General features: G+C 37.0%; 4 protein-coding genes, 2 long non-coding RNA genes and 1 pseudogene across 11 annotated transcripts; 6 read left to right on the top strand and 1 right to left on the bottom strand.

The window, feature by feature from the left end:
• Positions 1–9,171: 9,171 nt before the first annotated feature.
• On the top strand, positions 9,172–34,448 carry LOC121324694 (ubiquitin domain-containing protein 2-like). Its single transcript, XM_041266813.1, has 3 exons — positions 9,172–9,321; positions 22,669–22,905; positions 32,909–34,448. The coding sequence occupies exons 1-3, from the start codon at positions 9,252–9,254 to the stop codon at positions 33,304–33,306; spliced, it is 705 nt and encodes a 234-aa protein (XP_041122747.1). The 5' UTR covers positions 9,172–9,251; the 3' UTR covers positions 33,307–34,448.
• Positions 34,449–49,896: 15,448 nt separating this feature from the next.
• On the top strand, positions 49,897–51,452 carry LOC121324098. Its single transcript, XR_005951215.1, has 3 exons — positions 49,897–50,011; positions 50,734–50,999; positions 51,344–51,452. It is a non-coding gene; the product is annotated as an uncharacterized LOC121324098 (long non-coding RNA).
• A 638-nt stretch (positions 51,453–52,090) lies between these two features.
• Positions 52,091–54,023, top strand: LOC121323910. The gene is made up of 3 exons (XR_005951196.1): positions 52,091–52,245; positions 52,835–53,020; positions 53,503–54,023. It is a non-coding gene; the product is annotated as an uncharacterized LOC121323910 (long non-coding RNA).
• A 12,721-nt stretch (positions 54,024–66,744) lies between these two features.
• LOC121324868 lies at positions 66,745–75,074 on the top strand (annotated as a pseudogene).
• Positions 75,075–81,570: 6,496 nt separating this feature from the next.
• On the bottom strand, positions 81,571–87,698 carry LOC121324094 (ubiquitin-like domain-containing CTD phosphatase 1). Its single transcript, XM_041265557.1, has 11 exons — positions 87,519–87,698; positions 86,284–86,460; positions 85,873–85,964; positions 85,232–85,317; positions 84,924–85,039; positions 84,657–84,755; positions 84,503–84,540; positions 84,052–84,150; positions 83,687–83,803; positions 83,156–83,283; positions 81,571–82,925 (listed from the first exon to the last, which is right to left on the bottom strand). Exons 2-11 carry the CDS (start codon positions 86,435–86,437, stop codon positions 82,898–82,900), a joined length of 957 nt encoding a protein of 318 aa, XP_041121491.1. The 5' UTR covers positions 86,438–86,460; positions 87,519–87,698; the 3' UTR covers positions 81,571–82,897.
• A 3,572-nt stretch (positions 87,699–91,270) lies between these two features.
• Positions 91,271–105,519, top strand: LOC121324093 (RING finger protein 145-like). Of its 2 annotated transcripts, none has more exons than XM_041265555.1 (11): positions 91,271–91,484; positions 93,696–93,907; positions 97,891–97,999; positions 98,105–98,196; positions 99,826–100,061; positions 100,501–100,676; positions 101,455–101,595; positions 101,791–101,973; positions 102,669–102,816; positions 103,080–103,436; positions 103,819–105,519. In XM_041265555.1, exons 2-11 carry the CDS (start codon positions 93,724–93,726, stop codon positions 104,437–104,439), a joined length of 2,247 nt encoding a protein of 748 aa, XP_041121489.1. In that variant the 5' UTR covers positions 91,271–91,484; positions 93,696–93,723; the 3' UTR covers positions 104,440–105,519. The 2 variants fall into 2 exon arrangements, with proteins under 2 accessions (XP_041121489.1, XP_041121490.1); XM_041265556.1 differs by lacking the exon at positions 91,271–91,484 and adding an exon at positions 91,545–91,943.
• An 8,360-nt stretch (positions 105,520–113,879) lies between these two features.
• On the top strand, positions 113,880–257,082 carry LOC121324169 (transcription factor COE1). 5 transcript variants are annotated; one of them, XR_005951225.1, is made up of 18 exons: positions 113,880–116,480; positions 117,639–117,795; positions 118,900–118,963; positions 120,258–120,313; positions 126,618–126,691; positions 130,519–130,587; positions 204,644–204,725; positions 207,552–207,693; positions 216,255–216,385; positions 218,977–219,103; positions 234,178–234,266; positions 247,393–247,458; positions 247,917–248,085; positions 250,817–250,996; positions 252,156–252,350; positions 252,992–253,060; positions 255,374–255,681; positions 256,426–257,082. XR_005951225.1 is itself a non-coding variant. In XM_041265713.1 (17 exons), the coding sequence occupies exons 1-16, from the start codon at positions 116,347–116,349 to the stop codon at positions 253,057–253,059; spliced, it is 1,779 nt and encodes a 592-aa protein (XP_041121647.1). In that variant the 5' UTR covers positions 113,880–116,346; the 3' UTR covers position 253,060; positions 255,374–257,082. The 5 variants fall into 5 exon arrangements, 4 of the variants coding, with proteins under 4 accessions (XP_041121647.1, XP_041121646.1, XP_041121649.1 ...); XM_041265713.1 differs by having other exon boundaries at positions 207,552–207,669; positions 255,374–257,082; XM_041265712.1 differs by having other exon boundaries at positions 255,374–257,082.
• Positions 257,083–288,358: the final 31,276 nt, after the last annotated feature.

Genomic DNA, 288,358 nt, shown 5'->3' with positions numbered 1-288,358 from the left:
CACACAAACACACACAATGGAATTAAATGTGTACTTTCATGAATCACAATCTGATACAGAACAGAATGTACTTATTAAAAGGGCATTCTATTGATCTTCGACTGGATCACCTGGTTAGACATGATCGCAGGGTTGCTCATGCAGCCATGAACAATAAGTTGCCGGTCTTGGCTGGGAAAGTAATTGGGTTGGCAGAGGAATCAGATGATGCCCACTGTGCTTCAATTATCCACAGCTGTTTTGGGACCTTTCAAAAAGTTTACCACGGTACATTTATACAGTATCTTTGCAGTTTTCCTCTGCTTTTCCTATTGTTATACAATGCATTTACCATAGCTGATCATGGTTTGCCATGCTTTCTAATGCTTTCACTGTGCTTTATTACACGTTGCTATACTTTTACTGTAGTAAACTTTTATAAGAGGGAGTAAATCTGGGAGAAAAAACAGGGGCAAAATAAAACAAGTAGTGTACTGTGTCTCCCAGCAACCTGGCTATAGCAAGAGAAAAGTAATATACATGGACAGCACATGGAGGCAACAGTAGGGTTATTTAGTATAAAGCACTATCATATTGACAATTTGTTTCCCTAAAGCCCTCTTCGAGCTAAGTTGCTGGAGCAGCTGAGTAAAAAGGACCTCTCCAGGTCTGTAGGCGTGTGATATGGAGTTATATCAGCCTGCTCTGCATCTTCATTATCCTCTATAATACCCTTGAGTGGTTTGGGTTATTATAAGGGGGTGGATTATTCAGAACGGAGTTATGAATGTCTCATTTCTCAAGACTGGTGCTAGCTGAGTTTTATCATTTCATAACAGAAGTTTTTTTTTTTTTTTTTTTTTTTTTCTCAATTGCGAATCACGGCACTTCTTTATATGGGCTATATAGCCTTTTCCTAGCATATATTTTCAAGTTTACAAGGAGTGATCACTTTAGGAAATAATGTTGGCACACGAAGCAATGCTATAAACACATGAAAAATGTAAGATTAATAAAGTCTTTTTATTTTTATCCTTACTCATTCTTGAAACCTGTTAGAATTCTACAATTCTGTAGGTAAACTAATTTAAGAAAAAATGAACAATGGTGTGGCAGAGCAGAGCTCTGCCCTTTTATAAATTGGCAGTTATGGGGTTAAATTCCCCTACCTGCCTGGGTTTATTGTGTTCAGGTGGCTGTGGTTGATTAGTTAATTAGAGTAAGTAACGATCAATCAGCACCCAGCCACCTGACATAAAAGGAGGCCTCAGCTTCCCATTAGAGAGAGGAGGGAGCTGAGGAAGCAAGTTTGTGTTTGTGTTTGTGTTTGTGTTTGTGTTTGTGTTTGTGTTTGTGTTTGTGTTTGTGTTTGTGTTTGTGTTTGTGTTTGTGTTTGTGTTTGTGTTTGTGTTTGTGTTTGTGTCTGTTCTTTTCCAGTGAAGGCATTGCCCAGCCTAAAAACCTTTATTTTTGTAAGTTTTGCTTTTTGTGTCTTTCTATTTTTGTTTAAATCCCTTTTGTTTTGGCCCTTGTGCCCTTTTATTTTGTGTTTTTGTAATAAAAGTATTATTTTTTTGAACTGCAGTCTGTCTCTGGGCCTCTATCCACTTGCCAGCCTGTCACATTTGGATATTCAAAGATTAGTAAATAGCTGAAAGAGCTACATCTACTGGTAGAATTGTGTATTGCCTTTTTGTTGTTAAACATGTCTTTATTTTTTAGTATTTCGCTAGTGCTAATCATCAGGCATTTATTTCATTCTGCAAGACATTAAACACATTTATTAAGAAATGTAGTAGTCTTTGACATCGAATCCCTATATTTCTTCGGCCTGTACATTAACCAGACTATTAAACCAGGAAGGCATTCAATGTTATTTGGCATACAGCTCATGAAAACAAGGTTTTAGAAATTGAAATCAATATCAAAGCTTTATTTCTCTTGTTCTTGGGGTTGTGTTGCATGTTATTGAAATTGATACAGGTGCAAACTTGATAAGAGCACACAATTTTATCAGTGACTATTATTCCAGTGAAAAAGCTATTTCGCTAACTTCTTGTAAAACCAGTTTATAGGCTGCAACCAACACAGGCTTTTTGATTTATTCCTTCTCGTTCAGGTGTTACCAAAAGTATAATGGATAAAAGTTTTGTACATTCTTTCATTTTTGTATTTTTACATTGCATTTTTAAAACAGTAATGTATTTTTTCATAAAAACCAAATTACAATCAAACCTGGTAATGCAGGTGCAAAAGGCCATCTGAAAGTGATGTGTATATGCAGCTGAGTTAATGCAAGTGTTTAACCTGGAGAACATACCGAGACCCATCAATAAAGAGATACCCCCATTGATTTACTGATTACAAGGCTGCACATTTAACTGTAATCATGTCCCTTGGCAAAGCTTGGCACTATGGCCTTATCATGACAACAGCCTAAAAGCTCTAGTTATTTTGTAATATCTGATTTAACAGAATGACTGGACCTGTCAGCTACCACAGAGAGGTATTTTTCTAAGGAAGTGAATATTAATACGAATTTGACTGTACTAATTTATATAATGTAAAGGAAATGTTGTTTTAGACAGAGAGCTGACTATGCTGTAGAAATCACCTTGCAAAATGTTTTGTATTGTGATTTTTATCTATTTATTTATATTTTATCCATTAACCCTACAATGCCTACTATCTTAATAATGCCTGCTGTACATAAGTGTCCTCAGCAACACCATAGCGCCATCTAGTGGACACAGTACATTGTGAGTTTTATTAGGGAGTGTACTGCATCTCATTCCATGTGAAATAAGCTGTTTTTCAAATAGTTTGAATCATAAGAGTGCAGACATTAAAGTGTTGGACATGACGAAAATAGAATAGAAATATTAAAAACATGTTTTGTGTAGTTTTCTAGCACTTTAGTACAATACAGTAGGGATTGTCAATTTTTTATAACTGATTTTTGATTTCCATTAGACACAAAGGCCCACTATACTGTACAACTCCATATCAAACCACTAAGCTTTTTTGTGTGTTAGTCTTGAACTGCAAAAGGTTTTAAACGTGTAAAAACATTACCTCTTAAAGTCTAACGTAAAGTATATCGCATACTGTACTGGGGACAGGATACTTTACGTTAGACTTTAATAATAATTGTAACACCAGCCCACAGTTTTGGAACCACTGCTATACTGTTTTGTGATGTTAAAAACAAATTCCAATGAGATGTCCTGCTGGGAGAAAAATGTACTGCTTAGATTGTTACAATCATTTTAAACTGCTACCTGTTCCAGCCTTACCATTCTTCATTCTTATCTGTATGTGCTATACAGCGCAGGATAACAGCCTAACTTTCTGTATTCTTCACTATGAAGGAATAAATGTCCAATATCCACATACTGCAATTTTCCGGATGCAACTTTCTAAGGTGTGATTTATAGAACAACGGATATGATTAGCCTGAGGCAAGCAAGGGATTTGATAAATTTAAAAAAATTGACGATGGCACAGAAATGTTTTTCAGGTTTGTTGCCATGGCCACAGATCTCAAGATATCTATTTTTTTTGCAGATGATTCAATACCATTGTCCTTATGAAACCTGTGGTATGTTTGCATGTAACCATGTTATTCCCATGTTTAACTGTGCTTTTACTGTTTAATACTGTTTGTATCGTTCCCAGTGATTCGCTGCACTATTCTCAGATACACTTATTTAATACATGAATTAATAACAAACTAATATGCATGTTGTAAATCTTAGTAGATGGTTATTACATGGTAACTACATGTAGTTAATAAGCTTGTATTTTGAAATGTATCCTTTTTCTTTTACTGTGCTTTACTTGACACCAGCTGCCAATAGCAATAGCTGCGGTAATTACAAAGGTACTAACTCATTTACTAACACAAAAGAAATTCATACATTCTTAGAGCAAACAAAATAGAAATAGAAAAGGTAAAAGGTCTGTTATTTATTAAAGTCACAATGTATAAGTTACCACAAAACCTTTCCCTAGCTAAGAAGTTAGTTGAAATGTGTGCAAAGTTTATGCGTGTGATCGTGTCTGTGGGGGCAGGTATTACTATCAATGTGGCGACAAAATTTGAGAAAAAGTCCCCACTTTGTAAAACACCTTTTTAAGAACTAAATATACCTTTATATTTAGTTTGTTGTAGACTTTCACCCTGTGTGGAGTTACAAATAGTAAATAAAAATATAGTGAGAGTCAATGAGAAGTCTCCACAAGTATAGGAAAACAAACACTTGTGTTTGTGTGTGTGTTTTAGAGAGTTATTTGTTATCATAATATCTTTATTTGTGTGAGGTATTTTTGTTGTGTCATACTTTTCTGAGGGCAATGCCATTAATATATTAATATGTTCTGAAGTTTAAGACAGAATTTTACTGTAGATTAAATCCTGCAGTGTGTGTGATTTACCAAAAGAGAGCAGCAGAAACAACTAAACTCTTTATAAACTTTCTACATACAATAAGTCATAAGACTCCCGTGTCTCTCATAAAACTAACAAGAAAATGAGGATAAAATCAAGCCTCTTGTGAAAAGCATAGGTACAATAGGTGAATTTTGCACTAGTCTTGGCAGTCTGTATTACAGAAAACAATTTGTGGTAGTAACATGCATAGTGTAACAATTAACATGCCCCCCTACAACACTGTCCATAGTTGATACAGAAATACAGTATCACATACGTGGCATCTTCTTACTCTTATAGAGCAAGTGTAGCATTTTATCACAGCCACTAGGGACAGTTTTGCAGACAGAAGACAGGTTAATGGTTACACTCTGGTGTACAAGATGTGGCATAATAAATTAAAACTGCAATCTGCAAAAAGGAAAACCAGAGGCTGAAGTCAATCTGACATAATCTGCCTGCCTGTAAATCTATAGTGTTGTATGATGACAGCTGATTATAATGTGCAGTTTTATTTAGTAATTTTAGCAGACGCTTTTATCCAAAGCGACTTACAGAGATGGGGGTGAACAATGCATCAAAACTGCTGCTGCTGTCCGAAAGACGGAGCACAAGGAGGTTAAGTGTCCTGCTCTGGGTCACACATAGTAAGTCAGTGGCTGAGCTGCGATTGAGCCTGGAACCTCTTGGTCAATTCAAAACATTTGCAATTGAAGCGATGTATCTCGATACTTGCAACCATCACCTTGTACAGACAACATGATCATATAAGCCTGTGCCATGCACTCAAGATGGTCTGCAGGCCCTGTCTATGTTTAATGCATTTCTATGAAAATCAATAAAATCGAACTGCTCTGTGCTGGATGATATGCAAATCCTATCAATGATCCATTTGGATCATCCATTCTACTGTGTTGTGAGAACACTGAAAAGCCCAGAATTAGAATAGTATTCCATGAGCTTCACCTTGAGGTAAATGTGTCCCACTATCCCACAATCAACTAGTTTACCTGTGAGTTTACATCTGTAATGTCGTTTGCTGTAAAGTGGCATTAAATTAAACATGACAACAATGAAACCCTTCTATTAAAGAAATGCTACTGGAAGACAAACAACAATTTATATAAAAGCTGGAAGTTAATAGTTCTAAGTGGGTTTCATTTTCACCTTTATTTTTTTGGATGAAGTTGACAAGCTTTTAGCTGGAAGCTGTATCTCAGGAATATGTTTCATGCAGCCAAGCACATCAACACTAGATTATTTCCTTTGGGAGTTTCAGCTGTGTAGTCGAGGGTATAAGCAGGTAAACAGCGTTTAGCCACTTTTACTTTGGGCAATATAGCGTTTACCCACTTCTCATATAAGGGATACAGAGTTTACTCACGTCTACTCTTCTGTTATAAGCAAATCCTGGGCTAAAGACAAGATATTTTAATGGTGCGTCTGTGTTGTGCTGTTGCGTGCAAGACTGACAGCTAAGACCTCTCTGGCAGAACTGTGGTATGAACTGTGGCCACTGGACTGCATGTTCTGTGTGTGTGTGTGTGTGTGTGTGTGTGTGTGTGTGTGTGTGTGTGTGTGTGTGTACATATGTGTGAGTGTTCTGCCATTGGTTGTTTATGTTCTGTTAATGTTCTGTTGCTAGGCACATGACCTGCAGAGTGCTGCTAGCAGCCTTCATCCTAGCCCATGAAAGGAGGCTCACAGAACTGTTCATGTGAAGGGCACTGTGGGGTCTGTGGCTGTTCACATGTGAATGGCACCTGAGAGGGGAAAGAACTGTATGGGAGGCTCTGGTTGGCTAAGGGACAATAACAATGTATCTATTCATGTTGATCTGTTCAATCTATCTGTTGAACTCCCCAAACAGGGGCATTTACCTTTTTTTTTAATTTACCACTAAACCACTACATGCAATCCTCACTGTTCAATCAAATCTGAGGTTATTGGCAGGTGAGACAGTTAATGGACTTTACATACCAGACACGACACGAAGAGCGACACGACAAAGCGATGCGAGAAAATCAATAAAACCTCTGCTTTTCACTAGTACCCTTCACACCAAAGGCGGCATGACAAGCGACGTCGCCGCGACACAATTTCCAATGCGAGCAATGAAAAAAAAAATTGAAGTTCGTCCTATTTTTGCAAATTCGTCGCAGGACAAATACACAACTGAGCAATCAGATACAGCTTCTGGCACCATCTAATTTTAGTTCATGGACTAATCTAAGGAATTCATCTACAGCTGATCTTTTTCTTAGTATGTCGCGCACTCAAATCCAGCGCTGTTGCGTTTGTTTGTTAGTAATCATACTTTCTAAAAGATCTGGCAAATTTGCAGCTATCGCGTCATGTCTGTAATTGCTTCTGTTGTGCGTGGGGTTTTCGCGGCGAATTTGTCGTGTCGCCCCAGTAAAAATCACGTCGCCTCTGCTGTAGGAAGGTTTTAAAGCTGCTACATAGCAGACGTGTTGCGGCAAGTGTAATAGAAATGTTATAGAAAATAGGATTGGGTCAGCATGAAAAAGTACTGGCATCTTGCACCCCTATAATCTTGCTTGCATAACCTTGTATGCTTTGCTTAAGATAAAGTTTTGCCTACATTGCAGCTGGAGCTGTGAGACAATGGATAATAGGATGAGCCAGACGTGTTTTTTTTTTTTTGTTTTTTTTGCACATACACTGAAAACAGCCATTCTGTTATTTGCTTGCTTAGCTATATGCCACGTATGCATAGTTATAAATTGTTTCCCTTATATGCTAATATCTGGATCATCATTGGCTAACCCTCTGTTTTACTGACAGTTTTAAGGTATATAGGAAACTGATCTAACTGTATGTTGGAACACTACTCGATGATTATCTATTATCCTTTGTGTTGAGAGTGTTCTCAGTTTGCAAACTTAAGAAATAAAGGCCTGTGTGTTTGGAACAAGTAGTCTCTTCCTTTTATTAGAATTTCCATGACAAAATGAATAGACCTTATACTTTTGATAAGCATCTTTCACACCAAAGGCAACACGACAGGCGACGCTGGGAGGGCACCAGGGCTGCACAGCTTCAGTGCATGTAGTCCACCTGGTCAGTGAAGCAACTTCGAAAATGTTGGGAAAAAAACATACTTGTTGTGGAGAAATACCCAGAGCTTTATGACAAAGATCATCACAATAACAAAGATACAGAGATGAAAGATAATATACGGAAGTCCATTTAGAAGGAACTGAATATTCCAGGTTTGTGCGATTTATTGCCATATATGTTGAAATATCGTCAGAGAAGGCTCACAATTTCCACATCATGTTGACGGATATGGACCAGTCTTGATCATGTCAATAGAAATTTTGTGTGTGGTCATATCGCTGCAAAAGTATCTTGTTGCCTAGTTGAAAAATCGAATCGCGTCTGGTGTGTGGCAGCCTACCCAGTCCGTCAGTAACCTACAGTACACTAGAAGAAGCGGCTAGGGATTCCATTTACAGTTCAGTTTATAATTGTTTATTCTTTCTATAGTGAGGATTCTGTGTTAACATGCATGTAGCAAGCGTTAAATACATTTTTAAAATGTTGCTTGTTTGAAATATCTCTCTCTCTCTCTCTCTCTCTCTCTCTCTCTCTCTCTCTCTCTCTCTCTCTCTCTCTCTCTATATATATATATATATATATATATATATATATATATATATATATATATATATATAATACCAATATATCTTGCTGGTATTATATTCCTTTAGCTTATCCAAGACTGCCAGTTGCACAGCGCGTGTTTCCCTTACTGACTGGGAGGTCTTGAACCACTTTATAGTTAGTGAAGCCAACATGAATTATGTTGTGTTTTGCGTGCCTATGCTATTAATTTCTTTTGAAACGATTCAGCTATTTATATTCGCTGTCACGTGAGAAGGCTAGTCTGTGAGAAACTTTTTTTACCAGCTTGAAAATAGGGGGATCTGTTCGATGCATGTCAGAATACGATTAACCGGGGGTTGCCCTCAATCCCACCACTGCTATCTAGCTAATATTGTATTTTGGGTGCTGGGGTGTTCAGACAAGAGCTGATGTAAGAAGGAATTGTGCAGTCCCAGCAATAAAGGATAGTATATTATGTCAGTTGCATGGGAAATATTGAACTTTAATTGATTTTTAATCATTATGCCTATTTAAATGGACTAACTGGTGTACAACTTAACTGGATAACATACTTATATTTTAAAAAAAACTATCTCAGCATAATTTTCAGCATGATTCAGTTGCAATAACTATATTGCTGGGCTTCATTTTAGCCTAAGCATTTTTCATTAGATGGATTAAAATAACATTAATTTGCTTTCACTCACTGAACACTATGTGGATAACTGTGGATACCTTTTACCTTCTGAAATCGAAATCAGTTAATCGAAGTAAGTTTATACGATTACGATGTCTTGTAACTGCATTGTCAGCCTGTATACGAGGCAATTTGTCAACATCCCTTACTAGTGTGGTTTTAAAAGGGGATACCTTTATTGATTTCATTTCTCCTGGTATCTTGGTGACAATGCACTTTAAGAGAATGTTCTGAAACAACACCACTGAAAAAAAAAAAAAAAAAAAAAAAAAACCTCTTAAATTGTAACCCACAGTAATCTGTAATTGTATTCTGGTCGCTGTTAACTGGAGTCAGACCGCTCACTCTTCCACAGTTACCCCTCCGTCACCCTGTGATGATGTGTGCACAGCCCGCCTCCTGCCAGCTGATGCTCGCTCTGTGTCAATTCCTTGTCTGTGAAACAAGAGAGTTCAGTGCTGGGGCTGGGGGAATAAACGAAGACCTCGGGGCTGCACCGTTAGTAAACCCATGGGAGGGTGTGTGGGCTCTCACCATGACTCTTCGGGCAGTTTAAACGAAAATTCAGACGGAACTGGAGGTAAGTATAATAATAATAATAATAATAATCTGTGCCGTTTTTGTTATTTTAGGTCGGTGCCGTGTCAACATTTTCTTTTGCCTTTACAATTACAGTCAGTATGTGAGAGTAAGAAATCACCGTCATGTAGCAGGGCCTGTGCAAAGAGCATTATCTCAATTTGTGCACTTCGCAAATTAAATAAAACATGAAAGCCATTGCACCCCTCGTCGTATTTAGTTATTAAATCGTGTTCGCTGTGGTTTATATATGAGTTTACACCTTCTGTTTATCTGGGTCACTTAACTGGCTTTGCAGAGCAACATATTACAGGAAGAGGGAATATCCAGTTACATGACAACAACAACGGAGAGATTTAGATCTATTATCATATATGATATATATAGATATATATAATCTATATATATAGATATATAATATATATATGTGTGTGTGTGTGTGTGTTACAATGATACTTATAAGACTTTAGTGGCTCGCAGTACGACCAACTTCGCAATAAGATAGATTCTATCTAGGAGATACATCTATGTAGAACCGTTACTTTTTTATAAACCAAATATGGTGAAACCAAAGGCACGTACAGCAATTGAAAAAAAAGTAACAGTGAACATTGTTGAATACAATACCCGGGAAGGGTGAAGAGACGAAGTTAGTCGTCAATTAATATTATTATTATTATATATTATTATTATATTATATATTATTATATATATTATATTATTATTTGTATTATTGTATTGCTCTTATAATTCATGACAACACTAACAAGCCATGATCGTTGTGTGTGTGTTTTTTTTTTTTTTTTTGTTATTTATTTATTTATTTATTGGGCACGTATTGGTTTCACTGTTGCTAAGATGGTATTCATTTATTTAGTGTTGCTATTGTCCTCGAAGCGGTGCGGGAGGGGCTTGAGAATCAAAACAAAGAGCTATCCTCAGTTGTTTGTTTTATTTTAGAAAGAGTGGTGGTATCATTTAGCTTTGTTGATGACTGAATCAAACAATTTATGTATTTCAGTTTTTTTTTTTTTTTTTTTTTTTTTTTTTTTTTTTTTTTAAACTTTTTTCCATCTTTAGAAGATGGTCCGAACTATACACTAGTGCCAAAGTTCAGTAACCTTGGCCCTTTAGTTTCCCAATGCAGCATATGCCAGTGAGAGGGTTGTGTTAGATTGTGTTGTGTTAAATATTTGTAACAGCTTTTCTGACTTAGCAAATTGAGGTAATTACTGAAAATGCCCCAGAACATCTGAAAAAAATGACAGCTTGGCACAGCCAAAGACAACAGCTTGCTGGTTAAGTGAACCATGTACATTTGTGGCAGTCTGGTTCATTCTGTTTAAAAAGAACCAGCATTGGACACCTCAAAACAAACTGTGGTCACCCTGTGCAGGATATCAAGGCTTTTTAAAACAGAAAATAAAGCGGTGACACTGCATGAAGATAAAGACATACTGTTGCAAATTAGCAATGCAGGTAAACCTTGCAACTTGTCAGATACACAGAGGGGTGCAATCAGTTAGCTGTCATTAGAGAAATAGGGCAGCTTTGTCAGTTTGCAGGTTACATCCATTGTCTTAAAACCATGTTTTTTTTGAAGGACTTGGAATTGAAAATGGGAATTGATTTTAAAAAGACACTGGAAATGGAATTGGAATTGACCCCAGCCTTACTTGATTTGGACCATTGCTACTACTAACTTGATGGGTTATATTGTAATGATCTCAACAGCAGGATCGTTTAATCAGGCCCTGAGAAGGTATAAGAAGTAAATAAATCTTGCTGAATAAAATGTAGAAAAATGTTTTATTTTTTATCCAGTAAACAAACAGTTAGTGATGTGCCTTTATTGATGCAGTAGTACTGTGAGGTTTGAAAGGTACTGTAAACTCTTACTAATCTAAACAAGTTTATAATCAGAAACACATCATCATAGAGCAATGAATGATGAAAGCAGCTGTGGCAACCGAATGGTTTCAGCGGTGAAATGTAATATTACTGTACACTGTCTAAGATGATATTAGTTATGCAAAACAACTTAAGAAAAGTTTGCGAATGAGAAAAGGCCATTTGGCCCATCAAGACTCATCCCATTCTCCCATACTAGGGAGATCTAATTTAAATCTTTTTTTAAATGTTCCCAGTGTTTTGCATCACCTGGTAGCCTATTCCATGTATTTATAACTCTCTGTGTAAAGAAGGCTTTCTGCTTTCTGTTCTAAACGTGTACTCAGCTTGCCTTTATGCTCTCTTGTTCCACTCACTGTGCTAAATATGAAGTAGTGTCTTGGGTTAATTTTATCTATACCATGTCTGATTATAGACTTCAATCAAGTCCCCTCTTTTCCTTTTTTTTTTCTAGGCTAAAGAGATCTTCTTTTAACCTTTCCTCTTGGCTCATGTCATGAAGTCCTTTGATCAGCCTAGTTGTCCTTCTCTGTACCTTCTCCAGTGCAATGATGTATTTATTTATTTTTTGTAGTGAGGTGACCTAAACTGCAGAAATGACTTACAAAAAATATTGTCTGACTCCGCCCAGTACAAAGCAGGGTCCAGTCACAACCAGTGTGTATTAGCGAGAGTCGACTGTATCGGATTTTAAAATATGACGTTCTTTCATGCTCTCTTTCAGTAAGCACACAGGTCAACCTCACTGTCCTGATTGTTTAGTTTTATCTTACTACAGCAGTTAACATGTTCAGTAATGGATTAGCTTAAAATGTGAAAAGACAGTTTGCCCACTTTACATTGTACTTTATAATGTGTTAACTGAAAATTCATCACTGGAAAGTCGTGTGCTACAATGTGATTTGAGTTGCCATCCTACGTTTACTGCCACACATTATAAATTGTTATGCAATATTAAATGTGGCAGTTACTATGATAAATAGTCTTTTATTAAAATGATACGATTACCACGTATAAAGGCCATCTTCAGTAATATTATTATTATTTATTTATTTTTTTTTTAATGAATTAAATTATCTCTGTTGTTTTCATTCTAATGCGTTAATCCCACCATCAATTTTGGCACATGAGAAATATGGAATTCATCTCCACAGAACTTGCCCTGTAACTTTCTGTCTGGCTTGACTGCGAAATGTTATTATTATGAATGCTCTTGTGGAAATTATGACAGGAATAGGAGTGCTTTGTCTGGAGAGAGGTTGGATTCCAAGTGCCAAAGGAAGCCTTTGTTTCTTTTAACTTTAGAAGCATTCATAGCATATCATTTTAAAAATTCTTAGAATATCTTGGCTGCAGCAAGTATTTAAGAGTAAGAGTCTGATACTGTTACTATCCCATTTCTAAACTTTTTTTTTGGTTTTGTTTTAGGTTAAAACGTACTCGTTCCGAAACCTACAAATTCCACTTAAACCAGCTGAGTGTTTAAACTAGCAGTGCAAACCTGAACTGGCAGTGTGGTCGGTTATTGAGCAGAGTCTGGGATAACAGCTGTATGTGACATATGCTGTTTCCTAACCAGATGAAACCTTTATGAACGATTTACATTAGGTACACTATGAATAACAAAGGTTGGTTTTGAGGATTTTTTTTTGTTCTATCCCCCCAGTTAAATAGGAACTGTTTTTTCAGTGTAAATACGGGATGCATTTTCTAATGGAGAAACATGAATAGCAATTATGTAAATGAATTTTAAAGGATAAGGCAAAACAAAGGTGTAAAAGCTAGTCCTATCTTCCATACACAGTCATTTCCAGTGTGGTTTACAGATAATAGTGGTGGGCTGCTGTACTGTTACTCATTTTGAGTTACTGTATCACACTGTCCCTTGCCCCTTGCACAATACATTGGCCAGCTGTGGTTTAACTAATTCATTGAAATATAAATAGCGTTGCTGCAGGGTTGTACACTTTTTTTTTTTTGTAAGGGTGTATTGTATCCATTTCTTAGGGATGTGGGATGGAGTTCCTGACCAGTGCTAAATAGCAAATAGACTTCCTACTCTAATATTTTCTTGCCAGGGTTTTTATAAAACCAGGTCACTGGATAGTCAGTGTCTCAAGTCCAGAAAACCCAGGTCGTGCTTGAGAATGACAATCAAACAGGATTTGTACTTGAGCAGCAGAACATTTTCTGTCATTTTTAAAATAATAAAAACAAGTGAAGAATGTGCTAGCTCTTGTAGTTATTTTAAAGAGGTGGATTTCAGTGTGAAAATGACAGATTTTAGATTTGTGTTTGCCATAACATTGTCTATAGGTTAGGATTTTGAAAAAAATATAGACAAGTGGGCGTTTCATTATAAAGCTTTTTACATTTTTGTGAGGATCACTTTTTTTTAACTGTTTTCTCTGTAGTATGCATATTTATCTAGCACCATATTTGGCATTCGAATGGAGTTATTTGGATAATTCCATTCAAACAAGTGATTTTTAATTAAAAGCATGCCTTACCGTCATGTCATGAATACTTTGAGTTGTTTGTGAAAGCTAGCATAACTTAACAATCTGTTAAAAGAAATGTTTTACCCCATGGAGCATAACCAGCTGTGATGCACATTTATCTTTTTTGATTCTTTCTTCATTCACATACCCGATTCACATTGTTGTTAATGTGTATCCATGTTCAGCAAGCAGATTTTCCTTAAACAGAAACTATACAGCAAATTCTTCACTTCAGACAGTTGTACCCATACATTGTAACTTTAGGCAATACTGCTTTAGGTTTGCAATAAATACACTGTTCATTGTAACTGTGATGCTCAGGGTTCATCGTAAACTAAAACATGAACAGGAATGATTTGTAACACCGTTATGTACAGTAGCATTCAGCAATTGCCACAGAAATGTTGATAGTAAACGTATTAAGTGTTTGGTTACTGCTGGATAAATGGACATGCTTGCTTTCTTCTTGGGGCATGGGGGTTACAGGTCGGTTTGTACAAGTGGAGTTTGTGTCCCTGCCCAGGCATTAATAACTAATATAATTGTTCTTTCACCTGGGGTGAGCCAGTAAGCTTTCCACATGTAATAGTATTGTCTTTAGGGATGCATAATGTTACATTTGGGTTGACCTTCTCTTTAAATGCCCTAGACACTAGTGATTGGATAATAATCTTGTGCAGGCTTGAACTAAAGAAATGTATTTAAAAACCTGGTATTAAAATACAGCCTTGTGTGTAAAGCTGCTTTTCACATCACCAGCACAGGGTGGCCGGTGTTGTGTGGGTTGATATTGGGTGATTGTCACATGGAGAGCTGTGGGATGAAGGAGGGGGAGGCTGGGAAGGATAATGTAGTTCCTTCACAAATCTGCACATTTCTGAAAAGCTAACTTCACTGTATATGCTGTAGTGTCAGCTGGGTAAAGCTCCTATTGTATTTCACATGATAGGAACAATGTCAGGCTGTTTCTGACTTCATTGTCTATTATGATTTACCAAGTCACTGGCAGTGTCTTCTGCTGGGTTCATTACTGGGTCTTACTACTGCACATAATAAACATACTGTACATTTCATTAGATAATATATGTAACTTTGGGTTTGTTTTAAAGAATGTATCCCTAAATCACTTTATATAGTACTTGTACAGACCCAGCATTAAATGTGCAAATTTTAATAGATTTTTTTTTTTAATGGTGAGAGTGGCAGTGTATTGTACATATAGATTTAGCAGTCAAGTTGTAATGTAAACTGTAAATATGAATAAGAAATTAACAGATGTTCAGTAGAGTCTTGCATATTCTTTTTGTACCTTTCTTTGTTTGCTCTATGCTTGTCCAAAGAGGCTGTGCAAGTCCTTTGGGGTGCAACAAGGATTTTTTTTTTCTCTCTTTCTATCTCAGGACATTTCTGGTCCTGAAGGATGGTTCTGCCATTCATGTTCAGAGAGTTATCAGGCCATTGCTTGTCACATCAGCGTTCAGGGAGCTTTTTAGATTAAAGACATGAAAAGACATATCTAAAAGAAGGTTTAGAGACAGAAATAATATTTATAAACATGTTTTTATTTTATTCCCACGTGGACCTAATTTTTTTATTTTTTAATGTCATTTACTGTACATTACTGTTCCTCTGCTGTAAATAAAGTGTGTTTACTGGTGATACAATATATACTTTAGGCCTAGAGCAAAGAGGAATTGAAATATTAGGTTTATATTTACTAATTTATCCAAGATATAAGCAAAAATATCTTTGGTTTTCCAATAGGCTCCAGATTCTGAGTTTTACAGCTAGATCTCTTGATCTTTTGGTTTGTTTTGTTCTTGTTATTGGGATCTGATATTCTAGTTACTGTACAGTATACTGTACAGTGGAAAGATTCTGTAACAGTAGATGTCTAGCACAGCTGTGTTTCCTTTCCCTTTTTTTATTATTGGTTGAATAAGGTGAATAATGTACACTAATTCAGTTGCTTTGTTGTGTGTTAGTAATTCGCAGAAAAAAACCAAACCGTTTAAGCAATCCTCCAATTGCTGCATGCATCGAGTATTGCAGGGTGGCGATGGCTGTTTACAGTGCCCATAATGGGTCAACGACTGGTCGTTGGCACCTGAAAGACAACACTAGCGATCCTGTCAGACCCAGCAGTCAGCAGTGTGTCCTTATTTCAGGTGACATTAACATATGCTCTCTCGTACAGATTTCACCCAAGCCTTGTGTTAATACACAGGTGACCGAGCTTCCTCCTGTAATAATGTACACTCTGACCAGATTTCTCGGCATGTTGAGTACTCTAATTCTCAAGGGCACAGTTTAAATATCTGATTAGTGGCAGTAAGATGGAGTAATGGGTGTCTGATCAACATTCATTTGGAAAACTGCCCTACAGATTATGCTTATGTTAACATAACATAACATAAGAATGTTACATAAGAAAGTATTGTTTATGAACCCTGATGTCTACTATTGTGGTGGTTATGTATTAACACAAGTTTCAGTTCAGTTTGTTGTTCATGTGTTTTATGAAAATATAAGGAGGAGAACAATACTTATATAGGGCTGATTCTTGCTACTGTAGTTTTGGTTTGGACTATTTCAGTGAGATTATAACATTTAAGTAGAAGTATTAGAGTAATTTGAAATTGTATCTCAGTCTAGCTGCAATTGTTCAGTGGTATAATATAGTATATTTTTGTGGTTCTGCTACAGCAATTAAAACAATTATTGAACTGCTATTCAAAACCAGTAGAGGTTTATATTGCTGGCTCTTCCAAGTGAAGTTCTCCCACTCTGTTAAATAATTGACCATGTTTTTTTTTTTGTTTTTGGTGATGTGATGATTTTCAAAAGAACTATGATAAAAAAAAAAAAAAATTAAAATCCCTTTGCAAGTCTAGAGACGGGAAGGAATGTGTAGCTGGCTATGAAAATAAGTACATGCTAGCAGACGATACCAAGGCAAGAATGTATACAAGGATGCAGGCAAATGTAATTCATATTAGAGTAAACAACTGATGTCTTGTATTAGGACACCTTGAAATCACAATGCTACCACATGCCAAACAAAAAACAAAAAAAACTCCACAGATTCAACTTACAGCTGTGCTGCTTGCTGCAATCTTCGCTGAATTAAAGGCATTTCAGATGTTCTAAGAAATAAAGAAATAGAACAGAGGAGCACTGTTGGGCCCGAGTTATAGGGTTAGCATTGACTTTGAGTATTATGCATACAATATAGTATTATGTCTTACTTGGTAACCCCGGTTTTACTTTTCCCTGTGTTTTATTTTAATTTTTGAATCGGACGCAGTAGCCTGCAGTGTGTCATGTGGATGTACGTTCTGCTGGTTTGGTTCTGCTGGTTTGGTTTTGCTGTGGTGCCAGCTGCCACAGTATAACTGAAGTACCAAGCATGGCTGTGCTTGTCCAACTGTTGAATGCATCGTACGAATTTGCAGATGAAAATTCTTCCATTTCCACTGCTTCTACCGGAGAACAAAAATCTAAATCAGGAGTACTGATTAAACTATTGTTTTTTGAGCATGTGTCCTTAACCAATGATCAGAATTACTAAATTCTAATAATAATAAAAATGTGAGGCTTCTGATATTTGAGAATCCGAAATATAAAGGCAGATTTTCCCCATCTGTTCATGTTATAAAAATTATTATTTTGTTTATATTTACATAAGAGAAAAATCGAATTGCAAAAAAAAAAAAAAAAATAAAATCTGGGTATTCTACAGGAACTGACATCATCATCAACATTAAAGTCAGTCTCGATACTGCTTGTGCTTATTCTGCTTAGAAACCTACCAGCTGTTGTGACAGAATGGGTCTCCTCTCAGTGAAAATAAAGCTACAGTATGTCAGAAAAAAATGATCCATGTGCTGTGGTATGAGCATTACACCACTAAAGCTCCAACCATTAAGACCTAGTACAACCACAGCAGTACAATCTGAGGTGCCTTAGTATGGATTCATTATGTTGGGAGGGTACTAATTTCCCAAAGTGTTCATTTTCAGAAAATGATTATTCCTGACGCAGAGAGGCACAGAAACAAAGATTATATCTGACCACTACTGTACTGTTCACAAAGTAAGTTTTGGAGCCAGTTTTTTGCATGCCGTAGAGAACCAGTCGATACTATGTACACTGTAGATTTATATCACAGTGGTTTCTGAGGGAATACCAAACAAAGTCAAATTGAAGGCAACTTGAGTTAAGCTTTATTAAACTATTTAAGCTTCTTGTTGATTTGTTTAGACAACAGTGAGAATCTAAACAAGAAAAAAACATAGACAGAATTATTGACAATATCTTATCAGGATGTTAAAGTGCTGCAGGTAATAACGAGATAAATGTCAAAATACATGTAAAGTACTTGCACGTATCTGCTAAGTGCAAATAATTGTAAGTGGATACTACAATGCTGCAGCACTGTACAGTGTCCTTTTAAGTTTTTTTTATCATAACTACAGTCGTTAAACCTTGTAAACATTAGATTAGCTGGTACAACAATAGTTGAAGACTACCGACAATTGTTGAACAGTGTTGTATTCGTGCAAATGAGATACCAGGCATGACGAATGTACACACAATTTATTTCCCTTACGTGAGGAAGCAAAAAACAAGAATGTTGCTCTGTAAGCAGTGATTTGACTCCAAGATTAAATAATGTTTGATAAAACAGCCCAGTCATTGAGTACGGTGTCCGAAATAACAACACAGGGTCAAATAATATGGCATTAATTAGTGTAGTTACTGATTCATTGCACATACTGCAGCCACAGTGGTGGTATTACTGAAAGCATTAGGACTACTAATCTTTCAAACTTTTCTTTAACTGAAAAGTAAACAATAATTTAAACTTCGCTACAGTGGTTCACATCAGATTGACTTTTCGTACAAAACAAGATGTTGAAAACGGATTTATTGTACATGCATGCATACCAGCTGATGCAGTCTAAACAGTGAGTGAATGGCAGGGCTAAGTGTGAAATAGCTGAAAGATGCAGACTGACAGTACTCCTGTTCCTTCATAAGGTCCATGGCTTTTATTTCAAGTGTAGGGCAAAGGGATTCATCAATGTGACAGGAAATGGCAAACAATCTAAATCAGTTTACTTTAAGTGGTAGACAATTTGTGTATTGCTTCTTACTGTCTCTCTGAAGCTGGATTTATATCAGGTTTGATGTATGCTTCTTTTTTCTGTTTGTCACTTAATGGTAATTGTTAATGATGATTCTGGACACGTTTGTTGATGGAGATGTTTTAAGGATGCTGTACACAGTTTGGTACAATGTCTATTTAATCGGCTCCCGTGAATGTGACATTGCTTTCAAAGCAACATTTTAAACCTATATTTGGGACAGTAACAGTGTGGAAAATAGGGTAGGTAGGTCCAAAACATTTCTTAAAATGTTTATGTTGATACATAAAAGAACACATGAATAAGTCAGTGATGGCTTATTGCACTGTACAGTAGTTGTGTATTTCATGCATTGAAAATTGATTTATGATATTTCTGCTGGAAATATAACAGTTTTTCAGGTATTTGCTTTTTGGTAAATTCACTAATGTAAAAAACAATTTAGCACAAGTTATTTTATGGAAAAGCTGAATGTTTTGAATAAAACAATACTTCACTTGCCTTAAAGCAAAACAAACACTGTTCAGTTAACATTTAACATACAAATGTCCTAACAACAACAAAAATGAAACAGAAAAGAGACTCCTGAAAATGAAAGCTGTGAAAATGTAGGAATGCTGGTGGTTCTGCATGCAAAACAAATTCAATTTATATGTCTCCACGACTTCCTGACAGCTATAGGGTGACTGATGTCCAGGTGCAATTGACCCACATGGATAGACCTATCTCCAGCAGTTTGTTGTTTTTCATCAGGACCAACTAATTTTATAACTTAGCTTGATATTATCACGGTTTCCTATGCCAGCAAGGAAAAAGTCTCAGATGTTTTTGCTGAAGTAAATAATCAGGGATTCAGATAAAAAAATAATAGGGCAATTCTCAAATGCAAAGTGCCAGCAATTTTTTTTTCTTTTTCTTTTTCTTTTTTTTTCATTTTTAAAAACGTTTGTCCTAAACCCTTTTCCAGTCGTCTGCACATTCAGAGGGAGGACGCTGCCAGGGTTTGTTTTTGTTTTTGTTTTTTTTACTCCTCTCCAGTGGTGAAGTCATACAAGGACTGGACATACTGTTGTACTGTACAGCACATTATTCTTGGATTGCCCTAAATACACAGACCCGATTTGCGGTCGGATCGATGGCTGGCACCAGGCTGGTGTTTGGCAAGTGGCTATTTTTATATTGTGTTTTTTTTTTCCCCCAGATCTATTCAGTCACACTGTAGGACTTCAAAGCAGTACTAAACCATCCAAAAGAGCAAGCTTTAATCATGTGTTCCATTGTGTAAGTGGTTTAATCTTTGTGGATACATAAAACAATTAGCTGGTGCCTCGTGAAAGACTTTTTTTTTTTTCATCTCCACTGCAGTTGTCAAAAATGTAAGCTATTTCCTTTCGCGCTCTCCTGGCAAACGTTTTGAAGATGTTAAGATGGCTGTAAATGTAAGGGTGTCTGCACCGAACGCTCCAACACCCAGTTATAGTGAAAGAATGATCAATCCTAATCACTTGTGTGGTAATTAATAAAACTGGTTGTTTAATAAATAACACATTGTTTTGGCTTAATAAATGGTATGTGCATTTATTTTACAGTGTAACTTAAAGCAAGTGTATATTTGTTATAATGCAAAGTTAAATATAGTTTGTTTTTCCTTAGACATTGGTTAAAAGGTGTGAAAGGTGTGGTTGATTTATTTTCTCAGAGTTAGGGTTGACCGTGATATTTTTCTTGATTTATCAATACAGTGACCCCGGTACTGTATCGACTGTATGTGAAGGATTTTTTTTGACAACTCAAACTGGAGAGCTAAGCGAAGCAGGGTATTGTTAATGTTCACAGTTAATTTAATGATGGAAGACAACAATCTTTTGACCTGTATGCTGGCATGTTTAAAATCAGCAGTGTGGCCTTACTAGATTTTATTTAATTTAGTTTTGCATACCTACAATACTGTGGAAAATGAATTAATTCCCTTGGAGCCATGGTATTTATTTTATTGAAATAGCCATACCTGAATTATACTGGAATGTAAAACGAAACCTTTTCAAGGCAGAGAGGGTAGCGTTCACCTATTTATTTTAAAATGAATCTCCATTTAAGTTACTTTTGCAAAACTGATAAAAAAAATAATAAATACTTTCCAAATTCAGTGGATTGTTCTTGTTTTTTTTGTTATGATTTACTGTTTTGTGTAATTTTGTTTTAAATAATTTTATTTTAAAGATGAATCTGAAAACAAAAACGCAGCAGGTTGTGTGAATGTTTGTTTGTTTGTTTTTTATCCCTGGACCCATTTTATTCCAAACACTTGCACTGGGGCAATAATTGAGTAATTTTGTTTGTTTCACACTTAATTTCTGATATCGTATTGTGAAGACACTGCTGATACACAGCCCTTCTCCGAGTGCATGAAGACGTTCGGAGCATTTCCTTTCTTTGGTACGGCAGTCGGGAGGCTTGGAGCAGTGGAGCGCAGATCGAGAAACATCTGGGAAAGCAGTATGGCTCTGATTTTTCAGACCTGCAGCACTCTGTTATTGGCATACAGTATGCTCAATATGACAGCTTTTTTCATTAAAAGACCGACTCTTAAATCTGTGAGGGTACTGGTGTTTTGTTTTCTTTTTATATTACTCAAGTAATTCACATCCCTACTCCTTACAGGGCGATTTGTACTGTACTTGTTGGGTTATTCAGGGTTTCACTTGTCAATGACCGTATTGCTGGAGTGTTTATAACTTTTGGTGACAAGATGACTGTACTGTATAATGTAGTGGTAATTGTCATTTCACTCTGCCTCAGTTTGATATTTTATACGACATCCATGTAGGTATAACACTTTTGCATATTTTATATGTGTTTCTGTGTATACTGGAAGGAATAATCTGCTCAGTGGCCCATGCAGAGTACAGTTACAGACAACTGTACTACATGAGTGGTATGAAAGAAAAAGCCAAATGTTTAGCCGTAGAAAAACAAAGCAAGTAAAATACACTCAAATATGTAACATACAGTAGTTCTAAGTCCTTTCCGTGTCTTAAATCTCCAACAGAATGACTGACTGCAAAATAAAATCACCCTTCAGAGAAGAGCTGCCTTCATCCGGCAGAAGGAAACAATTTCCGTCATTCTTCTTTTGTTAGAACATGTGTTTTAGACAAAGGTTTGGAATAATTGTAGCAAGATGTTGCCAAATGAACCATTCCTTTTTGTAAGTGGTCGAAGCATTCAAAACTGTGTCACTTAAGGTGGTCTGTTATAATATAATTGCATATGGTAAATCATATTATATTCTCGCTGTGAAATCTATATATGTTTCTTTTCTATATATATATTTGTTGTTAGAAATGCACTGTAATGTACCAAATGCACAAATCTGTAGTGTTGCAGAGAACCTCAGCAGGTGAAGACAGACGGTGTGTATTCCCTGTAGGAATGTAGTGAAAGTCTTTGTTGCAACATTTCCATTTCTAGAGGCAATACCTCGTCACCCACAAAAGAGTGGTATATTGGGGATGGGTGTCTTTTTGAAAGTATTTAAGAGTGCTCTTGTGCTGGGCTAAGACTTCAGTTGCAAAGTTTTTGCTGAATCATGTTGTAGTTTTATATCAAACCACCTTTGTAATCTTGCCAAAATGTAGAGTGCTTGCCATTGCAGTTTCAAAATGTATACATGCTTGCTGTTTGGGAAACTACAAAGGCATGTGGTTGCTTCATATGGATTTACCTTTCATGCATAGTGTATTTATCTTATGGCATTGTGTGTTTTTTTTTTTTTTTTCTTTCTAGTTGCTTTGGGTCGTAATCAGCCTCTTAAGAAAGAGAAGCCTAAATGGAAGAGTGATTACCCCATGACAGACGGACAGCTTCGCAGCAAGCGGGATGAATTCTGGGACACTGCACCTGCTTTTGAGGGACGCAAAGAGATTTGGGATGCCCTCAAGGCTGCTGCCCATGCTTTTGAAAGCAATGACCAAGAACTGGCACAGGCCATTATTGATGGTGCGAATATAACTTTACCACACGGTAGGTTGTTTGTTTTCGCAGAGGTGAAGCCCATAGATGAGGTGCCTTCTGATCCTGTTTTTCAGTGATGCACATCCAGGTTTATTCTGAGAGGAGTCTGGTTTGCAGGAAAATACATTGTAATTACCTTGGTGTTCAGCCTCTGGGCAAAAAAAACAACATAATTTCAGCATTGTATATTATTGGAAGTCTTCTCTTGCAAGGAAAAAAAAAAAAAGGCGTTGAAAAGACCTATGGCTGATCGCTATGCTGTTTGCATTTGTGCAACAGCCCTCAACCCTGTTAATTTAAAACTTCAGTAAACTACCAGACATATTTTAAAGACGTCCTAAGCCTAGACTTGATCAATGTATAGAATTTTTAACTGACTTTACTGCAGGACAGTTTTGCTCCAGTCACATGGGGTTCTAAGTTGCTGAATTAACTTTTCTTTCTGTTGTCCCGTTGGGTTGAAATAACAAGTATTCAGCAGGGCAATTATTCAATCATACCGTGAACCTTTTATATGGAAGCATAAAATATGGATAATGTGACAGTATTGCCCTGTACATTATCTTTTATATAGGGGTTCACCATTTGGCAATGACAGTGCTTAATAATATGATGTAGTTCAACAAAAGGGCCGGAGTCCTCCTGGTTTTTGTTTCAACTGTTAAAAATTAAATTAATTAATTGGGACAATGAAGCTTCGAATATGCACTTAATTGGTCCAATTAAGTGATTTAGGCTACAGCTGGAATAAAAACCAGGAGGGACACTGGCCCTCCAGGACCAGGATTGGACACCCCTGCTCAATGATCTTGAGTCCGTGTCCTCAGTGCGCCTAACATCCTGGCACAACCACAGATGCAGTCTACTGGATTAGTTGATTTACTCAATGCAAACTATTTTTCTCACTCGCATTATTTCAAGCATTTCAAACATATATTGTTGTCCAAGGAGGGGAGGGACTGTAACTTGCTCTTGAAAATGCAACCTCCTTAGGGTTTAAAGAAAACATCTTTGTTGGTTAATGCTGTAGTTTTGTGCAAATGCATGCAGGACCACTTTCACGGGTGCTGTGTCTCACATGTGCTTCATTCCTTCTCTATTTTATTATTAAAAACAAGCAGGGTGTTTTTTTTTTTTCTTTTATCTTTTTTTATAATTTAGCTACCTGATTTAAAATGCACCGCATAATATTAAACCCTCAAAAATTCAGTAGTGATTCTGAGTCATGCTTAATCTAGAGCAATTAGATTGTACTGCGCCAGATTGTGCTGGGTGTGGATCATGTTCTTGTTATTTAAAAATAGACGATTATGAGTAGGACATTGAGATGCTACACATTGTCTTCAAAGCCAGAATGCTGTTTCTTTAGACACATGTTTGTCACTTTATACTTGTCAAAGTGCTGTGACCTTGCAGGCATCAAACGTAGGGGTTGAAGTTTTCGGGTTTCATTTTTGATCACACAACATCCCTTTTAAACTTCTTTTGAGCTTTCTGTTTCTTAATTAAACTCAGAAAAAGTTGTAAATTACAAAACAATGTCACTTGTTTTTACCTTCCTATTGCATTTTATTTTGTAGTTGCCTAGTTTATTGTTGTGCTTTTAATTATTTTCACTCGTTTAACAGAGCTGTCCTGACAGATTTTTTTTCAGCATAAAATACCCAGTATACACAGAGTGTACACTGATAGCATTTAAAATTGCCTTGATTTTCAGCAAAAAAAAAATCCCAGTGTTTAATTAATAGTGTTCTCTTTTATTACGATGCAGAGACAGCTTAACTACTTAGAAAAAACCTAGAAGTTCAAGCCCTGGTTATACTATATCCAGTAAACTCGGTTCAACCCTGCAACTTCTACTGTTTTTACAGCATCTGTCTGATGTGTTATTTAGTTATTTTTTTAATTAAGTGTTTCACTATTGACAAGATCTAACTGAATAAGACTTGACTAGCTCATTCAACAAGGAAAATGCTCCCTGTGCAAATGTGCCACCATTTAATTTGTATATCGGTCCCTGATTTATTACATGCACAAACTCAACTTCGTAGCTAAATTGACTGTCTGAGAATGTTGAGGAAGAAAAGGGTTGTAAACCACGGGGAAAATGTGTATCGGTGTGTATGTGTGTGTTATTTCTGTTAACCTGAAAATCTTAAAAAATAAAAAAATAAATGCTCTTGCAGATCTTTCTGTAATTACAATTGTGAGTTATATAGGGCATTTTCAAAATCTGTTTTGTAACTGTAATGCAGTAACTGTTTTGTAATTTGTAATGCAGACAGACCTCTGCAGGGGTAGACAACCATGTACAATGTGTCTTTATAAGGTTTACAAAGGGGAAGTGGATTAAAGTCTGAAGGGCAGGCTTCCTGTTTTCCCTTTGACAGTTGAGGCAGCCACACCACTAAACAACTGGGCTCTTTTTACCGTTTCATGAAAACAACTGTAAACTGATTATATTATTCCTTGCAATAAAGGGGCAGTTTTTGTCCGGTCTCCCATGTTATTTTCTAAATTCAATGAGGTACAGTACGTGTGCTAGCATGCCTAGTTTTGAAAAGATGTAACCCCATCTCTAACAAAGTGTTGCAAAAGCTTGGTTTGTAAATGCTGTAAGTAAATCCCAAGTCTTCCAGTGATTGGATTTTTTGCAATCTACTGTACTTCAGGGAAGAAACGGCATTTGTAAAGCAACTAAAACCCTGACTGAACAATACAGACTGAAACCCATACTCCCACATCAATATAAAATAACCACAAGACCTTAAAATAGATATTGAAAAAGCTTTTTGGTCACTGACTAGGATCAATAAAAGACAGCGTGCTACTTGCAAGTTCAGATTGAAAAATCCATCTTTATTACAGAAGAGAAGCTACTGTACTGCAGTGTAGTAAACATGGATACATTAATGGACACCAACTTGTGGTCCTGGTTCAACGATATAATGTATTGCATTTAGTATCCTGGATTTCACACGGTGTCTGCCTCTATTAGGCATGGTTGTCTCCAGTGACTGGGATATAGTTGAGGCACCTCCATTTGCTGTTACACTTCAGAGTTTTACACATGCAGTATCTAGAGAACCTCCTTTTCAGTCGTGATTAAAATTGGTTATTTAGCACACTTTATTTACAATGAAAATAATGATCTTGGTAACAGCAGGTGATGCCTGAAGTCTGTCTTTACATACAAACATCACTCTTACAGTTTTACTTGCATTTAGAACCGTGTGTTTTATTGGGTTTTTAGGCAAGGAATTGTGTAATTGGCACCGGGTGAGATTTTTCTTTATTTAATCGTTAATTAGTTGAGCATGTTATATTGATGGATACATTTAATCTCCCGAGCGTTTTTACGGTTGAATATTTGTAGTTTTCAGTCCAAATTGAAAATGCAGTAAAACTGACATACTGCAGAATAATCTTTCCTGCAGTGTCTGTTTGGCATATCACAAGACAAACCTAAACCAGGCCCATTAAAGATAAATACAGAGTAACCAAAACCTTTAGTGTGTAACATTAATACAGGAAAACAGGCAGTTAGAGTCCAGATAAATACTGCATATTGAACTAGTTTTCAGAGTGAGGAATGCATAATGTATGATAAGTGTGTATCGTCTAGCACTCGCCCTGTCTCGTACTGCATGAAGTAAAACTGGGTTAGACAGTATTGCTGCCATACGTTACCTCATTTAAAAAGCAATGGTTTACCAAACAAGGTAATTTAAAATATACATAGTGGTAGTGAACATACAATTAACGCATAGATAACGATTTTTAGGAAATTTTTAGGAAATGCAGAAATGAACAAGTGTTCCACCATCATGTTATTTGTTTAAGATAATTCTATGAAAATAACATTTCTACTGTAATAACTTTAAAGAAACTATTAGTTTTATTTATTTAATGTATAGAGTTCATCTTTAGGATAGGCCAATCACTGCAAGTCTTTGGTTTGCCATTACTCTGATATCAGTTTACCAAACATGAAATGGCTCAGTAACTATGGATGTTAACTCTCCCTTATGAAGTTGTGTTGAAAATGCCCCTTCATTTAGGTTATATCATCCCAACAGAATGGCCCATTCTAATCAAAAACTGCATTGGCTGATTTTAATATTAAATGAATGGACTGTTGGTGATTCCCACACCAGCTGATACAGAATCACTATTCCTTCTTCCCATTAACCAAAGCTCTGTCACTGGCTGTGACAGGACCAGCCACAAATCTGTGTGAATTGGTGCTTTTATGGAAGTTCAGCAGTGCTCTCATGTTCGTCACCAAAATATTAGTTTAACTGTATGTTCCTAACTTGCAGATCTTTACAACTTCTGCACATCGCCACATCGCATCCAGAACACAATGATATAAAGTCATGTCCAGTGCTACTTTGATTATTCTCATTAAGAAGGTAGTAAAACATCTTAAATGGTTGTTTTTGGAAGAGTTTTAATTTTAATTGATAGAAATTTGTACATGGTGCTTAAGGGTAGTGGTTTAGAGTTTCACATTGGCATTTACTTTGCCCTTGCTAACTAACTCCCTTTCATGTCGGCTCCTGTATGTGTGGTGTGTATTATTAATACTGTAGGCACACAGCATGCACCGAGAAATCCAGTACCAAGAGGTTAAAATCCTGAACAGAGTGGTGTTGGATGTCTATTGTTATTCAAAAGCTGTGTTTTGTTTTACCTTATACCAGGGTTCTTGGCAGTGGCTACAGTACCTTGGATAGGCTGTGGAGCTAAATAACACTAAGTTTTATTAGCTGAAGTTGGTTGGGTACTGTACTGCACAGAAAGTAAGAAAGCAAGCCTTAAACTGACACTTGAAAATTAGATGTTATGCATGTCTTAATTCAAACAAAAAATGCTAAGACATGAATAAGGGATTATATGGATAACAACGGTTTAGTTCTTCTCAATTTGGGCAGAAATGACTACACTGCACTTCTGTGATCAGCAGTTGTTTTAATCGCATCTGTTCTCTTTTTTTGTACAGTCTTTTGTTTAATAGATTTCATTACAGAATGTGTAAGTTAGTTAGTCCCAGTGACTCGTTTGCAGGGCTTCAATGGAGGGGGTTCAGCACTCCAGATGAGCAAGTACATCAGCACTTGGCACAAGAGGAAAATGTATAGACTTGATCAATATGAGGCAGCTCCTCTGAGGCTGCCTGGCTTATAAAGCAGACTCCTGTCCCTGAAACATCCAACGTATTGATTTTCTAGATTGCAGCAAGGAAGCCATTGCATTGAACATGTTCTTATCTGCTTTTGTCTTGAGAGTGGGAGCCCTGAATAATAAAGGGCTGAAATCCATCAGGGAAAGTGGAGGTTACAGCCAACTTTTCTGAGAGAAAATCCTGCGGTGGTGACACACTGCACAGCTATTTTTTGTCAGCAGTGGTGTGATGCATGTACCCTGAGATCTATAGCGCAGAGATTCATTTTTGGCTTTGTTTAGTAATTAAGTCCTCTCCACTTGATTTATTTTATGGATTTTTCAAAGTAGTTTCTAGCATGTGGTTGGCAGATAATCCAAGGTTCAGTATAGTTTTCATGGATTCAGGCGTGTGTGTTTGGTATTTTATTAATTTTCTTCTGTTTTATTTATTTGCTGTGTTCCTATACAGTTACAGTTTGTATAGAAGCAAATATAAAAAGAGGAACATAAATGCATGCTGACTGTCTTTGGAATACCTGCTAGTGTTTACCCAGTGTGTCTTTTGAAGTCCAGAATAGTGAACTAAAGCCAGAATTGAGAGTCTGTATGATAACTTCCCCATTGAAAATAACAATAAATAAACAGGGCATTTGTGCATTCCAGGTATATGCCACTCGAGCGTGGCAGCTTTTGTGGCCAGTTGACCCCTCCTACAGAGTGATTGACAAGAAGACTGTGGAGTAGATATGCAGAGTGACAGGGTTACAGACCCACTAGTGGCTGACTCCCTGTTGTAGGCAGCAGGGTGACAGACTAATTACTCAATCACAGGCTGTCCAAGTGACTGGCTGGTTGGTTTGTTGGTTGCCTGCCTGACTTGACAAGGCAGCATGTGTGCAGTGTCCTGCAAGAGCCTGAAGCACCTGCTGCAACAAGAGGATTCAAACCACTGCTCCCAGTTAGGCAGACATGCACAAGTTTCCTTATGTGTCAATTACTAATGCTCTCGAGTCATTTTTTGCTGGTGGGTTGGACAGAACTTTCTAAAGTCTTCTTGATCAACCAAGCAGAATATTCAGATTCACAGGAGGCATCATGTACTTTAGGCACTGGTTGTTTCTTTTACATAGTGAAAAAAGCACAAAAAGCTTTTGCTATACCGTTCCTGTAATGTTTTTTTTACTCCATTGCTGTGCTTTTCTTTGCAACGTTGCTTAACGGACCTTGGTAACTGTTGCCCTGTAACTGTTCCCATTAGATTTTTACTACCTTTTATTTGTCTAGCAATTATTTCATGGTGGTACCATCCCTTACCTGTTCTTTGGACAAGAAATGTAATGGGAATACTCTTTCTACTGGCCCAGTATCTACTACATTGTAATTTCAGATAAAATGTTAAAAAAAAATAAAGCCAATTTTTTTAGTTTAGTACTTTAAAGCAAATGCCTTCAGATCAACCTGCTGCACTTGAAGCAGAATAATTTCAGTTTTAAAAGTGCTGATATTGAATAGGATCGACAGAAAAGTGACAGTCTTGCGTGGGTAACAAGAAAGTTAATGTGTGGAAAGCCATGAGCAGTTCTGTTATGTTTTCACACATTTATTTATTTTTGTGGACCCGTCGCGTAATGCAGCTGGTCTACGGAATACACAAGTAAACAAGATTTTATGCATCAACACATTATCACTGTAAATGTTTGCCGAACTTGACCTTGTACCAGCTTGCAGTACCCAGTGCAACTTTTATCTGTCTGTCCTCTGTCATTTCTTACAACAATTTCCTGACCAACTCTTCCAGTTCTGCTGGTGGTATTCCTATAAATGCTGCTTTAAGTGTAAAGTAAATGGTGGCTTGTTTATTTCTTAGTCACCTTTTAAAATACCGGAGTATGTGCTGTGCATATCAGGCGGCCAAAAAATGAATGTGCCAGAACAGCGTATTGCTGTGTGACATGCAGTACTGTGTCCCTGCCCAAGAGTAGGCTGGCAGGTCAGTGCTAATTTCGATCCCTGAGAGAGTGTTGTGAAATCACTACAACTGCCCCAGATACTGCGATTTAAGCTTCCCCGTTGGCAATCCAAGCATTTTAAACAAATGCTGTAAGCTGCCAAATGCTAAGTGTAATGCGATCCTTTAGAATTTACTGTTTTTTAAACTTGCTGACAGAATGTACTGACAGAATTTTGCTTGGCAGAATAACTAGTGGGGGAAATTAGATAATAAAAACACACAAATGAGAAGGATAAAGTACCCCAGTACTTTACACAATCCCAGGAAATAATACTCTTCCTAGGTGTCTGAGGATAGAATTGGAATAGCCATCTGAATAATTGCTTAAAACATTTCCTTTACATCCAGCTGTATATCCTGGGTATTAGTAGCCTACTGTGCACATAATTGCTGATGCAATATATATGGTTTAAATGTACTGATCTACAAGGACCCCTTTTCTCATGGAAATGGTTAAAGCACATGTGTTCCAGTCTTGTGTTATTGTCAAGCTAGTACTGATGCATTACATTGTGTGAAATTGCTGCTTTGCCCAAATTTAAATTTCACAACTATTCTCTCAGCTGACTCGGTTAATTATCTGTGATGAAGCCTTGGACAAGATGTGGCCACTTTTATTAGGAATACCTCCAAATCATACTGAGTGTTGAATCATTAGATACCTTTATGTGTCATGATCATGCTATCATTTTTTAGAAGCAAAAATGTATCTGATGTTTAAAGGGGCATGATCGTGGGTGCCTGGTTACTCTGAGCATACTGTATCACAGAACGCAATGAAACCCGAAAACCAAAGCTAATTTTATCATTTTGTTTTGTCCAATACATGAATCGCTTCTCACACCAGTTGGCAATAGATGAATGTGCCATGTTGTTGTGGGAGTTAAGGTGGGCGAATTGTAAAAGCTTGAGCCAAGACCAGACCGTCTGGCTTCTCTCGAGCTGCCAAACAAAAAAAAAAAAAAAAAAAAAAAAAAAAAAAAAAAAGGTTTGGGCTAATGAACAAAGAAGAAAATAAAGAGCTGGAATACAAAAACACTGGCATACCAAAAATCTGCATGGGGGTGGGGGGGGGATGCATATTTAGCAATTAATTTTGTCTAAAACGTGTGCACTATAATTTTAATTCTAACCACTGCCATATATATTGTTCTAGCATTCATAAAAAAGGTTAGGTGTCTAAAATGCAGGTAATCCTCAAGTGTTTTTCTATTAGTTTTACAGACATAAGAATGCATCATGCATATAAGTAATCCATAAAATCTGTTTATCTGAAAACATATCTGTATGATACCTTTGTATGTATGGCTGTGTGGAGCTACCTTTAAGCAGTAAACAAGCTTGACCAAGCTTCCTGTTCTTGAATCTTGCTGTAACACACTGACGGATAACTACAAAGCAGTACTCCAGTATTGCTCCAGTCCACAGCAACAATTCCCTGGTTGCTCTCATTAGGCTGGTTTTGTTTAGTTTTAACCTACTTTGATTCCACCTAGTGGCAGATCTGTTCCTACATAACTGAAAATCATACAAATGCTCCTTTATAGTTCACATTACAGTTGGCACCGCTTTGTCGTGAGCGGCTTGGGAAAAGTGAAAATACCCTGAAATATGTGGCTGTCCTGATTTGAGACAACCTGTCACACTTTTTTTTGTTTATAAATGAAAAGATAAAAAATGGAGTTACATTCTGATTTAAAAGTTTAAATACATAATTTAAGTGAGTCAATTGTTTTTTTTTTTTATTCCTAAAGTGAACTGCTGTTTTATTTCTACATGAAATGAAAAAGAATGATGAATAGGTGTTGCTGACTGTATTAGAAGAATGGTATTCCTTTCCACCAATGTAGAATTCTAGAATGTGTTAAATGGTTAAAATATGTGCAAAATATTTCTTTTGTGGGGTGCTCCCCGAGTGGCACATCCAGTAAAAGCACTTGTGTAGAGTGCAGGATGCGTCCTATAGTCTAGACGTTGCTGGTTCAAGTCCAGGCTATTCCTTTGCCGACCGGGGACAGGAGCTCCCAGGGGGCGGCACATAATTGGCAGAGCGCCGCCCCAGGGGGAGGGAGGTTTAGGCTTAGGCCAGGCGCCTGCGGGCTTGCCTGTAAGCTGTCCTGGGCTGCGTTGTCCTCCCATGATGCAGCTCTAGGTGGCTGCATGGTGAGTCTGCAGTGTGTAAAAAAAGCAGGCAGCTAACGACATACGCTTCAGAGGACAGCGTGTGTTCGTCTTCTCCCCTCCCGAGTCACCTCAGGGGTGGTAGCGGTGAGCTGAGCTAAACAAAATAATTGGGGAGAAAATAACAAAAAACTAATTGGCAACTACTAAAATGATATATGTTTATATATAGATAGATATAGCCTATTTTGTGTGAGTTCAGAGTTTATTTCTTGTACCAAAATAGGATCAATATTTCTGACAGTCATCAAAAGCTAAAAGCTAATGGAATCTGAATCACTTAGACTTAGTATAATATATTATATATATATATATATATATATATATATATATATATATATATATATATATATATATATATATATATATATATGTGTGTGTGTGTGTGTGTGTGTGTATATATATATATATATATATATATATATATATATATATATATATATATATATATATATATATATATATATATATAATTTCTGTAGTAGCTATGTAAAGTTTTAAGTAATGGGAGTTAAAACATAAGATAAGATGATTGTCCTGATCAGTTTTTGCTTATAATCAGTAATGCTGTATTTCATTGCAGTATTACCCAGCCCTACTCAATAGCTGGTTACTGTAAACTAATTCTATTTTTGCTTTATGTCTGATTAGGTGCCCTTACAGAATGCTATGATGAACTGGGCAACAGATACCAGCTGCCAGTCTACTGCCTGGCTCTTCCCATCAACATGATTGAAGAGAAGAGCGACCTGGAGATCCTGGACATCCCTGACCCGCCCCCCAACTCCGGGCATGAGTGCCAGCTCCGCCTGCGTCTGTCCACGGGCAAGGACCTCAAACTGCCCGTTCGCAGCACTGACTCTGTCCACCACATGAAGCGACGGCTGCACTCCGAGGAGGGGGTGGAGCCCTGCAGCCAACGGTGGTTCTTTTCTGGCCGGCCTCTGATAGATAAAATGAAACTCGAGGAACTGAAAATCTCCAAGGACTATGTAGTGCAGGTGATCGTCAGCCAGCCTCTGCAGAGCCCAACACCTGTGGAAAACTGAAAAAAAAAAAGTTTTTTCTTGTCTTTTTTCTACTTTTTGGTTTTTCTCTTTTTTTTTCTGCACACTAATTTGTACAAATATTTAAATCATCCTTCCGTCTGTGATGGAAATAAAAGGCAACTTGGTGCTGGCCCATGTGAAGAGAACAAGAAAAACGGACGCACTGAATAGCTGTTTGTCTTGGTGATAGTAAGCAATGCTGTTGTCTGCAGAAGGCAGATTTTTTTTTTATTTTGTTTTATTTTTTGTCTACAGATCTACCAAAAAGGAAATGTGTAGGAGTGAAGCTGTTAATGTATGTAAAAATGACACATACTTTTATAACTGAGTAGATCTTTAGCTGATAATTTCTTTTTGGAGCTAAAAGGGTAATATTTAGTGGGGTAACCATGTACAGTATGTAACTAGATTATTATTATTATTATTATTATTATTATTATTATTATTATTTGTTTTGTTGTAGTAGTAGTAGTAGTAGTAGTAGTAGTAGTAAATATAGTAGAAGCGTACTGTTTTTGTAATGGACAATAGATGCCTTTTGGATTGCATGCAAGTTAAATCCGCAGTCAAGGCTAGATGAGTCTAGATAACCACGGAGAATGATTTGTCGGATGATTGTTGATGAGGATGGTCACATTTGTACAGTGGGTTTGCTCTTTTTGGCACTGGTGGAATGCTGTCTGTCAAAGAGCATGGCATAAGTTTTTTTATAAGAACATGAAATCAAAAACACCACAGTGGCTTGATCTGCCCCTGGACCTATAGCTCACATGTAGGAAAGGTCGCTCCCACTACCAGCAGCAATACCAAGCACAGAGTACAGGAACTCTAATGTAGGTAAGATCAAATCGGGGAAATTCTGCAACAACCACAGCGGAACTAGTATCCCCACATACACACGCACACAAACAGAAACACCTGCCCAAGCTCACACACATATACATAGAAATGCAAGCTATTTTCTGAGGTCCACTAGATACTATACAAATCAGGGCAGGCTGCATTGAAACCAGCACATCCCATTCTATAAAGAACACCTGGACAATAAATAAGATTGGATGTAAAGGCAACGTTTATAACTTTTATTCTGTTTTGTATGTGTGTTAATAGGACGAAATGTCTTTTTTTTTTTTTTTTTTTTTTTTTTTTTTTTTTTTTTTTTAAGAGAAGGCATGAATTTCAGCCACAAAGAGCTGCAAATATGAAAGTAAACACTTTTACACTTATGTTTGTTGATATGCTTTTCTGTTTATGGTCTGATTTAGTCATGGGCAAGGTGTAGTGTATAATCTCAAGTAGTGTACTTATTATTATTATTAAATATAACAGGGTTATTTTAAAATTAAACAAGAAAAAGATTCATGTGTCTTGAGCTGCCTAAATGCTTGTGTTAGATAGTGTTGTTAACATGCCAAATTTCCTAGAGAAATGAATAGGTTTCCTAACCGAATAACAGTATCTCTACAAACAAGAGGGTTTTGCAAAGGCATTGCTTTGTTTATAGCACACGTTAATAATTCTCCAGAAAAACAAAAGGGTTCCTTAGGACTGGTATATGCTTTGTGTTCAGGTGCATTAACAAACCAACAAGAGGCAATAAGCAACTGGAGTATTAATAATCATAATGTTGTGTTATAGAACAGTCTTGTTTTTTATTCTTATTTATTTCATATTGTATGATCTGTTTGGTCAATTAGAAATTAGCACCAAAACAAGAAACTTGTATTTCTGCTTTTTAAATAATTCATATTTACTTTTCACTGGACCAAAAAAAATGTGCCTTGCTTTGGTGATTTTATTACAGCAGTTTTCAGCACATTCCAGTGTGCTTTCTTGGGTACCTGGGTTTAGTCTTAAACAGATTCGAGACACAAGGGTTACAAATTATTAAAGCAAAAAAAACAGCCAAACAAATGCAAAGCTGTTTTTATAATATTTTAAACTGTTTCCTAAAATGTAAACCTTGTATCTCAGTACAGTATTTGCTATTTCAGTGCTTTTTAGTGTCTGTTACATCTGTTGTTTTTTTAACTTCTGCTACATTTATTGCAATAAGACTGAACCAGTTATTGATTTCTGCTTTGTTTTGTTTTTCCTTTATTGAAGTAAGAACTGATACAGTTTTATTTTATAGTCCAGGAATATCATAGTATCCTTCTTGATAAACATGATGTCCAATGTAGGTTAACTTTCCTGTAAAATAATGTAACAAAGTAAAGATAAGAAAGTAGAGTGCTGTGCATTGTTTTGAAACTGGTGTTGTCTTACCACGCTGCACAGTCTCTTAGATATCTAGGTGTATAAAATCTGAGATGGAGTCAAGGATGTTGTCTCCTATATGCTCCATGCATTCTCTAATTATAACTACTATGTGACAAGTGCTTTAGTTTTTCCTTGCTTGATGGGCCTGTTTTTTAATACAAACTAAAACTTAGTCAAGTGCCATTTCTGCTTCAAGTCTGGCTTCAGCTGAATCAGCCGCTGATCTTTACTATTAAAAGTCCCTGAATTTGTGCCTGTCTGCACCCAGAAAGAGAACAGTCTCACTAGAGAGGGTGGCAGGATAACAGTTACTGTGCTCAAGTTTAATAAGCTCATTTAGATCTTAAACCGTGGCAGATCATAATACTGTTGGCATTTATTTGCAGACTACATTTTAATTTTCTTAATGTACATTAATAATGTGGGTCAATAAATCATTGGCCTGCTTGGATGGGACACCACCAGCGGACATTTTGAAAAGAGCTTTGAACAGACATTAAAGTTCTAAGTGTAAGACGTTGTCAGGATTCTAACAAGGAAAATAAATTGTACAGGTACGTTATTTAAATGGTTGTAGCAACACGTGGGGACGTGTAACACTGTATTTTTCAGAACCCGCTACTTACTCGTTGAGCAGTGGTATTTATATCTGCCACTGCTTTGAGAATTAAAATAGGCCCCTGTGTGTTGAGTTGATTGGATGATTTGGGCTTGTACTGTAATGTTGCAAGCCTTTCATCTTTTCAGATATAAATTTAAATAAAACTCGGGTAATTCGCACTCAGCGCAGACCCATCTCCCTACCAATTCAATTATAATTTCCCACTGAAGACAACAGCCTTAGACAACCGAATATAATTGTATTTAGCTGTAGTGTATGCCCTAAAGATTTTTATCTCAAGGAATTACACAACTCTTTAAATGAAAAGCACCACCCTAAGTGTGCCTAATTTCCTTGTGCGTATTATATAGTTAACATACTGACCTCAGTAAAAAGTTGTTTATATATTCATTATAGATTCATACCATATTGTAGTGGCTGTCAATGCAAAAATGTCCTAAAAAAAAGAAGTTTTCAAACCTAATTTAGAAAATAAGTAAGAACTCTACAAACACACAAGATTTTTCAAAATTAGCATTGCATAGATCTTAAATCAATAGGGTGCTGTCCAGTTATAACCATTATAGTTTTTAATGTTGTTATTTGTAATCCCTAATTTGCTATTGTATGAAACATGACCTTACCTACTGGTTTTGAATGCATCATCAAATTGGGAAGATGGAAAATCTCACCTGTTTACTATACTACACTATACTATGTTCATGTTTCATTTAATTTTGAACTCCAGTTTAAACCTAGTCATTCTTCTAATAATTCTTCTACCTCTATTCTATGTTAGTTTTGCCAGTACTTGTGGCGGCAGTTTGATCCGCTACATCAAACACAAAATATATACTTTTCAGCTTTTTTTTTTTTTTTTATAAACACATCAGTGTTAGTTGGGCTGATAAATGTGTAGAGTTGGAAGGGCACATTATATGAATTGAATGAAGAGGTCTGTTCATTGCTGTCACTTAGTTTTTTCCAGGGGCTATGAAGCTCGATAGCAGGTAAAGGAAAATTTAGAGATGAAATAAGTTATCTCCTAGGTGGAGAGCTTTAGCAAATATCTTATTTGATCACAATTCAGATAATCTTAATTAGATAATTAATTATGCACCTTGCAAGACAAATACATACACCATCATTTTTACATTCATTTATTTCAAATGTATTTTAATCTACACCCTTTCTACACTCTTTTATACTTAAAAGAAAGCCTTTTTTCTACTGCTATATTGTCAAATGTCATCACTGATGAATTCTCTGAAAAATGTCATTGCCCTAAAAATTTCTTAAAATTGTTCAAAAACAGCATGTTTCAAAATGGATGATTGAAGAACATTTGGGTGTTCAAACTTTTTTGTGTGATTTATTTTTTTTTTTTTTTTAAATAAATATGAAAACGGTTCCATGACTTTAAATAAAGTCACAATATGTATTTGTATTGGAAGTTTGAATAAACTGCTTATTGTGTCCCTATGAGACCTGTTGCCATTCCATGCAGTACTAAGAGTGCCCTATGTTTGGCACACTGATTTGGCTTGTGAAACTGTAAGCTGAATATGCAAGCTCCACTAGCTAGCTATTGACCTTCCCGTTATAGGAAAGACCAGCTTGTAATTAATACTATACAGTAGGGTCTCATTAAAGAAATAGCATCAGAACTTCATGAGCGTCCATGCAGTACCCTCTCTGTCATTAAAGTCATTGGAGCTATCAAAATAATTACATCAATCTTGGCCACTCTGCAATTCCATTAGCTATGTAAGTCTCACATGTGCTGTTTTAAAAGCACCACATGTCTTTTAATTTGAAAGCATGATATCTGGTACTGTACCACTTCTGGTGAAAGATGACTCTGTTTCTATGCCTTGTTCCTGGGTTAGCCGTTTGCACTTGTACACCCAGGTTCATTTTAAGTAGTGTATTCTGGGTCGAAGCATGGGGATAGGGGAAGGAGCCCGTGAGGGGGTGGGGACAGCCTTCTTCATTCCATTCACATGCCATCAGAGTTGAAAAGTCACACAGTCTCGTCATATGAAAGCAGTTCAGTCTGCACACAGGATTCTCCAACAAAGCTTAAAATAATGTCAAAGCAAGGTGATTAAAACACCATACAGTAGTAAGAGAAAAGTGAAAAAGAAGATTGACAATTGAAGTTCACCAGACATTCAGAATTTTTTTTTTTTTTTTTTTTTTTTTTTCAAAACACTAATACAGGTGGTAATGTTATTTTTTATAACAGAAAGCGATAGCAGGCATATTACACATAGCACACAGTACTTTGCTGTGAAAGTGGGATGCAATTTGTTCCATCAGTATTGCCAACTTGCCAGTACAATTTTAGAAATTATTTTTAAACCAAAAATGTAAGTGGTTTTGCTTTTTGCTGTGCATTTGAAAGAAATGTGTCTGATTTAAACTTTACACACTTTTTTTCCTACAGTTCTATTTTTGCCCAGTGCTCTGTCAAGCACTTTATTTTATTAACGTTATATCTGTTCATTGTAATATGAAAAAAAAAAAAAACACAATACTCTTGCACAAAGCACATTACCAAGCATTTGGTTAATCTTTAAAGGGACTGTGTCTACAAACTTGAGTTTGCTTACAAACATTAAATATGAAATGTTTTTTTTTTTTTTTAATAGTTTTAACTTTTAAACTTTTAATAGACTAAAAGTTATCAAAGTTATGTTTTTAGAGTTTGAGTAAGTGTTTTCTTTAAAAAAAAAAAAAAAAAAAAAAAATAGTAATAATTATCTATCAGACTGACAATTGTGTTGTGACTGATACTGAAAGCAACACATAAGAGCAGCAAGTTTCCTTAACCAAAGACCCCCCCTGTCAAAGGTATTCATCGTATTAAGTAGCATAAGTGTGTTTAAACAGTGTTCTGGTTTGGTCCTGTAAAACACACACAGATACTCACTGGAGCTATTTTGAAGCACAAAAAAAGTAAAATATAAGATCTACTATCATAAACATGGTTGTTTAATAAAGATCTGCATGTGTTTGTATAATGTCATTTGTAATCTGCATTGCATTAACCTGACCAGCTGGATGTATCCTCCGCCGAGCTCTTTGTTCTGTGCGGGGGCATGTTTGCGGCTTGTCTGTTATGTGTTCACTAGGCGTGCTCCCAGGCTCAGTGGCAGCGGCGAACATCTTAAACTCCTTGTAGCTCACGTTCTAGTTAGAAGAAAATATGACATGCTACATTGGCATCTGGTCCGATCTACATAGGGAGCAATCACTGCGTAGACGTACAGTAAACAGTAGATTGTTGTATTTTTCACCTCAGTGTTACTGTTTTATGAGCACTATTCCTTGTTCTCTTTTTGTGTGCCATTGGTATTTGTCAGGGATACTACTGGAGAACATGAGTCATGTGAATTTATCATCTCCATGTGCAATTTTCGATATAATGATGGCTTTTCAAACAGTTGTTACTGTAATCCCACCTCATCCCCTGAGACATCAAAATCATAGAAGATCTGGTTGAGAGCGTGTCCTTTGAGGTTGAAGAGGAATCCTGAGATCTGGAACTCGACGGAGCTGATGGTGTGTTGACAAGCTCAAACACTGGACGAGAGTGGCACGAGATGAACTGCTTCTTAACTTTGTTCTAAACATTGGGGAGACATAGAGAAAAGTGAATTAGATATAGCAGACTATGTTACCTAGAACTGCTTTGTGAAACTAGTCCTAGTTTGCCAAACCGATAGCGAACAAAATAAATTATGGCAGTGAGAATTGGCCATCCAATGCATGTAATGAGAACATTCTCCAATAGAATGGTCAACTCATCTTATGACTATGACTTATTATGTCCAATAGGGGGCAGCAGCACCATACTGAATGTTCTTCAAAAACAGTAGTCACCAGCTGTACAAAGTAAATGTATGTTGCATGATGCTTCAAAGTGGTGAAAAATACGTTATTTTAGATTTATCTACGTATAATATAACGTTCTTTCCTAATGACTGAATTAAATGGTCAGCAAGCCAGACAACAAATATTAAGTAATCATGTCCTGTATATATTTGACATTCTATTTTTTTATACTATTAATATGTAACACATGTTTCCTAATCATCTAAACAAGCTGTAATAATAATAGCAGCGGGGTACAGCAGGGTAGTCATTGCGGTGAGTGCCAGCGGGGTACAGCAGGGTAAAGTCATTGCGGTGAGTGCCAGTGGGGTACTGCAGGGTAAAGTCACTGCGGTGAGTGCCAGGGGGGTACTGCAGAGTAAAGTCACTGCGGTGAGTGCCATCGGGGTACAGCAGGGTAGTCACTGCGGTGAGTGCCAGCGGGGTACAGCAGGGTAGTCATTGCGGTGAGTGCCAGCGGGGTACAGCAGGGTAGTCATTGCGGTGAGTGCCAGTGGGGTACTGCAGGGTAAAGTCATTGCGGTGAGTGCCAGGGGGGTACTGCAGAGTAAAGTCACTGCGGTGAGTGCCAGCGGGGTACTGCAGGGTAAAGTCACTGCAGGACGATTTACAAAGGGCCACAATGATTATGTTGAGTTCAACTTTCCGACTGTTTCACACACCATTCAATCTCAAAATTCGTTCCTTAGAAACACCACAGTCTTCAAAGAGAACTCTACTAGGGATCCACAAAGTAAGAGCCCTATTCAAACAGGAGACCAAATTGGTTATTATTGTGTTGTGAGAAAATAACCACAGGTACTTTCCCTGTTTCCTAAAAGATGACTAAACAGTTTTCATCGCTTTACAAGGTGTGTTGCTGTTCTGTGGCAGGAAATTACAACCAAGTTTATTATTACTCAATAATAATAATAATAATAATAATAATAATAATAATAATAATAATAATTTATAAAACAAGAAGAGAGAAGAATAGGTTAGGACAGTCGAGATAAGGTTGGGAACTTGCTGTCTTGTTCATAGCTGTAGCCTCATTCTGCCCCTTAAGTAAGTCAACGTAAGGGATATTATCAATCACACTATCCAGGGAAGACCACTGCCACTTAGGAAACACAGCATGACTGGAAAATGGTTAGGAGAAAAAAAATAAAGTACAGTCATGAAACTAAACTGCTGAAAGGTTATATTTCATGACATCACAATTGATTTAGAAATATGATCGTTGCAAGAACTTTTGAATAATTTGCACTACTATTGTATATTTGCATATATTGTGAAAGGGATAACGAAACCCAATTAACGAAAGGATGCAATTCACTCTCTTTGTTGTATACCAGAGATAGTCCCCAGGGGAAATCTCTACAGTGGGAGGATCTGAACACTAGTTTTATTTATTTATTTATTTTATTATAATGCAAAGAACAGAAAAGAAAGCATATCAAAATGCTCTGCGTGAAGTATATTGGCTGTAAGAATTCACGCTACAAACCAAAGCTTTTTCTTTCAATTGACCATGCCTTTTAACTAACCAAGGAGCTGCACGACTCCGTGAGAGCATGGCTTGCAAAAATATTTCTTTAATCTAGTGTCGTATCAGATATAAGGTTTTAAAATGAAAATACGTGTTTACAATACCAGCAGAATCTTCTTTTTTTTTTCAAACAAAAAAGGTAGGATCAAACACCATATATATTAATTGTTGAACTGCTGTAGTGTATTTATTTTTGTCAAACATATTATCAAGGGGATAAATGAGGTAATTGAATCAACTAGTTCCTTTATTGTGAAAGCATGGCTTGGACAGCGGAACTCTACAGCACATGTGGTATCAAACAAGACAAGACCTGATGAGGTTCTCTAATCCTTTGTTCTCATTTGTGGTGTCAAATGAGAGACAGTGGCTTTATCAAGTAACCTTTTTGAGACTTGTCATTTTGTATATAAAAGTTTCTGCTACGCATGCTTTACACCTTGTGACATTTCAATTTGTCATTTTCACTACATCCTCTTTTTTGGGCTTCTCACACAGTTTCTGCCAAACTGTATGTCAACAGAATATACACTGAGTGTACAAAACATTAGGAACACCTGCTCTTTCCATGAAATAGACTGACGAGGTGAATCCAGGTCAAAGCTATGATCCCTTATTGATGTAAACTGTTAAATCCACTTCAGTCAGTGTAGATGAAGGGGAGACAGGTTAAAGAAGGATTTTTAAGCCTTGACTTACAATTGAGACACGAATTGTGTATGTGTGCCATTCAGAGGGTAAATGGGCAAGACAAAAGATTTAAGTGCCTTTGAACGGGGTATGGTAGTAGGTGCCAGGCGCGTCGGTTTAAATGTGTCAAGAAATGCAACGCTGCTGGGTTTTTCACAATCAACAGTTTCCCGTGTGTATCAAGGATGGTCCACCACCCAAAGGACATCCAGCCAATGGCAGACCAGTGGTCGAAAACAGCTCATTGACCAAAGAGGCCAAAGGAGGCTGACACGAATTGTGCAGAGCAACAGACGGGCTACAGTTAGTCAACTGACAGTCCAGTACAACATTGGTGCCGAAAGACCCATAAAAGAATTCCACTTCTTTCAGCAAAACACAAGAAACTGTGGTTGCAGTGGGCTAAGGAACGAAAACACTGGAGGACTGGAAAAACATTGCCTGGTCTGATGAATCCCTGTTCCTGCTGTTTCACGCTGATGGGAGAACTAGGGTATGGAGAAAACCACATGAGTACACGCATCCATCATGCCGCGTGTCAACATTGCAGGCTGGTGGTGGTGGTGTGATGGTGTGGGGTGTGTTTTCACACTGGGCCCCTTGATAAAAGTGGAGCAATGGGTGTGGGGTGTGTTTTCACACTGGTCTCCTTGATAAAAGTGGAGCAATGTTTGAATGCCACAGGATATCTGAACATCATTGCCAATCAGGTGCATCCCTTCATGGCAGCAGTGTATCCATCTGCTAATGGATTTTCAGCAGGATAATGCTCCATGCCACAAGGCTAGGATTGTAGAAAGTTAATAATGTATGCAAATGTTTGAACAACAAAGCATGAGGAAAACAAAAAAAAACATTACCTGTTTTGCATTCACCTCTTCTCTAGTCTCTGCGACTTGCCAGGTTCATTACGGTTCATTCACTCGGCTCAGTTCTTCAGTGTCAAAAGCAACCCAAGCTACCCGAGTCCTACCAGGAAAGACAGATTTTCAATTCAGACTGTATCACAAGGGTTGCTAATTGTCTGTCCAAAGCTCTAAAAAAGATTTTTATATTTTGATTTGTAATTATGTTTTTGTCCAGTTTCTGTATTGCAGGAGTGTATGTTGATTTAATTGTTTACTGTACAGACAGAGGTTGAAATGCATGCTTTACTTAATATTAATATTTGTATGTGCAGCATTTTGATTGAAGTTGAAAACTGTTCATCCACTTACAACACAACAAAATACACTGCCATGCCCAATTCCAGACAGGACAAAGGGGCGGCTATCAAATGCAACATATATAACGCTTTGTTTTGTTTTGATTATAACAGAAACTAAAGGAGTCATTGTATTATTTTCATTAAAAGATATTGGGATGTCCCAAAGCAAATCCCTTCTTAAACTGTATACAGGGAGATGTACTTACAGCTTTGTTTTACATTTCTGAAAAAAAACAAGAAACAAAAGCTTTCAGTACAGATACAAATGGGATTTATTTACTTCCATAAAGTATTGTAGTATCACAAAGCAATCCTTGACATTTGACAGGATGTACTGTTCATCTTTGCAATCATACTCTCCATCAGGGTGTGATTTGATGGGAAGGATTTCCCTGGCTCTGCTTTATTTATCCCTGGGACTGCACTTTCAGTTGTAAAGGGATAAATTAATCCCCCCTCTGATAAAAAAATTTGAATTTACAATGATTTCTTCGGGAAATTTGAAAAATATTTAAAATTATAAATGCATGCGGCATCATTTTCATACAAACTGACTTCAAAACATTTCGGTCTAAGCACTTCAGGACATTGTATTAACATGATTTTTAAAGAAAAGGACTGGAATTTGGTTTCACTTGAATCAGATCATGAAGTCCAGCTGTATAAAGTGAATTAGGCTTGGATTCCATTCACCACTCTGTCATCCAACAGTATAGTGCTGTATGCACCATAGCAAGGCAAATATCCAATGAAAAGCAATTACGCCAGCATCATTTAGTTGCTGTATTTCGAACCGTTACTTTTTAATTATCATCGGAAGTGCATGCCCTATGAAGATAAAAATCCATAATATCTTTTTTTAAACAGCCTTAAAGCCAAAGACTGGAACTTTTACCCGTCGAGTCACCCGCTCAGCAGAGTGGAAAAAATACTAAGATTAACAACAATGAACTTCTGCAGAGAAAGCTTTTAAAATACGTATCTTGTATTATGTTCTGCTTGTTATTGTAAAACTTACTGTTGTGTAGTTATCAATTAAGTTTTGTGCAACCATGCAAGTACTTGTCACAAGTGCGTTTTAACATTATTTTAGTTGCTGTAAGCATAGATAGTTTTTGTTATTGCCTTTAGATACAGTATCCATAAAAATAACAACACTGTAACTACACTTATCCAGTATGATGGCAGATTTGACAAATGTGTGATCCATAAAAATTGTTTAGCAGTTGATTCGGTATAAATAAGTAACAGAGAGATTCTCTTAACTGTTTAAATTGTGCTCTACAGACTACTATGAAGTTTTGTTGTTTGTTTATTTCCTGTTGCAAGGTTGAACTCCTTCTTTCTTCTCTCAGGTAAGCAGATTATCAATGTCCCGGTTTAAGGAGAAACTAGATGCTCTTCAGAAAGGTAATACAGCTCAACAAACTCAATGAAGAGCTGATGTCACCTGCCTCATCGCAATATGTTATTAACGCTTAACTGAAGGGTAATAACACTAATTCCATGCAGTTCAGCATGAATTAAATATACAGTTATAAATAGCCTATAACCTAAACACAAGTACCAGCACAGCAATGCAATCCTCTGCACTGTTCACAAGGCGATGACATGGAATGGTACATGCAATGCTATAGAAACTGTTGAACACGTCTCTGAGACATGAAATGTTAATTACTGTCTATTTACATAGTAGTTACTGAGCAAATACATGTGTACATAAGTACAATGTTATTATGTGTAGTTATACTTAATGTGTACATCTTTTTGCATGATATATGTAAGTACACAATTGTATCAGAAAAGGATTAGGTTTAGGGTTATATCGTGTAAAAAGATCTACACATTACATAAAGTGTAACTATGCATAACAACATTGTAGTTGTGTGTTAGTACACATGTATTTGGTAATTACTTAATTGGTAATTTTACAGTAATTACAATAACAAGAAAGTTTGTTAAAATGCAATATCTAACATACCGCTAAAGGTGTAGATTGTAGTATACAGTACAGAAATATTCTTAAACACCAAGGCCCCTAGGTTGGAAACCAATTTGTTACTAGGCTCCTAGACCAGCAGAGTTAAAATAGATTAGGGAACCCTGGAATGAATAACATTGTTGAGAAGTTCACAGCTGTATCTGGATTTGCAACCATACGTTTTGCAGACTGTGCAAGCTGAGCTACTATGCTATGTTGCCTTTGCTATTTGAACTTCCCCAACCCTAATAATAACCTCATAGATCTGCTGTCTTGCCCATTGTGAGTGAAAGTGGGAGCTGGCAAGTACCATCCAATGTAGTTGGAGACAATCGATTCCGTTTCCCTGGAGATTTTGCTTGTGTGTTCTAAACATACACCTTTCAGTTGAATGACAACCATTACCGAATGGGAAAAAGCCCTCTCTGACCATCAATCACCAATAGCTTTGTTACAGCTTTCCCATTCGGTAATGGTTGTCATTCAATTGAAAGGGAACATTAGGTTATTACCGTAACCCTGGTTCCCTGAAAGAGAATGACAACCATTACCCTTTGAGGTTGTGTCCCCAGCTGAAAGAAAATGGCGATGTGCTACTGTGAGGACGTCCCTCTTCAACAGGGGGTGGGAGGGACTTACCCCTCATAACAGGGCCCTGATAGGGAAGCTTTTTTATATATGCTCAGTGATTGACGGTCAGCGAGGCTCTTTCCCATTCGGTAATGGTTGTCATTCTCTTTCAGGGAACCAGGGTTATGGTAATAACCTAACGTTATCACATACAGAAATATGTAAAATAAAATAAATAAATAAAACAAATTCAGAACATTTTTGGGAATGTACACAGCATGTCACAGTCAAAACCATTCAGTATTACTGAGTCTAACACATATACTGAAAGTGTGGCGTGTTTAACAAAAAGGTTCAAATCAAAATAACCTTCAGGGAATATAATAAGCCTGTCAGTACAATTCAACTAACTGTATGAAATCACTGGATGAAAAGCTGAAGTAATAGGTAAAAAAAACCCTGTTCTGCAGTTTGTATATTATTTCACAATCCAGCTGTAACTGTACAAAATATAACATGGACAGAATTTTAAATAAATATTCCAACCAGGAACCTGAAACGACATGACAGCAGGACCCAAGCACCCAGGTATGACTGGAGTATTTACAAACTGTTTATCTTTGTTTTTATTGCCCTTTGAAAAAAACAGAAAAATGACCAGATACATCACAAAGTGACATCATCATCAAGAAGTTGGGCTCATTCCTGTACTTATAGCATGACTTTAAAGTGGGAACTTGCACATTGTGAAATAGCGGTGAGTAAAAACGGTGTTTTTTGGTGTGTGTTTTAACATGCAGTGAGGTACACTTCAGGTATGTTTACCTGACTTCCTTCCTTCACGCATGAAGATGTGAAAGTGTCGTAGCGGTATTTTCCCTTGAAACGAAACCCCAGGAGCCTAGAAATTCCACATTCCAGCAGGTATTTGAAATGAATGCTGTGAGCAGGTTATTGCTAATGCATTGAGTTTATTTACAGCCTACCTTTTTGATTTTCATACATCATGTCATTTATTAGTTTTCAAATCTCACCACATAATTGATGCAATAATATAGCTCAGAGTGTATCATTGTATATTTCAAAATAAATAGTATACGAGCAAGGAAATATTAGTTATGCAGTATAAAACATGCTGGTATACAAATATTAAAGGCCACTTTCCTTATAAATAATAATAATAATAATAATAATAATAATAATAATAATAATAATAATAATAATAATAATAATATAATAATAATTATTATTATTATTATTATTATTATTATTATTATTATTATTATTAAGTGTGCACAACAAGGCTGTAATTCCATCAAAGGATTATATTGGCAATATAATATCATTACAATAAAGTTTGTTTAAAAAACAGGTATTTCCAATGAGCTACTTAGTATTAAATATAAAGTGAAGATCACAAAAACATATTAGCCCTATAATGCATTGTGTCTGGCATGTTGGCCATTTAATTATATGCTCCATATACATGTTCTTTTCACTCTATTATTAAAGTTGTACTTGAATTATTTCACTTTCAGCTCACTACAATGAAACTGACCTTAACTGGGTCTGATTATGAGTTTCCCTGGTTTTTCACTGTCATGTACCTAAAGGTCAGGTAACTGTGGTTAATTGGTTACAAAGTTTAGCAGAAGATATTTGAAGTTTCATGAAAATATCCCAGTCGTTTCAAAGTGGATGCCTCATTTTTGGTTTTCAGTTGTAGTATAAAAATTTCCAAACTGTAAACTAATAGGTTCTGGCCTGGTTTATCAAAATCATGACACTCAAATACAATTGGAATCATGTTTTAGGAAAAGAAAATCAAACTGTTAATGTTGCAAAACTAGTTACAGCTCAGGAGTTTCAAGACCCAAAGGTATGTCTAAGGTGTTTGTTACTAGTTTTATTGCTTAATTATTTTGTTTTTCCTTTCCGGAAAAATGAAAATACACAGTGTTGGTCCAGTTTTGAAGTCAGTGTGGTCTTTGATAGAAAGATGACGGTAACAGGTGACTGGTGCTTCTGACTATCCAGGAATAAAAAACATAATCATCTCCTCAATGAAACCCATTGCAAATGGGATTTAGAGGCAGACGTGCTGACGCACCTACGTTATGAACACTGAAGGGTCTTATATCACTCCAAGACAAATACAACACACTGAAGACATTGCATTTTGTTGCCAATATAAACAGGTGTTCTTAATCCCTTTCTTTAAACCAGAAACAATACTTTCTGTAATGTATTGAGTGCCTTATAAATCACACAATTTGAAATAAAAGCACATCGTTTTTTTATTCCAATTGAAATCCTGCATAGTTTTCAAAGATTCCGCTTAAAAGTCATTTGAAACCTAAAATATTATAAACAATCCACAACTGCCCATTTCCATCAGCCTTGTAATGTGTATTGCTGTAGCTATGTTTCACACGCTGCAACAAAAAGTTGATATATTCTATTGTACATATTTCCTTTTTTTCAGGGGGGCGCGTGATAACAGTGCGCACCCCAAGTGAGCCACGAGTAGTCATTTTTATACTGACCTCATAAAAGAAACCTACTTGTTCAGGCTTGTTCAGAGACTGCCCCTAAGGGAAAATATGCTGGTACTTTAGTAAACATGCCAAATATCCACATCAAACAGTAATAAATGATGATAAGAACACACACACACACACACACACACACACACACACACATACATATATATATATACTTTAGCTGCTTGTGTAAAGACCATGGGCATCCTTTATCAGATTGCATAATTGCTATCCAGTCCTTCAGCAGGATGATTAACAAGATATTTCTCTAGTCAACAGATACTATTCAAAGTGTGGATGCAGCCAGAGCATAAAATACAGATAAATCATAAACAACCAGATTGCACCTAGAGTATTATCTTAGCAAGCTTCTAGATTAGTAGTATTACTTAATTCTAAGTAGATGCCCTTATCCAGGGCGAATTACAATTGATACAAAATATCACAGTGCAAAGTATTGCATTTGAAAATATCACATTACAAGTTATCACATTATAAAATTACAGAATGTCATAATACAGGTAAGATCAGTTATGAAAGTACAATAAGATCAGATTTAAGTAAGAGCAAAACAAAGAATACGGTAAGAATACGGCTTATATGTGTAAGAACATGTAGTAAGTATGATAAATGGATGAGAAGGATTTCCCAATACGAGCAAATACAAAAATAATTTAAAAAAAACAGTACAGTTATCTAGTGAAATCAAATACAAGATACAGTTACAATGTAGATTGTGTTGTTTTGGCAATTTCACGGAGAACAAAATTAAATTTTTGTAGAAATAATAGTAACAGCAAAATAAAATGAGAGAATTAATACATAAATACATTAAATCATATTCCATATTTTATTGTAAACCTTGTGATATAAACAAACACAACAATAAGAAGATCTTGGAAGATCCCAGCTCTCCTCCCACTCTCATTTCTGTTTGTGTGTACATGTATAAATAACAGGAGCTGTCATCTGTGCATCAGACATTTAAACATCAAGGTGAACTGCACAAGAAACTCAGATGATTAAGGTAATCTTTAGTTTTATTTTCTTACTGTTTTATTGTCTGGGATAGCCACTCCAAGATATCACATCTTGTTTACAAAGTGGGCCCCAGAAATGTGTATCTTCAGTGAACACATTTCCGTGGTCTGTATTACCACTTGGCAAGATTTCTACAAATATAAGATTGATCAATTTCAGCAGAATATCAATTGAACAGGTTTAACAGTAGCCAACTGTCAATGTATCAATGTAAAAATTGATAAAAAAGATTGATTGGTATTTTATTCAAATGAAATGCATTTTTTTCTTGACTTGATTATTTTTTTCTTGGAACAGATGGATCTGCTGTGGAATTTACTATCAATTACATGTTTATTCCTGCAACTTGAAGGATGCACCATGGTGATCAAACCTAACAGTAGGTCCCCTTTTTTTGTATTACATAATGACACTAATACTTATTCACACAGTTACTTTAACTGGTACTATCTGAAATTGATCACATGTTATAGAATTCGATTCAATTGTTTCCTCTCTCAATTAAATATCTATCTTGTGTATTCCTTATAAATCCCTGTCATTTATTTAATGGATGCCAGATAATATCATTCACACTATTAATACACTTTTGTTATTTACTCCCAGACATGTGTAAATTGTATTTAATTAATTAATTAAGCAGCTAAGAAGCAAGAGAGTAGCCAGACTTTACATGGTTTCAGAAGTTATGAACATGTGAAATGCTTAGCTGTATTTCGAAGCATTCTGTCATTGAGCAAATAGATCCAGCAATCATTGAATTTGCTTATTGGTAACAAGATCAAAATGTTGCACTTGTCATACAAGGATAGAAGCTGACAGCTGTAAAGCCTGATTGTGACTGTTGGATCTTACATTGCAGTGCTTGCAACTCTCCTGCCTGGGCCTTCCTTGAAATCCCCAGTCGTTATTACCCAAGTAGATACAAATGTACAATTGAAATTGAAAGCCTTTTAGTTCTGCATCTTTATAGCAAAAACTGACCTCAGTTTAAGAGCAGTTATATTGTAACTAGAACATAGACACCCAGGATGGAAGCCAGTTCATTGAGGTTCTTTGGGGCAGTGGTGGATATACAATGTGTTGTTTCTCTCTTGTTAGTTGTTGTTGTGGATATTGACATGACACTGAGCACACCCAGCCCATGCAGAAATGTGACGCTACAGTGTGGAGAACATGGCCCCAGTGTGTACTGGCAGAGGAAGAACCAGAAGATAGGAAAGGGGAGTGAGCTAACCATTCAGGTGCTGGGAACTTCACCTGTCACAATGACAATGGAGACATTCTCAATCACACCCTAGTGTTAATTCAAGTGACAAAAAATGACAAAGGAGAGCATCCCAAACAAATACTTCAAGAAATCTCTGGTAAGTTACTGCATATTTCAGGGATTTACATCAGGGGGTGTTTTGGTTATGAGGGGCTTTGACTATTGATTATTAACAAAGAATAACAGTTGATTGAAATAAACAATACAAACTTAGTTTACTTATTCTGTGTTTATCCTACCAAAGTGAAGATGCTTGCCCTGTACATCAGCAGACAGGAGACTGTTAATAACTTTAAGAATGTAATTTACTCACCAAGAGCTTATATATATATATATATATATATATATATATATATATATATATATATATATATATATATATATATATATATATATATATATATATATATATATATATATATATTTTTATTTTTTTTTCAGATCAAATATATATTAAATGTGAAACAAAAAACTATTCTGGTGTATTTGAGTGCTCTTGGAATCTAAATGTGAATCCCAGCACCATCCAGATTTTAGTTGAAGCTCATCAACCAAAGTAAGTTTCATTTGCTTCTCAGTTATGTGTAAATCAATGCTGGAAATAGCTCACTCTTGTTTAAAATAAACCGCACTCTGTAACACTTTTACTGCAGTATTTTGGATGACCTGTTTCAGTAGTACTGTAAATACATCTGTAAAAATCACCACAATTCTTTTTTACAGTTAGATTTAGTTAAATACTGAAATAAACTAAAAATGACATGTTTTCTAAATCTATAATTTTACCCATTACTGTTATAGATTTAAAAAAAATTAAGATTTTCTACATTCATATTTTTTTGTCCATTTTACAGTAGATTCAGTGGAACTGGACACTGTTCAGCGCATTCACAATATTGATTGTAATCTGTACTAAAAACGCCTTGTCTAGCCTTTGCTTGGGATATTTAGATTTCATTAAAATCAAATAATAATCCTTTGAGAATTCAGAAGCAATAAGTGCTTTCCACACTTATCATAGAGCTATGATATTGAAATGTGGTTTCAAAAGAAGGTTCACAAGGCATTATGTCCCAACAGCATGGTCTGGAATATTGAGAGTCTAATGTAAATTGAACCAGCTAAAAAAAAAGTGCATTTAAGTGTACAGTGTGGATACTTTCTCTATTTTAGCTCCAGCATCTCCTGCACTGTTCATGATCAGGACAAATCCAGGGCTGTCTGTCACGAATTGACATATTGCCCATTCCAAGAAGAGCTGGAGAATATAGAAGTTTATTTGAATGCAATAGATGGGCCGCGCTTTGAAAGCTACTCCAATCAGTTCTTCCTTACAGATATTGGTAAGTTATAATAGTTAATGCAAGATTATGATTGCCAAACATTGCTGCATAGATATTCACATTAATTTGAACAGAATTGTTAAAAACATTTGTATTTCATTACACTATGTCAATATGCTTTCTACTAGTTTTCAGTGATAAGAACAATCTCAAAACTAATAACTATTTTGATCTATAGCATTAAAACACTCAACAGTCCTAAACTAGAAATATTAAAATACATGTAATAAATTGTATATCAGATATTTCACCACAAATGAGTTCTAAATTCTGAATTCTAATTCTGAAATTCTGAAAGTTCAGAGCAGACACTCAAGAGGATTGTGATGTCATACCTATTATATGACTTACATGACAACACAGTGGTCTGTGGTTAGTAGGAATCTCCACGTTGCTGTAAAAAGTCCACACCTGTTTTAGAAAATTGTATACTGCCCTCTAGTGGAAAAAAAAGGAGTGAACAGAACAGACTTTCTAAAAACTGCATTTCTTCATATAACAGAGTTAAAATACAGAGAACTGAAATGCAAATTGGGAGTATCTGTGAGGCGTTCACATGTGTGTTACTTTTTGTTTTGAATGTGCTCAGTGAAACCAGAGATGATACCAGTTCACAAGAAAGGTTGTCGTGTCCTGGGAGTATCCCACATCCTGGGATCAGCCGCATTCCTACTTCCCTTTGACGTTTGAAGTTAAAGCCCTCAGAATCAAAAACAACTGTAACCATGAAGTGTGTTCGGACCAGCTCACATGTAATCACAAGGTGCCACACAAGGTGCAGTGATTAAACAAAGTTTAAAACACAGGATAACAAGTCTACTCATATGCTATATTTCTCACTGTTTTATTTTGTTGCAGAGAAACCCCAAGGGTTAAATCAGGGGCTCACACCCTTGTTAAAGTTCACCACGGGCAATACTAACCTGTTTAACCCTTTGCTACTTCTAAAGCTCATTTTATGAAGTGAGATTGTTGTTAGACCACAAGGAAAGCATGGCTGTGGAAATGGAAAATCTCTGCACATGCCTTCATTATTATAGCTTTAAGAAGGGCTATCATTTCAAGACCACAGTTTTTATTATTATAGCTATATATTTTTTTTTTCATATGGGATTTCCCATCATAAATAATATGCACACTGTACCAGTGACTAAAATGATATTACAGGCAGGTATTATTCTTCAATTTATATGAATGTTTAAACATACTTCAGATTGGTATTTTATGACTGAAATTGATGTTCCTTTTTGAAAACAGGGCTCCTATCATTTCTTCACTGAAGAGACAAGCTGGCAGCTCAACCATGTCACCAAGAAATACATTTTCTGTGTAAGAGCAAAAGACATGTACTGCAACTCTCCCTGGAGTGAATGGAGTGAAATGTATGTATAATCCTGGATTGAATATAGCATTTGCACTGTATGTACTGTAAAATATGAACTTGCGGGATGATTATGGTGTGTGATGGATGCTTTGGTTTCCCATTCACTGTCAAGTAGTAGTTTTCAAGGTATAAAGCTACAGTTTATTATCAGAGCTCTACTTTCCTCTGACCTCTGAGCCAATCGGCAACAAGCTATTGAAGTCAGAGGATGGGGAAACTGTCTCATACACATCTCATATATATTGCATACCCGAAATTCAGCAGATAATAACCCATAACAGAATTGTTTATAGAAGGGGACGAACCACCACAGGCATTTTAAACTTCAGAGGACAGATCTCATCAACATGTTATTTAAAGATCTGTCTGTGTCGTTTAGATATTTGAATGCATTTGATGTAAACAAAAACAAAAATAAATAGATTCCTTTTTTTTTGTAGCTGCTCTAAAAAACAAAAAATTAAGAAACAAAGAAATGAAAACCGTGATAGAAAAAAAGAACAGCAAACACAGTGATGCGCTGTGTATGCCTTCTCTGTAACAGAATCCTCTATGGATTTTAAAGCTCAGCTCTCAGCCACTTCAAACAAGATAACTCCATTCGGTTCTCATTAACAATGTATACCTGACAGATTTGACAGTACTGTTTTATCTTGACCTCTCGGTTTGCAATGGTACCTTTCAAACAGAAAAAACATCCCACAGGAAATGTTGTTGTTGTACACACTGTAAAAGTGCAAGCTTAAAAAGGATCATAAGCTATTATTATTATTATTATTATTATTATTATTATTATTATTATTTATTATTATTATTATTATTATTATTATTATTATTATTATAATTACTTTTTACTAAAATATGCTGTTACATTATTTCAATGTAGTGTTTGATGGTGTTTAATTAAGAACTATGATGTTTTAATGTATTTGATGCAGCCAGCTATGCTATTTATGTATTTATTTTTGCTGTAATAAACTTATTTATTTGCAATCATCAAAATGTGAGTCAAGTTTTTTTTTTTTATATATATATGTACATTGTATTTATTTTCAGAATAGAAGAAAAATAACTTAAATGAATATTGTGTTTAGTAAAAATGATTTTCATGTTGTATTAAAGTTTCACCTGATGAAATTAAAAAAAACTATCATACTTCCCACAGTACAATTTACATCAGTCATATTTCTCCTCTGTGCCTTTTCAATAACATCCCATTACACTTTGGGGTGCATTGCCATCGTATTATTATTTTACAAAAGACTAAATGTAGCTACAATTTAATTTTATTTTATTTTGTAATAGTTTCCCCAGTATTCATTGTAGGCAATAGATTCCCTTTACTTGTTAGTGAAGGTGAACATGCAAAAAATGCTACCCAGCATGTCTGGATCAGCAATAACATTTAATAAAATGGAGCCTACGTGTGTGTTTCTATTACAATCTTCAGCTCCCACACCTCTGATGTCTTATAGAGAGATGGGTGGTTTATGAATATCATGTGTAGCGTCTGTCTACATTGCTTGCAAGTCTTTCTACTTTCAAATTACTTTGTTTGCTGATTTGTTCCATTGGGTCTGTCCTGTGTACACACCCCAGTAAAATCCTGAAAGGCCATGTTTTGTGATGTCATATACTGTGCTTTATACTCTACACTCATGTTGCAAGGCTGCCGTAGTTAAGATTAGTGCATTGGATTTCTTATATTTCTTGAATATCTATTTTATTTTTATTTTTTTTGCTTTTTTACATGGCCGCTGAATTTATTTTTGCAACTTCATCTTATTCAAAAGTTTGGCTTCTTTGAAATATTCGCCTGAAATCTACTGTAACATACGTGCCATTTTTGAAATCTACTATCAATGTCCCTTCTACACCAAAGTCAGCTTGTATTACGGTCTGCAAGGGCTGATTGCTATATTATTACTGGCAAAAGAAACGCATCCACCTACTGTACGTATAAAGAAAATGTTTTTTTTTCAAGATTTTGTTTTTTCTTGTGTGTATTTGCGCTCCTCTCCCACACATCATACCGCATGCGCTAATGCTGGACACACTGGATAATATTACAAATACTACGGTAAATGTGTTATCTTTGTTTGATGCAAGGATGCAAACAGACTGTGAAAATAAGCAATTTGTGTTTCCTGAAACTTTCCTCACCTCATCACTATACTATTATTAATGTCCATTTCATATTATAAACCATATCGTGGTACTCTCCTAAGTCTTTTGCATGAGGGCCATTAGCCCATTAAGTACCAAATTAACATTAAAACACAAGCTGTATTTATGTAATTTGATACATTGCATTTCTATGTTTGTGGTCAACAAAATTAGAGTAAGTTATCATAACACTACAGTAAAAGATAACGTCTAAATGGCAAAGTAGCCTTTACTCAAATGAAGACAATGGCACTGATGGGTTAATCTCTTCTGAACACATTGCTTGACTGCTGGTAGTAAAAAACTATTTGTTTATATATATATATATATATATATATATATATATATATATATATATATATATATATATATAATATATATATATAATAGCCAATCGAGGACTGGAGTGGATAGCAATTCTGGCCTAGGGGTCTGTCTGTGTGGAGTTTGCATGTTCTCTTCGTGTCTGCATGGGTTTTCTCCAGGTACTGCAGTTTCCTCCCACAGTCCAAAGACATGCTGTTCAGGTTGATTGGTCATTCTAAATTGCCCTCTGTTTGTGTGTGTGTGCAGCTCTGTGATGGACTGGTGTAGTCCTGCTTTGCACCTTGTGTCACCGCGACCCTGTAAAGGATTAAGCAGTTAATGATAATGGATGGATGAATGGATTATTAATATACCATATAATATTATTACTATACCACCCTATTTGAAATTGTAGCAGTATGCTGGAGAACTCAGGTTTCAATGACCTTTATTCCATGGCAGTATTGTATACAGAAACAGCTGTATATTTGTGCAGTCACTGAAGAACTCTGCTGCATAATTACCGATGGCTTGTTTTCTGTCATTCACTCATGCACTTATCTTGTCAGATCCAGTAAAGTGACACGCCCACAGTGGTGCCTTTGGGAAGTGAACCTCCATTCATACAATATCCAAATCAACAGTTTTTTTAAGGCATTTTATTTTTTCAAGGGGGGTTTCTACCTCTGCATCACAGTGTTGAATTCACTACAAAAACAAAGTGTTGCCAGCCCTTTTCATCGCAATTGATTTTAGAAAGTTAGAAATGCCAGTCATAATCCTTCTGTCCAATTTGTAGATCTCTCCTTGTTGTCATTAAAATAAAGAGGCTTGCTTAGCATTTGTTAGATATTCAGAGTGACTATTAGCTTGTTTCATTACATACCTTCCTGGGATATCAATCTGCACTGTGTTAGCTCTTTGTAAGACTAGATCTTATCTTGGAATTAAGCAACAATACATTAGAACTGTCATGTACTCTCCTCAGAGAGCTCTTTTCCAAAGCACTGCCACCTGGTGAATGGCATTGAAATATCTAGCTTAAAAAAATAAACAAACTGGAAGGAAAGCCAGCATTAAAAAGGAAGATAAATATATAATTTAAAGACTCTTTACCGGTTTCTAACTGCAATAAAACCTTGACTATCTGGCATTACGTTGCTTGCTGACCTTGTCTCTCTCCTCCCTGATGTGGTCAGCTGCCAGACACCAGAGTTCTCTAACTAGGGCTGTATCTCTTAAATAATAAAAAATGAGAATACCAAGTCATGGTTTGATTATCAGGTAATGCCCGGAAGGTATTGCTGCTAACGGTAACAGTTTTTCATTGATGTGTGTCTGTATGTTATTAATATTTTTTTTTAAATGTATTCTAAAGTCAGTTCACATTTAGGATAGTCATACTGTACTGCTTCAGTTTGGATACCTGTATTAATTGTAATCATAATGGCCTGTCTGAAAATGATGGCCCAGCTATTATTTGTTCTTATGATGTGTTATCACTAGCCCTTGAGTTTTTCGTGTCTAGTTAGTTACCTGCCTGTGACAGGATGACAGAGAGCTGAGGCTCAGAGACAATGTATAGTCAAAAATAAAGTTCTTTATTAAATAAAATAATCAAATAAACAGGCACAAGGGACAACAGAAATAGGTTCAAACACAAATACTCAAAATGAACTCACAAAATAAACAGTCAGGTTCCAAGTCTTTTAAAACAAGACACTCCTTTCTTCCAAACACAAAACTCTCCCACACAAAGCAAACTCTCAAACAAAAGAACACCTCTAGCCAGGGCCTCTCCCCTGGCTTTTATCCCCTGTGGCTGGAGCCCAATTAATCAATAATCATTCAATTAGAGCTCCAGCCTGCACTTGGTTTTGTTTGTTTGTTTGTTTGTTTGGACATCGCTTTTAAGGCACAGTAAGGACTTCCTTTAAAAATATTAGTCATTACAACTTACATGAATAATATTTACATATAATTAAAAAAATAAATAACTCACCCATTACTCAGTGCAATTAATGTTAAGCTTGGCAGGTAATAAAAGTGTCATTTAATTTGGCACAAACATGTAGTCAAACACCTGGGTGATGTTTGGTTTTTCATTCAGAAATTTGCCATACAGTAGCTAAAGCAATTGTTAGTTAACACCAAAGGAAGGAATCATTTTATTCATGCTGAATGGCTTTTTAAAATTTCTTTATTGTTTTCAAGAAAGTATGTCTTATTGCTAAAAATAAATCAATACACTATAAACCCAGTGGCTCCCCTGGTAAAGACACAACTATAAATCCAGGGGACCTCAGGTTCACTTCCTGGCTGTACAAAGTTGCCAATCTTTGCTGGAGATTCCACGAGAAGCATTGCATTGGCGTTCTCGTGGGTTAGGGTGGTCAGATGGTAGGGATTCTCCTCATCATAGTATGGGTGCCCTAGCTTGCCAAGAGGACCGCTTCATGGCTGGCCTTTCTAGAGGCTGACAGCTCACCAACCTCTGCTGTTGAGCTCCTGGTAGAGGGGATTGGCTTGGCAGTGACTCTACTGACCTTCACCTCTCCTGAGATGTTGTGTGCTGAGGGAACATAAAAGGACATTCCAAATCTGAGAGGAAAGCAGGGGTGCAGATTTATATTATTTTAAATGGACCTGCTTTCTTTTTAAACCTTTTTTGACATTTTAGTGCAACAGGAAATTTAACTTTTATTTTATTATCGAAACATTCAACATTCTCAGCACTAATTGTATTACTTAAAATGCACCTGGTTATTTTAATTATAACTATGCAAAGTTCTCTGATGAGTCTAATATTCCAGTTAAATACACATATTTATTGTAATTCAGACTTTGCACTATAAGTCACATTAGCCACTAATTATTGAATACAGGCTGAAATTATAGGACCTTGAAAAAAGATTGTAGGTGTATTGTGCAGATTTCATTGTTCTTCAAAGAAAAATACTTATCCCTGGCTACAATAAATGTTGTAGGCAGCAACTAATCCATCAAAGGTGATGCACGCAACAAACTGAGTTCCTATAGAACAGTTAAAATAAGCCTCAACTTAGGGGGATGTGAAACCTACCGAAAGTAATACACTGATTTAGTATGTGGTGACACAAACTATTAATGAGGTAAACCACAAAGATGAAATATTAGAAGTGTGTATGTTTCTAAAGATTATATTGCATTGATTACACGATTGCAATACAAAAACATGTACAGTACAATGTGCTTCCAGACAATTAGGGTTACCAACAAGGCAACTTTTACTGTGGGGCTAACTCGTTAGTAATGTTGTCATGACAGTACAGGTATATAAATCCTGTCTAAGCTGTATTTTAAATATGGAGTGGATCAAGACATTGACTAGTAGACTAGTACAGCTTTTTTCATGTGTCAACTGCTATTACAAAGTTAATTAACCAAACAATGTAATAGTTTAATGAGAGCAGGGACTGGAACTGTATATGAATGAAGCAGAAACAATATATTGTATGTGCCTGAGTCTGTAAGATACATTTTATAAGAGATTTAATTAATTGTGTTTATAAAATGCATCTGAAAAACATATTAGCCGTTGCATGTTGAACACTGGTATATAATGTATTTTTCTATACCATTGTATATGTGAAGATATGTATGTTGAACCTGTATATATGAAAAAAGCAATCATGCAGCCTTTGTATCTGCAACAGGGTTATTTCAGTTTCTAAAAACAAAATGTTATGAGCTGTGCCTGTCACGCAATCCTTTGAGGTCAGCCTTTTCCCAGGCTTGCTTGCTGCCGTTCCCTGATAGCACGCACAGCTCGGGGATTGCATCCTCCTTCTTCAGCAGGAGGGCTGGTGCTCTCAATCACCTGGTGAAAAGCACCGCACTTGTTCACAGAGCTGCACTGACACTTATCCAGTGCAAACAGCACCCACAATGCATGCCAAACTGCCTTTACTAACGCATACAAAGGATTCTCATAATATTTGTGATACAGCATTGCACATTGTATACTAATTGTGCTCAGTTCAAACCCTGTCTTTAAAAACAAATAATAAAGAAATAAAAATATATACCACTAACAATATACAGTCTATATGAATGTAATAGTGCTATCAACAACATGCATCTTATATATCTGTACACATGTCGTAAGGTTATTGCTTATTATTTAGTCTTTTGCATGAACTGTTGACAACAGGCTTACAAATTAAAGTTGTTAATTTTGCTATTAATAGTTAATATCTATTAACCTATTTATAAACGTATAAGACATAAATAACCCACCGCACACCTTGGCTAATTTAAGGATTATTATGGCAATTTTAAAGAGGTTACTGTAGTTTATTAAATGAGATCATGTTTATATCATTTTTACATTTTCTATTACTTTGCAGAACAAAACACTAGTGTCTCTCTCCCTTTACTTAAACACATGTGTATTCTGAACATAAGGGTTCCAAATAACACACGACATAGTTAGATGACAGTTTTGTGCAATACTTCCAGAAAAAAAATAAAAATAAAAAATGTCATTAATACTGAGCAAACAACCGAAGCATAGACAGTAGAGCCTGGGGCCATAACATCAATCAATCACGGTGAGCTGAAGATGCTCACGCAAAGAGGTACTAAATGAAACTATCTGCAAACATGACTTCCTTGTGGTCATTGAAAAAATAATAATAATATAGGTGTCTTGAATTAATGAAAGCACACTTTAATTTACCATAGCAAATGGGTGGTTTGTTGTACAGTTTTTTTACTAATCTTACTGTCAGTTACTGTTTGTATACTCAAAGATGTACCAACATGTACCTTTTCTGGCGAGGGAGTGGATTTAGTCAGAAATACTTTACTGGAGATATTTACTGCCAGCCTTGGTTTTAGATAGTCGGTGTTGACAGCCTTGCTAAAATCAGCCACCATTACAGCTAAGATACTCAGTGAAATGCAGTAAATTAAAGAATGTAAAAAAAAAAACAATATGGCAGGAAGTTTTCTGTGTTATTTCAGTCACAGGAACGTTTCACTTGTCTTCAACCCATACGGGAATAGATTAAAAAAAACAAAAAAGACAGAAGGTAATTCACGACCTTTGGCTAACTGACAGTTTCGGTTAAAGCAACACTTTCATTTATTTACTGTCATGAAAAGGAAGCCGTCTTTCCTTGTTAAACTGAGATCCATTGACACCCATATCCCGAGGCAATCAAGGATACCTGCTTTATCACAATCATGCTGACCTTTCAGTGATGTTGATTTGACACAGCCCTGTATCTTCCACTAATCTCAAGCTTAAAGGCTGTATGAAATTTTCAGCATGGAGGGCTGTATGTGGTCTATTTTAATGATGGAAATGATGTCAGATCCTAATACAGCTGCACTGAAACTCAGAAACTTATTCTACTGTGGAACTATTTTCACAGTATTTAGGTGGTACGGATCAGGATTGTGCTGCCTATAATAGAATATGAAGGAGGCATTGTCAATGTTAATAATTCATTAACACTGGCTTGTGGGTAGACATGACTGTGTAAATGGAAGACAGCAATCACTCCTTATTAAAACAGATCAAACTAGAAATATCCACTGTTTCCTTTAGCCAGTTTTAAAGATTATGACAGACTCTGGAATGAAGGATGCCCAAATAACACTTGGATGCTAAAAGATTGTGAGATATAATCCCACAGCTCCAGGTGCAGAGTACGGCACAAGAAATGCAATTGTAAAGTAATCAAGTGGTGTTAACTTATATTAAATAGGATTTTTTTAAATTAGTTTAACCTGGCAAATTGTGGGAAACTGAGTTATATTTATCATTAATCTATAAGACATCACAATATTACAATATGATTTTCATAAACTAGTCCAGGTTATTTATTTGAACTTCACTATGTGATTATGCCTCCCTAAATACTACAATTACCAAATTATTACCCTAAAACCTACACACCTGTGTTTAGAAAATCCATTTAATCTCACAATTGCACAAAGAACTACTTGAAATAATTTCAGCAATGTGCTCTATAACAAAACGTCATCAGATTATCTCTATAATTGCTTACTGAATACACCGGAAACATTAGATTCTCAAGATACAGTGGCTCTGGGCAATAAAGCACGACAGGTATTATGATGTATTTTTGCATGCAATGTTTTTGTTCCAATGTAGATATATTAAATCAAATTTATTTGCTCCAACAATGTATTATTTTAAAAAAAGCTGTTACTCAGCAATACTGTCAGTCTGATATCATTCAATCCACTGCATTGTAACTGCCAGCTCCTAGGAAAACAGGTACAATACAAAATACAAAATTAAAGCTATTGTGAGATAAAAAAGAGGTCTTATTTCTGGGTGTCATTTATGCAATACATTACATATCATATCAGTTTCAGCTGAAATCATGCTCCTACAATTAAAACAATAATTATATGTCCAATAAATACATTTATTACTTTGTGACAGTGCTCACAGTTTGAAATCTTTCTGTTTTGACAGCATCTCATTGTTTAAACTTTTGTTTTCTTTGGTGTCACTTCAGAAAATTATTACACAAAGTAATAAACTTGTGCTAGCTTTGGCATCCAGCTTCCCTCATCAGCAGCATTGCTTCAGTCTTTAATGCATTTAAATCAAATAGTACTAATTAAATCTTTCCTTTGAGTTGCAGGAAGGACACAGTTTATGAATTGGCTGCATGCGATTGGATTGGCATGTCTGCATTGAACCAGTCTGGTGTTTCAAGGTAGATTCAGAGAGCTGTGCTTCCTCTCTTGGAGTTAGAGTGAGATACAAAATGCACAATATTCAACACATATCTATATATGACATATAAATGTCATATCAAATCATATGCATTTTCAACATGTTGCTAGCAAAAGAATGGGGGATGGGATTGAGGGTTGGGGGTCCAGCTAAAATGTATGTGAAACTGGCATGTACTGCAGTCTGTTGTACTGAGGAATATACTGTAATATTCTGTTATATATTTTGACACCCACCTGCATACAGTACCACTGATTGGTTTGCTTCAAGTGACAGATTTATGTTCTGTTGTGTCATAGCAACACGTCCTCATAAATTAAGTGAATCTGTGATAGCCATGCGGAGTGGCTCACGAAAAGAGGACTATTCCAATATGGGGAGAGAAAACCATTCCCTCTCATCCACTCCCTCCCAGAAACTGAATCCCTTTCCTGTTCTTTCTATTCTTAAGTGCTGTGGAACCAGTTAACTCCTGGAAACCAGCATTCTACAGTACAACATGATCTGTGTTGCAATTCATCACTGAAGAAGGCATTGCTACAATGTATATTACACAGCATTTTAATAAAAAGCGAGATACTGTACTGTACAAAGTGTAAAAAAGGCCATTAGAGGACATTAAGGACATGCATTGACTATATGTTGAACATGATGTTGTGGACCATTTGTGCAAAATCTGTCTCGGGGTCGGGGTGGGGGTGTTCCACAGGGTCTGGCCACATCATTACCCTCACACGAGTTTGTGTTTCCAAATGTATATTCAGTTCAGTGGACATCAGGGTTCACAATGGAGCACTTTAGTTTCTTGATCATAGGTTGGGTTGAATCAATGCCCTCTCACTTTAAATTCACTGGTTTTAGTGATTAAATCATATATATAGTATATATATATATATTATATATATATATTATATATATATAATATATAGCAAACCCACTTAACATAAACATGAACAGCTCATGGGGCATTGGTAAATGCCACAGAGGCTCATTCATACATTTTAATAGTTTAATCAATGGAAGGAATTTTTTTTTCTTACAAATGCATTTCACAGCAGCAGCAGCAGCAGAATGACTTCACTCTAAAACAGTGGTGTAGAGTACTGTTTAAATCAAATGATAATTTTTTTAGCCTTAACATTTCTGCTGCATAGCTGGTTCAAATTAGTTTGCCCATAGTTTCCAATACTGAAGAGGCTGCAAATGCAAAAAGACCTAAAACACATCTCATGTGGAAATGTCTTTTTGTGCTACCCTTTTACTAGAAATAACAGACAAATGAGGGGGGAGATGTTCATGGTTTTGCCCATTCATGTACACACTCTTCCAGTAACACTTATTCTGAGTGCCATAAACAAGTATTTCATTCCTATGCAATTAACCATTTGCTGAAGTTTAGTTACATGTTAATAAACAGCCAATAGATGTCCAGTTTGTGTATTTCCGGCTCCAGTAAAAAAAATAAAGAAAAAAAGAAAAAAAAACTATTGGCATGTAAATTTTGTAATACCCTATTCATGTTATCACCACGATTTGAAAATGTGATTGTGAATAGCAATCATTAGGTTTAAATGTGCGTTATTTAGGTTAGTGTGGATAACTTATGGAATACTATCAACACACCACTAACTCTCAAGAAATATATGAGCTAAAATGTCAGTCAAGTGATAGATACACACATGCATGGTATATCTATTGATATGAACAAGTAACTAAACTTCAGCAAATGGTTAATTGCATATTAATTAAATATGTATGTATGGCACTAAAAATAAAGTGTTTTCCTAATACCTGCGCACCATTTTTCAAGCAGCTTGCATTAGGAGGTGTTTTCAAACTATTTTAAGACACAACAGCTCAAGTCAAGATTGTGTGGACGTGGTGGATTGTACTATTCACATGGGGAGATTGCGCTTTCAGAAATACATTTATGTTGTTGATGGAGAGGGTGCGGATGAGGAACTGCCAATTAGTTTTATAGCCTTTGCGTGTCAGAAAATACCTGCACTTGTAACGAGACAGAAGGGATCTCCACGCGTCAAACAGCAATCTCATGTTCCTACAGGTGATGAGAGACAAACTACATTAGGTGCTTAAACTTTCAAGTGTTTAAAGCTAACAAAATAATCCCAGGAATCGTACCTGTCGTGCACTTTCATTTATTATGTGCTCACATCTGACACATGCATTTAAATTTCAAAAACATTCTCTCTGCCACTATCGTAGATTAAAGAGAGTGCTTTCTCTGTGTCTTACTTTCAGGTAGTCTTATGGACCTTGGTCATTTCCCCCAGCCTCTGTGTCATGCGTTCTTTTCAATAACCATGTAGGTGCTTCTGACTGATATGCCTTGAAGTTAAAAACACTGCTGAGGTGAACTTACCTAAGAGGCAAAATAGTATAGACTAGCTGATATTAAGGCATGTGAACTGAAAGCTTTCTTTAAATCTCTGCTAATAAAATAAATCCATAAATCTTTACTTCCTGGATCATTTCACAGCAGCAGTGTCTTCTGGGTCACAGCATGTTACTGGTCCAAAGCATGTCAGTCAATATGGGAAACAGCTGACTGGTTATTAAAAGGAAAGAAGCCAGTGGTGGGACAACTTCACTCCCCAGGTCTAAAAAGCATGGCTGACAAATATTTGAGATTTATTTAACCGAGTACAAGATAGCATGTTTTATATTCAAAATACATGTGAGCTAAAACATGTGTGTCTTTTAAGACAACACATTTGAAGCTTCTATATTGAATGGATGTGCATGCTGGAGATAAAACTATTTGGTTAGCTACAATTATTTTAACCTAGTGTGGTAGCAGATATTTACGTTTTTAAAAGGACAACATATTATTTTGTAATATCAACACGGTGAGATTTACCAGCTTCTTGAAATCACTGTTGAAATCACTACTTGTAATCTAATGTTAACATAAGCTATATTAGTTTTGCTCTAAAACACAGCCAAGGGCTGCTTTTAAACTTTCATTCTTCATGCCCTCTGGTGGCAAACCCCAGCAGGAGTCACATATTGACAGCAATTCTGATGTTATATGATTGTCATTTTCTGTTGGGGAAATAGGAACTAGCAATAACTGCTTAATTAACTAAATTAGACATGATCCATGTGGCTTTAAGTGAATTTCACAACTATGTGTTGCTGCCATTCTTCTAAAATACAGTGCCATTTTAGTAGCCAGTAAAATGTATGTGTGAAACGCTGTAATTATGTAACGCAATCAGAATGAAAAGCAGTTGTGTCTGTTAAAAATGTTTACAGAAGCTTGTTTAATAATCAGTTATACCAGCTATCCCTATGTTTAAAGTTGTATCGTCACATATTTTGGTGCTGAAAAGGGCATTCTTATTAAAAGGATAATAGCTACCAGCACATCCTCTCTGTAATTCATTAGGCCTCTATTCCGTCTGTGCCATCTTGACTAACAATGAGAGCAGTGACATTAGAATAAACATTCTGTTATGTTTCAAAAGAGAGACACTCATTGGCTTAGAACCTGATTGACCGTGAGGTTTATTATAAATTATCGATGACCTCTAAAACAAGTTCCCAGAAGGGGTTATTCCTTAGTTTTAGTACATCCAGAACTACTCTGAATATATCTTTTCTGTAGTATCTGTTTAGGAAATATCATTTTAGAATTGAGTACAGGAGAAACTAAAGCCCTTCTTGCTAATGAATGAGATGGGGATCAGGTAACCACAGAATGAATATGTTACTGCTTCCCCACCCACAGCCTCAACTAATACAGCTAAACAAGACCTTAACATCAAATTTCTGCAGCTTTACTAGTAGTATTTGACATCACAGTGATCGGAGATATAGTAATGATTTACAATAATGCCTGCAAATATGACTTAAAATGGAGTTTGATAGCAGTAACATCTTAAATATCCACACAGTTTTTGATACAGCCACTTGTAGGCGCGATTCAGTGTGATTAAACAACAAGTCGCACACATTATGTCCTTAATTGCTTGTGCCTTTATAGAGCAAGCAGTCACGAACCTAGCCAGGGTTTACCTAGGGCTGTTCAGTAACATGTGTTCAATTAATTCACAATAAGGACAAAGGCAAGGCTATCAGATTCACTTGCTATTGTGAAGTGAATGAAAACATTACACTTCCAATGCACCAGTGCACCCATCCAGAAAACATGGACATTAACTCCTTAGACTTCCTTCACTTTAATCCCTTGACATAAAAATATAATATAGCTAACTGCTAAACAGCTGAGCAAATTGGATTAGTGTTAATATGTAAAGCATTGCATCAGTGATAGTTGTATCTTGCTTGGCGTGTGATATATAATCACTCCAGGGCTCTCTATTCTTGTGCCAGTTGCAATTTCTCTAGTTGCATATAGTAATTATTTATTTATCCACTAAGGGGTTAGATAACTTTATTCTTTTTACTGTGGCATACCATTAATGAATAATAAAACATATGGTGGATATGATAAAGTGTGCAAAAACAATAGCACTGTAAAACCATGACAAATTGATGGTATGGTATAGTTTTAATTAGAAATATATATATATATATATATATATATATATATATATATATATATATATATATATATATATATATATATATATATATATATATATATATATGTTTTATTCTCATTAGGACAACAGCCAGAACCTGTCCAGGTGGGTGTTCTCTCTCAACACGTCACAAGATAAAGGAAGGAGAAAAGAATTCCTCTGGGGTATTAAACATAGCAGCCTGACAGCCAGATATCTTAGAAAGCAAAAGCCCTACTGAAGGACTTGAGGGCTTTTGGATTCATCCGCTTCATGTCTGAGCATTCCTCTTGACTCAGCCCCAGTCAGTCACATGAGTGAGGATGGAGCCCTTCACCTACAGAAACACTGGAGTCTTCCTAGCCCTGGTCCTCTACCTCAGTGAGACATGCAGGGGCTGAAAAGCTCTTTCACAGCCGAGATCACTCAGACATCCAGGACCTGCCCTCAAGGCAAGCACAGCTTATTCAGACACCCGAGTCTGCGCAGGTAAGGCTTTGTCATTTCAATTTCATTCTGGAGCGTAAAGACAGCACCACTTTTTAAATGAATAAAAGTAAAGAACGCAGAATCCCATGCACTGCTAAATTTATTTTCACACTGCCTGATCTCTATTGCAGGATATTTTGCAAAGATTATACTGTTGTGTTATACCAGTGGTTCAGTAGTACTGAGTCTTGTTCATATACCACCAGCTGTAATTCTTAAACTGACTACATAATAGAGTAATGCAAACCTCTTTGTAAACCTTCGTGCCCTTATAAAGATAAACTCTTAGATCCAGTGAGGAACTATGAGAATAAAAGAGCCTTTACCTGTATAATTTCCAGGTCTTAAATCATCAAAAATTATAACTGCCTGTGAAACTGACAAATGTGGTGAAATACAGTATAACAAGATCATCTACAATAGCACAAAAACACAGCAGTGTACAATTAGTGCATTGTTATGAGATATCTAGCATGCTCGGCTTTTGTTACAAATTGGATATAATCTGCCATGTAATTTTCTAATAATTTGGCTTTTGTTTTTATAGGAATTCCTAACAAAATATGGTTATGTTGAACCTGTCGGTTGGGAGGATTTTGATTCTGAGAATGTCCCCGTGCCTATAGATGAGAATCAGGCCCCCAAAGAGCTGATTTCTGAGGGAAGACCACAATCTAGGTTCTGAGAAGATATAGAACAGAAACCAACCAAAAGCCCAGCCTACATTGAATCCCTGAAGAGCTTCCAGAAGGAAAACGGGATTCCGGTCACTGGCGTCCTGGACGAGCAAACCAAAGAAGCCATGAACCGACCCCGTTGTGGTGTCCCAGACCACAAAGCAAGCTCCAACGAAACAGCTTCAAATGAGACGTCCACCATCTCCCAGGCCAACTCGACCACGGAGCTCGCTTCCAATGAAACAGAGACAGCACCCATACGGGAGAAGAGGTTCCTGTCCCAGCTGGTGGAGCATGTCAGGAGGAAATGGGCGGATGTGTACACCTTGGCTGGAGATAGCGGAACCAAACAGGCTTTCAGCAAGTCCACGCTGAAGTGGCGCCTGATGGAGGAGGGCTATAGCATGCACCTGTCCATTGAACAGCAGAAGAGTGTGTTAAGGCTGGCTTTCCGCATTTCTGCAGTTTGTAGAGGATCTGACCTCTTCCTCTTCCGAGATCGACATCAAACTTGGCTTCGGCACAGGTGAGTAAAAGAATTAGCAAGCCCAATGACTGATGACCAATGACCAAGATGTTAGGAAAGGGACTGCTTTAATCTCTTGACATTTTCTGCATGCCGTAGAACATTGGTCGGTCTGAACTTTGGTGGTAGCATATTCTAGATGTCCCTATCATTCACATAAACTTGAATATAATAAAATTATCTTGGGGGACCAAAATTAGCCACCCACAAACCACAGCACCTAAAAAGAGGTATGCCTTTGAGATGAAAATTACATATTAGTATAGTGTATCTTAGGCATGTGGTTTAACATCAACCACTGAGAAATATTACAGAGGAATCAGATTATTTCCATTAACAGAATTAAAAAATGATTTAAAAATGACAAATTATTACATGTATTACAAACTGCATCAATAGACAAAAGATTCACATATCCAGTTGGTAGTATTACTGCGTGTACCTGCTACGCACACATGCACACACGCGCACGCGCGCACACGCGCACACGCACACGCGCACACACGCACACGCGCGCACACACGCACACACAAGCACACGCGCACACGCACACACACAAACTATTTTATGCATAGCTAATTGAGCAAGGTGTCCTAACAGAGGAAATCATTTGGTAACAGATTTCAGTGTAATTGCTATAACATGTTGTCTCCGCTGATCCAAGGAAAACAAAGCAGCTGTTACAACTAAACAAGAGAACAGATTTTGTTAGAGATAAATCATATGCAACACACAACAGTGCCAACCAGCCTCAGGTTACCAATGCCCAGGAGTACAAACAGAGAAACCTGTATGACGCGAGATTCATAGTTGACCTTGTTTCAGTGACATGGAAAGTCCTGTCTTGCCACATTGGCTGGGAAGGCGGTGTAGCACTTACACAGCTAACTTTTTCCCTGATTTCTAAAACAGAACTGAAATTAGAGCTGAGTTCCTAATTATAATTTACAGAACTGTTAAACTTTTGGATAAAAATTAATTTTCCAAACACTTAAGGTGCTGTTATATAAAGACCTAGTGAAAAACCTAAATTTTGAGGGAGAATACATTTTTATAGATAAAACCATGTTATTTGCGCTTAGCACAAAATAACTTGTGTTATACCACATAACTGATGCGAGTCATAGCAAAAATATAACATTTCTTATGCACATCATAGCAAAAAATGATATTATGCTTGTTGTGGCTCCTTAGCTGGATCTAATTTCACTGTATTTCAGTTTAAGAAGAACTGTAGATGCTTTTTTTAAAAAAAAAAAAAAAAAAAATGACAATACTCATTAGCATTCACTCTGGTGAAAATGCCAACTTGTAAAAAAAAAAAACCTCGATATTATCAGTTGGCATGTCCTCTCTCTCTCTCTCTCTCTCTCTCTCTCTCTCTCTCTCTCTCTCTCTCTCTCTCTCTCTCTCTCTCTCTCTCTCTCTCTCTCTCTCTCTCTCTCTCTCTCCTCTCCTTTGGTCTCCACCCTGGGTGCTGAAGGTAAAGAGCTAGTTCTCACCTGCTGAATAAAAGCATGGGAATGCGACTGCACTGCAAATCACAACTTACTTGGTAATTAGCCAGTTAGGAAAAAGATTGACTGAGCAGCTGTGCACAGAGAGAGGTTAAAATGATATTGAGAGATGGATAGAGGGTCAGATAGTCGATGTGCTTTCTGCAAATGCCTGGATTTGCCTGGAGGAAAAAAAAAATTGCATTGGTGATCACAGTTTATGTTTAAAGAGCCAGCATTACAAAGGTTTTCCCTTATCAGGTCATGCAGAATACATTGAAACACTGGCATGGAGGTCAACAGGGCCCCTGAAAACATATCTGAGGAATCCAGTATTGTCCCTCTAGCAGACATTCACTTTGATGACGACGAACATTTTGTCGGAACAAACAGTGACCAGGGAATCAGTCTGCTAAAGGTAATTCACTTGATAATAACATAAGGTAATTCACTTGATAAGAACAGAAAAAAAGGTCAATGACTCCGACAAGCCTTGCACTTTAGGTCAGTTTCTTGATTTTCATTTCCCTATTTTACTATCCATTTAAGTCATTTCTTTAAAGAAAACCCCCTTTTTTTTAAAGCCCATTAATCTTTGCAATCTTTGCTTTATCACATTTTTGTACAGTAATGAGAATGTTTTTTGTTTTTTTTACAAATTGGGCTACGCTTCAAAATACTGGTACTTTACCCTACTTTAGCTTCCACTTGTGTTGGCTTGTTTAGCACATGTACTTACTAGAAAATGATATGCTTGGTTAGATCTCCTCATTAAACATGTTATTGTATACAGTTCATCCTCTCAGTAACAGAACGGTGTGCTAAATGCATATAGTAAAGGGTAACTATGTGAATGACCCTGTATTATTGAAGTGTATCCACAAATTGTGATAGGTACACTATATGTGAAATACCAGATCCTTATTATGAACTGGAACTGTACACAGCAGTTTTGAGAACAGGAAACATCCATTTAGGCAGCATGCCAGTTTGCTCTTTTGCAGTGACACAAACTTGTCCCCTCCCTGTCAGGTGGCCGTCCATGAAATCGGACACGCTCTGGGGTTGCCACACAAGTACCGCACTGGATCGGTAATGCAGCCTAATTATATTCCACAAGACAATAACGTGGAAATAAACTGGCTAGACAGAAAGGAGATGCAGGCCCTGTATGGTAAGTTCTCCTGTAGAAATGTATGTAAAAGAGGCGGGTGTGCCACTAAACTACAACAAACATCTTTCCACAGTGGCAGATACTAGTTCTTGATTGGAGTTTTTTAACATTGTTTATCATGCTTAATATATATATATATATATATATATATATATATATATATATATATATATATATATATATATATATATATATATATACTGTCCCCAACCTCCCCAAGAATCAAAGAATCCATTTCTGACGTCATAATGAAAATATTTGACTCATATTAAATGCCCCCCACCTTGTCTCAAACTCTCTTAGGGACACAAAGAATACTCTTTATTATAATGACATCTTTCTGAAAGAAAAAAAGAACAAAGACTTTATTTTCACTGTTCTCTCTTATTTCTTGAGAATGGCGGGGGGTTTCTCTTTTTTCAGACACATGTGATACACAGTCATTCTCACCCATACGAAAACATTATAGAGTTGATTAATAGGTTCTATTGATAACACGTTACAACAGACAACTGGTGTCATCCTTAGCTGAAAAACACTGAACTAAAAAAAAACCCACCTCATCAGCAACCATTTGTTTCATGTCAGCTTGGAAAAGAACATCCATAATCCTATCATGTGATTCAGATTCACATAAATTAAGTAAAAAATATCTTTCATACATTTTAGCAATGATGGGTGCACTGTTGGATTGTGTAGCGTACAATACTATGCACAGTCAGCCATCATTTATGTTGGTGATTAAATGTACATGACAAAATTACATAAAAAGAAACACACTCAGCTAAAAAAAGGGTTCGTAGTATATATAAATTACTAAACTGAATATATTCTCCAGGTATTTGCCAAGGTCCCTTTAACACAGTCTTCGACTGGATTCGAAGAGCTAAGAGTGTGACTGGAGATTGGATCTACCGGTTCAACACCTACTTCTTCAGGTCCAGCTGGTACTGGATGTATGAAAACAAAAGTAACAGGACACGCTATGGAGACCCATTCCCTGTCAACATTGGCTGGAGGGGTATCCCCAGCTCCAACATTGATGCCTTTATTCATATCTGGACCTGGAACATAAATGCCCAGTACCCCCCCCACCCCCACCCCCCCCCCCACCCCCCCCCCCCCCCCCCCCCCCCCACCCCCCCCCCCCCCCCCCCCCCCCCCCCCCCCCCCCCCCCCCCCCCCCCCCCCCCACCCCCCCCCCCCCCCCCCCCCACCCCCCCCCCCCCCCCCGCCCCCCCCCCCCCCGCCCCCCCCACCCCCCCCCCCCCCCCCCCCCCCCCCCCCCCCCCCCCCCCCCCCCCCACCCCCCCCCCCCCCCCCCCCCCCCCCCCCCCCCCCCCCCCCCCCCCCCCCCCCCCCCCCCCCCCCCCCCCCCCCCCCCCCCCCCCCCCCCCCCCCCCCCCCCCCCCCCCCCCCCACCCCCCCCCCCCCACCACCCACCCCCCCCCCCCCCACCCCCCCACCCCCCCCCCCCCCCCCACCCCCCCCCCCCCCCCCCCCCCCCCCCCCCCCCCCCCCCCCCCCCCCCCCCACCCCCCCCCCCCCCCCCCCCCCCCCCCCCCCCCCCCCCCCCCCCCCCCCCCCCCCCCCCACCCCCCCCCCCCCCCCCCCGCCCCCCCCCCCCCCCCCCCACCCCCCCCCCCCCCCCCCCCCCCCCCCCCCCCCCCCCCCCCCCCACCCCCCCCCCCCCCCAACCCCCCCCCCCCCCCCCCCCCACCCCCCCCCCCCCCCCCCCCCCACCCCCCCCCCCCCCCCCCCCCCCCCCCCCCCCCCCCCCCCCCCCCCCCCCCACCCCCCCCCCCCCCCCCCCCCCCCCCCCCCCCCCCCCCCCCCACCCCCCCCCCCCCCCCCAACCCCACCCTTTTTCAAAGGTACATCCACATAACAAAACTGAAGCTACATTCTAAGATGAGCTAAAGTCATCATTAAGTATTAAGCTACACTATATAAATGCTTCACCATATTGATTGTTTATTGCATTAAAGGCATTTTAAACCCAAAGGAATGGAAACGTATGAAGGGACTGTGGCAATGAATGTGTTGCTGCTTTGGTGTCCTGCAGGTACACAGTATTGGCGCTATGACCCTGACAACGACATGATCTTCACTGAAGATCCTGAAGGAGTCAGATATCCCAAGTTGATTTCTGAGAGATTCCCAGGAGCTCCTAGCCCAATAGACACTGCATTCTTTGATCAAAGGGATCGCAACATCTACTTCTTCAGGGGATCCCAAGTAAGTAGGATCTACTTTATTTATCTAGGCAATTAATGTTTGTGCTGATGGATAGGTCTGGATTGGCAGGGATAGCTTTCCCACATTGCCCCACAAACATGCCTCAAACCTGGAGTGACCTGCTCAGGGGCAGAGAGAGCAGTTCAGGCTCCATGCTCATCCCTTCTCTTTTTGAGACTGGCAGTGTCAGTTAGGACAAATCACATGGTGGAGTGTGGTGCGGACTATCATCAACCTTATCATAAACCCATATAGCAGAGCAATGCAAAATGGTTCCCATTTGGAGAAACTTTGACGGTTCAATATATAGTGCAGTTACCAAAGTCGGCCACCGTGTGGTGCTAAGAATCCCATCAGAATAAAAAGGAAAACTGTAGTAATACCTGAAAGCAGAAGTGACTTCAGCCACAGTTATTTTCTACCTTGCCTTCACTGTTTTCACCTCAGTTTGAGTCACTTCTTGTCAACGGTTTGTGACCTCATCCCAATCACTGAGACCCCTAAAGTCTGGTAACAGTTTTAAGAAACAAATTGAATAAAAATAAGATTTAATAGCCTTAAACCTCACATTATCACAGAATAGGGTGAAATCGTGCTGTGTTCTTACCATGCAATAACTTCATAAGAGGCTTATATTTCTATAAGCATTTTTATAAGTATTGTATAGTGACATAAGGCTATTGATACACTGGCTTCAGTTCCTTCAAGACTATCACTAAATGATCCAGCTTTTGTCTCCTCTCCTGTTAAGGTGACAGCGTTCAGTGTTGACCTGAAACAGAAGCTCAGTGGATACCCAAAGCAGATCGTTGATGTGTTCCCTGCTACGACTCCTGGAGATCATCCAATTGGGAATATAGACTCTGTCTATTACCCTTACACAACCAGTTCCATCTATTTTATCCAGGGCACGCTGTACTGGAAGGTAGTAACTGACAACGATAGGATACGCAATCCCTCCTTTCCCTTCAACGAACTTCTCCAACAAAACAAAGTCTCAAACAGCTGGTTTGACATTTGCAACGTGCATAATTCAGTCCTATTAATGGGTAGCAAGTAAAAGGACTGAGCACTTAATATAACTTTGTTTTTATGCATATAGAATGTCAATATGTTGATTTTTTTTAAATATATCTATTCTATTCTATATCCAGTCTATTACAATTAGATTCACATTACTGTGGTAATTTATCCTACTTCTGTATAGAATCTATTAGGGAGCCATTACAATACTTCTATAGCCTACATTAACTGTATTGTTGTGGCAGTGCCAGTACTGGACAGTACAAGCAGTAATACATTGTCTTGCCTGTCTCTCTTATGTCAAGCTGATGGCAGTGAATATGTTTCACAGGATAAAGTCAATGATCATGTTGATGTGGGTTAAGAAAACTTACTTTCGTTGAAATGTAACTGAGTTTGCAGTCAAGTGGAAAATAATTTTGACCCAGCAGACAAACTATATGGGATCCACCACAAAATGAACAAAACCTAATACTACAGTGCTTGAGTCATACCACTTTTAGTTATGCATTTCTAATCTGGTACCTTTTTTAGATGAAGTCATCCTTTATGATAAGAAAAAAAAAGCACTAATGAAATAATCTACTATAGGACACTGAAAAGATTGTTAAACTGGTCAATAAAAGTGTTGACTAACTATAGAGCACAGTTTTACACAGAGTAGCAGAGTAGCAACTTGAAAAATGAGCAAGCCTTAAATAGGCATGTGTGTTAAAACGTTACTGTTTAGAAAATTTTGATAGCAAAATCTGTAACAGGAATGAGCAGCTGTGGTCCTGGATTGACATTCCATTGCTGGTTTAATGCAAATAATTCATCATCTTTAACACCTAGGCTGGGTTTAAATTGCTTCAGTATAATATTTAAGGTCATGGTTGTAAGAATTGAACAAAAATATTATGCAAAAGATTATAAACACATTGTATTATTTTTATATACGATGCACTGTAGTGTTTATTTTGATAACCTTTGTGTATCTGAAAAATATTGTCAAACAATATCAATAATTGCTCAGATGTGTTTAAAATCTGCTGGATAAGTTATATTTTTAAACATTTGCTTTTGCAATGCACCCCTGGTATAAAGAAGGACTTTAAGCTTTAGCCAAGTAGTAGTAATAGAGAGAGTGTCAATGGGTCTGCAGTCTGTAAAGCTGTTTATAGTATCAAGGTATTTATTTTTATTGTTAATGTATTTATGTATTGTATAGTTCCATTAATAGTCCTTTATATGTGTAAAACAGTTTTGGGATGTTTCATAGGTTTTGTTACATTTGTATGGTATTGGTTTTAAATAAATGTTGGCAAAAAGCACTGTGCCATATTCGGTATGACAAGATCGCAGAAGTCCAGGATAAAAAATAAAATACTTTCTATCACATTATTATTGTGATTATTATTATGATGATGATATTATTCCTATAAAAATGCCAACTTGGAATTTCTTTTTTAGTATTTGTAACAGGGAGAAATAACATTCTGTGATATAAGAAACATGCACGTTCTCATTTTATTGCCCATTGGAGTTGATACTGTAGCTATATAGAAATTGTGACTCCTAACTTGATGCTCATGCTGAGGACATATTGACAAAGATGTCATTTATCAATTTGACAGGTGCCAGTTTAAATACAACGTTGCTTGTGTTGTTGTGCTGGTAATGCTTCAAACTGTGTGCAAAGCCACCTTTATTATATTATGCATCTGAGGTTAAATGAAGGGTTAGCTTTTGCAATCAATAGTACTGAAAGTTAGCTGCCAGTTATTGCGAATTACTGTTGCGTGCACACATTAATTGCAATATTGATACTGTAGCTAAATAAATTATACATGTGTTTAGAAGTCACTTCAGCTAACTGCAATAATGCAATTATTTGCTTACTACTAATTGTATCCACTTATCAGCTGATCCTCAATATAAGTGCTCTTTAATATGTAGAATTTGTTTGTTGCATATATTTTAACTTTGTTATATCATTTATTTTAAAGGCTGTATATAAACATGTATAATTACCTTCATATCTGAATGCTTTTTACATGTGTCGTGTTTATTTGGGCTAGTTATAGTTTGACAATTGAACCCTTCAGCGAAAGTATAATTTTTGGAGTTTGACACTGTGACTGTAATATAACAAAACAGGTTTTCGTGACTTCAATTGAACGATATTTTATGGGTGCCACCGTGCTTGCAAAACTTTGATAACTAAAGATGACAAGGACTTACAACAAGAGCTTCAGTTGTAACTTACATGTGTCTTGGAATTGTATTCTCTGTGTGTAAAAGAGTCTTTCAGACAGAGGGTAACATTTTTAAATTGTTGGTTCAGGTGCCTAATTTTGCTCTACAGTATATATATATATATATATATATATATATATATATATATATATATACTATATATATATATAACTACACCACACATTAACGCATATATATAAACCATGGTAGTATCATGGTAAAAAACCATAGCAAAGTGCAGTAATCCATAGTAAAAGGACAATGAAAGCATGGCAAGAACATTGTAAATAAAAAAAATAAAAAATACCATGATAAAGTGTTTTTAACACATAAGTAAAAATGGTAAAAGCACAGCAAACTGAAGAAATACCTTGGTTATCTGTAGAAGTTTTAACTCCCTTTTCTCTGTCTACCTTCTCTGTAATCCATATCAAAATATAACTCTTTTTTTATTATAAATATATTTATTTTATAAATACTTTATCATTCTATAATAATGAAAATGATACATTTTAAATTAGTACAGTACACGTATATGTTAAAAAGTTGTGTAAAGTTATCATGTTGTAGTTTCAGCAAAAATAAAGTAAATGTATTTCATCTTTGCAATGTTGATCCTTGAGAGCACCATTGTAACACTGTACATTTTTTTTGAGCCATATATTTGAAATGTTCAAGTGTAAGACCAGACATGTGGGTAAGCCTATAGGTCCACACAGAGCAAGGTGACTCTATGCACCCTCTAGACATGTAAGGCCAGTTTGAATATAAACTGGTCAAGATTGGAACCCTCCAAAGATATTAAGGCAAGCAACTTTTTTAGCATTGTGCCACTGACCCTCTTGTGGTAAACTACAGTATTGATTATGTGTTTTGTATCAATAATTGCAGGCATTGTTGTTCATGAATAGCTGTTTACTTTATAAATAATTACAGATGGCACACTATGGATTCTTTTCTAATCGTTTAGTTTCTACAAATATGGACTGAAAGTTGAACAGACATGATGGATCATCTAGGTAAAATATAGCTTGCAGTAAAAAATGCTAATACAGGCTACTTTTTGACAGAGCGCAGTTAATTAACGAAAGATGACGTTTCAAAAGATGTTATTTCCCCAGGCACAAGATCATGTCATTCATTCAGTTATCCCCTGTGGTGTATACACACTGCCTAAAAAATAGAGTTCCCACAAAACAAAAGTTGCATATTATATACAAAATATAATTAAATTATATTGGATGCTTTAATTATAAAGCCTTAATTATACAGTAATTAGTATTTGACCCCAATTGACTGAGGTACAGGTGTCGTCCTAATAATGTATACAGTAGTCTGATAGCAGGATAAATTGTCCAAAAGCCAGGCAAAACGAAAATGAAGTCTGCAAATAAAATGGGTTTTAAAGCATTGTTTACATTACCCCTATAAGAAAGGTCATTTCAACTGTGCACTGGAGGAAAAGCTCAGATTCAGTATCTACTCATTCCATTGGCTCACAGATTATGGAACAGCTTGTTGCATTTAGAATCCTGGTGAGTTTTCTGAATCTTGGCTGGGCACAGCCTGTCTCCCCTGAAACACCCTCTGTCAAATTTGTCTTAACAGTTGTCCTGAATGGAGAGCTGTTTTATAGACGTACTTGACATGGCTTGTTAATTTTGTTCAAATAGTCATAGTTGCCTACTAAAGTGAAGCTTTGTAGTATATCTGCCTGCATTTTTAAACCCTCCAAAACTACCTAGTATATCAATCTGAATCTATATGATGTTAAATGACTTAGTCTTAGTACAAAACTCAGTCAGCTTTTAATTTATTTACATAGATGAATCTTTATGGGTAACATTTAAGTTGAAGCATTTATATAAAAAAAAAAAAAAAAGATGTTTATGAACAAGAGAAATCAGTTTATTACAACGCAGTGTAAAATGAGTGTAAAAAAAACCCAGTCTCAGAAAACAGGCCAAATGGGGGAATATTTTTTATAAACTACCCCTTGTCTTTTGAAAAGTCAACTTCCAGTGACAACATCCCCCCTTGCTTGTATTTCCTTTATCTTTAATGGCTTTGGCAATTTGTCAGTTTGCCTGGGGAACTCAGTATGCTAACGATTGTGTTAATCCTCAGGGGTCGGTTTTTCTAAATTTTTTAAATTAAAAGCACATTATTGCAACTCTTGAGCATTGTTCAAGATCGAAGAGGAGAGATTTCCTTCACAATTTCAAAAAGCCCTCTTATCTGTGAAGGAGATGGAAGAATCTATGCTGTATAAACAGATGTCTGCGCTCAATAGCTTCGATGGCAGCAGTACTTCAGATTCTATATTACATGGGTAACCTTACCTTTGTAAATCAATGGCAACATATGTCTCCTCTGTCAAAACAACATACCTTACTCTGGTTCTAACAATAACTCCCCTTGTGTGATTAATAGCATCACTGTAAGGACTTTTGTAGTCAATTTCGCCGCTAGCCATCATTTAGACATGGTGCACATTACCCCAGTGTCACTTTACCTGCCAAAGTAAATACATGTGGGATACAAACACAATAGCTATGGTTTAATTGACAACCATTAGACTACAACAATGAAGTAATGTGGGAGTGTCTGGCTTTACCAAATGTTATCACATACAACTTAGTTTTTTAAAGATTTTTTAAAGATTTCTACAGTAATACAAGTAAGGTGGTCAGTGAAAAGTGCACTTATGAAAATTGAGTTAGAAAACAGCAAACTCCAGTGTAGTCAAATAAAGCTATTCAACACCTTTATCCACAAAATATGGTTTTATGTTGGAAAAATGCAAGATCTATAGAAAACTAAATGACCAGTATCTTTTTAAAGCTTGTCAATCACTTATGGTTGCAATACCAGTATGATTTACATAGCTCTTAGCAAAATGCTGACTCACAGCATATATATATATATATATATATATATATATATATATATATATATATATATATATATATATATATATATATATATATATATATAAAATGCAGTGCAGAATATTTTCAAGCAGCAACATGTTTGCTGTTAAAAATCTATATGGTGGGCTGATAGATAAGATGATGCACAAAACAAACTTCTGGATGCCTGAGCATCAATGTACAGCTGTTTTCAAAATGCTCTTGGGCATTTAAGGTGCCTCAAAAGAGTAAAAGACTAATAACAGAATAGCAAAACTATTTAAAATAATGTCAACATATCAAATCAGTCTACAGTTTGAAATGAAGAGCTGCAAATTTAGAAAATGATGTATTTTTTTCACTATATCAGTCATTAGCAATCATGAACTACTACAGAGAACTAATAAAGGTAGCCTTAACTGCCAGGTACAATAAAATTGTACTGATGCGTTTATTTTATTTTTTTTAAATCTACTTTTGTTAAAAACATCTCTGCTTTCATACTATTTCTTGGTTGCGAGAGAGCTGAACCTCACAATTGTGAGCGTTGTTATTCAATAATGCAACACAAGACATTTTACTTAAAAAGGCTCATTTATTATTTACACCAACCATCTGTTCCCTTTAGGAATCTGAACACATCAGACAGCAGATAACGCAAAACAACACAGAGACACGCCTGGGCAATAATCAGTCACAGTGCGCTGCAAATGAACAATTCTTCATATAAGCATATGGCATATCCAAGATTAGCAACTCTTGGAAATCTTTCATGTTAGACATATGCTAAACACTAACACACACACACACACACACATATATATACATATCAACAAAAACCTACAGCATGAAAGATATGTTTAAAGGGAAACTGCAGCTTTGGTGACATTAAAAACAAACAAGCAAAACACCTTAGTCCAATTACAATGTTTTTTTTTGTCTACTGTTCTAAGATGTTTCGTTAAAGGATATTTAGATATTGTGATTGAATGTTTAACATTACAGATGAAGGATGCTCATGTAAATCACTTAATTACACCAAAAGAACATACAGTACAGTTCAGCATCCCAGCTAACAGGATTAGCCAAATACCGGACATTTATACCAGACATATGGAGCCATATACATAATGCACAAGCAGGCCAGTAGATGCATATGCACAGCTAAGGTCAAACGCTTTGCATCACCCTATAGAAATGTATCTAATTAAACCTGCTGAACAATGTTACGTTAACATATTGAATCACATACCACATTGTAGTTTTCCATATACTGGCAAAAATATAAAAACGTGACATTTCAAAATCCGATATGAAATACTGTACTACTATTATGGCTTCCGGTACTTTTGCTATATCATTTTGTAGTCTCTTTGATTACATAATGTTAAATAAAACACCTAAATTATGTTCACATATATCTCTCCTAGGGTGATGCAAAACTTTTGGCCATAACTGCTTTATCAACAGCCCGTGTGTCTTTCCAGCCTAGGTAGGATGTGTTTGGGCAGGTTACAGTACTGACAGAAATTATCTTGAGTGGAGAGTCAATGATCCATCATGAGGTGTGGTATCAAGGTATATACTGAGGTGAGGAGATGGGGGCAGTAAATACAGACAGGATGCTGGATACCGGAGCCTCTTTCTAAGGCAAAAACCCAGACATCCCTAGGTTCCAGGGGTTCTTTTGCAAATATGTTTTAATAATTTAATTCTTGACCACAAATCTGCTGGAATCCACTGTGTGGTCTTACAAAAATAGACAAAATACTATTATTTTAATAAACTCAAACTTGGCTACAAAAAACAAAAAAACATAAAAAGGGCTTTTTGTAAACCAATAACAAATGAAATCTGAACGAGACACAAACAATCTCCCATCTTTAAATTACACAACCCTGATCCGCCATCTTACTGATTCAAAAAAGTGTATTTTAACAGAACTCCATATTCTAAACTCAGTCAGGATTACCAACCCTTTACAGCTTATTGTTTCAACTCTTTACGGATAAATATCTACCCAAAGTACGAGTAAAATTGGCTATCAATTCTGATGGCCTTACTGGGTGAATTCCACTTGCAAAATGATAACAGTATAACAACAATAACAATTGGTTTAAAAAAAAAAAAAAAAGTCAAAATGTACCAACAATAGGAAGTGTTTACCTTTGAAAAAAAGGTACTGGCAATTCAAACTGTATCATCAACTGGCAACAATTACTAGTAGAAAATTTCTGCAGACTTGTCAGGGTAACACATTTTTTGATTACCAATAAAGCCATTGAGATAAATTTCTATTTAAAGTCTGTATAATTGACAACTTTATACCATATTACTGTATTTTAAGTACTCCAGCACATGTGTGTGTGTGTCTCTGGCTGGGGGGATTTCCTTTGGGCACATAATGATGTCTTTACACTGGTAACAATATCAATGTATTGGGATGTAAATATATTTGGTTACCTGTAACTCAAATATACAGGCAAGTTTGTGTGACATTGCTGATATTGTCCAGAGTAATGAAAAACATATAGGCAGAAAATCCTTCAGGATCTGTGTCTGTGATAAAACATGTGTTCCTGCTTGTATTCGTGTACAGCAGAAGAGAATGCAGGGAATCCCTGGGCATTCTTTTTCTGGGCATTTTTTTCAGTGTCCAGCACTACTCCCTGTAAGTAATGGTCCACAAAAGGGTCATCTCTGATAAGTTCTATTGGCTTTGCTTCTTTGAAAGATACCTGTGAATGAAATCAATAATAACTCAGTCCAAGTGATATTGAAATCTATCTTACAGTTAAAACGATCCTGCCATCACTAGGTCAGTTATGTTGCAAACTCTGACCATGTGTTTTTGGTGTAAAAACATTTGAATTGCTGGCACTGACTAACCCTTGCAATGCAGTTCTATCACAAGAGAAAATCTTTAGTTAGATAGACTAGTGTTACAATAGATGGAATGCCTCCTCACCTCTCCCAGTGCTTGTGGTTGAGCTCTGAGAAGTCCTCAAGCTTTGCAATTTCTTTGAGATACTGGGATAGCTTGAGAAGCTCCTTGTCTTTTTCACGGTTTAAATGTGCTTTCATAAAGGGTTTAATCTAGAAGGGAAAAAGAACACACTTGAAATCTGAGCGCGGATTACTTTTACTGCAATTAAAAATGAGAAATTGGCCTTTTTAAATAATGGTCATATATTTTGTTGCACGTTAAATAAAACTGCAGTTCCCCTAATGTCCAACTCTACAAAAATAAATGACAGAAAACGAATTAGTTTTTAGTTGCATACTTATTAAATATACGGAAGGAACAGAATTGAATACATTTTTAATCAAATTAAATGTCAGCTTCAGAGCAAAACAGACTGATAGTTACGAAACAGAGAACATAAAAAGCACTCAAACACTCCCTTACTTTCTAGTTCATGACTTCTTAGAAAAGAAAGATATACCGATATAAAAAGGGTAATACACATGGAGTTGGTTTGACTGCTAGAGCTCTTACCTTTAGTCCATTCTGTGGATTCATCAGAAAGTTCCTTCCAATATCATCAAACATGATAGTATTTTTCTTGTTATAGAACTCTGCATACTTGCCCCATATTACACCCAGAGGCTTAACCTAAAGAATAATGCAACACTGAGCAATCTTTTCACCTACTTATTTTACAGCAATTGGTAGTGTATAATTGGCAGCAATTTAAAAGTAGTGAAAATGTTGTGAAATGTCAGGAGATATTTCAAACAATACAGTAAATTGTAATGTATTGCTAGGTGTGGACAAACTCGCTGTATAGAGATTGGGTTACCTGATGGAAATGTGACGGCAATAGCTTGCGTTTTAAACAGTGTCCTGTAAATGGTACTCACCTCCACCACACCTCTTTTAGGGGTATGCACAGTGATCATAGCAGCACTGTCTAGCATGAAGGTTATCTTGTAGTTTGGGTTGTTTGTCACTCCCAGCTCCTGAAAGACAATACACAGATTTTAGAATATGTATATTTAAACTGATCTCAATATACTGCTGCCAAAACAACTGAGACAGGCACAGCATGCCATCTACTGCATGCACACAACACAGCAAATGTGTTTTTGCAATAAATAAACCAAGCACTATTTTGTATGACATGGAAATACGATATCATTAAAAGAAAGATTGAAATGTTGGCAAGTTAGATAACAACTCTAAAAACTAGTTTTTTTTTTTATATATATATTAAAGCCTTCTAGAGTGTGGGTCTTTTTTATGTGGGTATTAACAAAAAACTCAAAGGTTCTCATTCAATTAGATAATTAAATCCAATGACTGAAAACTTACTTTCATTTTAGCCTCAATCCACTTCATGCTGGTAGCAGCTATAAAATGAAACAATAAACATCAGGTCACATTACTTTATTAACCTGTATAGGGTACGGTAGAACATTTAAGGAGTGTTTTTTTTTTTTTTTTTTTTTTTTTTAAACTGACTTACACCAGATAACAATATCATAGTCTTCATACGCGGACGTGAGAAACTCTTGAAGATACGGTCTCATTAACTCTAACCCAGTCTCCGCACAAGATTTGTGGTCTGGAAAAAATGAGGAGAAAGAAACTCTTCAAAAGTAATTTCTTGAAGTAGTCTGCAAACTGCATTGTGTAACATGTGAGCAATAGACTACTTAATTTAATATGTTCCATTTAAATGGCAAGTTTACACTAAGTGTAAATACAGATGTGCATGACTAAGAATACTTACCAAACAGGGTGTAGTCCACATCTAATACAAGCAGGTTTTTGCCCTCTCGAGGTGGGTTTAAAACCTCCACCTTATATTCTTTAACTCTGCGGGCTATTTTTGCCAGGTTTTCTTCTCTAAAAAGCAAAAATGAAGTCAGCAAGAATTTGTAAAGAACAACAAAGGGGTATCATTTGTGGATATATTTTGTTAATAGCATGACTAAGAAAATAAACACCCTACATTACTGAACCTGTGTTTGTAGAAAGTCATTTTCCAGTCCACTGGAAAAAAAAAAAAATCAGACATGGTGCTAATTTCAAACAAACCTGTTTTCTACTTCTATAACTTCCTCTTCTATATCAAAATCATTGACGACATCTTCGTTTTCAGGTGGAGGAGCCAGAACATCTTCCTTAAGGATTACAAAAAAAAAAAAAAAAAAAAAAAAGAGGCAAATCCTGAAATAAGTGTTTTAATGCAAGAAGTAGTTTTAAAGCAGACTCAACAGCATGCATATGCAGAACTTGTGTTTTTAAGGGACTCTTGGATAAAACCCACCATGTTTCAGCCTTTTCTCTCACAATGAATGATAACAAAAAAGCAGCTTCATCCCCAAGGTCCTGAACAATCTGCAGCTCACAGCAGACAGTGGCCGCAAAGCAGCCTTTGGTCTTTCTGTTATACACCTTACAAACTTTGTTTAGCCAGTTGCTAACAACCAAACTATTCACACATATGAAACCTGTTTTTACTGTTGGATGTTATTGTTTCAGATTGCATTCAGCTATGCAACTTGGTTGCTAACATGCTATTTACAAAACAACAATGACTTATTTTGTACTTTCAAATCATACAAGTGCCAGGCCTGAAATACAGAATACATGCATACCTGAGATCTAGCCTAGACACCACATTAACAAATGCCAGCGTCATTTAAAATCTTGAATAAAAGTTTGCAAACAATTACCAAGCTCTCCTCTCTGCTACCCATCATCATGATCTTTGTATTTGGTTTCAACTTAAGTGTGCCCAGTTTAAGATCATCTTCTGCAGGTTTACCTGAAACAGCAGAAATATTCAACACAGGCAAGCACACTTTACTATTATTATTACTGCATCAGTATTTTACATGTATGTCGTGCCTATGTTCATGTCTAAGAGGCAGCTACTGTAAAAATGTGCACACATAGCCTAGGGATACAAAATAATCATTAACATAGGATGCAGCAATATGGATTGAAATAGATTTTCACAGAATACAGCCATCAATTATCTTTTAGTAGTAATGCCAGTAAATAAACAGATATGTTTTCATACCTATCTGCTAGTACCTATATTAGTCAGCACCTTGAAAGCAGTTTAATTATATGCTTCTTACCTTTGACTTTAAGCCCCAGTAATTTTTGTCTGACAGGAAGAACTCCTGTTAGGGTTTTTATAGACTGCTTAAGGTCCAGCACTGTGTCTTCATCTGACAGTGTAGTTATCGAGTACTCTTGTCCGCCCCATTTTATTATCACAGATACAGACATCCTCTTGATAGAATATGTTAGGTCTGGTAAAAGAAATAAAACAAAAACGGAGACATTTTTAAACCTGACAATAAATTATTAAAAATGTGTGTGTGTGTGTGTGTGTATATATATATATATATATATATATATCTGTATGTGTGTGTGTGTGTGTGTGTTGCATTTCCTTAGTATAGTATGTACATTTCGGTATCTTTAGTCCTCTTTTGTTGAAAAAATTACAAATGTCTAAATGTGTAAATGTTTATGTTATTTTTTACATTTCTTGTTTATGTTTTTTTATACGTTTTTGTTTTTTGTTAGTTAGTTATTAAGGCAGTTTAAAATGTGTTCCTGCAACATGTTATTTTCAAAACCTGTAACCCTGTCTGCAGTAGCCTACGCCACGATGCAATAAAACATAGTCTGTTACGCAAATATCTATTATTAAAATGCATATAATGCACATTTTTTTCATACTGTTTAAATTCAAAAACCTTGACATGGGCAGTCTGGTGTGTTAATACAGCGGGCGTTTTAAACAATAGAAGCCACACCGCAACCCTCTCAATAATCAATGGAAACCACCCCTTAAACTCTGCGTGTGACTGCGTTTAAATAAAAGCACGTTATCAAGTGGCGATATTATTTTTTGATCGACATGTGGCACGCAACATAACGATATACATTAGCATCAAGTTATATATATATATATATATATAATATATATATATATATATATATATACACACACACACACACACACACACACACACACACACACACACACACACGCACACACACACATACATACATACATACATAGTAGAGAGAACTGTTTTTCTACGTGTTTACCTTCAGGTAAACCGGTACCCGAAAAGCTTTCCCTAAAATACACAATTATAAAACGTGCTGCAATGGACATTCATTTTTATTTCTTATTTGGGCAGCATCAGCCCACACCTAAGTATTAAACAAATGATGAACAAATGTAAATAAACAAAATCTGTGTGATTTTAGCTGACTGAGCAGCAACGTACTACCATTGCTAGACAGGGCCCCTATTTAATAAAATACGATTCAAACAGTTGTTTATGCATACCTATCGATTGCAACGCCAGCGAATTTCACCCAGGCCCTCCCGGGTGTATAGTGCACCGTGTTGGTAATTTAACTTCTAATTAGTGAATTATTTCAGCATAAAGACACTTGGTGCTAATTACTCAGCAGTTTATTCCTGTCTTCCAGTGATGCTCTCCTGTGTTACCAAGCGCCCTTAGGTTTCAACTTCCTGTGATTGCACTGACACTGCTGGCCACCCGAGGGAGCTGTCTCCTCCCATAGAATCTACAGTTGACACACAGCATGGCGCTCCAATTACAATCTTGTAATTTTGCTGTAATCATTATTAGCCATGCTGTAAATTTCAAATAAGATATATTACAGATATCATTTGAAAATATATGTGATATAACCTAGACATTATTTGTTTTTCATTACACTAAACTAAACTCTGTCATCAAAGGTTCTTTATAAAATCAATAACAGGGCTATCAATACTTAACCTTGACAAGACATTTGTTTTTTCAGCTCTCCAGACCTTTCATTTAGTCAGAATTAAAAAAGGATGTAATCTTACTCTCAATGAGTGGCACTTCAAAGAGATGCATAGCAAATAACAGTGTGTCAGAAAAATGAGCACACCAGACTTTGAAAGAGAGGAAGTTTGTGACACAAAGCTGCTGCTTTTCTTTGGATGAATTGGGTGCTGGTCCACTCCTTAGTCAAGGTGATTAATGTCACGGAGGCCCACAAGCCAAGAAAGTGAAAACACAATGTTCTTTTATTGATGCAGATGTCAAGGCTACAGTATATACAGTGCTCCTTACAAACACCTCGTATGAAATGAAAATTCAGAAACAAAAAAGCTATTCTGTCTTTATGATGATTCACCCAGTATGCTGAATTTGCTGAATTTATCCTGAAATTTTGTGAATAAAAAAAAAAAAAACTATATTAATGCATTTTAATTCCAGGCTATAAGGCAACAGAAGGTGAACATTTTGAAAGGGGGTGTAAACTTTCTATAGGCACTCATATATAAGTTTAAGGGTAGACCTTTTTTCTGACTTAGCTCTGGAGTGAATAGGCAGTATAGAAAGTACGCTGATGATGTCATGGCCATGTTCAGGTGTAGTCTAGTCAGGTTTAGCATGAAAAAAGTAATGACAGTATTCAAATCAGGGATTCCACCCTTAATTTAATTGTCTTTTTTTTCACTGAAAGGTGCACTTGAATAAGGTCAATGGAAAAAAAAATTCAAAAAATAAAACCATATATATATATATATATATATATATATATATATATATATATATATATATACCTAGACTGTGACCTTTCGTTACGAAAGAGCTACTGCTATACGACTACTTAGTGCTATGCTGATGAATAAACTGAGGTGTGGTTGTCCTGTACATATGCCTGAATGTCAATGAAATGTAGAAGAGGATTTCTAAACCACAGGGGAATCAGGCAGACTCCTGCAAGCATTATTCCATTTGCAGCAATTCTGCAGCAAGAATATTAAAAAGCGAGTGTAGCAGCGGACAGCCTCTTCTTGCCTGGCTCTGCACCACAGTTGTTCCAGAGTAGAACATTAAAACACCCAGCCACTCTGCACAGGCCCTAGTGTGTGCAAGTACATCTTTTTATAGCAGTATCCATCCTCTCTTCATTTTTAAACACCCTGCTATAAAGACTCATGTTACATAAAGTAATCACAATTAAATGGTGCATTTATCATTTAATTAAAATGCTAATTTCCCCTAGATAGCAAAAACTAGGCTTGTGAATTAGAAATACCATTGAAAAACAAAATGCATGTCACCATCTGTCCATGTTTGCCTGCTGAATTTCTACCAAAATGGTCCTGTTGGCAGTGTTAAAACCAGCCACACCTCTGTGCTTGAGGTAACTGAAACTGGGCAAAAAACGTTTATGTCAAGAGGTTTATAAAATGACTTTTTTGTTAATATTTAAGTGCACTTTGACACAGGTCTGAAATTTTACAATTATCTTAATCAATGTTTTCCACTGGCTGCACCAAGAGGCAGAGAGGTTTGTGCAATAAACATGTCAATCTGGGACAGATTAAAAAAGAATGCTAAAGACTATCAGCAAGGTCAATTTTTTTATTTTTTTGCAAGGAGCCTGGCTCCAGTAAAGCCCACATACTGCCCAGCAAGTAAACTGGGGGTTGTGTTTTGGCATCTCTGGGCTGCCTAAGGTAAGCAATAGAAACTCTTCTTTGTTTTACAATGAAAAATGTATTTAATGAAGATGTCTTTAAAACAGCATGCTGATGATAGACCAGAAATGCCTGGGACTAGTATCACAAAACAGTTCTAGGTAAACAGTCAGCTAAATTCAATTCACTTCCATTAAAAAAAAGTATAATTTGATCATATAGAATTACGGAGTGGATTTCTACTAAACTTTATTGTTCTATCTTAAAATATTGTTTTTTGAATCAGGTAAAAATAAGGTAAAAACAAGAAAGCTGGCTAGCTAGCAGCCTGCTATGTGCTAGCAGTGTGAAACCGTACCCTGGTATATAAAGCAGGAACTAAAATTACAATTAGCTGAAAAAGTACCTCTATACTGATCGAGTTTACAGTTCTTTATTTGTAATCCAATAACATTTTTAAAGAAAACAATTTTAATATAATATATATTATATATATCTTATATATATAATATATATATATATATATATATATATATATATAATATATATATATACCCCTGTCACAGGGATGGACCTAGTAACGTGTGGAGTAAAAGTCAGGAAAAACGTAGGAACTCTGAAATATCCGGCGATAAGTAAGGATATCCACGTTCATCTTCTGCAAACTAAAATCCTAACACGTCAATCAGGAAATACTCTGTCAGAAAGTTGCATGTTAACATAATTAAATTCCTGGGCATTAGCACAATACAGCACAACATTATAACAGACATGTATAATTCTGTTCATTTAGTTTGGAGTGCGGAGTGGACCAAAAGAACAGACACGGTAAAGCTGCCGCATTAAAAAGTGTCGTGGAAATCAAATTATTTTCTACAAGATTCCAAATAAACCTATTTACAACAGACGTCACCTGGCCATTATAATTCACTGCAAAATGGAAGTGACTGTGAGGCACTAACTTCAAAGGAAACTAAACAATATTACTAGTACACTATCTCTTCCTTGCCTCGCGCTTAAGCGTGCAGTTTTATGAAACATCTGCATTTTATCAGCCGCGTGGGTATTGAAAATTCAAGCAAGCGATTACTTGAAAACTATGTTGTGTTTCTGAAAGGAGAATCCACTCTCTATTAATCACATACGTAATCAAGCTGTTCCTTTAAACAGCCCTCTCTTCTACGCCCCCTTCTTGTCTTTTCCTTGTTTGGTTAAGACTCACCATGCATCTACACAATTTCAAAATATCAGATTCCATAAATGAAAAAAAAAAAAAACGAAAACCAACAACATAAATATACGACGTCGACATCACCAGCTCTTTACAATAAACAAACAATTATACTACTAGAATCAGAACTCTAGGTTTGCACAGTGGAAAGCAAGGTACGCATGCGTTAATGGCATAATATGGAATGGAATATTCCGTTTACCATGTAAACGCAGAATATGAAAGGAGTAAGAGAATTCCGCCTGCATGTATACAGAGCACTCGGAATATTCTAGCATTCCAAATATTTAATATTCGGAATACTTGTGCCATGTAGACGTGAGAGGTCGGTAGTCCTTTTGGAGCACTGCACATGCGCATTAATTACGTGGTGTTCCACTCACAGTAATGGCTGTTGGTGAAAATGATTCAGTTCATGCATTTCTACCTCCGTGGAATTATTAACGCAATTGAAACCGCTAGCCTGGGCTGACCCAAGCTAAAATGGTTGATTTTCGACCGGAGAAGCTTCGTGAATTACAAAGAAACGCATTAAAGCGAGTCTGTACATTGTAGGCGGTTTAGTTCTGTTTTTCTTTTGAAGAAGGGTACGTACCAGCACTAGTTGTTTTATTGTGTGGGAGCGTTGAACGTATATCTGATCGCGCATATTTCCGCTCAGTTTTAGCGGGTTTATTAGCTTGCTCACAATAGTGAATGCGACATTAAATATGTATTTGATTTCAATTTAATATACTTTATTCGTTTCTGGGTGTAAATGTGATCTACTAAACCGTGTTTTATGGCAGTACTGAGTACGTTGTTACTGGCACGGAAGTGTTTTTTTTTTTTTAATGTAAAATGGCCAGTGTGAAGTAGCGAGATGTTTACAATAATTGCAAGCATCAATGCATTTTTTTTAATGACGCTGAGGTTACTGCAGTTCATCGCCTAGTCTGAGCATGTTGAGCGCTACCTGCCGCGTGTATCATCACCATCACAGGAAAATAATGAATTCAGTTACAGCAGACCTGGCACTTTGTATGACGCGTGTATTGCCAGGGGAGGTAAGGTATCAATGGGCCCGTCTGATGTTGTAGTAATACAATACAGTAACGCTATAAATACGCAGCCATTTAACACGTTTGAACACAATGCTGCATGCTTTATTGATTAACTGCTTTATTTAGGCCTGACGTACATTTTGTTTTTGTGTAGAGATTTTGTATTTTTTATTCCTAAATCAGATTAATCGCTCCTTTTATCCCGATTTAGGCGGCGCCTACTGTACTATGTGCGTTTGTGTGTGTGATGCTGAACTGAAAGTCCCACTGTAGCTGAGTTTTCAAGTGTGCGCCAAGCCTAAAGTGGCAGGAAATGTTTTCGTTAAAGCAGCGAAGAAAGAGTCAATTTAACAAATATGACCACCTCCAAACCTCTTTATCGCAAAATAACTACAGAGCTAATGAATGAACATGTATGTAAGGGACACACAAATTTCCTTATTGCAATACAACTGGTGTCTTTAGTATAAACCATGATTCTTTTGCTGAAATTGATTTTGAAAATATGATTTTAAAGTTATAATAATAACAGTCACATCACACATAGGTAATATTGAAAACGATCACCTACTGTAATAAAGTACAATCTATTGAAATGCTTGTCATTTTGAGCTACTGTGTGTTGTTATTAATAGAAGTATGCTAATCTATCACATGTTTTCTGTGGGAATTATAAGCATCATAATAAGAAAATGAAGAATTGGGCTGTGTGTGTATGTGTGTCTGTGGTGTGGGCTAGGGTCTGTTTATCTATAAAGTTATGCTTTGCAAGCAAGCTGTGGTGCTCCCTGGATGATGGATATGCAGGAGAGGCTAATAGCAGTTCTGGGATCACAATGATGTGCAGTAGATGCCCTTGTGTAATTGTTCAACCACTTTGCTTGATCAAAATGTATTGCTGTGGTATGTGTAGTCTACTCAAGAATTACTGTAGCAAAACAATTTTTCATATTTACATTTATGTTGAAACTTTTTTTTTTTTTTCAGGAACAAATTACCATGCATTGGTGACTTAAATCAAACTCTGCTTTTTAAACTGGTTTAACAGAAATTGAATCTGCTTCATTTGTGGAAATAAATCTTGCAGACCCTGTGAGTTAGGCTACATTAAAAGGAAAGCAGAAAATCATGAGATTTCACAAGATCTCAGCTGCAACTTGCTTTATCATATATGTTTCTGTTTATGTCCTTTTGTGACATACGTTTGACAGTTTCTGTTACCAGATCTGGTTTCGTAAGACCAACATTCACCTATGCTGGCTTCCTATATTAAAATTTGATCTTGACTTTGACAAGTACTGAAGCAATTGAACATTTCAACTTAGAATAACCATTCCCAATGTAGGTCTTCACTCCCTAGGAGTGTGGGCTTGTTACACCAACCTGTTACCTTGTGTGTCAGAATTTGGAAATTATTTTGATCTGGTGATGCCCAGATATTAGGCTTAGAACCATTCAGAGAACTGCCAGCTAGGGATATTTCATGCCCCTGGGGGCTACATACTCACTGCCTGATACCAGAAGAGGTCAGGGAGGAATAAAATAAAACATTTGTACAGGCTTTTGCTTTTGGGCATAGGGTTCTACCTGGAGCATACAGCCAGCTTGGTTTCTAGAGGTTATGTTGAGCCATTCAAGCTGTATTTAATGACAACATGATTTTTATGTGTTGCAAAACCCATTCATGTGATGGGTATTGCAAATAATGATATTTTTGTTGTGCTGTCCCAGTAACCATGCTGCTGTTTTGTGCAGTCTAACACAGGAATTCTGAACAGGAAACATGGCCATGAAGGATAACCTCAAAGCTGTCTTGAACGTGGGTCTGCGGGTGCCCAGCATCATGCTCTTGGATGTTCTCTACCGATGGGACGTGAGCTCCTTCTTCCAACAGATCCAGAAAAGCACCCTCAGCAACAACCCCCTCTTCCAATACAAATACCTGGCACTCAACATGCACTATGTGGGTAAGTACAGTTCAAGGCTCTCTTTCATAAATACAGAGTCAAGTGAAGACACCCAGAATTCATCCACAAATTCAAACCCTCATTCAAACATAACATCTTATGAAACTAAGCATTTTTTATCCCCAAGAAGTTCTTACAATGCCTGAACTGTATCTTTTTCAAGTACTTAAATGATAAGTTCACTGATCATAGAAGAGGAGTGGACTGTAGATCCACTGTCAATGCCTGTAAGAGTTCACCTACAATTTTAGCATGGAGGTAAGAAATAGTCATGGTTTGATGTTGTCAGTATCATTTTTCAGTCTTATACAAGCCTTCTGGCTATTCAGAACACTTCATGTTCATTATTTTCTTTCCAGGCATTGTTTTTTGCTTCTGTCAGCACAGGCAATGTCATTTTGGCATACATCTATTCTGTGCAATGCATTGACTGCTTACATTTTAAAGAGTTCCATCATCATTCTGAGCAAATAAATTCAGCCAGAGGCATAGCTGCAAGGTGTTTTATAATAGATTTTGATTGTAAATATTGTACATAGCCTGCCATTTTGTTGCACAATGTAAAAACAAACAAGCAAACCATAATGGAAGTTCATAGTTGTCACTGTATTCAGTTGTACTGCTTTAAATACCTGATGATTAAAAAAAAAAAAAAAAAAAAAAAAAAAAAATGTCTAAAGTAGGGTTGCATCAAATCCAAGTTTTTGGGATCCATCTCAAAAGATTCGGCCGGATACCGAACCAAGTACCGAATCTACACTGTCAAGAAAACTGAAGGAAACTATTGAATGAAAAACAGTCTGGCAGCTACTAACAAGGGACACGCACAATCATGTTTTCAGCCTTTTAGTTAATAGTATTTTTATTACAGAATGGAAATATATCCCTGAGTAAAATATTAGTTTGAAACTTAGACAAATTACTGCTAGCCCCTTCCCACTCACGACAGAAATGTCAAAATACAGAACAGTTTACCTTTACAAGAAAGGAGCACAGAGTTATTCTTTTTTTTTTTTTTTTTTTTTTTTTTTTTTTTTTTTGTTTTTTTTTTTTAAATCTCGGTATGATCTCTAGAACACGTTTCACAGGCAAAGCAGCAAAACACAAAAGTCTACAACGGTTTGCCGTTACTATATATTACAGGTTTACTGCATTTCTTTACTTCATGAAAAGTGTGATTTATTTAAAGAAGAACTGCACACATTGGAGGGATGTATTAAAATGGATTTGTCTTTGGGCGGATGTAAGTATTCGGGCGAATCCGAACCCTGCTCAAAAAGTAGGTTTTCGGGCCGAATCCAAAACTGATTCCTGGGTTCGGTGCATCCCTAGTCTAACGCATGCTTCTCAATTAAATTTGAAGATATGTGGAAGCTTTTCCTTTGGAAAGTAGCTTCAATTATTAAATATGTCAATCACAGACATAGTCACACCTATTGGCATTTAGAACTTTGCTTTCATCTTTTGTCCCTGCCTCCAGCAATACTGACCAGACTCTGTTTTAGCTGTGCATATGACATGATGCAAATTTATGTAACCCTGAGGCAAACCTGCCTTCCTTCAACAGGGAGTTATGTCACAGCCGACTTTCTAATCGATTTCATTTTAATAGAGAAAGTTGTTTAGAATACAAAGACAGCATTATTTAGTAGCCTTGATTACAAATTTTGCCAAGTGTGTAGATACAATGAATGATGTAATCAAGTACAAATTTCAGTGGTTTTCTAAAAGCGAACCTACTATACAGGCTCGGGTGAAACGTATTCATGCTGTGGTACTGATTAAGCGTGATCACTTTTGATGTGATGTAGCCTGGGCTCAATTACTCAGATTCCTGGCACTGCTCATTCCAGTACATATTGGTAATTGGCTGTTGCTCATTAAATATGTTAAACAACTCGAAACTCACACTGATCCAGTACCAGGCTCTGGGCTTCAGAACTGAGTTCTGTTTCTTTCCCAAATGCAGCTGTTTATTCCCTTGCAGTATACTGCTGCTGCTGTTGGAGCCTGTTGCACAGCCTTAATTAAATACATTTATACAATCCTGTTAAATTGAGGATTTGGATTTCTTAGTGCTGTTGTTCTTAGGCTTTGCAGCAGCTGTGGAAAGTACTGTAACTGATCCAGCACAACATTTTTTTCTTGGCAGGTCTTAAAATTCTCTGGTTTAATTGCAGCTGTTAGAAGTTTACTTTGCTTTGCCAGGTTTCTCTGTGTCAGGAAGAAACAAACCATATCACTGAGTCTCTTTCAGATGTCAACATGTTTACCTGGTACCTCGTCAGGTTTAATATTGAAAATGGGGTGCTACCTACACAAAAGCAGATACAAGCTGTGGACACGTCAGATAACTGCGGCTAAGAATGGCATTTAAACACCATTATTTGCAAGAAGGATCACTTTCTTACTATTTTAAAAAAATAATTATTGTTTTCCCTGCTCTTGTTTGTGTTAGCAGTATATTGTATGTGAAAAGGGTTCGATACTGTGGTCGGTAAATGCAGCCATTTGGTATACATGACATTTGGTCATATGATGGAGTTATGTCAACAGTTCGCTCAAGTTTCAGAAAGACCTCGGCTGAAAGAACAAGACCGCCAAGTACATTTTATGAGACAGGAGCAGAAAAATGAATTATCAGCACGTACAGCAGCACAGTGTTACGCATTGTACTGAGCTGCTTGCACTCCACTGACTAATCCAGGACACGTGTTTTTAGCTTTTTCACAATGATATTGAATACCAGGTATTTAAAAGGGTGGCTATTTCACTAGCTGTGTTATTTATTATATTCTTAAACCATAAATTATTTCAAAACGTGGGCCCTTTAATGCACAAATATTTAACACTGTAATTTATTTAACACTAATTTATCTAAATTCTACAATGTTCTGGAGTAAATGACCTTGTGATGCAACACCAGTCAGTTTAGAGCCTAATAGTAGGACAGTAATATAAAGACACTCAACCCATAATCGTATTGTAGGGTTTCCAAAGGTACAGACTGACGCTGTGATTAGAGCACAACATTGTGTAATAAGATGCAATAGATGTGCACACTCTTGACTTTATATAAATAGTCTAATCTTGATTGTTTTGGTTAATGTATGTCTAGCAGGTTAAGATGTCTATATATGGAAAAGAAACAGGAAGAGATAATGTTATTTACTCAGGGAGAGGCCAGCACAGGTACATACAATTAAGTGACCAATTAAATTGATATTGCTGTGCTCAGATGGAATAGATATTATGTTGGACTTAGTTGATGAAATTAAATTTCACAAATTTAATTTAATTTACATGTTTGTAAATATTCAATGTTAACTCAAGTTGTGAGGCTGTTGAAGTGTTTGTTCCTGTCCTCATACAACGTGTATGTTTCCCCAGTAATTTATTTGCATGCATTTTGATGCTGTATGTTTTTTTTTTTTTTTTTTTTTAAGAATATAACACATTAGTTTAGTAAAACACCCCTGACATGATCTAGTATCCATAACCATTAGACTAAAAAAATACTAAAATAAACTACAATTCAGTGATTACCGTTTTGACAAAAATACATTGAAAGGCAAAGTATTTGTCATTTATTTTCTTTTAATTTTTCTAAAATGTATTGTGGTAATTTGACATTTGTGGAAAAAACAAAGGATTCTGTTTCTTCTATATATTTATATAGTTTTAGAGACTGGGTCATTTTCTTTTGGCGTTACCCTTTGCAACATTTCCAGTTTCTTCAGTAAAAAGTACAAAAGCACAAACATGTTAACCTTGCTTAAACGCTGACTACTGATGTGATGTTTTCTTATGATTTTATGTTGTATGGGACTATAAGGAAACCAACAGAACTACTTATCTGAGGTGCTGCATCTGGTGAAATTTAGTGAAACTTTCTGCTGACAAAACAGCACAGTATGTGCTAAAAATATTTCAGTCTGTTGCAGAGGCAAAAACTGTTAAAGTAACTCCATTTTATCTTGCAGGTTATATATTAAGCATAGTTCTCCTGACGTTGCCTCGGCAACAGCTGGTCCAGCTCTACCTGTATGTTCTCACTGCATTGCTCCTGTTTGCCGGCCATCAGATATCTAGGTAAGAACAGTAAGGGGTTGTGGTAAAATCAGCTTAGTGTGTTTGTTATACTTCAAAATCTAGAATCTCCCAAATAATAAACAACTTTTTATATTATGATTGCAGAGATTATGTGCGGAACGAACTGGAATCTGAATACGATGGTCCAATATACCTAGAGCCTCTTACAATGAATCGCTTCACAACTGCACTTATTGGTAAGGAGTTATCTTGTTTTGAAACCTTTGTGCTGTGTGACTTTTTAAATTGCTAATTTTTTTATTCAATAAAAAAGAAATACAGGTTCATGAAAAGTAAACTTGTAGGGCTTGTTAAATGTGTAGCGTGTTTTGAATAGTTCAGTTTGTGTGTAATCATTTGGTGATTGTTATGTCAGTGTAGTTTGTTTATTACAGTATGTCTTGCAGAATTGTCTCATGTTAACAGGAAATAGCAAACACTTGTAATTCACTAGTTGACCCTTACTTTGAAATTTGCACACCTACACAGAAGGAAGTATGTTTTAGTTCTGCATTTGCACCAATTTGATCAGAATACTTTATGTAATTCAAGGCACATCTATGTCTTTCTCTACCTCCTTTCTTCAGTACTTTGGATGAATTGACAATTTGGATTTGATTACTTTGATGGGAGTGACATGCTTCCAAGAATCGCTTGCTGTTTGTCATTTGATTTGAATTTATCAGTTTTGTTTCATCCTTGTTAAATATTCTCAGAAGTTTTTGTTCAGCTTGCTTGTCTGGGATTTAAGTTGACGGACACAAAAATGTTGTTTTAATGTCTTATTCTAGTTGCTAACATGCATATGAACAAAACAGCAAGTTGAGAGATGGTTGCCAGTGTCCGTCTGCTTTTTTGGAATTCATCAAGAACTGAACATGTGAAAATAGTGATCAAAGGGTTACAGGAGTTGCACCAGAGATCTGACATGTGCCTGTGTGCCTTGTTTTATCTGTCATAGTGATGTCTGGCAGCCATGCACAATTTCTGCACAAAAGAAACAAATCTATTTATTTCCTGACATTTGGGCATCTTTCCGTAGAACTTGTCTAGAGCCTGCATGGAAAACTAAATTCCTGTCTCAATAAGTGGCATATGAATGAACAAAACAAGGGTGATACTGAAATCCAGTGGAGATCCAGCCCTGTTGTAAATCGCAGACCCTTTGTGGTCATTGTTTCACCGCTGTTTTCTGTCCATGCTGGTTTTTTTTCTTGAGCTGCTCAGATGTTTCTCTTTTATTCAGACTCTTGTAACGTAACCCACAAAATGCCTGTCGCACTTCAATCAGCAGCTCATCTGAGTACCTGCTGGGCCCTGATGGATGGATATCAAAGCAGTTTTCCTGCATTTGAGACTAGGGCTGGGTGAACTATCAAGGTTTTTGATAGTGACCTGTTTTGAAGAAGCCTTTTGACAAATGGGATTTTGTTTCGTAGGCCTTTGTATACTACGGGTTTACACCTGTACGGTAAGCAACAGGGGGGTTTAGTTCCTGGAAACTCGCCTTGGGAACATTGTTAGTAGCTGTTGTTAAGGAGATGAAGATGCCTGTCACAGCTGTCTGGTTTAGTGTTAAGAACGTGTAGTCAGAGGCCTTGTGGGAAATTTAAGACAGGTGGGTTTACTGAGGCAGAATACCATTAATTAAAATGTAATTGATACTGTACCTTTTAAGCAAATGCCAATTAAAAACCAATAACATATAGAGTTGAGAAACCCTCCAGTATACACCTGATACAAAGCAGACCCCCTGTGGTGCGTGTATAATTCCCCGAGGGAGGGAGTTTCTCATCTGCATGTGTCTGCTTGGCTTTGTTTTGCAGGTCAGCTGGTGGTGTGCACTCTCTGCTCTTGCGTCATGCGCACCAAACAGATCTGGCTCTTTTCCGCCCATCTGCTGCCCCTGGTGGCGCGCCTCTGTCTGGTGCCCCTGGAAACCATTGTCTTCATCAACCGCTTTGCCATGATCTTCACTGGCCTTGAGGTGCTCTACTTCCTGGCCTCCAACCTGTTGGTCCCTTTCAACCTGGCTAAGACTGCATACAGAGAGCTGGCGCAAGTAAGCCACTGAAGACATCGGATCATCGGATGAGCTTATCAGTTTAAATCATTTATCCTGAAACGTGCAATGCTAGTGTGATGTATTAAAGCACTCCACAGTTGCTTGTATATTGACAAATCATTCTACAATGAGGAAATTGTGTGGTCTACTTTTGGAATAAATACATGGTTCACTTTATCAAATTACCAAAATAGCCCTATATTAAAATAGATACCGGTAAGCATTTATTACACACAAATAATAGATGATGTATACAGTATCTAGACTAAGGAAATTCCCAGGACAGAAACAACCAAGACACTTGCTGTTTTTATTCTAATAGAACAAGCCTTCCGGAAGCAGTCTAGGTGTTTTTGAATGCTGTTTGACAATATGTGTGTGTCTGTACGAAGCAGTCTTGGTGCTCACACTGTGTGTGCTGTTGCCGTCCTGCCAGGTGGTGGAGGTGTACGGTCTCCTGGCTCTGGGCATGTCCCTGTGGAATCAGCTGGTGGTGCCGGTCCTGTTCATGGTCTTCTGGCTGGTTCTGTTCGCTCTGCAGATCTACTCCTACTTCAGCATCAGGGACCACCCCACCTCCAGAGAGAGGCTACTCTTCTTTTTTCTCACAAGGTGCACAGTCATTCACAACTCCAAATCATTCTCTGCTTTGTGGCCAAAGCTATCATTGGTTTGAATTGTATAATGTAGGTGCATAAAACATAATGTGTGCATATTAATATACAGTATAACATGCATCTTGCATTGCATATTTTGTGTCAGGATGCCTTTGTATATGTCTGGTAGACTGTGACATAAAAATGTGTGTTACATTGGACAAGTGATCAGTATCATACTACTGGCAAGCCCAAGAGGTTTTGATCATCAGACTTGTTTTGGGATAGACACCTCTCCCTGGGGGTCTTGATATCCAAGACAGGCCTGGGGTCAACTATAGTTCAAATGTACAATCGCAGCAGAATTGTTTTCTGAAATTACAAGGCTAATTTGTTCAGTTACAATTATGTTGTAGTAGTTGCAATTCTGTTTATTCCAAATAAGCAAGCAGTAATCACAGGTACAAATACAGAAAGATGTTGTATAACCTTTGGTCACCAAAAGTGGTTGAAAATACAAGAATGACAACAAATGCGTAACTGAACTGTAAACGACAATGTTATAGTTACAATTATGCTGGTGTGCCAAGGTTCAGCTACAATTAGAATTACATTGTAATTGCAAATACTTATGAATTGCACAGTTTCAATTATAATTGGCCCCAGGTCTGATCCAGGACTTAAAACAATGTAATAGACCTACCACTTTGATGGAATACCACTACAATGAATCTATTGAGTATAGCTTGTTGATTAAGACAGTCCGTGTCCCCCCCCCCCCCCCCTGTCTATAGCATTGCAGAGTGCTGCAGCACCCCCTACTCTCTGCTGGGTTTGGTTTTCACTGTCTCCTTCGTGGCTCTGGGCGTCCTCACCCTCTGCAAGTTTTATCTGCAGGGATACCGTGCCTTCATGAACGACAACACAATGAACAGGTAACAAGGTCTTAAAACTCAATGGATTTGCTAGATCAGGATTATTCGGGTTGGCTGTGACTGTAAGTACTCTGTCTTTACTCTGGGTGCAACAGTGCTATCTAGTGGATGCAACTTTTATTTTAGCACTGTAAAATATGGGCTAGCACACCTCTGGTTGGTCTGTCTGCTCAGTATTAAGCCTGTGTTCTGCAGGGGGATGACGGAGGGGATCACATTGCTGATCCTGGCTGTTCAGACAGGGCTGATTGAGCTGCAGGTGATTCACCGAGCATTCCTGCTCAGCATCATTCTCTTCATCGTAGTGGCCTCCATCCTGCAGTCCATGCTGGAGATTGCTGACCCCATCGTTCTCGCACTCGGAGCCTCTCGAGACAAGTAAGTGCAGCCTTCTAGAGCTTCTTGAAAACGGACCAGATCCCAGAGGAATTTAAGCAGTGTGTAGCTGCATCTAATTCAGGGGTTGGACAATAAATAAAACCCAGGTAATTTTGTAGTCTCAGTGGACTAGACCGCAGATCTGTCCGGCTTTGCTGGAAGGCTTACAGTAGACACAAGTTCTGCTGGTGCAGACTATATCATCAAATACATTTCTCTCCTGACAAGCTAAACAATACAAAATACCCTGGGGGAAAAAAATTGCGTATGACTACACAAAGACGATTGATAAAATGTACAGTAGCAGCTGCTTCCGACAGTTTTCAAACTGCATGTTTATTTTATATCAGAGAGCTTTGGACCAGTTGGGATAGAAGCCAGTCATTGTTAGACGCATCGATATTGCACACACTTGTTAACTATAAGGGCTGTAACAGTTCGTGCTTAGCTGTATTGAAAGTAAACTGTATCACATAAATTTACACAATTCTGTGTCCAAACAAACATCTCTACTATTTAGCACATCTGCTACAAGCTTGTTTGCAACAGAGATGCTTGATCCAGGACAGCAGGATATCACTGTTGAACAAGTCAGTTGACTGTGATATAGACTGATTGATTGGGTTATTTTTCTGGTTTCTTCCTGGGTTGTTATTTCACACTAATAAACCTTCCTCCGGTTGGTTTGTTTGCAGGAGCCTGTGGAAGCACTTCCGTGCAGTGAGCCTCTGTCTCTTCCTCCTGGTGTTCCCAACCTACATGGCCTACATGATCTGCCAGTTCTTCCACATGGACTTTTGGCTTCTCATCATCATCTCAAGCAGTATTCTCACCTCCCTGCAGGTAACAACAAAGTGACCTGCTGTTCCAAGTTAGATCACTTGCCCAAGATTACTGGTTTTATATATGAAAATGAGGGGATTACATCCTTAAATAGTACTGTTGGTTGCTTCATTGTAGTAAATGATGTTTTAGCTTGGAAATCCTTGCATTGTATTACTCCAAAGTGCATCCTTGCACATAAAATTCTTTCGGATGCTGTTTTGTTTTTAATTGAAACACTGAGAGACACCTGGCCATTCTTGACCTGTGTGTTTGTGTGGTAGGTGCTGGGCACGCTCTTAATCTACGTGCTGTTCATGGTGGAGGAGTTCCGCAAAGAGCCAGTGGAGAACATGGACGATGTCATCTACTACGTCAACGGCACCTACCGGCTGCTGGAGTTCCTGGTGGCCCTTTGCGTGGTGGTCTACGGTGTCTCAGAGACCATCTTTGGGGAGTGGACTGTCATGGGGTCCACCATCATCTTCATCCACTCCTACTACAATGTGTGGTTGCGAGCTCACCTGGGCTGGCAGAACTTCCTGCTGCGCCGCGACGCCGTCAACAAGATCAAATGTCTGCCGATGGCCACCGAAGAGCAGCTCGAGAAACACAACGATATCTGTGCCATCTGTTACCAGGTATATAAAATGAACTTGCAGAATTCATAGCAGGAGTGATACTGTGGGACTCGGCTCACCAAAACATCAGAATTGTAGCCATTTGTCCAAAGCTGTTGTATGCAAAGCATTTTCAACTATATGTAAATCAATTTTAAACTTGTCTGATGCCTATAAATGATGACATGGGAAACATTTTTACTGAATCTGCAGGCTGCTTCACAAGCAATATTGAAAAATCTGGAATTCAAACCTGAGCGATTGCTCTACTCAGGGATGCACGTTCTGATTTAGTTTTTTTGTTTCTGTGTTGTTGTTATAACAAATTTACAGGTCTCTGATTTCCCTAAGGATTCTTTTAAGTATTATAATGTTTTTAAATATTATGTTTTGTGTATTGCAGGATATGAAGTTGGCGGTAATCACCCCTTGCAGTCATTTCTTCCACGCTGGCTGCCTCAAGAAATGGCTGTATGTCCAAGAGACCTGCCCCCTTTGTCACAGCCAACTAAAAAGCCAATCGCAGCAAGCCACGGCAGCTGCACCTCCTCAGGGGGCGGTGCAACCCCCAGCACAGGAAGCCCCCCAGAACCAGGAGAGGGATGTGCAGGAGAACCCTCCACCGGAAGAGCAGGGAAGCCAGGGGACACCCCTACACGAGGGGTCTGGCTCCAGCAGCAGAGTCTCACCAGGGGAGGGGCAATCTGGGACTTCAAGCAGCACTGTGCTGCAATCTCCAGATGCCCAGGGCCAGCCCAAACTGGAATGCCAAGGCAACAGTCTAGAGGGACTAACAGCCAACCAAGCCAGTAGACAGGAGGCTTACAGTTCTTCATCTCCACACTGCTCTGCTGGGTCGAATGATTCAGAAAGCATGAATACACATTCCAGTGTAGGGGTTTTAAAGGAGCATCAGGGAGACTCCGAGGTACCCAGTCATCACATTGCTGGATGTTTACAGGATTCTCCAGAGATACCGGAAGAGGAGGTTGAGAGGCTTGCAGAATCTACTCAGAAGTTGTGAGAATGCTTTCAAATGAAAATGCTTGTTTTAAAAAGTGGGCGTCAGCAGCCATTAAAGCAGGGGTGTTAAACTAAGTTCCTGGAGGGCCGCAGTGTCTTCTGACTTTTCTGACCATCAATAAAAGACGTTGAAAAATATAAAATGTGTTAAATTCAACAAATAATATTTAATTGAGAGCTTAAGTTGGAATGAAAACCAGAAGACCCTGCGGCCCTCGAGGACTGTAGTGTGACACCCCTGCATTAGAGTAAAGGAAATTCAACAGGAAAGACAGAATGTAAACCTTGATGCCTCCATGTTTGCTAGATCTGAACACCATGACTGTTTAAAAGCAAGGTCGAGGTCAACATTTGGTAGGTGCAAATTTAACGTGAACAGCACAGACTGAAGAATGTGTTTTACTAGAAGCTTTAAGCATGCTTAGGCTAGCACGCTGCCACTGTCTTGTTTAAGCTGTATTTTTTTATAAAATATTATGCCACTGCATTTGCACTGATGTAATAGCAATTCTCTAAAGTTGTCTTTTTGGTACATATGAAGAAAATACATAGCCTCTCTCTCTCTTTCTCTCTCTCTCTCTCTAAATTACACACAAGTAAATAAATAAATGTAACTTTTTGATATACAGTATTGTGCAGTACCGGCTAAAGTGAAGTGGACTGAAGCATACGTGAACACTTTTGTGACCCCTTGAGGATAAAAGTGGGATGAGCTTTTGACCATGGATAAGGGCTTGGTGCAGCAAAAAAAAAAAAAGTGTTATTTCGCATTAATTTGCATTTGTGAGAATGAATACATTGTGTATGATTAAACTCGGCAAATGCCATTTTTGTAGAATTTAGAAAGCTTTTGCTCTCTTTCTTATGAAGGGAAAGGCAGCTTGTGAAGTGTATACATGTTTACATTCATCATGAACTAGATTTGTTTAGACATTTTTTTAATGAAGACTTGCTTTTTTTAACTTGACATTTGTTGAGGCAATTAATACTGTCAGTTGTATTTGTGATCATGGAAGAGAGCTGACTTAAAGTCCCATTTTATTTTACAAAACTGAATGTCTAAATAAATTAAAATCATGAATTGCATCTGTGAGTTCTGTTTTGTACATTCTGGGTATATTTTACTGGGGTCATCCATTTTAGTAGAAGTGGACCCAATAGTGATGCATAAAAATGTCTGGCAACGGTTTCATTAGAAAAAGATTTGTATGTCTTAACACATACAGAAACAAACTCATTTTGCAATACCTTGTCTTGTGAATGAAATTCAGAGCTCTGATTGGCTAATAATGGCAATATGGTTTATAAACCATCAACAGAACATAGGTAAGACAGGCAGATAACACCAATGCTTGAATCGCTTTTGAAGACACTCAATTAAAGTGTCCGATTTTAGGTTGTCCTTAAACCAATTACCACTTCTTAATCCATGAGAATATTCAGAAGAGGAAATTGGCTTCATAAATGATTTCTTAATTTTACCTCAAACCTCTCCAGTTTGTCTTTCTGCATCTTGTAAACTTTCCAAGGGCTATTTTATAATAGAAAATAGTTTTCTAGTCCTTCAGGAATGGGAGTCTGATTCTTCCGGAGTTGAATGTGAACAGGCACTGTGAGGTTAGTGTTTATTTATACTTATGTTGCACTCTTATTGTTCCCAGAGTTTTATGAGGAAGCATCCTTGAAAGATGCAGTTCTACAAAAACAATTTCTTGGATGAGTTTGTTTTTCAATGCAAAGGAATTTCCTCTGCAAAGATGTTTTTGGACGACGGCAGCTGTTGAAAGTGGCTTGGTGGTAGAGGAATTATAAATCATGTTGGAAGCTGTAAATATAAACTTCATTGAAAGAGCCAAAGATTAAACAGATTTTAAGGGTAATACTGCACTTCCTATTATATCTTCCATAATGTTAGCAGAGTTTATGACCAAGAGTAAGCCCTACATACAGCAACAGCAGTTTTTAAAACAAATATATTGTAGATCAAAGTTAATTTGCTTGAATTGTCAAATGCCTGATCATCGCTGACACTGATGAAATCAAAACTTTCTTGATAACCTACAATATAGATTTCATATGAAGTTTGAATAGGATTGGAGGTGCTACCAAAAGTGAAATAGTGTATCATGTCTCACAATTAAACCCAAAATAGCCTTTTTTCATTAAAAGCCATTTTCTCTTCAAAACAGTCTCATGGTCACCCAAGTGGTGCATATGTTGGTAGTGCTCTAGCCTTACAGTTCATGCTATGGGAGCATTCTGATTTTATTTTCATCCTTCCATTGAGTGTTTAATGAATTGGGCCTCTGTGAGGTTCTTGTTTTAAAACCAAACATTCACCCATACAAGAGAAAAATATAACAGTACGCAAGTGTTGGCACCAGAAAACCTTGATAAAGTCACAGCAAGTAATGGTACAGTTTAGGAATATTGCAAACATCAGAAAAAGGTAAACTAGTCTTATTAATTCCATTTGAAAATGTATGCAGTTACCAACAATTGATGCATGTTGAATGTAATTCCAATTCACATGAACTGGTGCACAGTGTAACATTCTGCCCTTTAAACTTGCCCGACCCCTTGATATGGCAATGTGTGAAGCAGCTGAGAAGAAAGATGCTGCAATCGCAGTCTGTTTCCTGTGTGCACCTAATTCCCTTTAGTACTGGCAGCAGGAAGAGATGAGAGGAAACAAGATCCACTTTCAGGGAGGAAGAGGGTCTTCTTGAGCGCCTTCCTCCTTGCGAAGTTCAAAGACAAAGTTTATCCATGGCCTCCACAATTCGAAGCTTTATTGCAAAGACTAAGATTAATTTCTTCTTTGTCCAGAAGCGGAGCAGGAACTAGATTATAACCCACTTTTCCTCAAAATCTAAACACTTTGTATCTGGCTCAGATGAATACTATTATAATGTTTATACCGATAGCACACAGCGCATGTTCTGGCTTGTAAAGTGGGGCTGTATAGGAGTATTGGTGCTGGTCCCAGATATGAACTTGCCTTATTGTCCCAATACTTCTTTGCGGCCACTGCCTTTTGACTGTTTCAAATTCACTAATGTTCAGAATTTATTTTTTTTTTCCAAAGGTTTTTGAAAAGTCCATCAGAAAAATCATTTAGAAATGCCACAAGATGTCACTGTTGCTACACATTAAAATAGCAAACGCCTTTCTCCACAGCAGAGCAGAGACGACGTGTTAGGCCGCTCTCGGTATTGTACTATATTATATATATATATATATATATATATATATATATATATATATATATATATACACACACACACTATTTACCGTTAGATGCTAAATATGCTTAAGAGAAAACAATGAAGTATGGATTGCAGTAGTCAAATATTATGGATTGAATTTGTCGAATATTAAAAAGCATCAATGTGGCAATGTGTACAATGCATGGTGTTTTTTTTTTTTTTTTAATTATTTAATTGAATTTGTATTATACTATTTTTACTAACCAATAACAATGAATAACACATAGGTAGGCCTAGGGACAATAAAAATAAATAATAAATAACATTTCCTATAGGTCGTTTAAACTATGATTTCCACATAAACTAAAGGATCAATCTTACATTGATAATGCCGTGTTGTCTATTACAGGATATTCATTATTCTCCTGAAGCTGACATCAGTAGAACAGCATTTGCTTCACTGTTATAGTGTAATAGTCTACTATCACCGGCTGGGTTTTTAACAACATCGTTTAGCCTGAAATACAAAATGCCATACCACCAAAAACCACAAGGTAGCGCACTTGTTCTTTTCTTTAGTTCTTCCTCACTTAATTTTTTTAAACGCAGTCTTTACGAGACTTAATAGAAATTTATATTTTGGACCAACACGTTCGTTCTTGTATAACCAAGTAATTTTCACAGCAGTCTAATGGAATCAACGTAAGTACATTATTTTATTTTAGTCAATACAAACAAACGACATTGTATGTGTTGTTATTAGTAGTAGCAGTAGTAATAATAATAATAATAATAATAATAATAATAATAATAATAATAATAATAATAATAACTAATAACTGCAAAACATTTGCTGCTTTAGATTTATTTAATGCATATATGAAGTCTAATAATTCTGTTTCGGTAACTGTGCATTGAAAATATTAACTTGATTATTATTTAGTTATGGCAACGAGTTTACACAACACAACGTGAAAATATTATCACTGCCAATCTTTTATTTTATTTTATTTTATTTTATTTTATTTCAGTGTTAAATAGGTTTTGGCAGCTTTTAGACATTTGTCGGACTGAAACTGAAATCGAATTCAGGAGGCATTTGTGAAAAAAAAAGGTTTTATTACCACAACTATGAAATCTAACACCCAAGCCCGTTTATCTCTCCACTTAAACCACAACGATTTTATAACAGATTTAGTTCCAGCGGAGTTTGCAATACCTTTTTATTTTATTTTTTTATTGTTTTTTTTTTTTGTTTGTTTTTTGTTTTTTTTAAGGGAAACAGTTGTTAATGCTAATATTCTAACAGAACTTGGGTAAAATGCAATGCAGTGCATATTTTGATCTAGAGCTTAAGGTGCATGCTGTTCAAATCTTGTAGGTTATTTCGTACAGTTATTTTTAGTGGACTTAATACTCTAAAAAACAACAAAGTCTCCTGTAAAACATCGTGAAAGGATATCATGTATATAACCTAAACCAAATGGAGGAGCGTTAAACACAATTAAAAAAAATAAGAAAAAAAGAAATCAAATCTGTGACATCCAGGTGTGTGACTTTACAGTGACAAGCTTTTATCGTTAACAACCGAATTATGCATGCAGTCTTTGGCTATATTTCACAGTGCACAGTATTATAAGTTAAAACTATTATGTTAAACCCTGAACATAAATGACCCCCCCCCCCCCTTTGTTTTATGTCCAGATCATTTGTCTCTGTTAATTCCATCCTGTCCACTCTGCAAGCAAGCTATCCTGTTGACAGTCTTGTTTAATTTAATATCAAACAAATGAATTGCATTGACACACAAGCCTGCTTCTGCTGCACCAAGCAGCACAGGATTATATTTCATTGGTTATACACAGGTTTTTTAAAATAATAATAATAATAATAATAATAATAATAATAATAATAATAATAATAATTAATAATTATTATTATTATTATTATTATTATTATTATTATTATTATTATTAATAATAATAATGTATTTATTTTTGTAATACTGGACACACTTTAAAACGGTTGAAACTATATCTACAGTGCCCTCCATAAGTAATGAGACAGTGAAGTTAAAATTGCTATTTTTGCTGTACACTCAAGCAATATGAACATACAATTAAAACATGAATATGAGGCAAAAGTACAGAATGTCACCTTTTTACGTGTTTTACCAAATAAGAATAACAGCACTTTTAGAGTTCCATCCCCCATTTTATGTGAGCAAGTATTGGGACAATTCAACTTAAAGCAAGTATAAGGGTTAGTATTTAGTCACAAATCCCTTGCATGTAATAACAGCAGTGAGTCTGCGACCCATTGACATGACCAAACTCTTAGTATAGTCCTTTGAGTTGCTTTGCAAGCTACTGCAGTCGTTTTCAACTGTTGCTTGTTTTGGGGAGTGTCTGACTTCAGTCTCCTCTCAGCAAGTGAAATGCACGTTCAATCGGATTTAAATCGGATTTAGATTGACTTGGCCAGTCTAAAACTTTCCACATTTTTCCCCTGATGAACTCTTTGGTTGTGTTAGCATTGTGTTTTGGGTCATTGTCCTGTTGCATTGTGAAGTGCCGCCCAGTACGTCTGGTGGCATTTCCTTGTACATTGCCAAAATGCTTCTGTACACTTCTGAAGTCGTTCTGCTGCTGCCATCATTCGTTACATCATCAATAAAGGAGTGATCCCGTTCCAGAGGCAGCCATGCATGCCCATGCCATGACACTACCTCCACCATGCTTCACAGATGAGGTGGTATTCTTTGGATCATCTGCAGTTCCTTTTTTTCTTCACAGTTTTGCCTTCCCATTACTTTGATAAAGGTTAATCTTCATCTCATCTGTCTATAAAACTCTGTTCCAGAACTGTACTGGCTCATTTTCTTTTGCAAATTCTAATCTGGCCTTTCTGTTTTTGGTGCTGATCAGAGGTTTGCATCTTGCAGTGTAGCCTTTGTAATTCTACTGCCAAAGTCTTCTGCGAACAGTAGATTCTGACACTTTCACCCCAGCATTCTGAGGGTTGATGGTAATTTCACTGACACGTTTGAGGATTTTTTTCATTGTTCTGTCATCAATTGCTGTTGTTTTTCTTGGCCGACCTGGTCGTTGCCGATTGCTGAAGACACCAGTGGTTTCTTTGATTTGGCTATGACCATCTTTTGTGCTATGGTTCTAATTGAGTTTCTTTTATTTTAGCCTCCAAATTGCTTGCTTTTCTTTCATAAACAGCTCCCTAGTCTTCATGTTGAATTATACCTACTGACACCAAACAGACTCCAAAGGCAAAAGCAAAGGATAGAACTGGGACTACACGTCCACAGCTCTTTTGTGTGTGAACAATCAATGCAAAAGGAAACATCTGATCAATTAGAAACACCTGTGAGCCAAATGTCCCAATACTTATGCTCACACAAAATGGGGGGATTGAACTCTGAAAGTGCTGTTATTCTTAGTTGCTAAATTATGTGTGTTGAAAAAGCCAGAAATGAAAGGTGAAATTCTGTATTTTTGCCACATATTCATCTTTTACTCTTATTTTCATATTGCTTGAGTGTACAGCAAAAATAGCAATTTTGACTTCACTGGCCCAATACTTATGGAGGGTACTGCATATATATATATATATATATATATATATATATATATATATATATATATATATATATATATATATATATATATATATATAGATATATTAGTTATAAAACCTTATAACCAAATATATATATGTTTATATTATTCAAACAGTTTTCACATTTATACACTGCTTATGTTTATGTTGAAATGTGTGTTCAACACGTTGTCCATCCAAAGGTTTATTGAATGCTATCAAGCCTTCTTAAATTATACATCTATAGTGCCACAGGTAGATAAAAATATACTAGGAAGAATTAATTAATATATATATATATATAATATATATACTATATATATATATATCTATTGGGAGGTATCATAAGTATTGGGCCAGTGAAGTCAAAATTGCTATTTTTTTTTTTTTTCAACCAATGTGTGCTGCCAGTGCTAACTTATGGATGTGAAACCTGGACCTTCAATGCAAAAATGACTCAAAAATTACAAATGACTCAATGGAGTATGGAAAGATGCATGCTGGGAATAACAAGAAGGGACAGGAAAAGGAAGGAATGTATAACAGCTCAAAAAAAGTATGTAATGTTATTATAAGAGCGAAAAAACTGAGAAGGCAGCATGGGCCGGACATGCAGCAAGAAGAACAGACCATCACTGGACCAAAGAGATACTAGACTGGATCCCAAGAGATATAAAGCGACCAAGAAGAAGACCTCCAGGAAATGGCAAGATTAAATTAGGAGACACACCAGAGCAACATGGATGAGGGACACAGCAGACAGGCTTTTGTGGAAGAATCTTGGGGAGGCCTTCAGCCAGCAGTGGATTGAAAAAGGGTTAAGATGATGATGATATAGTGGGGTGGAATGTTAAAACACATTCAATTAAGTTAAAACTAAAAACAAAACAATCATAAAAATAGGTTTGCCATCCACCTTATTACAAGTGCATGCTTGTTGATAATAGGTTTCTTGCTAGCAGGTAAATTCACAAAGTCAGTTCAGTAGCCAGAGAGTTGTTAGGTTTCTGAGACTCACCAGTGAGCTACAGCCATTCATCACATACACTTCAACTGGGGTCTAATGAACTCTCTGATGGATTGAAGCCATGTATTGTTCAGTAAGAGCAAGCATTTCAGAGAAATAAAATAATATATCAAAACCTTATGCTTAGGTGTTCAAGGATAGATGCAATTAATACAAAAAAAAAAAAAAAATGTCTTGTTGTCTCGCTAAGAAACTTTATATTCCTGCACAAGTGGCTGGTATCTTGAGTCATTCAAGGTTGATATAAAGTAATTGACTGAAAAAAAATAAAAATGCAGGATTTGCATTCAGACACTGCAAGGTTATGGGAGTCTCATTCGTTAATAAATAATGTAATAACATTTTGTATTTGTAGTATTTAACATTCCTAGCATTACCTAATAAAGTAACAGAGGAAATTAAGATTGACCATGTGTGTGACTCAAATCTGTGACAGCACCACTTATGTTATTTAAATTAAACATGGACAGGTTTTGTGTTGTATATTATGACACGCATGTAGGATGCATAACTCTTAAACAAAGCATGCTTGATGAAATGGTGATGTGTGTTCCACTCTCTTTGAAAGGTTTCTGCACAGAACATTTAGGCTTTCTCTGGAATCCTGTTAGAACCAGTCATGCACAATACCTGACCCTCAGGATTATCAATGGTTTGTTAGATGCTCTGTGTAGAGAACCCCTAAGTGGGTTCTAACTTTGAAACATTCAGAATTTCTAATTGTGGTTCAATTGGTTCTCAACCTTTTTTAAGATTGTTAATCCTATTATACTAAACAAAAAAGAAATTCAGAGTAGAAATGTGTAACATTTTAATTTTATTGCATTTGTAACACACAAACTGTGTGTTTCCCTAATGGAACACGTGACTTTTCTAAGCGCGAGGTATTAGAAACCAAAGGTTAGTCTTTCCAAGCAGACTCCCTACAGTTAAACAAGCAGCAACAGAAGCGTCGCGAGATACAATTATTGCATCTTCCCTTGGATTTAAGGCAGCCGTGCTTATTGTATTAAATCATCAGGCAGAGTTGTCTCTACATATCTTAGTTATTGAATTGTAAGATGCCTTTTATAGTTGCCTCATCTCTATTGGTGTTTTTCTGTGGCCAAAAGGATAAAAATACTATCTGCCCATAGGGACTGGGTGAAATGAACTCGTCGGGATTGCTAGGGCTCTGTAACGGCAGAGGGAAATCAAATGATAAAGCTGAAAGGCAGATCGGAAGGTCTGCTGATATGATGTAGCCATGTCTGTATCTATCTGCAGTATGAACAAAACAAAACTTGCAAATCATACACTTTTGTGGTGCAAGGACATTAATTCCAATGTGTATTCAATATTAACATTCTTTTTTTAAGGAATGGCAGACATTTGAAAATGTGTAGTTTGTATTAGAATTTCGAATAAGCACATTCACGAATTAGTTTAGAAATCAATTTAAATACTATATACTATATATTCGTTTTTACTGTATTTCTCGTTTAAATGTATTAAGAGAAATCCACTATATCCTTAAATGGAACCAAATCATTTTTTTTTTTATACAACAGCGTTAATATGTTTTGTTTGTTTGTTTGTTTGTTTGTTTGTTTGGAGGGGGTTTTGGATATATTATTACTGTAGGCTAATGCATTTCAATATGTTGTACGATGTGCAATAGTTTTCTTGTTTAAAATACAGAGATGAAGTGTGAATTGTCCACTGTTGGCAGAAGCATTATATAATCTTATTGGAAATGAAGAATATCCCAGAAACTATCGATGAATTAGTTACAACTAATTACAATACTTACCACAAACAGCCGTGGTACTAATAAATATGTTAGTCGGAGTACAATACAAGTGAAACTATTTATATAAATATAGGGTTTAAAAACACTTTGAGGGAAAGGAATTTTAAGGTCTTTTTGATCTTTAAATTTTAGCATGAAAAATTCAGCCGTTAAAATCAAAGGCTAAATTATGCATGGCTCTCTAGACTGAGTTCAAACATCAGGCATTCATACATTAGCCTAAACAACACATTAAATCAAACGAAGCAGAGGAATGAATTGAAGGATTTCCCAGCGTAGGGACTGGTTCCAAAAACCATGTCACGAATAACGGAACCACATAAAACAATGTTGATGTTAAAAGGCATTTTAATTGTCACCATAGTATTGACACACACCAGTTTTCTCCAAACAAAATTCATTTTAGTAAGTTATTTATGTATTTATTTATTTGCAAAGAGGGGAAAAGATGCTAAATAACTACCTACCTTACTTTCCCCTCTGACATTAACATTATCCCCTCAGACATTAACGAGCTTTAAAAACGCAATGTACTGAAATGATATCTATCACACGGCATTTTCGGTAATAAGGAATATGAAAGACTGCTTATTAAACCCATTGAAATGATGTCCACAACGAACTGAGAAATTAAAACGTCAGACTGATGCAATGAAAGAAATCAATGAAAGATCTGATTTAAATGAGACCGTACTGTGTGATTAATTACATTTGCTTAGCAGTGAGTCGTGTTAAAAAGGGGAATACCACTCACATTCAAAGGAATTAATACACCACTATTTAAATCCTTTTTCTAATCAAACATGCGTTACATCGAGTATCTATCCTAGTGGCTCGTCTGGATGAAAGCGGTGATTTTGCCAGTATAATTAATCATATTAAAAACTAGGTTACGCATCATAACCAAGTTAATTGTCAAACGGTTTTTGACGACTTAGTTAATGCGCAATAATTCTGATGTCTAGATGGACTGTTTATTGTATTAATTCAGAGCTTCTGTTCGGTGCAGCCGCTCAAATTAGGTATAGGGTTGTTTTATTGCAGACTAAAATGTATCCGGTTTATGTATTTATTTATTTATTTATTTAATATTGATTAATTATAAAATAGATCCAAAAAATAAAATAAAAATAACAATAATGGAAAACATGCAAATAAAACGAGCTAAACAGATTATTTATTCCACTCATGTGTATTGTTTCAGTGGAGAACAAAGCATAGACTGAATGCGTTATCGGTACTATTCGAAGTTTTGTTCACCCAGTCGGTATATGCCCACGCTTTGTTAAGCCTGGATGTGTTGTGTTTCAGTCACAGGCAGGAGAAAATAATACCGCAATATTTGTTAAGTACCAGTTACACCGCAGAAGCCTCAGTCCACTGCACAGTCATTTTACAGTCCAACACACGTCTCGATTTTAGCTTGGCAGTACCACGAAGCATCATTTAAGACATTAAATGCGTCTTGCTTATCATGAAATGGTTAGGGTACAATAAGATTTAAACACATCAAAAGCAAAAGACAGATTCATATGCATGCTGCTTGAACGAGGATTGAACAGAGCGTACAGCGCATTTGCTAACATCATGTGCGTGAACTATAATTATTCAGTAATCATGAATTATGATGTGATGATGCTGTGTGCTAAACAGACGGTGCCGGTCTCCAATATATAATTAGACGCCAGTGAACGCCGATTGGAAGTCGTGCTCAAGGGAGGCGGGTATATTTTTATTTCGGGGCGGTCTCTGTGTATCGACCCCGCCCCCTCCCATTGGGGTTAGTGTTCTTGTGTTTTGCTCCCAGGGACAGTCAAACCGGATTCCTTAGGGGAAAGCGCACAAATCACTCCCATTTTAACAAGGGGGAAAACACGGGATCTTCATCCACAAGGGTCCACCTTTCTTTCTAGCATCCCATTTCTCATTCATTTCCTTTAAGGAGAGAAAGATCTGTGGTGAAAAAAAGAAAAAAAAAACTTGTCACTAGAAGATGATGACACTTGATCTAGCAGTTTGAAAGCTGTTGTTGACCCTATTATTTCGTAAACTGACATCAGATCTGTTTATTAAGGCTTTTCTTAAAACAGAAGGGACAGCAGTCAGCCCTCAAGTATTGTTTTTTCAGATTTGCAGTCATTTTTTTTCCTGCTGATTGTGCCTATCTACAAACCTGGATTCTGACAGCGTGGTCCCTCTCTCCTGATATCGTTTCTTTTTTTTATATACACGTTACAAGGTCGGGGGGGGGAAAAAAAGGTTGTTTTCATGTTTGGGATTCAGGAAAACATTCAAAGGAGTGGGAGCAGCATGAAAGAAGAACCCATAGGGACGGGGATGAATGCAGTCCGAACATGGATGCAGGGAGCCGGGGTACTGGATGCAAACACAGCCGCTCAAAGGTAGGTCTGAAACAGTAGCAGCATCCGCCGCCTTGAATTCGCGATCTCGAGAACTCTAGTCGAACAGCCTTAGCCATTTCAACAGGAACTGTAACACACACACACACACACACACACACACACACACACACACACGTTGGTTTAATGCGTTTTTTCACATTTCTAATTGTTCAAAATGTAAGTTGCAACACAGCATCTGCTTACTGGTACTGTGTCGCCACGTCTCAGTCTGTAGAATTTCAACTCACGGCATCTTTTTTTTTTTTAAGCCAAAACAAGCAATTATAACGCATATGTAATATATGTATTTAAAATTGATCTACATTGTGTATCTATATCTAAAACCTTGTACTGGTACTAGTCGTAAAAACCAGTGCCCCATGCCTTAGCTGTCTTGCATTAGCTTCTAATTTGAAAGTTAATCTGAAACTAAAGCATTCTTATTACAAACGCATGGGCTGGCTGGCTCATAGAACAGCAATATTAATAATATAAGGTTGAAAGAATTGTTCTTCAGCGATGGCAAAAACTAATTTAATGCTATTATCTACTTTTGTATACAACACATATGTGATTCAGTACTATTATGATTTTACACGCTTTATATAGACTGTTGCAAACCGACTATTTAATTACTATGATAGGGAATGTTCTGTTTTTTTTTTTTTTTTTTTTTCTTTCTGTGTGATAACGTTGTGTGTGTTTAAATGGTGCCTATTTAAGTTAAAGGATAAATAAATGAGTAAGTATGATTTTTTTCAAAAAACGTATACTGTACATGAATATGCCGAGTCAGCGGAACTCAGCAGTATACTATGCTGTAATATGAAAATAGATAGGACATACATTTAAATTAAGACGACTGGAAAATGAGACACAATTCATATTAAAGTAATAAACATAAGGTTAAAAGTTAAAGTTATAAAAGGAAATTTTAAGTTAAAAAAGAAAATTAAAGTGAAAAGTCAGTGATAAGGGTTAAGAAATAAAAAGCAAAATGAAAAACAAAAAAAGAAACTGAGCATAGTGACATTGAATAGATACAATAAATAAATAAATACATAAATAATATGCCTAAAAATAATAAAACTCGCATGCAGTTCCCTTTCACCCTGCTGTTTTATTAATACCGACTCCTACTTGCCCTTGTATCCGCAGTGGAGTGGGTCTAGCCCGGGCTCACTTCGAGAAACAGCCGCCTTCCAACCTGAGGAAATCCAACTTTTTCCACTTCGTATTGGCCCTATACGACAGACAAGGACAGCCAGTGGAGATTGAAAGGACTACTTTCTTGGGGTTTATAGAAAAGGAAAAAGTAAGTCCTGGGGTTTATAGAAAAATCTAAAGTAAGTGAAAGAAATTTATATATTTTCCTTTTTCATATTCCTGATTTATAAAGATAATATGATATATATATATATATATATATATATATATATATATATATATATATATATATTTGATATATACATTATCTGGCGAACGAAAGCCGATGTTGTAATAGACTTGCTACCGTTTACACCATTATTGATGGCAAATCCGAATATAAAGAATTTAGAATTATTAGTATTATCATCATTATTACAATACGTAATTATGTTTGCATTACATCCGTTTAATGTAGGCAAATATAACCTAAATTATTATTATTATTATTATTATATATTATTATTAGTATTATTATTATTATTATTATTATTATTTTGCTTACTTGTACATATTTATTTTAGCTTCCTTGTATAGTAACATGTTATATGGGTTTATTGCCCCTTTGTTGCCGAGCCTGCACACCTAATAGTGGGAATACTGGTAATAGGTTTAGAGACAATTCTATACTTTATTTTATTTTTGATAATTTATATAACATGCACACTCAAATGACATAGGGTTTATATATAATCTGTTTTGCATGTTTTTATGCGCTGAACACTACACTACTTCACTGTAGTTACACAATTGCACGGTCCAGTGCAAAATAAACTTGTTTTTGATAACGTAAAGGAAGTATTAAAATAGATTTTCTTTTCTCTGAACACGAAGACGGTGATGTCAGATGCTTGACTGTACTGTATCTCAAAGTGTCACCTTGTGTATTTACTACGATAAGGCACATTTTATAAACATGCTGTTGATTTTGAGTTTTATTTTCACTCAAAGCGTTTATATTTCACACATTGTATTGTTTCACTATCCCTGCATGCGAACGTTCTAACATTCATTTGCTATCAAGTTTTACAAACACGGCTATCGTGCTGGTAAACATAACATTACCAACTCATTCCTGTCATGCAATAAAACTTAAAAAAACAAACAAACAAAAAAAAAAAACATGTATATGCAATGGCCTATCTATTTTTGTGTATTATTTATTTATTTATTCCAACAAATGTTAACTTTTTTATTATTTGATTTTTCTTAGGAATCTAGTGGTGAAAAAACTAATAATGGAATACATTACAGACTACAGCTCCTCTACAGCAATGGTAAGACTCTGTGGTTGCATTCTGATATCAGCATTGACAGTTCTGTTAACAGACCTAACGCCTATTCTGCAATACCAGTTCAACCTGAGCACTACCTGAGTAGGTATATAATTTTGCAGTAGTAGAACCGCTTGACAGCTGGCCTTAATATCCCATTTAATTAAGTTACCAAATAATACAATACTACTACTACTACTACTACTACTAATACTACTACTATAATAATAATATAATAATAATAATAATAATAATAATAATAATAATAATACGTAGCTTACTATGATCGAATACAAATCAGTTCTCAGTATCCCATTTTCAGTTTAGTCATAAATGACGAATTAACTTCGGTTTACTCTTTTTCTTTTTTAATTTAATTTGTTTTTTCTCAAGTTTTACTCACTAAACAATGAAAGCTAAAAATAAAAGCTTTGCTGAACGTGTTTTAAATAGTGTATTGTACACTCGCCCTTCGCAACCTGAGTTACCGTGGTGACCTTTCATGATCGCGTCTTCTGACAATGCTTGCATGTTCCATTTCAGTTGAATTTAAAATGCCGTCCCGGTGTAGACTATATGTCAGCTGTTTAGTGTTATCGGCTGCATACATGGCATAGCCAAAGCGTAAGAAACACGTCCGTTTTACTCTCTTATTTGTGTAATATTTTAATTCCCCAAACATTGTTCGACCCAGTTTCATAGCTTGTGTTAGCCTACCCTGCTAATTCTCTGCGGCTTTGTAACTTCAGACTACAGTATGACTTCATGTTTATGAATAATTTATCATAGTAGTTCATTGTTGCGTAGCAGTATATTAGTAAAAGCCTAGGGACAACGTTTCTTAGCCAAAGCCTTCAAACAAGTTTAATGATGTCATAATAATAATAATAATAATAATAATAATAATAATAATAATAATAATAATAATCCTGTAGTTCTATAACCACCAATATGAATATACTCACCAGGAAAATTAAAAGCTGCATACCAAAAAATTGTAGAAAACATGACGAACTTTTGTACTGCTTAAAAAAACAATAAATAAATAAATAATAAATAAATAAAAGTCCCTTTTTTCAATATCAGAGATTTCCCAAATATTTAAGCTGCAGCATATTTTTTTTTAAATTATTTGATTAGAGACAGTCCTGGATACATTAGTCAGCTAACAGATCACCACTAAAAGAATTAATCTAATGCATTTTTTTGAGACATGACTGTTTACACCGTAACAAAGAAAAAGGGACCCACTGCTGTGTAAATAATTCCAATAATTCCAGTCTTGCTGTTTCCTCAGGTATTAGAACGGAGCAGGACTTCTACGTGAGGCTGATTGATTCCATGACCAAACAGGTATGTCATCTCTATATCTGTGCTTCTGATTTACAAAGGGAATGCCTGAGGACACATGAATAAAGTCACACTTAGACAGGTCTGCTCTCCACAGAGCTGTGCTATCCTGTAGCGATCCATGCAGCGTGCACTTCACAAAGATAGTCCTCCACTCCAAAGAGGCTTGCTCTGTCCCTGCTGTGGAGACTGTGTTAGGCTGTGAGGTCGGAAGGTGGAGTTGTCACTTTTGGGTGGCTCGAGAACACACTTTTATTGTTCGCAATAATAACCAGGGGGATTAGTTGTAGTTAAAGAGAATATATAGCGCTTTCTGACGCATAGAGAGCAAGGTTAGAGTTCCACCAGTAAGAGAAGAATTTAGACAAAGCTGGTGGAGGTTGTCTATGTTGTGCTTGATATAAAGTGCCAACGCTGTGTTTTATGAAAATGCCAGTAAAATACAGCATTTCTTTCAAAAACAGGAAGCCTTGTAACTGTATGTAACTGCCATATGCCTCCAGCAGTGTTTTTCTTGATTTGCATATTATTATTATTATTATTATTATTATTATTATTATTATTATTATTATTATTATTATTATTATTATTATTCTATTCATACACCATATAATTCCTAGGTTTGCAAAACAGTTTATCACCTTGGGCAGTGAACCATTACCAATGATGTTAACTCTTTAGGTTCTGGAGTTTCCTCCTATTTCCTTGTAGCTGGTGTAAAAAAAAAACTTTCTGTATGCATATACAGTATTTTACAGAGCAAAATTATTTAAATCTCTTTTTAGTGCAGCTTGAGACATGTTATCTGCATTCATATTTAAATATTTTAGTTTCTAACTAAAATACTACTACTACTACTACTAATAATAATAATAATAATAATAATAATAATAATAATAATAATAATAATAATAATAATAATAATAATAATAATAATAATAATAATAATAGTTTTCAATGGTTTTCGTATCTCAATATTTACCATAGTGTGGCAGTCTGGGGGTGCAATGTATTTTCTTCCTCTACCTCCTTTTGTAACTGTTTTCCATTCATTATGCTTCTTATATGTTTTGAAAATATAATTAAATCACATATTTTTGGTCAAATAAAACCTTTACTTTCAAAGTGTATTTTTAACTTACCCTACTACCTAAATAACTACTGAAAAAAATAAATAAAAACAATACAATCACGGTGCCTGTGACTTATCACTGCAGAGATCACCCTCTTGTCTACATTTCAGATAATGGTATCAAAAAGAGAAGTATTTATAGAATTTGTTTACATGCTTTAGCTACAGTTGTCAGATGTAGGGTGGAGAAGAGACTGCAAATGAAAAAGAACAGTTACTTCTGTGAAATAAAATATATTCAAGGTCGGTAGGAAAGCTGCCTTACAGTTAACAATATGATATTTGATGTGCTGTGTTTGTTTCCTAGTGTAAGGCAGCTGGCTGTATACAAGTTAACTAATTATAGAACAATAATAACAGCAAACAATATCGATAGTTCATTGTAATCATATCGACAATATGCAAAAAGTAAATATCAAACACTTTTCCAGCAGAACGCAAATCAGTTGCATTTGTGACTTGTCAGATATTAAGCTGGATATCAGCTAATCTACTTGTCAGACAGAGTATCACATTAACAGTGCGAGTGTAGTTCAAAGCTTAAGCATGTTTGTACAGTCACTGCTTTGTGTCTTCTTCAAAAACGCTGAACACCTACAGTACATCCTGGTGACATCAGTCTGCTGTCTCTCCCTGCTCAATAGGAGAGTGAGGGCATCTGCTATTAGACCTCTGCTGAGCAATTTGAGTAGTCTATGACACATACAGGGTATAATGGCACAGAGTATTGTGTGCATCTATAATTAACCTGCATTTATTGGTGAATTGGTACTAAGGGGCCATGCTCAACCATTGGGGTACAAATAAAGGTTTTCTAAGTAATACACAAACCTAGTATAAACATTTTCTGTTAGATTACATTTTGTTTAAAACAGAGAGATAAATCACAGCAGATAGATTTAGAAAAACGTGTTGAAATCTTTTAAATTGTGAAAGAGGACGTTCTCTTTCCTTCAAGCCTGCATGTCTAGCATGACACTTCCCTAGACAAAAAGGGAGTGTTTAAAAGTGGAGCAATTCAGAACTTGTGTTTAATCTGTAACATCCTTTGTTTTCTTACTGTTCATTCATGGTATATTTTAATCCAGCTTTTAGTTGTTCATTTATAGTTGTTTATCTAAATAAACACCTGTTTGCACTGTACCTTGGACAGACATTTGTTCACTCTTTTGTAGCCCTGTACTGGACAATGTGTAATTAATAATTTAAGAAACAGTTGGTACACATTGAGCTGAGTATTTGAAACTATTTCCAGAATCTTTTATAGTACAACCTTGTACAAGTGCATTGATATTTTGCCAGAGAGAGACAGATCTCTGTGTTTATTCCTTATCTACTGCAGTTATGAAAAAGAGACAGCAGGCTATTTTAATGCTCTTCATACCATCATTTATTAGACTGTCAAATCTATTTATATAAGACTTATACACCAGTTCAATAAGCACTTAGTTCACGTAAACAAAATGTGTACAGATGAAATAAATCATTGTAGCTGGATATTTCCTCACCCCAGAGCCTGATTACAGACTTTGATGATGTAGCAACCCACATAATAAATAAAACAAGATTTCTAGTTTTTGGAAACTTCACAGCTTTCTGTAAACTTTTCTTTAAAAGATCTCTTACCATTTCATATTTCACAATATGCAGCTTGGCATTCACTACGTTATATTTCCAACGACTGTCTGTTGCGAAACAAAAACATACAACAAAGAATGATGTATCCATTCATCAAACTCAGTTTTAAAGTTCAAAATAAATATTCACTGCCATACAAACACATACCACTAATTAAAAACAGAGGTTGATTAGTTTAGTGTTCCTATAAAAAGTTTTTTTTTTACTGCCTAAAGATTAAAAGACAAAGAAAAAGTTATACAAAGTTTATCAAAGTATAGCAACATAAAGCATAGGTAAGCATTGTAAATCCCAGAGAGGTAGGCTGTAGTAAAGTATGTAAATGAACATGGTAAACTATGGTAAATGCATCATATACTATTGGAAAACTGCTAAATGAACTTGCTAATTTTCTGTGGTAAACTTTGGTTTGGTGTGCTTGTATTATAAGAAAACAAGACATATACTGAAAAGAAAATACTTTCTTTGAAAACTTTGGATGACTTTGTTTTAAACATATTATTATTATTATTATTATTATTATTATTTTTATTATTATTATTATTATTAGTAGTAATAGGAATTATTATGATTAATAGACATGGCATTCTGTCTTTTAAAAGCTCCCAGGATTTCTTGACAGAGACGAGGAGTAAGAGGACTGTGTGTACAGCTCGGTTATTTTCCTGCCTCTTCCAGATCTTGTTTCAGAGGTCAGACTTGACCTTCTCACCTCCCATTATTATCAGACCTTCCGAAGCTCTCATTAAAAAAAGATCAAGTTTATTTTTCAGGACCTTTCAAAAGCAAAATGCAAAATGCAAAACACAAATTGAACAGTTTTTTTTTCTCTTAATGCCCCATCTGGGTTAGAATGGCTATCATATGTCCTCAAGGCATAATCACAAATAAATCTAAGCGTGCATGTTGTTTTAAGCATTTCTATGCAAAAGCACTGGTTTAGTGACGTGTATTTGAAAAAGGTGCAATAAGTTTCAGTAAGTTTTAAGTTTTAAACAGTGAAAAAAATAACATAAAAATAAAGGAGACTATAATATCTGTTAGAATTTCTACCTCAAAAGGTAAGAAACAGCAGAAGAAGCTGGAATTGATAAATAGATCTGCTCTGATTCCAAATAAAATACACTTTTTAAAAATAAGACTTTAAACCAAAAAAAAAACAGAATATTAATAGAAAATAATATAAATAAATTATGGTAAAACAATAAAATATATATAAAAAAATAGTATAAATAATAATTACATTTTATATCATCAATTTCCATGAACATTCATTTTGGTATGCATGCAACGTGTCTGCTGTCAAAAACTTTTTTAACATAAATGTGTGCGTACCAATAATAAACTAATAATAGCAAAGGATAATATTGTACAAAATGAGTTGAAACAACACTGGATGCTGCTACCGTGTGGCTGCTAAGGGCCCTGTGTTTGGGAACATGTAAATTTGCAGCATTAGAAAATGTGCTGTTTGGAGTCTGGGGGTGAAAACAAAGCTGAGCTTTTTGGAAGAGCTCCCTGCCCAGGCCAGATGGCTCAGTTTGAGCCCAGTCTGGCAGCCCAACTGCTCCCTCCACTACAACATATAGTCATTTGTTTGGGGCTTTATACGCTAGAGTAGTTACAGTGTGAAAGCACATAAATACGATTGCTCTGCTCAAAACAGACACAGCAAACAGCTCCACAGCACCCGTTTAGTAAATAGTTGCTTCATTTGACTGAAACATGTTATAAATATTCAAGTGTTCAGTAAAAGCTGGAAACATAACAGCATTGTAAGAACATCCATATATACACATATGGATGCATGCTGTTCATATCTATATTTATAAATAGTCATTCTGCTAAGTATGTTAATTAGAGACATGATCAGACCATTTTTCTTTGCTCCAGTACTAAGTTCACTTCATTTTGTAACTGAACAGCAATAAAAAAAAAACACTAGAAAACTAGAAAAAAAGGTTAAAAAAGAATGCTTCTTACTACTTGTATGGCACCACTGCTTTTTTGCTTTTACATAATATGATTTTATTTAGTGCTGTGAAAACGTATAAACATCACAGTCATTGCATCTGTTTTCTTATCCTTTTGTAACCCCCCTCTAATTAAAACACTGTATAAATTATCAGTGATGTCAATGCATTGATTGCTACCTAGAGAGCATCTTGTAATGCAGTGTACTTATCACATTTAATGTGAGCTATTTCCCCTGTGCTTTTAAACCAATTCAACTAACACGAAACAAACAAGCCAAGTTACGTGCATTATTCAGCACTACAACATCACCTTTGTGTTGAGGTTGTCTGTTTTCTTAGTTCCCCCACGTCGAATATCCTTGTGTCACCAGAACTAGTCAGATGTTATTAAAATGTAAATATGTTTGTAAAAGGTGTTGAATAGAAAGGCTACTATTGCTTTTTTTTTATTTACTCATTTAATGCTCTCCACACAGTATGTTAAGAAGTGCATATGAATGGATCCCTTGCAGCCAGAAATGTTGGAACATCTCTCTTGATTCCCATGACACATGTGGTCAGTTATGGACCTTTTTCTGCCAGAAGTAATAAATTTCATTTTAAGGTCTTAGGTTAGCATGAAGTCTGTTTTTCTCAGCAGAGCTGGTTGCTAGCTTGAAACTACGAAAAGGGGAAGGGAGGGGGGGTGGAGGAAGCATGGTTACAGTGACAAACAAATGATAAACTTCTCACCTTCTTTAAAATGTACAATCCAAACACGCTCCAGTGGAGATGGGGCTTACAAAGACAACAAGTGCAGAAAGTAGGTGCGAGGGGCTTTACAATTGAATGAGCTTTGAACAAGCAACTGTGCCAAAATAGATAAGGAAAACGCCTAGCTTTCTTTGAAAGCAGGGGTGCACAAACCTTTATCCACAAATAGGTCCATACCAAATTATATTTAATGGCAATGCAGTGGTATCACGGTAGCTATGTAATGGTTCGGCACTCTGGGGCAATAACAGCACTACATGTAGAATAGTACCACAGGGAAAGCAGTGTTGATTTTGACATCCACATTACAATGGCATGAATCAATAAACCTTGTTCTTGTATCTTGGCACCATATCAGTAATGTGTGTTACTGTATTCACAATACAAATTAGTTCTAAATCCATTCTGCTGTCGTTATTTTTTTTATTATTATTATTATTTTATTTTTATTTTTTTCCTTTCACTAATGTTTCTTAATATTTGGATGCCCTGTATCATTCTTAAACAGTCTCCAGGGTTCTCGTACATTTGTGAACTGTTCATATGTGAACGCTTCAACAATAGCTTTTGTTCTTGTAATTTAGTAACGCTAAAACCATATCATAAGTTCTAAGGCAGTTCATTTTTAAAGTTTACAGTTTATTTACCAAATATACTTCTCCCTGATAGAAAAAAAGTATATTAAAAATGAAATTGTACCCACAAATAATGAGTCTGGAGCCAGGTTTCCCTGTATTTACAGTGGTGGAGCTGTGTCTAGTGCAGCAAAGTTGACTTTAATAAAAAAAAAAAATCTTTTTTTTTCCAGGCTATTATTTATGAAGGACAAGACAAAAACCCTGAAATGTGCCGCGTTTTACTGACACACGAAATAATGTGCAGGTAAGATGTTATATTGGTTTTTAACAAAGCTTTTTTTCATGACAAAGGAAAACAAATAATGCCTCTTGGGAGGAAAAAAAATAAAAAAAAATAAAAAAAATTCTTGTCTGCTAATAAAAAAACAACATACAACTTAAACAAAATACGAAAGGGTTATTTAAAAAAAAAAATGGTACAATTTTTAAATTATAAATTCAATCTGTATGTATTTTCTTTGAAAAACACTGACCATACAGAGATTTGAAAAGCCTACAAGCCTGAAATCATTTATTCAACATTTATCTGTAGCTTTGGGTCTCAGCGACTCTGGATATGAAACCATTTGAGGGATATCAAGTTTATACAGTTAAGTAAAGAATACCACCATTGGACACAAGTTGGATCAATGCAGATTGTGCAATATCCCATTGCAGACTCTTCGGGTTTCAGTTTATAGACAACAGAACCCCCTGCTGTAAACTGGTCTGTGTATTTTTACAATGTGTTTTAGTTATAACAATCGAAATTAGCTTGGGAAATAGTGCCATCGCCAACAATCAGGAAAAAAGCCAAATCCACCACAACTGCCTTTTCAGTCATTAATAGTTAAACTTATCACTTGTTTCATTCCACAATGAGATCCAGTAAGAGTGTAAAGGTGATTTCCTATTGAGGAGGTTTTGAGGGGAACTACTGATAGACTTTAATTAAGTGTTTTGGAAATCATTTCAAGTGCATGTTTACACTGAAGCCTGTATTTAGCATTTTGGAATAATTATTCTGTAACCTCTGTCTCATGTTAACTAGGTGTTCCAAAATATGAATCTGAATATTAATTCTGAATTTACTTGGGCCATGCTTTGCATTCCTCATATTGCAATCATTTAATGAGCACATAAAAAAATATGGCAACAGATTAACATAGAGAACTTTCTCCACTCCTATTTGTACTTCAGCCAAATTTTCTTTGAGTCTCACCATCTGTGGGATGAGTTTCATAAGACCTCTGGTTCCACATGTTTCAGTTTTTTAATGATTATTTTATTCTCTAGACTCTAGGCATATACACTTATTAGATATACAGTATACAGTATGATAGTTTTACAAGAATGGAGAGACTGGGAACCCCCATATTTCCAACAGTAGTGCCTTTCATGTTTAATGATGGCAGCCTCTAGTTTCAAAGTGAGGGCTTTCTTCTGTGATTAAGTGTCCCCTATAATTACTGTACAGCACGCAGTGTTCCCAGAATCACTATCCAGGTCACCCCACATCCTTTTCAAAGGAGAGGATGGAGAGGAGAGGAAGATCAGTTGCTATAAAGTGTTGCACCTATAATTAAAACCAAAAGATGAATTTCTCTCTTAAAAACTGGGTTGTGAAGATAGACTCTTGTCTATTTTTAAGCATGCTAGGGAACATTTGAACAGTTCTCTCCTAAAAATATCCAACTGATGCATGCCTAATTAGGACAAGGAAGAACTTTTAAGTCAGTTTTGATTTTTGTGTTATTTTTCATGTAATAAATTAACTGAGCTCAGCAAGCTGGCATGTTATACTGTAGGCACTATACATTCAGTATGCATTGCTATACATTGACAGACTTCAGAAATGCAGAAAAAGGCCTAGAATCCTATAAGGAATCAAGATTTGCCTCATTGTTCTTTAAGAAAATCCTTGTTTTGCAGTATTGGAATACACAAAGATGCCACTACGGATTTTACACAGCAGTGGCATTTCACAAAATGACCTTGCACTAAAGCTGGTATGAAAATTCAGTTATGGATCTAAAACTAACAATATAAAACAGTCCAATCCATTAGAAATTGCAAACTGAAAGCAGGTATGGCACTTAATATTTAGATCAACAGACTTGGAGCAAGTACTCATCCCTCCCTGCAATAGCTGATCCTTACAAAGTGCAACCATACTGTACGGTACGTGATGTTTTTTCCAAGCTTATACAGTAATGTTTACTCAATTGCCAGACACACACACACACACACACACACACACACACACACACACACACACACACACACACACACACACACACACACACACACACACACACACACACGCTCTCTCTTCAAGCTCTTTCTATTCCCTCAGCTCCAAGTTTGGATGTGCTGATTCTGCACTGAGGGTGAAAATGCAGTCTCAATGATAAGCATAAAATTAGAGTTTGTTCACCATTAATCAGTGCTGCTAATTGCTGCTTGCTACCATTAGCCATATGGTGCCAAGCCAGCTTGCCTCCATAGGACAAAACTCCTGGTTGTCAAACACTGGGGAAAAAAGAATTTTAAAAAATGTGAATATCAAACAGTTGAAATTTATCATTTCATGTTAATGTCACCAAAAACAATTAAGTTCAAAGAGCTGCACAAATTCACCTCCACTGTTAAAATGACTGAAACTTAAAACAGTCCCTCTTTTGCTTTTGCTGATGGACTGGGATGGGTAATAATCCAAAAAGAAGGAAGTTAATACTGACAAGCATAACATTTCTATGCTGATAAATAAAATGTTTTTTTGTTTTTTGTTTTCCCCAAGGTTATTTAAAATCTAACGGGTCCTCATCAAACCCGTTTACATCATGTGCCTGAATGGAGCAGATTGTATGTGCTACAATACAGTATCCTCCCCTATTTACTCACAGGACATACTATCCAATGGGAACATTGTTTTGCGAGCCATTGTATTAGTAAATTACAAACCCTTGTAATGCGTGGCTGGCTGCACAGATGCAGGAGCTGGCCATATCAGTAATAACATATGCCCTTCTGCACCACACCTGGCAGTGATAATCAGCACCACTTCACTCCAGGAGTGCCTTTCCTGGCATGCGTGTGCCAAGACACTTCACTTTGTAACTTCACAAAAGAAAGGCAGCATTTAAAGGGTTTTGGTTAAGCTTGTTTTTTTGTTTTTTTACACTTTATACATCAGGTTTTCATTGATAACCATTGATTAAAATACTCCCACTAAAGGATCACTGTTAACAGACGTGGTATGTGGTAAAAGTTATTAATAACATGTGTGTTTTGTAAAAAGCTATTATCACATAACAAACCTTGAATGTTTTTAACACACAACGTGGAAAAATTATACATCTATTTTATATATTTAAACAAAATAAATGGAATTATAAATTAAACAAATAATTTTCAATGTGTTTTAAAAAAAAAAATGTAAAGAACATAATGCTTTACTGATGCAACATAAACATTCATGTAAAATGCGCCCAATATAAAACAAGTCCAGCCTCGATAGCACACACATATACAGAATGCAACAATGCTGGTGGTTTTAGATGTCAGCTTCTTTTCTGGTCTCATTCAAACCTCCTTACCATCTGTGCCGGCGTAATGTGAGAAGTAGGTTACTCCCTGCTGTTCAAGAGCCCTCCATTCTATTCTTTGTGTAAGGTGGGGAGGTGGGGAGGGTAGAGGTAGGTGTACCTGTGTGTGTGTGTGTGTGTGTGTGTGTGTGTGGGTGGGGGGGGGGGGGGGGGGGGGGTGGTGGTGGTGGTGGTGGTGGTGGTGGTCACATGCCTCAGGTAAGTCCTAAAAGTCAGACCCCTGCAATCTTTCCAGCCCCCCCCCCACCTCTCTCACCCCTGTTTTACCTCTAATTAGGAACAAGCTGTTCCTAGGAAGAAACACTTTTGTAATCTGGTAATTAACCCACACGTGACAATAATAAGGGGTTGAGTGTAGCTGCTTATCCTCAGCCCCATTTACAGCCATCCCTTTAATTGGTACCTGTTCCTTCTGACTGGGATAATTTGTGCCATATGCGCTGCTGTACTAATCTGCCCCCTTTCCCTCCTTCCCTCTTCCCAGCCGCTGCTGCGACAAGAAGAGCTGCGGCAACCGGAACGAGACGCCATCGGACCCTGTGATAATTGACAGGTAAGGGCCTTCGTTACTGCTAATGCTTTCGGATGCAGCACCTGCTCCTGGGCTGCTGCAGCTCATGGGTGGAGTTTTATTTTTGTTGTTGGATGTGCCTGGGTGGCGGCTTATAATGATTTACAAGGCCTGTAAGAATTAACGTTCACTACCAGTTGGTTGATATGCTGTTCTATGGAGGTTGACAGTGAAACCCGGGGAGTTCCAGGAAGCCAAGTAGTGGCTTTGTTCAACAGTTTAGATAGGCCTTGAGACTGGGCTACAGTTCAAGAGCCTTGAGATGCTTCTCAGGAAACAAGTGACAGAATATCAGTTCAGTAACATGTAATTACATTTGAGATATTCCTTCCTAAGCAAGTCCAATGAATTCCAGTAAATGGTAATTTGCACACTTATTCATATGAACACCCCCTCATATCATCTGGCATTTATTGTAAAATGTGGCAGGAATGTTTAATGTACTGGAAATGCTGCACAATGGATATTGTTTAAAAGTCAAGCTTTGACTGCTTTCACGTCATGCTGGGTTCAGCACTGGCGAACACAGTATTTGCTCAAAGTGGACTATAAAGTCACCACACTTTCACTAGCCACATTTTTATTTTTATTTTTGGATATGCTAGTAGTTATGAGTGTCACTGCTTTAATGACTTCCTCGTGGTATAATTTGATACGATAATAACATGACTGACAGTTAAACAGGTGTCTTATCGAACTGTAAAGAAGGCAGCTTTTTACTCCTTTCTTTCTCTCTCTATCTGTGTTTTTCTGTAGTTACTTATGGTGGTGCTGCTTGTATGCACTTTTTGAGCGTATTGTACAGTCTCATTTCAACAGTGGAAGCAGGGAGTTTGTTCCACTGCTAAATTAGCAGTTTGTATACATGCGGCAGTACCCCAAGCATTATAACAAGGAGAAGAAGCTGTTTGAGCATCTCTCGTTAATAAAACCCACATGGCTAATGGTTTGTTAAACAACAGCATGCGATAGCCCTGGGGGCCACCTTCACTTTTTGTTCAGGTCTACTTGTTAGCATATACTATAGGCAGTTAAAGAATTAATTGTTGTTGTTGTTGTTGTTGTTTTGGTTTTTTTTGTTGCCATTATTTTAGACACAACAGTGAAGATTTATCGGGTTGCTTTGACCATTTGGTTTGTTTTTTGTTGTTGTTTTTGTTTTAAGATATTAAAGATAATTGTTGAAATTAAAATCTGGCATACTGAACAGTACACAGTAAGGACATTCATAGATCATATTCGTAACAAGGACATTCATAGATTCATTCTTAGGTCACTGACTTTGAAAACATGTCTCTCGATATATATTGTTTCTCTCTCTCTCTCTCTCTCTCTCTCTCTCTCTCTCTCTCTCTCTCTCTCTCTCTCTCTCTCTCTCTCTCTCTCTCAATAACCACCCTGTTCTTCTGGGTTTTTCCAGCAATTCTAAGCATTTTCTAAACTAAGTGATTTATGTATTTATTTATTTATTTTAACTTCTCACCTGTGCTTCTGCTTGAATGTCTAATAAATGCACAGCCCTGTGGATCAGCTGTCCTGTGGACTGTGGACCTTGGGCTGTGTCCTGAAATTGGGTTGCGCTACCTGGCTTTGTGTATCCATGTGTTAGAGCAGCTTCTAATTCAGTGACACAAAACAGCTGTAGCCATATAACAGAAGTTCATGTAAAATAAATACTGGATTACTGAAGGATGCCTGGCTAGTTTTTGTTCTTTATTTTCTTGGTTACAAATTATATTTTTACAGATAGCCACGATAAAAAAGAAAAAGGGTCAAACAATCTGCCTCATTTTGTTGGTTTACAATATAAAGGATCACTTTCCATTCTGGAAGAAATAGTTAATTTCCTGCAGATATTAATTTGCGACAAACAAACAACTTGCCCACAGAAACTGACTCAATTATAAATGATATAATCGCAGCAAAGATTAAAAAATAAAAAATTCCAACCCTTTTCTTCTCTTGACATAATTTAGTTCAATAAATAAAACCTCATTAGGCTGTTCTTGTTTCAAAGACATTATTAGATTTTACAGGAGTAATTAGCATGGATAGCACTAATTCTTCTAGATGACTAATGAGAGTGATTTCCTAATTAGATTAAGCAACAGGATAGGTAACACTAGCAAAACATAGGCATTATAGAAAGATAAAGGTAACTAATGTTCTCTTATTATATAGTTAAAAGAACAAATCCAATATTTGTTGTTGTCTTGAAGCATTGTGACTTTTGCTCGAGATGCCTTGAACCGCTTACAATTATAATTAGAGCTTTTACTTCTGTAAAACAGCACATACAAATTATATTCAGGTTCACTACACGTTTGCAGCCTTTTAACTCATATCATGGAATCCAGACATCCTTACAAACTATCCTCTAGCAATTAATGGCAAACTAGTTTATTTAAACTGTCTCTGATATCTAAATCTGTACTGAGTACCAAAGAACACAGCAAATACTGAGCGTACTTCAAGTGCATACACTGTAGGTAGAGGGAAAAGAAAAGTTGTTTCTTTGTATATAAAATAAATAAATATTGGTTAAAAAAGCTGATATTGGTTCATTTTTGCAAGGACACAAAACAAATGAAACTGTTGACTCCACACAGATATGTCCAGGATAAGTATGCTGTGCAGCTAAGTGAAGCAATGCTCTTTGGGAATAAAAGCAGGAATGTTAAAAGGATAGCTTCTGCTGCTCTGCCATATGCCACCGAGCAGCATCTCACTCTCTTTGACGCTCTCTCAATAAGATTATTTCAAATGCCTTAATCCCAACTCATTGACATGGACACAAAAGGCTAGTGACATTGAGTAGATGCCTCTCAGCTTTCCCTTTTTTTCCTCTTGTTATTTCAGTTTTGGGTTGTTTTTATTAACAAAATATTTAGCTATTTATGTTTCTTTCTTGCCCCTTCCTTCCAGTTCCATCAGTACAACCCTGCATGATGAAGGGCTCATGCGCGACATTGGAATGGGTTTGCAACAAGGGCTATGATATGCTTTAGAGTACAGACCACAACAGATTACATCTAAATGTCATTTTGGCTGAAGGCTTCCCTTTTTTACTTTGTATGCTTCCTTCCTTTCTGTTGCTCTTGGGTTTTAACAAACATACAGTGTATATACAATATACATGCATTTTGTGTCAAAAGGCTGTCATTTATTGAGGTTTTGTACCCTCTCCCCCTTCTGAGCAACCACAGAGCAATACAGGAATAAAGCTGTTTGTTTGTGGGTCAGATTACACTGATTTTCCGAGCGCTCTTCTTCCCGGTAAAGTTTCTGAGTTTGTTTAGATGTAAGGGACTAAGTGATCTTTGGGAAAATCGTAGGCTGACGTCTGGAATGAGCTTCAGCGAAGCTAAATCCACCCACCCAAACTGTGATAAGTTTTTGGCAGTAAATCAGATTTAAAAAACTTCCCTTGGTTTGGCGGTGAGCACTTTTGTATAAGCTGTTTTTCATACAAAGGAGATTTCTTTTAATGCAAGGTTTATATGTTTTCTCCATTAGCATGATACATCAATATCCATGTGATTCTCTCTCTGTTGCTCTGGGGTACCGTGGGACTTCCCAAAGGTATCAGGGTCCTCTGTGCTACAGCTTGGCACTGATAGTTGTTGGCAAGCCTTTTTTTCCCATAGCTCTCTGAACATCTGGGGTTCAATCTAAAAACAAAATGATGAAACTTAATAAAAGCAATGCTAATTAGGTCAGGCCTGCTATCTGAGTGTTTTGTGGCTATCTTTGACAACTTCTCAGGCTCAGTTTAATAAAAATGCAATCCCAATACACCTAAAACATATAGATTTGTTTCTTGCTTAGTATGTAAATTTATTTTTATTTTTTTAAATTTTAGGTTGGCATATGGTGTTAATGAATTAACAGTTTTTTGGCTCCATAATGTTGAAAATCATAAGATTGGTTACATTTATTCTGATACTAAGAGTGTCTAATAGCTTTATTTTGACTGCTGTGTGATCTGCAAATGCTAAAAGCAGGGGAACTTAATGTGTACTGTATGTTAGAAATTACATTACAGGAAGAGGCGGAGAAGGACATAACACTCTGGTTCTGTTATATTTCATATGCTCCTTGGACTCCTACAAGAAACAGCTGCTTAGAATTGCATTTCTTGCAGATAACATCAACCTCGAGAGAATACATGTATTTCATTTCAAACCAAAGAAAAACATAAACGGGATGATTCAACCTATACCATTAAGTTAATAAAGGGTTAATGATATGCAGCTCACTGTCAGCAATCCCATCATCTGGCTGGTTGACTCCAAAAGAGGTGCACGCATTTGGCTGTGTGCTGCCCCCCCCCCCCCTCCATCGCCTCCCGGCCACCAAGGCCGATCAGATCACACACCACTCATTCCATGTCCCCAGGACACGAAACCCAATCATGTATCACTTGCTTGGGTCTCCCAGACCTGGCTTACCAATTGGCTGCTCCTCTCTGCCTCTGGGGTGGGCTCACACCGCTGCGGTCTCCTTAAGGAAGGAAGTTTTTCCTTCTTTCTCAAGATAAGGTGTCATTCATAAGAGCTGGGTGTTGAACTAATCAGGTCAATTGAGAGGCCCAGGCAGGAGTTGAATGAGCTGATCCCCTCTTCCTGTTAAATACCCAGTTAACACTGCAGTCAACAAGCTGTGTGATATTTCATTTCAACTGGAGGCTGTTGTTTGCGTGTTTGTTGTCTTTAAAGTGTATTTCATGCTTTTTATCTTTCTCGTTATTATTTTAACATCGAGGGTCAATTTAGTCTGTTTGTGACACATATATAAAATCTATGCATAGTACAGGTTTCAGGTTTATGGTTTAGCATTTGCTTCATTTGGGTAGACTTTGTTTCCGTATACGAATGTCACAATGGATGTACTCCTCCTAACAAGCCTCTGGCTCAAAATCAGCTCCTCTCTCCTTTGCCTCCAGCTCTCAGCTGCCTACAGTTAGGTGTCAATTAGTACCAGTGGTGCTAATTGTTCAGTTTCAAAACTGCGCTCTTCAATCTCTGGGGTAACAGCTATATCACCAAGGTCTTGAGTATGTCTTTGATGGAAGAAACATAATATGTGATAGTGATTTTTTTTTTAAACCTCTACTGTTTTATTAGGCACCGACAATGAAATACAACACACAATGAACTATTGAACTATTAAACTACTGCTTTTTATAACAGCAAGTGTAGTGTGCAAATGTAAGAATGCTGAAACGTGTATATAAAGAAAGATATATAGGTAATCCTGCCAGCCTAACAAAGACATACATCATAGATCTGGCTTCCCAATAACTGTATCGGTACTGTAGGTCCTAGAATGGAAAAAAAAAAGATATAGATTTCCTTCTTAAGCCACCACCAAATTTGCTGCTCTGCATTAGGGCTTGGTGTATGCAAAACTGTTTGGAGAGGTAAGTTCTTTACAACCGGGACATTTTCCCACAAATCCATTCCCTTGTTTGCTTTAATGTAAACAAGATTACCCTGCTCAAGGAATTACTTTAATTACCAGGCGATCAAGTTCTCACTGGTAAAAAACTAAAAAAAGCAAAAAAAAAAAAAAAAAAAAAAAAAAAAGCATCTAGTCATGGATTGGTGAGATTATTTTCTTTAGCACTCTGAGAAAAGGGACAACGGCCAGGGTGCAAACTTAAACCAGCTGGACTTCCATACAGATTCCACTGGGGGAATAAGAGCTTACACACAAACCCTGTATCCCTAGTCAGCTCTAAACAGATTAATAGTGCTTGGTCTCCCGCGTTATTGAAGTGGATGTACAACATGGAGTTACGTTTTATTAAAAAACAAAATAATAATAAAATAAAATAAACCACAACGTCAAGCCACAATCCACGAGCAATAGGGTATTTGTTCTGGTTTTATCTTGAGTGCTTCATGTCTCATAAACCACTTAAATTGTTTTGTATGTTAGTCCAATTGCACCACATTGTAATTAGCTTCCATAAATACACTGCAATAATTAGATCTGACTGGCATGGTCATTATGTATCAGTTATGCTTTTGTGATGATGTGGCATTCCAGTAATCTTTGCAGTAAGCTATTGTCTTTGTGTCATTGTTCAGAAAACACCTTTGGGTTCCAAAACCCCATTTTCTCTAAATAGACAGGAGGAGATTTGGACACTGTTTCCTCTTTGTGGTTTGTAACTTCAGGAAAATTTTTATTTATTTGCTGCTTTTGTTTTTTTAAGCAAATGCAATTTAAAGCAAATTATTTTACGTATGCCTTATTATTATTATTATTATTATTATTATTATTATTATTATTATAATAATAATAATAATAATAATAATAATAATAATAATAATAATAATAATAATAATAATAATAATAATACTGTTTTGGAACTCTGAACTTTCATAATGGATTTTTTAATTAGGCGATTTATTTTAATAACAAGATCAATTATAATGGGTGTAGAGTCAAGCAAAATAGGCCTTTCTGACAGTAATGTAAACAGAGCTTACTGTGTTACATATTCAGTTATTCAAATCCATTGGACGCTGGACATGTTGCTATTTCATTGAGCTTTGAAATACTAGCGCTGTAAATCAAACAAAAAACAATAAGATTGAGTTCTACAGTGGCTGGTTATTTCAGTTAGGAATGGAGTTGCTAGATTTCCAGCTTTAGTACAATGGTTCATGTTTGAGGAGGGAAACATGTGTTCATGTGTTCATGTGTTCATGTGTTCTTGTCTGGAACACAGACATGTCACCAAATGTTTTTATTTGTAGTTTTCCTGTGGAACAGCTTGGCATGTACTGGGACCAACAAAGTTAAAAACGGAGAGATTCAATGTATTCCTCATTTAGGATCTGCAGAACCCCTCGAGAAATCCATCCACTAGGGTATACCAACACAGACAGAACTTGATGTGCTATACGATAACTGATAAAATACAAAATATAGAGGATTGAGCCATCCATGTGTGAGCTCTTTACTTTATTTCACTTCCTGTTTGGAAAGGTCAGGGAAGTGTGACCCTGGGTTTGTGAATTATTCATGTCATTGACTTTGTGTCAGTCTCCACATTTGTGCAGGAGAATGTTTTATTCATTTATCTCGTTTAGGGTGCCTCTCTGCACCTGTTCTACCATTAAGCACCCAGTGATTTGCATTTGATGCTAATTTAGTTTACTGGCGGCCTGGTCTCTTCCTGTTAATTTCATTTTCATAGTGGCTTTTCATTACTGAAGGTCTGTCTTTTTTTCCCACCGATTATAAAGTCAGGTAGTTTTTAATTCTGACTCCAGCATCTTTCTATTAGAACCCGACCTCTCTTTATTTTCTTAAAGAGCCAGACTGCACCCTCTTTTCCTCCTTCTGGTGATTAATGCATACACAAAAGATGCTAGGCCCCCTCTGTTGACTGAAGCGCTGTGTCTTGCTACAGGGCATGTAGTGCACAGATGTGCACAAGCGCCTTCTCAAATCATTTGTAACTTAGCTCTGTCTTTCACAGGATCACCTTTACCAGGGGTCAGAGACAGAGTAGGGTTGCAAAAGTATGATTTCAAGAATAAATGATAATTTCTTCAAACTTAGTTCTAAACTAAACACTGCTGGCAATTGGCCTTATGTATTACATTAAGTATTCCATACATATACAATTGAAAATAATTAATTAAATTCCCTTCTGCCACAGCTTTAAGTGCAATTATTAGAAATATGGTTCATGTAAAAATCAAGAAGTATGAGACCTGTACTACTGCTACTACTACCACTACATGTCATAATATTAACACTACTACTACAACTACTACTACTACTATTAATAATAATAATAATAATAATAATAATAATAATAATAATAATAATAATAAATAATAATAATAATAATGTGTGTGCTTAGTTGGGCAAAGATTCTTGAGCAATTGTTCAAACATATGGGGCCTGTTTTATTGCTTCAGACAAATGAGCCCCTATTATCAGATTATATTCACCATTGATTTCAGGTTTTCAACAGATGTTCCATCTTTGGTGGTAAGAGTAAAGTGCAAGCCCTCTTAGTACTGTGGTGTAGGTATTTATTACCAGCTCTCCATGTCGACAGCCAATCACCTTTGTTTTTATGGGATGCATTTCTGTATGATGTCACTCCCATTACCCCAATAACTGGAATCAATTACTTACTGGTACTGTGTTTAAAGTTTCTGTACTCTTAAAATCGACTAGAAGGATAGAGTGCCATAACTAAAACTGAATCTTAGCGGAAGTGATATTTGTTGAACTTACATAATGGTACAATAGTATATATATATATATATATATAAAAATTACATTCACTCCTATACAATTTAAAATTGCAGTTTATAGAATGCATGCCCACTTAGCGTTAACATTTTAAGGGCTCTGCTGATGGAATATTGTTTTTTTAAGCAAGTAGTTTGGTTCTAGTTGTGATTTCCAGTTGTGGTTTTCTGATTACATTGGCCTAAATAAATGTATAGAAGCACTGTTGCTTAATCTAGCATTACTGTCTTGTAGGTACACAGCTCTCCCATAAAGTGTGACCCAGGTCAGTACAGTTAGGATCATTTATTACAGTTAGGAAACACTGAATTAGAATATGTGTTTCATTAAAATTGTCATTAAAAATAAATTTGCCACTGACCTTTTAAAGCTGTTTTAAATAATAATAATAATAATAACAATAATAATAATAATAATAATAATAATAATAATAATAATAATAATAATAAAAAGATGCATTACAGAGTAGAATGCTGTATTTTAAACTTTATTGAGGATCAGAATACAAACCAGATTGGTTAATTTTTTTTTTTAAGGTACAGAACATTGCTTTTTATAAAATAGTCTTTTACTCATACAAACTTAGCAACAAGGAATGTTAGTAATGTGATTTGTTATTTGTTGTATACCTCAATAAAGTGTTAATGCGACTGATGAGTTTAATGTGTATATAGGACCAGTGTCTCAGCATATGGTTAAATGGTTTATATTTCATGCTTAGACTAGAGCTGTAATGCTGTAGCTGATTGACAGCCTTAGACTGTGGTCTACCTGCCTTAGGGAAATTATAGTGATAGCAGAGAATGGACAGTTTGTGACAGAGGCCACAATTGTAGGTTTTAACAGACTGTCACTGTTGGGATACAAATATTGCTAATGGAAAAGTATATTTACACAAAGTGGAACTGACTGACATATTTCTATAACTTATCAAGGATTAGACAAAGCTCCAAGCTTTGTCAACCAAGCACGCAGCTGTGCTTGTATAAGAGATTCAGGCTTGGTTTTAATATAGGAATTGATGACATCAGGGCAGCAGAGATGTGTGATTCATTAAGAACAGGCCTCCCCCCACTCCCCCTCCTCCTCCTTTTCCCTTTACCTCTTTTATTCTGCCCCCTCAAGTGGCTGTAAGATGCTGCAGAGTGGCTCTTAAAGGAGGGCTAAGTCTCAGTGTTGTTTTTACCTCTAGCTAGACCAAGAAGGAGGTGACCCAAGGGATTTCCTTAACACTGATTGACAATCTCAATGTTTGGACGTTGAATCTGTTTAAAAACGTTGGCTGTTTGTCAGCTCCCCCTACCAGCTTTGTTCCTGTTTATATAGCTATAAATTAAATTTTATAGGCCCGAACTCCTCTTTTTTCCTCACCATTTCTTTCATTGGGAAAGTAATTATGCTTTTCTTTCTTTCCCAAATCCTAACATAATTCAACACAAAATGCAACTTGTTGACAAGACAAAGTCTCTAAAGCAGGCCTAAATGATGTGGCTGCTGGGTATAGAACTAAGGAGCTGGCACCCATGAAGTAAGAGGAGAATTAAGAGCAAGCAAGCAGAGACAGGCCTCACACACAGTAATTTGAAACAAAAACGACAATATTTACTGTGGCTGCAAAGTACTAAACTCAGAATCCATTGAAGGGGGCTGTTAGGGAGCTGAGTAGCTTGTGGTGCAGAAATGTTTATTTCCCAGTGGTGTCATTGTAGGTAGCAGTGAATTAAGCATCAGTGTTTCCTACAAGTCTAGCCCAGCTCAGTTCAGTGTGTGGACAGTGAAGTGAGTACTTAGAGTGTTGGTTAGTTGGAGGGTGGGGGTTTTGCAGGCAGTGTTTGTGTTGTTGTTAGCGACACATAGCAGAGTTTCCTGTGAAACGGAAAAGCTCTGGCTCCAGATTGTCGCCAGTGAAAGCAGAGACATTCTTGCACATGTGGTGAGAGCTGAGAGAAGGGGGTGGGGGGGAGCTTAGGCTGTGTGTAGAGGCTTGAGCGACTAGGCACTGATTCAGGAGCAGCAGTGAGAAATGGAGGGGAAAAATGGCTCCAAGGAATACCTTGAAGAGGGTTGTTTAATTGTTCGAGATGTCAAGGAATTACTTTTCACTGTAATGTTTTTTTAAAGCCTATTTAGAAAATATGTTTTAACAAAATGTGTTCTCCGCTTTTTTTTTTTTTTTAAAGTTATATGCCCTAGATACAGTAAAATATTTTTAAAAGTGGGTACTCCAGCTATTATATATGTGAATGTAATAGATTCCTTCTGAAGTGATAATCTTTTTATTTTATTATTGTTACTAGGCCCTATTTTTAAAACCTTAACACCAGACAATGCATTCAAACACTATATAGTCCCAGTAATACGCATTATTAGCATAACTCTCTAATTGTCCATTCTTACAGCAATAAAGGTGCAGACTAAGTATCTTGGGGGGACAACAAAACCAAACAAAACAGAGAATGACCGCTCTGCTGTGTGCAACTTAGTTCTGTAATCTGAAAACCCTTGAAGTAACTAATACAATTTTAATTGATCTTTATTGTCTAATAATCTATTAATTACCAGCATGTATGTTGGTTTTTTAAATGCACCATCATTTTGCTTGCCCACATGGTATGGCTAATTGTATATTAAACAGCATCTGTGTGTATGCCTGTGGAAGGAAGATGTCAAAGGAACTGATGACATACATCACTTCATTATTAATAGCTCTGTCTAAATAAAATGCAGAGCTTGTCAAATGTAATGGATGGTCGCATTTGGGCTCCTCTCCAACCCTAAGACTTGGTTTTTGAAGATGTACAGGTGCACTCAGTATTGTGTGTTTAGTGTTTTGTTATGAAAATCAAAGAATACTTTTAAAATGTTCCAGATTTAAAATCAATTTTAAATAACAGACCCCAAAGCCCAGTGGAAGTTTCTGAGAACTTGTAAGAAGTGGTTGACAGACATTGACGCAGGCACTGGAAGCAAATTGGTGGTCAATAAGATTAGGAGATGAAAAAGTGATGCTACGGAAAGTAGAATGTGATTTTCACATCTCAACCAATCAGATTCCAAGTTCAATGGTCCTTATCTCAAAAATAAATGGCAGCTCAGCTTAGAATGTCAGCGTTCTTGCTATACAATGGTTATAGTCTAAGAGAACACTAACCATTACCATTTTGTGTTAAAATGTCTGAATAGGCATTTTTAAAGATAACATTTTTGTCAGTCTCAGCTGCCTATTAACCGTGGACCTGCACAGTAAGGCTCAGTCAGAGAAGTGTTTTGTCTTGAGGCTCCAGCAGTAAAAGATGACCTGAGTGGTTTCTTCTGTTTGAAACACTACTGCTATTCCAAGCCTGGAAAAAAAAGCTTCCAATTTCACACACACACACAGACACACAAAGACTAGCTCTCTTGAGTTATAGTCTTAAGATTATTATTTTTTATATATATATATTATTTTAAATCAGGCCGGTGAGGATGTGGTTTCCAGACCAGCACCAATAAATAGCTTTTAGGCTAACACTCTTGAGATTGCATTCTTGGGTAACTTACAGCAGACAGCACCATAGATCGAACATACCTGGTTGGTCAGAGAATATGTTACTGACTCTTTCAAACAGCCCTGAAAAAACTGTCACATACTGCCAAGCAGTTATAGAGAGTCGAGGCTCTGTGCTGCTGCTGGGCTGTTCTGCAGTAACCCCTGCTGTCAATGCATTAGAAATTATTATATGGAAATCTGGTATGCCCCACATAAAGTACAGATTTTGTTAAATAAATTAGTATCCCCCACAAGGTCTGGTTTGCTATTAGAAATGATTCAGTCACTACAAGCCAAGATGCTGTCAGGTCTTCCATAGAGGTCTGGTCATCCCTAATTATTCGAGCCTCAGAGATAATGCTCCTCTGACCACCATGACATGCAGTATACTATGGATCAGGAGGTCCCACTGAGCATTGAATTAACAAGTTCCATCTCGAATATGAATGCTTAGGACAGCACATGTCATATTAAAACAAATGTTGGTGTTAATGACATTTCAGTGAGATGATCCCTATATTCTTGCAACGTCTTTCAGAAATACACAAATGACATGGATTTCCATATAAAAAGTTCTAATTATGTAACATATTCCATGGCTACTACTTAATGAGTATAATAATATAGGTCACACTTTAAATGAAGCTCCTGTTTACAATGTTTGTAATGTGGGTTTAATATGATAATTTAATTTCTGGGGTAGCGCAGGATTCTTCAGATCTGTGAAGCACCATTTTAAAGGCTCCACTACAGCATTGAGCTGGCTATCAGCTCCTTTGAGGGTTTGTAAGCACTTATTTATTTGTTCCTTCAGTGTTTTTCCTCCCACTTCTCTGGTGAGAACAAGATTGTGGGGTAAAGATTGAAAACTAAAAAAAAAAAAAACACTCCACACTTTGGCGCTTGGGGGGTGATATAGAGGGAAGAAAAATGACTTTTCCCACTAGTCTGGAGCAGGCAGGTATGCCATCCTATTTATTTAGACTAGTTCATTTTAAATTGTTTGGCTGTAAGGTCAACCCTCCAATACATGGGAAAAAGGTTTTCTTCCAATTACACAGCAGTTTTGCGGCAGCAGAGTGCTATAATGGGAATGTTTTGCAGCCAAAGATATCTCATTCATAAATCCTGGTCTTCCACTCTGTAATTTCACTTTTGGATGGAACTGCAGTTTGTGGTCACAAGAGCCACAAGAACCCAAATAAATAGCACCACTTGGTTTCATCCTTTAAGTCTCTTGGCTTTGTAAGTACTAGTTAGGCTGTTATTCTGAACATAACTGTTGGCTAAAACTGAACAAGTGTCATGCACTTTATCACCAGGACCATTTGTTATTGCTGCTGATCCTAAAGGAGCTCTCTAGTTTTCGAGAAGAAAAGTAACTCTAAATCAGGCCTTGGTGGTTAAACTGCATTCACTTCTAGTTTCGGATTGCGTTGTTGTTTGAATTAGGGGATTTATAAAAAAATTGCATTATTTAAGCATTACAGGAACAGCCATGTAGCAGCATAAAGTGGTGACGTTTGGTATTTAGATGTAGTAAAACACAATTTCAGTTCAAGATGCTTTTTGTTGGTGCTGTGTTGACTGGTTTGTTTCTGCTTGTTTTGTTCTTTGCCGTCGACAGTGACTAGTGCACTTGGGAATTGTGCTACAAACTAGACCCTGAAGCCATTTCCCAAACTCGCCACACCAGGAAGGTTATTTCCCCCTCCTGCAGAGACTGATTGTGTTGTTCTTGTGCTGATTCAGCCCACCTTTCCTTTACGTTTTTTCTCTGGTATTTCATTCTGTAGGCAATATGGTTCCTGCACTCCTGGGCTTGTTCAGTTAACAACTGTACAACTTTTCTGGAAAAACCTATTAACGTTTCCAAACAAAATTAAAATACATGCAAAAAAGGAACCTTTACATTCAAGCAAAAGCTTAGAAAACCTTATTGTCACCCAGAGTGTGGGTATTAAGCACTTCTACTGACCAACACAGTACATGTTAGCAAGGCTGCTGCTTTACCCAATAAGTTATTTTCCCCTGGGTATCCTCATTTCGGTGTAATCGCTTTCCTGTTGTAGACGCTTCAGAAGTCTGAGATTCTGCTTGCCCTCCCCAGGGCTCTTCAGGGCGAGCATTCTGTGTGGCCTGGTCAAATGAAAAAGTCTGAGCCCTTTAGCAGATTTCCAGATAGCTGTCAGAATAGTGTGTTCTTTCCAGAATCTTGTGGATCCTGGACCAGGGCCATTTTTTTGCCATCTAGAGAAAAAAAGGGGGATAAGAATAATTACCCGCCTTATCTAAAAACAACCATTTTCAGCCCACCCTAGTTTAAAGTTTAGGCTGACCACAACAATTTCCATACAACTTCTTAAATAGGGGACATTTTTCAGTTCATGCAGCAAAGTTTTAGTCTTCACCGCTACTATTGTGCTTTTTGTCATTTTAAGTGCCAGTTATAATCAGTGCTTGAAATTAAAAAAAAAAAAAAAAAAAAGTGGAGGTACTCTCAGTCCTCTCAGGCTGCTCCCTGTCTAGCTCTCTCTCTCTGACTCTGTCTCCCTTTCCACCTCTATCTCTGTCTCCCTGTCCAGCTCTCTCTCAGACATCCTGTCCAGCTGTCTGTCTTTCCCTCTCTCCCTATCCAGCTCATCTCATCTAATCACGACTTAACCTGGACCATTCAAAATAAATTCCTCTGCTCTGTTTTGTAGTGCACTCTGGGACATCAATCTTGCAACTGCTGCTGGAACAATAAAGTAACAACTAGAAAGTCACATAAATGCAGCTGACAGTTTGGTAAAGAAAATGGGCAGGCAGTCAGTGATAAGCCCCAAAAGGCTACTCAAATGTTTTAAAGTCAGAAGTGGCAGGACTGAAATACTTGAAATTGAGAAGTGGCGGTACTCCGTACTGGTGAGTATCGCCCCGTTTCAAGCACTGGTTATAATAATGAAGTAACAGTTTATTCTATAGTTTGAGTCCCTCACCTCATACTCTTGGTACAGGGGCAGTGAACAGTGTGATAATAGCAGACGGCTGTCTGTGAAAGCAGAAAGATATCAGGACTAATACATATTATTAATGTTTATACTTTTTATTGCTGGGAATATATATCTTTCCAGTTCTACAGTTTGTATAAATTAGTTCCATATGTATGTTTTGTTTAACCTATATGAGACGAAGCTAAATATGTAAATATGTGTGTGTAAAAAAAAAAAAAAAATATATATATATATATATATATATATATATATATATATATATATATATATATATATATATAGATAGGTAGATAGGTAGATAGATAGATAGATAGATGAGACCACAATAACTATTGTTGCAGGATTTAGATACAATGAAACCACAGAGGACAGCATCAATTTTAGGACTACAAGCTTTCTAAACCTCTTGCCCAGATTTAGGAGAACACCGGGTTTACAGCACATAAGGTTCAGATTTATTTAGTAAACAGTTTGAACTTTTATCCTTCTATGGCTCAGGTATATTCCTGCTTGTGGTGATAAAGTATTACATCATGCACGCAGCATAATAAGGTGAAAATGTAACAGAAAGGCAGAGGATATTGTGGAAAACAGAATTCTGTCTGTTAGCAGTGACATCTGAACACTGCTGTACCATTTTAGTACGTGTCAATTCCACCCGCACCCACCCCCATGAAAAATTAAAAAAATAATGTAACCAGACAAATGAACTTTGGTTTGTGCTTTGCTTTTTTTTAACTTGCCGAGCATGTGATTAGATTGGCTGCTGTCTTAAACTCCTTACTGGCTGAAAGCTCATTACAAGCAGATGTAGGCTAACCATGCCAAAAGATTGGAGTTCATAATGGCTTAGTTACAACAAGTAATCATCATATTTTACTTTTCTTTTTCATTTTATTGCATTGCTTAATTAAAAAAAAAAAAAATGTAAAAACCCAATAAACTTTTGTTTCTAATAATTTACATTTTTATGTGTATATTTTTATTGCCTATTCATTTTTTTTTTTATTTTTTTTTTTAAAGACACACATCTGGGTCTAATGCGACTACTTCAATAGCACAGCGATTACAACAGCATTATTATGCAGACACATCCTGACAAATGCGTTTGATAGGGGAGCACATGGGTGCCAGGAATGGGTTGCTCTGGTATTATGAGCTTTAGCACAAAGCCTCCCCAGCTTCAGCAGGCCAGGCCCTGGACCTTTTCTAATGGCCTTGAATTTTATTGTCATCAGCTCCATTTGTTTTGAATTACAGTAGGTTTGTAAATCAGGTGAACGTGCCTCCCTGCCAGCTCCCCTCAGGAGAGATCCCTGTGCTCTTTCTGAACAGCACGACAGCATGTGGACATCGAACACTTATGACAAAAACACTGCAACAGGAACAACGCTCCTCACTTTGTGCTTTCTGTGCGTAGAACCAAATTGGCATTCAAATCTATTACGGTACGATTTATCAAGAAACTATTTGCGCAATTGGTTGTGTAATTTTCTATTTTTACCTTAAGTTGAAGTTACTGGAATGTAATACAGTAGAACTTGAACAAATGATATACAGTGCCTTGCAAAAGTATTCAGACCCCTGACCAGTTCTCTCATATTACTGAATTACAAATGGTACATTGAAATTTCGTTCTGTTCGATATTTTATTTTAAAACGCTTAAACTCAAAATCATTTATTGTAAGGTGACATCGGTTTTATGTTGGGAAATATTTCTAAGAAAAATAAAAAACTGAAATATCTTACTTGCATAAGTATTCAACCCCCACACATTAATATTTGGTAGAGCCACCTTTCACTGCAATAACAGCTTTAAGTCTTTTGGGGTAAGTATGTACCAGCTTTGCACACAGTGTAAGAGTGATTTTGGTCCATTCTTCTTGGCAGATTTGCTCCAGTTTGTTCAGGTTGGTTGGACGACGCTTGTGGACCACAATTTTCAAATTGTGCCACAGATTCTCAATGGGATTGAGATCAGGACTTTGACTGGGTCACTGTAGGACATTCACCTTTTTGTTCTTGAGCCACTCCAGTGTTGCTCTGGCCTTGTGCTTGGGATCATTGTTCTGCTGAAAGGTGAATTTCCTCCCAAGCTTCAGTTTTTTAGCGGACTGAAGCAGATTCTCTTGCAGTATTTTCCTGCATTTTGCTCCATCCATTCTTCCTTCAATTGTAAGAAGATGCCCAGTCCCTGCTATTGAGAAGCATCCCCACAGCATGATGCTGCCACCACCATATTTCACTGTAGAGATGGTGTGTCTTGAGGCATGGGCAGTGTTAGGTTTGCGCCACACATAGCGTTTTGAGTTTTGGCCAGAAAGCTCTATCTTGGTCTCATCTGACCACAAAACCTTTTCCCACATCGCAGCTGGGTCACTCTCATGCTTTCTGGCAAACTCCAGACGTGCTTTCAGATGGTACTTTTTGAGTAACGGCTTCTTTCTTGCCACCCTCCCATACAGGCCAGTGTTATGCAGAGCTCTTGATATGGTTGACTGGTGCACCATTACTCCACCCCCAGCCACTGAACTCTGTAGCTCCTTCAAAGTGATTGTTGGCCTCTCTGTGGCTTCTGTGTCTCCTTCTTGTTTTAGAGCTGAGTTTTGAGGGACGGACTTTTCTTGGCAGTGCCTGATTGCTGTGATGCAGCTTCCACTTCCTGATTATTGATCCAACTGTGCTCACTGGGAAATCTAAAGACTTGGATATTATTTTGTACCCTTTCCCTAATCTATGCATTTGTATTACTTTATCTCTAACTTCTGTAGAATGCTCTTTGGTCTTCATTTTCCTTCAGATTCACAGCCTTACCAATGATCCTTCAACAGTGGGGTTTTTATCCAGAAAATGTGACAGCAACTTTAATGGTTCACATGTGGAGGCCAATGGTAAGGTAATTGTGTCCTCGTTAGGGCAATTTCTTTCATCGGTGCAAACTGGGAGCTTCCACAGTACAGAGCTTGAATACTTATGCAAGCAAGATATTTCAGTTTTTTATTTCATAAAAATATTTCCCAACATAAAACCAATGACACCTTACAATAATTGATTCTGAGTTTCAGTGTTTAAAAATAAAATATCAAACAGAATGAAATTTTAATGTACCATTTGTAATTCGGTAATATGAGAGAATTGGTCAGGGGTCTGAATACTTTTGCAAGCCACTGTATATGTCAGGCTATTTTTTACTTTTTGGCGTTGACAAATAGTTCAGCTTTTTAAATAATTTTTACATGGGTAGAAAGAAAATAAAAACAAGAACAGGAAAATAATTCTCTAACACTACAAGATAGTGCATGAACTAATAGTAAATTGCTTCCGGTCTTATCCAAAGGTTTGTGACCCAAACTGAAATCTATCTTTTTTGATCTCCTATTTCTTGGTGCTTGTTGTAAAAAAGACCTTTACAGAAACTCAGAGAGTCAGTGAGTGCGCTTTATTTCCTACTTGATGCCAAACATGGTGATACAGCATAACTTGACATTTACAGTATTATCCAGGTCTCGATAAACATTGCACTGACCTTTGTAAGAAACGACAGCGTGTTCCCTGTGAAACGGATACCCTTTATACGAAAGGGAACACTGCAATTTTATAATTCGGTAAAATAAAGCACTCTCTCTGTCAGCTGTCAGACAGGGAGCTTAGGGAAGGTCAGGGGTCGCGTTGTTGCTTTCACGAGAGCACTAATCGATTAGCTGCCAGGTTCTAGCGGGATCTCAAGTGAGGAATGGAATTGAGTGCCGTCTGGTCCCAATTTCCATAATTGCTTGCTACCTTTAGTGTATATCCTTTTATATATAAATAAATAAATAAAATGAAATTAAAATAAATAAATAAATCACCAAATAGTATTGATTACACATTGTGCTGAATAATTTAGTTAGAATTCATAACGTGACCCTCTGAGGTTACGCCAACCCTCCATCCGCTGCAAGGCCTTTGTAATTGAGGTCAATGCCAGTGATTTAGAATTTGATAAATAAATAAATAAATAAAGTGTTTGAGCTCTCACATGAAAGAAACTTGAATTATTGTTAAAAAATTAACATAAGTGCTCCCAGTAAATATCTAACCAAATGGAAAAATACATTTATATTCTTAACAGGCATTCATTTTTAAAATAGTCAGAAATCCAGAGAAAAACAGCTAGAAGGTGCATTTGCTGAAAGTGAAGAAATGGTGTAACATTTAGGGACGGCATCTAAAAAAAGTCAACTAAATCATAAAACAGCTTCTAACAGCTCCTGTGAAATTATTTGAGCTTTGAGGTTACGTACCAAAAACGTGGCAGTATGCCCAAAAATAAAACAACAAAAAAAAAAAAAACTGCAAGGCTATCCTTTGGCTTCGACATAAAATAAAAGGTTTCCTCTCAAATCACAATTCAAATCATTACACTTCTTTTTTTGTTTTGTTTTGTTGGATTCAATGATATCAGTAGTGTTGAGGCCTACCGGGAGAAGAAGCCTTACGGTTTCAGGGGAAATCAAGCGTGATCTTACCATGTTACTGTTTGTCTGTTTATGGTTTGGTTTGACCGTATCCAGGAACTGGGATTAGAAGTCCTAGCTAGTCAACTAAAAAGGAGGACTGTGCCTGCATTTAAGGAGTATTGTAAGAGGGACACAGCAGATTCCTTGAGGCACTGTTCAAATCTTAGTCCTGTGGAACCACTAACAGTCCTTTCAACTTGGTGCTAAAAAAAAAAAAAAAAAAAAAAAATCCTTAGCCTATTTTTATTGTAGTTGATGATACACACTGAATAATTACATTGCCACACTAAAATCTAGGAGAGTGCTCTTTTATGTGAACTGAAAAGTAGCGCAGATTGGAATGGAATATTTCATTGATTAAAACAATAACCTAGACTACTAGAGGTCCCAGAAGATTGCCGTTAAGCTATATCCTTAGATTATTTTAAGAGGGTCAAATGTTGGAGAATCCAATGCAAAATACCATATGTATCAATATATTTTTTTTTAACTAAAATAAAATAACAATGTTATTTTTAAATTATTTTTCTTTTAGAGTTAGTACATGCATAACATTGCATATAGATGTTTATATAATGTCACAGTGTTAAAGTGAACCATTTAGTTGGACTTGCAAAAAGCAAGGCTTATGTTTTTATAATAGGGGAGCTTCAGTTAAAAAGGAGAATTTTAATTGAATTGATGGATTTTTAAAATGTGTGATTTCACATTGCTTTTTTAAATGAACTGGAGTGTGGTCAGGTTTAGCTTCACATCTATTGATCCTTTTTTGTTCTGTGATGAATGGATGTGAATTTAAATAGCTATAATTGGTAAAAAGTCCCAGTTTTCCCAGTGCCTCTGTTTAGTGTAATTTTTGCAGTTAGACCAGTGTCAAGTGTCAGACTATAGTCTGCTACAATAAAGTCCTGTAGTGCTCATTAAACTCAATTCTAGGTGGTCACTGGTGTGTAGCAAAGAGAGGCAGCTATAAAAAAAAAACAGAATATTGTAATATTAATTTTGATTGCCATCTATTAAACATATATAGGTGCGTATTCATTGCTTTGTAATTACTGTGCTTTTTGTCCAGAGTGCCTATCCATAATTTATTGTCAGCCACCATGGTGGCTATCAGGGTCAAAGGCCTCCACGCCTACTTCAGCAACCTACCTGGGAGATGAGTGCTCTGACCTATTTGCTCAAGCAAGGTCATTTTGATGTGACCTCTGAGTTTACCTTTATTACGGGCACTGTTATTTCCATTTAACTAGTTACAGTAAATGTCAGGGGGTAATGGAGGGTGTCTACTATAAAAAAAGAGTATATTGAGAAACAGAAAAGGGAAAAACCAAACAAACAAAAAAGCGACAACAGTGGGTTAACGTTGTTCAAAAAGGCACCGTTGATAGCTGAATAATCAATAAAGAGGGCTACTTGAATGTCTCAGCTTAAAATATATACATTTCCATAAACATATCTGATTACACTATTAGCAAAACGTATCAGTCAACCAGAATTGTCTTTAACATACCCAACTTCATCATTAAAGGGATACACGATGACATTGTGCTACACTGTAGTTTTGAAGTTTGTGATTTCCAGGTATTTATAATGTTATGGCATCATCAAATTACAAAGGGATTGTGAATCATTGCATTACATTTAAAATGTTATCTGTTAACCTCTATAGTGTTTTCTATAACCTACCAGCTGCCAAATAGAAATTATTTTGGGTCTCACTTTTCCTATTGTTGGAATTGATGACACATATTTTAGTGGGTCAGTATATTTATTTTAGAAAACCTTAAAGGTTCTTGCTAAGATTTTTGAACACAGTTTTATATTCTTAAATACAGCTTTAGGACACTGTAACCTCACACCTCTTTCAATAAAAAGATGCACATCACAGGGTTTATTTTATAGATTCTTTTACAGTAAAAACACTGGAAAGTGGCAGGCTGGTGGCATGTAATGGTGGGAAGATATTGTTGCCGTAAGGGGTATGGCTGTTATGTGTAATTGATTGCTCACTCAGCCTTGCAATAGGGCTTTCACCACCAGGCCTCTCATCACGCCATATGTCTGGTGTTGAAGTTTGGAGTCCAGCTGGTCAGTAAAAGTTTATCTGTGGGGATGGGGTAGTTAAATAATTAAACACTTTTCGGGTTGAAATATAGTTTCAGCAGATAAAGTAATTCAGCCCTTCTTTAATGGTTTCCAGTGAAACCCTCCTCATCCATCACCCTGCTAGTTAGTTTGAATTTACAGGTTTTTGCATTCGGAATTGCAAATGAGGGTTATTTTTCAGTTATGTTTAATGTGCTATAATTTAGGTACACATGGATGCTGAGATGCTAATTTGTTAAATTACTAAAAAAAAATACATGGGATTTATGTTCCAATAACTTACATTGGTGTGGATGTTCATTTTCCTAAAACAGCAGGACAAAAAAATAAAATGCTGAATTGATTTATTATGCCGCTGATCTGCCTTAAGAGAAAAGCATATGTTACATGTTGCTTCTGACCTGGATTCCTGGAAAGAATATCATACATTGACGTCTTGCACAAATACTCGCTGCGGTAGAAAACATGTGTTTTAATATTAATACTGGGCTTGTTAAGTGTTAACCACTACTGCCCCTGTAGTGTTAACAGTCTTGATATTTGAATAAGGGAGTCAGTCATTTGATGTTGTACATCAAGATTCTCTTATGTTGGTGTTTGTTCCCATGAAGTTACAAGTCAACACGTAGTTATGTAATTGAAACTGGCATTTGTTTTCATACGTCTTTGATTTATTTGAACATTCACAATATGCAATCAAATCAAATTAGACCCTGTGTAGAAACTTTCAATGTAAGTTACACAGGCAAAATATTTTCTCTGCTGTGCAGAGTGATTACAAAACAGGTCATCTCTGTAATTAATTTAATTAAAGACTGTGAGATTAAGAGTTTTTTTTGCTTCACACAAGGAGCTGAAAATACAGGTGACCGTGCTCCTTGAGGCTTGCGTATAACCTATGGAATAAGTCCAACTTCTACATTGTGTTTGAAAAGTGTCACTAACAAAAGCTGCAATTCAAAGAAAAGAAGTAACAAAAGAACTAGTTTTATTTTCTCTGGCAACAACAGATGCATACAAAAAAAAAACAAAAAGCAAACCTTAAAATAGAATATTTTCTGGCGAGGCCTGACCCATGCACCTCACTAAATTTAATGAGAGGAACCCACTACCACCCCCCCCCCCCCCCCCCCCCACCCCCCAAGTGGGGTTCAAGTTCATCCCCCCGTTCACCCCCAAAAAACAAACAGACGATGGAGCTATGCTGTCATCAAGACCAGGAAAGCTTCTGCAGGATCAGAAAACAAATTGCGCGACAGAGGGCTTCCGGGCAGCTAGCTAACAAAAATATACTTTCAGAGGATGCAGCCCAGCAAGCAAGGAGGCTGTCGCAGCAGTAGGCCTCAAACCTGGGCTTCCGTTCGGGAGCTTCACTCCACATCTGCCGGAGCTGTGACAATCGTGGTCAGGCCGTTTCAGAAATCAGATACTCCAAGTGGGAGGAAGTCCATTCGTCTGTTATTTCAATAACAAAATACAGAGCTCATTTTTAGCGTGGTCATAAAGTGTTTAAACACACAATACAGGCAAACCAGTTGTACAGCTGTTTGAAAACCTTGATTCGGGAAAGGCTGCCTTTATTGTTTTTTTGTCTATAGGACTGTATACCAGGTCTTAAGATGTTGCTAATAATGGGGACACTTGTGTATTAGTTAATAGAGCCAAATGCACCTGTAGATTTAGTGAAAAGGCGGCACTTGCATGTTTAGTAAATGGACTAGAACTAATCACCCATCTGTATTTTGTATCAGCAAGCTCTGTAGTTTAAATTAAAATGAGACAATTTTCTTTGTAAAAATGGGATTCCCATTTCTGTCGCTTGGGGAAACCTGAGTTTGATAAGTGGACATCTTTCTGTCACAGTTATACCTTGTTAAAGAATCTTAGGCTTTATACTGAACAATCGCTTTTAAAAAATGCATTCTTTGTTAGCCTTAGTAGTCAAGCAGATGTATTAGTAAAGTGAAGAAAACCGTAACCAAAGGAAAACTATTTACTGATAAACCAGTGCTGCTACAGAAAGAGATTAAAGAACTAGTAGGCACATCACGACCCAAAGCACACCTTCCTCTCCTATATTGCATCTTTTTTGCATTATTTTGTTTCATTTTCTAATCATTCTCCAGGTATTCTCTGACCAAGGTTATATATGACCTGCATTCCAAAGTTTGAAAGGTCAAGAAATCTCCAGCCTGTTGTCCTCACTTTGTTGTCCCTCAGTGTTTTTGTGTCCCGCCTCTCACACTTTAGCGTCTCCGCTGGGTGTGTGTTTATCAGCTGGGGTCTCAGTGCTACCCCCCGGACCCCAGGGGGGGCTTCTAAACTCTTCGATAAAGAATTCCACTTTTACTGTTTATTTGAGGTTCATACTATAACATTCCGCCAAAAAACAAGCAAGAAAATCTACACTGACACTATTGCCTGAACGCAAATCTTCATTTACAATGATTTTTGCCTGAAGAATGCTTATTGTTGACAGACTAAATTGTGTTTTAAAGTATGTAATAATTGCTCAGGATAGTTACTGATGGAAGACACTTAAGACTAAGCTTATCAATGCGCGACAGTGGAGTCCATTTGGGAATTAACATCGGTAATATAAAACGTAGAAGTGACATAAAGTTGACGTTAAGTGACACAAAATGGTTGTAAGTGTAAGTAAGGGCTGTATTACACCACTTCATGCTTTATTCACTCTGTACAACAATCTATTTCCATCAATTGTGTGTGATATTCTGACAAGCACAACTGTTTCACACAGATAAATTAGGCCCGTTTTTCAAGGGTATTTTTTATTTTTTTTTAAATGTATTTTCATTGCTACTTTCACATATTTGATCAGCAGTCAGGATATAGCAGATGAAAACCAAATCAGTGAAAAATACATCTGTAATAAGGCAATGTCAAGTCCTAAACAGCTTCAGTAATGCCATTATCCAAGTGGGGACCGTTACAGGGTTTGAACTGGAGATAGTGTAGTTGCTAAGTGAGTGTGATACCCATCAGATGATCAGAGCTGCATTGCAAAAATATCAAAGTGTTGGACTTACACACACACATTTTTGAGCTTATTCCAACCAGTTTTGATGTTGTATTGCATTCATCCTCCACATACTCATTTTGTTAATGTTTATATTTTATTGTCTGGAGTAGTGCAAAGGCCAGGCCCATTGTAAGATTATTCACCAGGATATTACAACGACTGCTGACTAAAGCCTCAGAGTGCAGCCCAAGCTCCAGCAGGCTAAAGACATTGAAGAGATTGTTACTGTATCAGAAACAGACACTTATAGGATTCGAGTGATAAATGTTCTGCTCTTCTGGATTACTTCCTATGAAGGCAGACCCTGGCTCAATGTCAGGAGTAGGCCTGAGAGATTCCAGAGGATGTGTTCTTAAATCATTTAACTGTGAGGTAACTGAGTGAAATCTGGGTCTTATGGGACACTTTAAGCCCCTGCTACAAGTCGGGCCTGGTCATTGTTTAGCTCCTTTTTTTCTTTTTTTAACTGCTTGGTTAATACACAGAAAGTAAAAATGATGGCGCAAGCACAAAGCATTCCAAATAGATGTGTATCTGTGGTATGATTTTGGCAGGGCAGGCCAGTTCACGGAAATGAAAGTTAAGACAAACTCTTTTTTTCAATCCTTATCAAATGAAAAACATAAAACAATCAATGGCATTAGATTGGCACTCGTGAAAATTTCCAAAACACCCAATTTATTAACTCAGTAACATGAGAGAATAGACCTGACTTAAGTAAACTACATGTGCTTCTTGAATTATGAGGAGGTTAAAGAACGATATTTTCAGTTTATTTTTTTAAGTGTGCCAACCTAAACTTACCGTGGCCTTTCTTTGGCTAGTGATTTTTTTTCTTCTCTTAGCGTGAAAAAAACAGCAGAAAACCCACAAAAGCCAGCCTTTAGATTTGTGCAATATGAAGGCACTTGATATGCAGCACCGCTGTCATTTTAACAGGAAAACATCCATCATCTGCCTGCTAGTCCTCAATAATCACCTTCTATTACCGTCAGATTGAATCTTTAAACTTGGTGGCGCCATGCCAACTTTGCTGCAGTTCTTGGTTTCCTGTGCACTGTGGGAGTTTTTAAACTATGCAATGACCTGATTTAATAAACATAACTTTTAAAGAATAGTAAATCAAAGCAGGCACTTATTATGTTATTATGGGTACTATAGTAAGACCATACAGTACTATATTTTATTCTCAAAACTGATTTAGAAGGTTTTTTTTATCTGTCTATCTATCAATCTATAGTGTGTAGTTCAGTACTCTCTCTAGTACTGAAGTTTTGATCTCATTAATGTCTGTCTGTCTTTCTGTTCATTGGTCAGTCTATCCACCTATCCCTTCAAAGTTAACCATTTTGCATGTATCTTCTATCTGGGATTATATTTGAATACGTGAACAGATATCCTTATATTTCTTATAGGATTTGAAGAAGTAGTATCTAACAAAAATCAGCGATAAACATAATTGCAATTACGTACACTAAAACTGCTACAATTCATTATTTTTATCACAGCTTTCATATGTTGTGTTACAAGGATATAATCCCAGTCAAAGTTTATTTCCCAGTGCACAAATGCAAAGTCCATCAATTGCTTCTGGTAATAATTGAACATTTTCAGGTATTGAAAGGCTTTAGGATTAAGGAATATGACAAATGGAAAAATATATAGCTTCATTAGTGCTAAATGACCTGTTATTGCGTGAGTGAGCAGGCCCCTTACAAGGGAGTCAGATTATGACACAGTCCTCCTACCTAGCATATAAAGTGAAAAATGTGCACTGCCTGACGGATACAGCTTTGGCAACAGGAATGCTTCATTTTCCGGTATTGATTTAAAAGGGGGGAAAAAACAACATACCAGCAACAAAAAAAAACTGAAGGCTGAAATGGAAAAATATAAACCTCAGTGAAAGAAATAGCACTTTATCAGTGAGAGAAAAGACAACAGGAGTGTCGTGTATGCTTTTTTGTTTTGTTTTTTCCTCCTTTTTTAAACTATGCAGAGTAGTCCTGCTTATGAAATAGGGTGTGTAGATTTCTTTGTTTCTTTTTATAATTATTCAGGAAAAGCTGACAATCGTCCCACGTTAATGAACGACGTTATCAATCACTCGGATGACAATAAGAGGAAAGCGTATGGTATATGTCGGACGGGTGGCTCACTGCTTCCCTCAGTTAAGCGCTTGACCTTCACGTTGTACTCTTTTGGCAGGGCTCCCCTGGCGCTGGCCAAGGACTTGTATGGAGAGGTAGACATAAGCAGCTGGCAAAGCCAAGGCCCTTTCAGTTTCAAAGGGAAACCAGGAGTGAATGTTTCCTATCGGCCAGCCTAATAAAACTTGTGTTTATTTTAAACAGTAAAAGATAGCAAGAGAACATGGCAACTTTTATTTACTTTAACCATAAGACTGTACAATAAGTAGCGGAATTCAAATGTAACTACGTACCGATTATTTCGACGTCTGATTGTACCACAGATTTTTAAAAGAGATTTCTTCAGAATGGTGACATTTTCTGTACTTTCTAAAAACAAGTTTGGATTTGGACAACTCTTGAAAACAATGGTTACAAATCCATCCAATTTCCAATGGAATAGCTGATGTCTCTATGACAATCCTGAAGGATAACTATAAAATGCTACATATATACATTCTTAAATTCTATGTTATTCCTGTGATATGCCATTTAAATTCCAGTGTTTTTTTATTTTATTTTTTTTAATTGGCACTGACTAAAAGGTGGTGTTTTCACACTCTTACACTGCTCAGCACTCTGTGGTTCTGGTGCCTGGAAGTCTGACTGACGGCCATATGTGGGGGCTTGAGACCGCTCTCCATAAAGTGAGTGACTGTAAGACTGTGGGATAAAACTAACAGAGATTTATTAGCCTGTTGGAGTCACTTACAGCTTCTTGTGTATCGCTTAAGATAATCCCATGCATGCTGTGCCAATTATTTAGGGCCACTTTTTTTTTTTTTTTAAGTTGATCTTTTAACTTAGCTTGTCTTGCAAAATCTGTTCAAATAATCTTTTCTAGAAAAACAAAATGAAATAATGAAATGAATCTCAAGATGTAATATTAGCTGCTGCAACCTTTTGTTTTCATAATGCATTTAATGCAGTATTTTCAGTAATTTGAAGGGATGCTATATAGAAATTGCTAGACAATAGAAACATAAAAAATTAACCAAACTTTTAAAGATGATATTATTACTATATTTTAGTGATCTGGAATTAGTTTTCATGCTATTACATTTTGGACCTAACCCTTTTACAACCTAACAAGTAACCATGACTGACACATACATTACTTCAGCTCCCAGTGAATTATGGGACAAACCTTAAATATTAGTGTTGCTTTACATTGTAACCAATTATATAATATATTAAAAAAAAAAAATAATCTGAGGTGATGTGGGTCTCAAAGGAGACTGAGATAACAGAGAACTACAGAACTCATTCCTAACTAAACCAGCAGAGTCCAAAATGTGCAAACATGCACAAGGCATAGGGCATGTAGCCCATTCCTTTATTTTACCTAGCTTATTTTATCTACTTTACCTAGCTTAAAGCAACAGTGACGTTAATTAAAAAAGGAAATAAAAAAATAAAAAGAAAGTTTGGTCCAAGACAGTGACAGTTAATGAAAGAAAGGAAGTGTCCATAAAGGACAGTAAAATCAAGCAAAACTATCGATCAAAGCGCATTGACACATTTCCAATTACAGACTTTTAAAGGAGGAAACAATAAAGGATTGTATTGGTTGATGCAAGGAACTCCATTTCAGATGATGTTTGGAAGAAGAGACTGAAGAAATATCAGCTTCTCGACCTAAAGGGAGCATTTCAATATTTTGTGGAGTTTTTTTAATAAAAAAAGGTGTTGATAAATCAACAAAATAAGTTGACAAAATGTCGTTTGCTATTATTTAAACAGCAGTTGAACAACCCCCCCCCCCCAAAAAAAGCAAAAAACAAAAAGACCTAATGTGCTACAACTGGAAAAGAAACCATGTGTCTTTCTAAACTATATCTGAGTGCTTGATTAGAGTATACATTTCCCATCGTCAGCGCAAGACGATGAACTTTCCCATCCAGCGTTGGTGTTTTAAATAAATACAGTATAATTGGCCTGACAGTGCCCCTCTGTCTTGCCAGTGCCAGGAATGCAATAAGTTATGATTATACAATTCCAGTGTACACATTTGGTTCCCATTAGCAGAGGCCTATGATTGACTGGTTTTATAGGGCATGTCACAGCAAAACAGATCAACAAAATGAAAAAAGAAAAAAGACAAACAAAAAAAATGTCATGACTCATTAATCTTTATTGTCAGCAAAGAAAACTATTGCAGCAATAATTTTGCTTAAAACTTTTTTTTTTGTTAGGTATGTTAAATAGAGAACACAAATATGATTATTAAGTGTGTTTTATATTTGCGGTATAGAATCATATCACTATATACATACACATCTTACAATATGCAGGTATATGCTGCATTAGCTATTTTCTTGCTGTCAATGTGCTTAACGGACATGAAGACTCCTGGATTTGCAGGCTGTACAGTCGAATCACTTTGCCTCCAATTTGCTGAACTATAGGAAAACACAGTGCTGTTGAATAATAGCCCACATTTCCAGTTTCTCAGATGAATGATCTCTGCCTTGTATTAAAGGAGAACTGAGTGGTCAGATTTACACATACTCGTTTAACTCTATTTACCATGCCCATAGTCCTCCCCCTTTCAGTCATTCTCCTTCCAGTTCTCTACAAACCATACAAAGGGACAGCAGTTAAATTACAGCAGAAAAAAATGTTTATTTTCTTGGTTTTGCAAAAAATAGTTTTTAAATAACAAGCATGCAAACTCCTTCCAAGCCTTATCATCCCTTGGCCTCTTTCTTTTGTTTGACAGAGCACCAACTTTCTTAACAACACAGATGATTTGTTTGTTTGTTTGGTTTTGTTTTAGAGGAACATTGAATGGAAAAATACAAGCCTGCTTAACGCTGCATTCTTTTCCTTACAAAATTGGTCTTATTTTTGGAGGGTTTTGTGGCAGTAAGAGGCCTCGCTCACCCACATGTGAGAACTCAAAGAAGGAAAGAACAATGTCACAGTATTGTAATTTTGATAGACAATTGTATAAACTCAGCAAATACTCTGGTTTACTTTGGATCAAATCCAACTGTTTTTAGGATACATCAAGTAAGAGGTTTTCTAATTAAACTGCCAGAGCCGTTAGCTTCACTTCTGGGGATAGTCATAAAAGTCATAAGGACAGGGTTTATTTTTGCTAGTTTAGAATAGCTTTAAAATAATATGGTTTGGCATTCATAAAACTATTTTGGGGTGTTTTAATAACGAGGTTTATGTTGATGTTTTCAAACCCTTTAAAACAGGTTCACAAACTAAAAAAAAAAAAAAGAAAAAGTCCTTATAATGAAGTCTGAGTAAAAATGAATAGGTTCCCATTGCATTTTATTGCATTGTGTCACACTGCTTTTCATTTGACATCGTTCACAATGTACTGTAACAGCAACAAACATAAACTGAACCACTCGTCATTGCTTCGTTGCACAGAAACACAACCCATTGTGACAAGGCAGTTACAAAGCAAGGTGATAATCGAGTGTGTGATGCTGCATTGTAATGGCCTGTTATTTTCCTTTACCTGATATTGTGGACTGCAATTATGTGTCTATGTGGTGCAGGAAATATGGACGGTCTTGAGAGTTTCAGAGAGAGTCTGTTATATCCTTTTGCTGTGATGTCTGAATCTGATCTTTATTTGTCAGGAGAAAGCTTTTTTTTTTTTTTTTTTGACCATATTGAAATGATTTTAGTATTCAGCTTCACTGTCAAAAGCTATAGCTTTATTTTGCACAGGTTCTCATAGTGGCTCTCTGTATGACAGTCCTAGACTCATAAATCATGTCAACAAAAATAAATAAATAAGTAAAACCTCTGAAAGTGAGTCCATCGGAAAACATTCTGATTCCCATTCAAAAGGCAGTTTTGATTAAGCAATGTAAACGTTCTCTTCTTGAGTTTGAATAACAAGCCTGCAATATTAGTAGGATTTTTTATTTATTTATTTTTATTTATTTGCAGTAAACCCACTCTAGCTAACCCCTTCCTTAACATTTTAAACATTGTATCTGCCCACTGAACAAGACCAACAATATGGGGTTAAAAAATAAGTATAAATGCAAATAAAAAATAAAGGCATTTTGTTTAAGTTGATTTGATTTTGTTATTTTTTTTCTCCAACTTTTGGCTTAAAACGCATGTAATATACTCTTTTGTGTACAATGGCCCTTATATAAAAAGGAATGTATAATTTCCTCTTCAATGTTACAGTGCATTTACTTCTAGCGCTCTGAAGATTTTTAGTGCCTAATACTAAATCCAAACAGCTGACTTACATGCAATTCTTGCTACCGTGCTGCGCGTTGTTGTACTCACACAATAAATGTGCCTTCCAATAGTACTGAAGGTAGCATTCTTCCTGCTCACTGCTTAATTAGTTTAGCTTTGTCTCTGGTAGCAGCCCATTACTGGACAATCAATAGCACTCCACAGAACATTCCACTAATATTGGAAACAGATTCTGCAGCCTGCAGCTACGGCTACAGTGCTGGTGTTTAGGGCAGAAAATTTTCTCCATAAAAAAAACACACAAACACACAATTAATTATACTGATTTAAATCCCTGATAAATAAAAGCTTTGATGCTGTAAATATGTACTATGAGTGAAAGACCCTGTTTTCTTTGACCACGGTGTGAATAAAGATGTGCCAGTATGTGGTTACATGCGATAACTTTAGTCGGATGCTTGAATTGTCCTTGATGCGCGCAGTATGTGCTGCTAGCAAGGAGTGGCCCCATAATGCTGGATTATAGAATTCTTAATTGATTTATTTTCCCAGTTGGTTAAGCATTAAAACTGGATCTGTGGCTAGGCCATATACTTCGAAGTGACGCTTTCTCTTTGAATGTCCATCACATGCTGTTTGAGCCAGAATCAAGCATTGAAAAGCACAATTAGACTTGACATTTTCATGTCAAGTGAAGAGGGGTCTTGTGGGGCCTTGTGGAGATTTTGAAAAAGCCTACTGTGCATCTAGCTTTGGAATAAAAAAGCTAAACACATGAATGGTATTGCAGGAAAAAAAAATATAAATACATGCAAATAAGTTGTTTTTTTATAGAGGAGAGGCAGAACTAATGAAACATGAAGAAAGAGCAAATTAAAAATGTATGTGTGTGTATATACAGGATATGTATCTTTCAGCCCATTAAGATAATTGTGTAAGCTAAGGATTTGCTTTTGGAAGTTTGTCTCATTTTAAAATGAAATCATAATTAAGTTATTGTATTATGTTTTCATATAAAAATGAATATTTGCAATGATTTGTTCAATTAGTAAAATATTACCTCCAAGAACAGTCAATTGAGAATGTAATATTTTGTATATTTGTGTTTATTGCTTTCTTATTTTAACCCTAAAGCAGAAAAACTTTCCTTTTTAAATGAAAAAAAAAATGTAAATTAGTGCTTCAAGAAATAAAATGGAGTGTGTTTAAATTCAGCAGCATTTAAGGATGTGGAAATACAATTACAAACACAATAAATCAAAAGACAACTTTTTAATAGATGTATTTATTGTGTTGATTTGTAAAATGCATGGCAAGGTTTTTATTTTTTATTTTATAAGCTAATTGGTTGTTTATTATATAGAACTAACATATTTTGATAGAACTAACATATTTTAACATATTTTGAGGTTACTGCTTATTTAAATCTATTACAAATATAATATAATGTAATATAGTATAATACAATGTGTATAATACAATATAATAATTTAATGTGATTCATTTATATATTGCATGAATGCTAATATTTAGGTCTACTATAATATTTCTTACACAAACAGGAATCAGATTAATTGAAACATAAAGGAGGTGTTTCAAGTGAAATATGGTTTTCCCAAACTGTTACCTGCAAGGACAAAGAAAAATTAATTTCAAGACTCACTATTAAAAGACTCCCTGACACAATGAAAGTGTGATTCAGAAAGTCCCTAGCCATTAGCTTTTCTAGAGACATATTAAAAAATGTAAAAACCCACGAAAAATACATCTTAGTTAAATGATGAAATATTCATTTTTTCACTTTTCACTTCCTTCAGCTTCGTGTTGTTGTTTTGATTGACACATCGCCCCCCTTCACAGCAGTCTCTAGTAAACAGCTCAAAGGGTTTGATGTTAGTTAATGAATCGTCAATAAACACATGGTAAATGGAAGAAGATGTGTCACATTCTGAGTGTTTTACTTGGGGGGTGGGGGTGGTGGTGAGGAGGTATTTTGATTTAGTTTCCTACTTGATTTTGTTCAATGGCGAGCCTAACACAAATCTATTCATGACAAGTTTGTATCAGGATGTGTTTGCTTCATCAAGCAAGAGGTAGTGTTAAGATAGCTGCCAGCAACAGGGACTATGCCTGCAACTCCATACAATGTAGGATGCAAAATTAATCGTGCAGAATTTAGCTTATGAATTCAATCATTTTGCACTTACAAAAAGCTGCAAGATTGCTTGGAAATAGGGAAATAGGAGCTTCTATCTTTTGAGGTGTGACAGGTCCAGAACAATTTCTGGGCAAACTTGGTTCTCCAAAGCTTGAAAAGCTACAGCTATTATTCTACCAGAAAATCTGGATCTAGGGGGAAAGACACATTTGTATTCTTACTTCAGCTACAGCTTGATCTCAGTATGGAAGCAATACTGAATAACAATGGACTAATGCGCTGAGGAAATATATTGCTGAATAGTTACTTTGAGCTCTACTTAAAGACTTCTTTGAGGTGGTGCTTTCTAGCAAAGTCTGTCACGTTCCCTTTCGAAATTGATGTTTCCGCTGACATCAGAAGCTCCTGGAAAAATCAAAACAATGTCTTTGGCTCGGGCCCCAACCTCCCCCATGTTAAGTTGTACTTGAGATTTGTATGGTGGGCTGAATTTGTTGGGGGGGGGGGGGGGGGGGGTGTGGGGAAGTGGGTATCACAAATGTATGTAACGGTTATCAAATAATCCTTTCGTGATACTTCACAAACAGTTCGTTCGGACAGTCGTGAACTTTGTTTCATTTCCCTTTTCCCTTGACTTACCTTACCGTCTTCTTAACTCACTACAGTTCAATAGTTTCAGATTGAGTGCTGTAAAAACACAAGGTGCACCAGTATTGCATCCTGTACATACCATGCACAGCATAGTGCTACATTGCTTTGTTGAACAGTAACATGGAAAATAGCACCATTGTAATCACGAGTAGCAGGCGTAATTACTCAGATGAAATTTGAAAGAAGTGCTAGAATGAGAATTGTGTAGGCACAAAAAAAAAAAAAAAAGATTCCACAGTGAATATGACATTTAAAAAAAAACGTTCTGACGAAAAAGTAACTTCCTTAACCTTTTCAGAATGGCTTCATTGCCGTTTGAGGGAGCTTGACCAATGGCAAGGTAACATTTAATTTCACCTGGCACATACAAGAAACCTGGTGTTGAACAAGCAGACTGGACATAACTTCAGCCCCAAAGACTCCACAGAGATGATGCTAATTCGGAAACATATTGGTACTTCTGTTAGGAAACTGCATCATGAATAAGACACAGCAGTGTAAAAGAGTGTTGTCTGTTTGTGTGCATGTTTTTCTTTTGTACTGCGAAACCCCCTATTTATGTTGTAAATGCATCCTTTTCTCATGTATATTTGATACCAGGCTCCAGCCTAATCTGATAAAGTGCACTTTGCCTGTGGCGTTTTACAATAAGCCATCTGAGTTAGTGCAAGGAAAAATCAATAGCGATTTATAATTTACAATCGCGAAAACCTATCACTTTTTATGACCCTCTATCCAGACTCATTAATATTGCATTAGGAAGCACATTGGAGAATGAGGGTGGGGGTTGGCTAGTGTGACCAGTTGGAGGTAATAAAAGAAGAGCAATCTGTTAAGGCAGGGTCCAGATTTAAAGAAATGTAAAAAAAAAAAAAAAAAAAAAAAAAAAAACAGAAAGAAATAGAGCAAGCCCTTTTACTGAAGGAAGCAATATTTGTTTGGTGTTCTAACTGAGAACAGAAATGTCAATACAGAGAGAAACAAAGATGAGCTCCTTCAAACAAGCTGTAGAAGATTATGATCCATCAACACTTTCCCAGCAGGCACTGCTTTTAAAGGGCCAGTATAAAAATTCAAGAGTGAGGCAGAGATAATTATAATAGTTTTGTGTCAGGCGATTTATGTATGTTTTGCAAAATCTCAAATACAATTTCTCACATACTTTAGGTAAATAACATTTCAAAATGGTCACTTTCTTCTGTGGACGATTACAATTTTGAACTTGCTACAACCAGACTCAGACTCAGCTAGACTCATTTTGTGACACAAACATTTCTGTTTAGAGAGTTGTTTTCTGGGTTTTTTTGCGTTGTTATGAATACATAGTTTATGGTATCCCACTAGCTATCTACTTGTGACAATATAAATAATAGGATTTCTGGGATGTTTAGCCTTTACTTTCATTTTTTTTACCATCTGTTTTCAATGTTATGTATTTAACTATTTTCTGTCTGTGACGGTGTGGTAGTGCGATTGCCCTGCACAGTGGTAAATTAGTGTAGGTGTGGTTTATATTTGTGAATGGGTTTATTTTGTGTCGTTTTGGTACTTGATTAGTTTGATTGTATTATAGTTTACAGACGGGCGCTCGATTGAGACTTGCTGCCTGCTGTGCTTGGTTGAGGGAAGGGCAGCAAGTGATTGGCTGTGCTGGTCCTCAATCAGCACGTGGGCGGGTCTCGACCGAGTGTCTGTCAGTTTAAAAACATCCGCGGGAGATTGCTCGCTGCAGCTGCAAGGCTTGCCGTTTTCACGGCACCTTTTGAGTTATAGTTTGGGGTATTGTGTTTTATTTTGCACTTTTTGTACAGTTTACTGTATTTGTCCTCTGTGCGTTACCATCGCTGGTAACGTCACATGACCTCCTTTATTTTACTTTCGTTTTATGTTTTTGTTAATAAGTCCTACGCGCCTGTGCCGGCGTTTCAACACCACGTCTGTTTCTCTGTATGCTTGAACAGCGGCGACCCACACGCGTGACTCGAGGAAGACCCTGTCACAGACGGATATAATATTTAAAAGTGGGTGTGCACCATGCTTCTTGTATTGATACAAGAGTATATAGAGCTAGTTGAAAGCATATTAATACTTCATTTTATTCTAATATTTGGCTGCTGCTTACAGGTTGGTGCTTACTTAGGTATGAAAAAGAAACATCAAGTGTTATTTTAATAGGGACCATAAAAGTCATGCTAATTTTCTGTTGAGGATTAAAAAATTTTTTTGCATTACATTATTCGTTTTTTTCTTTGAATGTCTTGGATTAAGTTCTATGTGTTTTTACCCTTTAATTAGTTATAAGGTTTTGTTTGCCTCAAGGTTTGTAATCACTGTTCCCTAGAATAGTCATCCAGTCCTGGGGCCAATACCGATTATAATTAATCAGCAAAATACATTATTAAGTGTTGTTTTCACTTTGGTATTATTAATGAATATAAATTAATATTTCTCTATACCCAAAACTCACTGGATTGGAGAATCAGTAAAATTACTATAATAGATAAGCCTTCATTGTTTTATTGTCATAGTGCACAAGGGAGCTCTGCTGATGTAGTTTCAAAACATTGCATCCTTATTATCTGATCTAGTAAAGTTTGCATAATTTCTATGGTATGTCATTGCAAGTTATTTTTGTTGTGATTATCTTGGTCATTTTTCATTTTTTTTTTTAATATTTTGACTGTGGATTAAATTAGTTTTTCTTAATAATAGTCGCCAAAAAAAATCGCACTAAAGGAATTGCATAATAATAATAATAATAAGAATACATGTTTTCAGGAAGCTATATGCTTTCTCTAGTGTACAGCTCTGTGGTGTGTCGTGATTGGTTTGTTAAGAGCTGCTTGCCTTCCTGCTGACTGACAGGCCTTATTGATTTTCAGGGGTCCGTGCAGTCATCAGTTTTCAGCCTCACAGCAGCCATATGTCGAGGTCAGGGCATGCCGGAGTTCAGTCAGGCAGTCATCGCTGTGTCCAAAAAGTGAAGGGCCGATGAAAGAAAATCAATCATGTCATAAGTGGGAAGCATCAAAAATGTTCCTCCCCACCTACGGCACTGGGCTCCCTCTCAGCCTGTCTCTGCTCAAGAGCTGAAGCTTTGGCATCTGTCAAATTGACCTGGTTGAACAGCGTTCCCCATGACACTTAACCCAGCAGAGGGAAAGAAGCAAGAGTGTCGAGTATATAAGAGCATATATGACCACCTGACTGGTAAATATGTCATGGTTAACATTTTCACTTCGTTTGCTGGACTTTCCTGTTCTTTTCTTTTCTCGCGTATCATTTACAGAAAGCCGACAAGATAATTTTCTCCCCTTCAGTGTTTAATGAGGATGAATCTGTTTTTAGGAAAAGGCAGGGTTTTTTTTTTTTTTCTAAAAATTCTCCAGTCAAGCTTCCTGTATGTATGCACCCTGCTGTGTGATAACAATTCTAAGAGAACCTTGTTGGCGTTATCTCCTTCACATCCAGCCATTCTGACATAGCGCAGAATTAAGAAGCAATAATACAATCTCGTCATCAATCTTCAACCCTCCTAACCAAGATTTTAATTATGGTATGTCGTAGATATAGTGGACTAATATACAGATTGGCAACGTACAAAAGAACAGAATCTGCCTGTTTTTAATTTTTGCTGTGTTTTGTGTAGTTGGGAAATAGAATCCCACTCTTGTGAAAATGTTCGTAATGTTTTAAAATGATTAAAATGATGGATACCCCCCAGTACCACTGATAGGGCCACCTGGGAAAAGCTCTGAATGCAGCTGCTCCAGGAATTATCAAGCAAACGTGATCGCTTAAACATGGCAACTTTTAATATCTGGGAATTAAGAAAAAAAAAAAAAAAATTGTCGGTCCCTAAAGTGTGCAATAAGCAGCAGGTTATGTATGTAGCATAAACAATGATAAATCATAAGCTGTTGACCTTTAATAGTTGTGTTTTTCCTTTTGCTGTAAATAAGCGTTCCTCATATATTGTGGATTCATTTGGCAGGAGCACTCTCTTGCTTCATAATTTTTTCCCCTCAGGTGACTTGTGTCACCATGGTGACTTCCGGTTTTAATGAAGAAAAACCCAATTAGCGCTGAAGCTGTTGATTGGTTTGCGGTGGTAATTAACACAGGTGATGTTAATTGGCTCCCATGAAACCAGCTTATGAGTGGAAGGGATATATATATATATATATATATATATATATATATATATATATATATATATATATATTACATGTGAAACTTCTGGAAGATTTTAATATGCATGCCAAGGTCCCTGTGAGTAGTAGTTTGTGGATGCAGTAGAAGAAAATATATAATCAGCCTCATTACTGAATTGAGGCCAACCTGAGCTAGGTGTTCTCTTTGTCAGTGAAGAAACCATCAGCTGTGTGTTGACTCTACAGTGCTCTACCATTGTACCATAATGTAAAAGAAATAACATGTTTGTATTCAGAAACTGCAGTGGGTGCTCAGAAGAAAAGACTAATTATACTGTACATGCATTAACCCTTTTACCCTTTGGAATTGTCTGTTACAAATACCTCTAATGTGTTCCCCAGCAGCAGCCTGTTATACTGCACTACACTGGCACCTTTAAAAAAACAGTAAATACACATTTTTTTATCGCTGTTCTTTTGTTCTACACACATCAGGACAGACAGCGTGTAGTTGGAAGTTATACCATCCCCAATGATGGAGTCTCATTCTGTAACTCAGTAACGTTGTGTTCCTAAACAACAACACTGTTGGACTGTTAGCAAGGCTCCATTGGGGTAGTGTCTTCTCATGAAGGCGTAAGAAGACGAGGAGATGGATGCTTGCTTATTTCTTGATTCTCATTCAGCTATTTAGATCCCTTAGTCAGTACTTTGTGGCCCTTCCTCAAGCTGTGAAGGCCACAATTTTTTTTTTCATTTTATTTTAAGGTGAAATACAGGACTCGCCTTTCGCCTACTCATTCTGAAAAGTGCAAGGTTTTGATTTTATGAAGCAAAACCCTTCTCACTGTGGAAACATTTGGGCTTTCCATTGCAGTCATGGGTGAGTGCAGCCAGTAGTGTTTCCTACTGAATAGTACCTTGCACTTTGAAGTACATATCTTTACAGCAGCTCACCTCGAAGGCAGCTTCACTGCCTTGTATATTGACATGTCCTTTTTTTCCTTCCTTTCTGTTCAATTTGTCAGTCCCTGTGACAGTTTTCATCTTTGTTTCTGCCTCTGCACCTCTGGGGAGCACCCCCCAAACTCTTATAATTTGTATTTATTGCAACCCATTTTGTAAGCTCATAGTTTGATTTGCCAGAGGTGGCAGAATCATGCAGGCAAAATCAAACAAGATAACATTAAACTGACAAGGGAAGCGGGACACGAGTGATGCATGGCTTGCTGTTAGAACTTTTTGCTTGTCACACTGCTTCACCAAAGTGATGTTAACTACCTTTTGAGAGCTTTAACTGACAGCGGTATGACTTTAGTTCACTGGTCTGATTAGAAGGCAGCCTCACTTAATTAACTCTTTAGAAGCTGCAGGGCTCCCAAAAAGCAGCAGCAGTGGTCACATGGGGCTGTTGGTAAAATGTAAAATAATTTATAATAATCATGCCTTCATCATTTTTAAATGAGTTCAGCTGTTTACATGTGCATTACCCAGAGGTTGTAGATCAGAATAAAACTAATACAGATTCATTATTAATGCTAACTTCATAAATTAGTTTCTCAAACAAAAGTTAAATCTCATTGTGAAACAAGCAGAGCTTATTAATGTGAGTACTGTGATAAAGCGAGACTTGTCCCTCGAGAGTCGACCTCCTTTAAAAAGAGGTACAGAAAGCCACCTTTCAAAACACAACAGAAACCTATCAGTGCAGAGAGATGAAATCAGTGTATAATATAGTCTCGGTGGTTTTAAAATGGTAAAGGTATGATCAAAACAAGAACTAACATAATATCTAAATTATTGTATCTTATGTTGCCATCGTAAGATATCATTTACAATTTGTTTTTCGCTAACTCTTTTTGAATAGATTTTTGTTGTGCTTTGTCAAAGTGAGTAAGATAAATACAGTACATGTGATTGGGAGATGCTTTAATGTTGTTGTCTTCTGTGGGTACACACAGGGCCTTTAAATGATAAAACCTGAATTATGAAGTTGAGCAAAAGGCTCTTTTTATTAGCCATGAACAGAGTTGTCCTAAATCTTTTTTGTTGTTTTTTTGTTAGAAAGAAAGAAAGAAAAAGAAAGAAAGCCATTGCAAATGATATTAATTCCATTTGGCATGCGATAGAGCTCAGCAGAGCTGTTACGATGTACATTATCATATTTAAAAAGCTGTGATGACAGCGTTGTACTGATCGCAATGATTAATCTGCTCATTAGAACAATGCCGATGGGCTAGTCTAATTGCTACATGGATCTTCTTAAGGGCGACGCTGGGTCGACTTTGCAAACTATTACTCATACAATAAATTCTAGAAATCAAACTACAATCATAAAACAATTTAGCACTGTCTTAGTTTTATTTGTATTTTATTTTAATGGGAAACCAATCCATTGTAATAACTTTATTTCCAGCGAGAAGGAAACCAAATAAGTGTATGCATTATTGTTTTGCTAAAAAAACAAAAAAACAAAACAAAACCACAGTAAGAAGATTTTCATTCTAAGAAGCAAACAACCTTTCATGTAACATTTACACGTTCCCTATTCATTTTGATTCTGTATTGTTTTCATAAAGTGGATTTTAATATCCATATAACAAACAGAATTCTACCAGGATATAATACCCAACCATACTGTGGCAGTTACAAAAGAGTGGTGCTGAAGGAACAGCTCCATGGGACTGATCTGGTCAGCTAGACTTCTCTTCACCTACAAGTTCATTCATTTTATTCATTAGATTTGAGATTTGCATCATAAGCAAACACAATTTGCATCAAAAGCCTGTGTTTGAAATAACAATATTTTCTTCACAGCTGCATTGTATGCAGGGTTAGTTGGCTTACCGCTTGTGACATTTGCAAATGTAACAATACATGAAACACCATCCCCTCGAAATCGTCATTAGCACAATTGTTGCCTGAAAAGAAGTAAAACACTGATAACAATTCTAAAATAAATATATGAAACAACTTTAGATGACTCTCAAAGCCCCTAAATAAATATCTGAGTTGTTTGTTTCTGATTCGGTAACTTTTTTTAGGTGTGTACTACATAATTTGAGTAAACAGATTTGAGAATTCATGCGTGTTTCATTAATCTCATTATTTTTTAAACCGCAGTGATGTCGAGGCCTGCCAGTTGTGACAGAGCCAGTGTTGCGTTGACTGCGACTGGGGAGTTTGTTGAGGTGATTTAATGATGCTCCAGGCAGCTTGAGAGGCGTAGCCATTAACCGACAGGTAAACAGCGTTGTCAACAACACATATCCATTAATGCTGGCGTGTTTCAGGCATAAAAACAAGTTAAGCGCATGTGTATGTGTGTGTGGTCATAGAGGTAGTCTCTCCAAACCTACTATGGCTTGATCTGCAGTCTCTTTAAACTAGAACAAAGTAGCTTTGGAACATTCATGAATGTGCATCATCTTCAAAGCTCCCCAGCACAGTGTGAATTAGATGTATATAAAGAGAACGTACGTAAAAATAAAACATATTCCAAAACAGCACAATACAAAATGCAGCATTCACTTTGAACCTGGACTTTCTATTAAGCACACTTTAAAACTGTTATTCTTTTTATGTGCATTAAGCAATTTTCTAACTAAACAAGAACAATCAGATTTGAGTTATTTGTAAGTGTTTTTAATTCAGCTATAGCAGTCTGTGAGTGTGCCTTTTATAGAGATTGAAGAATAAGCTACTGTTTGGTTAACACTCAACAAAGGCAACCTTACCTGTCATAAAACTCAAACACATCTTGATGACTTGAAGAGAAATGTGTTTGATAGTCTGTAAGACACTGAATACAAACTGCATGCAGTATTACTAAGACAGGAGTTCAGTCAGTTTTCTCTGGTTGTGGTTGAAAACCCTCTTTCCTCAATTTCAGAGACCAGCCACTTCTGAAACAATTTGTCAAGCTGCATTTATTAGGAAGAATCAGTACAAAGTGCGAAGATCTGATTGATTATATTTAAAAACCACTGTAAAAGTGGATCTCCTTGCTTTTAAGGATTGTGCATTGTAGATTTACTTCATCACATACAGATATATGCTATTATTGAAAGCCATTAGTACTTGATTTGTACTTTTGTAGAGAAATTAGAAAAGAAAAAAAATGTGATGGGCTGTTTCTGTAATATAAGTTAAGAGATTATTGACCTGTCTCGGTATCTGCTATAAGGAGTTTGAAACCTGAGAGCCTACTGTTTTGAAACTTGCAGGAACTAGAGATGACATGCACTTCACTGATGGCTTCACTTGAAGTGTGTGATTATTATATTTGTCTACAGCTATGTTTTGTAGTATTGATTCTGTTACTGGAGGGCCATCTTACTGAATGTTGTAGTTTTTGTTGTCTTGTTTCTGGGGGGGGGATCGTTTGAAATCAAATCCCTATCACAGCTGACTCGCCCAACCCTAATCACTGTGTTTTCAGCCTGTCTAAAAATACGACTCAATTAGTCCCTGAAGATAGTGCCATTCTGTGTCGTTGAATTTTAAAAATGCAATTTTGCTTAATGACTCAGAAATTTCAACAAATAACAACTTGCCTTTGAACTAGCTCGGCAAGCTGTTGCATGCAACAGTAATAATTAGATCTTTCTTAATGAACCAACCAGACCAAAGGCCCCTGTTACCATTCGGGGACCTCCAGGCCAACAGTTCAGTAATGAAGGCAATTGGCCTGTAATTGAGTTATTTACTGGAGCATGAGAAGCACATATGTAACCCTGCCTTGATATTAATCAGTTCAATAATGGTGGGTGATCAGAGGGCACTGGGGACATGGCTGGGGCGGGGTGGGACGGATGTTGCTCATCATGTAGGAAATTATATTTGAAAACAAAAAAAAAAAACAGAAGAAAACAACAAAACATTAAGGTTTGGCTACTTATCTTTATGTTGAGTATTGTCTTATCCATTTTTGAATGTTGTTCAGATGCGGCCTCAAAGAAAAGAGCATACAGGGGATATCTTTCTGTGTCTGTCTGTCTGTCTGTTTACATTTACTTCCACTTTGATTATGCGGGACCACCATCTATAATACAGCTACCATGTTTTTTAGCAAAGACCACTACAGTACAGAAATTAATGGTTAGCTGCATGGCCCCATTGCTTTTCCTGGAGAACTGAATTAAAACACAGAAACACAGCAGGCAACTTTTTTTTTGCCTCTTATTTGCCCTTGTTTGTAAATAAATCCTGCTGTAATAAGCTAGCTGGTCAAAGTGGCCCAAAGGGTATGAGAAGGCTCCCTTGAACTTGCATGTCAATATCCACTGGTCAGTTTGTTAATCTGTGCTCCTCCCCCTCTTCCTGTCCTCACTCAGTAAGAAGACAACAACAGGAGCTGATGGACAGTTTGGTGTGGTAGAGGGTTACATGGGGCTTGTGTCATGGTTTTCATTGACTTGTTTTAAGCTGTATATTTGTGTCTCAGATACCCCTGTGTTCACATTATTGAACCAACACTGCTAATTGCAATGACCTCTGTGACAATGGTGAACATTTCGGTTAACTTCAGGTAATGTATGAGGGTAATCAAACAATTTTATTAATGGGGTTACTTTATCTTCACATTTTTGAATATCTTGATTGTGATATCTGCGTGTATGTGTGTGTACAGTGTGCGGCAATGGGTGCTGGTGGTCTTTGGTAACAGCTGTAGTCGATCAATAGGCTGCAAACCATCCCCTTCTCAAGCCGATGAACAAGTGCTGACTGCAGCACAATTCACCCTCAGAAAAGCTGTTCTCTTCCTGGTGGCCATGGAGTCTCAAATTCTTGGTTAGGTTTCACTGATAGTGAGGACCACTCTTATAACCAGAGCAAAGACACATCTTTTTTGTGTACTCTTGTTACTCATGTACAACAAAAATACAAAGTAAAATGCACATTTTAGCTAAAATCTTTTTTTTCAGTATTAAGCTGGTATTTTGTCTTGATTTTTATCACAGAAAACTAAATTATGTTGAAAGGTTAATGATTTCAAGTATTGATTCAAATAAATATTTAATAATGTGGATCGAGAACTACTTTGTCATAATTGTCATAATTGTTATGTCAAATTGTTGTATAGGTTATATGTCTATATTTCGACTGCATTTAGGGGGGGGGGACATAAGCAGTAAAAACTGTTGTGTTTTTATATTTGCGGTATAAATAATTAAAATGCATAAATCTGGTGGCTGCTTTAGTTGCAATTAATAATTCATTAATGACATGTTAATTGCATCTGCACTTTTGAATATTTAACAAAATGCAAAAACAAGGAGAGAGAGATGCACTGCTGCAACATTATGAATATTCAAAAACAAAATTAGAAACCTGCCCATACATTGTAGGAGGGGGCTGGAAAGAACTGCTGAGGACCCGCTCCTCTCCCACATGGTTTGCAAGAACAAGGACAGAGATCTCTGGAGAAAAAAAATAAAAATCAAATAAGAAAGAACTCTGCCTGCTTTCTAATCACCTACTGTTAGTCCCCGAAGTCGAATAAAACATCCTTCTCTGGAGCTAACAATAGACATTGGTGGTAATCCCTGGATTTTTTGTACAAAACACTTTTTCCTCAAAAAAAGGGGTTAATAATCATCTACTGTAACTCTCTTTGAGTTAACAAAAGGCCCTGATTTTTTATTTATTTATTATTTTTTTTGAGTTAGCGGCACAGCCTTTGAAATGGAATAGTTTAAACGGCGACACCTCCTGTAAGGGGATTTCAGAGTGCTCGACCCCTCGCAAGTGAGCTCATGTTGCTGGGAACCTCACCACAGTCAGGAGATACAACCTTTAAGGGTTGTGATGTGATTCTGGCCCCCTTTCAGGTGAAAATCTAATACACTTACAGCTTCAGCCTTTTTTTTTTTTTTTTTTTTTTTGTCTCATTTCTTTTTTGTCTAGCAAGCAGGCTGCAAGGAAATAATCTTCTTATGATTTAACTGTGTTTTGTTGTAATGAACCTGAGATGTTCAGCACTGGGTTAATCCTAAACAGGTTCTATATTTGTTTTCATTTTATAAAACAAGAGCAGGTATAAAATCGGGAGGGGTTTCTGTCTTTGACATTTTCCTGCTTCAATTACCATCAAGAGCTCTATCTTCCCATCCATGAAGGCAAGAATGTCAGCTGTCAGTCAAAGCTGTGTAGCTCACGAGAGCTGGAGATAGCACACTAATAGCAGATCAACAATGAGAAACCACCCGGGGTGAGGATTCAAGAGAATCATTGACTGTTTGTTCTCTTTTTACTTCCCACATTTACTCAGTTGAATATTGAGGTTTCAGCTACTGTATTAAAAAGGAAACTCTTTTCTTTCAAAACTTCACTTCCACACCCCCATTTCCTGGGCCTTGTCCCCTGGGGGGAGCTGAAAAGCACAGAGCAGTACTATCAACAACAGGACCGGCAGTGAAATCAATCATTCAACTAAGTCCCCATTAAGGTTAAAAAAAAAAAAAAAAAACACTGAGCAATTTTTTTATATTTTAAAAAAGACAAAAATAAAATATACTAGTAAAGGAACAGTAAAAAGAAATTGAGGAAAAGAAAGTGTGGAATGTTTTATTTAAAATGTTCTGTGGCAAAATTTGTGATTATTTATAAAATGACTGACAAGGATTCATGTGATTGTCTCAGTGCAGCCGCACGGTTGCTCCTCCTGCAAGCATGGAGTTGAAGGCACTTGGCCGCACCTCGCACCCCACAATGCACCTGAGCCGTGTGCTATTGCTTACTTAATTGTTTATTATGCCTTATGTATTGGCAGCGTTGTTATCAGATGAGCAGTAGGAGACAGAGAGGTCCTCATTGTGAATCTCGGTTCAGCTGCTGTTGAACTGCTTGACCCCTGGGGCTAGTCACCTCACACTGTTGGGCCTCATTCCCACCCAGCCGTGAAGCTCTTTTTTTGTTCAGGGTATAATCTGTATTTTGGCAGTTTCTACAGCATGTCATGTTTTGGGGGGTTTTTTTGGAATTAAGAATTAATATGCACAGGAGAGGAAGCAGTATTCTAAAAATGTTTTATCCCTGTCTCCTTTTGTTTCTAAGTATCACTGCATCCATGTAACCTAATTCTGGAAGATGAAGCGATTAAGGAGTACCCACTCAAAGTAGAGGCCTACACTTGAGACAGTCACTGAGAAACAATCGCTCAGATATATTAAGAGAACAGCTCACATTATACGAGTAATCTCAAATAGCCCTGAGCAGTTAAAAAAAAAAAAAAAAGCCTAAAACAGATCCTAGCCCTGGAGTGATCCTGATTGGAGGTAGTAATTTTACAGTCTGTATCATAAAATAAAATAAAATAAAAATTATCTTGCCATTAAAATGGGAAAGTAAATAATCTGAAGTGGTTTGAACTGAACTAAGATTACGACTGTGATTGCCACAACACTCAACAATGTTCAACACTAAACGTTTCTTTCTTAAGAGAAAAAGGCAAGGATTTTTTGTCAGCATAGATTGAATTTGACTCCTGGGAAGAAGAGTCAAAGGATTTGAAATTTGTGAAACTTTGTTAAGGATCAAAAAATGTATGCAGACCTTGCAAGAGCAAGGGGGTAGACAGGTTTCAAGTATGTCTTCTACTGGTCGAATGACAGAATGGAGAATTTGACCCTCATAAGGACCCTATGGTGCTTTACTATCAGTTCTTATGCAGATCTAGTGACTTGTTTTTTGTTTCCTTTTAGGTAGTTGTCAGGCACCCATCCCGTTACAGTATGCAAAGGATAATTCTAGTCCAGGTAGCCAGGTTGAATTTCCCAAATTGTTTTAGTTTTGGGGTCCTTATGGACCCCAGTTATAGTGTATCGGCGGGCCCAGCTTTCTCACGTGAATATCTCAGACACCATAATAGCTTGTTTGAAAGTGCAGATTTGGAGCTTTCCAATGATATATCATATGAACACATGTTCCTAAGCGAAACTACAGCAGACCAAAAGGCTTGAGTTATGTGACATTAGTCAGCTCCTAAGTTTCATTTGTTGCCTATTACTCTTCTGGTTCTGGTTTCAGCATCGTTTAAAAGCTCAGACTTTGTGCTTTCCATTGATGTCAGGCATGCCCATATGCATACTTTCCACCCCCATTCAGTGCTAGGAGCACAGTCAATATACCAAATGAAAGAGGAGGCTGGGGGCTTCCCAATCATATCATCTTGCCTGGATGTCATGTTTCTAGAATAAACGCAGCATCGAGAATACAGTGGTGCCTTCACTTGCTGGGAGATAGCTGTGCTCTTTGGGCATCTTATCCATTTTGCATAGTATAAACAACACATTATACCATACAGAAGGAAAAGAAAAATAAAGTGTTCATATACATATTGTCATTCATTCGTTTACTCCAGTTGTTAGTTATATGTTATTTTATTGCTGGGCTCCGGTTGGACCCGAGGTTACCAGGAAAGTCAGTTTTCCGATGTGTCCTTATGAGGGTTAAACAAAAAACATAACTTGTTTTTAAACCATAAACAGCAGGCAAGTAATAGAGACTCAAAGTGGCCATTCTCTGTCCCCCATGAGCTCTTAATGAGATTTATTCATGTTTTTGCCATTTTGGAAAGGGAAAGGGCCAGGTCTTGCTGGGCTGGGTGGAGCACATGTCAAGGGTCCTGGTGGGAAAACAAAGCTGGGATTAAGGGTCACAAGGCCCCAGCCTTCCCCCCCTCTGTCTGCTTTGAAGGGTGGCACACTTTACCACCCAAGCCCCGAGCTCCTCCTATTCTTTAGGCCCATATGGAGTAACAGCCAAGTAGGCAACTGAATCATGCCAGTGTGTGGAGAAGGTATGCTTGCAAGCTGTTTCTCATTAGGTGCTACCACATGGCTGCTTGATTTTAATTGATATTGTGATCACCTTTTTGTCTAATTGAGGGGTACTGTATATATGTGTGTATATATATATATATATATATATATATATATATATATATATATATATATATATATATATACTGTAGACCTGTCCATGTCACTTGCCTGTGTAAAAGAGCTGTTCTGCTTCTAGTTGTGCTTGTTCTCATTTTACTTCGTTAGGTCTTTGTATGCTTTTTTACTTCTTTTAACTCCATCCCTGCCTGTTTCGAACCCCAATAACTGATATTTAAAACTACCTTTCTATATACAACTCTGGAAAAAATTAAGAGACCACTGCAAAATTATCAATTTCTCTGGTTTTACTATTTATAGGTATGTGTTTGGGTAAAATGAATATTTTTGTTTTATTCTATATTCTACTGACAACATTTCTCCCAAATTCCAAATAAAAATATTGTCATTTAAAGCATTTATTTGCAGAAAATGACAACTGGCCAAAATAACAAAAAAGATGCAGTGTTGTCAGATCTTGAATAATGCAAGGAAAATAAACTCATATTGATTTTTAAACAAAACAACACTAATGTTTTAACTTAGGAAGAGTTCAGAAATCAATATTTGGTGGAATAACCCTGATTTTCAAGCACAGCTTTCATGCGTCTTGGCATGCTCTCCACCAGTCTTTCACATTGATGTTGGGTGACTTTATGCCACTCCTGGCGCAAAAATTCAAGTAGCTCGGCTTTGTTTGATGGCTTGTCACCATCCATCTTCCTCTTGATCACATTCCAGAGGTTTTCAATGGGGTTCAGGTCTGGAGATTAGGCTGGCCATGACAGGGTCTTGATCTGGTGGTCCTCCATCCACACCTTGATTGACCTGGCTGTGTGGAGTGGAGCATTGTACTGCTGGAAAAACCAATCCTCAGAGTTGAGGAACATTGTCGGAGCAGAAGGAAGCAAGTTTTCTTCCAGGACAACCTTGTATTTGGCTTGATTCATGCATCCTTCACAAAGACAAATCTGCCCGATTCCAGCCTTGCTGAAGCACCCCCAGATGAGTCCAATTTTCAGTTTGCCCAACACCTGGTCGTCTAATGGTTAGACGGAGACCTGGAGAGGCCTACAAACCACAGTGCTCGCACCTACTGTGAAATGTGGTGGAGGATCGGTGATGATCTGGAGGTACTTCAGTAAGGCTGGAATCGGGCAGCTTTGGTATGAATCAAGCCAAGTACAAGGTTGTCCTGGAAGAAAACTTGCTTCCTTCTGCTCTGACAATGTTCCCCAACTCTGAGGATTGGTTTTTCCAGCAGGACAATGCTCCATGCCACACAGCCAGGTCAATCAAGGTCTGGATGGAGGACCACCAGATCAAGACCCTGTCATGGCCACCCCAATCTCCAGACCTGAACCCCATTGAAAACCTCTGGAATGTGATCAAAAGGAAGATGGATGGTCACAAGCCATCAAACAAAGCTGAGCTGCTTGAATTTTTGCACCAGGAGTGGCATAAAGTCACCCAACATCAATGTGAAAGACTGGTGGAGAGCATGCCAAGACGCATGAAAGCTGTGATTGAAAATCAGGGTTAATCCACCAAATATTGAACTCTTCCTAAGTTAAAACATTAGTATTGTGTTGTTTAAAAATGAATATGAACTTATTTTCTTTGCATTATTCGAGGTCTGACAACACTGCATCTTTTTTGTTATTTTGACCAGTTGTCATTTTCTGCAAATAAATGCTCTAAATGACAATATTTTTATTTGGAATTTGGGAGAAATGTTGTCAGTAGTTTATAGAATAAAACAAAGATTTTCATTTTACCCAAACACATACCTATAAATAGTAAAACCAGAGAAACTGATAATCTTGCAGTGGTCTCTTAATTTTTTCCAGAGCTGTATGTCTTGGGGGTAATGGCTTTTGAGATTGTGCATATTCTACTGTCTTGTTATTGTTTACAGAGGCGTGTCATGCAATAGCACCATAAGCCTATATAGTTCCTTGGCTGGATCCTTCATCAGACCATATCAGACCCCAGGCCCCAGTGCTAATTGTTAAATCCTGTGAATAGCTGGGTTTCTTCCTCATACAAAGTCTTATTATGGAATTTACAAAAGGTAGAACACTTACCTTAATAAATTGTATTTGTTCTTAGGGGAAACGGGAAGGGGGGGCCTTTGATGACACTATAGAATAAACACATTTAACGGCATGGTGAATTGCTGAAGTATCAGTTTCAACGACCTCATTAGTGTCACTTAATTAAAACTTGCAGCTCTTGACTTTGATGCTGGTGCAGGCAAAAATAGGGAGGCAATTGGACAAACAGCGCGTGCACACACACACACACACAGAAAAAAAGAAGCACTTGTGGTGATGGATTGCAGCGTTCGCTAATGGAACCAAATTATACCTGTTTCTTGCTACTCTAATAAAATATTATTAAACATTAAACAGCAACTTTGCATAGAACACATGCATCAGCTGCCCATGCTCATTCCTGATAATAACCTTGTGCATGTATTGATCATGAGTTTTCTTTGTTAGTGAGTAGGGTGGCATTGAAATGGATGCATTCAGTCTTTGCTAATTAAAGCAGTAACATCTGAAATGCCATAATAACTGTTAATTAGGGGGCTGCTATTTTCAACATAATTTGCTAATTAGTTGGTGAGCTGGTGTGGTGTATCTAGTTAATTATTGGAGGGTTGGAGCGGCAGACACTTGTGACTTGAGTGTAAATGACACCATTATAGGGTCCACTTGCATGACAGACCCAACAGAAACAGTTCTTTGCTCCTTGCTTGTCCGTCGAGGGAATAACCTTTTGTTTCTGAATCTTTATTCCATTTGTACAATTCAGGCTAGACTGCAATAGAAATGCAAGTTAACTAACCTGCGATTTTTGGCCCATGCTGGGGTTTGTTTCCTGTTATAAAAGTTACTAACTGGTAGATTTGCTGGTACACTATGAAGAGCTTTTATTGTGCTTTTTTTTTTGCATGCATTAACTATGCATCGCTGTACCTCACCAGGCTTTTCCTGTTATTGCCAAGGCGCTTACTGCTTTTACTCTTGCTTTTATACACATGCTTGTCCTTGTCCTACAACACAGTTCATTTTCAAAAACCAACCACTGTTCTACAATATTGCTGGTTTTTATTTTTTGTTGTTGTTTTGTGTGCCTTTCATGATAGCACTTACAATGATGTTGTGTCAACTAGGTATCGTTGGTATTTTTATTTTTAAATTTAGGTCGACTGTCTTTAATTCCTTCTTATCTGTCTTTAGACCACAAAGCCCCACAGAAAATTAGCATTTTCAAAATCTTATCTGTGAGCATATAAAGAAAAATCTAAATGATGGAAGAGAAAAAAAAAAGACTTATCAGCCTGTATACTAATGTTACTCACTTTAAATAGATATTCTTGTCCTATAACAGCAACACATCTTAATCCAGTTATGACTAAAGGGGAACCATTTCACCTTGTATATCAGTAGAAGAGGGCGTGCTTTCATTTTCAGTAAGTGTCCAATAAATAAAGCTTCCTTTTGACCTTTGACTGTTGTTTAATGATAAGATTTGCACAGACAATGCCAGTTTAGATTTAAAGGCAGGCTGAAGCACTCACAAGAGAAAGATTTTTTTTTTTTTTTCGCTGATATAAGGGGATGTCCTACAATGTGGGTTTGAATACTGTTGAAACACCTGGTTTACACTGTAAATATCTCAAACATGTTCCATAAGAAGATATGGATCACGTTACAGACAACAGAATAGCTCATTATAAAACCCATTCCCTCTGCTTTTTATATCATAACTTTTATTGGCTCAGTGGTTTTATGTTGTCCACTTTTTACTTAACTCTGGACCACTGTATTTGAAATTCACAAGCTAAGTCCCCTCCTGGTTGTTGACTCATCTGGGAGTATCAAACTCATTTCATTCATCCCGGTTCGCATTTGACTGAACCAGATTCTAATGTTACTGTGCCGGAATCAATTGCTAATGCAATCGTTTACACTGGTGCCCCACTCTTAATGAATTTTCCCATTGATTGCCAATGCCACCCAATCTCTGGACTATTGCAATTGATTTCAATTATGCAATTCCCCATTGTCTGTTACTGTCAGTTGATCTTCAGGTTACTTTCAATAGGAGTCATCAGAAAAGGAGAAGGGACCATCTGGCAAGAGCAGGAGATAAAACCAAATAAAGTGTGCAAGTCTGTTCAAACTAAAGCTTATAGTGGTAGTTCCTCTTCAATAGCTTCAAACCCACTAAATCACATTGAGGGCTATGATGTCCTGCTCCAGTTACCATGCTGCCCAGATCTGAATTAATGGTCTACCTGTCCTCACAAGTGTGGAAGTGCCTTTCAGCTGCTGGGCCTGACACTGTTACAGCTCAATTAACAGGCCTGTGACACTCTTACAGGGACATAGTTAAAAAAAAAAAAAAGATATTCTTCACGCTGAACTCACTTTCAAACTGGGATGGATGTGGTTTTGACAGCTTCCCTGAGGCTCTCTGAGGCTGGTGTCCTATAATTCTCATGTCAGACAGTTGTGTCCCGTTGTAATTATCCCCCAACATATTGTATAAAGGATATCAATCTTAACCTTGTTATAGTTTAACTTTAGCAGAAGTTTAGTATAATTTAGCATTGCTAAGAGTTTTGCTTAGCTTTGAAACTATACATATAGTTGCATCGGGTTGTGACGTTTATCGATAGGGTGGATATCAGTAAGGAGCTGCATTGAACGAAAAATGCCATTTTATTATTGTTCTAACAAAGAAGGCATGACGTTTGAAGTTTTTCATGTAGTCTTTACTAAAATGAAAGACTTTTAGTTTGTTCCCTTTCAGTTCATTAGTCTTTGGACACTCAGTCCTGAGAGGACCCCTGTCCCTCCTTTTAAAAACAGACCTGTTGTTCATTATCTGCACAGTTCAGAGCCTGTGGTGATTGACAAGGATCAATCTCCTCGCAATCCACAATTGACCTGTGTGGTCATTATGCCTGATGGTTCCCTTCTTATGGACTCTGAACTGCATCAAAACAACAATAACCGATCCACCGCCCCCCACCACCAGCCAAATAAGATTATCAGTTTACCATAACAAAAGCAAAGGGAAAGGGCACTGGTGGTGAGTGAAGTAAAGGTTTGTTTTATGTGATAGGAGAACTGAAGATCTGATTGTGACCCTGATGCTCCTGTCGTGCCCAGAAATAATGGGACGCCCATATGAATACAGATGTGTCAGTCACACAGATGGACGGGCTGGCAGGTCCCATCTTCCTTATCCCTGTGCTCTGAAAGCATCCATTGATAATCCCGTCGGGGTGCTGCTAGGTTTGAAGACCTAAAAGTCACCCGGGGCAGCGAACAGAGCAAGGGTGCATCAAGTCACAACATCTCCTTTGTTTCAGGGCTGTTAGTGTGGCCTCCACACATGGAAACAAGAAGGCCTTTTGGATAAGGGATTTGGAGTAGTTTTAGAGTAGACCTTTTTTCTTACTTAGAACTATATATATATATTCGCAAGCATGACATGGAGGAGACATGTGGGGACTTGTCTTTGAACATATGGTCACAACCTAATTGGAAAGCGGTGATTATGTTCATGTCTTGCAAGATGATGTCAGCTAGCCACCTACCCATCCCTTACCCCATCCCCCCTCCCCCTTCTGCACAACGCTCAGGTCCACACGTGTCTGGGCGAAGGCAAGGGTATTAATGATGAATACAGCATTCATCTCGGAGGCTAATTAATGCACGGCAGCACATCCTGCAGCAAATTGCACTCACTCCCAGTGAGCATTCCCACATTAGGCAGTGCGGAGCCCCCTCGTTTTTAGAGTGCAGAGATGACCTTTAGCAAGAGTAGCTAATGACCTCCAAAGATATTACAGAAAGGTTTTCTCACCTTGCTATTGTCTCCAAATGTCATAAACAGTCCAATTAAAAGCGTCACCAAAGCCCACCACAGGACTTGCCAGCAGCTGGAGATGCAAACAGACATCAATATTACTTTCAATAGCAACTAATCACACAGCTTGGGCACACAATTTGGGGAGCTGCAATAGATGCAGACACAGTACGGAAGACTGGAAGCACATTTTTAGCTGAATAAAGCAGGAATCACCAGTACTTTTAATTGAGTTAATGATTCCTCTTTTTAGCCTGACGATTATTAGCACATCATTTTTTTCACACACAGAAAAAAAGGTCAACAAACACACGCACACACACACACATACACACACACACACACACACACACACACACACACACACACACACACACATGCACAAACTGCAACTTTTGAAGACATAAAACAGACATTCCTTACAACAGTGCTTAAAAGATATCTAACACCCGAGGAATTTATTTATTTTTATGGTGTCACTTATCCATTGCTCCGAATGCTATAAAATGGATCTTTAGATTTCTCTGAGTTTTGTCTTTCTGAAGCTTGGATTTGTTCAAGTCAGAATAAAATGGACATTTTGTAGTTTTCACTTGCTGCTGCTCATGTTTACCATCCTTTTCCATACTTTTCCATTCTTTACCGATCTTTCTACGTTTCCTTTCCTTTTATCTCAGTCCTCCAATAGCAGACAGGTCCAAGGCCCACTTCTATACTGGCCAAAATATATCTGTGCCTCCGATAAAATACCTGTTTAAAATACTTTACTTGAACCAAGCATGTTCAAACCCCCGTCATAACCCTTAATTACCACTTCAGTCAGGTTTTTGCAATTATCAAGAAACGTGATATAATGTTAGTAACCTGATCCTTAGGTCATAACAGCTTGATGTTTCACATATTATTAGTGGTCTTTTCAACACGCCGGAATTCCCAGGGCTGAAAGTCTCTGGTGTGACTTCTAAAGAACAAAAACAAAAATGGAATGATGAAAAAAAAAATTCACTCAAGTTTAAAATCTTGAGGAGGCTTTAAAACATTCCTGCCAGGTTGCTTAAATGTACTCTTTTAAAAGTAATGTAGGGTTGTGATGCTAATTATATACTGTTTCAGGCTTCCTCTGCAGTATGTGAAGTAGCAGTGCCTACTAATCCATTAACAATAAATGTTAAATCCAATTGTATTGAAACTTTTAAATAAATATACATACCGTACACACAAACTTGCATGCATGCATACAGTTTTCAGAAAGAGGTAGGAAAGCTCCCAGCAGTAGATACCGGTAGTTCAAATTCAATTAATGGTTTATTCATAAAGCTTTACTGAGCTGGTGTTTTCATGGGACCCTACAAGTATACTGTACTTCTGTAACCAGTTATCCATACATTTCTACATTATGTTCAAGTGGTTTCTGTATGAATTCACATTAATGCATGCAAAAGTACATATGATTTTGGTCTTTGAAGAATGTGTAGGGTGCAAGCAAAAATACCATTACATTTTTATATGTGAATGCAATATAAATATAATATAAATATAAATCTCTGAACTGTAGTACATTTTATTATTATTATTATTATTATTAACTGGCACAGGATGTAGCTTATCAGCAATTTTACATCTAAAGCCAGTTAGCAGTTATTGAGGCAGTTGAATAAGGTCATAAATAATCAGGGATACACATTATTTTATCCGGTTCCCTTATAGTATGTCCCCAGAAACACACGATCTGTACAGTTAAGTAAAGCAAGCATAACTCAATGCCTGCTTCTCCAAGTTCATTAGGCAGAGTTATCAATAATTTAGGGTCATTTTTTCAGTGGAGGCTGAGTGCCAGGGACGCCCTACTTTCACAGTTAGCTCTCTCTCAATACTAACAGTCCGGTGAACTTGATAAGTGTCCCATCATCCCGTTAATCAAATTACTTATGAACCAAAATTGACAGTTTTCATTAATTATAAAGGATTATTCTAATTGCAATTCAAATTTATTCATTTAGAACAGACGGCATTCTGCAATATTTCAAGAAATTTGCATATTAAATGGAGAGGGTCGTCCATTAAGTATGGTAATGTATGCATGTTTCCTTATTTTTAACTTCTGGGCCATATGCACGGCTGCTACTTCAGCAGGTGAAGAATCTAGAATGTGTTTAATTTGTTTGACAAACATGGAGGGGGCCACAACATGTCCTTTGGCACAGACCGCCTGCATTCTTTATCGTTCGCTTCTTTCAAAAAAAGAGCCCTGGCACATCTTTGGAACAAAAATAGTAAAGCGGCAGAGTGTTTTGGTGGCCTAGGCAGCTGTTTTCCTTACTCAAATTAGTACAGGTATGCTACTTCAAAGCAGACAACGGTATTTTATTTATTTCTGTTTGGTTTTATTTTGTTTTGTTTTTTAAAGCCGTGATCAAATCCTTGTGTGACAGAATTTGAAAATAGGCTGTTTGAAATCCTGTAATTGCAGGCTTGCTTACTGATTCTCAAGGTCGGGTTTGATGAATAATGGGACACTACCACAGTGCAAGCAATCTACCACTGTCATAGCACCCCCTGCAGGCCCAGCATTATAATTTTACCAAAAAAGCTGTCTCTCTGTATTAGGGGCTGTAAAGCCACTTTTAAGCCATTTTAAGAGCAGTTTTTTGATGAAGTGTGTTTTATTAAGTACGTTGCTTGAACTGACAGCGAGGGTTTATTTCACGAGGGATATGTATTAAATTAAGTTCTTTTCAGACATCATTTCAAGCTGTAAACCCATCTTCAATGATGTCTGTATAGTACAGTACAAGACCTCTACACAAAGAAAGGGAGGTGGATTAATGCAGAGCTGGAATCAGTTTGAGCCCAGATTGATCACTTGTTACTTACAGCATGTTTGCAGTGCTCTGATTGCTCTTATAAAAAAAACTCAGCCTCCCTACCATAGTTTATCACCAATTCTAGACCTCCCGCCCCGCCCCCCCCTCCCCCATTTTACAGGTGGTTCTACAAACCCTTCAGCTGCTTCTGGAGGCTATACCATGCATCCCCCCCCCATTCAAGCGCTTTTTGGAGGTCCCTGCACATAACTACCCTGCTACAGCTGTTCCTTTGCATAATTAGGGATGTTCAAGATCAGGATTTTTAATGATGTCTAAATGCAGCCCGAGCGCAGGCTTTGAGTAATGACGGCATCTCCCATATGCACACTTGGCACGGTGAATGACGACAGGTTCATTTTTCACGGGCAGGGGAAAGGTTCACGCCGCCCGAGGGGGGTAGCCCAGCGACGGTACAAGCCTGACGATTAGCCCCCGTGCTGATTCTAGTGACACTCGGAAGAACGCCAGCTGGGCAGAGCTGGCTCCTCCCGATGAAATTAATGAACTCCAGTTCAGAAGGAGAAACGCTTCAATCAGCTGTTACTGACAGCCTTGTCTTTCTACAGTACATTTATTTAATGGACCCCACCACCCCTATCTTTTTATTATTTAGACCGGAACGTGGACAACTCCTTTAATGTTTTAGCCTGCTGTAGATGTGTAATGATGCATGGCAATTCCGCACAGGGGCATGGGTACTTCATCTCCTTACAGTATTTGTCCCTTGCTGTGATGAGAGTGTAAGTAGTGACGTTATCACTCATTAAACAAAGCATGGCTTTACAAGTAGGAGTTGGTTAAGCATTGTGCGTGATCGCTGCTCCAGTTCACATCATTCTTTCACTGGAAAGCTGAGCTGCCCATCCTCAGAATGAAGCTGCTTCCATCAAAATTAGGAGCTCATTTGAATTTTAAATGATCCCCATGCTTGAGATTTAAATGGATTAAATGGACACCTAGTTTGTTATCCCAGCCTGGCCTATCAAGCCTGGCACAGCGCTGTGGTGCAAACTTGAAGGCCCATAGAGCCTCTTCACTAAAACATTGTCCTCTTATGCGTATAAAGGACCCCACAAGCTAAGTAGGCCACTACCAGCTAGCACCATTTGTTCTACGAAATATTTAAAGGAAGAAATTTAAAGGACATGGCTAAGATTAGTCAGAGAACATACATCAATAAATATTTTAGTGAGACGAGATGCTGTGACTAAATAAAATATATACCACCTTAAATAGACTTTAACCAACATTGAGGGAGCTGTTACTCAGCTATAGCCTTTAGCAGTAGGTGTGTTTTTTTTTTTTTTCTCGTTTTAATTTTTGCATTATTTGTATTTATGATATTAATAGTGAATATGAACTGCTTTCATAATCTTTTCTCTCAATATTTAATAATAATAATAATAATAATAATAAATAAAATAATAACAATAACATAATAATATAATAATAATAATAATAAATAACAATATTATAATAGTACATAACACTATCGATAAGATAAAAATCGTTTAAATCCAGTATATCTTACAATGGAAAAAAAAAAAAAATGATGTAGCTTAGCTGCTGAAAAAAAAGGCTAATCTTTAAAGCTTTGCAATGCTATAGCTCACTGGCTTTTTATTTATTTCAGGCCACAGTCCTGCAGGTTTGGTATCATTAGATATCTTTGACGTGGAGTATCTGTTTCTCCTATTGCTGCTCAGTTTTCAGTCACTGTGAGGTTTCAGGCAGTCTTGCCCCCCCCACCCCCATCCCCCCCAACACTGTAATATTAATGGCTTTCCCTGCTGGCGCCCTACCCCTGGGGGTCAACGCTAGCGTTTCTTGGCACAAGACATCGGACCATAAATCTCCTTAAGTAATATGGCAGGCAAGGGAAGGGTCACCACGGAAACAAGCCAGTCAGTCTGAACAGAAGTAGCAGTGATGCATAGCTGTGACTTGGGATCAGGTAGGGCCCAGCTCGAGAGCAGAGAGGGAGATCTCAGGAAATCGCTTTAAAAAAAGGCTATAGCAATTCAATTACGTTTTTTATTGAACAAAAGAGAAAAGTATAAAACACAGGTTTCATTTTAAAATTAGAAGAACATTGTTTTTCTAAATCAAATCTTCCATTAAAAAGGAGAATATTGAAATGATATTTGATAAGTGGTTCTGTGATTCTCCATTAAAAAAAATTAACTGAGCATATATATATATATATTATTGGCTCACAGTGCCCAAACTGAAACTGACAACTGCTGTCAAACCCATGGTCCTTCATATTAACAGTACCTGTTTATGGTAATCATTCTCATTATTTATATTACTCATTCTATTTTTTCAAAATTAAAATTCCTAACAACATTTTAAACTATATTGATAAAGTGTTAGAGTACCCGTCTGCATACAGTGATTCTGTTCATATTACGCCTAAAATAGTCTGGAAAAATAGGTCCGGTTTTGGGATCCTGGGTCTAATTCTGAAATCTTTAACTTGTCATGAGAATGAAATCTGGTTGTTTATTTACGGTGTTAATACTGTAGCTTCTTTTACAACAATTAGGTTCATAAATATTAAACTGTATTTTCTTCATAAATAAAAAGCCAGCCAACCTATAACAGAAGCTGTTTTCTTTTATACCTGATTCCCCCTATTATATGGTGAAGAGAACTGCAGCATGTGTAATTGACGTCTGCAAGCAGCCCCGTCAAAGATTTCCTTTAAAGCTAGTGCCCCTCGTATAGCAGTAACAAGCAAGAAAAATGGTTTTATATTAGTTTAATAAAGCGGCAGATGAATGTTGCCCCGTGCGAGAGGACTGAATTACACACTTCATGAACCAAATTAGTATCACAACGCATTGCTTTTGTTCCAAAGATGATATGTATTCACAGGCCCATTTTTCAGCAAGATAAATATGACACGAGTCGAGACTTCCCCCGAAGTAAATATTGTAAATAATAAAAGACTCTGTCAGGGGAAGGTGAGGAATGACTTAATTCTTAGCCATTTATATACCATGTCAAATAAAAAAAAAAAGGGAACTGTGGACCAAATTGTATAACAAAGTGCTCAGTTAATCTTCTTTATTTAATAGAGGAGCAGAGAGCCACTTAGTGTCAAATAGCATTTCAATATTCTGCTCTTTAATTGAAGGGTATTTGATACTGAAAATAATGTACTTCTAACCTTAACCCTTTGTTCTCAAGTTTACAAGTATGAACGAGCTAAGCTGCTTATGCTGCATTACTGCATTGGAATACGGTGCAGTATTATCAACACTAATTTAACAACAGGCTATTGTATGCGAAATTAATACTATGGATACCATAGCACTTTTTAATGTGTCAGTAATTCATCAGTAATGAACTACGGTTTCCTGTTTGTAGCACATATGAATCCATAACATGTGACCACTCTGCCCAAAATCCTATAGACTAATAGTGATTTAGTCCAGAGGGTTTAACCAGTGTGGTCTGGCTGTGGAGAATCTTGGAGGATTGTAGCCACTGGGGTGTATCTGCTCGCTCTCTCTCTCTCTCTCTCTCTCTCTCTCTCTCTCTCTCTCTGGCAGCTGCAGTGGAATCACAGCAGATGGAACTCATCACTAACAGATTTTTTTAAAACTCATTTTAAAGCTTTGTATTTAAAGTTTCTTAATGCAGTCACACACAGGTGCTTGTTGAGAACTTTTGTCATACTGCTCCCTCTACTAGCCCTCAAAAACAAGAAATTAGATCTCAGTGGTAAATCCTGTTGCTAAATTATTGGGGGGGGGCGAGCAACCCAGAGACAGATTGTCGGATTTATACAGAAGCCATGTTTTAAAGCGGCTCTCATGTACAGCTTTTCTATGCTCTTTTTTTAATCTCGTTAGATTTTTTTCATTTACCTTCAGTTGTGTTTTTACATTATCTTTTTTTTTTTCTTAATTTCATTTTTTTTTTCTTGTAAGAACTTTATTACTACAGCCTCTTGACAAGAGATTAAGGCAGCAGATTGTTTGAGCAATACATCCAAAAGCACATTTCCAAGGAATGAAGAGGGATTTCCCTGGCGTTTTGGGTTTTAGAAGTGCCATGGGCTAAACGACTTACAAGGGACCTTAGATTGCTCCTTCTTTAAACTCAGGGACACTATCAAGGCAAGAGTGCTGTATTAGGGTGCCTTATGAAAAGAAAACATGTCTCATAATTGAAAGGGTCCCTGGTGGAGAGTGCCACTCATTACGATGCTAGTGGTCTGTAATAAGGATTATACTGACTCAATGAAACTAGTTTGTTTCGTAAGCCTTCTCAGCGCTTGTCAGCTATCTATCCTTTAGAGGCAGAAGCAGGCAACACCACTATATCCTTTAGGCGTATAACGAATGTGAAACATTTTGATCGAGTTTTTGCAAAATAAAATGAATCAAATACATCTGATTGGATTGGAGTATCAGTTTTGATTTATTTCACATTTATTCTGTCTGATTCCAATGAGCCATTCTGTTGCCCACCCCCCACAGTCTTTTTTTTTTTTTTTTTCCGGCTTACCGGTATTTGCCAGACTACAAGCAACAGAAAAAAAAAAAGATACAAGCGCTTTGAAAATTTCAATTCAAATCAGTTTAAAAACAGGTAATTAGATCTGGCATAAATTAAACGATTGCTGCTCCACCAGAAGATAATCTGTCACAGTCTGCCTCAGTATCCTATAAATAATCATCCCTTTTCTCTTCTTTTATCTGCTAATATTTTGCTGTTAATTAAGTGTCTATGGTTGGAGGTACAGGAGAGAAACAGAAAATAGGCCAGATGAATAAAACACTGAATAAAATACTTGCTAGTACTGCTTCACACTCTAAAGGTCAGCTGTCAAAGTAATTATAGCACCTCCTAGTGCTAAATGTTTAAAACTGCACATGAATATTTTTAGCGGCAGGGCTCTACACATCTTTACAAAGTGACTGGTCCTGCACTGCAAGCCTGAGGTGCTGCCCTAAAACAGCTTCAGAATATTTTAGATTATATTGCTGAAGGCTGTACTGTGCTTCCATTTCAAAGAATGGTGTAATGTAATTCTTTTCATTTTACGTTGTGAGAAAATATAATCAGCCCAGATTAGAGGGAAAAAAAATGAGGGGAAAGGGATAAGAACAAGGGCACAAACACACATGTGTTCTCTGTCAACCTGTCAGATCCAGAGAATGTATAAAGAGGTTTATTTACTGAACACTTCAAGTGACTTACAGTATATTTAACCAACACTCTCAGAGTAGTACTGGTCTCTAACCAGTACAGATGAAGCCCTCTGTCAAGTTTTGTATTATTTAACTCCCCCTCGGTCGATCTCAAGGATAACATTAATTAGGTCAGAGACAAAGGGAGCACTACCTCTTGAAATGTCTCTTGTCTTTTTTATCTTTATGACTTGAAGAGACAGAAAGCAACTAGAAGCAGTACCTGTCAATACGTGTTGACGCACATGGCACTCATCTTCACAGTCAAATAAATAATTAGTGAGGCTCCTGATGACAAAAGGATGTAGCTCGCACTCAGCTATCACTTGCAGTCACAATGGATGTTTCTGTTTGATTTAAAAGGTCTGGGGGTGTGAATAATACTGCCCCCCCACCCCCCGCAGACACACACGCTATTCAACCCCGTCCCCCCCTTGTCTTGCCCCCTCTCTTCATATATTGTTGCAACTCCAGTAGTGGACTTAACCAATTGAGATCTACAAATTGTATTTGAATGGGGAACTCCTTCAGAAAGTTCAGTGCTTGACTTAATTCCTTTGACACAACGAGTCACTTAGAGCGATAGGATATTTGTTAAGGTTACTGCAATGGTTAAAACACACATGCTGCGATCACGCTGCATCAATTCTCGTGCGGGATTGATTCTAACTGGGGAAAAAAATGTAAATAAACAACATTTAAATAATTTGATCCATGTCCTCTATAGCACGTTAATTAAGAACCCACATCATGTCTATTGTACGAATCTTGTTCCACTTCCTTAGTACTCTACCCTAAATATGTTTCACTTATGTTTTGCTTGGATAAAAATATTTCTGACCTCATCCCTGCAATGTCTTAACATTATTGAACCACATCATGTCCAGTTGTGCTACAAAAACCCCACAGCAAGCTGAAGTCCAAGGCAAATAATTATCAATTAGTGAATTAAACAGATCAGTGTTTCTCCTCGTGAAATTGTGGAATCAGCCTAAGCCACACAACCAAGGAGCAACTGGTATTCAGAGTGGCTGGATATTTGAATGAAGCCATGGAGTCATTCTATGACGTGTACACACAACAACAATCTGTGCTTAATGATTTCTAGTAGCAGCAGCAGTAGGAGTAGCTCACTTTCTCCCATCTTACTTGATTCTTTGGAAATAATTGCCCGTTCGATTCGTGTTATTTTATACGGGTGCTGCAAGGTTATGTTCGTCTGACAACAACATGATAGTAAAAAACAGCATATTTGCGTTGACTGGATAAACTGTTTTTTTCACATACCGGAACTCATAGGTTAGGGCTAAGACTTGGAAAAGGTTAATCCGGTGTCATCGGAAGCCAGGGAAGGCAAGTCTATATCGGGGTAAGGAGTTGGAGCACCAATGTAAGACTTGGGCTGCATTTCAGAATCAGTTGCACTGTATGCATTCAGCACTGCTCAAGGAATGCATGTGTTTTGTTTTGTGTTGCTGTTTTACTGCATAAATACTATATGTTTCAGAGTCCGTTGACCTGTGAAAGACATAGTATTCTCATTTAGCGATACAGTTTTACATCAAAAAGGATGCTTTTGTTTTGGGGTTTAACATAGACAAATGAAAACAAGTGTATGCAGGCATCAGGTACTAATCACAGCACCCTGTCCTTTAAAGAAACACGCCAATTGAAAAACCATTCAATTATCATCTCACTAGAGAAACCCTGAGTTTAGTCATAGTAAGCCAGCAGCATGTTGAAATCTCACAATAATTAGAAAATAATACAGTAATGTTTTAGTTATAATAGGTTATTCTGCAGACAGCTACAGTGTATCCCCGATTGCGTGGTTTAAACAATTGAAACGCTCAGTACAATACAATTGGTTAGACACAAGCCATGCAAGTCAGTTCTGTGGATTTTTCAAACTGACACTAATCCCGTAGTATGAAATGCTAATCAAGTGCAATAATACAGTACCGACTACCAGCATGTAGATCAGCTCTGGCTAACACTTAAAAAATGTGAGCCATGATCCCATAGCTTGGGGCACAGACACAAAGCTTGACAAATAGGCCACTTTACGACTGCCTGCGTTTTAGTCATACAGTAGAACGGTGGCAGTCAATGATGCTTTTCTTCTTTCCTTCTCATTCATTCAGAGAGAGAGAGAGAGAGAGAGAGAGAGACTGTGGTTGATTGGCAGGCCATTCTGCCCAAACGTGGCACCCTGTCTCCCTCCCTCCTTTGTAGCTATCAATTACAATTTTGAATATGAAGTGTTTCTTATGTAAAATAATGCTGCCCTCTGCCTCTGCATATCTCCTGGGCCTGAAAGCATCCTGTAAGACTCGCTATCTGATGCGCTTCTCTTGAGCTTTCTCTCCGTCTCTGTTTCTTTGTGTGGCAGCGCAGGGCTCATGCATGCATGCATTCCTGCTCAATCAATAAAGCTGTTAGGCCGGTGACATCAGCGTCTCATTGAGCGATAGCGAATACAAAAGGGGGGAACAGACAGCTGGACAGAACTTCATTCCAGTAAGCAACACATTAAGGAAGGATGCGTTTTATTTTCCTGCCCACTTTCAGGGAACAGATGTTTATTAAAAGGCATGAACAGACATCTTTGTAACTTACCTCAGGTTTGCATTTCCCTGTCTAAAACTCATTATTAAAATCAAGCCTAATCATTTTAGTTTGTTTTTTTTACGGCCTGTTGTCTCTTGTCTCTCTTCAGTTATTAACCCCATCACTTCTGGAACAGTCCCACAGTAATACTAAATTTAGCTTGCAAACCCTTATGTGACATCATTATCAGTTTTGCCATGCTCAATGGCAGCCTTGTTAAGAGGGAAGGCTTCTCTCATTTTTTAAAAAAAGGTTATTGTGTCAACTTGAGAAACAGCATTCCTCTTTCCCAATCTGAGGTTGGAAAAAAAAAAAAAAAACAGAATTATTGAACTGAGACTACACTTCACTTGTGCTCAAGAGATTCAGAAAGTTGGCACATGCGGTTATGGCAACACCAGTTCCAAGTCATTAAAAATATTATTGTTGGATAACAAACAGTTGTAGCTGGGTCACATTCTCATTCCCCGAGCTGAAGAACAAGTGGGGATTTTCAAAGTAACAGCTCAGTGTGGGCTATGGAATGAAGCATAGCAAATAATGTAAGTTTTGTAGGTAATGTAGGTAATGTAGGTCTCAACTACTATAGTAGTCATTTGAAAATCTAGACTGTGTTAGCACTTGGACAAAGAATGAGCCTGGATATAATACTGTCCCTAGTGTGAACTAAAATTAGGTCTGACTTCTGTTTACAAATGCAGATCTCTTTAAAAAGCATGTGTGGATTCCACTAATACTCTGTCTGCTTTCTGTGTTTATGAGATGAGAACACTTGCTAAATTTGGATTGTAAAGAAAAGATGATACATAATGTTTGATTTTATATGCATTAAATAATCCAGTGACGGAGTGAATTACTTTTTTTTTTTTTTTTAAGAAAATGTGAAATGTGGCTGGTAGATTGTTTGCATCATGGATAAGCAAGCATACGTCTATATTCTACTTCATAATGCAACAGTGACTGCAAAGTGTTGTTTGCTGCTTTTATGATCAGGGGTGTGAACATGTGGACACACTATATTATTGTCTGTACAAGAGCAGTTGTTTCATTATTTCTGTTAAGCAACCACTTAAACTTTTGAATAACATGTATATAGTATATTTTCTTTCATTTTTCTACATCCTAGTAAAAAAATTAAAAATAGTAATAAGAATAATAAAAACCTTCGTTACAGCTGACAAAGAAGCAGCAGTTTTTGCAAAAACAAGTCTTTAAAAAAAAAAAATTAGATGTTTGAAAAGAAAGCCAAGCAAGAGACTGATATTGCCTCATAAAGATTTTTAGATATCTGTATTGTAAGCAATTTTCAAACTGTCAGCAAAATCTGCCCAGTGTTGTAAAGGATGCCTTGGAGAGAGGGAGAGAGAGGACATTCGTTCTTACAGATAAATAAGATGTCATTTATCAACCAGAAAAAACAGCCTCTGCTGTTGTTTTTGGCTGTGCTGCAAGCAGAAAGTATGAGAGAAATGTTGGCAGTGTCAAAGACAGGTCTGTGTGTTAATGCTTGCTGGTTAGCTGCTTACAGATGCAGTGTTCCTCCTATGCTGCTTTTCGGTTCCACGGGAGCCTCCCTCAGTCTCCCAACTTTACAACAGTCTGAGGGATTAACACAGTTGCGTTAGACATCAAGAAAGCTCATAAACACGCCATCAGAAGTGTCCTCCTTAACTTAATATGATATCTATCTTCACCTGCACATGCAGAACATTATTTGAGGTTATTTTGTTTTGTTATTTTTAACTGGACAGTTAAAATCCCAACACCTTGTAAAAAGACTTCCAGATTACTCTTTCTTTTCAATTCCAGTGTGTGCATGTGCGTGTATATGCGTGTGTGTTTGTGTGTAAGTGTGCGTGTGTGCGTGTGCGTGTGTGTATGTGTGTGTGTCTCCACTAGTCCTTATATGAGACCTGTACAAGCACAATAGTAAATAGTGTTTAGTATTAATTACAGTCTTTATGAACCTGGCATGGGTCTCTAGCTTTTTAGCTCCCTTTTTACTGTAGCTCTCAGCCAGCTCTCCTTTCACTCATGCTTAACACTGACAATATGCTTTGCCGGTCTTCACTTGCTTTTATACTGCTGATTCGGGGATTCGGTGGATACGTTTCTTCATCCAATCATTGGCTTTCAGAGCATTTGGAAATGCCCACTGTGATGTGGTAGAACACACAATCTTTGTAGCTTTAAGGGTGAAAGTTGTATTGTAATTAGTGGCTTAGGGAATAGAGTCAGTACTGAAAGAGGCTAGAGTGTCAACATGACTTACATAGAGATCTGGGGAGGGAGTGGAATTCACTTTTAAGTTGGAAGGGGTTAGCGTTACAGCGTAATGAAATGAGCCTGGGAAGCTGGGTAGGGGGGAGAGCAAGCTAAGGAGCAAGCAGAGGAGAAAGGCAGAGCGTGAGTGCCCAGCAGCTGAGCCAGTGCATGTGTGTTCATCTGTCCGTGATTCATTCTGAGGGCTGTTTTAGCCTTCATAAAATATTCATGTTGGTTGTGCTCAGCTCCATAATTGCCATCTCAGCCCTTGAATTATTTATAGGTTGTACCGTTCACTTCGTCTCATTTACTGATAATGCGGGTAACACCATACAAGTAGATCCCAAACGCTGTAATGCCGCTATTTTGCATTAGGTAGTGGAATTCGATTACCCAAGGAGTAGAGCACCAGCAGCCCTCACTGTCCCCCTCCATAGCCACCATCATTTTCCTATTTATAATATGCTAATTGGCAAAGCGCTGTTAGGCCCTGTAATTCCTGTAAAGCCATGTTTGCCTGGAATATTTAAGGGACTCTTTGCTCAAAACTAATAGCATTGCTTTATACTCCTGTTCAATGTATTTAATGTATTTAATGTATTTAAATCATGTGCTTGTACAGGCATAGCTAATCTTTTGTCACAATTAATTATGTGTGTCATTAAAATTATATAGTTTCTTCTTAAAGTATAATAATTGCTTAGGCAAATAGTTGTCAGATTTAACATATGCTAACTGTAGATGCGCGATACACTCACACATTTATTTGCAAGATTTTGACTTCAACAAAGTACGATAATTCTGATGGGAAACTGGGTGAGTGAACTAGGTGTCCCTTTAATGAATATATATATATAAAAATCCTTCTTGGAGCTGTCCTAGTAACCGCCTCAACTTCAGCCATTAGCTACAGTCTATCACAGGGACTGAGATAGATGTTGACCCTAGACACAAAGGTGAAAGGCTAATGCATTAGAGTGTTACATTAACCCAAGTGATGCACACAGCCCAGCCCCTGTGCCCCAGTCTGCTTTTACTACTCCATTATAAATTCGCCAAGCTCAGTTACTGTAATCTTTTAGTCTAATTCAATAAATATTTTAGGTAGTGAAAACGCATTTTAACTTTATTAAACAGAAATAAATACATACATAAAATGTTTCAAATAGTGTACTGCTTATGTCAAACAAAAAAACAAAACAAAAAAACCAACAAGAAACAAAACTACTGTACAGTATGGCACGCATACGCAGTGAGAGCAAGGCAAGCACCAATCTTAAAACCATCTCAGAGCCATTCACATGAGTCTTTAGTAGGATCACAGAAAAATGATCGCGGCCCCAGCAGCAGTGGCAGGCCGCGTTTCAATTTGCAGAGAAATCATCTTCCCATTGATTTGTCACACAACAGCCAGGGCAGCCCGCAAATTGGCACATTATTTGTTAACAGCAGTGAAGCGGCACTCATAAAACGCTGCCATGTTACATTAATTTACAGCTATTGAGTGACTTATTAAAAGTGACCAGGGAAACACAAGGCTTGGCGCTGGGTCCTCCAGCAGAGGAGGGTTAGCCAGAGCAACGCGGATGTGGATCCTGATTTGCAAACCACCAGCTCCGCTCCCCATTAGCCAGTATTAGTGACAGTAGTGTTAGAATTGCCGTCTTAATCATTTTAAAGGTTTTATTTTTAATTTTTATTAAGTGTTTGGCCAGCACCTGATTGTGGCTGTCTTATGGTTTGTTTTCTTTGTACATATTCCTCCAGATCCTGGCAGTTGGAAGGTATTTAGATTCTTATGATTATTCTCTGTCTTTCGCTGTCAAACAGGCAGCAATCCTACTGCATTTTTTTTAATGATTGATTTTCTAGGACCACCTCGTAATCTACACAGCCACCTCAAGTGACCCGCAAATTGAAAGCTGGGCCCTCTGTTATGATATTAAACCCTCAAAGGCTATTGTAAAAAAAGATGCGTTAGACAAAATTGAAAAAGGGGACCCCTTCTTCACATGGCAAATATAACAATTACAATTTTGTTTTAATTCGAGGACTCTCGGGAAAGCATGACAGGGCAATCTAATCAATTCTGAATGTGTCAGGTCACAGTCTACACTACAGTGACTTAGAGTGGCCCCTAAAAGGGACAGTATGTACTTTAATATACATTATACCTTTAAGAGCCAATCATTCAGATGTACTTTTCATATCAATGAGCTCTTCACAGGAATAATGAAACTTGTCTGTCAATCCGTGGGCTGTTGTAAAATTTGTTCCATGGCTAATTCATTTTTGTTATGGATGTATTACTCGGTGGTCCCTGACAAAATAAAAAAAAGCCTGCAGTGTATTCTGGTGAATTGACTTCTCTTTTTTTCATAAGCACATGTTGTTTTCTTAAGCCTCACACAGAGCTCCAGTGTAGGATATGCATCTTCTCAAAAATAGCTTGACATTCCAGTTCCATCAGCCCAGTGTGTGGATGAGATTTACAGTTTGGGTTATAAATCATGCGTTGTTGCAATAGTTTTCATTGAGGATTTAGTGAGGCTGAAAGCGAAACTGGGTGTCATCCCAAAGGTTAAACTCTGTGCTTGGAGGAATGTCTCAGATTCACTGTGTAGTGACACACTAAGACAGCTGAGACCTCCTGATTCTCACCTGCAACTGTGCAGGAGATGAGAGATCAGTGCTTCAGGGAATAGAGAGGGGCAGAGTTAGCAGAGGCGCACAAGTCTGCTAACAACAGTTGCTTCAGCAATAGTGTAAAAAGCTCAGTCTACTTTTTTTTTTTCCGGGGGGGGGGGGGGGGGGGTTCTAGGATTGCAATCAGGGTTCATGGGAATCAACCCCTTGCACATTCTATTAAAACAGCAGTTTTTAATATTCCATTTACTATCGTAAGCGCATTCTCATACTTTAAAGCAGTGGTACTCACCTGTAGCTCTTTCAGGACCTTATTCTAACCATGCCATTTATTACTGAATTGAGCAGACCAGAACCTTGTTCCAACCAAGTCTGGAATTGATTAATTGAACCTAGGTATTGAATTAAACAATTAAGATCCTGGTTGGAACAAGGGCCTAGTTGGGAATGGACTGACAGAGAGGGAAGGGAGTACCACAGATTTAAAGGAACTGTAAGGCCTCATCGAAATCAAATATTGCATCAAAAGAGCATTTGTGAAGTAGATTTGCTGGTTCTGTCAGAAATCTTGGAGCTAAACGGTTTGTGTTTTGTGATTGGTTGCAGTCCTCTGTTGGTTACTTATACAGTTCAGCAAACAGTCTGAACCAACTGGGTGGTTCTTTTGTGTTGACATTTATTTTTTAACAGATGCACTGAGAGGTTTGGCTTACAGATACTTGCACTGTGTTTATAATACCCAAATTGCATGAACAGGTGCTACAGTAAACGGGTTAATTACTGTCATTGAGCTTAGACAAACGCACACTTTATTTTTAGACAGTTTGCAACCTTTCATGAGGTTAGATAAACTGCTTTCGATGCAGTCTAGAAAAGTTTAACGAATACCACGTTTAAATGCAACCAAACCAAATTAAAATGTGGATTTGGTTCCATTGCATATAAGAAACGGATGGTGCTGCAACACCAGTTTTCGTTCAGGGTTCTAAAAGGGATACTCAATTAATTATGCTTTCCATTATTTAATGTCATGTATCATAATACATAAACCTGTCATCACTTGACCACAACAGTACTGACTTTAGAAATCTAAGACTGTTTCACTTGCATAAGTGCTAATGGCAAAGCACAGTGTGAAATGCACCAGGTTATATGACAGATATCACAAAGTGCAGCCACTGATCATCTAAGTAATTTTATTAATGCAAACAGCTAGGTGTGCAGAAAAGCTGTAGCCTATGTCTCAGTCAAATGATGCAGACTTGCTCTCAGTATGTCCTGCAGTCTACTAGCTATGTTCAAATACAGATGTTATTTTACCACACTAATGTGACATCTGGTCCTAATGGTTCTGGGGTTAACATTATTCACCAGATGTTTTAATTGGAACAAGATTTTTATTTTTTATTTTTGTTTTGTTTTTGTAGGCATGTTTGTAGGCATGTTCATGTAGGCTGACTTTATAGTCTGGAGAGGTGGAAAAGCGTTTGAAACTTGATTTTATAAAAACCCTTGTTTGTGCGTCACTTTTTGATATGCATGGTCTACGCTACATCAAAAAGAAACAGAAATATCTCCATAGAAACTAATTAAAAAGAGGCAGGGTGACTGAATATTAGTACTTTAAGAGTGCAAATGAAGAAAAGTTCTGTTAATTAAGTGACTTTCCCCTGTTCCAATCCAGTAATAGAGTTGGTGATTCTAATGAGGTCTGTCACACTGCTGGTCACGTCAGTGACCTCAGCGCTTTCACTTTGTAATTGCTGTTGAGCAGCAGACAGGCAGCTGAGAGGAGCCAGGTCAGGGGCAATGGTCTACTGTCTCTCAGGTCAGCAGTCGTGCTAATTAAAGTTGAACAAAATGAATTTTAAGGTAAAATAACATTATGGTGTTTTTGGCACTGAAAGACTGTGTTTTACAACAGAGAAATGTGTTCACACAGTGCTTTTTTTTTTTTTTTTGGTACATGATTTGACAAAGCAAGAAATGCTTGTACATCTTACTTCATCTTCTAACACTGATGAAGCTACATTTTAAGATGGCATATAAAAAAGCCCCTTCAAAAGGTTCACGGTTTAGTATGTATTATGACAGCAATAAGCTCTGTCATGTGGAAATAAAGCTGGCACAGCTAATTCTTGATTAGTGTGGCAGGAGCCTGGAGATGAACACCGGGTCTTTAAAATGGCAGGAGGACTTCTGAAGGGTTAAGCTTTTGCCTTTTATTCTAAAAATTGCTCTAAATCTCAGCACCCTAAATTATAATGAGTAGATGGCACAGTGGATTCGAACCAAACCTAGCACAGCAGGCCTGAAAAGGTAGCACGCTTCTCCTGATACCATATGCTTTTTATGAAAGCATTAAAAGCACTAAACTCTGCCCTGATGTTATCACATTTTGATCCCTGGTTTTATTACTTATGTAAACCACAGGCCAAGCACAGAATAACCATATCTGGGGTTTAATGTTATTTACTTTAGTGGCACTATAATGGACTGTAGAGTGATTAATAAAATCCATAGAGGTATGTTTTCCATGTAGATTTAAAAAAGATTTGGACCTTTGGGGTAGAAAATAATTCCAGTGAAACATTAAATAAGAGACAGGGCAGCATTTTTACTCAATCTACCTTTATGAAGGAAGAACCTCAAATTGGTTGTAGGTTTCACAAAGGTGCCCTTTCTGCTTGCTTTCTGGGTACAGTGCAGTAGTGTAGTTATTTTTTTGGCTTGAAAACCTGAGATAATGTGACTCTACAGTCAGACCTGTCAAATAGGCTGTCTTAATTAAGCTGGCGAAAAACGATTTGGGAGCTGGATCCTATGATCTTCTTATCCAACTCACCAGGGTGTCTTTAAAAAGAGTTGGACACTGGTATACTGTATCCAACTCACATGTCAAAATGTTCCCAGATACTTCGTAAAATCTCTAATGTCTAATCTAGCCTGACATTTCCTTCTTACTCCTCCCCCTCCCTCGCTCCTTTCCCCAGGTCTTTTCAGTGCATGTATTTTTAACAGTGACATTGAACCTCCATTATGAAAGTATTCCTTTAGGGTAGTGAAGCCAAGTGACCAGGTGGTTGGCTCCCGTTCTCCATAAAAAAATAAAAAGCAACAACTCCCCAGGTCTGTGTTTGGAAGCCTCCGGAGAAGCGCAGCCTTTGTTTTCCCCAGTGGCTCCCATGCTCCGAGAGACATTGCCTCATAAGGCCCTGTTTGAGGCTCTAGGCGCGGGTTGACAGGGCTGTCTTTGCCTCCGAACAGATGGCCCGGCTCTTTATTTCAACAAGAAGTGGGTTGCTGGGGGGAGGGCCCTAGGCTGCTGGACCTGGTATCTGGATTCTGCCAACATTCCGCATGACAGGACAGGTCGGGATCAAGGGGATCCTGTGTCCATGCCCTTCATACCTCACGTGCTAGCTGAAGAGCTGCTGACAAGGGCCGGACCATCAACTGGTCAAGCTCCAGCTGTGGGGCTCGTTGTTGCTTGCGTACCACTTCTGTTTGCATTCTCTCCAAGCTCCGTTTACTCTAACTGAAGAATGGGGCTACCCGCTCACTAAATTTGGGAACAGGACCTTTCTAAAAAAAATGATATGTGACATGTCAGTTCTTAAATATCTTTGTGTATACACTATTCAAATAGAAGGATACTCCTTCTCGGATAAATTTGGTGTGTTTTTTTTTTTTTCTTTTTAGAATCTTGCCCTAAATATTATGTAATGGTACTGTAGCACTGCGGTACTCTATCAATGAGGGCAATATAATTTTTGATCATATGATGTATCTGGAAATCTGTGCAAGGCCGCACACAGAGTGATTTCTGATGTCCTTTTTTCAAACCCTTTATTTTTATTTACAGCATGTTCTTTGCAGGAGAGTATTGAACTCTCAGCAGTTTCTCAGAAGTGTTATTGTTCTGATTATTATTGGTGACGTGTTCAAGGATTTGCCACCCATAGGACTTTTTTGGCACGTAACACGTTCACAAATACAGTTGTCACATTATTTGACACTTAAACTAATGTATTAATTCTGGCATAAAGCTATAAAAACTATTGCAGAACCTATATGTCATCTACTCCTCATGCTTAATTTAAAAAGGCTGTGCCAGAATCAATAGCTTTCACAGCAAACAATGCCTACATACATTTGAATGAACAGTTATTTAGTATTTCCTAAGTTACATTGTAGCCTACCGGGCGTGATGTTGTTTCATGTAGATCGTAAATTACAGTTTGGAATAAAAAGATGTTGGAGCTATTTTATAACTACTTAAAGTACTACTATATTAAATAATTGTATTATCCCCCTTTATCCACCACATTATTTAAACAATTAAAATGTATTCATTTTTCCATGTCCAACATTTTTTAATTATCATCATGTGCTTTATTTATTCAATAAAGATGAAAAATTAAATAACCAATGAATAAACTATTTGAGATGAATGTGTTTGTTTTATGAAATTGAGTGTTTAACATTTCAGATTTCTGTAATCTAACATTGTCAGTTTTATTCAATATTGGTTGGGTATAAGTGTTTTGCCTCTTAGTCAATGACCAGCCTCTCTTGCAGGCTCTATATTTTGGCCTCTGGCAAAGCCAAAAGCTAAAAAGATCCCAAGTGATCTTAAACCAAAGTGAAACACTCATATTAGAAGCCATTTTTGCAGAGCTGAAATAAGAGTGTGCTAGTCAACTGATTGAATTGAAGGCTTTTCAAAGTGCTTCCCCTGGGAACAAGGAGAGCAGTGGGGCTTGGAAGCTTTGTGTAAGCCTGTCAGTACCCAGCCTCCTGTCTGCCTGGACATTCGAGTAATACAGTCGATATATTCCTGTTTTCTCTTTTGCTTCAGGTTCTTCTTGAAGTTCTTTTTGAAATGCAACCAGAATTGCCTAAAGAATGCTGGGAATCCACGGGACATGCGCAGGTTCCAGGTGAGTACTGAGAATTATAAAAGAGTTTATTCCTAAAACTGTGTACATGACCAAAACACAACGGAGAAAAAAAAAAAAAAACGTAACTGCATGATGGTCAATCCCAATTGAACACAATAGAATTGAAGAATCTCAGATATCTTTTTTACCTATATTCACTTCGGTTTGACTAGACAGTCTTGGTTTCAAGACCTTTAACTGAACAAAACAGTTTAGTTTGAGAAATGACGGTGTACAAAAGATTAAAATAAAATTACATTCCCTCAGCTTCACAGAGAAGTGTTCTGAAAATGATACATACAAACACATTGTATTGTAACACATGGATTGTTGTAGTTCTTTAACAAGACTGCATACAGTACATGTGCATGACAGGCAGAAACGGCTGGGCCATACTCACGCCTCTGTTCCATGATTATACATTGACATGCCTAATTTATACTGCTAGGACCGGGTGCTGATTTTCATATGGTAATCTATTGCCACGTTATCTTCCTGTAGCCGTCAGTATCTGGTGCAAATGATTGGTTAGGGCACGAGAAAGGTTACCAATCAGTTGACTTCTTAAAGATGTTCTGTCAAAGTGGCTGGGCTTCACAGCGGTCAGGCTGAAAGCATGAAAACATGCATAATTACAAAAGGCTGTGTCAATTAGTTGCACCTTTGCATTCACAACGAGCAAATGATTTTCCCTGGAGCAGGAATTGCTCACAGGTATAAATAAATAAACTGTTGCCAGTATGAAGCCAACTAGGCCAAGTCTCTATATGCTTATCCAGAGCTACTAGAGAACAGTTTTTTGTTATTGTTTTAACATTGTCTTTCTATTTCTATATGTATTAATGTATTCATTCATTTTTTTTCCAGGAGTGTGCATATTAAAACAAAATCTTTATCCTGTTGTGATTCCACCATTGAAATGTGATCTCTTATCCTTTTTTTGCTTCGGATATGATCTGCATTGCAAGTGGCATGTATGAAGGGATTTGAGTATTAAGTCACTTCCCTTCACTCTTAGCTTTATCTTAATTGGGCCACAAAGGAGTCTTCTCTGTGCATCACATCTCACCATCTAACCATGCCTGAGTTTTTTCAAGGATTCTTTACACATTTGTTATAAAGAAATGTACCAAAGGAATGTGCATACACAGTTCTGCATAAGGCATGAAATAGGCGGTGCTATTAAAAAGCACTAAAAGTGCATGTATGAAGAAATCATTGTATTTCGAAGCACTGCAGAGAGAAAAGAGGAAGATGAGGGATACCAGTAAATAACAGGAAATTAATATTTTAGCACAGCCAAAAAGATTTGTAAATCTTAAAGATATACAACAGTCAAGTTTAAATTAAAGTTTTTTTTTTTTTAAAAGTTGAATAAGCACAAACAAAACAATTGTAATTCTGTAAACACAGAACTCCATACAATGCAACCCATTATTCAGTACTGTAGAGTAGAACTATATTTTGAAAGGTAAGTGCTTATGAAATGGCATTGCAGGTATAAAGGGGTAGCACTGTCCACGCATACGCTACATATATGTGCATTTCTTCATATCACTATAAACACTCATAAGCTCTTGCAGTAACACAATAGACATGCACAAGCATCCGTTAGTCCTCCACCCTCTGTTGAGACCATAACTTAGGTGACATGACACCTGCCAAAGGAAAATCACAAACAACATTTCACAAACCTTGACAATGCCTTCATTCAAGCTGTCTTCAAAAAATAAGGCAGCTCCCTCTGCGACCTGAAGCAACGATTGCCAAGTCTTGTCAAGCACTTCTCCTCTTGAGAGGCTGAGACCTCTTAAAGCTTTAGAGCAATTTAAATAAGAGCCTTAGCAATCGGCTGGGGAATTCAGCAAAATAAGTCCAAAACCTCTTCTGTAATGGTGCTGGGGGCTTGCGTTATTACAAGAGCAAATCTATTAGCACCTCACCATTGTTTTTGGCTCCTCAAGTGAGGCGATTTTTAATTAAATTAATCTGCATGTCAATCTATTGGTGATCAATCACAAGGGCCGGGGCCTTTCTGCACAGCGGCGCTCACATAGCTGACAGGCCCTGATAATGACAGAGGGAATAAATGAACAGAGTTAATTAGTCGACATAATAGGTGGATTAAAAAGGAGTTGGTGGATTGCAGCTCAGACTGTCAGCATGTGAGGAGGGAGCTACAACAGCAATTAACAAACGATTCTGATATTTGTTTATCAGAGGTCGTGTGAAAGAACATCACTTTATGGATTATAATGTTTTTATCCTTTTGCCTCTTGGAGGGGTTGGAGCAGGTCTCTGCTTGGATACCTTCCAAGGCCCTCAGTCCCAAGCTGGGAACGGGAAGACCGAACACAGTTAGCTTGCAAATGCTGACAAGGAGCGCAAACTCAAGTGTTTAATTAGTTGTGGCGCTAACTGACTAAGAGCTTTCTCATTTTTTTCAAGCAATCAGAAACTTTTTAAGCCATAGATATAATTGCACCATTATGATTATATTTCATTACTGTGCAATGTAGTTCCCCAGTGGGATTATAGCAATGTGCCTGTATTTGCCATCAATGCCCCCCATGCTGTAAATATTTTTTTTCTCAGTTTATTCGAATGAATATGTTTGCAGTTATTCTTTTTATCTTTTCCCACTAATTGATTTTTGTCTAGTTAATTTGGTCACTCTTTACTTGCAACCACATAGTGCCATTGTGTATTAAACTGAAGTTGCTCACTATTTATCATTTTTAGTTTTTGCCAGAAGGCACCAGGGAACCTCTTTGAATTAGTGCTGCTATACACAGTACTAAATTATGCTTTTTTTTCTCTTTGCAGGTTGTTGTTTCCACAACAGTAAACGTGGACGGCCATGTCCTCGCAGTCTCAGACAACATGTTTGTGCACAACAACTCAAAGCACGGGCGGAGGGCTCGGAGGCTTGATCCCTCGGAAGGTACGCCCTCTTATCTGGAACATGGTAGGCAGATCTTTTTCATTGGATTGCCTTGTCGGGTGATTGTGAGTTGAGACCTTGTTTCATGTGTGACCAGGAGTGAGTGAGGGAATGTATCACTGAAGACGAAAGTAATGGGTCCTGTACAGACCTCTTAACCCCTTACATAACCTCCAACCTTTTTAATGGAGCTGCTTATCCTGAAGCAAGCAATAATCAATCACCGTGTTTTTGTACCGATTAATAACAGCATCAATTGCAGTGGTGATTCCTTGTGTAAGGTGACACACTTGAGAGTTATTGATGAATCCAGGGCTTCAAGGGTTACTTTGGATGGAGTGATATACATCTTAATGTAAGGTATATATCCAGGGTTTATTTTACAAAACTGACCTGAGAAAGAAACACAACAATCCTAAATAATTTAAGAAAACTGAAATGCTATGACCTTAAAGGAAGAAGCCCATTTGCTGCTCATCTCTTTTGCCTGTTTGCTGTACCTGTTGGCTAACCAGTCACAACTTTGCCTTCAGGAACAGGGAAGAGAGCAATGTTTGTGCCACACAAAAAAAAAAGAAGATTACTGCAGATAATGCCGTTTTAAATGGCTTGATAGGTTCTGAAAACACTAGCAGGAGTCAGACGGCACTTCAATTATGTCTATTTGTTCCCTGTGGCAAAACACTCTGCTCTGAGAAAAACGATAGTGCAAAGACCCTGTCAGTTTGCATGCTCTAACACTTTATTATCTAATGATTTAATATGCAGCCAGGCAAAGCAATGTACATCGATCTGACAGGCTGCCATGGAGAAGTGACTAAATCACTTTGTGTAGCATTACAGCTAGCTAGCAGAACAGCTCACCTACTGCGCGGTGATACTGCCCTTATGCAGATTGCAGGCCCACCAGCGAAGGTGCTTGTCAGGCAGCTGACTGGAGACTGGTGGAAGGTTAATGTTGGAAAAGAAGTGGGAAACGGCCCTGATAAACAGACAGTGAATATGCTGAGACTTATCCTACATCCTGCAACCATCTGTTCAGCGATGCTTATGACAACTGCTCCTCAGTATCTGCTCCCCCTAATTAAGGTGATAACAAATAACCAATCTCCCTGCCATAGAAAACCAATGTCCTGCCTTCACATCTGGAGACGGCATGGTGGGGTCGTGATGTACGGCCTCCTGTTTGGGGTATTCACTTCATCCTCATTAGGAGGCTGTTTGGTCGAACTGCCTCAGACACAGCTCTTGAAAGGGGATGTGACAAATGCATTCATTAATAAGCTTCAAACCAGTACTTAACACGTACTGAGGATGTTTGACATTACAAGGTAGTGACCCATAATGACCATGTAGTTGCAGTGTGTGGCATTGAAAATGTGAGGTTGTCTCTTTCCACTTCTTTACAGACTTTTCTTAAACACTTAAGAATGACAGCTATTCCATTGGAATTCATATGGATTTTTTTTAAATGGTATTTCTTATGCTAACACAAAGTACAAAAGCAAAATACACCGTTGGCTAAGCATTAATAATTATATTAAAAACACTAAAATTGTCATTAATCTACTCAAAATCTATTTACATGTACACAAGGGCATTCTCTGGTTTAAGGTCGTTCTGCATTTGAAGGAAACAGTGATCGACTTTCAATACCACCTTTAATCACCTTTTAGTCATAACTTGACAGACCCATATTTCTAGGGTAAAAGAGTGCATAATTTCAGGAGAGTGGGATATGTTTTAAACACTATTGCTACACTTTAACATGAGGGCTGGGAGTGACAGTTTTAGAATTACAATTCAGTGCCAATTTATGTTTTTTTCAAGAAATGCTTTTATTACATCTTTTGCACAAATGTATTTTACACAAACATTTGCATTCTGTAATACTTTTTTTTTTTTTTTTTTAATAGAATATCTTAGACTTAGGGGTAGGTTTACTAAAGTGTTTTGTCTGTCACAATAGTTGCAAACCAGTTGCAAACAAGTCAGAAGTGTTTAATTTGAAATCTACTAGAAAAGTGCACCGCTATTTGCTACTTTTTAGGGAATGCTTTGTGGCAGCAGTTTTTCTTTGCTGTTCAACCTTAAATGAATATTTAATTATGGGCGTTCCTGCATAAATTCGCAAAAAAAAGGGGGATAGTGCAAATGAGTGTTCTCAAATTTTATAACGAGATGTACGAAAGCTGCTGGCAATTGTGACACTTACAATTGCATCAGTTTGCTAACAACTTTTGAAAGCATGTTTTAAACAATCGCAATTGTTGCTGGCATTTCCCAGCCTGCTTTTTCTCATGCGTTGCCAGTTCTGCTCAATGCATTTTTGAGGCGAACACCCAAGTACCTAATTTTTCCTAAAAGCAGGGTGTACTTACAAGCCTTGAAAACACATTTATATGACACTTCTGGTTTCCCCAATGTGTTGGGAGCAATAGACTACATACATGTGCTGCTAAACCTCTCCAGCTCATTCTGAGCATCTGTATAAGAATAGGAAAGACGCCTATTCTATTAATGAGCAGGTGGTTTGTAATTGTACAATTTAGCACTGCACCCCTGAATAACTTCAATGAAAACGGAAAGTATACACCTGGCTTATATGCTACTAATGATAATACAAATTCATGCTATAATGCAAAATTTGTTGCTGGTCCTTTAAAAACTGTGTTAACGAGAATTGACTATAATAATAATAATAATAATAATAATAATATAAAAATGCTAAAATCATTCAGTTTCAATTTTAAAAAATCTTTTATTCGCATTGTACACCAATGTGTACAGTGAAGCAGCATGATTTATTTTGTTACCATACCAGTTGCCTGTAGGCTAAAGTGAAAAGAAAGTGCACTAGGTGTTCATTTGATTTTACTGTACTGTATACTGTATAGGCGTACTGTAAAGATTTATATTTTTGTTAATAATGTAATGTGTAGCCTACCCAGTGTTATTTCAGCGCAATAACTGTGGGAACACGTTTGATCAGCAGCAGGTCCTGCATTTAACTTCTGCTTTGTCTGTTATAGTTCTTTTTTACTTTGCAGCTTTCATTTAAGCATGATTTGCTTACAATAGAGGGCCGCTGTCAGTGCCTTTTTCAGAGGTAAAATATGTCAGACAGGTCCTCTTCTCTCTGTGTTTTTGTTGCTCTGAAAAAGGGCATTTCAGATGCTCGAAGGATAAAAAACCACAAACAGACAAGCCATTTCCCCTGTGACAGATTGTCTTTAAAACTATGTATGCTTCATGAGGATAGACCTCCTTTAAATAGCACACATTTCCTCAGACAAAATGTCTTAACATTACGCCACCTTCTTTACAATTGACCAAATCTGTTTCTGAACTTGTGTTAGATGAAATTGCTTTAATAATCTCTAATGGCTTGTACAGATTATTCATAAACACATTTTCAGAACTAAACTGAGTTAAATCCAAATCCAATAACTTTCTTTTTTGGTATTCCAGGGATTTAAATACATTTTTTAGTATTTGTTACAGTAATAAAAAAAAATAAAGGATTTAAGGGGATAAAAAAAGGACATTCTTTTTTTTTTCAATATAAAGGCTTTGACTAGAAACAGCTGAGAAAGATGACTTGAAGTCAGTTATCGTACTAGACTCTAGATTAAGGATCATACCTTTTTTTTCTATAACCACGCCCAATTATTTCTTATCTGAAAAGCATGTGTTACGGGGTTTTAGACAGTAGCATCCTCCCATATATTTCAAATCTAGTCAGTAATATAAAGTTTTGGAAACAAAATCAATGTATAAAGTTGTTAGCATTACCATGTGGTCAGCAGTCTGGGGCTTAAAGCATTTTCAAACATGGCAAAAGAAGTATCCCTAGGCAAACAGCACCATCAGCTGCCCCTAGGAAGAGAATGGCAAAAGCTCCCATTTGGTCGTTCTGTTGTTTCCTTACACCGTCTGCGGAGTTGTACCGAACTGTATGTTTAAGCAATGTGTGTAGCAGATGGAGCAGAGGGAGGCACCAAAGTTTAATCCTATCAGATGGATTCTCGGTCGACCATCTGGTTAATCCGCACACAATTTCAGTGCCTGTAAAAAAATCGACTTAGGCCAAGATTAGCATCACAGATTGTTCCAGTACACTTGTTCATCTTTGGAGTTTATGATTCCCAAAGCCCTTCCAAATGGCATTACAGCTTGTCCTTCGATTCGGTATATAAAAAAAATACAAATAAATACTGCTTAATTTATCCTGGAGAGACTGGATTGCTTTCCTTAAGCACATTGCTGCATGTTCAGCATACTGTAGTTACATGTCAAGTGAAGTAGGTTTGGTATATATTAATTTGTTTAATAAAAGTTGTCCTTTTTTCATCTTCTTTCTAGTAAGCTAAAGTCTGTAATGTTAAAATAAAGCACATAATAATTCTCAGATATGAAAATAAATGTAGTGAAGGCCTCTGATTTGTTATGTTTTTCACACTATTCTGTATTTTTCACTAAACGTTAAAATACAGTTATATTACAGATTACCTGGTCATTACATACTATAGGTAAGTTTTACAAGTTTGGCTAAAGTCAAAGTTTCTCGAGTACAGCATGGACACTTCTACACTGTGTAGATCAGAATCACGACTGTGAGCTTCTTGTGATCCCATGCCTCTGTCAGTAATAATAAACTGTGTGATACAGAGGGTTATCAATGAAATAGCATTTTAAATCATACTGGTACTTAAATGAGTATATAACCATTTCAATAGAAAACATGTTAACTAAAGCTTCTGACACATTTTCAGCCTCTATTTGAGCAGTATATCGTATAAAAACCATTAAAACAAATGAACATTGAATATATTGGAGCTCTCTTTGTATGGCGTCCTGTCGTTGCCTCGCTCAATAGTCACACATAGTACTCTATTGAGCGCATGTCCCGTTCCTATATTATGTAGCAAATGTTTTGTTATTGCCGTCCTTTGTTGGTTTAAAGGCTACTCAAAAATACTTTTTGTTACTGTTTTTCCTTTTGTTATTTTTGTACCTGAGTGCTTTGCATTCTGACAATTGACCCTGCCAGCATTCACTGGTGTTGGTGGCTGTCTGTCAACGATATGACATAATAGCGGCACCAGGAAGGTTCCAATATGGTAGTGGCCTGTATTTCTAGCTGACAAAAAAATATAGGCCAAACACTTGACTTTTAAACAAAATTAGCACAGAGAGACACATTTGTTATGTATGCAGAGCATTTAGAGAGCCTGGTTAATTTGAGTACAGTTCAATTTTAAAAAAGTACCAGATTCAAATGTTACCAGCATATTTTTCCTGAACAGGCCACTTTTACTGTAAAGGGGCACAGGATTTTAAAAACTGTTAAAACCACTAACAATTTTGGCGTATTTATAGTTAATTCCAGCTGCACAGCTTTTTTTTATGCTGTTTCCTTTTCCATCCCTTCACTTCGTTTCTCAAATGTGCAGAATCACTCCCCTTTTCAGGGTGCAGTTGGAGCACCTGAGTCGAGACAGACTTCCTCTGAGCTCTCAAACCCCAATAAGCCATTCCCATCACAGAACCATATCACTCTTGTGTGGCCTTGCCCTTGTGGGTCAGTTGACCTCTCAAGGGAGTCTAAAAACTGTGAGGCTAAACATCAACTGCCCTTGTTCTGGTTTTTCCTCAATTAGAAAGGGTAAGCTTCAGCACTGCGGGTTAGTGCCCTAGGAAAAGATTTGCTCTGAAAGCAGATTCTGAACTTTTTCTGTTTGTTAACACCCCCCCCCCCCCTTTAGATAGAACAGTAGGTGCTGAGAACCTTTACACCTTTGTCTTATTAACTTTATATTACTACCTTCTGTAGTGGTATTGAAGAGAAGACACAGAAAGAGATTTAAAATATTCTAACCATTTCTGCTCAAGGAAGCTTGGCATGCATTGATCAGTACCCTCATGGGAGAGCCGTCTCAATTGTTCTTCTATCCTTGAACTGTGTATGAAAAGTGGCTTTGTTACTATGCGCTCCCAGCACTAGTATCGACATTAGTTAAGTCTGAGTTTACATTTATTTAAATTTAAACTTAATTTATTTCCAGTTCACCACATATTGAGAGAAATCTTAGGATAATGATGCCATTCCTTTATTTTTTTTTGGCTTTTGTTTTTGTGCTGCAGCGCACAGAACTTACTTTATGTTCGCGTGAATAAGCCTGTAATATATTGCGTGACAATGGAGAAAAAGCACTTGTGCATTAAGGCATTGCCGCAAGCACGTAAGCACATTTTTATTCTGTTCCTTTGAATCAGCCAGCATGGGGCATCCTGGCCCTTTTACATGGGTCAAGCTGGGTGATGCTGGGGCTGGAGTGACTGTGATCTCCTGGCTGGTCCCTTTCACTGGCAGCCCTTGGGGTCAGTAGGCTCAAACAGAGACTGCCTTTTTTTTAAATCCCCTTAATAGGACACTTTGCCCTCTCCATACCTGCTGCTGTTGATATAAAGAAACATGATATACCAAGACTTCGGGCTCAGGTTCTGGTCTGACCTATTGCAACAATGATGAGATGCTAAACCCACTACCATAGTGCCATCTGCTGTAGACACGCTTTGGGGCTGCTCTGCATGTCAATAGCTCAAATTCATTTAGCTTTATTATGCGATGGGCTGTACCTGGTAGAACACTGTACCAGCTTTTTTATCCCCCCTTGTGAGATACAAACTCGTACATATGTAAATGTCACGGAGAGACATGGTGCAGTTAAATCTCATCTCCTGTGACATCCACTAAACAGACAACTTTACCTGTTTATTGTGTATTTAAGCTGAAAGCTTTGCCTTATAACTCGTTTTTTTTTTTTTTGTTCACCCGAAGCAAATTGGAATTCTAGTAATTAGTCCGACCCAGCTTGCAAGGCGGCAATAGAATCTCGAGCCAAAGTTCAACATCCTGAAATGAAATTTAAACCAATTAATCTGTTAGATTTTTATCGCTTGTCCATGTTTTCTCAGCAATTCCCCCGGCTCGTGCCCTTTGATCGACTCTTGTAAGGACTCAAAATTGTCTGCCTGCTGCGAGCGAGATGGCAATGACATTTACACGGCTCTCGTAAAACAATCAGATCCATGAGGAACTCAAACAAGCGGGACACCGTAATATTTAATAAAAGTGTGTGTTTAATCACCAGAATTAGCATTCGGTGCCTCAGAGGGCCCCTGGGAGAGAGGGGTTTTATTGTCAACTGATCATTGTTATAACAAAGGGGAGCTGAATGATGTTTCTCAGTTTAACCCTCAGATTACTTAATTATACCAGGTGTCGAGCCAAGCCACTGGTAATTCTACCCTTAACAATCAAAGGTCCAGCGGAGCTCCTCCTAGAAGACACCCTGCTTTTTTTTTCTGATCTTAGTTATTATCTATCTGTTGTTAGCTTGCAGCATCATTTTCATAGCAAACTAAAGCCAGGCAACATTTCTCATAATGTTTTTTTTTTTTTTTCCTGGCAAGTGCTCGTTGTAGAACATAGTACACTACAGATATATCCTACTATACATACACATTAGAGCATACTGGACTAGAATGAAAGCACAGATATAAATAATGATGCTTTTCCCTATTCATTTTTGAACAATTATAATTGTAAGTGCTGATCTGTGTGGTTAGATTAATGATCGGATCAGCCTAAAAGTTTGCAACCACCTTTTACAATCGCTCAATATTTTATATCAGGCACAGAAAGGTTTCATTTTTAAAATGTCTCTTTCAGTTTTTCAGCAGTGATATTCAAATGTGCAGTATTATTCGGCCATATATTTCACTGTGAATATATGTGATGTATTACACCAAGACACCCTACAATGATAACTGTCTTCTTTATCAGGAACTCCATTACCAACATTTCCATCATTAAGTAAAACATTTATGAATAGGATAATAATGACTGGAATAGTTATTGGGTAAAATCGAACTAATTACTATATAATTACACTGCAGTTCATGTAATGTAAAGTGTGTGTATATAATTACAATGTAATACCTTTTTATTAATGTTACTGTTCTTTTGGTTTTGCAATGTAAATAAGCTGCAATTTGTGAAGCTCAATCAACGTGGAACCCAGTTTGATGTATTTATCTTTTAAAACAAAGTAATTTTATATTTACTGTATAAGGGATCCTCAGCCAGGTTTAACGGCAACACAATAAGGGGGCCTAAACTAAACAGGAGCTAATTTTCATAATCTAAACAGTGGCAGATCTTAATAACGCCACTTAACCTCTATATTAACACTGCTGGTGTTTTTCATTACTAGCTGCAATATAATGCAGTTGGCTGAGATTCACAGAAGATCAACTTTCTTAAGTATTAATACCATCTCTTGTTCTTGTGTTCCTTGGTTATTTACAGAGAGCTCTGTGGCTTTCTTATATCTTCCTACATTCAGACTGAGCACAAAAAAACAGGAAAGGTCACCCAGTGGTTTCAGGGTTCTCAAGCCCCCAGTATCATTGATAGAAGGTTTCTGTTTTGTTTTATATGTTTAAGAATATATATGCCTCTATACTGACAAAAGATGTTCTGTCTGTCTGTTTCCCCTTGTTCTTGCTGGACACAGCAACCCCATGCATCAAAGCCATCAGCCCCAGCGAGGGATGGACTACAGGAGGGGCCACAGTCATCATAATTGGAGATAATTTCTTTGATGGCTTGCAAGTCATCTTCGGTACCATGCTGGTCTGGAGTGAGGTGAGTTACGCTATGGTGTAGTTTTGAATCTGAAGGTACCAGAACTCCGCTCAAATAAAGATTTTCTTTAACAAGAATTATTATAGAAATTCACATTCTATTTGTATACTGAACTTCTAGTGACACACATAACAGGTCATGCAGCTGCGTTTGTGTTTTTCTCCACAGTCGTAGTTGATACACTGTTGCTGTCGCCTTCGTCAGCATCTTTGGCCTTCTTAAAGAAGGAGTTTGTAGTAGAATAAGTTATTTTTCATTGCATGAAGAGGACTACTGACTGAATCAGGGAGCTGTGGCATGTAACTTAGCTTACCTATTATGCGAGTTCCGGCTTGGCTACATCACTGCTGCCTATAGAAAATAGTCCCTGAACGGAGTTCCAGCACAATCTGGCACGTTCCAGCTCAACTACACCACTGATGCTGTACTAGATGGACTTGGAAGCTGTACTTATGAGGTTCTGACAACTGAAAATAACACAAAGTGGATCTAAACATGAAGAATACATAAGTTAAGGTAACTCTGATGTTTCATGCCCCTACTAAGTTGCTCTTGAAAGGCAAACCCATGGTATACAAAGAGAAGATTTTTTTTTTTCTTCTGAAAATAAAGCACTGACAGCAAATTTGCTTTGAAAAAGCTAGTGCTTCACAGCTAAACACCAGTCTAATGTGTGCTTTGTACCACAGCAGTAAGTATTAAGAGTGCCTGTAGTGCTACAGAACACAGCAGGACAGAAACATTAAAAATGCATGTGTTTCATCGGAACATCCGATGATTAAATAATACCAGCCTTTAACAAAATGTATAGATTTTTTTTTCTACTTTCATACCAGTATAATATTTAATTAAGACCTCAACATATAAACCAATTATTTGTGGCCATTTTTGGGGGATTTATTTATTTATTTATTTGTTTGTTTGTTTGTTTGTTTATTTGTTTATTTTTTTCAGCTATTCAGGCTGCAGCCAATAGTTTAGTGAGAAATTCGATGTGCATAGTGTAGGCTATAGAAATGTATAACTGATTGCAACTTAGATCTCATAAGCCTAGATTGCAACATTTTGATTGCAACTGATTGCAACATAGATCTCACATTTTTCTTAAGAAAGAATAAACTGGTACAACAGTTGTCATTTCTCTAAGACTATTAACAACCAATATCTGAAAATCAAGACTGTTCAAATATAAACAGTGATTTTTATTGATATATATATATATATATATATATATATATATATATATATATATATATATATATCTATATATATATATATATATATATATATATATATATATATATATATATATATATATATATATATATATATATATATATATATATATCATTGCTTGTGTCCAGTCCACACATATGGCAACAATTTCTTTCTGAACTGGACCCTCTAGCTGTTCCTGTGGCCCCCAAATGGGGAGCTTGCCTCACCTCACCTCCCTCCCTTTGTTCCTCCCTGGGGCCCACCCAGCTCCGAGTGTTAACAGAAGGGAACCCGGCTGAGGCAATATCCCTAGCCTCACTGTCAACTGGGACTAGATCTGACTTTCAGATACCCATTGTTAATAATGTGAGAAAAAGGCCTTCGATACCCATTATTAATATGATATAATATAATATATAATATAATATATATATATAAAATATATATATATAAATATCAAACACTGTAACAATAATTCTATATATTCCAGGATATATATCTCCTGCAATATAAGAGTTTATGTACTTAAAATAAATTATTTAAAATGATATTAAATGAAACACATTGGCTTTCAGTAATCCAATCTCTCAGGTGACTGTTGAAATTCTATATATTCTTTACTCACAGAAAATAATATTGCTGTTTTTATATATTTAAAATGTACTTCCCAAATGTGCAATAGAGTTTGGCATTGCAATTTTAAAAATATCAAGCAAAAGAAATATTACACATTTGACAGCATTATTCTGTGCAGACGGTGCTGGAGTGAAATACTAGAGTGGACAGCATGTTTCCAATTAGAGCTGGAGGTTGTTCTTGGTGCAGGAATGTTTATCTGGCATTAGAGGATGTAGAGGAGCTGATAAGAAGTGTTTTGGCTGCTCCGATATTTATCACTGGGTGTGTAGATAACAATCAGTCAGTCTAATGAACAGATCCCTGCATGCGGTTATTTTTCTTCAGTCATTCTGTGTTGTTTTTCATCTGCTGTGTGACTACAGGTGTCTTATAACACCCATGCTTACAGAATAAAATTAGAATAATAGAATAACACATACTGTACAGCAGTTGAACCCAGGGATATTTTGCACATATACTTCAGCAAATATTCAGAGAAAAAGAAAGAAAAGAAGCCTCTTAGAGGGAACGCACACACACACATAATCGCTTGGAATAAATATTGTCAAGAGCTCTGCAGAGCATAATGTAAAGAGTTTCTTTAGTTTTTGTTTTTTTGTTTTTTTTTAGTGACTTGACAAGTTAATTCTGTTTTCTTTATGAAGCTTTTGATGAAGAGCAGCTGTGATGACTGTGCTGGCAGGTTTGCGAGGCTCCTGACTGCTGTTATTGTGGCTTCTCTGTTCCTCCTCCAGCTCATCACTCCCCATGCGATTCGAGTGCAAACCCCACCGAGGCACATCCCCGGGGTGGTGGAAGTCACACTGTCCTACAAGTCCAAACAGTTCTGCAAAGGGACCCCTGGGAGGTTCATCTACACAGGTAAGCAAGCACACACACTTCATTATACTCTAATGAAGAGATGCCAGGCTGGCTGTTGTGTCACTGCAATTAAGATTTAAAAAAAATGTGCTGTGGTTCTGCTGTGCAATGCAAAACAAGTGGACTAATATAGATGATCTGTTCAAAATACTGCAGTGTTAGTACTGAAATGTATTTATTTATTTATTTATCTATTTATATAACCTGTGTACCCTTCAGATAAAGTCATCTAGTCTTCATTGGGCTCCCATGGAGCGCAGGGCGAGTAGCCTCATAAATTTAAAATAGGAGAGGAAAAAGCCTGGTAGTGGAGGAATAATATACTGAAAGATATACCACTGTACTTGAGGCTCCTACTGTGGAATTCCACACATTTCCTTTTTACCAGAGGTTAACATGAAGCACAGGGTTCTCACAGGCAGTAACATCCTGTATATTGCAAAGATAAGGGTAATACGAAATGTGTCTTTTTTTTATGGGGGGGGGGGGGGTTCGTGAGACATGAGCTCTTGTGCCGTTTAGGGTTTTATCGGTAGGGACAAGGGAGATGAATAATATGCCTTAGTGAACAGAAGGATTGGTATAGAATTGCAATAATACAGTACAGCTTATGATGCAAGCAGGACACCAGTGCTGCTGGTTAATATAACTGCAATGTTTATGAAAGCAGCTGTTGACTTTTAAAAACTATTCCATACAAACAGGTCACTGTAGTGTTGGATAGTAGATACAACAGCAACTAAAATTATACATGATTAAGCAATGGCCTATTTTTTAAATAATATTGCTAAACTGAATTTTTGAAATAAAAAGTGCTGGATGCAAGTCAATTAACTGCAGGGTTTACCATATCTGTGCTGTAATTTCACACTTATTGTTTTAATAGCATCTATTAGAAAGAAAGCTAAATAGGAGTAAATATTAGTTCAGGATAACTGCAGCATGTGCATCATTAGAGGATTGTAACTACAAATGCAGGAGTAGGACGCATTTAGACCAGGAAAACAAGTCCAACTCCTGCAAGCCTCCAATTTTGAAGCCATTTTAAACAATTACATCTTCAGCAAATGTTCTGTTTCCAGTGAAGACTCCTCCACCTTTCCCACACAGCACAAACCAAATACCAATTCAAGATCAAGTCCTCTTTGCGCCTACAACTAACTTTGTTTCATCTATTTAAAAATTATAAGCATGGCCCTGGAGCAAAAATTTGTTTGTAATAAGTTTCATTCTACATAATAGAGGAAAGTGGCTCCAAACCTTTTAGCAGAGGTCTCACACTGAGTGGAAGAAATCCCAGACCAATTTAAGGAGCTCTGTAATGAGCCAGAGCCTTTTGCAAGCGAACACCAGAGAAATAATAGCTAGAAAATTTTTTGTGTTACTGTGTGAGCAATTCTTATATCTTACCTGGCAGCGCTAGACTTGAGGAACAAAGATATTTAATGATAGCCGGTAAAATCGCAGTTTAATCTGTGAAAATGGTTTGTTTTCTTTGAGCCTCACATGGATAACCAAATCACACAGTGGAGAAAAACATAATCATTTCTATCTAACACAAGCTATTTTACTGAATTGATCTTGGGTGTGCGGGGGTCTACCTTCCAGATGCATTATTGATTGGTTTCTACATCTGGTTTCTACACCTTCATTGAGTAGAAACAGTCCCACTGTCTAATTAAAAGAATTCTGAAAACAGAACTCCCAGTGTGCAGAGTGAACTGTTGTGGAGAGGAGTTTTTACATATTATGTATTGGCATATGTACTGGGAGCACTTTAAAATAATGGCTGCAACTATGATTAACCTCTGAATAGCTTCTGCAATGGGACAGAAGCTTAATGTAGATTTGTTTTACTGCTACGATATGTACACCCTCAGTCAATACAATACCACAATATTTTTTTTATATATATATTTTTTGATATTCAAAAAATGATTCTCACAAGGAATTATATTCCCCTTCTTACACAATCTTCACTTCACCACATAGTCTTGGGTATTCAGTGCGGCTAACCGTCTTCAAGCTACAGAAAATATGGATTTATTGTGAGACAGATCCCTAAAGGCTTCTAGTGTGTGGTGGGAGGGGCGGCTATTACTGTCAATGTGCGGACAAAAAAAAAAGGACCAAAATATTTTATTTGTTGTCGACTTTCACCCTGTGTGGAGTTTTGTCTGACTGGAGATAAAAATAGTAAATAAAAAATATAGTTAGAGTCAATAAGAAGTCCCCACAAATATAGGAATGCAAACATGTGTGTGTGCTTGCATGTGTGTGCATGTACTGTACATGATACAACCCATCCAGTGAGACTTGCTGGCCTAGCCTTGCATGTTAACTCTGCCAGAATTTTCTAGTAGAGAGAACACAAGACCAGCTCCTGGCAACGCAGTGCAGGAAGTGACCCGGATAGATGTTATGATACAGTTACATTCCGCAGAAACATTCCAGTGTGGAAGAGGCTACTTTCACTGTGTACTGCACTGGATCAGTGTGGTGTTCTGGAACATATTACAAAACCACAGAGGCCAAAACTTTTCTTACAGGAATTAGGTCTCATTCTATTGGCTCAGAAACAGTTGCAAGTGTTTTTTATGCTTCTGCTGTTGGAAACAGAATGTATTGTTTGGAGCAGTTGTTTGGGGGTATAAGAGGTGGAGGAAAGGGGGTTCGGTCGGTCAGTTCTGCTAAAAGTAGTCAGGCATAGCTTCCTTGTCTGCCCCTCTCTCTAATTAGACAGTGTTATGGTGGTCAGGTCTCATTTAGAAGAAATTATTTTGAATCATCATTCAACAAAACATCCCTCCAGGCTACCTGGCTGTAAACGGACTTGTCTGGCTGATAAGTGTTTTCTGTAGCAGAGGGAGATGACCTTTGACATGTTCATTTGGCAATTTCTTCAACATGTGAGTTACGAAACTTAATCCTGGCCATAGTTACCTCATTCAAGTCAAAGTCACGTATTCTCTATTTATAAAACTAACTGCCAAATAAAAGAGGAGATTGAACAGCCAATAACTTTTTTTTTTTTTTTTTTTTTTATGAATAATGAAATATTCACAGAATATATCATCCAACACATAAATTAGACAGTTTTTTTTTTTTTTTAAATTAAAGATGCATATGTTTTTTCAAAATATTATTAAAGCAAAGAGGAGCAGTTCAGGTTTTGTCAATTAGAAATGATCAGAGTGTGCGTATTAAAAAACAGATCCATTAACAGGAGGGATTGTAAAGAGACTGTCCTGTACGTGCAGGGAATCTTTTCCCTTGACCTGTACGAACCCACCAAGAGTTGATCCTTTGCATTCTTATGCTATTATACTGTATACATGAGAAAGCTGATTTGAGATGGTATTGCATTCTAACAGTAATATTGTAATCAGTCAAACTCGTACCCCCACTCTCCCCACACTTTAAAACAGGAACACTGGACACTAGTAACTCAACAAGGTAAATAGCATCAGTTTAAGGGAATTCTCATTGCAGCACACCTGATATTACTGGATGCCTGGATTGCCTGATGCCTCACAAAACATGCAATAAAATAATAAAATAAAATGAAGTACTGGGTTTGGGTTTTTTGACATGCCCTAGCGCTATGTCTGGCATAAGCAGTCTGGTCATCTGGTTTACTGTGCAGATTTGGCTTGTTCTTCCAGCCATTTGGTGACTGTGTGGATGGACCAGTAGGAGCCAATGAATTGCACAATGCTGGTATAAACAGGTGCCAGATGGTGGCCTTTTCAAAATTAGCTTACTGCCCCATCATATAACGAACAGTACCACTATGCATTGCATTTTGTGATGATTTGCTAACCGGTTGTGCAATGAGTGGTTTCATCTTGTTATCTCATGGATTCGGTAGTCAGAAGAAAGTGGAGGATTGTGCATTGTCATGCAAACTATAGCGATGCTTCTCCCTGCTGGGTCCGGTGACCATTGGTCTGCTGAGATTTGAACTGATGAGAGATTTCCTACTTGGTTTTCCAACCAGGTTCCATTTGGCATCTCCCAGGGTCCAGTTGCCAATGGGTACTAATCATAGACAATTTGCATAAGTCAGTGGCAGCTGGCAATGGATTTAGACAGGGACAGCTGGTGAAACTAATCAGCTGCTACTGGAAACTACAATAGCAATGAAAGCTAATTAAATAAACCAAGTACCAATGCTGCAATGTTCCAAACCAATCGATTCGTCCGTGGGATACCTGTACTTTTACTCACAGCCAAACAAGCCAAACTAGTTCAATCCACTGATATCTGTATTCAGCTGTGGTGATTGGGATTTAAAAAAAAATATTTATTGACACTGCAAGTCAAGTCATTTTTACATTTTTATTGAATGTTAGTACAGCTCAAAAATGGTTGACAAAAAGTTTGAATATGTTACAGTTTTAAACTTTTGTTGTACTACATTATAGTGTCCGTTTTTTCTTTTCAGTTCAAGCACACAGTACAGTACACTACGCTGCTGTTCTTTTTTTTTTCCTCCGCACAGTACACAATTAAATCTGCACTTCAAACGAACCTGCTCACAGCACAGTGCTTATACGCAATTAATTATTTACATTGCATAGATGCAGTACACGATCAACAGAGAAAAAAATCAAACGTACACAGGCTGGGGTTTGTAAATAAGTTTTAGAATAGGGAAGCGGTTGACGAGAGACAGGCAGGCTGTCAGGACGAATCGAGGTGCCTCAGTGGAGCCTTCAGTCTGCCTCCCTATGGGAGCAGCAGCGACTGTAAACTCTCCTGCTGAGCAGCCTTGAACAAAGCCACTAGATCTGAAGAGCAGCCCAAAAACAAGACCCAATCAGCAGCTATGCAAACTATGTGTGGCAATGGATCGCTGATGCAGTGCTGTGCATAGACCCATTTTTATCAAATGCATTTTCATTCAAAATATATTGTAGATACACCCCATACTAATATATAATTGATGCACAGTGATTGTATAGCTGGCAGTTTGTTGCCTAGTATCTGATTTAAATGAAAGATAGAAATTATGCATGCTACATAGTAGCGTTCTGTTATATTTTCTTTCCCTTGTGTGTGTGTGTGTGTGTGTGTGTGTGTGTGTGTGTGTGTGTGTGTGTGTGTGTGTGTCTCTGTTCAGAGGAAATGGTTGATCCCATGTTAACTCTTGTGAAGTTAAACATCCAAAATCAAAACGAGAATTTCATTCAGATTCCTTTCAAAAGAAGCACGCTGTAACTGATTAGATAGGGAGGATAATACTCTACATTTAAAAATGCATCACTCACATAAGGAAGGCATAAAATGTAATGGAGAGAGGCAGCAATTTATATGAGAAACTATAACACTGTAATAAGTTTCAGTTCAGTAATTCTAATGTAATTATGCAGGGGTTAGAACATCATTTCCCATTGAAAATCAATCAGTAGCCATATTAAACCCTAATCAATGTGAATTCATCAAGGACATGCATTCTGTAAAAAAGGCTCAGATGGAAGTTGACTTTGTTTTTTCCCTCTTTGGGCTCAGTTATCAGTGACAGGTAATGCACATTCAATACTGTATAAATTGTCAGTAAGTTTGCAGTTCTTCACTGCAATTTGTTTTTTAATTCTGGGACTTCATTTTCATGTTTGGTATTACCTTTCCTGAACTGCCATCCATATTATTTATTAGGCACTCTGTCCTGACATATTTTACATGAACCAGAGTTATAATGCAATCTGCCAATGAAACCCTTAAAGACCTTTGTGCTTCTAATAGATTGGAGGCCATGATGAATGGGCTTCTGTGTTCAGTAGTCAATTTATCCCTGTTCTAAATTCAACCTTCTCCTCTTAGCAATACAGTCAGCAGCCAATATTAAAATACTCTGTTGGATCAAATTATAGGTTTTTTTTTGTTTGTTTCTTATGTCCATACGGTGATTAAGTATTTATGAAATATTGTTCACTCTTGAAGTGTCTGTTCCGAAGGAATTAGAAAACCCAGAGGTTTGCAACTGCACTGTACGGAAAAAAAAGATACTGTAGCAGAAGTCAATTAAAAGGGATTTTTTAATTTTAAGAACCTGCCACTCAACCAAGATGTACATATTTTGACATATCTCTAGATTCATGCTAAGTTTGTACATAAGAGAAAATGCAGACTATTCATGACTCCTCTTGAATAATAGTGTGAAATGTACCTGTCATTGTAGGAATTCCCTACTTGTTAAGTAAAGCCTTGATGGAAAGTGTTACTGTCCTCCTAGGCTTCTTCAGGCTTACATAGGATCCTTCTTAACAAAAACTAGCACACTCAAGTCAGCCCAAATACTTAATGCAGCAACAATACATAGAACCAAAAAAGAGAGGCTTAGTTGCGGTCAGATATTATTATAATGCAGTCTTATACCCTTATCTCAAATCTGTTCTAGGATTCTTTTTTTTAAGGTATTGCCCTTTCATTTTTATTTCACTTCCTTGCTTTTCTTATAATGTGTTTAAGGAAAAAGAAAAAAAAAATGCAAGGCTAAAAACAACATTAAAATGAAAAGTTGCACTGGTAAAGTTAACCGATTTGTTATATTTATGTATTTTGAGACATTTATTTTTCCTTCGTAAATGGTGCTCAATTTGGCCGATCAGATTTTCCAAATAAAAGTAATCACTGAGTTTATGGAAAATCTGATATGGAAAGGTATTGATCTCGGATGGTGGGGGTTGGAAAAAATAACACAACTCATCTATAATAAGGAGAAAAATGAAGCAATAATTCAAGGGTATTGAACGGCCCGTGGCTGCTGGTATTGATCCAGCATTACAGTGAGATCACACCTGGGTTACACCAACAAAACAAAACAGAAAAAAGCACACACAACATTCCTGTGCTCATTATTTCACTGATACTATCGGTTCTTTACAAAGCCCAGCAATGCTTGTTAAACTAGGAGACTCAAAACCAATTACAAAACACACTGTCCTTAAAGCTGCAGAACCACTGCCACAAATGTCCCTCCACTCTCCTTCTTTAAGGAAGGCTAGTGACCCAGCTCTGTTCTCAAACGCTGATTCCCTGATCCATACAAATCCTGAATTACTCCCGGTTGAATCGCAATTAGGTCAGGGCATAATTCACAATATCGAAATGCCAAAAAACCTTGTTAGTGTTAAAAAAAACAAATGCTTGTAATCCTATCCACGTAGACCTGGCATAAGGTTCTTCCAAAAACTATACATTGAAAGTGGCAAGTTGCTTGTTTATCTTTGCACACATACAGTATTTCCTATTAGCATTAGGTGTTTTTTTTTTTTTTTAATTCCTTTGTTACAATTTGACCTCTGTGTTTTTCACAGTCAAAGCAAATGCCCTGGTTATTACCTGCATACCTTAACAAAATATTTTTTAAAAATGTCAACCCTTTGGGCTTTTATTTTTTATGTTATTTGGACTTTACTGAAGGGCTCCCTTCCTTGTAGCCCCGCTTGCCTTGTGCTTCTCCTTTTGGTCATTATTTTGAGTTATGAGCCCCAGAGGATTGTTGCTTCATGAAATTTCTATGAGCATTGATCTGTGGGATTGCACAGAATCCTTGAAATAGTTATTTCTGTAAAAATTTGCTTTATTATTGCTGGTAAGTTGCATACACATTGACTTTTGCCAATAACGACGTGAAAGAAAAAAAAATGCACCAGTTGTTTGCTGTTAATAAGACTGCAGGGTGTTTTATTGATTTAGATTGAATAGTTTTCTGTTTAAAGTACACAGAGCTAACACTATATCTGTATCTTACCATACATGTATAACCGTCATTTTTCAGGTCTCATATTTTCCTTTATAAACGATGTACACTGAATTACATTTACTTATCATTCCTTCCAGATATTTCAATGCTAAACTTCTGCCACATCACATACGGGAATGTAAAGACATTGTAAACATTGTAAACCATCACAGACTTTCTTCATTGCTCTGAAATCCTTTGTGTTGATTAAAGTAGTAGACTTAAACTGGAAATTCTGCAGCTCTGAAGTTCGTTCTCCCTTCACAGTGTTGTATCTTTTTTCACCGCGTCCTAATCTCTGCAGGACATAATCTTCAGAACCTCTTTTTCCTGCTATTTTCATCTGAAAACCATTAATGGAGGACCAGAGAGGCCCACAAACCGCAATTTTCACTTAGGTTTCCCAATTTGAAATTGATGAGAAAAGACAACAATAAAACAGTTAAAAAAAAAAAAAAAAAATCTGTCCGGCTATAAATATCCCCCTGTGGTTTACAGTTCCACATTTGACAAGAGTCAAAGTGAAGTTGACAGGTTCGGGCCCAGATCACCGATTTCACTTCCCTTTTATCTGAGCCAGTTATTTAAAAAAAAAAGCAAAAAGCAAAAAGATTAAAAATAAACTTGACAGAATAAAAACTAAAGGCTTTAGCTATTTAACTTTTTTAAAACCTTTTGACAAAAAATAAATAAATGCTGCATTTACTTTACTTTTTTAAATCTTGGAAATGATATATATTATAATTGTATATATATTATATAATATATATATATATATATATTTGTATATATGTATATATGTGTGTGTGTGTGTGTGTGTGTGTGTGTGTGTGTGCATTTCTTTAACTACATGAAGATATAGTATTTAAGGTATATCTTATCCAGTGTCTCTGAAGGGAGTGCAATACATTATCATTTCAGCTTTCACATAAAAAAATCTGTCGCTTTAGTAATCAGCTCAGCCTGGCTATAGAACCGCTATCTACACACCACACACAAACACACACTCACACACAATACCATACAGATTAGCAAATTTGACCTTTTTTTCTCAAAAGAGGCCACTACAGTACTTAAGAAATGACACCCCAGGTCACAGTGTACTTATTTATGTGAAGTTGTTTATACAGCACAAAGCGATCCCCTCAAGCAGTGTTGATTTTGGCCAGGGTTCTGGAGTTTGTACCTCTTCTTTGATAAGTGCTGTAGGATCTCTGTAAAATAAAGCAGGTCTAAGATATACATCTCATCAAGTTTACCAATCCTATGTTAATGCATCAGCTAGAATAAGGACCAAGGTCCATCCACATACAGTATTACTGCATGCTTGATCCTGTTTCTGTTTTGTCTGGAGGTACTCACCTTTTACTCATCTCAGAAAACAAAAGGCTGTGCTCAACTGAGGCGTTGTGTTGTGTTGTGTTGTGTTGTGTTGTGTTGTGTTGTGCTCTCTCTCTCTCTCTCTCTCTCTCTCTCTCTCTCTCTCTCTCTCTCTCTCTCTCTCTCTCTCTCTCTCTCTCTCTCCTGCTCGTAAATATATATTATCTGCTCGGCTAGTGAAAAGATTGTGCAGAATCTAAAAATCGATAGCAACGCGGAGATTAAACCGATCCTGACATCTAAAACTGCAGCCCTGCGTTTACACACTGACCACTGCAATCCATCTCAATATCACTACTTTAATGTGTGCTTGTACAAGGCCGGCCAATCGCCTGGCTCATTATTACACAGGCACTAGCTCATCAAAGCATTATAGGTCAGTGGTGTTTATGCAGTGTCCATAATTACAGGAAGTAATGTGAGCTACAGGAGTCAAGCGGCGTGGACATTTAAATACAACCAACACAACGCGTACAACGGTAAGAGGGTATTACGCTGTTGCGATTGCAACTGACAGTATTTGTCTCCCCTGTGTTTGAGTCTTCCAGTAAACCATGTCTTACTTCATGACCTTTTCATTCCTGAGTTGGCTCGACAGAAATAAGCTACAAGCCGGCGAACAGGCGAAAATGCTTGCTCGGAAAATCCGAGCATGATTAAAAACAAGATGTGTTAAATCAATGCCGTTTATCGCCTGCCTGTTCCTGGCAAGCACTGCAATGAACTCATTGTCAGACAAACGAGATGATATAAGTGCAGTGTCACAGTGCTCACTGGGGTGTGAGGGCAGTGAGTCATGTAGTTATCAGGCAGGGCGTTGTATCATTGTTGATGGCATTATTATAGGTGCTGCATTGCAGAACAGCAAAGCTGTTGTCATAATTGACTAACACTAGTAGAAACACGGTACTGGCTCCAGGAGATTCTCAAATAGCATGCAAGCAGAGCAGAGGTGCAGGTTAGAATCCTTATCTGTGAATACAGTGATGGTTTTAGAGTAGTTAGATTGCCTGCCTTTGCAGCATTTTAAAATGATACCACTTATTTCTGAAAGGGGAAACAAAAATTATCAATAAAGTAAACATCCCTAAATGGTTGTGTAGAAGCTCTTATGCTATGAGCATAAACTTCTTTCTAATTAGTTTTGTGAAATTAATTTTTTGTGTGTGTGTTTTAGTTTATTACATTTTGAGAGGAAAAAAGCAGGGGTCGGGGGAGTGGGGAGGGAGTGTTTTTTTTTTTCTTTTTCCTGGTGTGAAATATTATTAAATCTGTCTGAAGGTAAGACAATATTCCAGGGCAGGTTTTGCAGTAGTGTACAGGTACATGTGCTCATTTGTAATCAGAGACTGTGCTTGAGTGTGACTTTAATGTGGTGGGGACATACAGAACCAATTTGTTTTTAGAAACTGCTTCCCTTGGGAAGCCTGACTGGCAACAATTTAAACAGACCTCACTGAGGACATCCAGGTACATTCACAATACTGAAAGCAGTCGAGCCGTAGATTCAAAACTGAGTATTAACACAATGCAGTACCTGTAAGGGAATCAGACGCCCTCTCGATCTCACTCCATCAGGAGATTACTTTAGATTTACTTTATTACTTTTAGAGTTTTTTTTCTAGAAATACAGAACCAGGGATGGAAATTTAATAGCAATTTCACCCATTCTAGGTTTTGCTGCAAGCTTGGTTAGCCACGTATAGGTAACAAGCTCAGGTGTGTGTTATTAAACACATAGAAAAAATGGATCAAACAGGAATCTGGTGTTCATTCCAGCAGAATTGTTCACCGCTTTGGAATGTGCCCAGGTTCAAGCCTTGATGTTCAACAAAGCAGTAAAAAATCATACAGAGGGCTAAAATATCAAGTAACTTCTCTCAGGGTAATTAGCAATTAGGTATGAGCTCAATAGACTTTTACTAACTGACAGAGGTTCCTAATAACTAGCTGAGGAAAACAAATAGAAGAATATGGGGACTGAACACATATTAGGAATACGGAGGCATGCTTGACTGTGCTTGTAAGACACGCAGTACATTTCATTGAATGGAAATTGTGAGCATATTAAGTAATTGTTAGGATGACAGATTAAAAAGGGGAAATTCCTGAATGGAGCAAAGTCATAATGTAGAAGAATGCATTTTTTTTTAAATTTATTTTGTTTATTATGTATTTTAAAAGTCATGAAAAAAAAAGCTGTCATTTTTACCAGCCATTTATGTCATTTACAAAAAAAAATAAAAAAAAATTGTCCACAGCGCTGTATTGATTTAACAAAACACTGGGTGCAAATGAGTCTGAACCCACTATGGAAACAAAATGAAGAGAGGGAGAATGAATTACTGCCTTCCCGACTCCCATCGAGTGCCTCAACACTGACACCCATATCTACAGTTTATTTATTTTTCTTTAAATAACAATGTTAAGACATGCCTTATTCAATTAATTTTGCAGCACTTGAATGCCTTCCCTTCAATCTTGCATGCTGTACAACACCCCTGAGCTGTGAGCTCCGTATGATATTTCAACAAGTTCTTTTAATTGCTTATATTAAGTGTCGATCATACTGCTACACTTGGCAGTGAGTCTGGGAAACAAATTCCTCTCACAATCACATCAGACAATCTTTTGATTAACAATCGAAGCATTGTTGGCACAAAATAGATTCATTATCTTTAATTAAAGATGTACTTGCAGACACAAAGGAGAAAAAAAAGAAACAGGGTTTTTTTTTTTATTTTATTTTTTTTATCAAACAGTTACAGTGCACATAGAACTAATATGGCATATACCCTAGCTATTTTATATACTGTATTATAGCAGTGTTAATACAGTCATGCTCCATTTAAATTTTTGTAAATGTCTTGCCTGGTGTAATTATGTTTTGTATGTGCCATTTATATTTGTTATCAAGTTTCTTATTATATATATATATATATATATATTATATATATATATATATATATATATATATATATCTATATATATATATATATATATATATATATATATATGGCTAATTAATTTCTAATACACTTTCAGTCTCTTGATGCATACAGATGCTTTCTTACAAACAGCTTTTGGAAATCATTGAATTATTTCTCAAACGGAAAATGAATAGGAATATATAAGTAAATAATGTGGAAATGGAGTATGTTAGTATGGATATACAGTACATTTCAGATCTTTTTTTTTAAAATGCCGCCAGTATTGTACCAGGGCATATGGGACTGATTTATAATGCAGAAGTTCAGAGATTTAATTGGGGCACATCTTAGAAGCAATCAACCTGTACATTGAAGAATGTTAGTGTTGTCTCATATACAACTTTGATGTCCTGCACTGTAATGTGTTCCCTGCACACAGCTTTTCCACCAAGAAAATATCTTTATTCTAGATCATTGTAATTCAAGCAATATTATTTTTCTGGAGGTTTTATGCTATATGGCACAAGCAGTATAAGTGAATTAATTGCGTAGGAAACTTACTCCACACAATTGAATATATTTAATAATAATAATAATAATAATAATAATAATAATAATAATAATAATAATAATAATAATAATTTGAGTAATTAAAAAAAAATTTATATATGTACCCACACACACACACACACACACACACACACACACACACACACCATATATATATATATATATATATATATATATATATATAATATATATATGTATACTTGACTGCTTTTTTATTGTAATCATAGAACTGTTACCATCGTGGACAGTGTTACAGTCGTTAATGGGGACCAAAAAAAAAAAAAATGAATACAGCTTTTAACAGAATATTTTGGAACGTTATACTTTGGTAATAGATATTTGACCATTTTACTATACTTCTCTTGCATTAAAAAGTAGGTACCTGTCACTCTGTGGTTTTAAGCATGATTCTCATTTCATGAATGACTGGCAGCCTTTTAGATTTACAAAGTTGACAAGTTAAAGAGTTTATTGATGTAATTGCAGCACTAAATTTACTGTTTCAAAGTAAATGTCCTTTCAAATCCCCAGATTATCATATCTGCATTTTATTCTTACTTTGCAAATTAGGGCAATCTACTTTCATAGGAATATGAAGGACTTCCATTAGCAAGATTGTGTGTCTGTATATATATATATATATATATATATATATATATATATATATATATATATATATATATATATATATCCAAGAACTATAGTAGTGTATCTTAAGGTATCTTATATAGTATAGTGGGGTGTATCACACCACACATATATTATATATATTATATATATATCATATATATATATATATATATATATATATATATATACACACAGTGCCTATAGAAAGTCTACACTCCCTTGAACTTTACTCACAATTTGTTGTGTCAGTTTCATGCATTTCATGCATTTAAATGAGTATTTTTTCCATTTATCTACACTCCATACTCCAAACTGTTAAGGGGAAAAAAGTTTTTATTGAGAAAAAATATATGTAATTAAAAATACTAAACTGAAAAATCATAATGGATAAGTCTCCACCCCCCTGAGTTAATACTTGGAGGAAGCACCTTTGGCAGCAATTACAGCTGTGAGTCTGTTGGATAGGTCTCTACCAACTTTGCACACCTAGATTTCACAATATTTGACCATTCTTCTTTACAGAACTGTTCAACCTTTGTCAAGTTCCTTGGGGAGCATTGATGGACAGTAATCTTCCAAGTCATGCCACAGATTTTTGATTGGATTTAGGTTGGGGCTCTGACTGGGCCATTCAAGGACTTTTACCTTTTTGTACCTTAGCCACTCCAATGTAGCTTTGGCTGTGTGCTTTGGGTTGTTGTCATGCTGAAAGGTGAACTTCCGTCCCAGTTTCAGCTTTCTTGCAGCGGGCAGCAGGTTTTCCTTAAAGACTTCTCTGTACTATGCTTCATTCATTTTCCCTTCATCCTGACAAGTGCCCCAGTCCCTGCCGAAGAGAAACATCCCTGTAACATGCACAGTAGGGATGATGTTCTTTGGATGATGTGCTGTGTTGGGTTTGCGCCAAACATAACGCTTTGCATTTAGGCTAAAAAGTTCCATTTTAGTTTCGTCATACCACAAAACTTTTTGCCACATGGCTACAGAATCTTCTGAGTGATTTTTTGCATACTTCAAACGGGATTCAAGGTGGGCTTTCTTGAGTAATGGCTTCCTTCTTGCCACCCTGCCATCCAGTTTGGAGGGACGGCCTGATCTAGGCAGGGTCTCGGTGGTGCCATAAACCTTCCACTTCTTAATAATCGTCTTGACCGTGCTCCAAGGGATATTCAAGGCCTTTGATATTTTGTTATACCCATCTCTTGATCTGTGCCTTTCAACAACTTTGTCCCGGAGTTCTTTTGAAAGCGCCTTGGTGCTCATGGTTTAGTCTTTGCTTTGAAATGCACTACCCAGCAGAGGGAACCTAGAGGAACTCAGTTGTTTCAATCACACATCCAGATATAACAGAACACACAAACACACCAATAGCAAAAAATATTTCTACAGTTTCTATTCTACAGTATCTTAGTTAAAAACACATACATACTGTTCTGTACTATAGTAGTACATGAACATAAAAAATCTGCTATTACTGGGTTTTCCAATAGATGATTAGTACCCCTCTTCTCTGACTGTGGACAGCATAGCAAAAGAGTGCAGTTTTAATCTTCAGAATTCTAAATTCTCCTAAGATATTAGAGGCTAAGCACAGTTGGGCCTGGACAGCACTTGGAAGAAAGACCTCCAAGGAATACCACACTATGCAGCAGCGTGTGGAGGTGTGTTGTGCTCCCGGTTCCCCAGCCCTAATATAGGACACTCTGTCCTGCAGAAGAGGTTATATGAGGGCACCAAAGATCTTGCCCTATTCAGGACTAGGGATGTTTGACATGGTCCTTTTAAGCATGTGCTTCAATCTTTTTTTTCTGTAGCTTTGAATGAACCAACCATTGACTATGGCTTCCAGAGGTTACAAAAGGTCATCCCTAGACATCCAGGCGACCCTGAGCGTTTACCAAAGGTCAGTACCAATATTTTTTTCCATAATAAAGACTTACACGAATACAGATTTATGAAATGGCTTATTTTCCACTTTCAATCAAATTGGACCCATGGCAGAGTTAATGCTGTAATTGTCTGTAAAGGTATAAGTATGGGTGTAATTGATTTAGACCCCAGTGTTCATGGCACATAAATGCTCTCAATTTTCTCAAATTCACTAATCATAGTCAGTGATATATATATATATATTATATTATATATATATATATATATATATATATATATATATATATATATATATATATATATATATATATATATATACAGTGCCGTGAAAAAGTATTTGCCCCCTGTCTGATTTTCTGCATTTTTGCATATTTTTAACACTGAATTTTATCAGATCTTCAACCAAAATCTAATATTAGATAAAAGGGACCCTGAGTGAACAAATAACACAAAAGTTCGATACTTATTTCATTTATTTATTAAAGAAAGTTATGCAACACCCAATGCCCCGTGTGAAAAAGTAATCGCCTCCTTAGACTCAATTACTGGTTACGTCACCTTTAGCAGCAATAAATGCAACCAAACGCTTCCTGTAGTTGTTGATCATTCTCTCACAGTTCCATGGAGGCATTTTGGCCCACTTCTTCATGCAGAACTGCTTCAACTCAGTGACATTTGTGAGTTTTTGAGCATAAACTGCTCGTTTCAGGTCCTGCCACAACATCTAAATGGGGTTTAGGTCTGGACTTTGACTAGGCCATTCCAAAACTTTAAATTTCTTGTTCTTCAACCATTCTGATGTAGACTTGCTTGTGTGTTTTCGGATCATTGTCTTGCTGCATGACCCAGCAGCGCTTCAGCTTCAGCTCCTGGAAGGATGGCCTGACATTCTCCTGTAGAATTCTCTGGTACCCAGCAGAATTTATGGTTCCTTCAATGATGGCAAGTAGTCCAGGTTCTGATGCAGCAAAGTATCCCCAAATCATGACACTACCACCTCCATGCTTGACCGTTGTTATGAGGTTCTTACTGTGGAATGCAGTGTTTGGTTTTCGCCAGACATAATGGGGCCCATGTTGGCCAAAAAGTTCCACTGTTGACTCATATGTCCATAGAACATTGTTCCAGAACTCTTGAGGATCATCCAGGTGCTTTTTGGCAAACTTGAGACGAGCATTCATGTTCTTTCAATAGCTTTTTCACACCTGAAGATTGCATGTTTGATTACCTTGCACACCAAACAAATCAGACTCCCTCTATATAATCTACGACCCACAAAAAGATCTGACCAAATTCAATGTGAAAAATGTGCAAAAGCTGAAAATCAGACAGGGGCAAATACTCTTTCACAGCACTTTGTGTGTGTGTGTGTGTGTGTGTGTATGTATGTGTGTATATATATATATATATATATATATATATATATATATATATATATATATAGAGAGAGAGAGAGAGAGAGAGAGAGAGAGAGAGAGAGAGAGAGAGAGAGAGAGAGAGAGAGAGAGAGAGAGAGAGAGAGAGAGAGACTGACTCCAGGCATTTGAGCACAAAAACATTCCTCTGTTTCACCGTTTAACTCAAGCTAATTTGATAACAGTGATGTTTCTGTTGTGAATGTAAAAATAACCAGAGGTCTTATACATACTTTATGACATCTTGAAAAAGTGTGTAAGAAGAATCCCTTTGCTTTTATATATGTGAGGGTGGTTCCACACTGATGACTAGCAATTGTGCGGCTTTTAAGTGAAATAATCAAAAAGTAGCGGAATAAAGGAAAGCCTTTTCTTATTGGTGCACGTTGTTCTCCTTGAGCAGAAAACCACTGTGTAAATTGATCCCGTGGGAGTAATAAACACGCATTACTTTCTCTTGTACTTCATGCCCTATACCCCAGAGTCCTGATAGAACAACAACACTTAATAGACTAAAAAGAGTAATTACGGCCATTGCTGGGTGATTTTTCAGCTCTCGCAGTCCTGTCTGACCTTCTAATTTAACTCACCCTGTCTGACTAACACATTTGTATTCATTCCTTATGAAGCATGAGTATTATACCATGGCATGGGTGACCTTTAGGTGTTTGGCTCGCAACCTGATAGAAGTGGAGTAACCCTTTGTTTTACGGGCAGTTTTTCTTTTTTTTTTTTTTTTTGCATGTGTTTTATTTTTCTTAATTACATAAACGCGTTTGTAATGGGAACCTGGATGGATGCTCCTGTTTATTTTTATTTGTGTATAGCAATAACCCATGTGGACCATATAGTCCATATGATTTCCGTCAGAATATCAGTTGTTGCCGTGTTATTGCACTGGAATGCATTACAAAAACGTACCACCATAAATTTGCACCAAAATTGCAGACAAAGGAGTTTTTCAGTCAGATTGACGATATAGTATTGTTTTTACCTGGTTCTGGGCAGACAGCTACATGTAAAATAGTTATGGGTTAAGTGGTTAAAAGCAGGATACCTCTCATGTAAGTGTTTTTCTGAGAGGTTCTAAGGACTTTGATGCAATTTCCAGACATCACCTAATCAATACAATGAAAGTAGTTTCTGTAGCTAAAACTATAACCCAGGGAAACCGATCATTCAAGCCTACCTCAGCTGACCCTAGTGATTGCAAATATTTCACAAATAGATTGTGACACATTATGCATAACTGAATAACTCAATAATAATTTTAACCAAATGCAAGCAAGATTATTTGCACATATAAGCATTTAATGAACAATAGAGAGTATAAGCTCATTATTCTTCGTCCTGCCACACAGAAACCGAACGATTCCCTTGCTCCGCATTCCTCGCCATATGGCTCCCCAGTACTGTATTCCTGGGCTCCATCTGGGGCCGCACAACATGACCTGTATTCATGTTCCCCACCAGATGAGCAGCCTGTTCCAATGCAACATCATTAGAAATCATCGCTGGCTGACTGTTGTTATGGAAACACACCGCTAGTCACCAATCATGACCTTTTTAGTGTCTGTACGTTAAACAATAACTAGCACAATATAAACGCTTTCTACTTGCTTAAAGATTTGTTCAGCCTTGCCGTTTGTAATCATTGCTACGCGCTATGGCAACACATATTTTGGGTTAAGATGTCATCAAAGATGCATATCCTAAATGGTTTTTGACAAACAGTCTGATTTCATAACACATGCGTGATGAAGTAATTATCTAATTATCATCGGTCATTGCTAGTTACAATTAACCAAAATAGTATGTCTGATGTATTATATGTTTAAAAGTTAGTTCCTGTATTAACATTTGTTAGGACTGTTGAGCTGTAATTTGTTTTTAAAATCAATAGGTGGGTGGAAAATTAAAAAAAAAAAAAAAAGTGTCAGGCATTAGGTTGAATGATTTATAAAATAACTTTACTGCCTGCATTATAGAATTGCATGAAATAATTTAAGTATCATTTTCCAGCCGATGCCGTATGGGAAAGCAAGCCATATGACAGCCATTTTTGAGATGTGAGCGCAGTTACGTATCAGTGTCCATGAAATATCAACGAGTTGTGTTTCAATGGCTTAAACTGAAGAGAATGTGATAGGGTTTCAGTTCATTAGTTCACATTAGCCTCATGCTGAAAATTGAAATTTACAACAACGAGAACACCCTGCGACAGGGGGCCGAGGCTGCTTTTGTAATTGGAACAGTGAATGCTCGGCAAACAAACATTAACCATTTAATGGCACGTGACTGCATACTGTACTGTGCCATACCAGACAATTACTGTACGCCACTGACAGTGAGCCAATCTACAGCACCTTTTCTTACATGAGAAGCATGTGGAAGATATACACATGCAATGAAAACCGTAATAACAAGCATATGTTGGACCGCAGCTGATTTTGTTTTTTGTTCAGTTCAGGGAATATGTTTAATTGAAAAATGTCTGAGCTCATGATGGTGATTCAGGATGCTGTATCTTGATGCTGTCACTCAGGGTAAGAATGCTTGATTATATCAAGCTGTGAAGTAGATTTGATGCTAGTTGTTATCATTTAAGTTTAAGTTGTCATGCTTTTTCTAAGTTCTTGAAACTGACTTCAGTTATACAAACGTATTTAATGGTGAAACCAGGGCTGAGCATACTCCTCATAAACAGCACTACTCTGAATAATATCAAGGAGTAATCACTGTTGGACTTGATGAGTAATGATGTAGGGTTTGGCTGCTGTCTCAATAAAGGGGCCAAGTTGCTGATTTCCACTGAGAATACTTATAAATGTGTTTATTTTAACATGACCTCTACATTGGAGCTCTCGTGTTTAAAACAACATACTGTAAAAAAGTAGCTGACAGGAAGAATCCATTTTGTGTCTCTCTCGATATATTAAAGCCAGGTTTCTTGAAATCTAAACTACAAACTGGGCTGGTGGCTCTTCAGCGGTGACTGTCAATACAGGTACCACATTGAAAGCCTTTCCCATTGAAGAAACTGAAAATGAAGACCGGATATCTCAATGAATATCCAATCTTTTAACAAATAAACATATATGACAAAATATGACCGGTTTTATATATGGGAGAATATTCCTTCTTCATCGGCTAACTTCCAACCCCCAATTGTACAAGCTATAAACATTGCAGGAATCTGTGTGTTTCATCATGGCCTGAAGTGGAATGAAGGAAAGAATGTTTTAGCTTTGCACTGTCTTGAAGGGGTTAAGTGAAGACTAGTAAAACTCTCCTCACAGCATGAAGGAACTTGGCTCCACTTAGAGAGCAAGCCAGGTGATCCATCATAGTAAAGTCAGCTGTCCAGGGCGGCGTTCTCTGAGGTCAGCCGATCGAACCTGCAGCTCCTACAACTTTATTATTGATTACGGAACAGTGATTGAGTCACACAAAAAAGCACACACTCACCCGCCTATTAAGATAAGCCAAGACCAATTTATGCTCAATAAAAATGCTAAACCAAATCTTCCCTTTTAATGACTCCAGGGTTTGTTTATTATCAGATGTTTTAGAAACCCACTGTTCTTTGGTATCTCAGGCACAGCTCTCTGCTCTTGTTCATTTTTGCAGTATTGATTTCTTTTTTATTGAGGTAATAATAGTTTGTTGAAGGCATTTCTTGCTACTGCTGAAGTCAGTCATAGACAGGTGAAGGGGGAGAGGGGTGTGGGGGGTGGATTTGAGGTTAAAACCTATTCTATGCTTTCATTTGAGAACTATATTTTGTAAAGTATTCTTGATCGAGGTGGCTTCTGTTGTTAAACATGCATGTGAAGAGATAATTTTAAAGCAGAATTTTCTAATTGTTCAGTGAACATTCACTGAAGACTACCTTAAAGTAGCTTGATCTGCTTGGCCCTGATTCAGGTTAGGCAGCTCCAATCTGTGGCCTTTTTGTCAGTGATTTTACACAAAAAAAATTCTAGCGTTTCAAAGCCACCTGGTCCAAAAAAAAAAAAAAAACATAAAAAAAGGTAGTGCCCTAGATTTCTCATCCTAGATTAACCACCAAACTGTGCATGAGAGAGAAATCAGCATGAATTAGAATTTAGAAAAGGGACTCCGATTTACAACGTAGAATAAGGAAGGGACTGAGACTAATGAAAAGAGCACAGGACTCACAGTTGTCTAATAAAGTTTCTAGTAGGTAGTTCAGGCAGGCCCAGGGATATTGACTTGCAGAGAGTAACCTTTGAGTCCCAGGGATGATTTATGAATTATGCAGCGAGAGAACATTAGTGAGAAAGCGCTCAGACTGATTGTTATGATCGTCAGTGTGTTCGGTTTGTGTGTGAGACTGCTTGTTTATTAATGAGAGGTTTCACTGATAAATGGCTGGGTCACTCGCATGACTTTATCAGATGTGTTCTTTCTTCACCGGGAGTCTTTCATCTCTGACTGTTTTTACAAGCCGTACAGGAATCCAGTGCTTTGAGAACCTCCCCAAGCTGTCCTGTATCAAACCACGTAACCTAATTACTCTCAGGAATACTATTATTTATAACGCTGAATTGACACTCCCATAACCACTGTCAAAGCGATTCTGTTTTGGGATATTATATGAAAAATCCTTCATTAAATGTCTGCAATTATTATTATTATTATTATTATTATTATTATTATTATTACTCTTTTTGGTTCTAAAACATTCAAATTGAAATGATTGTGTTTTGTGATTGACTAACATGCAGTTGAAATGTTGGAGAACCTAGAACCTAAAACCGTGCATCCTTACTGAAGGATAAGGGTTATGTTTACAATTTAAAGTCAAGAACAATAATCCCTGTACAGAAACTTTGACTTTAGCTAAATGAAGTGAGAGGTATTTGACATCATGGCCAATATTGTTAGGATTTTGAAGGAATTCTGAAAAAGCTACATGATTTATGATGGCTATCTATAAAGGAAATAGCTTTGTAGTTGTGGCTGATATATCTTGCATCCTATAAGGAATTCTGTTCACAGAACAAATGCAATATTCTTATTTGGGTGCCACTTGTCCCTTATGTCCAAGCTTACTTACCTTCTCAAAAGCCCATGCACTTTGAGGTCAGGTCTACCTGTGCTTGTGGGTGTCCCACTGTGCCCTTCAGTAGCTCCTAGGGGAGTCAGTGATGTCAAGAGATCTCCTTGAAACATTCATCCAGGCTTGGCAGATTCACGCCTGGCTAGTTCCAAACCTGGGTCTGTCCTGCTTGAATACTAAATGGAAAAGAAGTCACTTGCATTTGTGTTAAACATAATGAAATCATTTGCTCAAGGTCTTGTGAAGGTGTACAGTAAAGAGGTACCCAGATAAAAAAAAAAAAAAAAATTAAAAAGCCATGAAGCAAAATCCAACAAAGAAATCCAGCTCCAGACAGCATTCTGTGAGTTGTTGAGGGAAACATTGCGGATAATGGCATTGAAGTGTGGCTTTATTAGGTCTTAACATACACCATGGTTAGGGTGGATAGAAAGAGTTTTGCTAGCAGTTTGTCTGTGTCCATTTTTCCAAATAACTGATATAATGATCTGTACTGAATACAAGACACACCTGTAAAATAAAATACTGTATAACAAAAATAAATATGACTTCAACTGAAAAATAAATAATAAGATTGTCTCAGTCGGTATGTTTGAATGAGGTCATTTTCATAATAGCTTTAATGATGTCATTCTGGTTCACCATATGCTACCCTGACACTTGACCTTTGGAATGCTGGGAAGTAGGAATCAGTAATCGGAATGTCGGTCACGTTCATGCATAAGGCCATTGTTCTATGTAGGTTGGGAGGAAGCATGTTTTAAAACTGTATTAGTGGCATTCCTGCTTTAAACCAGATAGTAAGAAACCTTTTCTTATATTTTGAACTTTAATGCTTGAACTGTTCAAATTTCATCTTCAAAAACTCCACCTATCTTATGTGTTAAACAGATACAGATTATAGCCCAGTTTATATTTTTAAATGTTTGGCTGGATAGTAAAAATGTTACAGCAGTTGACTTTTTTTTTTTTCTTGTGTGTGGCAAAATATCTCCTCTAACATACATTTATTATTTTGTCTTGTTAAACTTTGGAATCATCAAACAAATTACATCTGACTTGACACGAAAGGCATCCAGCACATGAAAAGCTTTTTTTTTAACACAAAATATCAGCAGATCAGCAGGAGAGTAAACCCAAGAAATAGATGACTGGCTTCAGAAATGTGTCTAAAAAACATGATGCACAACCAATCTTGCGTTCCGGATTTCCAAAGGTGAAAGCATTATAAACTGAGCAGGTGCCCAGAGAGAGCACAGACTAGAACAGTGCAGACAGATTACTATACACAGGCTTCCCCTGATAAAGGGATATCTGTAGAGCACTGTTTAAGAAGATGTTGATTACACAGACCAGTATACATAAGCAATATCACACAGATATACAGGATACAGGAAAAGTCCAAGCCATTTTATAAATATGCACATTCAAAAATAAATACCCAGTTTTCACTGATTGACAGACACAGTAAATTGGTTACTATATTGCACTGATTATTATGTCATAGATTTTAAAAAATGGAAATAGCCTTGTACAGTATACCACATTCAGATCCAGTTCTTAGGTCTGTATTAGCGCTTGAGGTCTGTATCAATGCTTTCTCAAGGGAGGGTTAGGCCTGGTTATGCTAACATGCACAGAAAAAGAGTAAAAAAATAATTAGATAAATGAAATGTGTGATCTAAACTGTTTAAAGCAAACATAGCTGTTAGTTATGTGGTCTAATATTTTGTGTAAGACAAAACAATAAGAAGAAGACAAACACACGTGTATCTATTTTCCATCAGCCAAGAACCATACCCAAGCACCCTTTTTAAACCTGCCCTGCTGTGGTGAAGAAATGCTCTCTTTGCTAATGAAATCAGAGCCCAGGAATAGATGGAGTCCATGGGTCAGGGTGGCAGCCCAGGAAATATGACATCATCATTTTTGTCTTCCTGTAAGATGAATGATTCTGACCCCTCTTGTATTACAGCTCTAATAGAACATTAGGACATGATAAAATTGCAAATGAATAAGCAAGGAGATAAATTTGTCAGGTTTTATCTAGCTCGGCTTACTTATAAATGTGTCTCATGTGTTGCCTTCATGTCCAGATGTGACATAAATGTTATTTTTTCACTAATGAAGGTATATCATATTTCAAGGCATCATATTTAATACAGTAATATAAAATGGTCTCAGAAATAAGCAGGCCTCAGAATATCATGACTTGAAGACTGAAAAGATTTGAAAAACAAATGCTGTCTGAACAGAGAAATATCAATGGTGTGTTAGTGTTCCCTGTTTAATCAGATCTGTGTGCGCCTATGGCACGGTAGCGTCACATCCCAGATGGTATTGGCACGGACAGAGACTCGGACACAGAAAGCTGCAAGTTAGAATGCCTAATGTGTTCTTTAATCCAAATAAACAAAAATAACACAGTACAAACATTAACAAAAACACCCTTGACAAAACAAAAGGGTTTACAAAAACTCACGCAGTGTAAACAAACAGATAGCACAACACCGAACACACAACACAGACCTCCACCTCTATCACAAACATTAATCCAACTAACTCTCCCCTAACACCCATGAGCACCTATTTATACACCTGTAGCTGGAGCCTAATTAATCATTTAATCATGTATTCAACTGTCGGCTCCAGCTACATTCCCACGTGCTTTGATAGAGAGAAATTGACTCCCTTTCCTGCCAACCCAATATTCTCCACACAAACACACACAGGCAGGCCTTCCACCCTGCCACACTGCCACAGAGCTCTATACAGTTAAAGCCTTGTTAGGCCATAAGCAAGGTAGACCTCTGGGTGTCTCTAGTGCCTGCAGAGGTTCATCAAAATGGATAGTGCCTTGTTTAGGACAGGGAGAGACAAGTTTTAAATGAACAATTTGTCAGTGCACTGTGGCTTTTATGTGCTCAGCATATTTTTGTTACAATTTGTAAGAAAATATCTCTGTACTATAGGGAAAAATGGAAATAAGCCCTGTAAAACATGATTTAATTTACTTTTACTAACATGTATTATTATTATTATTATTATTATTATTATTATTATTATTATTATTATTATTATTATTATTATTATTATTAATAAAAAATAAAGTTAATTAAACAAGGCAAAGGGGACTGAAGCAGTCAGATACAGACCATCCACACTGATCAAAATGGTAGCACAGGTGCCTTGGAATCTACTTTATTTGCTGTATTACTGATATTAACAAGATTGCTCATGGGGCTTGGGAAACAAGTGCATCTCCATTGATCTTGTGTAGAATAAGGAACATCTGTGTTCAAATCCACACCTGAAAATGTACAGGGCAGCTAGTGTTGGCCTCGTATTTATATTTGATCGTATGGCCTATCTTATCCATCATTTGGCTGATAGTGACTTTAGTTGGAGCAGTACAGTGGGTGCATGGAGGCAGTGTGGTAATGTAGCGAGTTTCTTAATAAACTTGAAATTATAGATAAAGAAAAAACGTTTTTTTTTTTTTTTTAATGTATGGGTATTATTATTTATTTTAATACCATTAAGTTAGTTCTCTAAACAAACATTTCTCAATCAAACCATACCACTGAATAGTCTGTACCTTTGTGGCTTATTAGAAATGTAACTAAGCTACATAAAATGTAATTGTAACTTTGGATTACCTGTGTTATTATACAAAAAGAAATCACTAAAACAAAAATAAACATGTTTGAGTGAAGTAGGTTCAGGCTCGGGGCTACAGTTGTGCGTGGAAGTCACATTTGCCTCAGTAATTTATCTCTGATGGGTACATATACCATAAGTTACAGATACATTCAGAAAATGTTAGGATACCAGCAACTCAGAAGCGTTCTGTTCACATACTGAAAACCATTTCCTCTCCTGCAATCCCTGTATCACTAAATGAAACACTTAAAGTTGAAAATTAAGTTGGTACTATTCCGAATAGCTGATTTTTCCCCTCAAACCGCGAGTAATGAGAGGTTAACGCAGTGGCACCAGTCCCATTATTGAGTGAATTTAGCACCTTGGACAGCGCAGTAAAATCTTTATTGCTTTCCTGACCCTCTCGTCATGTTCTGTTTGTGTGTTCAGTGGGTCTCGGGGCTGATTGAAAGGCAATATGTTCGCTGCTGAACACACATGCATGCTCCAGGGCTTGTTCACGGCAGGGAGGTGAGAGCAATTTTCTGGTTGTCGCACTGCAAGAACACTTCCAGGCCCCAGCGCATTAACTTTTAAAAAGGACTTTATAGGTTCAGTGTGTCTGCTTATAAAAAATGAAAAAAAGAAAAATCACTACAGCTGTATTTTTACTAATTTCCCCCTCCTGTTTTTTGTTCAAGATTAATATAATATTACTAAACTATAATTTAGTCTGATATATATGTATTATATATATTATTGATATATATTACTATATATATATATATATATATATGTTGTTTGGTACATGTTAAACAGCTATGCAATTTCCTCTTCAGTCTTTCATTTTAAACACACCACTGGAATCACAGTACATAACTTGTAATTTTATTTTATGTATTTGCGGCATGTATGTAGGCATGTATGTGGTACTGTATGTATGTTCCGGTATTTATTCATGCAAGTACATGTAATGTGTTTCTGTATTTATTTTAATACAATAAAATTGTATTGTAGATCTAGTGTTACAGATGCACACAGTGCTACCATTGATGTCATAGCAGTCTCTGTCTGGAGTATATAACAGTGAATTAAAGAAGTGCAGAACAAGCACAGGGTGTTAGTTGAAGTACCTCGTTCATTATTAAAAGAGTCTGCCCTTTTGAGGGCTCCTAGCCCTTCTCACAGCTTCTTTTAATATCTTGCTCCGGGATCAAATCATACATCCACGATCTCTGTGAACCCACTACAAACAGAAGACTGACATTATATTGTTTAGTGTATTAGCATAACAGAATATGAATCCTAAGACAGAGCACCCTTCTGCCACCTCACCAATGCACCCTATCTGGTAAACACAGCATGTGGCAGCCTAGTAAATGCTCTAGTTAAATCTCATGCCTGAAAATATACCTACAGTTATTGTGCTTACACAAGACTGATTCTGAAAAGTTTACCGATTACTGATAAACTGTCTAATAGTGTAGGTATACATGTATTGTTTTATTTATTTTGTCCAGAATCTTGTCTTATATGAAAAGAAAAAATGATATGTAATAGTCCAAAACATCCTGATATAATAGATTTTTGTATCAATTATTCACATTTTTGTGTACCTACATTATGTTTTTCTTTTAGATTTTGCCTCTTTTTGGTGCATATCCATTTTCTTATTTCAATTATATATTACACTATGTAACACAATTTTTGTTCCTGGGTAGTAAGTGTTATTTCCTAACTGCTTATGCCTCAAAAGTATAGAACATGGCTATTATTCCCCACAAACTTTGCTTTTGTGACCAGGACAGTGATATTTCAAAATATCACTATTTCCAATGGGAAAACGGGCAAATGTGTGTCTTTTCGTTCACATAAAGTCAGAAAAAAACAACATATGAATCCAAATTAACATGTATTTATACTAAAGTAATACAAAAATGACTACAAAAGATTTAGAAGTGAGTAGTTTTTCGAGATTTACAATTATACTGTATTTACATTATAATCGTAAATCTCGAAAAACTAGTCACTTCTAAATCTTTTGTAGTCATTTTTGTATTACTGAGGCATAAGCAATTAGGAAATAACACTTACTACCCAGGAACAAAAAAAAAAAAAAAAAATGTTACACGGTGTTATTGTACTAGTGGTATATTGTTTTTCATAAGGTTTGTTCCTTCCTGGACACAGCAACAAAAAAGATATTATAGCGATTGCAAAGTTTGACCAACCCGATTCTTGAAATCCAATAAATAGAAATGAGCATTCACTTTGGTTTAAATACATATAAATGCACAGTTGCAATTGTTTATGCTTTTAATACAGTGTATGACCTTCTGTGAAACCATTTAACAGCCTGTTAGAAGACACAGCTAATAAACCAATTAAACATTTTGTATGAGGCCAGATGCACAGATTTTGTAACTTTGGGAATACATACTTCAGACGGATTTGCATAAATGTATGATAACTGCTTTATATTCTATAGCAATGATCTTATGATTGGAAAAATGCTAATACTGGATCTAAAAGCTTGTCATTTGAAAATGTGTTAAAAAAAAGAGTTATTTATGAAGAGATTATGATGACAGCAAAATGGTTGTAATTATATCCTGATTTTCCCATTGAAATGGAAGATAACTGCTGAAGTTCTTCATTGTAATACAATTAATATGTAGTAAGTGTATGAATAGCTATTAGCACTTTGGGAAAGTATCTTTACAGATTTTGTTGTGTTCTAATAATAACAACTGGGTATAGGAGGCAGAGGTTATGCACGAAGACTGCAGGCGAGCGATTTAACCGCTATACAAAGTAGTCCAGTTCATCTGCACAAGCAGTTGTAGCCTTTTTAATCTCTTCTACAGGGGTCAGAATCCGGAATACGAGACTGCTTCTTACACACAGGACCTTATTTCTAAAACCATCGTGTAAATCAGCAATGCTTTCAGCAAGACAGAGGCTTTACTCATTATTGTTTGTTCTTCTTTCTACAGGAGGTTATACTGAAACGAGCTGCAGATTTAGTCGAAGCTCTGTATGGCATGCCACATAACAATCAGGTAAGATTTATTTTTTATTTTTTACTTTTTTAATCTAACATTTTAAATTGTGGTTTATTATTTGAAATGAACGAATGTCCTTTCTGGACCAATAATGGCTGAAATGCAAAACTGCTGTTATTTAGGCATTAGAAGTAGATGTGGTATAGTATAGCTAGCTTTCTGCTTCAATATTAAAATACTTTTATAGTCATTTCAATAAAAAAAAAAAAAAAATGCTCTTATAGAAGAAGGTGCTAACAAGCCAGGTGTGCACAATCCTGTTTCCAGGCAAAGTAGACTTGATTAATTTAGTAACATGTAAAGAACTGACAGTTAGCTTAGATGCCCCCAGCAAACCAAACTGCCCAATTCACACTGCCCCTTTGTTCTTTTTAAAACTAAAATTGCTTCTTTGAATACACGTCTAATGCCTTGGAGAAACCCCTCAACACTTGCTCGTATTTTATTCGGTGAAGGAAATCATCCTGAAGCGGGCAGCGGACATTGCAGAAGCCCTCTACAATGTCCCTCGCAACCACAACCAGCTCCCAGCGCTCAGCAACACGTCTGTGCACGCGGGGATGATGGGAGTGAATTCCTTCAGTGGCCAGCTAGCTGTCAATGTGTCAGAGTCTACCAACCAGGGTAAGGAAAACGAGCAGCGCATCTCATCTTCACTTATCTATCAAAAGTGTTCAGGCTGCCGCGTGAAGGAAGTGTGAAGGCAGCTCTATTGGTCATAAAAAGCCAAACACAGTAAGCAAAATGGTATTCTTAAGCACAAGCAGTGCTGTAGCTTTCCATCTAAAGCTGTTATTTATTTCTCACTGTACAGTGGCTTGCGAAAGTATTGACCCCCCTTGGCATTTTTCCTATTTTGTTGCCTTACAACCTGGAATTAAAATGGATTTTTATTTGGATTTCATGTAATAGACATACACAAAATAGTCCAAATTGGTGAAGTGAAATGAAAAAAATAACTTGTTTTAAAAAATTCTAAAAAATAAATAACAGAAAAGTGGTGCGTGCATATGTATTCACCCCCTTTGCTATTAAGCCTCTAAATAAGATCTGGTGCAACCAATTACCTTCAGAAGTCACATAATTAGTTAAATAAAGTCCACCTGTGTGCAATCCAAGTGTCACATGATCTGTCACATGATCTCAGTATATATACACCTGTTCTGAAAGTCCCCAGAGTCTGCAACACCACTAAGCAAGGGGCACCACCAAGCAAGCGGCACCATGAAGACCAAGGAGCTCTCCAAACAAGTCAGGGACAAAGTTGTGGAGAAGTACAAATATCCGAAACTTTGAACATCCCACGAAGCACCATTAAAGCCATTATTAAAAAATGGAAAGAATATGGCACCACAACAAACCTGGCAAGAGACGGCCGCCCACCAAAACTCACGGACCAGGCAAGGAGGGCATTAATCAGAGAGGCAACAGAGAGACCAAAGATAACCCTGAAGGAGCTGCAAAGCTCCACAGCGGAGATTGGAGTATCTGTCCATAGGACCACTTTAAACCGTACACTCCACAGAGCTGGGCTTTACTGAAGAGTGGCCAGAAAAAAGCCATTGCTTAAAGAAAAAAATAAGCAAACACGTTTGGTGTTCGCCAAAGGCATGTGGGAGACTCCCCAGACATATGGAAGAAGGTACTCTGGTCAGATGAGACTAAAATTGAGCTTTTTGGCCATCAAGGAAAACGTAGTGTCTGGCGCAAACCCAACACCTCTCATCACCCCGAGAACACCGTCCCCACAGTGAAGCATGGTGGTGGCAGCATCATGCTGTGGGAATGTTTTTCGTCGGCAGGGACTGGGAAACTGGTCAAAATTGAAGGAATGATGGATGGCGCTAAATACATGGAAATTCTTGAGGGAAACCTGTTTCAGTCTTCCAGAGATTTGAGACTGGGACGGAGGTTCACCTTCCAGCAGGACAATGACCCTAAGCACACTGCTAAAGCAACACTCGAGTGGTTTAAGGGGAAACATTTAAATGTCTTGGAATGGCCTAGTCAAAGCCCAGACCTCAATCCAATTGAGAATATGTGGTATGACTTAAAGATTGCTGTACACCAGCAGAATCCATCCAACTTGAAGGAGCTGGAGCAGTTTTGCCTTGAAGAATGGGCAAAAGTCCCAGTGGCTAGATGTGCCAAGCTTATAGATACATACCCCAAGAGACTTGCAGCTGTAATTGCTGCAAAAGGTGGCTCTACAAAGCATTGAATTTGGGGGGGTGAATACTTATGCACGCTCAAGTTTTCTGTTTTTTTGTCTTATTTCTTGTTTGTTTCACAATAAAAAATATTTTGCATCTTCAAAGTAGTAGGCATGTTGTGTAAATCAAATGATACAAACCCCCAAAAAATCCATTTTAATTCCAGGTTGTAAGGCAACAAAATAGGAAAAATGCCAAGGGGGGTCAATACTTTCGCAAGCCACTGTATGATTGAAACATTTAAAACTGTTATAAAACAGGGTTTGGTTCCCTTTAAATTGCAGTAAAACAGCCTTAATTGTAAGTAATTGTTTTAATAGATTTCGGATTTGTTTCTGCTTTAACCGCCATATGGTAAATTGGCCCTGTGCTAATTTTTGTAGTTGACAGCATAAGCGATTTGTAACACACAATCATAACACCATTATTTTCATCCAGGCATCTTCATGTAATATCTTTGACACTTATATAATATGTAATATCTTTGACATATTTTGTGTGTGTGTGTGTGTGTGTGTGTGTGTGTGTGTGTGTGTGTGTATATATATATATATATATATATATACACACTGTAATCTTTTTTTTCATTGTATGCGTGTTTGATTTTAAAATAACCCAATATATCGGTCTCGGCTGGAGTCTCTGAATGATTGCATATCATAAATTTAGCCTCCCCCACCTCACAGTTCATCCTGAAAATGTATTGAAAACAGAAGTTTCAGCATTCACCCCATGGGTCTTATGGTAAAAATCACATTGGTGTCAGCAATAAGTGAGCGTGTTTCTTGCTTGATTCTTTTCATTGACTTTCTGTCTGTCTCCTCATCCTCATCTTCATTGTTATATATTTCTCTGTTCCAAGACTAGAGAACTCCTGCTGCCAAGATGGAAGGGCAGCACTCTGGGATAGCGTTAAAGGAATGCTGTCCTTTTTACCAGGGCCCTTTGACTGTTAGATTAGTGGCATGGTTTCAGATGTTATTAGTGTGAACCAAAGCATTACTGTCAATTAAAAAGCCATCGCCAATTCACTACAACCCCTGGACTGGCTTATGATTCTCTCTAGCATTGCAGTTATATAAAGTACTATAATAGCTATAATTAGACATGATTAAACTGCAACTACTTGTGTTCTTCCTCAGGTTTCACTCGGAACACGAGCAGTGTATCGCCTCATGGGTATGTGCCAAGCCCCACACCTCAGCAGACGAACTATAACTCAGTGACAACAAGTATGAATGGATACGGCAACACTGGGATGTCAAACCTGGGAGGATCACCAAGCTTTCTCAATGGATCAGCTGCCAACTCACCCTATGCCAGTGAGTTCCGCCATTTTACCTTTGTTCGCTTTCTAAGATTGCTCAAGGGTCAATATGCTGTGTTGTATTTGCAAGACATTGTTTGTTTTTTTTCCTCAGATGCGTGTGTGTGTATTTAAACCCATATGGCACGTGTATGGAGTATTGTTTATTTCTAGTTTTGTAGCATTTTTGTATTCCTTTTAGAACAAAAGCGAGACACAGCTTAAATATAAGCATAGCACATTTGTCCCATTGTGTGACCTTTTCAGTTTCCAGCTGAAAGAATGAGGTCTCCTCTCTTTAAAAAAAAACAAAAAAACATTGCATGTCCCTTGTATCACATTAAAAGCCTTGTTCTAACACCCTTCAGTAATGCCTGACCACTCACATCACACTCTTTTTCAATCCCAGCCTCTAAATTAAAGATTCTTAATTAAATCAATAAACTAATTGCAGGAGTAGCAATTCAATTTCAGCACTTTGATTCCACAATGTTAACAAGTACTTTAAGAGGCTGACTGATTCCGCTCAGACACTTTCAATCAAACTGGCCAAGCTTTATAGTTCCAATTTTCATTAATTGATTAGTTAGGCCTTCATAAATGGATTATGACATTATAACACACATTGTGCTAAAATAGAGTGCTAGCAAATTTAAACGAAGAGTAATAATAACAATAAAGAAAGAAGACAAAATCAGAGGGCACCTGATATATTGCCACAGTAATTGTAAAATCATTCAAGGAGAAAATGCTCTGAGAGTATTAAAAGTGGTGGGGGAGTCCAATGAGTGTTGATTTCTCGTGGCCTATAGTGCATCATATATCACAGCAGGGCATGAATATTAGCTGTCTTGAAGAAGCAGCAATAAAGCAATGCCCTCACCCCTGCAAAAAGCAATCTTTGGGTTAACACTAAACAATGTTTGATTATAAATCCCCCTCCCTCTTATTCATATTTACAGCTTTTACCATACAGCAGTAAGATATTTATCACCTGTTCAAGAAAATAAATACATACATAGATAAAAAAACCTGGAAACTGAAAAGTGGACTAACACAACACAACCACTGTAATCGTTAGTGAAAAGAAACATTTTCCTCCAGGTGATGAGACATATTCAAGCCGACCCTCTGTTTTAAAGTTGGTTATTTTGTTTTTTTCTTCTTCTGTAAAGTTGTGCCATCCAGTCCTACCATGGCCTCCTCAACCAGCCTGCCCTCCAACTGCAGTAGCTCCTCCGGGATCTTCTCATTCTCACCTGCCAACATGGTGTCTGCCGTGAAACAGAAGAGCGCCTTCGCCCCTGTGGTGAGACCACAGACCTCGCCGCCGCCCACTTGCAGCAGTGCCAACGGCAACAGCCTTCAAGGTGAGACAAGACACAGAGGAGCAGAAAACCTCACCTGCTAATGTACCACCCTGTTACCCAAACTGAAAAACAACTACTGCATAGCCACTGTGCACTAAATTGAGAACTATATATTTACAACACTATCAGGGCACTACTAAATAACTGTAATAAAAGGTACTGTTATATTGCATTGCATTACAGAACCACATGGTAACTGCAATTATAGCAAATCAAAAGGTGCAGTTAAACTGTCTACAAACTGCAACGCTTTGCCTCAATGTAATGCAGTTTCATTTCAGTTAAACTACAGTTGTTTTTCAAGTAAGGGCAGATACTATAGATCCAAATGCCACACCCTCCAGCTCACTTAAAGATACTGGGCTATATTCAGTAAACTGTAATAATGTAAAGGTCATGGACAGTGTATAAAAAATAAATTACAATGTTGTTTTTTCTATTGGTATGCATCTTTAATCCTTTAATGATAAAATAAATATGTACAAGAGAAACTGACTCCCCAAAATAGACCAAAAGATTATTATGTTTTATTGAAGAAAATCCATCATGTGTAGTTCCTAACCCACACTGCTGTAGGTAAATAACACCATGTTCTTTCTTCTCTTCTCTCCTCTTCTCTCCTCTCTCTCTCCCCCTGTCAGATCAGTCTTTTGTGGACTCTAGCAAGTACTCCACTGCAGGCTCACTTCAGGGCCTGGCCTTCTCCTGAAGTATGTTATTTCCCTTCCTTTCTCCTTTATCGTGATATTTCTGTGTTCCTGTGCAGTAGCAACACATTTGAAGTACATACAGAGAATCCCCATTCACAGTGATAAAATCCTGTCACTATAGCTTTTACTGTTGCAAGAAATGTGAAAAATAATGGGGGAAATTCAAGGCTGGCAATGTTGTAGAGGAGGAAGGATTTTGCTGTTTTTGAATCATGTAGCATATCAATTTGATACCCGCGGGGAACTTTCAATTCCACCAAGACAATACTTTTCTAAAAATAGCAAGGGATGTACAGGGAAGGAAAAAAATCAATCAGAGTCCAATAAGTTTTATGAAATCTCTTGTGTCTTGTCGCTACTTTGAGAACAGTTTGTAATTAACTGGGCGGCTTCATGGAGTATTTAGTTGTTAACAGGTGTTGAAAACCCTGTTTTTGGTCAAACTGGCGGCATTCTACTTAAGTAAACAAATGCTGGCCTCTGTCAATAGAATGGAAATACAACTTTGGCTAGATTTGCCATATTGCACTATTAAGTTGTGTTGAAAGTGGTCCTGCATTTAGCTTATATGCTGCAATTCTTGGACATGCAATATGAAATTTAAGATTACAAGGATACTATGAAACAGGTGTAACTGAAGTTGTTTTTACTATCAATACTTTAATTAATTATATTGGGTCACACCTTGTCATTACAGCACAATGGAAAATTAGTCCCCATTGGTTTATTGCTTGATTTGTAATTGACACTTATAAACTGTCATAGTTATAACAAGTTTAAGACACTTGTTTTGTAACTGGAAGACTTTGCTCCACAGAACATTGTCCTTAATTAACATGTCATGCTGGTCTCATGGTAGAAAACCCTAAAACCCAAGAGGCAACTGAAGTTCATAGTCCAACGTCTGCCTAGAAAATCTATTAAAATATTCTGTACCAGAGCTTGGAAAGCCAGTATAAAATGCAGCCAACGTATGCAATAAGAAGTACAGTGAATCACTGATTGTGTCTTCCAGACACATGTTAGTAATATGATATGCATGAGAACAAGGCTGAATGGAAATGCTTGTCAATTACATCATAGACAGGAAGGATACTCATCGAGCCCTATGTTACTAGCAATTACATTAAAATAAATGAATTGTTGATATAATGTGTGCCTGGTGTAGGACTGCTAACCATATGTTTTGCTTCATTTGTATATATGTGATGTATACACTGTAAGGTAAAAGGGACTTCCACTTCATCATTCAATTCATTTTTCTTTTTCTTAGGTCTGAAATAAATAAGTTAGTGACATATAGTCTCCAGATACATAGAAATATTTTATACAGATAAAGCCTAAATAAATTATCCTGAATTGTGTGCATGTTAGCCTAACCCTTCTGGTTAAAATGTTCAGCTATTTTACATATGAATGTGACACACACAGGAGGGCAGTTGCCTTCTTTTCCTACTTTTTTCCTTACAGCATGTACAGAATCACAAATTCTATTACTTGTCGTTAACAAAATTCCTCACTGTACAGCAATGGCTAACACTTTAAATGAAGGCAGAGCTGGGAGTCCTGTATATTCTACTGAAATAACAGCTAGACTGGTATTCCATTGGAATTTCTTACAGCAAAAGTTGACTCCAGTGCTAGAGAGGTAGCTTTCGCTTGCATAATCAAACATAATGCCCGCAGATACACAGGGAGGAGGAGACCTGGTTTCTGGTTGTCAGCGCTTTATCTAGCTTGCAACAACAGGTGTAGATTTAAAAGATGCTGTGCTGTTTGCCACAAAAGAAACAGATGAAAGTGAAGGAAGCGGTTCATAGCTCAAAAATTTGAAACAACAACAGCACATGCACATGGAGTCCAGTAAAGTAGCTGATGTTCCTTTCATATTGCACTGCATAATTTTGTGGGTTTACTGTATTTTTCCATACACAGTACGTTATAGTTCTACAGATGGACTTCATGTGTGCCTTTATAAAAGTGTACTATAGTAAAAGCATAACAAAGTGTAATGAAAGCATGATGAAGCATAGGTAAGCATTGTAAAGCCCATAGAAAACTATGGGAAAACAGCAAAAATACTGTGCAGATTTACCCGGATAGGGTTTTATTAGGGTATACACTAAAGTGTTTGAAGTACACACATGTATGTATATGTAAATGTGCAAGCTTGCAGTTTGTTTTCTTGAAATGCGGTTTAATCAAGCCAAAAAACAACTAAAAACTGTACATTATCCTGTTTATTTAGTTAAACTCACTTCCATATGGATTACCACTATAACTCTATCGTGTCCTTGTTTCTTGTTTAAACAGCTATACCTGGAATAATTGTTCCTCCAATGTAGAAGATGAAGCTACGAGGGGAAAGAAAACAACTTTGAAGAAGACTTTTTTTTTTTTTTTTTTTTTTTTTTTTTTAACTCCAGAAGGAGGTTGACCGCAGGTCCCAGCGAGGAGCAGAACTTATAACTCAGGCCTTTTTAAAAAGGAATCACATTTAAAAAAAAAAAAAAAAAAAAAAAAAAAAAAAAAAAAAAAAAAAAGATTGCAACAGCTTCTAAATCTTTCAACCTTTTGAACACCGCTGAGACACGGAACAGGCAAAGTGTTGTTCGAATATTGTAAGAAATATTTATTCTATGTTGTGGAAAATATCTGCTTTTCCAATTCATTTTTCATTTCAGCGAACAATCATATGCCTTTTATAAATTGTAATGTACACAAGGGACACTATATCAGAGTTTTGTGTTTTTATTTATAATGTTTATAAAACTGTGCGTGTGAAGAGGGCAACTGATTAGTTACGATAGAAGGAAAGGGTAGTGAAATAATTAGCATAGGGTAGAAAACTTAGGGCCTCTAAATCAATTTTTTTTATTATTATTGAAAAGTAAGGGTCAACTGGTAAATGTTGTTAAATAAATACCATGTTTACCATTTGCATTAACCTGGTTGAAAATATCACCTAGAAAGGGATATATTTGTGTCTACTGATAGCTCTCCAGTAGTCTTAAGACAGAATCAAGCATAAGTAGAAAACTCATTTAGAAGAATATATTTTAATCATCCTTTGAGAAAACGTTTGCTACTGGACAATGCAAGAATATCAGTCATGCATTGAGATGGTGGTTGCAACATGTTTTTTCCTTCCATAATATAAAGGTATCATTTTATATTTTTTAATGGAAAATTCAATCATTTTGAGTAGTGGTTGCTATCTTTTCTGTCCGAGTGACTGACAGCTTGGGTTGGCCCCTACTTTAGAGCAGTTTCTACAATATATATTAAAGGATGAATGAAAATGCAAAATGGAAAATCTGCAAGAGTTTATTGATGCATTTTTTTTTTTTTTTTTTTTAAAAAAGGGACGATCACAGCACTTCTGAGTGGACAGAGGCCTAAGATCGACTTTGGAAATTAATTTTGCCAGCACTGTATTGAAATGCTCTTAAAAAGTTATTTGTCAAAATCAAACCAATACAGGATAAGGCATATTTTGAATTGTTTCTATGTTATTGAGTTTTGATATGTAGTTATAAATATTGTCTGGTTTTTTTTTGGTTCTGTTTTTTTTTTTTTTTTTTTTGCCAAAGTCATTGTTTGGAATATATTTATACATTGAAATATCTTAAGGCAGCTTTTCAGTACAGTAACACAAATTTTTCTATTACGTATGTTTGCATAAAGAGCTTACTACCATTAGCTTACACTTGCAAATATTAAAGTAAAATAAATAGAAATTGGTTTTGAAAAAAGGGGGATTGTGTAAAATATCCATATAAATAATCTATTTATCTTTGGAGTTTTGTACATTGCCCCCCCCCCCCCCCCCCCCCCGAGTTTTAGTCTATTGTGTATGTTTGCTATGTGAAAAAGTGCCCGACTCATTTTGTCATCCACAGTTGATCTTGCTGTTTTAAATGTGATTTGAATATGTTTCATTTGTATTTAGTTTTCATTTCTAGTATTGTTTAAAACCATGCTTCCATTTTTTATTATTTCCATCAAAAAGCCATTGTCTATTTTTGTATTATTTGTAAGTTAATGGAAAATGTTTTTTTGTTTTTGTTTTTTTTAAATGTATGGAAAAAAGTAGCAACTTATAATAAAGGTTTATTCATAGTATTAAGTTATGTAGTTTATAAATATATATATCGTTATATATTATATATATATATATAGATATATATATATATATATATATATATATTATATATATATATATTTCATTTTGCTTTCGAGACTTAAAGAAAATGATGCAGTTTTAAATGAATAATATGCATGGGATCTCTTCCTGTTGGGGTGACGGTTTCATTACGTGCATTGAAAATGGGAAAACAATTGTGGAACAAATATATGAAAATACTTTCTTTCTTAATGCCTGCTTGTATATTTCCTCTTGTTTTTCTCTTTCACTGAATTCTGAACCAGCAGATTGGATGCCTTAACAATGCAAATCATACTCATTGGATCACCTGTAGATTGTAATCTGCACCAAAACTGTCCGTTATCACAGCATATTGTAAAAAAAAACCTAACAATTGCAAGGAGTTTAAAAAGCACAAAATGAACTGTTCTGTTACCTTGAAAAAACCTGTTTTTTTGTTTTGTTTTTTCGAATGATGATTTGAGCTGATGCACAACAATGCTGCAACTGTGCATGCTCCCAGTTTTGGTTCTAGTTCTGTGATTCTCCACTTGGGGTATCAAGGCAAGAGGAGTATGAGGGGGAGGGGGTAGGGGTGGGGGTTAATTGTCAGGATGCATCCAATAGGTCATGGAGTGCAAAATCAATTTACAATATATATATATATATATATATATATATATATATATATATATAAAAGATAGAAAAAGCTATATTCTTCTCTCTTGGTCAGTGTTTTTTGAATATACATAATAAGTTGACAGACAAGCCTAAAACAAAGCACAGTGCAGTGACTCATTAATTACGTAGGTAGTTAGACCTTTTTAGAATGCTTTTACTTTTGTAATCACACATGTGATTATTGCGTAGTTACTAAACTAGTGATTACTACATTTAATGTTTATAATTGTACCACCAAACACTTTTAGTTAGTGGGTTTTTTTTTTTGTTGTTGTTTTTTTTTCTGATACTGGTGCTTTTGTTAGAACACTCGTGGTGACCCATTTTCTGTTTCCCAAGTGAAAGTGCTGAGGATGTTTGCAATCGCAGTTAATTGGTTTTCACCACTTTCGGTTTAGTGAAGGACAACTGAGTAAACCACAAAAGCCTCCTCCTTAGGAATCATCCGAATTGGAGCATTGCCCAGGGCAGCTCAATAACCCCCTTCCACTCAATTAGGTTCATCTGGGTATTGATTCAACCAATACTACGTATGTGTGCCCGAAAGCAGAATATGGCTTTTTCTTATTTTAAATATAAATGATCATTTCTAAGCCTACATTTTTTTTTTTTGGGGGGGAGGGGGCAATGCAGTCCTTTGTAAATGGGCTCTTGCATATAGTATACATAGACTTTTTTAAACAAAACTAGAAAGAAAAAAATCAGGTTACCTTGTAATTGCTTTATTGTATGTGAAGTCTCACCTTTACCATTGTAATTGGCCGCAGATCAAATGTTATGTTTTAAAAAAGGAACAAAAAAATTAAACAGAAAAAAGCTGGTTATCCTTATATCTTCTTTCTGAATCTTTCTTAGACACACACTGAACAGTTCTATTGTTAGAAAAATACAAACTACTGTATAGATTGTTATCATTTTTGAAGAACTTTGAGCTGTAAAATAACTTTTCAACTTTCACAATATTTAATTAAAGTAACTTCCTGTCTGTGATCCTGATGTCATGTTAGTATTATTTTTATGTATTTATTTTTGTATGTAAGTATCTGCTTATTTTGTTTGCATGTGTGTGTGTGTGTGTGTGTGTGTGTGTCTGTTTTTACCTGCATGTGTGTGTGTGTATGTGTGTGTGTGGTGTTAGGATTTAGAACAAACACTTTTTTGGTTTCCTAATGGAATTACCTAGATGGATCATATATATATATATATATATATATATATATATATATATATATATATATATATATATATATATATATATATATATTCAAGGAGTTGACTGTTGTCTCCAAAAGGATGGAAAAAGAAAATTGGTTATCTTTAGAAATTTAAAGTACACTAAAAGAGATCTTTTTCTTGAACCACTTAACAAATCTGACCAATAAAGACCAGTGCTGGTGATTGCTGGCACTGTAATGAATTTCCAAGAGGGAATACAATTGAACACAGTTGGAGAGTCAGCACTGACTGGCGAGGGTGGATTGGCTGAGCTTTACAGAGGTGCAAACACATGTCCTCCCCTTGCCTGATTGTATCCAGCAACAAGGTCCCTCCTTTGTCACAGGCAGTGGGAAATAGCAATAACACAATAAAATCAAGAGTTAGGTCAAAGAAAACATTGTATTGCAACATTTGTAATTAAACCTCACACTTTATAATAAACAAAGAAGATCCCTTAAAAACTTTTTTTTTTTTTTTTTTTTTTTTTTTTTTTTTTTTAATAAGGGTAATTTATGAATGTATTATACTTAATGGCATAATGAATATGAGTACTGAGTTTCATAAAGATATTAATGATGGTTTACAAGTTAGTAATTGAAATGCATTTTGCATGTAATTGACTCGTCATTTACATATATGGTCATCAGCAAAAAATAATCTTTTTATAATAGACACTATGGTCTGATTATCTTGTAAAACATTCCAGTCTTTATTCTCCAGATATAGTAGTAAGGCTGGCAGAGTTATGTTGTTGCTTTGAAAGTACAGTTTAATATGTTATCGAAATTTAATTTGAATACTCATTTATACTGTGGTGTGCATGGGGGAAGGCAGCAGCAGGGCTGGTAGATAACGTAATCACACACAAAGATATAAGCCCGATACACACCTTACAAGGGAGCCGACTGTTTCGTACAGCGGTATCGGCACTATGCTTCAGTGAGAGAGGTCCCGGGTTCACGTCCTCCTCCGCCTGTGTATGGATTGCCTCACCCTGTGTGATGCGCCAGTCTGCGTTAACAGAGATCACTACAATATTGTTTGCAACAGAATATTTACCTTCCCTAGTAATTTCAGGCCAGTATTAAATTAAGCAATTATTGTAATATGTTGATGCAAATGTATGCATGGGAAATTTTATATATCATGTAAATAGTGATTGTTTGCAAAATGTATCTATGCAAATTAATTAGTTACTCAGCCAAATTACAATTCTGTCAGATAACTTGGTCAAACTGTGCTGAAGTGATTAATACAACCAAAATTAACTGTAAATAAATAACAAAACACACTTTTAGCACATTTTATTGAAAAATTGCAAAGAAAATGTAGCCACCCTATTTCCTAAAGCTCCTTTAGACAGAATTTAACCTATAATAGCTTGTACTTTCCTAAATGTGCATTTAAATACATTTTGTAAGTTAATATGCCCCATTACACTCTGTAATCAAACAACAAAGCAAGATACAAAAGATGTCACCAAACATAATCACATTCCAAAAAAGAAAACCAAGCTTTAATACGATCTGTTCCAGCGTTAATGAAAATGGAAATTTTCATTCTGATGTTTAATAGAAGATTTAAAAAAAAAAAAGCATCAAGCCTTTAAAAATTGAGCTTTGATACAAAAATAACTGTTGATCATCATGACCACACAGGTGATCTGGACCTTATTAATACAGTGTTATTAATCCAATGACAAGAAATGATTGAAACCTCCTCCTGTTTATTTGTGCTCATCTTCTCCCCTTGTTTGTCAGATGTACCACATTGGCACAGCAGGTGTATCTAGCAGCATCTGCAGTCACACAGTCGAAAGTGACAGGATTTTATACATCCATTAGCTAATGGATTGCTAAGCAAGATAGGACCCCCACAGCACCCCAGCACACTTAACCCTACCAAGCTGGTTTGAAAGTTAAACATTTCAAGTTGATGCACCAGCCCTCCCTCCCTCTGCAGGAGCCCAGGGGAGGATGGTTCACTCACTCATGCAGTGAGGTGATTGATAGATGACTAAGTGAAGATATCATTTAATAATCATGGATCTCAGATTATTTATCCTCCCTGCCACAGGGATCGTGATGCACAGAGTGTGCCTGACCTTCTCTTTCAGCCTCCTTATTAGGCTATCACGTAGAGTTGAAAAGGGTGTGCAGAGGGTTAATCAGAGAGAAAATGCATGCATATGATATACTTATTCAGCCTGGGAGCTTCTTACAGTATACTGAAAACAATATACTGTACAGCAAGGCTGGCAATGATTGTCTTCCAGCCTCCCTCCCTCTATGGCTCTCCGGACAAATGAACCCCCACTAGATTTATGAGGCAGCTACTGTGCATCTGGTGCAAAGGAATCAGATTGTAGTCTGGTCGTTGTAAAATCTCACATGTACATTGGGAACACCTAGAAAAGAAAAAAAAAAACATTATTCTGGTTATACTGTGTTCATAGTGTGCTTTTTTATTTATTAATTTTTGGGGGGTTTTAAATATTCATATTATAGGAAACGTTTTGTATTCTTTTTTCTTCTCGTCCCTTAGGGAATCAATTATATATCAAGTCTGAAGTTCGGATTATGAAGGTGTGTGGTTTTTTTTTTTATTATTATTAACTTCTTGAAATCAGTTTAAGTGCCCTGTGAGCGCAGATTATTTGGAAGAATCGCTTTTGATTTCTATGTTTTAAAAATGCATTTATAAAGTTAAAATTTAGTACTTTTTTGGTAATGGAATACTCAAGAGACAAGAGCTAGGAGATTAACACATTAAAAGCAGCTTAAAAGCAATGTATTTTATAATTATGATGTAATAATAGGTATAATTTATAAAATAACAGTACAACCAATTATTTATTTACTGAAATATATATTTGCACAAATGATTGTTGCATTGGCAAAAAAAAAAAGGGTAATACTTTACATTAAGAGGCTGAAGTAAGGATAGGTGCAGTGCAAGCAATTGCGGCTGCAAATCCAAATTGCCAAGCGGCCAGTCAATTATTTTGTTCTGTGGTCCATGTAAGCTTAACTCAACAAATTACTCATGATAATGAGGGTCGCAATGAGAGCCGCCTATGCGTCGGGCTGTTTAGCAGCCTCACCTACAGCCCAGAGGTGAGGTGAGTTGGGAGTACAGAGAGCAGCAGGTGCTGTATGAGATTTGTGGAGCACGGAAACCAAACCAATCATAAATATATATATATATATATATATATATATATATATATATATATATATATATATATATATATGTGTGAAACGAGATAAGGCACTGTTAACAAACTTGGAGTTTGCCACTGATGAAGGCTGACTTAATAAATGATGGGTTGGTGTATATATCAAGTGACTTATTTCAGCAGTGTTTATTTTCATATGTGTGGGGTCCTGCAGGAGCTGTGCTCTAGATTAGATCTCTCAGATATTCCATCTACTTGACAGGACACAGAAATACAGCCCTGGCTATGCTCTAAGATTCCATCAGCGGGCCTTCTTTGTTTCTTCACATTCTCAGGCCTTTGCATCACCTAGGCAGGCAGCACTGACTTCATACCAGGGTTCTCCATACAAGAGACACCGCTCCTATGTGGAAAACATACAGCTGGACCTGTCATAACTAACTGGGACCATGAGATTTCTTCAGACGTAATACAATTATCACTGCAGCACTGTCAATTAAGAAACCTCTAAAAATAATTACAATTCAACTAATTTACCTTAAAATAATGTATATACAGTATATATAACATACTGTAGTGTACTATGTTGTGAAAGAGGGCTGGTTAGCATATTTTCTTTGACAACCAGATAGATTTCCTGGGGATTGCATATGGTACAGAAATATATCTAAGACAGCCTTGAAACTAAAACTAGGGTCCCTTTGGGGCTCTGCATTGAAGGGAAATAGCACTGCAAGTAAAGACTGGAGCAGGAGAGAGTCCTTGCAGCTGGCAAAAAAACAAAACAAAACAAGAGATAGATGCTTAAGATCAGAGAGAGCTGGCAGAGCCACTGGGGACGAAGCCATGGTAGAGAAGAAAGTGCCGTCTGAGATGAAGACCAGAGGAGCACAGGTGGAAGCCGCCTTGGGGAAATCTGCCTGTCAACAGACAACACAAAAACAAGGGCCTAGAAAGAGCATAGGCAGCGTTTGAACCCCACAGCCTCACAACTCTTCAAATAAAAGAATAACTGCTTTTGGTCGTTGTTTGCAAATGGTTATTGACATCATCAAAGGTGTCCAGAGGGTACTATATCTGTCAAGGATGGAGGGGTGGGGGTGAGGGCTGACTGAAATACTGTACAAATGTATAAAACATGCCTGCTCAGTGTAAAGAAAAGGATTCTGGCTTCGCACACAGTATGTTTAATCATCACTGTGTTCAGAAGCAATCGTATTATATATGTATTATTAGCTTCTTTTTACACACTGTATGTAAACACCTAGGGCTAGACGTCATCAACACTTCAGTTTGAGAAATAGAAAATATATACTTCATTTTAACAGAAAAAATCCTATTTTAGTTTTTAGTTTTCACCTGGAGAATCCCAGCTCTGACTATGAACCCAGCCAGCCAGACAGAAAATCCCTCAAATCTACCAGCTCCATGGGTTGGCCTCATGTTCAATCAGTACAGCCCCCCAAGCACACCTTACAGAAGTGGGCTTAATTAGAGTCCATTTGTCAAGCTTTATTCCAATGAAATTCACTCACCTCCTCAATTAGCACCCCACAACCTTTCCTCCGACAGTGCTCGGCTACATTCCTTTGTGGGAAATCTGGATTTAACAAAATACCTTTTTTTTTTTTTTTTGTGCAAGGTTTATACAGTGATAATTTGTAATAATGTTTAGGTGTGTTCTATCTTCCCATTGAGGTAACCAGGTTGGGATCAGTGTGTGCCCTTGCGAATGCTTTCTAGGCTAATAGTTTCAGACTGGCAGGGGTCACACTCTTTTGGGGGAGATTGATTGTTCTTAGGCCACCAGCCCCAAGACTAGCCCATGCCCTTAGTACACAGGGAGCTTCAACTATCGTGCTACATTTAATAATACAGCAGCACTGTGTGCGTTTGTGATTCCTCTCATTGTCTTACGGCCTCCATTCCGTACCACTGGCTCCTATTGTGCTCTAAGAATTACGAGTCCTTGCATAAAGAGGTGTAATAAAGCAGATCCATTGCAATCATCATTATTTATAGATTCCTGTCTGATTTCTACTTGGTGCGCAGTTTACAAGCAGCAAGGACAAGAATATCAATAGGGCAGATGGTGCAGTAGGGTTTTCATTGTAACTACTGAGACTGTGTGCACTGTGCAGCACCACTATTTAAGAATACCCAATGCAGTAGCATCTTCAAATTAATTGATTGTGGTGATAGTTATGTATCCTGAGTTGGAAGTAGCAGATTTCCACCCAGTGGAGCCTAACAAATATATTTGTGTTCAAATGGAATATCTATTTTAGTTTTATTGCCACTAGTAACTTTAAAGTACTGCTTTCAAATTACATCATTCAATTGGAATGAGTGCTTAAATACAGTACTGTGCTGTTCTGAGAAGCTTCAAAGCATCAAAAACTGTGCTGAAAGCCTTCAGATTCATCACAGTGTTTAATCTTTGACATCTCAACAACTCCAGCAGTCAAAAGGGTCAGAGTTGCTGCCAAGTCTCGTGCAGAAATGCCAAAACCTTTTAAATCTTGTTCCAAGATCACTTAGATTAACACTCTAAGCAAATGAGAACAATCACGCTTCGACCTGCCTACTGAATAAATAAAACGCTTCAAAATACGAAAAGCCACAGAGAGATTATTGGCTTTTGATCCACTGCAAAATCTGTATCCTAAACTAGCAAGAAAGAGCTGTAAACTAAAACCCTGTGTTATGTATTTATAATGATAAGCTTTGCACTGGAAAAAACGTTTAGTAAATCTGCCCTTGATTTAAGTGCCCCACAGTACAACTGTTCATTCAACAGAAGTCTGTGTAGCCTTAAACCAAGATGGCTTTCAGATTTTCTTTTAGAGGAAATGCCAACCTGTTGATTAATTGGGCTTTCACCTAGGAATCTTACTACAGTATATTTTGCTTGTGTTCCTACTAAAAGATCCCTTACAGAAGTTTAGCATACTTGCACAGCAATGTCCTAGTTCCTGTTCCTTTCCTCATTCTTATACTATGCATATAATGTTCTTCATCAAAGTTAACAATGGCTTTTCACAATACTTTACAATGCCTGTCTGTGATTTACTGTTTTCACAATATTACACTGTGCTTTTAGCATTCTGTACTTCAGTGCAGTACAACTTTAATCCCATACATTTGATTTATACTCTATGAGGAAGTATGTGGTTTACGCATTTTGGTCTGTTTTTTTGCCCCATATTCCAATACCATGTGTCAACTAAGTTCTGATTATATCAGCCTCAACATCAAATGTGATATCATTTTGTAGTTTGAACATACTGTAATGTGTTATTTATGTGTGTCTGATGGAGATCCACGTTGGATAGTTCAACTTTCACCTGAAGTACACTTCAATTAAGAAAAACAAATAGGTCTGAAACATTACAATTGCTGGTGTGTGTTTGTTGTATAGTATATGATACGTGCATATATATATATATATATATATATATATATATATATATATATATATATATATATATATATATATATAGCCTCAAGCTTGAGCCACCTAAATAAACCCTAATCATCTGTAATTTTCAGAAGATCTGAGGAAATGTGTTATTGAATATTTTAAAGCACTGCATGATACCATAAAACTGAAAAAAACACCTTCTCTGACTGTGTAGCTGTCTGGGTAACAATGACTCAGCCCTTTCCCAATACGCCCATGTATTAAATTGATCATTAACACCTTTTTTTCAGAATAAAGCCTTGCTGTTAGAACACAGACCTGGAGATGATGTCATGGAAATGAGAGTGTGTGTTAAATAATTGATATCATTAAAATCACATAATGTCACTGAAAGACTCTTAAATATTTGATTAAGCACTTTACACAAGTAGTACTGACTACGAAAGCACTTAAAAAAAAAAAAAAAAATTGTGAAACTTGCATTAGAGGCACTGAGTCAAACAATAAATTAAATCGCTTTTCAATGCCTCTCTTTTCTTTCAATTAGTAGCCTCTGTATACATACATATACTGTCCTCTCTGGCATTGGCACTGTTTTGTGCCAAGGTGCTGTTAGCTCCATAGGGTCCAATGGATGACTTGCTTGATTTCATTTGCAGTCAGAACATGGTTGCTCATCCATAGCTGATGTCACAGTTCTTTTTTGATCCCTGAGGCACTTCCAAAAAAAAAACAAAAAAAAAACAGCGAGAATGATGTCATAGCCCAATTATTCCAAAGATATACTGTACAGTTTTGGGGCATTTTTTGTACACCTGTAATATTCAGCTTAAAGGACTTCATTGTGACAGGCTATTAGACAAATAAACAAAGACCATAGGTTTCTGCTGAAATTGATTGCAGCTACAGTACAGATGATAGGTAAGCTGAAAAGATGACACTGTGTAGAAGTAACTACTAGAACATAAAGTACGCTAGCATGTGTGCAGAATTAAAAACATGTTGGATGGAAGACCTTGAAATGCTCTCAAATTAGTCTTAAACTTTTTGACCAGTGTGTTTTGTTCTGGACTGTACAACTGCTATTGTTGTGTCTGCCCTTGTGCTAGCATTGCCCCTTCACATAGAACCATTTGATAAGTGAAATGTTTATTTGCCCAAAACAGTCTAAACTGTAAAAAGTGTCCATATGCAAAGATTTATTACCAAACCTAATGCCTTTCCATCATTAAAAAAATGATATCATGTTGTGTTAATGTTTGTTCTAATTGCGTAGCATAATTTGCTTTGAGTACAGCTAATGAGGCCTGCTGAGATTTCTAATGGACACTGCAAAGTGCATTTTGTTGCTAAATTTCAGAGGTTCTGTGATGATGTGAAAGGTTACTGAACTCTTTATGACAAATATATTCACATACATTACACTTCTAATTTAATTCTTTATAAAAACTAAAAACACAGCCCCCGCCTCAATGTTAATTTTACTAAAATGGTTAGAAAGTGTTAGTAAATTGAATTGAAGGATTTATCCACTGATAAATGTGGATCATTAATGCAGTAGTCATTTAGGAACTTTTTTTTTTTAATAGTTCGACTTAACCATTTACACTGTGCTTCCACATTATAATGAGGTAGTCTGGAGCCTGATAGAGCATTCTTTGGGGCTGATGTAAGGATACGTGCAAAGTGATTTGCGCCTGCAAAATAACCATATTGTGGCCAAAATCATCGTTTTGCATGCAAAAACTGTGTTCTGAGGCCGTAAAGTGGCATTCTGCACCTGCTGTTAAATTACAACTATGCCATCATTAATCCATTTAAATGATATTGAAACATATTCAAATTAAGAAAAGAGCATGGAATTGGGTGGGGATGTGGGTGCAAACATTATAATGAGATGCAATTGCTGACCCTCCAAAAACTTCTTCACCTCCTCTTACAAGGTGAAAACCATTGTAGAAGCAAGAAATTACTAGCTGTATAAAACCACACACCATCATAGACCTGTTACTGGACTCAGGGTGGCTGCTGTGGTATACGTCCTGAAGCAGCGACACTTGGCTCTTGTTTAGGAAGAGAAGGGCAAGACGGAGACCCTGCGTATTCAAACCCAGGGTCACTTTGTTTGGGATGCCTAAGGATGCGATAGTAAGGCGTTATCATCTCACTCAGCAGGTCATCCTAGACCTAATAGCTGAATTTCACCTTTTTATCACCTGGATGGCTGTCCTCCTGATAACACTGACAGCATTGACTTTCTCCACAATAGAGGACCATATGGCCTCTTTGGTAGCATAACTGATGTTGGCTGAAGCTTTTCCAAATAACTCAATTTCATGCTGACCCCAGCCATAAGGACTCTCAGCTCCTCCTCAGAAAACGTTTATTTTGCATGTGCCTCTGACATATTTTGTTTTGTTTGGTTTCATTTTCATGCTCCACAAATCTCATACAGCACCTGCTGCTCTCTGTACTCTTAACTCACCTCACCTCTGGGCTGTAAGAGCGGCCACTAAATAACCCGATGCACAGGCGGCGCTCATTGCAACCCTTATTGTCATGATTGCAGCTCATTATTTGTGCGTGTTGAGTAATTTGCATCACTCTTAAGCTTACATAGGCCACAGTGCAAAATAATTTCCTGGGCTCTATGCCTATCTTCACACCAGCGCCTGTATTTTCGATAATAATAATGCCAAATAACATCTCTGGCCTTTTTAAAAGTTGGCTCGCTGGACACTGATTTGTTACAAAATAAATAAACAGGGATTCATGGAGTTTCCCCCACTAAAACAAACAAATAATACATTTTAAATGACACTGTTACACCAGTGGAGGACATGCAAGACAATACAACAAAGAAAGCAACTGTTCATCTGGGAGACACAAGTTGTGAGAGCTTTGGTATTGGATGCATTTTTTTTTTCTTGTTTGGAGTGGATCTCTCTATGTGATCAGTCATACTTCATGTAAATGCTCAATCATGAAAATTAAAGAAACTTCATCTGGTAGACAAACGTTTTAGTGTCAGAAAATGTGCTTCAGTACAGGTTCAAAAAACTAATCTCATTTACTGTACTTTGCTTCATACATCAAAAGTGGCATTGACTAAAACTATTTAATTAACTTTATACCGGGTATAAAGACCCAATAAAAACATTAGAAGCTGTGCATTTCAATAAAAACACTCAAATGTATTTTTAATTAATTTTGGGCTCATGCTCTGTTTACTTTACTTACCAATGTGTTATCAGCACGTCTATATACAGTACAGTTGTTTCATTATTGCTGAGTCCACTCTTAAACACAGTTCCACAGCATGGTTGATGTATTTTGATTATAAGGCAATTCAATAAACATGCCATGCTCTTACCAATGTGTTACTAAATCATGTGTTATGTTATTTAGCCACCCCTATTGAGAAACTGAACATAAGAACAAATAATATTAATCACAAAAAATGCTGTGGCATTTGCTTGTGAATTACAGTGTTGCATAATCAGACTTATCCTTGATAATTTCTGTTGTATTCATCATGTACTTATTCTGACATCAGAAAATATTATCAGTGATAAAGCTTTGACTCATTGACAAGCAGTGTTTATAATCTTAGCAATCTGGTATTGAGATACAACATGTTACAGAGAGTAAGCACTGAATATTTTTTGCTGTGAAAAAAAATACAAATCCCACAATCTAGAAAAAAACATGTTCATTGAGTAAAATGAGCACATTGATTGATGCTTGTGGTGCTAAAACAAATTATATATGTATTTCTATAGATTATATTTCTTAAGCATCATTGGGAACCATTAAAACATAATGAAATAAATGTGAACACAGAAGACATGCTATTTGGTAAGTAATTTTGTGTATCTGCAAGTACAAATGGAAGATTTACAAGTTAATGAGACAATTCTGTATTTAAAATGCTGAATATGTAAAACAAATTAAGGGAAATAACTTATGAAGAAATGCAAATTGATTCACTTGCGATTTTAAATGTCACCGTGTTTCAATGAAAAAAGCAGGTCCCATGAGCACAATTTCCAGTTTTAAAACTCAATGAACATAACATCACTAGATTTAGAATTGAGTTGTCTTCATTTGCAAAATGTATTCAATTGGTAATGTAGTTTCAATATCCCGGATTATCATTTCATCATTGTCTGAACAGTAGTGGCTCACATGGCTCATCAAGTCATGTTTCAATGGGGCAGAAAATAAATTCATCCCAAAACATGTAACAGGTCATTTCCTTATGCTGGTTCCGCGTTGTGGAATTTCATTATTATGGATCTTATATTAATTTTAAATTGTAGGCTGCAAAAAAAAAAAAAAAAATGTTGTTCTTCCCTGCTGTTTTCCATAACCATTGACAATACTATACACAAGCTGCCTAAACACATGGTTACAATTCAAGCTTTGGTATTGGACCACCCTTCACCTGGAATGAATGGTAGACAGTTTTAATGTTCTTGCAAAATATTCAAACAAATTCACGTCTTCAATTACATGTTTCATGTGCCAGACCTTCTCTCCCGAGACAGGAAAAGAGACTATTTTAAGTCTGCAACTCCTCAGCTATTGTGATGCCGGCCACAATCACCAGAACTCAAGGTCATGGATGTGGAGAGAAGCTCTGGAAGGTTTGGCTTCATTAAACATTTCTCTATATCAGCCTCCTGTGCACTGCTATCCCTTTGACATAGTTGGATGTCCAGAACATGGCACATAACTATCTTCAGTACTGTAGTTTTACACATATACATGCTGCTCTGTATTAGTTACAGTCGTTTTAAAGAGCCTAATTTGCAGTCCCTTCTTTATTGGAGACCTGAGGTAGATTCGTTTTCTACACTAGATACATTGATGAAGGATCCTGGCCTCTTGTAATTTTTTTATTTTTTTATTTTTGTATTCTTAGCAGATACCCTTATCCAGGGCGACTTACAATTGTTACAAGGTATCACAATACAAAGTATCACATTGCAAAATATCACATTGCACAATTATAACCTTACAGATAAGAGCAGTTATAAAGTACAATAAAATCAGTAGAAAATAAGATCAAATTCAAGTAAGAGCAAAATAAAGAATACAGTAAATAATGACCTTTAAGAGTGAATTTGACTGAGAACAGTTAAACTTATAGCAATGATATTTGCTTACAGGAGTAAATCCCATTGAGAGCAAGTAGTAATATTAAAGCAAGTAGTAATAGTACAATAAATGGATAAGAATGATTTCAAGCAAGAGCAATTACAAAAAACGTGGATATGGATACCTTTAAGAGTAAAAGTTTTAAAGATATATCAATCCCCAAGACTGGCATGAAAGAGAAAAAGTAAAACTGGGAATTTGATGGGATGCTGTTCAAGGCAGTAGGAAAGGTCTAACAACTGTGTTATTTACAAGCACAGATGCACTACAGTTTTTCGATGTCAGCTATTACATTGGTCTCATCCAAAGTTTTGTCATACTCAGTGATTGCCGGACTAAACTTGACTCTATTTTTAATAAATGTAGTGTGGCAAAAAAAGTCTCAATAATCTCAGAATGGAAGGAGGTTCAAAGTGAACTTGGATCTCACTGCACTAGAGAGATAGTGTGATGGGCTGGCAACTAGACAAAATGTACCCATTGTCGTGTAATATGTAGTTCCCGCTGAAAATTCCCATTTCTGAAAGAATACTGTTTGTTACACCACATTGAGGAAGTTTGCTTCCAGTAAATGGTTGAAGACACTGCATAGAGCTGCACTATTTCTTTAAAATGTTTCCGTAATAAAGATACCAACTGCACCAGAAATATTTCTGCTATTTTTTTTATTTGTATTTTTTGCATTTATTTATGTTTTTATTTTGTTTGATAATTCACTGATGGTGAAAAAAAAAAAAATGAAATATTTGACAATTTAGCATTTGCTGTTTTTCAAGTAAGCATTTAAACATGTGTTGTATTATAACTCTAGAGGAAAGGATACATTTTGAATGTGTCAGCACAATTAAATATTTCAAGCTTTAAAGTACTAAAAAGGTCTTACGTTTTTTTTCAATGCAGTAGTCCTAATTATCAGCTGATATTATATTATAATTTAACTGACCTGGTGCTGACCTGACCTGAGTCTTTTTTTTTATAGTCAGGCTGTATATAAACTAAAGTCAAACATAACAGGAAAACAATAAATAAGGAGAACTAGAATAGAACTGCATCTGTTTGAGGAGTATATAATATAATGCACAGTGTATATGTTCAGAAGAAATGCAGGGACACAACTATCTTTTACATTCTCCAGCTGCGGTAAAGATAATATACAAACCCCTGTGAAAGGATTCATGGCTTATTAAATGAGTTTTTTGTTTGTAACTGCAGAGCTAGAAAAATAAATACAAGTGTTTGTTTTTGTATTTTTTTTTTCTCAGTTTGTCCAGAGTTTCGAAAGGATCGCTGCCCCAGCGTTGCGCTCCGGGGCCTGTGAAAGAGTCCCTGTTTGCTGGCTCGACTGCCCACTGAAATCAGCAACAGATTTCCATTAATTTCTGCTTGTTGCTGTTGTAACCCAGCCAATGAAACAGTATGTGACCACGGCATGGTCTCAACCACTTTACTGCGGTGTCTGCCAAGATTGGATTAACCCTCTGAGAGCTTCAGGGCAGAAACATATAACTCTTCTTAATGTATTGTGTTCCTTATGTGAACTGCCAGCTCCCAGGTTGTGTGTGCAACTTATTACTGCTAACTTGATGTGTTTACGGTCCTCTCCCTTATATTAGATACTTCAGAGAATCGATTATATTTAAATCGAAACACCTTAACGATTGGATGACATAAATACCAAGTATTAGTTGTTTTCAACTGCTGTCATTGGCCCAAGTTCAGTGTGCATGTACACAGCAAGAGGGGTTTGGAAATAAGAGGCTCACTCATATGTTATACTCTGAGACTATTGTATCATTATGCTTTGGCAATATAACGTTCGTTCATATGCCTGTTCCCTGCTCCACTAACTAATTTTATTTCTAAAGCAAATTGTAATACAGGATCACCCTGTCCCATTCATATGATCTTATTAGTAGCAGCTGTGTAGTTGGCAGTTTTTATAACACACATAACAATAAAAATAACAGTCATACTATAAACAGTAATACATTTGTTAGGATGTGTCTTGCATAGATTCACGAATATTAATAATAGTAAAAATAAAAATGAAGAATTGATTAGCTTTTTTGTACTTTATTTTTCTTCTGTTGTCAGTTACTGAACAAACTTAGGACTAATACAGAATCATTGTATAGCTGTATTTTTTTTAAAAGGCTCTTCAAAGGATTCAAAAAAGCAAGGCAAATTTTAAAATGCATTATTAATGAAATATCTTCAATTTTGTAATGACGTTTAGAGCCTATAATAAACAACACTAAACGTTGTCTAAAAGAGTTGAAAGCCAGGTGGCTTTTGGGCATTACCCACTGTGGATCACCACGTAAGCATATAGTGACAACTCATAGGGCTGTCACCCAGGACTGCAGGAGGGCTGACGCAAACATCAATAAGAAAGCACTACTGAACACACAGTAACTGTTCCAAAGTAGATACAGTATACTTCAACTGAGTCCATTGAACATTTTTTTTTTTTGCATTTAATGGACGAATATTTTAAAGTAAAGTTGAATTTGCTAGTTTTTAACTATGACCATGATAATTCAGAGGCAGGATAGAGAAATAGGCAAACAATCAAAAATGAGTCTAAATCCTGAGGGATTAAAAAGAGGCCACTTATTTTTATTTTCTTATATATATTTTTCTGTTAGATAAATAAAAAATGACAGAAAGCACAGCTGCTAATAGCCAACTTTGGCTACAAGCCTGGGTTAACAGAACTAAAAAAAGATTGCTTTTGATAGCTTTTGTGTTTTGTTTTTTAGAAGACTGAAATGACCAGTTTAGATTCATAGATAAAGACTCTGCACCAGCACGGATCAAAATCCAACACAAACAAGAATCTAAGATTTGGGAAGGCTTTTTGTTGCTCTTGGGGCTATACAGTTGCCGTACCAGTGTTTATTTAGTTTTAAACTATTAATCCAAATGTGAAAAGAAGACCAGCACCCAAGTAGACTTCCTCGGATTGTATGCATGTCTTTGAGGTATGTTTAGGGCTGTGGATCCCTGCCAAGGAAAAAATATAAACTGGGGCACAGTGTCCAGGATTTATCCAGATTAAGCAAAATCCCTCCTGGGTTACAGGTGGGGAATTCATATCAAAATGTACCAATTTAAAAATAGTTGCCAGTAGTGTTTCAAATCTCCATGGAGTAAACATTACAAAAAGAAATGGAAGGTATTTCATGAATCTGAGTGAACCTGCGTCGCAGTTTAATAGATATAATGCCACCAGATGGAAGCAAGTAGTCATCTGAGAAAGAAAATTGCGGTGTACCAATCTGTAAAAAGTCAGCTAAAATTACGCTATTGCAGCCCGCTGTACGAACAGTAGAGGGATGGTAAGCTTGCCATGTTCATCCCAGGAGTAAATCACCCAAGGGTAGGACAACAAATGAGAGAGAGAGTATAAAGCTTTATTAGAGAAAACAGATCTCTACTAATTTTATGAAACCTCTCTGTATAACACATTACAGAAAGAATACGCGTATCAGAGTCTGATATATAACGACACAGCTAACCACCTGAATTAATACAGCCCAGGAAGGGACAGAGACACTACACTCTCATTATAACATTATTCATGAAAGCCAAGCCTCATGTCACTTATAATGAGAGGTGCTTTTATTGAAGGTCATTTGTTTTTACTTTCTCTTTATTTCAGATATAATGCAGCTCCAACCCAAGGTGTAGCTGTCTTGTGTCGAAGGTAGACTGTAATGCAGCCTCATAATTAAAGCCTGGTGCTCTTTGTTGACATTCTGTAGAACAGATTAGCATTTCCGTTTTGGAACTGACTTCTGGCTTCACAGATTCATTTGAGTGTCACGCGCATGTACTTTTTTAATCCAAGCTTTTAAAGCACAAGTAAAGCAAGACTCTTATAGTTCACTTGTGCGTAATAATTCACATGCTCCAGCACTTGAATGCTGTTAACACCATCGAATCACTTTTTTTTTGGGGGGGGGGGGTTATTAAAAGGAAGTAAAAATTAAGGAAACAGCACATATTTTCAATTTATGGAACTTGAACACTCCCTGCGTTCCTGCATGATTACACCAAAAAAAAAAAAAAAAAAGAGAGAAGCATCTGGTAGTTATTAGATACTTTTTTGTCTTCTCTTCACCCTTTACACAACATGACAGCTTGTACATATTTGTGCCATATTTAAAAGTTATGGTTTATAAACATCTGGTGAAACACTCTCTTCCATTCTTCAGGAAAAACAGTCTTTTTCAAAATTATATTGTTTGTTTTGGGTCCAGGGAGGTGAGAAGCTGTAGGCTTGTGTAGGGAGAATGTTGTTTTGTGCTGGAAAAGCAGGCTGCAAATGTAATGAGGCAAGCATGAAATATGGATCCATATCAACCCCACATTCCTGCAGGGACAAGTTCTCACAAACCTGGTTAAGGACGTTGGTGTGTGATATCATTTAAGAGAAGCCGTGCTTAATTTCCATTCAGCCAAAATCCCACCATTGTCCAATTATGAGTAACATCCTGAGACTCACCAGTACAATTTTTGGATTATTTTATAGGGGAATAATTCAGCCATTAATAAACTCAAACGTCAAAGGTCGCTTAAGTTTCAACTTCATTCTCAGTAGTACTATGACCAGTGATCTCAAAGATCCTGTCAGACAGAAGTTCAGATCCCAGGTCTGTCATTCATCTGGCACTAATTTACTCTTCTCCTGAGAGAGGTCACCAGGACAGGCTGTCAGGGTGGGAATGGAAACCTAAGAGGGTTCAGATGAAGCAGCTAATAAGGACCCCTTGCTGTAGCTGTCTGCACCATTGCCAATCCAAAAATGACATTTTAAAAGTGTTATTTACACAAGCTAGATCTGTGAACTGGTGACCCCCCTACATCCTGCCATACAGCTAGGGCCAAAGGTTTTGCATCACCCTATAGAATTAACTAATGTTGTCTTATTAAGTCGAATAAACCTGCTGAATAATATTACATTAACATATTGAACTGCATACCGCTTTGTAGTTTTCCATACTTAACAAAAAGCTACCAGAAATGTTAACAATTGACATTTCAAAATCTAACATGAAATACTGTACTACTATTATGGCTACAGGTAGACTTTTGAGATATCATTTTGTAGTTTCTTTGATTACATGATGTTAAATAAAATATCTAAATTATGTTCATATATATATATATATATATAAATATATATATATATATATATATATATATATATATATATATAAAAATTTATTTTTTTTTTTTTAATGATGTCTCAATCCTAAAATTCTAGTAGATGAAAAACTTTTGCCCATAGCTGTACACATTTAAGGAAAATTGCTGTAAGGTTCCGAAGGACTTAATAAGTGTGATGTGTTGACTAATGGCAAAACCAAGCAAGCAATAATAGCAAGCAATGATTAATGCAAGACAATGGTAACATTGGGATGGCAAATACCAGTGAACATTTGCCAAAACTGGACAGTTTTTAAAGCTAAGATTTATAGCAGTTTTATTACGCACATTACAGAACAATCACAAACATTAATATAAAAACTTCATAGAATAAAACAAAATGATTTTATTTGCAACTTGTGTGACCAATAATACATGTGCACATTAATCCCTTTTAATTTAGGCGGCTTTAACAATGCATGTTTAACTATGCATTATGAAAATATTCTAAGTAATATTTTCCAAAGGGAATTTCATAACACATGAACATTGTCTTTTTCAGAAGTATACAAGTGTGAGGGTCTAGGTTGCATGCTGCATGCATTTCATTTCATCTTTCATGCAATACTGAAAACAAGGTCAATAATGGCAGTTTAAAGTAGCTAGAAACAAACATGCAGTTTCCTCAGATGTATGCAGATCAGCGTCATGATTTACAATGCAACATATACCCAACTATTGATAGTTGACTAGATTTTGCTTTGTAATGCTAAACAATGCTAATACAAATATGTTTCTAAGCAATGCTCTATCCTTCTGATGAGACTTAAAACTGAAGTCCTATTGTAAGTGACTCTGCAGCAGCCATTGTTGACACATAGTCTCAACCTGTAGTCTCTATAAGTGGCTTTGGCTAAAAGCATCTGGTAAATGACTAATAATAATAATAATAATAATAATAATAATAATAATTAATAATAATAATAAAATAAATGGATAAGCTCTAATTCCTTGCAGTTACACTGTAGATACCATTAGAAAATGTCCTATGAGCACTTGGTACATAATTCTGTTCATGTGCGGATGGAATTCCATATATTAAAATTAACAAGGTGTACAGGATTCTCCCAATCATATTATTTTGGTGTAAGTACATGTCTCAATGCAGCACAAGTGTAAGTGCATTATACAGCAGCCACAGCATTGCTAATATACCTCTATTAGAACCTGCACTTGTAAATATCTTCTGTTTGTTTGTTTGTTTGTTTGTTTTATGGTTGCAAATAAAGTTATATTATTTTAAGTTGTTAAAATCTTTGCAATAAGTGTGGAATGTGGCCTTTCCCCAAATTGGTTAATTGATTACGAATTGGAGGATAGGGGTGTGTTTGTGAAACCTACTTTAGTAGCTGACATGAACTGGCCTTTCTATTCACGTTGACTCATGAGATTTCATCTTAGAACACAGTACCACCAGGTGGACACACATATTACTGCTATAGCAGCAAGGATCTAGTCACTGGGGAAGATTAATTTTTAGATAAATTATTTATAATTTACTGCTTGGATTGAGTGAATATTAGCAACACTGTCTATAGAACACGAATCCAGCCTCCAGTACTTTAGAAGCTGCTTTTTCTACAGAAAGATGCAATGGGTACTAATGGTCTCGTTCATCAGTTTGAGTTTAACAAATTGCTGGTTCTAAATGAGATTATGAATGCATCTCACTGATACCAAGAGCTTTCAAAAAATTGCATGCAACGGGAGATAGTGCTGCTTTTGGAAAACTATATTTTTTATTTATACCCCTGAGTGCTCTGTTATAGGGGTATGTAGGTACACACAGGGTCACCCAGAGAAGCATGAGGAAAACAGAAACCTTTGAATTTACTTGCCAATTGTTCCCTCACTTTTCCTTTAGCAACAAAGGTTACATTGATTAGGTCTCTGAAAGAAAGTCTGTCTTGCCAATGGCCAAAATGTGATGTGTTTTTCTTGGCCTACTCACCTTAAACTTTTGTCATTCACTGAGCATATTTTAACAAATTAGAAACATTAGTAACCAAAATTTGTAACGAAGTTTTGGTTTCAGCATTACAGTCCTGCAGTTATATTTCACAATACAAAGAAATAGTTTGACAGCGAAATTGAAAAACTTAAAACAACTTTTATATAGGAAACACATGCTTTTTAAATTAAAGCACACCCTTATGCTAATGAGAGCACACATTTTGGTAGTAGTTTGTCAGTAATATGTGCACGAAACTGAGTTGCTTTGTATTAAACAAATGACTTTTGTTTAAAAAGTTGACAAGATGCCAAAAGGAAACTGAATCCAAATAATGTGCACTAAGAATGACCCTATATAAAAATGTATCTTTTCACCAATAATATTTGTAATGTTTTTTGGAGAGACTTGAGAAAAAAAAAAAAAAAACTTATATACAGTATATAACAAGGCATAACTAAAGTTATTTAAAGGGACATGTAGGATATATGGTAAGCAAGTGCCATTTAAGATTATTCCAATCTTCAAAGGTTTCCTTTACCAAAATGCAGACCTTCTGGCAAACTGTAGTGGCTAGTTTTCCATAAGTTCGTTGCAAACTTGTGGTGAATATTTGCCACAAGGTCACTTTTCACATGCAAGTTAGATGTCCTGGCAAACAACTGTGGTGTTGGGTTTAAAATCCGTGCCCATGGTGTAGTACAAATCATTATTTAGACATTATGCAGTTCTGCTTATGATTTCCTTTTACGTATATGATCTATAGTTATTTACAACAGTCAAGCAAGACAACATAAAATGACATGCAAAAAGCCACATAGCTATGCTATGGAAGAAAAACAGGAAATTATTATTGAAGATTGGATTAGTTTTATGTCTAATTTTGACATGAAGTGTATGGGTGGTTCCACTTCAGCCAAAGCTGCAGTAACTGAATAATCTTTCCAGTTTAACAGATAGAAAAGGGGACTTCCAGATATTGTTGCAGACTTATGCACTTGTCTTTAATCTCTGGAGGTCTTGGCTTTAGCTGTAGGTTCGGTTACAAGTAAAATAAGTTTAGTAAGTAACATTAGACAAATGTTGCAAGGACATGGCCCCCAAGTTTGAGCAGGCACTTTCACTTTTAAGGCCAATTCATATTGCACATGTCGAGAGCAAAGCAAACAATTTCACAAGCAACTAATGGAGCGGATTGAGTATAAGCCTTATTGTTCATACTGAATGAAAAACATCACAAACACATGCTTTTGTTCTTTAGGATCAAACGGAAACAACACAAATCCAGTTCATTGTAGCATATGCAATTACTCTATTGATATATTTGCCATTCTTAAATCCATACTGTAGCTTCAAATGTCTTTTTATTTTATTTTTGTCTTCCAATTATCAGACTCCACTTGACTTGAGATTAACTGTGCCAGTTCCTTAGGAGTACTTCCTGATTCCAAACTCAGAGGCCCTAAATGCATGATATATGTTGTTTATGTGTTTCTTTTTTAACTATAAAGTTATAAAGACACTCCCATGTGGACTAACTAGTCTGTGGGAATGGAGGTGGTATTGTTAAAGAACAAAAAACCATCTCACCTTCTCTAAGGACTTCTTCTGATTTCAGCTCCGTACCCCCAATAAAAAAAAAGATTTATCTAGTCAAGAGTTCCTTTTACTTGCTGTCACCATCATAGTTTTTGTTTGTATGCTGGCAAGGTGGATGTAGTTATGCAGAGCCACCTCCTTGAAAATGGTTTCCAATGCTCTATATTCAGACAGTTCATGTAAACTCTATTAAAAGGTAAACTACGTTAGTATGATTAATAAAGACCCTGCTGCCACAAGTAATACAACACTGTACAATAACGTAAACATTTTGTGGTGGTTTATTTCTACTTACAGTATATGTAAAATATTACAGTTGGAAATAATCAATGTCTAATTTATCATCATCAATAATTGTTTGTTGAAACATAACAGAAGATCATTCAAATGAATGGTGTTTTTTTGATCATTTTTTAATTATTGGCTAAATTATTGAAGCTCTTTACTCTAAACTGTCATTCGCACAACCTTTTCAGAAAAGGGAAAACAATAAAGACAAAATAAATACCCCAGACATTTAATTCAAGGGGTTGTAGTATTGAGTGGTTTCTTATTTCAGTAAATTAAAACTTGCAATTGGTGTCTCTTCCCTTCTGAATAATAGTGCTAAATGGTGGAAACAGCTCTGAAACTATTCACACAACTTTAACTTGTAAGTTATTCAAAGAATGGTTTTAATGGTGTTTTTTTGTGAATAAAATAAAGGAAGACGTATAGATATGTTAAAATAACAATAAGAACAATGAAGAAAAGTTGATTAGATTACTCCTGAGTTAAATACTCTGTAACACTGGAGAACGGCCTAGCCAAAGTGCTTGTCCACCCATCTTTGACTTGTGATGCTTATTTTTTACGTATGCCTCATTTTGACGGCTTTACTGCTGTTTCTGTGTAATTGAACCTGTTATTAGTTTTTCCTGTGCTTAAAAGACGGTTGGAATCCAACTGTGACAGTTGGAAAAAAAACATGTTGTTTGTTTCTTTGCTGGTCACAAACACAGTTCACCCTATAGTAGCTTTTTCAATAGTTAGTCCTTTTCTTATTTTTATCACACACTTGACTACAGTGCTTGGGTCTGAACAAACATAATGGTAAAGCATTTATGTAGTTAAACTTCAGGCTAATTATCCATAAATAAAAGCAGCTGAAGATAACATAAACTGTATGTGCATAGTGCTGCCTGTCGGCTCTCTGTGGCCTTCTGTAAAGCAGTGTGCTTGTGCACATTTCCAGCATGACTGCTGTTATTAATCTTGATTGAGAGTTGTATTGCTGGGTTTCATCAAACTGAAAAATAAAGGAGAGATTATGCAATGTTAAAAACAGAACAGTTTTTTTTTTGTTTTTGTTTTGTTTTTCATTTGTGTTTTACCACAATATTTGTTTGATTTTTTATTTTTTCAATTAGGTTCCGCAAACCTTATGGGGAAATATATATATATATATATATATATATATATATATATATATATATATATATATATATAACGTTTTCAGCATCTGTTTAACAGACAACACACAGTTCCTGTTTTATAAAGGTTTTGTTTATGATGTTCTTGTAAGTTTGACAGATTTTTGGGACAATGTTTACCTTACCTGAAAAAGTTTCAGTGCTGTATTGTGACGTTCTGTTGCTTTCCAATATCGGAGAGAAGCAAGTCCTGCAAGGTGACCTGAGCAATTCTTTGGTACTATTTCTTTAAAAAAAAAAAAAAAAAAAAAACATAATAAAGTTCCTACCATAAAAATGCTACTTGAATGAAAACGGACTTGTTTTCAATAGCAGCTGTGAGACTGGGCCTGCACCAGCAAACTAAAAATGTCCAAAGCAGGTCATACACTAATAAAGCACTGAAAGATATTTCAATTGATCAGGGAAAATACAAAACAGCACAGCAAAGGCCAATACGCCTTACATGTATTGTTAGAACTTATATAGATACTATCTCTAACTGAAAAAAATACTTTAAAAAAGCGACACCCTCTTTCATTTACAATAATATTGGATAGTCAGTAAATTCATGTTGCATGATACAACTATGCGTGAACAGGAGGTCCGAATCATGGGGTACAGATGCAGGCACGTGTGTTTTTGTTATGTGGAATCAAATGACTGAGAAGAAAAGATGAAAGTAGAAATAGATGTCAATCATTCTCAACAATAACTAAAACAACCAATACAGCACACTAAAAACTACACAGTATCAGGATACATCGTTTACAGACAAATGAAGCGCTGGTACAGTAAAGAGTGGCTCATTATTTATTACAATTTTCAAGCCTGCATATTTTTTTTTCTTTTCATTGTTTTCCACTGCTCATTAAATAGACCATCAACTACATTAGTTTGATAATGATTGGTTTTGTACTAGTAATGGAAAATGGTAGATTTTGACCTTTTTTTTTGTTTTTTGCAGCTTTCGGGAGACTTCGAGCCAACAGTTGTGGAGTACCCAGTGTGACCAAACTTGCTAATGTGTGGCCCCACCGCACAACATTATGTCCTTTGGACGGACACAGTGAACAAACATCACAATGTATCTGTGGGGGCTATCAAAAAAAGCCTGTTGAGAACAACTTAAGTTTCTCAACCTTGCATCAGCGAATCTGATTAAACTTGAGACTCTATCAAAATAAAAAATAAAAAACTGGGAACCAAAACAGATATCTTTCAGTTCAAATTTGCTCAGAGTTGTTGCTCTTGAGAGCTGGAAAGCTTCCAGAGAAAAGCACCTCCACTCTGAGGGAGATTATCAACTCTTCATTTGAAACATATGGAAATAATTCCCCAGTAAACTCCAATAATTGTATCCGTATTACAATGAAATCCTGGTTTTAATTGTCTTTAACTTCCTGAGTGTTCTTGAGTGATTGAGTTATTAAATCGCATTTGCTGTTTTTATACAGAACAATGTAAATGTGTGTAATAAGGGCCCATTAAATGTTTCTCAAAATGGCGATTAATGTTTTTCCAACCCAGTCTGTAAGAAATGAAACGAAGCAGAGAGCCTTCACTGCAAAGGACAGATGTTAAAGACTATGTGAAACATTATACCTGCATGGGCTTACACTGTGTATACAACAAAATAACTCCAAAGAAAATATTTACATTAAATACTGTTATTTAGGAATTATACATATCCATGAGCCACATTCAGGCTGAGTCATTATTCAATTCTGTGTTGAACAGCAAAAAAAAAAGTAGAATTTTAATATTGCAGAGAATCTAGTTCAATTGATATCTTACCAGGAAGCTCAAACAATAAACAAAACTAATGCTGCGTAACATACAGCATATGTTGATTTAATGAACACATCATTGAATTGTCCTCTTCTGAAACATATGTTCTGATCTTACAATTTGTAACTGTTAATATTCTTGCACCAGCATCATGCACTTCTGAGATTCCTAATAAACCTTCAAGTCATGTTCAATTTAGCCCGTCTTTCATTAACTGACCACACTAATAACTATGTACACGATAGTGGGAATTTCCAAGGACAAGGGGCTTTCTAGTCATGTAATCTGCAATTGTATCGTTCCCGATGCCTCGTGGCATGATGCATGTTTTGACAGAATTACCGACAAAGAACTCCTTAGCTAGATGGCTATTTTTCTATTTTCATTAAGTCACTCTGCTCCCATCTTAGAAATTTAAGATTAAATGATTGTACACCTCAGTTTCATTTTCACAGTAGTGGTGCCATTGTATACAAAATTTACATATCAAGAATTACAGTACAATTAAGATAGACACAAAAAAATACAATGACTTCAGTCCTAATAAGAGCAAATACAAAACACAGTACGATTTGATATCGGGGCAGTTCAAGAGCAGATAACAGTGTTGATAGTTACATCAGGGTTAGATATGTGTGCAGGTGAAATATAAGATACTACAGATTGGGTTCAGTGCAGGATTAAATAAAACAAAATAGGCAGCAGATAAGTGCAAGTTAAAGTACATTAAAGGCAGAGTGCTATAGTGTCCAGAAGGGAAGAGTTAAGTTTTACAGGTGTTGTCTGAAGAGGTGTGTTTTGAGGAGACGTTGGAAGGTGGTCATGGACTGGGCAGTCCTGGCATCCATAGGAAGGTTGTTCCACCACTGCGGGGCTCTGGTGAAGAAGGAGCGTGCTCTGGAGGCAGGACAGTGTAGAGGAGGTACAGCCAGTCTTCTGCAGGCGGAGCGGAAAGGTCAGGTGAGGGGTAGGGAGAGATGAGGGTCTGGAGGCAGCTGGTTGCAGTCTGGTCAAGACATCAGTAGGCAAGTACAGATGTCTTGAAATGGATGCGAGTGGTGATTGGGAGCCAGTGGAGAGAGTGGAGCAGTGGCATGGAAGAAGCAAGGCAGAGAGAATATCAAGTTAGCAGCAGAGTTCTGGCTGAAGAGTGGTTACACAGGAAAGCAGAAAGCTGGTGGTGTACTGCCTGCTCAAGGGTTTTAGAGGGGAAGGGTAAGAGGGAGACAGGACAGTAGTTCTGGAGGGAGGTGGGGTTGAGGGTAAGTTTTTTGATGAACGGGGTTATAAAGGCTTATTTGAAGGCAGAGGGAAAGAGGCCAGAGAAGAGAGAGGTGTTGAGAAGGGAGATGAAAGGGAGTACAGTAGGAGCAGCAGCTTGAAAGAGGTGAGTAGGGAGGGGGTCCAGGGCGGACATGGTGGGTTTGTGGCTGTGGAGGAGGGAGGAGAGGTCAAAGTCTGAGAGGGGAGAGAAGGAGGGTGAGTTAGTAAGGGAGACAGAGGGTGCTGGGGTTGGAGCGGAAGGGTGTGGTGGGAAGGGAGAGGTGTTAAAGAGTTTGTGGGTATCAGAGATTTTGGAGAAGTAAGAGGCAAAGCCTTCAACGGAGATAGAGGAGGAAGGAGGAGGGGGTGGGATGAGGAGGGAAGAGAAGGTAGAGAATAGTTTCTGGGGGTTGTAAGTGGATTGGGTAATAGACTGGAAATAGGAGAGTTTGGAAGTGGAAAGATGAGAGGAAAGGAGGAGAGGAGGGAGCGGTAGAGGTCTAGGGCAGCAGGGAGTTTGGTTATCTTCCATTTCTTTTCAGCAGAGCGCAGTTTGGTTCTTACTGAGAGGAGCACAGAGGCGAGTCAGGGTTGGGGAGGGTAGGGGCGGACAGTTCAGGAGGTGAGGGGACAGAGGGAATCGAGGGAGGAGGTGAGAGAGGAGAAGAGGGTGGAGTTAGCAGAGACTACAGAGAGTTGGGAGAAGGAGTAAATAGTAGAGAGGTTAGAGAGTGGTGGAGGCATGGACAGAGGGAGAGAGAGAGCAGAGGTTATGGTGGGAGGTGAGAGTGGGGGTAAGTGGAGTAGGGAGAGATGGGAGAGAAAAAGAGATGAAATAGTAATCAGAGAGGTCCAGAGGTGAGACAGAGCAGGCCCTGGAGAAGGTGCGGTCCAGTTGATGACCAGCTTTGTGTGTAGGAGGAGATGGAGAGAGAGCGAAGTTAAAGGAGTGAAGGAGAGAAAGAAATCCGGCAGAGTGGGTAGGGTTGGAGAGATGGATATTGAAATCACCTAACAGGACTGCTGGAGTAGACAGAGAGGGGAGGGAGGAGAGAAGATAGTCGAGTTCATCGAGAAAGTGAGTGAGAGGTCCAGGGGGACGGTTCAGTACAATTAGCAGGAGTTGACAGGGAGAGTTTAGTTGGACCACATGAAATTCAAAGGTGTTAACAGAGTGAGGAGAGGTCAGAGCAAACAGAAAAGAGTAAGGAGGGAGAGAGGAGAAGACAGTCCAACCTCCCCGTCCAGTGAGATGCGGAGTATGGGGCAGAACGTAGAGAGAGGACAGGGCAGCAGGAGTTATAGTGTTATCAGGAGAGAGCCAGGTTTCAGTGAAAGCAAGAAAATCAGGGAGAGGTGGGAGGCAAAGGAGAGATGAAATCAGCTTTGTTAGGAGAAGAGTGACAGTTCTAGAGGGCACCAGACAGAGTGCTGGAGGTGGGAGAGGCAGAGGGATGAGGTTAGAGGGACTAGGGGAGCAGTGGCAGAGAGAGTACAGAGGACGGGAGTGAGAGGACAGAATAACAGGGATGTGAGAGACAGTCATAGCAGGACAGGTGAGACAGATAGGTACAGTAGTAGTGGGAGCAGGAGTGGTGGGGGGAGGGTACAGACCTGTCTAGGAGGTGGCATCTTCCAGAGCGATGCTAGGTTTGGATTTTCTCCAACAGCCTCTCCTTGCACTCTTACTTTGCAAGTGAAATGTTTAACAGCTGCTAAACTGCGCTAAAGACAATACTTAAGCAATCCAATAGCTTCAATGTACATCAATGGGATTACACAACTGCAAAGCGCTGTGTGGAAACCAATCAAATTTCAAATCACAAACAGTAGATCACCTAATTAAAACACCACTTGTATAATGTTACTTAAATACAGCTAATGTTAAGAGTTGGAATGAGGCCTCAAGTACCTACTGGGGAAGATTTGGAAAAGGTCCTCGCTCTACATGTGCTGGCTCGGGCTGCCACAACTCCGACTGCCACAGTTCAGGCTGCCCTTGGACATGTGGTCCTTAGATTGCCACAGTCCAGACTGCTCTTGGACATGTGGTCCTTAGATTTCCACAGCTCAGACTTCCTTTGGATGTGTGACCCTTCGACAGCTCGCGCTTAGAAAGGCTGGCATTCTAAGACACTGTTTACCAATTTATACTGTCCTACAGGTCAAGAGCTGGTCCAGTTTACATGCTATCTAAATTCACTTAAATCAACCACAGCTCTGAAAACTTTAGAAAATAAATTATTTCAACCAGCTAATGTAGATACACCAGCAAAAAGCATTCAATTGTACTTAGCAAAATCGCTAGTTTCTTCCTTATGACTGCAAAACAGCTAAACACAATCCAAGCAGATTGGTTACTAGAACAACTGATTGGGTCCTACGCAGCAAGTGGGCCCTCTGGCCATGACAGTTAGATGGAGGTGTTGAACTTTTATCACCCTGTGTAGTAGTACTTTTGTCATTAGTATCTACGATATTCCTACAGAGTGGCCCCGGTCCTGCTTATATAGCAGTACATGGTGATGTGTATTCATTCATTTAAAACAGACATTATGAAACCTCAGCACTGCATGGTATTTTATTTTATTAATATTATTAATGGCTTTCCATTCGAATAATTCTGACATTATCAAATGTTTTGATTGTGGGGCATTTACAACAAGTCTCCATGTACAGTGAACTTGGTAACTCTTTACATTAGTTGTTTCTAACTACACTGTAGTAACATATATGGTAGTGGAGGTACTTTGTAACATCATGTATAATGAAAAGATACAAATGATGCTGGTGTCCTTTGTATTCACACTATATCTGCACATGTGGTGGTGTAATTACAATGTAATTACTATGTACCAACATGTTCAATTGCAGTGTAAATACAGTGTAGGAGACACTTATAGCCAAGGATTGTGCTGTGAACCTGGTGGTCTGAAGAGAGTAGCTCTATGGCAGAGATAGTTCAGTCCACTTCTTAATCCCAGTTTCAGAACAAATAATTTTAAATAACAAAACCATGGTTGAATCCCCAGCTCCTTGCAGTGCTGAACTTGGAAAAATCACCACAGACACTTAAGTATTTCAAATATTAAATAGTCTTTGTTTGTTGTATTTTACATTTCAATAGGTTTCGCCCAGAATATTTCCCCCTATTTGTTTCAGATCTCCTTTCCCATTTATCAGTGTTGTTGCTGGACAGTAACCCAACAATGATGGTCTTACAATTCTATAACCCTGCCCCCATATCCAGGTTTCTGTAACCTCTATAAAACCCTCAGGCTATCTGATGCTATGTTGCTATAAACAGCTGTTAACTCTAAAGACTAGTCTCTATTTGTCGTTGTGGTTACTGAGCTAGGAATGGTTCAGGGCTGTTTGACCAGCAATGCGTCTTTTGACATAATGTTTAAGCTGCTCTCTGAAAATGCGAGGGAGACATTCACTTTACACGTGTTTGATAATTAAAACGCTATTGTTCTGCACTGCTGCAAATGCATTGCAAATGGTTGGATTGGGAATAGCTCATGGCTGATTGAGTTTGGCTTCCACCTCGATTCCCTGTGTCTCAGGGTCCCATCACCTCAGAGTAGAAAGTGAATGTTTAGTGGTCTGGCAAATGTTTCAGTACAGGGCTCTGTATGGAAGAGTAAGTTGTTATTGTTCACACAGTTGTCAGAACACATACACACATTAACTAGGCGCAGCATATAAATCAGCACACACATTGTGCTGGAATCAAAGGAGAGGCAATGTTCTGCATTCCAATAAATACACACATCCTTCTAAGCAGTCACTTGTGGATTCCTGTGGATTGTAATCATCTATGTCCTCTTGAGGCATGTTGTGCTGCTCCTTCACGACATCAGACTCCAGTTCAGCAGTATTTCTACGCTCGGGATGTCATCTTCTAAAGTTCCATGTCTTATCAAGTATCAAATGTGTTCCATTGCATTTGTGAATGACCTGCCCGCATGAAGGATTTTATTCTGATCTCAAGATTTCTGTACAAATATTTTCAAATGTTGAAGACAGTATGCAATTGCAATTTAGTGACAGTAAATAGTACTGATGTGAAATGCCTATGAGTTACAGTAGGATGCCTATTGTGCTAGAAATATACGCTGCTAAATTCAGTTTTGGACATTATATCATTCACAATACCTACTTTATAATAAGATTCCCTTTACTGAATAAAGCAGCTGCTTATTTTGCTTTTGA

The sequence above is a fragment of the Polyodon spathula genome, chromosome 12 (assembly GCF_017654505.1).
Source record: "Polyodon spathula isolate WHYD16114869_AA chromosome 12, ASM1765450v1, whole genome shotgun sequence".
Classification (NCBI taxonomy): domain Eukaryota; kingdom Metazoa; phylum Chordata; class Actinopteri; order Acipenseriformes; family Polyodontidae; genus Polyodon; species Polyodon spathula.
The sequence above is the reverse complement of the archived record's forward strand: the minus strand, read 5'-3'. Positions and strand labels throughout refer to the sequence as shown.

Excerpts from the sequence above, each read along its gene's own strand:
- LOC121324094 (XM_041265557.1), bottom strand. The coding sequence starts at position 86,437 with ATGTCTGTATCTGTGATAATAAAATGGGGCGGACAAGAGTACTCGATA. Across the intron at positions 84,756-84,923 it reads TGTGGACTACACCCTGTTTG|ACCACAAATCTTGTGCGGAG; the intron begins GTAAGTATTCTT and ends CATTTTTTCCAG. Across the intron at positions 83,284-83,686 it reads ATCCACAGAATGGACTAAAG|ATTAAACCCTTTATGAAAGC; the intron begins GTAAGAGCTCTA and ends TTTCCCTTCTAG.
- LOC121324169 (XM_041265712.1), top strand. The coding sequence starts at position 116,347 with ATGTTTGGGATTCAGGAAAACATTCAAAGGAGTGGGAGCAGCATGAAA. Across the intron at positions 116,481-117,638 it reads GCAAACACAGCCGCTCAAAG|TGGAGTGGGTCTAGCCCGGG; the intron begins GTAGGTCTGAAA and ends TTGTATCCGCAG. Across the intron at positions 126,692-130,518 it reads ACACACGAAATAATGTGCAG|CCGCTGCTGCGACAAGAAGA; the intron begins GTAAGATGTTAT and ends CCCTCTTCCCAG.
- LOC121324093 (XM_041265555.1), top strand. The coding sequence starts at position 93,724 with ATGGCCATGAAGGATAACCTCAAAGCTGTCTTGAACGTGGGTCTGCGG. Across the intron at positions 101,596-101,790 it reads AACGACAACACAATGAACAG|GGGGATGACGGAGGGGATCA; the intron begins GTAACAAGGTCT and ends TGTGTTCTGCAG. Across the intron at positions 103,437-103,818 it reads TCTGTGCCATCTGTTACCAG|GATATGAAGTTGGCGGTAAT; the intron begins GTATATAAAATG and ends TGTGTATTGCAG.
- LOC121324694 (XM_041266813.1), top strand. The coding sequence starts at position 9,252 with ATGGGAGGGTGTGTGGGCTCTCACCATGACTCTTCGGGCAGTTTAAAC. Across the intron at positions 9,322-22,668 it reads AAATTCAGACGGAACTGGAG|TTGCTTTGGGTCGTAATCAG; the intron begins GTAAGTATAATA and ends TTTTCTTTCTAG. Across the intron at positions 22,906-32,908 it reads GAATATAACTTTACCACACG|GTGCCCTTACAGAATGCTAT; the intron begins GTAGGTTGTTTG and ends ATGTCTGATTAG.